This window comes from Carcharodon carcharias, chromosome 7 (genome assembly GCF_017639515.1).
Source record: "Carcharodon carcharias isolate sCarCar2 chromosome 7, sCarCar2.pri, whole genome shotgun sequence".
Classification (NCBI taxonomy): Eukaryota; Metazoa; Chordata; class Chondrichthyes; order Lamniformes; family Lamnidae; genus Carcharodon; species Carcharodon carcharias.
The window spans coordinates 21912905-22201262 of NC_054473.1; the positions used below are offsets into that span (position 1 = coordinate 21912905).

Here is a 288358-nt window from a genome sequence, read left to right on the forward strand (position 1 = left end):
GTTACCACAGGAAAAGGAGGGCAAAATGCAATGTTTCATACACAATAGAAAGGGAGATCACTTAATATAAGTGGTAATACAAAGGCATATATTTTTTAAACAGGGGCCCCTCATGTGATTCAACCCAAAGCATGGGATGACAGCAACATTCTCTTTTGAAGAACAAATAAGTATGGGAAAAAAAATTCACCATTTAAAGATTTAACATAAATCCATACTAAAACTAAATTAATAATAATGATGAATCAAAATTCACAAGGTACAAAATAAACTACTGCCTACATTTCATCCATGGCTCATGCAATAAAGAAAAATTTGACTCATATTCTCTTTAATTCCCTAAATTAAAAAAAAAATCAAATATAAACTTTGTCTCTACGCTGAGAGACTTGTGATGTACAGGATCATACAACTGATCATGTAACATCTCTAATTATTTTCATATTAAAATAACTGTGACAAAGACACAATGTCAGACACAAGTTGGATGAAAACAGACCATCAAGCCTGCAAAGTTACTTGGGGTATGAAGAGCAATGATAAGTGGTATTACTGTAAAACAATTTCTCCATGTTCAGTTAAAATTTTACACTTAAATAGTTTCCACAAGTTACGGTATATTTTTGTCTAATCTATAAAGCACACTCCAGTTAAAGAATCACTGAAATTAATTGTTAAAATTAAACATATAGTGAACCACGGGTAAGTACTTTTCATTTTATTTAAAGTTCATCTTCTCCTTAAGTTGTTTGTAGAAATAAAATTACTCAATTTGGATAAGTAGCTGATGGACAACATGTATTGCACTATGTTGCAGAAATCCAAGTGTGGAGAATGCAACAGACCAATTGGTAATAAACCAAGAGAAAGGCAGGATGACACCACGATGTAACAAAGCGATAGGAATAGAGTTTCATGAACAATATTCCACACGTTGGCTTTCTAATCTTGGCCATGCTCTCAGAGATATAAAAATATGGAGAGAAAATTGTGCAGAAATGAACTGTTTTATTTTTGTACACTCCACAGGAGGGGTTGACTGTACATGTTTAGAAAGCAAGGCTACTGTTTTATTTTTTATTTTTTAAAATTTCTCCTTGATTGTAAATGATGTGCAACTCAGTCAACAGCTACATTCAGGAACAAACTCGCCTCATGCACATCGCACATCGAAAAAAAAGACTGCACACGGAGACGCCCAATGAGAGATTGAAAGCTGTTGTTGAAAAAAAGAAAATGAAGAGGATAAAAGGTGCAGAGAAATTATACACAAAAAAAATTATCAATGTACATAATGCAAAGTCAGGCAACTAAATCCTCTGAGGATAACAAGTAGTTGTGGTATATACAGAGTGTTCTGAATAAAAGAACAGTATTAAACTCTCATTATACAATATGCAGCAAGACTGCATCACTTGTTTAAACTTGTATTTGTCACATGTTACATCTTTCAAAATGGAGACCACTCGTCCCTTCAGTTGAACAAACACCTGAATTTAAGATTTCAAATTAAAAAAAACTTTTGAGATTGTAACAGTCACTGAAATACAACATTTTTCCACTCCCACGCCTCAACACCAGGGGACTCACAGCATCAGGTGTAAAATAAAAACTCTGCAGCACCGTGGATTAAACTCCGCTGTGTGGGTAAGGTAATAGCTAGCCTAGAATGGTTATATATAAAATTAGATAAATAAAATCTTCTACTCCAGGATATTACAGTATGCATGTGAGAAGCTGGCACGTGGAATGGTAGTCTACAGAAACTCTCCCCACGCTATCATCCCTTCCCTTGTGCCTTAATTTCAGACGCTACAAATGCTTTCTTTTCGATTAAAAAAAAGTCTTACTGCACCTGACTAGTTTATTTAAAATAAACTGGAGGAAAAAAGCCTAAACAATATTTATCTGAATTATAAGCTTAAAATGTACCTTACCAATAGGTACACAATTCTTAATTCTTATTTTTGTTTTTATACAGGATTTTGTACAGTATGAAGGGGGTTCTAGTAAATGCTGGTTTACGCCCAACAATCTCCAGAACATGAGGTCCATACTTTAAAGTTGTTTATGCCACAATAGGTACATATGCTGGTGGCCTATATAGACACACATAGATGAGTTATGCATCCAGGTAAACATCTCCAACATGATCATGGCTGTGTCCATAGTCTAGTACGTGCTTGATTGTGTTCTTACATTTGCACCTTGGACCTGTGGAGGTTGGTACTGGGTTATCCCAGTATTTCGGTAGTGCTGAGAACTTGATGCTGTTGTAATCTTCGCTCCAGAGTGAAGTGGTTGCCCCGAATTTGCTGAGCTTAAGGTCCATGAACCCGATTGTGATGGCCTTGCAGTCTGTGAAACAGTAGAGTTTATGGTGCTCAGGGTTGGGATAAGAGTGGAGTCAGTTGTTATACTTTTTGTGGTGCTTTGTAGTGGGCTAGCAGCTGTAGAAGGAGTACTTCCAGAATTAGTCTTTTGTTGAGTGCTATTCAATGAATGCAATACACTCCCAGAATGCTGCTGACCACTAAAGTACCCAGAATTCCCTACATACTGGACGACAGAGGTATCAACAGACGCCGAATGAACTGGGCTTGAGTAGAGTGTGGAGAGAGGAGCAGTTGTGAGGCTGGAATCTAGCTGACTCTGAGATCCACTCTGCCCCAGGGCATGGGATGAAGATCTATAGATGTGTCCTTGTGTGTGAGCCATGGGAACACTCGAGGAGCTGTGCGTTCTGTAGGGGGACATGCTTTGTTGCGGAAGTACATGAGGTTCAGAGGGGTGTCCCTCAGACTGTGCCTGTAGAAGCTGATCAAAATCCATTCATTTTATATAATACTTATATTTTAAATGAAGCAACACATTTTGTTCCATGTATAATATAAAACATACATTTAGATAGAAAATGAATTAATTTGGATTGGCACATTAACTGCCCACATTCTTTGTTTAGATTCATCTTATCACTGAACAATAGATTCTACAAAAAATATATATCCTAGGCTACATTTGAACAAGTGTTGTAATGCATCAAAAGTAGAAGAAAGAACTTAAAAATGTGTCAGCTATTGCACTGACTGCCGCCTCGATAATTTTCAGAAGGGCCACAATTCATTTCATGGGAAGCTGCATCAATGTGCCACCCTAGGCAGGCCTGTCAAGACAGAGTGACAGACCTTTCTCCCACCCAAAAAACTTTTCTCAAGCTAACAATAATGAAATTAGTTGCTCTGAGAAAAGCCAGAACATGAAATATATTTTCAAATTCACACTCCTTGCTTTGTACACTAACCAGACACTCCTTTTCAATAATTTTTAAGTTAAAAATCCTTGCTGCAATGGAATAAGAATGAGCTATTACAACTATAGATCTTCAAAACAGTAGGATTACTTTTATGCAGGTTGTTTAAGAATCCAAGGGCTGAAAACCATTGAGTGGAAATAGAACAAATGGAGTAATGATTTTTAATGCAATTCACGACTCTGCATCTCAAAAATGTCTAGGAGCACAGAGTGGAGACGACAAAGCCTGAGTAAGGTGAGGAATGAGTGCTAACTTGGAAATTTAGTGGAGGTGGCAAGTCAGAGCACAGAGAGCAGGTACTGCTTCCAGTAGCACATGAGTGTTCAAAAGCATTAATTAGATGAACAGGTAGGTGGTGATTTTTAAGATTTTATCTGTCTAAATGGGGGGAGTAGATGAAAGCAGTACTGGGGAGATATAAGTATTGCATTAAACTTATAGCTTAATAGTTAAGCTACTTAATATAACTACAGATAACAGTTGAGCGATATTTCTGAGCTTGAAACCTGATTAGTTAAATTAAACACAATAAAGATGGCAGGCAGATGTTGGGTTGTAGCTGTAGAATGGGGAAGTTGGTGGTCACCAGCATGATCCCCAGCAACCGCATATGCAGTAAGTATGACACGGTGATGCATTGGGAGGGGGGGGGGGGGGGTGGTGGAGCGAAAGTTACCTGGAGATTTTGTTCCAGGAGGCAGCCTCACTCCTTAGGCTAGGGACAAGTGGGTTTGACTGCGAGTGAGGCAGGTATTGGGACCTAAAAGGTAGCAATAGAGGAGCCCCAGCCACTGCATTGTCCAACAGATTTGAGGTTCTTGCAGCTAGTGTGGATGAGAGCAGGGACTGCAGGATGTATGAGCTAACTGGCCATAGCACCATGGCGCAGGGAGCAAAAGAAGTGTAATTATTGTATTGGACAGTATAGTTAGGGGGATATATATGTTTCTCTGCAGCCAAGAGGGTGAGTACTAGAGGCTGCGTTGCCTGCCTGGTGCCTGGGTTAAGGACATTACCTCTGGGCTGCAGAGGAACTTGGGAGTGGGAGGGGAAGGATCCATCTGTTATGATGCATGTGGGTACCAATGACATAGGTAGGACTGAAAAAAGTGGTTTTGTTGCAGGAGTATGAGCAGTTAAGGGCTAAATTAAAAAGCAGAACCACAAAGGTAATAATCTCTGAGCCACGAGCAAATTGGCATAGGGTAAATAAGATCAGAGAGTTCAATTTGTGGCTCAGAGATTGGTGTGGAAGAAATGGGCTTTGATTCATGGGGCACTGGCACCAGTACTGGGGAGACTGGGAGCTGTACCCTTGGGACAGTCTCTACCTGAACCACGATAGGATCAATGCCCTGGTGAGTCGTATAACTGGAGCTGTAGAGAGGGCTTTAAACTAAATAGAGTGATGTGGGGGGAGGGGGTTCCAGTGAGGGGATATTTGTAAAGTTAAACAGAAAGCACAAGGCAATAGTGCAGGGTAATGATACGGCTAATTATAGCCAAGCTGTGACAGGAAGGGACAGAGCGTACAAACATTAGAATGTCCCAACAATATGGTGAGATTAGGGGAAAATGGTTTAAACCAACAAAGGGGAAAGGAGGGTTCAGGTCAAGGGAGATTTAGAAATTCAAAGATAAAAAGTTGAGGCTATAATGAAGGATATTAATCTGGGTAAAGACAAGCCGAGTGGGACATGAAGGGACAGAGAGTTTAACATTAATAGTGTATCAGAGAGTAAAGTCCATGCAGGAATAGTAATAAAAAAAAACTGAAGTTACTTTATCTGAATGTGCAGAGCACCCACAATTAGATGAACAAATAGTACAAATAGGAATAAATAGTTTAGATCTAATCGCCATTGAAACCTGGTTACACGGTGACCAAGGTTGGGAAATAAATATTCCCGGGCACAGAATATTTGAAAAAGACAGGCAGAATGGAAAAGCAGGTGGGTTAGCCCTGATAATAAAGGATAACTTTAGAACACTAGTAAGAAAGGGTTTGGCTCAGAAAATCAAGAAGTACAATCATTTGGGTGGAGATCAGGAATAGTAGGAGCAATACAGTAGAACTAACAATGCGTAAAACTATTGTAGATCTAGTTTTGTGCAAAGAGACAAGGCTAATTAGTAATGTCATAGTAAAAGATCCACTGGGAAATAGTGATCATCATAAATACAACTGAATTCCTCATTAAGTTTGAAAACAACGTACTCCAATTACAAACAAGAATCTTAAATTTAAACAAAGTTCATTACATGGTATGGCTATGATTGATTGGGAAAGAGGTTGCAAGGTATGGCAGTAAATATACATTGGAAAATACTTAAAGAAACAATTCAAAATGTTCAACAAAAATACACTTAATTGAAAAACAAAAACTTAGCGAGAAAGATCCATCGTGGATTACTAAGGATAGTATTAGATTAAGAGAAAAGGCTTATGATGTTGCAAAGTGTAGTAGTTAAGTCTGAGGATTGGGAGTGCTTTCAAAACCAGCAAAGGGCCACCTAAAAGTTGATAAAAAGGAAAAAGAAGAATTAAAGTAAACATGCCAGGGATATAAAAACAGATTGCAAGAGCTTTTATAAGTATATAAAAAGGAAGAGAGTAGCTAAAGTGGTTTCTTTGTAACAGAGACAGGAGAAATCATCATGGGGAACGAGGAATGGCAGAGGCTTTGGCCAGGATTTTCTGGGCCCACCAGCATCAGGCGTGTTCAGTGGCGTAAGCGGAAAATATGACGTGATCAGTTTCACAACAGCGTGAAACCAGTTCGCAATCATCTGCTCAGCCCGCCCATGGCAGGCCACATTCTCTGCCATCAGACGTCGGGAACCTCAGTGTAATATATCAACATATCATTATCAGGCCTGCCCGCCGGAATTGACCCCCCAGTTGGATCGTCCGCCCATGTTGGCGGGAAAACACGCCAACGTGTTTCACAACAGCACATAAACGACGTGCACCTAGTGATGCATTGCTGAACCTGGGGGCTGCAGTCCTTTTGCCATTCATGGACATCTTCCCTGCAGCAGTCGTGGACTGGGAGCACTGGGTATGTGCACGTGGCTGGACTTTAAATGTGGCGCCCGGTGTGATGAAGCGGCAAGGTTATGGTGGACGGGCAAATGAGAGCCCGCCCACCATGGAAACAGCATGTTTCCTGGGAATGCATAAATAATGTGGCGGGTTTGGGGCAATAAAATGTTGTTTTACCCGCCCGCTACCGCACTTAGTGCAAATATAGGACAATTCTGCCCATTGTATCTGTCTTCACAGTAGAAGACACAAGTTACATACGAGAAATAGAAGATACCCTAAAGGCTAAGAGTGAGGAAATTAAGCTAATTAATATTAGCAGAGAAAAAGTTCTGGAGAAACTCCTGGGATTAAAATCTGACAAATTCCTGGAGACCTGGTGGCCTATATCCTGGGGTTCTAAAAGAGATTGCTGCAGAGATAGTGGATGCGCTGGCTACGATTTTCCAAAATTCCCAAGATTCTGGAATGACCCTGACAGATTAGAAATTAGCAACTGTAATACCACTATTCAAGCAAGGAGGGAAAGAGAAAACAGGCCTGATAGCCTGACACCTGTAATCAGGAAAATGCTGCAATCTACTATTAATAAATTCTTAACAATGTACTTAGAAAAGCATAGAATGATTAGAACAAGTCACCATGGTTTTACAAAAGGGAAATCCTGTTTGACAAATTTATTAGAGTATTTTTTGAGAATGCAACTAGTAAGGTAGATAAAGAGGAACCAGTAGATGTAGTATACCTGATTTCCAAAGGGCATTTGATAAAGTGTCACAGAAAAGGTTAATACACAAGATGAGGGCTCATGAAGTTGGGAGTGATATATTAGTATTAATGACTTAGACAAAGAGACAGAGTAATATATCTACGTTTGCTGACAATACAAAGCTAGGTGGAAATATATGCTGTGAGGAGGACACAAAGAGGCTGCAAAGAATTATAGACAGGTTAAGCATGTGGGCAACATGATGGTGGATGGAGTATAATGTGGGGAAGTGTGAGATTATTCGGTTTGGTAGTAAGAAAGAAAAGCAGAATATTTTTAATGTAAATACTGATGTTCAGAGAGACTTGGGTGTGCTCGTACAAGGAACACAAAGTCAACATGCAGGTACAGCAAGCAATTAAGAAGACAAATGACATGTTGCCCTTTACTGCAAGGGGACTAAATTACAGAAATAAAGTCCTGTTACAATTGTATAGTACTTTGATGAGTCCACACCTGGAATTCTTTGTGCAATTTTGACTTCCATAATTGAGGAAGGATATACTTCACTGGAGACGGGACAGCTAAGGTTCACTATGGAACCCATCTAAAGGGATGAGAGAGTTGTCCTAAGATGCGAGGCTGAGTAAATTGAGCCTATATTCTCTGGAATTTAGAAAAATGAAGTAATCTCATTGAAACATACAAGATTATGAAGGGGCTTGACATTAGGTCAAGACGTTATTTTTCCACTAGCTGGAGAATCTAAAATACGGGGGCACAGTCTCAGAATAAGGGGTCAATCATTTAGGACTGAGATGAGGAGGAATTTCTTCACTCAAAGAGTGAATTTTTGGAATCATTTACCCCCGGGAGTTGTGGATATCCCAACGTTAAGTTTATTTAAGCCTGAGATAGACAGATTTTTGGTCTCTCAGGGAATCAAGGGATATGAGGAGTGAGTGGGAAAGTCAAGTTGAAGTCCAAGGTCAGCCATGATCATATTGAATGGTGGAGGCGGCTCGATGTGTCATATGGTCTACTTCTGTTCTTATGAAATAGCCTACATTCCAACTTTGCTGGCGTGGGCTCAGCAAAAACTTGAAAATGGCAAGGTTAATGAAGTGTTTTTACTTTTGCTAAAAGATAAAGTGTGATATTTAAGGGAGGAAATTTTCCCATTTCAGAAATTGGCTTTGAAGAAACATTTGGTCTAAAGCTTTATGGTCGTGGCTGTTAAGTGAATGACTCATTCTATAACTGATATTTGTGTGAAGTTGCGTAAACAGACTTTGACTCTTGCAAGAACTTGGTGATAATGGGAGTTCAGGCGAACAATATCCAAAGTCATAATCAGTTAGATACATGGAGGTGGCACTGCAAAAAAACACTGTTGTGTGTATGAAGCACATTATGAAGGCTTTCATGGATCCTCAGGGTTGGATTGTGTGGTAGTAATAATGGCGAAACTTCAGGAGTTTGCACATTAAATCAGTTAAACACGGAAATTCAGAAATTGTCGTCAGTGATTTTTATTCTGCTCCTGTGTGCTATTGAAAGCCCCTGTGACAGCAATGAAGTCGGAACCACCGATCTGACAATAACTTGTGCTTTTACACTTTTAGTCCCGCTGTAAAAACGAGTGAAAAAGTTACATTTTGTTGAATAAGGGGAATCTGTTTTTTTTTTAAACAATGTACTAAGTTCATGACTACTAATGAACAGCATCACTGTCCCTGAAAAAATAATTTTATTTATATTTCAGATTCTACCTTAATCTCATGTGTATATCCAAATAATTTAATTTACTCTCTGTTAATTTTTAATTAAAAATGAAATAAGTTTAGTGCCTTTTACTTCCAGGCTTGCTGCCTGTGAGAATACTTCAGTGTGATTGGCTGGTTACTCTACTTGATGCGATCACTGTTGTTGCACGCCTGGAGAGCCCCTTCACTTGTTGTTAGATTCAAACTGACATCAGGAAAGGGGAAATCAACGCTACAGAGATCACTAGATCTTTCTGAGCAACTTTCTTTGGACCAGCAATAAACAGCATTGCTGTTGGCTGCAAAATCCAGGCCTCAGTTCATCTAAGGGAGCACATTTGCGATTATTGGGAAATTGAATCTGTCACAGGGAATCTATTCTTGGAGAGCAACTGAGCAGACTCTGCAGCATGAAACAAGAAACGTTTTTGGATAATTTCTCTCCCGAATGTGATCACCCAAGAACAAAGAACAAGTACAGCACAGGAACAGGCCCTTCGGCCCTCCAAGCCTGCGCCGATCATATTGTCTGTCAATTAAAACATTTTGCACTTCCAGGGTCCGTATTCCTCTATTCCCAAACTATTCATGTATTTGTCAAGCTGCCTTTTAAACACCACTATCATACCTGCTTCCACTACCTCCTCTGGCAGTGAATTCCAGACACTCACTATCCTCTGCGTAAAAAACTTGCCCCGCATATCTCCTCTATAGCTTTCTCCTCTCACATTAAATCTATGTGGAGAAAGAGGTTTAGGTTGGCCACGGAAAAGGACAAGGTGCAATCCAAAGCAGGGATAATTAATTGGGACAAAGCCAATTTCGATGGGATGAGAATGCATCTGAGTCGTGTGAGTTGGAATCAAATGTTGGCAGAAAAGAGAGACAATCAAGGGCCACCTTCAAAGAAAAAGTATTGTAGGCAATGTCGAGGTATATTCCTTTGAAGAGGAAAGGTAGGACAAATAAATCCAGCGCGCCCTGGATGACAAGAGAGATAGTGGTGAAGATGAAAAGGAAGAAGTGCCCGTACAACAGATGTCAGGTAGAAAATACAATAAAGAATTAGGCTGTGTATAGAAGGAACAAAGGGGAAGCAAAAAACAAAATAAGAAAAGCAAGGAGCATGAAAAGACAGGCAGTTAATATAAAAGGGAATCCCAAGGTCTTCCATAAGCATATAAATAATAAAAGGGTGGTAAAAGAGTAGAGCCGATTAGGGACAAAAAGAGGACTCCCACATGGAAGCAGGAGGAATAACGGAGGTATTAAATGAATACTTTGCATCTGTCTTTACAAAGGAAGAAGATGCTGCCCAGGCTGAGATGAGAGAGGGAGTAACTAGTACACTAGAAGAATTTACAATTGAGAAGGAGTGGTTTTAAAAAGGCTATCTTCACTTAAAATTGATAAGGTACCAGGATCAGAAAGGATGCATCCAAGGGTACTGAGGGAAGTGAGAGTGGCATTAGTGATAATCTTCCGGTCTTCTTTAGACACAGGAGTGGTGCCAGAGGATTGGAGAATTGTGAATGTTTCACCCTTCTTCAAAAGAGGTGCAAGGATAAAGCCGGCAACTACAGACCAGTCAGTCTGACTTCAGTGGTAGGGAAACTTATGGAAATTATGGTTCAGGACAAAATCAATAGTCACTTAGACAAGTGCAGGATAATTGAGGAAAGCCAGCATAGATTCATTAAGGGAAAATCATGTTTAACTAACTTGCTGAAGATTTTTGAGGAGGTAACAGAGAAGGTTGATAAGGGCAACGCTGTTGATGTGGTGTATATGGATTTTCAAAAGGCATTTGATACATTGCCAAACAACAGGCTTGAGAGTAAAATTCTAGCTCATGGAATGAAAGGGAGAGTAGGTACTTGGATAAGAAATTTGCTGAGTGATAGGAAACAAAGAGCTGTGGTTAATGGATGTGTTTCAGATTGGAGGAAGGTTTGTAGTGGAGTTCCCCAGGGGTCAGCGTTGGGACCCTTGCTCTTCCTGATATATGTTAATGACCTAGACTGTGGTGTTCAGGGCTTGTTTTCAAAATTTGCAGATGATACAAAGGTTAGAAACATTGTCAACTGTGATGAGGATAGTCTTGAACTTCAAAAGGGCATAGGCACATTGGTGGTTGGGGCAAACAAGTGGCAGATGAAGTTCAATGCAGAGAAGTGTGAGGTGATTCATTTTAGCAGGACGAATATGGAGAGACAGTATAAAATAGAGGGAGAAACTCTAAAGGAGGGGCAGGAACAGAGGGACCGTGGTGCATATGCGCATAATTCATTGAAGATGGCAGGGCATGTTGAGAGGGCAGTTAATAAAACATCTTAGACTTTACTAAAAGGGGCATTGAGTACAAGAGTAAGGAGGTCATGTTGAGCTTGTATAAGACACTAGTTAGGCCTCATCTGGAGTACTGCACCCAGTCCTGGGCACCATACTTGAAGAAGGATATGAAATGTGCATTGGATAGAGTAAAGAGGAGATTCACAAGAATGATTTCCAGGATGAAGAACTGTAGCTAAGAGGATAGATTGGAGAAGTTGGAACTGTTTCCCTTAGAGAAAAGGTGGCTGAGAGGAGACTTGGTAGAGGTATTCAAGATCCTGAAGTGTAAGGACAGGGTAATTAGTGAGAAACTGTTCCCACTCAAGGGAGCATCAAGAACAAGAACAGGTTCAAAATAGTTGGCAAAAGGAGTGAAAGTGATGTGAGGAAAAATTTTTTGGAGTCTGGAACAAACTTCCTGAGAAACAGGTGGAGGCATATTCAATCAAGGAATTCAAAAAGGAATTGGATGGCTATCTGAAAAGAAAGAATGTGCAAGGTTATGGGGATAAGGCAGGGGAGTGGGACTAGGCAGAATGCTCTTTCAGAGAGCCATTGCAGACTCGATGGCCGAATGGCCTCCTTCTGTACTGTAAAGATTCTGTGATTCTGAGGAGTAAGTGACTAGCTATGAGGACAGCAGAGGAAAGCCCGAAGTTACATTTGCAGGGAAGCCCCAAGTTACTAGAACAGTACAGTAACAAGAATGCTCCCCTGCACCTGTATAAACTGGACAACTGTGAAGTGGACTCAGTAGCAAGTCGTCCTGAACAATACTGGGAAGCAGGGGACCAGTGGGACATGAGGGACAGAAGGCCACAAGAATAGAACAGCAGTCATAATGGAATATTCAAATCAGGACAAAAGCAGGCTTTTTAGGCACCAGACTGAAAACTAAGTATATGAAGCAGAGTATATAGGGAAATGGGAAAGGAGCATGGCAGTGGTATTAACGATGAGTTAGCACAGACACAGTGAGCTAAGTAGCCCCTTCTGTTCTGCAATCCTTTTTGGTTCAATGACACAGTTTGGAAGAATTGGTTAAACATTGAAAGGTTTATTTACCTGATGATTATATCTGGAAGGACTGTGACTGTATCTCTGGGGACTATGAATTGGAGAAATCTTGGTGCGTGTTGGCCCATGTGTCTCTTGTCCATCACCATTTGTGGTATCTGAAAAGGCAGCATTAACAGAAGTGTCACAATGGATGTGAAAAATAAGGGCAAACAATTCCACTGTTTATCTCAATAGATATTATGTAAGTTAACCACAAACTGCTACCACAGTTGAATTGCTCAAATGCCTTACTCATTCCATGCTCTCTTATGTAGTATTTTGGGCACTGTGACAACACTGATCTCTACTGGAGTTATGTATGGGGATGTGGGGGGCATCACCTTCCAACTTGTACATGATGCTCATGGCTTCTGAAAGCTCTGAGATGCCAACTGCCTGTAAAGATCACCCAACAAAATCCAACACTGAAACAACTGAAACTAATTTTAACATTCAACTGTTTCTTTGCATCATCTCTCCACCACCACTACAGTTGCTATTCATCTTTATAGAGAACAGTAAACTAATAAAAGCTGTGCACAGCATCATAGATTCCATAAGACATAGGAGCAGTAGGCCATTCAGCCCTGCTCTGCCATTCAATGTGATCGTAGCTGATCTGAGTCTTCAACTCCATTTTCCTACCTTTTCCCCATAACCCTTGATTCCATTACTGATTAAAAATCTGTCTTTCTCAGCTTTGAATAGACTTAACAACCCAACTTCTATAGTCCTCTGCGGTAAAGAATTCCACAGATTGACTACCCTCTGAGAGAAGAAATTCCTCATCTCTGTCTTAAATGGGCGACCTCTTACTCTGAGATTATGCCCTCTGGTCTTAGACTTTCCCACCAGGGGAAACAACCTCTCAGTATCTACCTGTCAAGCCCCTAAGAATCTTATATGTTTCAATAAGGTCGCCTCTCATTCTTCTAAACTCCCACACCTACAGGCCCAAACTACTCAACCTCTCCTCATAAGAAAATCTCTCCATACCCGGGATCAACCTAGTGAACCTTCTCTAGACTGCCTCCAGTGCCAGTATATCTTTCCTTAGATAAGGAGACCAAAACTGTTCACAGTATTCGAGCTGTGATCTAACTAGTGCTTTGTACAGTTTTAGCAAGATTACCCTATTTTCATACTCCATTCCCTTTAAAATAAAGGCCAACATTCCATTTTCCTTCCCTATTCCTACTGAACTTGTATGTTAGCTTTTTGTGAGTCATGCACAAGGACCCCCAAATCCCTCTGTGCTGCAGCTCTCTGCAGTCTTTCTCCATTTAAATGATATTCAGCTCCTCTATTTATCCTGCCAAAGTACATAACCTTGCATTTTCCCACATTATGTTCCATCTGCCAAGTTTTTGCCCACTCACTTAACCTGTCTATATCCCTCTGTAGACTCCTTGTGTCATCCTCATCACTTGCCTTCCCACCTATTTTTGTGTCATCCGCAAACTTGGTGATAGTACATTCACTTCTCTCATCCATTTCATTAATATATATTGTAAATAATTGAGGCCCCAGCACTGATTCCTGTGGCACTTCACTAATTACAAGTTGCCATCCTGAAAATGCCCCCCTTATCCCAACTCTGTCTTCTATTAGTTAGCCAATCCTCTATCCATGCTAATATACTACCCCCAATACCATGGGCTCTTATCTTATTAAGTAGCTGGTACGGTATCTTATCAAACATCTACTGGAAACCCAACACATTACATGTACTGGTTCCTGCTTGTTACCTCCTCAAAGAATTCTGATAAATTTTCAGGCATGATTTCCCCTTCATGAAGCCATGCTGATTCTGCTTGATTATATTATGTATTTCTAAATGCTCTGTTATTACATCCTTTATAATAGACTCTAACATTTTCCCAATGACAGATGTTAAGCTAACTGGCCTATAGTTACCTGTTTTTTGTCTCCCCCTCTTTTTGAATAAGGGTATTACACTGGCAGTTTTCCAATCCTATGCGACTTTTCCAGAATCTAAGGATTCTTGGAAGATTACTACCAGTGCATCCATTATCTCTGTAGCGACTTCCTTTAATATCCTTGCATGCAACCCATCATGTCCAGGGGACTTATCAGCCTTTAGCCTCATTAGTTTCCCTGATACTTTTTCTTTCATGATAGTTATAGTATTTATTTCCTCCCCCACCTTTTGCCCCTTGATTATTTAGTATTTTTGGTGTGCCATTAGTGTCTTCTACTGTGAAGACTGATGCAAAGTATTCATTCAACTCCTCTGCCATTTCCTGGTTCCCCATTACTATTTCCCCAGCCTCATTCGCTAAGTGGCCTACATTCACTTTGGCCTCTTTCTTCCTTTTTATATAGTTAGAAAAGCTCTTGCTGGCCGTTTGTATATTACTTATTAGTTTACCCTCAAAGTTTATTTCTCCCTCTTTTTTTGGCCATCTTTCCCAATCCTTTGGCTTACCAATAACCTTTGCCACATTTTATGTTTTTCTTTCAATTTGATACTGTCCTTAACTTCTTTGGTTACCCATGATTGGTTCATCCCCTTCCCTGAATCTTTCTTCCTCATTGGGATATATCTTGGTTGTGAGTCATGAAATATTTTCTTATATGTCTGCCATCGTTCATCTTTTCTGCTAAACTCCTTTCCCAGTCGACTCCAGCCAACTCTGCCCTCATTCATTTGCAATTACTCTTAAGTTTAGCACAGTTGTTTCTGACCCAAGTTTCTCACTCTCAAACTGAATGCTAAATTCTACCATGTTATGGTCACTGTTTCCCAGGGGATCTTTTACTCTGAGATCATTTATTAAACCTGCCTCATTGCACGTTACCAAATCCAAAATAGCCTGATTCCTGGTTGGATCTACAACATATTATTTTAGAAAACTGTCCAGAATATACTCTTTGAATTCTTGCTCGTGGTTTCCTCTGCGAATTTGATTTTCTCAACCCACATGAAGATTAAAGTCACCCATGATTAATATACCGCCTTTTTTACATGCCCTCATTATCTCCTGATTTATTCTCTGTCCTACAGTATAGCTACTGTTAGGGGGCCTATAGACTACTCCCACCAATGTCGTCTTCCCCTTGTTATTTTTTACCTCCACCCATATGGATTCTAAATCTTCCGATCTAAGATCATTTCTTGCTATCGTACTTATTCCATCTAGTACTAACAAAGCTACCCCACCACCGTTTCCCTCCTACCTGTCCTTTCGAAAAGTCACATACCCCTGAATATTTAGTTTCCAGCTTTGATCTTGTAACCGTGTCTCTGTAATGGCTATAAGATCATTAACCTCTATTTGCACCGTTAATTCATTTATTTTGTTCCAAATATGACATGCATTTAAATAAAGAGCCACTAATTTTGTCTTTTTACCATTTTTTCCTCCTTTGACCTTGTTTTTTTATGATTATACACTCTGTCCCTTCCTGTCACACTCTAGGTATCACTACCTAAATAGCTGCCCTGCCATGCTGCCATATCCTTTTGATTTGTAAGGCTATGTATCCTCTCTCCAGAACCCTCCCGCCTTCTATTTAGTTTAAAGCCTACTCTACCCTCTCTATTCCACTCTCTAACTGAACAAGAAAAACAGAAACAGCAGCAAAAAGTATCAGACTCACTACATTGTTCATCTCACTTTCTCTGGACTATTGGAGTTGTTCAAGTTCTATATTATTTATATTGAAGACTAGTGCTCCAGAACTAGCTGTGCCTCTACCCACAATGTTCCAGTACAGCTACTGGCATTGATCTGACAAAGTAAAAAATTGCTCAGATATGACGCATCCACAAAAAGCAGGACATATCCAATCCGCTTAATCACTGCCTCTTCAATCGACTCTCAATCATCAGTGAATTGACCGAAGGCATTGACTACAATGATATCAAGCAGCACCCACTCACCAATAACCTGCTCACTGAAGCTTAGTTTGAGTTCTGCCACTTGCCTCCAGGTATCACAACAGCATTGAGACAAATGTGGACAAGAGAGCTGAATTCCGGGGGTGAGATGAAAGTAACTGACCTTGACATCAAGACAACATTTGACTGAGTGTGGCATCAAGGAGCTCTAGCAAAATTGAAGTCAATTTTGTAAACTCTCTACCGGTTAGTCATACTTAGCACAAATGCAGATGGCTGTGGTTGCTGGAGGCCAATCATCTCAGTCCCAGGATATCCTTGCAGGTGTTCTTCAGGGCAATGCTGTAGGCTCAACCATCTTTAGCTGCTTCACGATGACCTTCCTTCTATGATAAGGTCAGAAGTGGGGATGTTCACTGCCGATTTCACAGTGCTCAGTTCCATTCGCAACTCCTAGATAATGATGCAGTTCATGCCCACAAACAGCAAGATTTGAACAACATTCAAGCTTTGGCTGATCAGTGGCAAGTAACATTTGCATCATACAAGTGCCTGCAATAACTAACTCCAACAAGAGAGAATCTAACCACCTCCTCTTGACATTCAATGGTATTACCAAAGCAGAATCCCCACCATCAACTTCCTGAGCAGGGGTGGTTACCATTGAATAGAAAATCAGCTGGGCAAGCCAAATAAATACTATAGTTACAAGAGCAGGTCAGAGGCTGGGAATTCTGCAGTGAGTAGCCCACCTCCTGATTCTTCAAAAGCTGTTCACCAACTACAAGGCACAAGTAAGGAGTGTGATAGAATAGGACAAAGCAGCCCGCTTGATTAGCACCCCATCTTGAATATTAACTTACTCCATCACTGATATACAGTGATAGTCGTGTGTACCACCTACATGATACTTTACAGGAATTCACTAATACAGGACCTTACAAACTCAGGACCTCTACCATCTAGAAGAACAAGATCAATAGGTAGGTAGGACCACCACCTGCAAGTTCCTCTCCAAGTTACGTACCAGCCTGACTTGGAACTATTTCCTTGTTGCTCCGTCAATTTAAAAAAAAAAATTGTGCTTGGGATGTGAGTGTCGCTGTCAAGATTAGCATTTACTGTCCATTCCTAATTGCCCTTAAGAAGGTGGTGGTGAGCCACCTTCTTGAAATGTTTGGTCCACGTGGTATAGCTATACCCACAAAGCTGTTAGGGAGGGAGTGCTAGGACTTTGACCCAGCAACGATGAAGGAATGGTCAAATAGTGCCAAGCCATTCTGGGACTCCCTCCCTAACAACACTTTGGGTGTGCCTACACCACCTTGTTAAAGACAATTAGAATGGGTAATAATTGTCAGTGTTGCCAATAGCACCCACATCCCATGAACGATCCTCCTCTCCCCAATAAAGAGGTACTAAGATGTGCTAAGAACTAGGTTGAAAATCCCCTAAGTAATTGAGCTCTGTATTCAGCTCACATCATATTATCTATTTCATGGATCTTCAATTGTGCCTTTGAGTATTTTGCCACTGCAAAATTATAGGTGTTTGTCTTTTTGCAAAAATGTGTACAAGTAATCTCAATATTGTCTTTGTCATCTGTACCAGCATCCTAGATTGTTAGCATAGGTGAATCCAGCTCTCCCTGCAGCAAAGCACTGTGAAACCCCAGGAAACAGATTGCTTGTAGTCTTTTCAGCAAGAGTACTTATTTTAAATCTCTTTTACCAAGAAAGAAACCAAATAAAACAGCTCCTTCCATAAGCAATCAGTTTCGCCATATAATCAAAAACAGCAACAAATTTTCTGACTTAAGTTAACATTAAAAGCTTGGTGATGACATCTGGGATGATATCAACCAAGGACCCAGTGCTCATAAATCACAGCACAAAATTTGGCACAAATGTGCAATAGGGAGACCAGGAGGATGGGTGATGTGGAAGAGTTCACATTGGCCTATTAAGGGTACTTCTTGTAAATACACTGGCATCACAGTGCTTTGCTGCAGGGAGAGCTGGATTCACCTATGCTAACAATCTAGGATGCTGGTACAGATGACAAAGACAATATTGAGATTACTTGTACACATTTTTGCAAAAAGACAAACACCTATAATTTTGCAGTGGCAAAATGCTCAAAGGCACAATTAAAAGGTGTAGCCCTATGCAGTTGAACACTGGAGTGTGGAACAAGTTTTGACATTCACCAACCAAAATAAATTTTGGATTTCAGAATATGAGCTTAAATCCATTAATTTCACACCTGCATCCTTCTCCCTGCCACAGTCCACTGCACCAGTTTCTATTCGCCGTAGAACACGGTCCAATGTACTTCTATCATCTCCCCCTGTTCGCTTCAAATTTCCAATTTCCGTCCTCCTGAGAACACGTTCCAACATGCCCGGATTCTCTCGTAATCGCTCTACTGATGTAGGAACCATCCTGAAACATAAAAAGACATGCACAAAAAAATGCTTCTTTTCCAATTTACTTTTCTTTTCTTGTCCCCTCTTTGGAGATCTGTCAAAATGGTCCCATTCCTCTGCAGACTGTATTTTTGCATGTTGTGATGATTTTCCCTCATTCTTGGAAGGAGTGACTTGGTTTGTAGAAGGTAAAGCATGTATTACTTCCAAGCTTTTAGTGAAGAGACAATGCTAACCTGCTTAACCAAATTAACCTCATTAGAGATATACTTTATGACTATGAGGTATGTTATTCTACAAATGAATTGACTGGGTAACTAATATGATTACATTGCTGGTCCTTTCTTCGCAGTATACATTTAACATTATATCTAATTTATTTTAGGAACTGAGCAAAAAGAGTATGCCGTATAGCCCCTTAAGCCTGTTCTGCCACTTTTAAATGAAATCATGGCTGATACACAATCTAACTTCATATACCCACCTTTGATCCATATCCCTTAACACCTTTACTTAAAAAAAATCTATCAATCTTAGATTTAAAATTAATTGATTTGGCATTAATTGCCAGCTGCAAAAGTGTGTTCTAAACTTCCACCATCCTGTGTAGAAGTACTTCTTAATTTCACTCCTGGAAGGCCTGGCTTTAAATTTTAGACTATGCCCATTTGCCCTATACACTTCAACCAGCGGAAATAGCTTCTCTCTATCTATCCTATCTGTTCCCTAATATATTTAAAAATTCAATGCAATTGCCCCTTAATCTTCTAAATTCCAGCGAATAAAAGCCCAGTTTGTGTAATCTTTCCTTCTAACTTAACCCTCAGGGCACAGGTATCATTTCGGAAAATCAATACTGCACTCTCTCCAGGGTTAATATTTACTTACTAAGATGTGGTACCCAGAACTACCCTCAGTGCTTCAGGTTTGGTTCAACAATGGCTTTGTATAACTGTAGCTTAATTTCCATGCCCTTGTAATGTAGTCCTCTAGATATAAAGGTCAACATTCCATTAGCCTTTTTGATTATTTTCTGAACTTGTTGATGATATTTTAATTATCTATGTAACGGAACCCCCAAGTCTCTTTGGACCTTCACTTCTAGCTTCTCACCATTTATAAAGTACTCTGTTCTACCCTTTTTAGGTCCCCACATCTGGATACCCTGAAATCCATGCCACAGTTTTGCCTGTTCGCTTTATTAACATCTTTGTAATTTTATGCTTCCATCTACTCTGCTTATAATGCCACCTCCGTGTGTGTTATTGGCAAACTTGAACCTATGGCGTTCTATCCCATCATCTAAGACATTAATAAATATGACGAATAGTTGAGGCCCCAACATAGATCCTTGTGAGACACCACTAGTCACATCTTGTCAATTAAAGTACCTATTTATTAACCCTACTCTCTGTATCTTGCCACTTAGCCAATTTCCTAACCACATCAATAGTTTGCTTTCAATTCCATGACCTTCAACTTTGAGGGGCTTTAGTAAATGCCTTCTGGAAATCCATATAAATAACATCCATAGGCATCCTTCTTTAGTCACCTCTTCAAAAAAATTCAAGTCAGCTTCAGCCACCTCTTCAAAAATTAAAGTACGTTTGTCAGTCATGACCTTCTCTTTACAAATCCAAAATTAATTAAAATTAAAAGATGAGTTTAGACAAATGTTTGATACCACATTTCCAAATTTTTGTGAGCTAATTTCCCCACAGCTGCTTGTCATCAAAAATCAAATTGACTGAGTTTGAAATGGCATATTTAAGAAACAATCAGATAAAAATTATAGGCAAAGACTTCACCTGTGTTACGTCTCATTATATAAGCAGCAGTTCCCTAATCCCCTGCACTGTGGACGGACAATGATTATTATAGCCGCAGCCAAACATTTTATGGTGTGCTATTTAATCAAAACGGACCAGAAGGTTCCAGTCTGGTTCTATGATTTGTGCTAAGTTAATTTACCCATGGATAAATAGAATTTAGGAGATCTAATTGGCCTCATTGTCTTTCAGCAAAGACAAGTTCAACCATGTTGAGAACATAAGAAACAGGAGCAGGAGCCATTCATTCCTTCAAGCCGGCTCCGCTATTCAATCATTGCTGATTTTCTTCTTCAACACCATTTTCGTGCACTATCCCCGTATCTTTTGATGTTTTTAATATATAGAAATCTAACTCTATACTCAACGACTGAGCCTCCACAGCCCCCTCAGGCAGAGAATTTCAGAGATTCACCACCCTCTGAGTGAAGAAATTCCTCATCTCAGTCCTAAAGCGCCACACCTTATTCAGAGGCTATATCCCCTGGTTATAGACACTCCCAGCCAGGGGAAAAAAATCCTTCCTGCCTCTACCCTGTCGAGCCCTGTAAGAATTTTGTATGTTTGAATGTGTTCATTTCTCATTCTTCTAAACTCCAGAAAATAAAGGCCCTGTTTATTTAATCTTTCCTCATAGGACAATCCCTCCATCCCAGGAATTAGTTTTAGAATTACCTGGAAAAAAACTCAGCAGGTCTGGCAGCATTGGCGGAGAAGAAAAGAGTTGACGTTTCGAGTCCTCATGACCCTTCAACAGAACTAGGTGAATCCAAGGAAGAGGTGAAATATAAGCTGGTTTAAGGTGTGTGTGTGTGTGTGTGTGTGTGTGTGTGTGTGTGTGTGGGGGGTGGGGGGGGGGGAAGAAGTGGAGGGGGTTGGTGTGGTTGTAGGGACAAGCAAGCAGTGACAGAAGCCGATCATCAAAAGATGTCACAGACAACAGAACAAAAGAACACAGAGGTGTTGAAGTTGGTGATATTATCTAAACGAATGTGCTAATTAAGAATGGATGGTAGGGCACTCAAGGTATAGCTCTAGTGGGAGTGGGGGGAGCAGAAAAGATTTAAAAATATTTAAAAATAATGGAAATAGGTGGGAAAAGAAAAATCTGTATAATTTATTGGAAAAAACCAAAAGGGAGGGGGGAGAAACAGAAAGGGGGTGGGGATGGAGGACGGAGTTCAAGACCTAAAATTGTTGAATTCAATATTCAGTCCGGAAGGCTGTAAAGTGCCTAGTTGGAAGTTGAGGTGCTGTTCCTCCAGTTTGCGTTGGGCTTCACTGGAACAATGCAGCAAGCCAAGGACAGACATGTGGGCAAGAGAGCAGGGTGGAGTGTTAAAATGGCAAACGACAGGGAGGTTTGGGTCATTCTTGCGGACAGACCGCAGGTGTTCTGCAAAGCGGTTGCCCGGTTTACGTTTGGTCTCTCCAATGTAGAGGAGACCACATTGGGAGCAACAAATACAGTAGACTAAGTTGGGGGAAATGCAAGTGAAATGCTGCTTCACTTGAAAGGAGTGTTTGGGCCCTTGATCGGTGAGGAGAGAGGAAGTGAAGGGGCAGGTGTTATATATTTTGCGTGGGCATGGGGTGGTGCCATAGGTGGGGGTTGAGGAGTAGGGGGTGATGGAGGAGTGGACCAGGGTGTCCCGGAGGGAACTATCCCGACGGAATGCCGACGGGGGGGGGGTGAAGGGAAGATGTGTTTGGTGGTGGCATCATGCTGGAGTTGGCAGAAATGGCGGAGGATGATCCTTTGAATGCGGAGGCTGGTGGGGTGATAAGTGAGGACAAGGGGGACCCTATCATGTTTCTAGGAGGGAGGAGAAGGCGTGAGGGCGGATGCGCGGGAGATGGGCTGGGCACGGTTGAGGGCCCTGTCAACAACCGTGGGTGGAAAACCTCGGTTAAGGAAGATGGAGGACATGTCAGAGGAACCTTCAAAAACAGTTCCTCTGACATGTCCTCCTTCTTCCTTAATCGAGGTTTTCCACCCACGGTCGTTGACAGGGCCCTCAACCGTGCCCAGCCCATCTCCCGTGCATCCGCCCTCACGCCTTCTCCTCCCTCCCAGAAACATGATAGGGTCCCCCTTGTCCTCACTTATCACCCCACCAGCCTCCGCATTCAAAGGATCATCCTCCGCCATTTCTGCCAACTCCAGCATGATGCCACCACCAAACACATCTTCCCTTCACCCCCCCCCCCGTCGGCATTCCGTCGGGATAGTTCCCTCCGGGACACCCTGGTCCACTCCTCCATCACCCCCTACTCCTCAACCCCCACCTATGGCACCACCCCATGCCCACGCAAAATATATAACACCTGCCCCTTCACTTCCTCTCTCCTCACCGATCAAGGGCCCAAACACTCCTTTCAAGTGAAGCAGCATTTCACTTGCATTTCCCCCAACTTAGCCTACTGTATTCGTTGCTCCCAATGTGGTCTCCTCTACACTGGAGAGACCAAACGTAAACTGGGCGACTGCTTTGCAGAACACCTGCGGTCTGTCTGCAAGAATGACCCAAACCTCCCTGTCGTTTGCCATTTTAACACTCCACCCTGCTCTCTTGCCCACATGTCTGTCTTTGGCTTGCTGCATTGTTCCAGTGAAGCCCAACGCAAACTGGAGGAACAACACCTCATCTTCTGACTAGGCACTTTACAGCCTTCCGGACTGAATATTGAATTCAACAATTTTAGGTCTTGAACTCCCTCCTCCATCCCCACCCCCTTTCTTCCCCCTTCCTTTTCTTTTTTCCAATAAATTATATAGATTTTTCTTTTCCCACCTATTTCCATTATTTTTAAATCTATTATGCTCCCCCCACCCCCACTAGAGCTATACCTTGAGTGCCCTACCATCCATTCTTAATTAGCACATTCGTTTAGATAATATCACCAACTTCAACATCTATGTGTTCTTTTGTTCTGTTGTCTGTGACATCTGCTTCTATCACTGCTTGCTTGTCCCTACAACCACACCACCCCCCTCCACTTCTCTCCCCCCACCCAACCACCCCCCTTCCCCACACACACACACACACACACACACACACACACAGACCTTAAATCAGCTTATATTTCACCCCTTCCTTGGATTCACCTAGTTCTGTTGAAGGGTCATGAGGACTCGAAACGTCAACTCTTTTCTTCTCCGCCGATGCTGCCAGACCTGCTGAGTTTTCCCAGGTAATTCTGTTTTTGTTTTGGATTTCCAGCATCCGCAGTTTTTTGTTTTTATCCAGGAATTAGTTTGGTGACCCTTCATTGCACTTCTTCTATGGCAAGTATATCTTTCCTTAGGTAAGGAGGCCAAAGCTGCACACAATATTTCAGTGTGGTCTCACCAAAGCTCTAGACAATTGCAGTAAGACATCTTTACTCGTACGCTGGCCTTCAGGAGAGGATGGGAGAAAAGTGGACTTAGAAAAACAATTCAGTAAGCCAAAATCTATCAGGGTTCTACTTCTCTTTAGCTTTGAAGAAGATTCATATGGACTCGAAATGTTAACCCTTTCTCTCTTCACAGATGCTGCCAAACCGGCTGAGTTTTTCCAGCATTTTCTGCTTTTGTTGCTTTAAAAACAATTTTTAAAATTCGTTCACAGGATGTGTGCACCGCTGGCTAGGTCAGCATTTATTGCCCATCGTTAACTGCCCTTGAGAAATGTGCTGAGTTTCTACTAGTATGATCTTATAATCATGAAATAAAGAAAACAATCATGTGTAAATTTCAAAAGTTACAGACTAGCACTCATTTGGACCTTTAGCAAATTTAAAACGCAATCACTAAATCTTTATTCTGACAGTTGTAACATTGGCTTCAGTTAACTAGTTTACTCACCACCTCGTGCTCATGCTGTCTCGGCTTTTGTTGCTGGCTGCTGCAGACAGAGTTGCATTCTTGCTGCTACCAGGATCCGTTGGACTGACTTCTTCAATCTGAGGCATTGATGGGTGCACTGGTGATGAAAAACCGCTCGAGGGTGATGATGATCTTTGTGATGATCGAGACATGGCAGTGGAGTCACCGTTGGTTGCGGTTTGTGCAGAAGAGCCATCACTACCTCGCCTAGTTGGAGTGCCCATAGTGTTGGGCGTTTTGGAAGGATCTGAGCTTAGGATGTCTGATTTGGAGCTACTTTCCCTCGCCTCCTGCTGTCGTTTTCGATATTCCAGCAAGGATACCTTGAAAACAAACACAAGATGAGACCCAAAAATCCCAACTTCTACTTCCATAACATTTCCATGGTGAACTGTATGACATATTTTCAGGTAGAGGCAACTGGATTACTTGGATAGCTAAGCACATCATCTCAAACACTGGAGTAACATCTCAGCTGTCTAGGTCTAGGAAATACTACCTGCCTGGTGCAGTCAGTAAAGCACCAGAATCATGACTGAGTCCCGTTTTTTCACCTTGGTTTAGTCAGTAGCACTCATCTTTGAACTTTGATCAGAAGGCTTTGCAGCGGGTGGCAAGAAGTTGAAGCCCCATTCCAGGAATAATCAAAGCTGGCCGTCCAATGTAGTGCTGAGACATTAGTGCCTGTCAGAGGTGCCATTCATTGGATGAAATTTTAAATCAAGACCCCAGCTGTCCATGCTGGTGCTTCAGGTGGATGGCACTACCCAGAGACGTCTTTCCCAACTTTCCTCTTTCAGCCACTACCATCAGTAACAGATTACCTGGTTATACATCACAGTGCTGTTTTCAAGATCTCACCCTGCTTGCAGGCATCAATAATTTTCGTACTTCAAAGTAATCCCCTAAATGTGAAAGACTTTGAGACAATACCAAGACACACCATAAGACACTATTATAAGCACAAATCTGTTTTCCTTGAATTAAGAATTTTTTTGACCACAAAAGCTGCAGCATCCATTAAAAAAAATCATTTGGCACATTCTGAGTGAACCCAGTAAGGCATGGGCTCAAGTTTCTAATTTCCAACACAATAACTTACTGATTTCAGTGACTGCAGTCTGGTAGTGCTAAATACTTTCCCCACAGAAAATAAAAAAAATCAAAGGCAGTCATGTCAGACCACTCATGTGCATCAGCTAGTAAATAATGGTTATTAGCAGCGCTGGCAATGGCCTGGGGTATATTGCTACAAGAACATAAAAAAGCCAGGGACAATAAAAGGTTAATCAGTTCATTAAAGCCCCTCTAATATCCCAACTTACTAAATGCATCCAGCTATATTCTGAACAACCTCAATATTTTTGCTTCTTTTATTTTACTTGGAAAATTACAGAATCATCAAAATTATAGCAGAGAACGGGGTCTTTTGTCCCATTGGTCCTCTGCTGCTGGTAGTTCTTCAAGCAATTTCAGTAAACTTGTTCTTCCTATATATTTGTAAAATGCATTTCTCATGAATTTCCAATCATCTCCTCAGCACCATTTTCTTCAATTTGAAATACTTTATAAATGTGCCCCATCTGTATCATTTAATATTTTCTGCATTTTAAAGAGGTCATATAACTCTCCCCACACCCCTCCCCAGCACCTTCCTGCCATACTTCAAAGTTCTAATCTTTCCTTTCAGTAAATCCCTTTTAAATTGAGGACACATTTTACTGATCTTCTCTATATCTTTTTCAATATCTGTGTCCCTCTTGTCTGATGGCAAAATTATGCTGGAAATGGTGCACATATGAGGCCCAGGAAGTAAGTCTGTTGGATTCAAGCATATAAATACAGATTCGTTTTTTAAAAAAAATTTGGAAGTAGAATTCCAGTTATTTCCAATGGGTAATTCAAGGCACTGTTTGGACTATTTGGGTAGGAAGGACTTCCAAACATCATGTAGCTCCACAATTTCCTCGCCTCGAAAGAGCCAAAATCAGCACAAACATCATATTCATTTCAAATGGCTGGGAAAGGGTTCAGTTCCAAGAGAATTCCACATTCTTTTCTGCTGCTTTACTGGGTACATTCAGAACAGTATCTCAGCCACTGGAATGGCAAGCAGTTCCTGATAGGTGAATGGATCCCTGTAACAACTTCATCATGTTTTTAAGAGACACGGCATTTAACAGCAATAGCGCATTCCTGCACTAAGTACTCAATGCTGTAAAAATACTAAGTGAATTCCTCCTTCCTGGGAAAGTGCACAACAAAATTTGTCACAGAATCATTATTAATTACTTTTCATACTTGTAAAGGTATTCATACTCTTCCTTTTTAGAGTAACGTGCTGTGCTATTATCATGATTTATTGTTTATTCTTACATCATATGGCATGTCCTGTCCTTCTGCCTCCACTCAAGGTACAAGCTACAAATGTATTGCGATACAACAAAGGGCAGACAGATACTGGGACAAATCTTGCTAGAGCAAGGCATCTTGTGGCATACAAAAACAAATTGCATTTATACAGTGCTTTTAACATGGTAAAACATCCCAATGTGCTTCACAGGAGCATAATCAAATAAAATCTGACACTGGGCCACATAAGGAGATATTAGGACAGGTCATCAACAGCTTGGTCAAAGAGATAGCATGTTAAAGGAGTAGAGAAAGATAGAGAGATGGAGAGTAGACAATTTCAGAGTTTAGGGCCTTGGTGGTTAAGGCATAGCCACCAATGTTGGAGTTATTAAAACTGGAAATGTGCAGGAGGCCAGAATTGGAAAGCTGAGAGATCTCGGAGGAATGGTGTGACTGGAAGTAGATAGGGAGGCTTGAGGCTAAGGAGGAATTTGTAAACAATGATGAGAATTTTTTAAAACAAAGTATAGCTGGACTGGGAGCAAATGTAAGCACAGGGTTTCAGCAACAGATGAGCTGAGGCTGGGATGGAGACAGGCAATGTTATGGAGTTAGGAGGAGGAGGTCTTGGCAATGAAGCAGATATGGGGTTGGAAACTCACCTCAGAGTCAAATAGGATAGCAAGTTTGCGAATGGTCTTGTTTAGTCTCAGTGACCAGGGAGAGAGAAGGATTCGGTGGTCAGGGAATGGAGTTCGAGAGACTTCCTCTTCCACCTTTCAAGCCTATCTCTTTTGCACATCAATTACGGTGTGCATTGGTAATACACTGTTATTTTTCCAGCAAGATTTGGCCCATTATTATTTCTGTGGAAATACTCACTTTCTTCCCTTCCTCCCTGTGACAGGGTATATCTGAAATATAAAAGAAAAATATTGCGGGCGCTGAAGCTCTGAAATAAAAGCAGAAAATGCTGGAAATACTCAGTTCAGATGAAAGGTCACAGACCTGAAACATTAACTGTTTCTCTCTCCACAGATACTGTCAGGCCTGCTCAATATTTCCAGCATTTTCTGTTTTTATAGCATCTGAAATACATTGCTGGCTGATGTGGTGGGTGCTGGCTGTCTCTGCCAGCGTGAGCTGGACTAGTTGTTGACTGAAGCAGAAATCATGTCTTATAGAAGGTTTTTTACAAACACTTGACCTAAAAAGTGATTGCCTAGATTGATTATGATCGCTTGAGGGGTCAGAGGAACTTCCCAGAGCATTTCTTTCCTATTGGCCCTATTTCCCACCCCTCTCCCCCCTCATTTTTCTTTTCCCTCTACCAAGAGATCATGTGGCTCTGAGGCCACAGTATCTACTCAAGATGTTCCAGCCATCACAAGTGTTGGGCAGGTTTGATGGACCAGCTCTGCTGTTCTTACCCACCAATTTGCATATTCGGACTTATGGAGTAGATGGATGGCGAGTGTAGAGAGCAGAAAAGAAAGAGAGGCGGGGAGGTGATGAAGCAGGACAAATGACCTAGATATGACAAAATTACTTTATCAGACACTTGAATGTAAGAGGAGTGCTTATTTGAATATTGGCAACAAATATTTGTTCACACCAGACATGTTGGTATATGCTTCTGTATATAAGAGAGCTATCCAGTAAATAGTACATATGCAAGTCATTACTAAAAGTCAAACTATTACTATATGGTCAGTAATATTTAGCATTTAAAATGTAATAAACTGAAAAGATTTCACATTTTGTTTCTTCCTCCACAATTAAATTTCATAGCCAAAAGAAGAGGGTTTGATTCAGTAGCCTAATACACATCTCATTTGTCCAGTGAGCCCAAGACATATTCATTACTGGTGAAGGGTGCAACACTATAGTGCTTAGTCATATTGTCACCTGCTCGGATGTATGATGGGAAATATCTTGTGGTTCAGAATGTTTTAACTTTAATGAAAGAGTTATAGCATTGGGATTCCTTTAGGCATTTTTTTAAAATCAGCAATCAGCACAAAGAGCAACTTTGTCCCATATCCTTTAGGCCCTCTTGTAAAATTGTTAAAAATGCTGTTTTGAACCTTACTTTCTTGATCTTCCTTAAGTGTAGATTAAGTGTTCCTTCCCAATGTGATAATATTAAAACCAAGTTCTGCGCTTGCCAGGCTTTGATTTTTCACACATTACAATGAAATAGGAGGAAAATCAAGGGCTGACAAGTACGAAAGCAAAAGTTGAGCCCAACATTTCCAACTTTAATATACTTGCTCTTTCTCAGTACCTCAAAACATTGGAACTCTTTCCTTCAGTCAGTCTCCTTTCCTCTTAAAATCTTCAGGCTTCTAAAAAAACAAATTTTGCTATGCTTGATAACTACTTTTAAATTTATCTAGTCTTCTCTTTTTTACCCTTTGTAAACATCAGAGCCCAGTCTTGAAATTACTATTGCGACTAGGTTAAACATACCCCCCTAAAAAATTCTCAGATGTGAGCTACCATCCATAGCGTTTTAGCATAATAATCAATAGATAGAATGAATTTGTTACTTGCCTTCTTCTTCTGTGGTGGATTCTGCTGAGCTGTTGCATTTCCTTCAAAATACAAAGGCTGCCGGTCTGCTTGAGGGGACATGGCTCCTTGCAGTGTCTCAGATAAGAGTCCTTGGCTTTGCCTGTTAAAGCAAGTGTCCCCAGATGGACTCATATACACAGTTTCTCCAAAACCTCGCTCCGAATGTGAAGATTTCCTCTCGTTGATGTAACTGGCTCTGTTCTCCAGTCCTCTGTATGGTCCCTCTAGCCTGTGTGTTGGAGTGAGGTCTCGGAGATTGGAGTTCAAAGGCGAACAGGCATAAATTAAATTAAACTCTGTCCTGAAGGTTTGTTCTGTATTTTTCAGGGATGAGAGACCATCACCGTTCCTCCCTGTAAGCCCAGTTTCAGTTTCACTGGGGAATGTTAATGCAGAACAAGGAGGCTGAGCAGCACAATCTGACAACAGCCCATCGGTGACCGCTGTAACCCGGAGTGTGGTAGTGTCCGGGTCAGGATGCAGAGAGAGATCTGAGAAGCCAGTCCTGGACTGGTCATTATCCGCTCTCAGAGGCGGCTGAAATGACAGAAGCAGGAACTATTTGTTAGTGACAATTAAAACATACGAGCCTGATGACGGGATTGAAAATAAACTTCCATTTCACATGAGGCAGTTGACTGAACTCGGCTTCTGTTTAAACACCAGCACAGTGGTTTTAATATGTTCCTGATCAATAGATTACAAAGAAACGTGTTAAATCAATATTAAATCGTAACCTTGGGTACATAATCTACTTACAATTTTGAACACATCTTCAATTGGAATATTTCTCTCGCTGATAACTTCTGATAAATTTACAGTGCAATAGTGACTGCCCACCCCCTCCCCCGTCCCCACCAAAGTTCTGGGTATTTTAAGATTTAAATATAAATGCAGGTGGTTGTAGTTTTAACAGGCACTCTACACTATGACTCTATTAAATTCCTCCACAACATCTGGGTTAAATATCTACAAGGCAAAGCTCTTTAAGAGCTTGTTGTTTGAAAATGGTAGTTTTCTTTATTCCACTAACCCCATCTTCATGTGGATCTCATAAAAAGTACATGTTCAAAAAGATTGTTTTCTTGACAGCTACTTATTTAACATTTACACAGATGTTTGCACACAACATTAAGCTAAACAAAACTTTCTCCTCTCCTTTACAAAATACTTATACTGAAATTAAATTTTTAGTTGAACTAGCAAATTGATTGACGTCAAAGCAGGGAGTGAAAGATTGGGTGTTGTTTTGGGACTATACGTCATAGGTCTCCAAAGTTGGTCTCTGAAACAAATCTGGGCTGAAGGAAAGTTTTTTTTACTTCCTTGATTTAAAATCGAAACAAAAAATTCCACACAGAACTGCTGACCTCTCAAATGTACCAGCGCGACTGTCAGTCACACCTTCAAAACACTGAGGAAAAGCAACAGGAATGTCATGTGGTCCTATAACCAAAGCTAATAACATGTTATGTTTTTTGGATAAACAATGTTTGACATTGTCAGATTCACTCCTGCGGATCAACGATAGACTAATCAGAGTGCTACCCATCTCCATATGCATCCAATTATAGTGTACCAAAAAACAGACTGTTTTAAGAAAAAAAAATCAACATAGGTTGGTAGATGCTATAAGACCTCAACCTAGCAATAGAAGAATGATAATCTGATGATCCAGCAGGGTACTGTATGTTAGTGATCAAATAATCTGTCTTTATCATGTGGCATCAGAAACAGTAGGATTTTTCATTGCAAGGCTAACTATTAAGAGAGTGGCATTTAGACAGTGGACTTTTATTCTCATACATTCTTACAAAATGAAAGAACCACCTCTTCTAACTAATACGTCAGCCATTTATTGAATGACCGTGTGCAGATCTGTGGAAGGACAAACTGCCCTTAAATGTGAAAATAAAGAAAACTACAAAAATATTTTAAATGTTTCTTTTAATCACACCCACTAGCCAAATTTCACTGAAAAATCAAGACTTTTAGCTAAAGAAGCTTCACCACAACATCTTCCTAAACTGATTAAGCATAGAGCCTAAGAGCCCAGAACCCTTTAAAATTAAAACGTACTGAAATTGAAAACCCCTTGATACACATGTTGTGGGCAAGTATGCACTGCTGGATCGGTACTGTAATAAATCTGAAGCCTTCAAATTTAGATAGCTGGAGTCTAACAGAAGTGGTACAATCAGTCAACTGCTCCCATCATCAGGCTCGGATCCTTTGTTCCATCTTTTTTCAACCTGGAGTCTATGAATACTTTGTGAAAAACTTTGGGTATACAATATATCTTACTGCTGTCAATGCTATATTGATAAAGAGCATCACACAATAATTACATAAATGCCTGGGTACATTCCTTATTCAGAAAATATGTAATTTGATGCTTTGCTAGTCACCTCCATTATGTTAGTTTAATGGCAGTTTTAATGCATGTCCATTCACAGAATCAGACACAAGGGGTTTCTATGTTTCATTGATAATTAATCTCCTGAAATAATCATTATACATCTGCTGCAGTGGATCATTAAAGCCCATACCATCTTGACTCACTTGATAATTTTTTGTATCATTGTTAGGGACAACAGATTATAAAACTGTGAGAATTTTATTTAATTTATCCATTTTAAAGCAACTATGCTTTTCCTTATAGTTGTGGTTCTCTGACATATAGATAGAAACTCAGCAAAGTCAATGACGTTTTGTTCCTAGTGCTATAGTGAAGCCATTGAATGCTTTGCAGTAACAATATAGAACATAAACATTTGTGTTCTCACTCCACTGAATACCTGATCTATTCCCAACTCTGGGCTTAGCTTTGGGACTGGCAGGAACCGTAAGAGCGTAGAGCAGAAATCACTTGTCTGAATGTACAAAGCACATGATCCTTCAAGTATCACAGTGGAGTCTATTCCCCCAGCAGTAAATCCTCTCTTTAATCACTCTACATCTTTCATTTCATTGCTGCTACTTGTCAATTTTTTGGCGTAATCCCAATGCCACTTAGAGTCACGGCTTCACAACTATGTGCCCCATTGAATTACTGAAAGAACAGGAAACACTATTTCAAAATCGCAATTTCTGCAATAAAGAAAAAGGAAGGCAGCCCCTATGCTTTAACATATGCCTCAATACCCACAGGGAAATTAACAACTGTTAATTGTCCATTGGGAAGAAATACTGTTTAATATTAAAAATAACCATGAACACCTGTGTTTAGTGTGTGCTGAAACACCTGGATTTCAAAGAACAAGAGTTCTTTGCTGTTTCTTCTAGATTTAACTTAATAATTTTCCTTCAGAAGCAAAATCAACCCAACTCCAGACATATAAAAATAAAACTTTCAAATAACGTAGTATGCAGCTGTTCGGTTAACCTCAGCTGCCAAAGCTAACTCCAGCGCATGCAAGCTAATATGAGGAATTGGCATCCCTAATCTGACAGTTTCCCAACTGGAATGCAAGTTCTCCGACTGCTTGCTCTACAGGGTTTTATTTGGTCTTCTGTTCTCAAGCCAAATATCAGGCACATTGGAAGTATCAGCATTTATGCCGCCTACTTCAGCAGCTTGAAACTAAAAGGGTAGGAGGAAAGGAGACCACCAGGTCTACAATTAGTTGCTCCATCACCTCTTCAGCAGAATTGGGAAAACATAGCTTATTTCAAATTGATATATAAATATGCTGCAGCACAGTCCCAGGCTCAAGAAAAACTTTTACCAAGTTTTTTTTTAAATTAAGAAACTGGGACCCAATCATGCAGTGTCGCTGAACTGGCATGCACATATAACAAAAATATGAAAATGTAAACATGTTTGTGACAATATAATTTTATGGTGGAGCTGAGGTGTTAAGGATACCTATGCTCAAAACAACTGAGAGATATATCATGAGAACAGAATGATTTCTGGTCGAACATGCACTTCCCAGGAACTTCGCTGCTCATTCAGCATCTGGGGGTTGAAACGAGGCACTTGTCACCAGGTAATTTATCACTTTCAGACTGGCGCACCAGTTTCAGGAAAGTGCTGCTATGCTGGTCAATCATTACTACTCCCCTCAATTTATATTTTTACCCAGTGCTGAGCAGGGGCAGAGCCAGCAAATGTAGCGGCATCTCCGAGGAGCCAAGAAAAACTGGATCTCTACTGTCAATAGAACAAGATGAAATTAGGCCATTTTGAACATATAGGTACCTTAAAAAATAACATTAATTAGCTTCATGTGGGCACTGTACTTTAAAACCAGCTACAGGTCCTGAAAATGGCTGCCAGTCAAATTGTTGATCCATGTTTTAATCCTATATTCAAAAAACAAAAAATGTATTTCTTCTGACTTGCGGATATTTCCCTAGTAATAGCCTAAAGTATAAAATAATCCAGCTGAAAAAATCTAGCTTTTGCTTCATTATTACTCATTATTGTTTCATTATTGTTGTCCCTCTTCAACAAACCCCTTGTGTCTCATCTGTGAAAATGAATGGTCTGCAGTAAGCACTGCATCCTTAGGGTGAATGGTTAACATCTTAAATGTTAGACAGGCAGTAGGATTGGCTGCACAATCAAAATGGTTACACCTCACACACTCAGAAAAAGATCAATTAATGTAGGTGACAGCTGAGAATTGAGACAGCTGAGCCCAATTCTCCTTCACAAAGCAGCATGTTAATTAACTAACATCCATCTCAAGAGCAGAGATTCTGTCTGTGCATCAAAGATTAAATACCAGGTTTATGACCACACAAATGAGACCAATAGCGTCTTAGCTTTGAGCATCAGATTGTGAAAATGTTGCTTAAAAATTGCAAAATATCACACCATGTGGAATATTTTAACATAACCATTCATTTTTTGTGTGCGTAAAGATACAGGGAGGAGATAAACAAGGGGACACAATTTAATGAGGTTGCTACTGAATCCTCAACTCCAAAATATTTCTGTATGGAGGGAAATGCTGATCCTTATTTGATCATTTTTAACAGTATAGTATAACTATGTGAAAGATTACTGGTTTCAATCAGTATCAACAAGGTCATGTCACTGTGTTTAAACGGCTTAGGGAATTGGAGTTCCCTATGATTGGTCCATGATTACGCTTTGCAAAGTACAGCAGTGGTTTGCTAGTTCCTTCTCTTATGGAATTCTTGATCTGCAAACAGCATGGACAAACTGCACTGTGCAAAACACATCAAGCAGAGGGTTTGGTCTCTGAGGATCTTTGGATCAGTTGTTTGCCTAATCAAGTCTGTTTGTGTCAATATTCAAACTCATTACACTAACGTGGATTTTCTGCATTCTGCTTCGTGAGGCTTTGTAATATTCCGTTTACTATCGAGTGTGAATTTACTTCATTTTCTTAGTGGTCCATTTGGCTTGCCTAGCTAAAAGCACAAAGTGGTTGTTCTGGGTGACCCTGAATACTATGTGCCACTTTGTTTTCATTTGTATTACTATTTATATGATGACAGCAGCAAATACCAAACGAGGCAACTTGCTGCCAACCATCCACAATATACGACGGGAAAATTATACTATAGCAGCTTCAGCCAAGAAACGCACTGTGGAGGAAAAGCAGCTGGAATGAAGGAGGGGCTTGGCTCGACAGAATACAAGGATTATTACTGTGGGATAAATACAGGAATGTTGAGGGCAACCTGTAAATATAGGACAATTATTTAATGAACTTGGATTGCTCAACCAGATTCGCTATGTTAGCAATTAAGGCTTTAAGATAATTAGATATCTCAAATATTCTAAGAGCCACTGCAACCTTCCAGTGGTATTTGTCACTGTCATTCTACCAGTTTGGGGCCAAATCTCCTCCAAATTCCACTGAAGCTTTAGTCTGGGGCCGTGAGGGACCTAGTTTCCGTATGACACCACAGAGGCACAGCTGAGGATTTGTTGATGGAAAGGCTGGGTGCTGACAGGGAGAGACTCATACATTTGGCTCTCATATCGCAGTGTTGCTCGCCAGCGGTGAGGGCTGAAGATGAGGAGGTGGTGGCGTAGTGGTATTGTCACTGGACTAGTGTTCCAGAGACCCAGGGTAATGCTCTGGGGACCTGGGTTTAATTCCCATCATGGCAGATGATGAAATTTGAATTAAATAGAAACCTGAAATTGAAAATCTGATGATGACCATGAAAACATTGCTGACTGTCAGAAAAACCCATCTGGTTCACTAATGTCTTTTGAGGAAGGAAATTTGCCATTGTCTGGCCTACATGTGACTCCAGAGCCACAGCAATGACAGACTCTTAAAATGCCCACAATTAGAGAAGGGCAATAAATACTGATACCCACATCCCATGAACGAATTAAAAAAGCAAATAAAAGTGGAAAGTATGCTAACTCTTTTCTCCCACACACTAGATGTTACATCGATCTGTTGGACACACAAGAGGTTCAGCCCCCAGACATGCAGGTTGTAGGCTGACTGGCATGAGGACATACCTGGCACTCATGAACTAAATTCCCATCTATAGGCAAATAGCTCTACTGCCTTGTGTAGAGGGGACCGACTTCTAAATATGTCATCTTTCCAGCAACTTCTGCAACAAAGCCACTGCCAAACGTAGTGCTTTGCGTTCCTTTGGGCTCAGTCTGGGAGGTCACGAGGAGGACCGTGTCAATTTGAGCTGAACATTGACACAGCATCTCTACAAGAGACCAGGCCTGCAGAGAGTGGATCATTGAAAAAAAAGAATAACCCGTTCATCTGGCAGGGAAAAAGTGCAGAGAAAGCGTGTAAGCAAGGTGTAGGTTTTGCTGTAAGGAACTCAATACTCTTGATCATAGGACACCCATAAATGGTTCACAGCATGTTCTCTCCATCTGCCTCTCAACTCAAACAGAGCCAGTTAACCTCATGAGTATCTATGTTTCAACACTGTGCTTCACCGCAGAGGCAAAAGACCATTTGAGGAGCTAGGCACTGTTATCAGCAGAATTTGGGCAGCCAGGGTCTCCATAAACTTTGCCCAGGCTTACACCCTGGACAGGACACTCCAGTTTCACTGCAGAACGATAAAAGAACATGAAAACAGCAGTGACAAGTGATAAATCCACCTCGATTGTATAGGAGTGGGTGCTATGTGTTGTTTCCAACAGTGGGAGGGGGGGGACCATCATCTCCCACTGGTCAGCCACTGCCCTCCTCAAGTCGGGCTGTCCCGGACTAGTAAGGTGCTGACCTTCTAGGGTCCATCTGCTTCAATTTGCTTGGCTTAAAGTCTTGGCTCAACAAGTGGACAGAATCCCATTGTTCCACACAAACAAACAAAAAGAAAGAAGATGTCAACCATTCAATTGGAAAACTGGAATGTCAGGACCATGTTCACGGGACTGACACAGGACTTGTGGCTGGTTGATAATGTGTGCAAGACAGCTATGAACTTGATAGGCTGAACATTGACACAGCATCTCTACAAGAGACCAGGCCTGCCGAGAGTGGATCATTGAAAGAAAAACATTAACACGTTCATCTGGCAGGGGAAAAGTGCAGAGGAATAGTGTAAGCAAGGTGAAGGTTTTGCCGTAAGGAGCTCACTGCTCTTGATCATAGAACACCCATAAATAGTTCAGTGTGTTCGCTCCGTCTGCCTTGCAATTCAAACAGCCAGTTAACCTCATGAGTATCTATGCTTCAATGCTGTGCTCTACTACAGAGGCAAAAGACCATTTGAGGAGCTTGGCACGGTTATCAGCAGAATCCCTAAGTCATAACATCTTTACCTGCTGGGGGGTTTCAAGGCATGAGGCATGGCCCCCCTGTGAAAGCTGAATGACAATGGACAGAGACCATATGAGCTTTGCTGCTTCTATGATCTTTGTAAAACCTCCTTTCAGAACAAACAAGAAGTCCTGCGGAAATCCAAGATCAGGGCACTGGCACTGACTTAATTTGACCATCACCAGACATGACTGTTTGCACAGCATTCTCAACATATACAACTACCCCAGCGCTGACTGTGATACAGATCACTCCCTGGTGTGCACTAGAGTGAGGATGCAATACGTGAAACATTCTCATTCAAAGCAGGAATGCCTTGCTCGTATCAAAGTCTGTCTAGCAGATAAAAACCAACAGCTCCACAACTCGATTGTACAAGTGCTCTCCAACAGACATACATCGAGACACCACCTACATAGTGCACTCTCAACACATGGGAATCAAAAGTGAAAAATTGTTAACTGGTTCAAGGCTACTGTCACTGTGATGGAATTTGTCATTGAAGTCAAGAAGTCCACTCACATTAATTACAAGAGTGATCCGAGCGAGAAAACTCAATGCGCTAACAGTTGCTTGAAGTAAAGTCCAACAGACTGGTAGCCGCTGCACCAGTGGTTACACAGAGTATCCAGATATTCTTTGACACAGGGAATGTCAGAGGCACGTATGAAGAGATCAAAAAGGCCATCACCAATGAAAATGGCTCGACTGAAAACAAAATCACCGGCTAGTTGGAGATATAGGTGGAACACCACCTTGAGTTGTACTCTAGGGAGAACGCTGTCACCGAGGAAGCTCCAGGTGCTGATGCCAGACCAGACCACCTGAACTCATCAAGCACAGGAAACAGGCACTCCTGCAGCATCTGCATGAACTTCTCTGTCTCTGTTGGAAAGAGAGGGGCGGAGTGCCTCAAGATACACATGATGCAAAGATTGTAACCCTGTAAAAGAACAAGGGTGACTGCAACAACTTGAAATAACTCTGCTGAGCATTGTGGGAAAAGCAATTGTCTGTGTTGCCCCTGTCAGGCCACAGATCTTGGCTGAACACATCTATCCCGAATCCCAGTGTGGTTTCAGAATTGGAAGATCTACAATTGACATAATCTTCTCAGTCTGGCAGCTGCAAGAGATATGTGAACAAAGGGGACCACTATGTATTGCTTTCATCGATCTGACCAAGGCATTCGATCATGTGAGCAGAGACGGTCTATTTAAGCTGCTCAAGAAATTTGGCTGCATGCCAAAGCTGCTCAATGTGATTTCCTCTTTCCATAACAACATGATGCGTAAGGTTAGTTATGACGGGGCGCCATCAGAATCCTTTCAGATCCACAGTGCGGTCAAACGGGGGTTATGTTCTGGCACCAACACTCTTTGGCATGTTCTTTCTGTGCTGCTGTCATACGCCTTCAGGTGATCTATTGAGGGTGTCCACTCATATACTAGAAGTTACAGAGATCTGTTTAGCCTTACTCGTCTGAGATCCAAGACAAAGGTAGGTCAAGTACTCAGAGTTGCTTGACGTTGACAATGTTCCAGCAATATTCCACACTAAGGAACACCTGCAGTGTGTTCAACTAATTTATTAGAGCTTTTTGAGGAAGTAACAAGCAAGGCAGATAAAGGGGAACCTGTAGATGTGGTATACTTAGATTTCCAAAATGGATTTGATAAAGTGCCACATCAAAGATTACTGCACAAGATAATAGGCACATGGTGTAGGAGATAACATATAAGCATGGATAAAGGATTGGTTAGCCAATAGGAAGCAGAGAATGGGGATAAATAGGTCTTTTTTGGGTTGGCAAGCTGTAACTAGTGGAGTGGCACAGCGATCAGTGCTGGGGCCTCAGTTATTTACAATCTACATCAATGATTTGGATGAAGGGATTGAATTTATGGTAGCTAAATTTGCTGATGACACCAAGATAGATAGGAAAGTAAGTTGTCAAGAGGAGGTAGAGAGTCTGCAAAGGGAGAATGACAGGTTAAGTGAATGGGCAAAAAAGTGGCAGATGGAGTATAATGGGGGAAAATGTGAACTTGTCTATTTTGGCAGGATAAATGGAAAAGCAGTATGGTATTTAAATGGAGAGATTGCAGAACTCAGTGGTTCAGATGGAATGTTGGTGTTTATTGCAAGGGGAATGGAATATAAAAGTCGAGAAGTTTATTGTAGCTGTACAGAGCACTGGTGAGACCACATCTGGAAGACTGTGTGCAGTTTTGGTCTCCAATTTGAAAAAAGAAAATAATTGCATTAGAAGCAGTTCATAGAAGGTTCACTCGACTCATTCCTGGGGTGAAGGGCTTATCCTATCAAGAAAGGTCGAACAGGTTGGGACCATACTCATTGGGAGCTTAGAAGAATGAGAGATGATCTTATTGAAACATTTAAGATCTTGAGGGAGCTTGACAGGGAAGATACTCGGAGAATGTTTCCACTCATGGGGGAGCCTAGAACTAGAGGATACAGTTTAAGAATAAGTGATCTCCCTTTTAAGACTGAGATGAGGAGAAATCTTTTCTCTCAGAGGGCCGTTAGTAAGTGCTCTTCTCCAGAGAGCAGTGGAGGATGGGTCATTGAATTTATTCAAGGTAGAGCTAGACAGATTTTTGATAGATGAGATAGTCAAGGGTTATGGGGGGCAGCCAGGAAAGTGAAGCTGAGGCCACAACCAGATCAGCCATAATCTTATTGAATGGCAGAGCAGGCTCGAAGGGCTGAATGGTCTACTTCTGCTCTTAACCTAAGATAAGACCTATGTTCCTATGAAGATCAAAGACCTTCTGTACATACCTCCACTAAAAGACCTCCACCTGCAAGCTAGATATGAAATGACGGACATTGACAGTAACAACTGGGAGACAGTTGCTGATGGCTGTGATCTCTTGAGGGTGATTGTGTGGAAGGGCATTGGAAGAGGTGAGAAGAAACAAAAAGCTCAGCTGGCCATGAGCGTGACCCAGATAAAACAGGGGCCGGCAAACAGTGCACCTTCTCAGCCCACTATCTTCTTTGGCAGCAAATATGGCAGGGACTGGGGCTCCTGAGCTTTGGTGATGCTTAACAGAGAGTTGACCACCATGGGGTAAACTATCCTATTACAAGACAGAAGCCTGCTACGTTCTACGAGGAGCTATAAAATTCCATCATGGCAATCATCAGGAATATCCCTACTTATGCAACACTTGGAAGCTTAACTTCAGGAGTGGGCATTAAAAAATGCTTCTGATTAAACCTGGTCATTTCTTTCCTCTTGAATGAACCATTAAAATCATATTTATGTATAGTGAGAAGTAAGCAGGAGATTCTAGATGATTCAATAATTTAGATGACTAAACAAGAGTGCATGTGAAAATCACTGTGATACAGAAAAATGTCAGTGAGGTACCTCAGTCAAGTGAGGTTGATCAACCATGAACTGAGCTACTGGACAAAATATATTTTAAATTAATTTGTTTTTATGAAGCTATAATAACTCCATAAGTCAAATTCAACTGAGGTGGAAACAATTGTTTGCAGTGGAATCTACCTATATCTGCTACAGCCATTTGGCCCACATTAATGGTAATTTCAAGGAACACATTTCCAACATAAGTTTTTCAATAGCAATGAATGATTATGTTTTTCAAAATTCCATTCCCAAATTTACTTTCAATATGCAACAGGGCATAAATCAAGAGATAAGTCTTTATTAGAAACTTCCAATGAGTCAGGTGTGTAAATCTGCTTGATATGTAACAAAGGAGTATCTTTTTTGAACAGGCCAGAAGGATTTTAAAGAACGATGTAACATCAACGAGTAGACGAACCCTTACCAAATACGGTGTCTAGCCACATTGTGCAATAATGTTGCTAAGTTATTTTATACTCTGGTTTCATAATCCTCATTTTAAGTTTAGTTGGGTTCATATGTTATTTAAAGTTTTGTTTTCTCATCAGATACACAGACAGATGTGACCCCAATCCTTATCTCACTCTCTCTCTCTCTCTCCCCCCCAAAGGTGATTTTTTGCTATTTTATTCTCAACTCTGAATCAAACTTTGGCAAGATTAATGACTTAAATCAGACATGCATAAATTCAACCAGATGTATCATAATGAGAATCATGCAGTAAAAGGGCTGGGTAGGAATCACAGAAAGAGAGAGAGAGAGTTGCCACAAGGGCTTACTTCAGCTTTTCTAAGTGAGATACTGGGATAACTACCTCCGGTGAAAACGGCTCAGGCCTATGCACTGGGGAACTCTCAGGAGAGGAAATGTTCTAAGAGAAGGGAAAAGCATGTTATTAGAACTCTACTCACAAGTTGGGCAAGCAAAAGCAAGAGAAAGCCACAGTCTTTTATTGCAAAACTGATTTAGTTACAAACAAACTCGAGGGGAAAAAAATTGTATTTTACCACAAAACCAAATGACTGGATAATCTTAAATGCACAAAGAATTATACCAATGACTGCACAGTTTGGCAACGTGCAATACACAGCTAAACTCTAAAAAGGACTTTTTTTTTAGAAACTAAAGCACTTCCATTAAAAAAACGCTAGGTCAGTTAGAAGTGATTTAAAATCTGAAAATTAATGAAAATTATTTCTTATCGAGTCTTCACCCTTACACACTTCCCCCCCGCCCCCCACAAAAAATGGTCAGCCACTTTTACTTAGCTGGACCTTCCCTCCTGGTGAGGGAATAACTATATTACAAAAGCAACAATCCATTTCAAAAGGTTACAGAAGTAGAGTTGTGACTGGTGCTCAAGCCTGAAGGGCTTGGTTCCACATCCTCTATATTCACTTCCATACATCACAACAGTTGGCAGACATGCAGTTGTTGACCCATCTACTGTAAGGCATGATTTGACAGCAGCAAATTGCTATAGTGGAGTAATGAAAAAGTTGGCGAGAGTTGACACATAGGGTATTGAGCACAAACACACTGGAGTTTAAAAACAGAATTTAGAGCTTAGGAAAAAATAGACAACAGTCTTAAAAACAACCTCTCAACAAAATAATACGGGCAACTGGTCAAAATGGCACCATCCAATCTTCATGCAAGTATGTAGTAGAAAAGTAACTGCCATCACTAATCAGGTTCAACTCTCCCACTTCTGCCATCTGCAGCAACTTAATGAGGAAGATGCTGCTTCATTTTTGTTGCTTTGCCATTAGTGCTCAAAATAAAACCCTTTTCTCCATGTTTGTTTGTAAACCAAAGCACAACAAGAATAAAACAATAACTTGTGGCTCAATGTTAGGCTTTATTAAAATAAAATGACAATGCAAAACTAAACTGGAGTGTTTCTTGGTCTATGAAGAAGCATTAGAAGATTAAAAATGGCAATGTGTCAATGTGCAGACCCCATAGAGTCTGTTGTGGCAAGCATGTCAGAAGCTGGATGTGCACAATGGCCAGATTAAAGCCATATGTTCTCAGGCTTGGTAATACACTGGTAAAGCCACAGTGTCAAGAATTCTTCTCAGGCTGAGACTTCACAATAATGCCCCTCACAGTCTTAAGAGTAGTCTGAGGCAATTGTAAACATATTCTGTGAAATATGACCTGTTACCTTTTCACTAATACCATCCTTTTACAGCCATTAGCAATACGTCTTGGCTGGCCCACTCTGCAATGCAGTAACACACTTACAAAATAAGCTGTTAAGTATACCCTTTATTAACACAGAACAAATTCAAATTGACTCTTATAATATTTAAAGAAACAAGAAGCAATATCAAGTGAAATCGTAAGAGGCAATATTGTTAAGACAAAGGCTGGAATTATTGATATTCAGATAGCTCCTTAGATAACGCAATTAATTTGTTAAAGGAGGCACAGTTCAGGGAAACATTCAATCCTTCAGCACTCTTCCCCAATAAACTGGAATGGTTTCAGTGAATGGGATTATGTTTTCAAGATGAGTGTACCACCTTATTAAGATCTATGCTGTCCACTATAGGTGTTACAGAAATTGAATGCTATCCTGCCAGGATATCCTAGGTGCTAACACATTGCTTCACCTTTCTCATACTCGAACTGCAGAATAAAGGTGGTGACAATTAAACATAAACACTGTACATACAAACAGAACAAAAACTCATGTAATAATAATAGAGAAGAATGTTCCAAAATAGGTCAATTGGTCTTGTTACGTTCTCTTTATTTTAACCTTTTGGCACTAGTAAAAAAAAGTATTTTGAAGGCCATTTTGATTTATCAAGTTTAGAATTTTCTATCAGCACATAATGATTCATGACAAAAACCCACAGAATGCAAGAACACGAAATGAAGTTTGTAAAGTATTTTGGTTGGCCCATGAAAGAACCCAAGAGAACACCCCATGGAATAATTTTCAAAATCTAAATATGAACAAGGATCAAGGGGATACCCAGCAAACAGAAGTAATGGAGTTACTCTGCCAAGAAAAGTTTAAAGCAAAATTCTCTGAAACCAGATGCGAAGTACATACTCTAAGAGTTTGACACAATGCAATTTTTGTGACTTGGACATTTATTTTTTTTAAACAAGGTTGAAACTGTGAACTGAGTCCTTATCCTGCATTGTATTAGGACTTCACAGAAAAATACACACATGCATATTATATACTTAGTGTGTGTTGTATATATATTATAAATATTATATACCATCATTAAAAGTAGAGGTTGTAACAAAGTTGGAAACATACTGAGTAAACTTTAATAGGGGCCTGATGGAAAATCATGTCAGGTGATTCATGCCAGGAAATAATATGAACAGCCACAGCTGACTACCTGGAAATAAAATGCCATTAGTGGAGAAATGAACACATATGCTGTGCTATTAGCATGAGGAATAACATCCTAAAAGAGAAGGAAATATATTTCTACTTGTAGTCAGCCTCTCTTCATATTATGCTGCTTAAAAAATAACTCAACATTAGTTAATGAAGATAGCTCCTTCAGATTAGTGCCAGTCAGGCTGTAAATTTTAACATGCCAAAAATTAGAAATAGAGCATCCTAAGTTCCAGCTTTTCAAGTGCCAATTAGTGGCAAATTTGAGGTAAGTTTTGTATTGATTTCTGGAATTGAGACTGTTGGAGCACATTGACAGCCAATGACATTTTACAAGTGAATTAATCCAACTATTTATTCTACACCAGTTTAAAAAACTATTTACTTACAATATTAAATTCAAAACTTTTGATGCTATGTATTCTGGCGTACACTCCTATACAAATCCCTTCCTAAAAAGATGGTGAATCTTACTGAAATGAAGGGATAAATAGACTAGCAGCCTATGGCAAGTTGTTTCTGTGTGAACCTAGATAGTGAGTGTTTGCAGACCTCTTGGCTCACTGCGTAGCAATCGTGAGTGGGAAACCTGACAACTTTCCCCTCTTTCCATTCTGAACAGAACAGTAATGCCAAACCTCTTAAATGAAGAATGGATACTTGGCACAAGTGAAAATTTATTTCGGCAAGGAATCAATATCTTCAGGAGATAAAAGGGAGAAATGGGATTATTTCTGGTCTCAAGCTTTTGCCAATGTCTTTTGTCACAAGTTGCTAGGAGATATTTGAAAATGGCAGAGCCAATCTACTATGGGGGGATAACTGGCCACAGCTCCTCGTCACTGAGATCAGGAAATAACATCTACTAACAATTTTATATTGTGCCTTACACACCAGTCAGGTTGTTACAATTTGTTTTAAAAAAAGGCCAAGATTTCAGAACCTATTGACCCCATAATTTCTGATTAATTTTCTAAAGCGCGTTCCAGTTACAGCTTATGCAACTCAACACAGGAGAATTGCTTTGGGGATGCAAAGTTCTTCTTTCATTTGTTACAAATGACTGAGAAGGAGCACAATTCATAAGCCTCCAGCCACAACTCAGCCAAGCTTATCTCAGAGGTAGCGCTCTTGTCTCCAAGTCAGAACTTAGTATGTTCGAGCCACTTCAGGCCAATACTGGCAATGCAGTATGAGGCAGTGCAGAACAGAGGAAGAGTTACATTGTCAATGAAACGTCTTTCAGAGGGTGCATTAAAACCAAGGCCTTGTTTACCTCTTCAGGTAGAGATAAAAGATCTCAAAGCAACATTTGTAGAGGTCAACATCTACATCTCAACAAAAGCCACCAAGGGACCGATTAACGTGGTCATTTGTAACCTTTAGTGTACAAATTGGTTACCACATTTGCCTGCATAAACAGTGACCACACTTAAAAATCATTCATTGGGGACATGTAGCACACTGGGTTGTGCTGAGGACGTGAAAGGCTCTTATTCAATAGGAGTTCTTTCTTCCTATAAGGATTGAAGAAGATTATCACTCAAACTGAAGGACTATCCTAATTTTTCATATGTTGCACATATGCTTCCTTGCATCTTGGGCTATATTCTCAGAATCCTCCCCCTCTCACTCTTCCAGAGTTTAGTTAGTATGCAATGGTTAAAAATGAGGAAATATCTCACAGCTTTAATGACAGATGATGTTCGGGGAGGTATTATGTTCATTTGGACAAAAATGAAAAACTTAAATTCTAAAAATCAAACAGTGGATCAAGGAAGCTTGTAATTATTTGAGGACTGCAGCATTTCTGAAATAATCACACAATTCACTTTTAAGGTATTAGTTTAGATTACTTTGTACTAAAAACTGTACTCTGCCTAATGCTCTTTTTAAATGCCAGTTTATAATGTCAATTGTCAAGATAGTTATTGAAATTTGCTCTCTCAAATATATTATGAGAAGGCTGAAAAATCTCCGGTACTTGAGGTGGCCACGTGACTTGAAACAGCACCACAGCAAGTAACATTGATTCACACCTCTAATCCTGCACACAATACATCCCAGATCTTGGTCACATCAATGGAGGACATGTTGAATGAAATTTCAAGCTTCCTCCCACAGGGAGACATTGACATAAATTAATCAACTAGGTAAGTGACCCTATGCATTTGGCCACCAGGCATGAAGGTAGTAATCTGGGAAGAAATGATGTGCCAAAAAGTAATTTGGGCCTGGGGGGGTGGGGTGGTGGGGGGTGTGCGTGTGTGTGTGTGTGTAGAGAAGGGAAATTTTGAAAGGTTAATTAAATTGAGGAAATACACTGCAAGCCCACACGCTGGGTTTTGTCAAGTTGACTTCCAAGGCTTATCCACTCCCATTTCTTGTTTAACTCCAAAAATCCTGATGTGTAGAGCAAAGGTACAACAACCAAAAAAATAAGCATTCGCATTATCATTACTCTAACAAATTGATACTAATGTTCACATCTTATACTTTCAATATTAAAGTGAAAGGAAGGTTTAGTACATCACCATCTCCTTTTATTGATGCAATTTAGAATTCATACTTCAGAAAAGTCTTATCCATCTTTAATAACCTCATCCATGTCAGTCAATGAAGCTTCAAACAACTGGCTGAGCAACAGATCACAGCTTTTTTCTTGGGCAGGGGGAAGATTGTGAGGTGGGATGGTGGGGGATGCGGGATGCATAGCCAAAGCTGCTAGATGTATAAAACAAAAACAGAATTACCTGGAAAAACTCAGCAGGTCTGGCAGCATCGGCGGAGAAGAAAAGAGTTGACGTTTCGAGTCCTCATGACCCTTCGACAGAACTTGAGTTCGAGTCCAGGAAAGAGCTGAAATATAAGCTGGTTTAAGGTGTGTGTGTGGGGGGCGGAGAGATAGAGAGACAGAGAGGTGGAGGGGGTTGGTGTGGTTGTAGCGACAAACAAGCAGTGATAGAAGCAAAACAAAAACAGAATTACCTGGAAAAACTCAGCAGGTCTGGCAGCATCGGCGGAGAAGAAAAGAGTTGACGTTTCGAGTCCTCATGACCCTTCGACAGAAGCAGATCATCAAAAGATGTCAACAACAATAGTACAATAGAACACATAGGTGTTAAAGTTAAAGTTGGTGATATTATCTAAACGAATGTGCTAATTAAGAATGGATGGTAGGGCACTCAAGGTATAGCTCTAGTGGGTTTTTTTTTATTTTTTTATATAATGGAAATAGGTGGGAAAAGGAAAATCTTTATAATTTATTGGGAAAAAAAAAGGGGGAAACAGAAAGGGGGTGGGGATGGGGGAGGGGACTCACGACCTAAAGTTGTTGAATTCAATATTCAGTCCGGAAGGCTGTAAAGTCCCTAGTCGGAAGATGAGGTGTTGTTCCTCCAGTTTGCGTTGGGCTTCACTGGAACAATGCAGCAAGCCAAGGACAGACATGTGGGCAAGAGAGCAGGGTGGAGTGTTAAAATGGCAAGCGACAGGGAGGTTTGGGTCATTCTTGCGGACAGACCCTGCTCTCTTGCCCACATGTCTGTCCTTGGCTTGCTGCATTGTTCCAGTGAAGCCCAACGCAAACTGGAGGAACAACACCTCATCTTCCGACTAGGGACTTTACAGCCTTCCGGACTGAATATTGAATTCAACAACTTTAGGTCGTGAGTCCCCTCCCCCATCCCCACCCCCCTTCTGTTTCCCCCTTTTTTTTTCCCAATAAATTATAAAGATTTTCCTTTTCCCACCTATTTCCATTATATAAAAAAATAAAAAAAAAAACCCACTAGAGCTATACCTTGAGTGCCCTACCATCCATTCTTAATTAGCACATTCGTTTAGATAATATCACCAACTTTAACTTTAACACCTATGTGTTCTATTGTACTATTGTTGTTGACATCTTTTGATGATCTGCTTCTATCACTGCTTGTTTGTCGCTACAACCACACCAACCCCCTCCACCTCTCTGTCTCTCTATCTCTCCGCCCCCCACACACACACCTTAAACCAGCTTATATTTCAGCTCTTTCCTGGACTCGAACTCAAGTTCTGTCGAAGGGTCATGAGGACTCGAAACGTCAACTCTTTTCTTCTCCGCCGATGCTGCCAGACCTGCTGAGTTTTTCCAGGTAATTCTGTTTTTGTTTTGGATTTCCAGCATCCGCAGTTTTTTTGTTTTTATCTCTGCTAGATGTATGTCTTGTCGGAACAGCAACTGCAGCTTTTTTTTTTAAAGCTTTGAAACATATCACAGCCTTGAAGCTTAATATTTTGCTTTTTTCTTAAACACCAAATATTTTCAGACTGATCTATGCAGGAGTTTGAAGTGGGTCTGTACCATCCCCTTAATGAAGTAACAGGGAAAATACTTCAGTTATTTGCTTATTTCCGTTATTGTCATAAAATTGCAAACACATGTATAAATGGAGAAAAGGTGAAATCTTCCCCTGTGTGTTTTAGGGGAGGCCATTTGGGAATTATGTTTAACACTTCCTTTCACTTAAAAACTCCAACATCGTCAGGACATTCTTGTTGACATTAAAGTATTACAAAACTGTTCCAATGGTTAGATTCCTACATTTAGATTCAAGTTATAAGATAAAGGGCACATGATGTAGCAAAATATTTGATTTTATTTCTCTATTTGATTCAATTTCTTTTGACTATTAGCAATTTGTTTCTACAGTGACATAACACTGTGAAATCAACTAATTCTAACCCTACCCTGCTTGATCTCTCCTCTTAAACCTCCACAGACTCAGCTGCACATCAGCTGATCATAAATAAGCAACTTTGTGAAGCAGAGGAAGGGGGGAGTAAGAAAATAAATTTAAGAAAAATAATCCAAAAAGTGATTTCAGTGTTTATGATCAGCTTTAATTGATTTTCTCTCTGTAATGCACTTTTCAGTTGCAACTAAACCATTAATTAAGACAGATGTTTACTGCTGTCAATAATAACAGCTAAAAGACAAAGACATATTTGTTTTGCACTATTCGTTTACAAGCACTTCGGAGAGCTGCTGCAATTTCATGTATATATGAGCTGTACTTCACCTTAGGTGTCGAAACACAAATGTTTGCTAGCTCAGCTCTAAGGCAAACACATTCATACTCCACCCATGTAGCATACAGTCTCGAAGCTTTGAAACTACAGGCACATCAAAGTGAATCTTCATGATAACGTGGTACCATTATTCAAGAAGGGTAGTAGGGATAAACCAGGGAACTATAGGCCAGTGAGTCTAACGTCAATGGTAGGGAAACACTCTGGAAAAAAATTCTGAGGGACAGAATTAATCTCCACTTTGAGAGACAAGGATTAATTGAGGATAGGCTTTGTTAGGGGGAGATCATGTCTAACAGATTTGAATTTTTCGAGGAGGTGACTAGGTATATAGATGAGTGTAGTGCAGTTGATGTAGTCTACATGGACTTCAGTAAAGCTTTTGACAAAGTCTCGCATGGGAGATTGGTCAAGAAGTTAAGAGCCCATGGGATCCAGGGCAATTTGGCAAACTGGATCTAAAATAGGCCTAATGGCAGGAAGCAGAGGGTGATGGTTGAAGGCTGTTTTTGTGACTGGATGCCTTTTCCAGTGGCAGTACGCTGTTTGTAGAGTACTTTCATGACCTAGACATGAATGTAGGAGGTATGATCAGTAAGTTCACAGATGACACGAAAATTGGTGATGTGGTAAATAGCGAGGAGGAAAGCCTTAGACTACAGGACTATATAGACAGTCTGGTTAGATGGGCAGAACAGTGGCAAATGGAATTTAATTCTAAAAAGAGTGAGGTGATGCATTTTGGGAGGACTAACAAGGCAAGGGAGAACACGATGAATGGTAGGATCCTAAGAAGTGCGGAGGATCAGATGGACTGGTGTGCATGTTCACAGATCCCTGGAGGCAGCAGGACAGGTAGCTATGGTGGTTAAGAAGGCATATGGGATACTTGTATTCAATGCCTTGACTAATAAAGGCAAGAGCAGAGAGGTTATGAAGGAGTATAAAACGTTAATTAGGCCACATCTGGAGTACTGTGTGCAGTTCTGGTCACCACATATAGGAAAGACATGATCGCATTAGAGAGGGTGCAGCGGAGATTCACCAGGATGTTGCCTGGGCTGGAGATATGAAGAGAGACTGGATAGGCTGGGGTTGTTTTCCTTGGAGCAGGGAAGGCTGAAGGGGGACCTGATGAGGTGTACAAAATTATGAGGGGCATAGATAGAATAGATAGGAGGAAACTTTTCCCTTTAGTGGAGGGGCCAATAACCAGGCGGCACAGATTTAAAGTAAGGGGCAGGGAGTTTAGAGAGGATTTAAGGAAAAATGTTTTCACCCAGGGGATGGGGGGGGGGTATCTGGAACTCACTGCCTGAAAGGATGGTAGGGGCAGGAACCCTCACATCATTTAAGAAGTATTTCAATGAACATTTGAAATGCCATAGCATACAAGGCTTTGGGCCAAGTGCTGGAAAATGGGATTAGATTAGATAGGGGCTTGATGACCGTCATGGGCACGATGGGCCTTTTTCCGTGCTGCAAACTCTATGACACTATGACACCATGATATGCAAAATAACCTCTCATCTGAGCAATCCAATAAAACAAACAGTCAGAATCAATATACCAAAGATCATCTATTTTGAAAGCAAAGGGGCAGGCATTGCTGGCACCAAAGTGTATGTTTGTTCAGCTGGCATAAAACTCTGGCCCATTTATTTGCATATAAACTAAACTGATTTAAAAAAAAATAATTCTGTCAAACAAGGTTCAACATTGGAACAGTTTTATTTACGAAGATAAATCAAAAAATTAATCTGCATCAATAGTGTAGATGACAGCTCCTTTATTGGAGATATATTTACCTCAAACTGTAGTGGGGTATTACATCGGCTAGCAGCATGGGAGTGAAGGGGAGAGTAAACTACATTATATCCATTTTTCTTCTCCTCTTCTCCTGGAAACAAGGTGCAAGGTGTCATTACCGTCGGGCTGGACATAACTGTATCTGTGACAGATGCAGGCGCTGATAGTGGACTACAAGGTCCGGGTAAATCAGTCACACTCACGTCTGACAGATACCGGGCCTTTCGCTTCTTCAGAGGAGTTATCAACTCTACAAAAGAGAGAAGTTATACGTTTCATTATAAATTGCAAAAGAGGTACATTTTAAACAAATTAAGCATCAGGGATACTTTGAACCTATGAATATTTTAACACAGTAGAGACAGTTTTCCCAGTGTGGGCTCTGTCAATGGTTCTGTTTTATGGTTATTTCCATAAAGAGCCAGGGTGGAATTGTCCCAGATTTGCACTAAGTGTGGCAGTGGGTGGGAAAAATAACGTTTTACCCGTTGGCCTCAATGGCAGCTTTTCATGCTATATTGTCCTAATCCAGCCTCAATAATCATGCATTGCTGGGAAACATGCCGGTATATTGGCACTGGACTCTCATTTGCCCACCACTTCCTATGCCAGGTGCCATATTTAAAGTGCAGTCACATGCACAACTCTCAGTGCTTCCAGCACAGTTTTGCTGCACAGAAGATTGGCCCAAAAGGCAAGAAGTCTGCAGCCCCTCCAATTCAGTGACACGTCCCTAGAATGCCTTTCGGAAGCTGTGGAGGCCCACCCTGATGTCCTCCACCTCCGCTTTGGTCGCAGGAGGTCTGGCAATCTCACCATGCTGGCTTGGTAGGCGATGGCATGGTGGTCAGTGCCAATACTGCACAGAAGAGGTTGGTCGTGCAATGCAGAAAGAGGATGAATGATCTCATCCATGGCACCAGGGTATGGCAATCATTCCATCCCTCTAAACTCACACAGTCAAGCCCATCGCACATCCACCGGCATCTCACTCACTGCCAGCTCAAGGGACATCGCCACTCACTCTCTCACACACACCCTCACATCTCCATCTGGCCTCAACTCCTCTAGAGACTGTCTCCTCAGCCCTCACCATCCTGAGGGGACTTGCATAGATCAACTTGTGTCCCCACATACACTCTGGGATATTCCTCTTCCCAAGTATCGTCCTGGCCTGCAGCCATTGAAAAGCCACCCCCGCTTTATGGCTGGTCTGGTAGGTAGAGACCTGCCTGTGAGCCCCCATCAAAGCGATGTGGTCCTGCCTGCGAAGCCTGGTGTTGATGACCGCGAGTGCTGCCCGAAGCAAGGTAGGCAAACAAACCTAGAAGTCCCAAGTGAAGTGTAGCTCACCAGGTGCAATCGTTTATGTACAGTTGCGAAACACATCGGTGTGATGATCCAGTGTGGGGAGATGATTCCTGTAAGCTGGACTTATAATGAACTGCAGATGTATTACAATGAAGTTCGCAACGTCTGATGGCGGGAAACGTGGCCGGCCACTGACGGGCAGAGAGGACAATTGCAAACTGGTTTCACAACGTTGTGAAAATGATTTTTGGCCTTCTCGCCATAATGTCCACTCACGTCGCCAAACATGGCTGCCACCAATGGGCACGGAAAATTCCGCCTGCCCCTAGTGTATTTTCCAGAAATCTCAGAATGCAGATTAACATGCTTGCCACTTGCCTTTATTCTGTTGCTCTATTGTATATTGGACTGAGATTTGCAAAGTTGAGCTCAGTAATTTTCAAACTGATAACTTTTTGAGCAACATTAAATAAGGTGAATATTGTTCAAACATCATTAGTAAAAGCAGCAGGGCCCATTTGATTCAGTGCAGGTGACTGGTTCCATTTATCTCCTTAAGTTAGCAGTTTGACCATCAGTGGACTCTTCGACATAACTGTATGTTTCAGGATTTAATATGTTTAGAATTGAAAGGAGGAAGATGGAGTTTGAGGTAACAGTGTTCATCAGAAGCAACAGAATGGCAGTTTCAGTAAAAAATATAACTACACAGAATCCACTTGTATTAAGATAAAGCATAGTGTTAGGAAATAGAGATAGTTTAAGTAAGTTATATTGGTATTTGCGGATGTTAGGAATGGGTTTTAGCTTTACTGTTTAAGTTTGATTTGTATTTCTGTATCTGTGTGTTAAAAAAAGATCAAATTGAGTTTTAGTTTCACTTTAAAAGGTGCCTGCATTTCTAATTACAGCTTTACAATAGTTGCAGCTTAATTAAACAAACAAAAGTAGAGAAACTGGCCTGTTGTCCAGAGAAGCAGGTCACTCCCATAGACACATAGAAGAAACTAGAAACAGCAGTTTGATTTGGAAGCTGTCTGAGTTCAGCTGGTTTTGAAAATAACTGTCAGCTGAGACTGGAGCAAAGGGGGCAGATAGCCAGTCCCAAGCTAAAGAAAATACCCCAAAATCCAGGGGAGTGGAACAAGAGAAAGTCCCAGGAAGACCTTCTAGTAAAAGGAAAGGGCAGGAACCTGGAAATGATCCTGTTAAGTGAAGTTAAAAGTGAGGGGCAGAGAGAAAGGCTCCAAGCTTCAGATTTATAGAGATAAAAGCTGCAGAAAGCAGATTTAAAGCAAGAGGCCTGAAGATCCAAAGAGATGGCTGAAGGTCTGTAACTCTTTGCTACAGGTATGTAATTGACAGCTGAGTCGGTGAGAGAGTGTGCATCGAAGAATGCTTGAATGTATGTGGTGACCCAGGGAAGAAGAACATCGGAAGGAGAGTTCAAAACCCTGGAGGTAAACCCTTGCGGAAGGCATCTGAAAGAAAGTGTCGGTTTGGGAGAAGATTCCAAGGTGAGGTCTTGGAGAGTGGAGATTGGAAACCCTTGTATGAAAGACGGATTGCAGTGAGGCCGGTTGGCTCACGGTGTGACGAGTGTCTAGCAGGAGTTGAGGAGAGATCCACAGCATCTGGTTGAGGTGGCATCTGTCACTTGATTTCAGAGTATGGTGTATTTGACCACAGGTCACCTTTTTTGGTTTACATGGACTGTATACCTACATTGAACATTACAGTATAAAATAGCTTTGCGTTTCAAGAAGGCAGCTCACCACCACCTTCTCAAGGGCAACTAGGGATGGGCAATAAATGCCAGCGAAGCCCACATCCCGTGAATGAAAAAAAAACTTGTGTTATCCTTACAAATCTTTAAAGGTATAGTTGTGGGTGAAGGAGTATTGTAATAACATTGAGTTCAACAACTTCAGGCCATGATCTCTCTCCTCTATCCTCACCCCTGTTTCAATCCCCTTTTTCTATATTCATTTTTATTTTTTATCCACTTACTTTTATTTTATTTATCCATGGTTTTATCCCCATTTTTATCCCCCTTCTATCCCATCTTCTATCCTTTTTTTCCCCACCACCGCCCCCTTCCCCCACCCCGTCCCCAAAAGGGCCATCTGTTATTTGTTCCATGTTGCTTTTTCACACAATGCTACCCTTGTTCTGCTATTATCACATTCTGTTTTCTTACCTTTACGCCAGCATCAGTACCTTTTTTAGCCCTTATCACTGCCATTAACACTCCCTTTGTCCTTTTGTTCATGACATCTTTGTCAATCCCTCCTTGTCCCCACCTATCGCTGGCCTTCTATTCAGCTTCACCTGCTCCACACCCCCTTAAACAGTATAAATTTAATCAAATTTCCACTTCCCTTCAGCTCTGAAGAAGGGTCTTACGGACTCAAAATGTTAACTCTGTTTCTCTCTCCACAGATGCTGCTAGGCCTGCTGAGTGTTCCAGCATTTTCTCTTTTTGTCTCAGATTTCCAGCATCTGCAGTATTTTGCTTTTATATTACTATAGTATTATAATATAGTTCATCTTCTTTAATAAATTTTTATGCTTTTGTTAAAAGTTCATTAACTGATTCCGATTACTCTGAACAGTAGCCCCTCTCCACGTATCTAAACATACAAACAAAAGTTAGGATCTATCAAGCTGGGTTCCACCCTGGGATCAGGCTTGTCCAGTGGTAATCTCAGCTGGGGACCAGAACAATTGGAAGGAATTGGTCTCACTACAGACCACCAAATAATGGAAAGGAAATGGAAGGGGAAATACGTAGGCAAATGGCAAAAACACAGGATTATCATAGGAGTGGAGAGAGAGAGAGATAGGGATAGAGTAATTATAGTGACTACAAGGCTCCAATATGTAAGAATTCTAACAAGGGAATAAACCCTGCTAGTAATGAAAAATGAACTGAAGCAAGTAAGCTAAATGTGAGAGAACATTAGAAGGCAGAGATCACAATAGAATAAGGTTTAAGATAATGATTGGGACATACATAAATAACATGAAGACTAAAGTAATAGATTGGAAAAGTGGACACTGAGGCAATGAGGATGGAGCCAGGAAAGATAAATTGTTTAAAAATATTGACCTAGTAGAATTGTGGGCAATATTTAAAACAGATCAACAGTGTTCAAAGGAAATATATTCTATTAAAAATAACTAAAAAGTAGCTAAGATAAAAAAGAGGTGCAGGTAAAATTAAAATTCTAAAGAAAAAGGCATATTCAAAATGCATTAACGATAAAGGGGAGGTTGACAAAGGGAATATGATGAGCTTAGAAAGTGGTTTAAAAATTATTAGGACGGCAAAGAGGAAATCTCAAATGAAAATATCAAAGAATAAATGGTAAAGTATTCTATGAGTAAACAATAAGGAGAATTAAGGTGAGGACAGGGCTTCTAGGGGTTGAGTAAGATAAATTTCAAGATGATACTGAAATGGCAGGGATACAAATCGACGCTTTACCTCCATTTTCAAAGAGAAAACTTCTAAAGAGAAAATGACAACAGCATAAACGAAGCCATGAGGAATAAAGGGAGGAAATACTAGAAAAGCTAGCCAAGTTAAAGGGGACAAGACCCCAGGTCCTGCTGCAATGCACCTGCATATACTTCAAACAACTGAGGAGGTAGCAAATCTAATTTCTATCTTCTTGCAAGGAGATACTTTCCAGAGTAAATTCTATCAGCCAATTAGCTTAAAATCAATCAGAAGAAAGATACTAGAATCTTTTCTAAAAAATCAAATTAAGAATGCTTCTAGAGATGGAGATTATAACAAAAAGAGAACATTAATTTTTAAAAGGAAAATCATGACTAACCAACTTCATTTAAGTTTCTGAATACATACCAGTGTAGACAAAAGCATTTCAGAGGATGTGATATACATGGGATTTTCAGAAAGACTTTCAATAAAGTATCACATACATGTCAAAGGTCTTAGTGTATCGAGACAGGGACCAAATTGCAGAATGGATTGAATGTTGGCCACAAACAGAAGGTAGTGGGTTGATGTTAAGGGAAATTTCTTACACTATAAGAAAGCAGTGCTGTGCTGGGCCAAAGAGATATACTTGGACTCAAAAGTTGGAGGCACGGAGTTGAAATTTGCAGATGAGACTAAATTGGAGCAAATAACAGTGGAGGACAAACAGGTTTGAAGAATGGACAGAGAAATGGCAATATAGCCATTTATAGACATGTTCAATATAGCGAAGCACGCAGTGGCTCATTTTGGCAGAAGGAATAAAGTGACCACTTATTCATTGGTGAATGTCAAGAAAACAAGAAACTGTAATATTTTCCTTCTGTTAATAACCTGGTCATATTTCCTATGGACTGGAAGACAGGCTGTTGGGGGTTTGTAAATATCATAATTGAAAAAAGCATTTCTGAAGGGACTGGTTTGGGCAACTTGGCCTTTACCATTAGCCATGCCATAACATGGGTGAGAAACTAAATTGGGTCAAGGAGCAAAGAGATCTGAGAATACAGATACATCAACCACTAAAAGCAGCCACTCAAGTTGATAAATCCCTTTCAACCCAGTATAATTCTGCAGAACCTGCACTGTACTTCATCCAAGGCGCTGGCACATTTGCAGTCCTTCATTATTTAAGTTGTCAATTTTAATGGTAGATAATGCCAATCTGCTGAATGACTTTGGGAAGACATAAATAAAAGAGCAAAGATGATAATATGGTGTATTGGAGCACTAATGGGAAAGAAAATAATCTGGGTTCCCCCTTCTGAAGTTGCATTGTGATCCGTGCTGGAAATAAACATGCACCGAAGTCAAATGAGGATGGGATCAGACTGTTTTAATGTCCACTGTAGTCAATTAGCCTCTTCAGTAGTAACTGATTAGACTTGCAAATGAAGCATGACCACTTGATGGGTGTGATGTTGGTCTTACATCACATCTTCATCCACCATTCAGTTCTTAATCCCAACCATTTTCTTGCAGGGAAAGAAGGGAAAAACATAAAGAGATCTTCTTTGGATATTTCCTTACACCTCCTGGCAGCAACAGGCAGATAGGCATATAGATAATCTGATTTGAACTGTGTAGAATGTATGCTGACTGGTTTTGCTGTGAGTGATGAAAAAAAAGTTACATTTTCCACCTACCTGTTGAAGCAACAGTGCTATCTGGTATGTCAGGAACGTTGCTGCTGTCACTGCTTTGGTATAAGGGTGGTGTTTCTTGTCCTTTGTCTGGTGCATGGGGAGTTTGTACCATGGCCTCATCCATTGCCTGTTTTATCCACCGCTGAAAAGAATGAACAGATTAATTATTCAACATAGTTTAACAACCCAGCACATTTCTATTACACTACCACCTGTGTGAAGGTGACATTATAAAGAAACATGCACCACATAGAAACATTCATAAAATTGAAAGCACATACCAATCACTGATAAACATACAAACAGAAGTGCAGAAGTGAGGTTCCATTACATCTATTGTTGAACAAATGCATTTGTTAATGTATTTCTTCATAACCTGACAATGCCAAGCCTTTTTCACAAGGCCTGACAAGTAGTATGATGCGCCAGTATTTGATTTTGGTTGCGTCAAACACTCTGAGCCTTCAAAAAGGCAACATGACGTTCACATTTATTCTGCAGGTCTCTAACTTTACACTGCAATGTTTTAGAGTTAATGTAATTTCTTAGGGACATCCCCATCCCCTTGTAGCTATTTTGAATTCTAACTCACAAGCAAATAAATTTGAAGGGACATCACTGTAAACCCAACCAGACTCTAATAAAAAATGTGTTGAACCAAATGAGAACTCCTTTTTTAAATAAAATCATTTTGTGTAACTTGTTGACAGTATTTAATTCCAGTTAAGCTTCTATTAATAGTTTGTAATATTTTGCTGAGCTAATACAAGTACTAGTGCGGTCCCTCCGAAGCATTTCACCATTGATACTTAACACACAACCCAATCATATTAACTAACTTGAGTGATCTTCATCATTAAGACAGCTCCCTGTGGTGCCCACCAGCCATTGAAGGCTTTGAGCAAATACGGTGGACACCACATGTGTGGTCTATGGTCACCCAGACATGTACAAGACAGTAGAAGAGATTCTCCCACTTATGATCCTACACATCCTGCACCTGTGGGTGACGCATTCCACTGGAAGGTACTACTAACTGCTCACTCAATTTGCGCACCAGGAGAAGCGAAAATTGCAATGAAAAAAGGGGTTGCAGTTCTGGAATTTCATGAAAGGATAGAAAACTGATTCGAGTGGGAAAAGTGGGCATGCGACCAGGACAAGTGAAGGTCAAGGGGACTGGTTAAAATACTCAGTGGTGCCAGGGAGGATCCCCAAATACAATGTTTTCTACAGGAATGCAGTTTATAAGTAACCAATCTAAAGAGTACTTCAAAGATTTATAGTCTAATATCTAATATTTTAACTTCAATTCAACGTTTATAAAGCTGCCTGGTGCTACAACTCATATGGCAGAACAGATCCCATGATAAGTTTCCAGCGTGCACATAAGTGGCCAAATGGCCTCCTCCATGAATTTTCTATGGGAAGAACTTTCCCGCGTCGGGGGGGGGGGGGGGGGGGGGGGGGGGGGGGTTGGGGAGCAGGAGCAGATGCACCTCTGATCGGCGCCCCCAATTAGGGGCGCACTGCCATTTTATGTGGGCGGGCCAAAAAGGGCACACTCATCTCCCTGAGGCTAAATGGAGATTGGCGCCAAATTTAAAAATGGTCAAGGAGCAGAAACAAAATTTCCCTGACATGTCCCCTCATGTGACACTGTCACATGAGTTGGGACATGTCCATCTCTTTAACTCTAATCTTTAGTAAATTTTTAAAAACCCTCATGAAACCTCATCCCGCCCAGAAAGAGGTTTCATGCTTTTTCTGAAGCCCACCAGGGCTCACGGCCTGTCCGCCAGCCTTAAAGTTGGATGGTCCATTAATTAAGTCAATTACTTTTTAAATGGCCTCAACAGGCTGTTGGCAGGTCGGTGGGCGCACAGCTGACTCAGCTGCGCCCCTGCCGACCTGAAAATTGAAATGACATTGGGAGTTCCGCCCGACATCATCCCACGTCATTTTACATGTCGGCGAGCAGGCTCTGCCAACCTAAAGATCTTGGCCTATGTTTCTATGTTGTTTAAGTTGCAAAGATGGTGTACACGCTTACCTTTTTGCAAGATCCATAGTTGCCGTCACACACAACTCTCTGTCTTCGTCTTTCAGGGGTGAAGGGAGAACCAAAGCGGATGTAGTGTTTAGGGGTTGTGCAAATATGGGGACTGTGGCTCAGGCCTGGCAGCATGTTCAGTGTTGTTGCCAATACAGTAGGATCTGTTGTGATGCGTAATGGTCGGTCATATGGACAGTCTGATCGCTCAACCTTGTCATTCAACCATTCTGTAACCAAATACTGAACCAAAAGATGGGAAAAAGTTCAAACAGAAAGTCGTAAATCACAGCAATTCCATGCAAATTTATAAGTTCCTGGATTGTCCAGAATTTTCCATAACTCCTAAGGTCACCCACTGGTCGCCAGCCCTTAGGCCTACTGAGGCTCTTAACTGCCCGATTAAGTGGCAATTAATGGTCTTAATCTACCTCCACTTTCATAAAACGCTGGGCATTGGCAGGCAGGTCAAAGTGTGAAGGCCATTTACTTCTTTGAAAAGGCAGGAAGGAAGTTTTGGGGTGGGGTGGGGAGAACATCGATTGGGGGCGGTGACCTGTTCGCTTCGGGGGAACACCCACCCCTCACTCCCCACAAGATGTCAACCCTCACTTTATTCCTCCCCGCTTGCCCTCCAAAATCCAGACACCCACAAGCCCTCCCCTCCCTAAAACTCTGGGACTTACCTCTCTCCGATGGCCATCATTCTTCTTCCTGCACTCCCTTGCAGTCCTGGTGGTACCCACTACTGCTCTGGTACTGCTAGAGCTGCTGTCCATTCAGATTGGCTGGCAGCTCTTGAGGGTGCAGCTTCCTGTCCACTGAGGGGTGGAAGTTCAATCCTCAGCCTATTTAGCCTGCCCTTAGTCTATTTAGTCTGTCCCCAGCGTATTATTGCTGCGTGACAGGTTTAAAAGTTGATCCTTTTGGAACCAACTCTTCTTCCAGTCTGCCCATTCCCCTCGCCTGTAAAATTCAGCCCATGAAGTACACATAGATTATAAAAACTGTAAGTATTGTTCAATTCAAACTCTCTTATGGCAATATTTACTATAATATGCATTCTGGGTTGATCTGTAACTAATGGAAACTTTAAGTAGGTTCATTTAGCAGTGATTTTTGGTTGCAAGCGTCTGGCACAAAAAAGGAACTCTGATTTTGAAAAACAAAAAGAAAGCTCTAGCTAATACGGCAGGGTTCTTCAGTAACTGCTGGGACTACTAAAATGCTGAAAGTTTGAGTTCAAGTCAGAGCTGGTCCATTTAAGATAAAAAGAACCTATAGCACCAAAGTTCATTATGGGTGAGGAAGAGTAACACATCTTCTATCATAACAGTAAGGCCACACTGTTTGATGCAAGTGTCCAGGAAATGTCAGGAAGGTTGGAAATTTACATCCATGTTGGAATTCCAGTGGCTAAAATAGCATTCACCAAGGGTTGAGGGTACTAGTAAAAACACAAAAACGTTCACGCAAAATTTCCAACTGTATGCCTTTCAGCGCCCTCAAAAACTTCAGCCAACACAAAGGCATTTTCTGCATCTAAGCAAAACACTATGACAGATTTTATGCATTAAATTCATCAGATGATTGAATGAATATCACCACAGATAAATCCCATAGAATTGCCCTGAATCAATTTAATCATCAAATTATTTCAAGGCAAGGCTGATTTTGGAGTCTTAATTTAATAAAGTTATATGGTTCATAATTAAAATCTCAAACAAAATAATGAATATATGTATTTGCAATTCAACAGGTTTTGGAGATGGTGGCAGCGTTTCGCAACTCATATAAAAATTAGTAATATACTGTCTGGAAATGAGGGGGTGCAGTTTTCTTTATATATAGAAATGACGAGCCTCTGGGGTTTCTTTCATCATGACCTAGCAGTCCAGTTTAGATTTCTCATCTCAGAGGGAGATCAGCCAGGTCACACTTGCACATGCTTACCCTTTTGGTTTTAGGATACTTGAGACTGGTTCGATTGGTTTGGGAGGCAATAGCAGATCCTGATGTAGTCTCAACTCCTGGGGCTCCTACACTTGCCACACCTTCTGTAGATGTAGAGTCTGTCACAACAGCTCCTGTTGCTCCCTCCTCAACTGCTACAACTGGTGTTGGTTCTGACTGGCTACTTGCTTGTCGCTGTCGACGTAGTCGTTGTGCTGAACTGGAGCGATAGCGTGAGAACCGATTTTTGGGTCTGGGTTTTGTTGGTTTTGAAGCAGGAGGCTTAACAGGCTTCTCTGGAACTTGCTCCTATATTAAAGATGTGAGATAATTAAACAAAGGTTCTTCAAGCAAACAGTATATGTTCTATAATTTAAAAAATTAACCACTGACGAGTCTCAGAAATAATTGAACTTGTTGAATCTAGATACTGTGCCAGGAACTACTAAACACAGACTAATGGTGACATGTTGAACAGATTATGACAGTATGACCAGTGATATCAGACCAAGAAAGAAACTAATAAATAGAATTGGCCTCTATTTTTACATTTTTATTTATTTTTTTAAGTGGGGCACCTTCTTTTCTCCCCTTCATTGCTTTTCCTCACATACCACCCCCTATAAGGGGAGGGCAGCCCAGCAAAGGCATGTCATTAAATTTATTTCTTCCCTACAGCACTGCAACAAATTAGGAACTCAGGCTCCATTTCCCCTATTCTGCTTTATCCCAACTGGTTCAATTCACTGTGTCACATAGCCAAAGTTCAAATGCTGATTTAGTGTAAGTCAACTAGAAAACAGTAACTTCAGGCAGAATTTTCCATTTTTGGAACTAAGTACTGTGGCGGGTGAATTGTGCCGTACTTTCTCCGCTGGTCAGAATGGTAGGAATTCATTCCCAATCTTGTGCTTGGAACTAAATAATTATGCATAGGCGAGTATCTCTCCAAATCACATGGCAGGTCAGGAACTGATTCGCCCACCCTGCCATTACCTAATAGGGTCGAAGATCCAGGCACCATATTCAAATGCCACCCGAACACACACATTCACTCTCTCCAGCGCAGCTGTTTTCAAGCGACGTCTCGAGATGGCTGCACACAGGAAAAGGCTGTCCCGAGGTTTAGCCACAACTCCCTTGAGGCTTTGATAAGAGGTGTGCGCCAACACCAGTAAATCCTCTATCCTAGGGATGGCTCCAGGAAGCCCATCAACCTGGGCCTCGTTGGCCTTGGGGGGCAGTTGCAAGGGTGGTCAGCTCGCCAGGCACCTGCGCCAGAAACGCTATACAGTGCAGGAAGAGGACGAACGGGTCTCATTCGCTCTGCTCGGGTGTGTCAACCTTTAGTTCATTCCAATCATGTGTGAATAAACCATCATGTCTGCAAACCTCGTTTTCAATGTAAACCACTCAGAAACTGTCTTGAACTAAAGATGAACAATAAACAAAGTGTAACCCTTTGAGCGCATGATACATGATGAAAGGGTTACACTACACAGGGAACAATGTTAGTGGGGGACACATCAACACTTCACAGTCACTTTCCCGTCACCCGCATCTCATCTATCGTGCAGCACTAACACCATCCTCAGCCCTTATTGGGAGGGCTCACCACACACAGGAGGCATGCATGCTTCCCAACCTTCTCTTCGCATTCTATCCCCTTGTCTTCATGCAGGCCGAGCTTGACCACAACAAAAGGGAGAGATCCCAGATAAGAGGTAGGACAACCAAGATCCAGGGGCTCACTCCCTTAGAGGAGGATGCCACCGAGCTGGCAGGGGAGGACAGGGATCACTCCTGTGGGGAAGGCGAGATCAGCCTCTCCCAGTGGCCCAGTATGAATGAGCCCTCCACGAGTTCATCACACCCTGACATTCACAGTGAGTGACATACAATATTGTATTCAGCCTGTTCATTAACTAAATCTATCTTCTCTCTTATGGGCACCAGCAGGGCCCAGTTAAGCCCCAACCCATCTCAGAGAAGGGTGCTGAGGAGCCATCAAACGATGATCTATCACCACGTTCACCTGGGCCCTCCACCAGCACAGAGACACACACACCTCAGTGGCTCATTGTTCTAGATTAGGCTCGGAATTACTTTCTGTAGAACACCTCACTGACATGTCTCCACAGCCTTCGGAGGCAGTGACAGCCCAGGTCTCTGGCACTCGGAGAACTGCTGGAGATCAGGCACCTGCTGACTCTGAGTCACATGATGAGCCTCTGAAAGTGGCTGCCGAGAAAACACTGGAGATGCAAAGACTGGCGGAGGAACATCAGGTAGAGTTGCGACAGGCAGTCAACAGACAGGAGCGAAGGATGGAGGAGTCTGTCCATGTTCTGACTAATGTCATAGCTCTGACATACCAGTGCCTCAAGGTCACCATGGGAAGGATGGCGGCCGCCTTGGAGACCTGGGTCCAGCAGGTTCTGCCGGAGATGTGCTCAGAGCTTCACTCCATCACTATAGGCATTGATAGGATCCATCAGTGGTTAGGCAAGAAGGGGGCAGGGCACCTTGACTTCCCTCCAGGTGACCCTTCTCCTCAAGGAGTCAGGGAGGGGCCCTCAGGCACTCACAGGGAGGAGGAGCATCTGCTGGACACAGGAAACTCCAAAGGTGTCCAAAGGCTCAGAACCACCTCTGCCTGTGACCCCACCAACTCCAGCTGGTCAGGCCGAGGAGGGTGCACTTGCCCCTGAGCAAGAGACCCTTATCAGGGCGGAGTCCTTGAGGTCTCAGGCCTCCAGCAGAGGTCCACCAAGGTCATCTCAGACAGCAGGGTGCAGCAATCAGCAGGCTGCCTCCTCTTCTGCTGTGGATGTTGGGGCTGCACCCAAGTGTAGCAGTAGGGTTAGAAAAACTATGAAATTTTGACATCACTTCTGGGTCATTGGTATTCAATCACTGTATATATCATGCACATTTGTAAATACATTTGCTGTTCATGAGAATGGTCTTGTCATTTGAAAGCATCATCCATACGCATCTATGTGCCCTCTTATTGCAAGGGTGAGCCATGCTCCCACTGAGTAAGCACCTCCCCTTGTGAGCCTCACATTCATGTGATATCTACCTGCCTCATAACCACTCTGCCTTTGTGTTATCTCAGGGAGACGTTTCAAACTTTTTATTGGAAGAGCGTGCAAACCACGCTAGTGACCTTTTCCTTACAAGACAACATGGAGGTAGGCCTAAGATAAAAGCACAAAACTGCAGATGCTGGAAATCCAAAACAAAAACAGAAACAATAATACCTGTAAAAACTCAGCAGGTCTGACAGCATCTGCGAAGAGGAATACAGTTAAAGTTTCGAGTCCGAATGACTCTTCATCAGAACTTCATCAGGAGGTAGGCCTGCTCAATAGCCTTGGAAGGCTGGTTGCAATTGTATCTCTTCATTATTAGTGCCAAAGCACAAGACCTGCAGCCATAACGGTCTCTTCAACCATGCGCGCATCTCAGCGTCTGCTGAAGTTTCCCATTAAGGTGAGGATGACTGCATCGAGTCCTTTAGTGCAGCATTTATGCTGTTGTGCCGATCTCTTCCCTGAGCTCACGGGTACATGGCTCACCAATGACCCTTCCAAAGGTTAGGGCATGTTGAATCATGAGGGTTGAAAGTGCAAGTCTGAATGCTGACCTTGCTTTCGATGTTACAGGTTGTAAAGGTCTTTCAGTGCACTGGCATGGCATTAAGGGACAGGAGGAATGTGGGCATCTTCCATTGCCTGCACTTTACTCCTCCTGAAATCTTGTGGCTAGCAATATGGCAAAGGCACATCTTCCGCGTCATGCTTCTTCCATAGCATTCTCACGTGAAAGCTGACCCTCATCTCCCTCTTTAGTTTCTTGCCCTTCCTGCTCTTGGTTGTCCGAGCAGCTCGCAGGCTCCCCCATGTCTCCCTCTGGCAAGGGAACCTCCCCGTAGAAACGCAAGGTTGTAAAGGGCACAACACCCTCTGTGGAGAGTACGACAGAGCTTCACCTGAGTAGTCGAAACATCAGTGGTAGGGTCCATCAGTGGTTAGGCGAGAAGGGGGCAGGGCACCTTGACCTCCCTCCAGGTGACCCTTCTCCTCAAGGAGGAGCCCTCGGGCACCCACAGGGAAGTGCATCTTCAGGATGCCAATAGTCTGCTCGATTATGGATCATGTCGAGCTGTGTGCCAGGTTGTATCTCTCCTCTGAGGCACTCTAAAGACGGCACATGTCTTCATGTCATAAGCCATCATTTGACCAGGTTCCCCTTATCCCCAAGCAGCCAGTGCCGAAACTGCTGAGGCCCTTCAAATATGTGAGCCACCTGGGTGTGACTCAGGATGTGAGAGTCATGGGAGCTCCCAGGGTGCCTGGCACAAACGTGCACAATGTGCTTCTGATGTTCACACACCAGTTGAACATTCAGGGAGTGGAACCTTTTCCTGTTAATGAGGATTAGGGGTGCCATGGAGCCCTCAAAGCCATAGTGCGGCGGTGACCCTCAGGGGCACCGGCAGGGGATGTCCTCCCAGTCCATAGGGCGTTAGATCCTCCCGCAGAATGCGGAAGATAAGATCCACCACATATCTGGACAAACGCAGACATGTGCGCCATTGTCTTTCGCTCATGATAAGAAAGTCTTCTTCGATAGGCCACTGGTTGCACGAGTCGCATCCGTGGGATGGGTCTAACCTCATCCTCTGGTTCCTGCTGGGGCTTCCCTGGACCATGGACCTCAGGCAAGGCCTCCTCTCGAAGCTGCGCTAAGTGCCGCCAGGCCCTTCTTGGATTGGAGGCCCTCCTCCATTGGATCAGTACCATCAAGAAGGCAGCATTGAGCCCAGGCTCCATTATTCAATCCTCCTTCTCCCTGTGAACTGATAGATGCAACAGATTAATGAATACTGGGAAAATATAGTAAAGCTCGCACTTGCTAAAAGAAACCATTGTCAGGCCCTAGACTTGGGCCTGTGCCATTAGCTTGTTGCTGATACAGTCTTGTAGCTGAGGCGCAAATTCACAGACCTAGGTGACCAAGATGCTAACCCTGATGCTTGACATCTCAACCCCACAGAGGTTGGAAGAGGTTTGGACGCTTTCATGAAATGCGCCACCTTACCAAACTCACACCTGCAATCTCTGATATGGCATACTGATTAAGGTTAACTTGCAAATGAGCAATGATTGGATACCCTTTGGCCCATTATCCATGCCAATTGGAGAAAGCACATTAAAGGTTTTCATGCTTGGCCTAAATAGCCAAGTGGTTATGGTACTGGGTTTGTAAACCCAAGATCAAGAGTTCAAATCTCACAATGGCAAAACTATGAAACAATGTAACTTCATCTGAATAGGAACAGATGGAAACGGGTTTGTACTCGAAAGAGTTACATAACATTAATCACACTCTTGTCATCCACCACCTCCATTACTTCATCAAAGAACGCAATCAAATAAAGGTTTTCATTGATGATCTGGCAGTTATGCAGCAGCTGTGCCTCCTTAATGGGTGCCTACATTCTCCATGATCACATTCCTCTCTGTTAATTCTCAAACGGAGCAACTGTATTGTGAAGCCTCTCATTAATGCGCAAAAGGCATTGGCTCCAATGGCACCTTCTCAAGGAAGTCTTCCTCTTTCTCTCAGCTCTGCCTCTATTACAATGCTGTGACTCTAAGAAGTTTCAGAGTACCCCCTGAAAGGGCCCTTTAATCCAGCCATGCGCCCACGCCTCAGACCCCTCCTGTGCAGATTCTTTTCCAGTTTCGATTTCAAACTGTGCCACTACTTCATAGATTCAAGATGGTGGTGCTCCATTTTTACTTTGAGACCAGCTTTAACCCACCCCGTCAGTGTTTGGGTCCCTTCAACATTCCTGGAACCTTACAATGTGCAGGTAGATCTCCCTCTGATTATTCTCCAGCCTCCCCCAGTAATCCTGGATCCCATTGCCGTTGTAGTGGACATTCCAGCCCTGCCCACTGAACCCATCATTGTTGACGTCCCCATGCAGATCTCCCCTTTCCCTATCTTGAGGCTGAGAGCACGGTAACCGACAGAGGAGAGCCCACCCAGGAGAGCTTCAAATACCCGCCACCTTTATTACGGTTTTCCCATTTACAGGCTGCAGATGCCTCTGAGAGCTATGACTATCCCAACCCAATACCAAGCCAGATAAGCCCATTGCCACCAACCATGAACACACCCTGCACACCAAGCTGTGCCTTATCCCAATTGAACACACAGGCCTTGCCCCCTCCTTGGAGCAAGGCTATGACATGCATGCCTTTAATCTCTCACTCTGACTTATTGACCCCTGACCAGGGATGATGGCTAACTTTCAATGAACTCCCCCGTTCGCTCAAGACTGATCACAATACAGTCTCCCTTCTCCTCCTACCACCCCCTCCACGAGTCACTGTGCAACCCATCCCTCTCGTGTCACACTAACATACATCCCCCCTTCCTGTTCCGGAGTCTGTGTACATCCCCTCCCATTCATACAGTTCGATTCCCACCCACGCCCTTCTGAGTCTGTGTTCTAGTCTTCCATGTCGGGCTCCAGCTTCCCCACCCTTGATCTCCGTTCTGCATGCCATCATCCCCCCTCCCCTCCCCCCTTCCAACCCCATTGCCCCCCAAGGTGTCTGCCATCCTCCCCCAACAACCCCCCAGCCCCCACCCCAAACTCAATAAGGTCTCTATTTCAGGTTGCAGTCCTGCCTGAGAACCGTTGCACAGTGGTGTCCCCCGCAGTACAGAGGCACCCATCTTGAGCAGACCAACCCAACATCCCCACCAGTTTGGCGTTCCATTGCCATTGTTAAGAAACTGGAGCAGCGCTGCTGCAGGTAGGTTTTGAATGTTGCACTCATCTTGAAGTTACGAGTAAAGTGAGGGCTGACAGATGCTCACCACTCATTTTCAAATGTGTTTCAGAGTGGTCTGAAGTCCCACTGGCATGATGCAAGATTGGAAAGCAGAATGTGATTCCTCGAGTCTCATATTTAATGAGCATTCACAACATGGTAATGCATGCAAATGGCGTTCCCGATGCTGATCAGCGGGACACCCGACCAGCCATCAACCCGCCATAAAAGGGGCGGGTGAAAAATTCCAAACTATTTACCTACCGGCGGGAATTTGATTTTTGGCCTCTTTCCAAATTTTCCGCTCCCGCCCACCACAAAACCCAACGCAGGCAGGAAGGGAAAATTCTGCCCTTCATTTCCGCGATTTGAATTTGAACACAACAGAAACAAATGGGATTGAGGAAGAAAACAATCAACCTTATCTTCTTGTGAACAAGAAAATCCCATTATTTTACAGCAGTTTACAATCGTATTCAAAAGGGTGTAAGATGGATGATATGGAAATAGAAACATATCTGACCAGGAGCCTGTGTGTTGGACACAAAAGCTAGTTCTTTTGTACAAACATCCCTCATCCTGAAGAATATAAAGACAAATCTTCAATGCATACTTCAGTTGGCCCATTTAATGCTAAAGTAATGTATGAATCACTAAGATTGGTATGCTGGTGTTACCAACTACTCTATTTGAGCTGTCCCAGATCAGTAAGCAGGTGAAAAAAAAACTAAGGCATTTATTCATAAAACATGAAAGTTTTAATACACTGCTCATCTTTGGCTTCCTATTGTTTTTATATGAATTTTACTTTTTCCATCCCTTATGTATCATGCCAGACATATTTCCCAGCTGTTATGTGCAATTTTCTCTTGATATAGGGAATACGCAAACTCTTGTAGCAGATAGTAAAGAACATAAGAAATAGGAACAGGGGTAGACCATTCGGCCCCTTAAGCCTGCTCCGCCATTCAATAACTCATGGCTGATCTGCTTGTGTTTTGATTTCCACATTCCCATCTAACCCCAATAACCTTTGATTCCCTTGCCTAACAAGAATCTATCTATCTCTGCCTTAAAAATATTCAATGACCCCGCCTCCATTACCTTCTGAGGCAGAGAATTCCAAAGTCACACAGCCCTCAGAGAAAAAAATTCTCCTCATCTCTGTCCTAAAAGGGCGACTCCTAATTTTAAAACAGTGCCCTCTCGTTCTGGACTCATCCACAAGAGGAAACATTCTTTCGACAAGTCCGTTCAGGATCTTGTATACTTCAATCAAATTACCCTTCACTCTTCTAAACTCTGGTGGAAACAAGCCCACTCTGTCCAACCTTTCCTCATAAGACAACCCACTCATTCCAGGTATCAACCTTCTTTGAACCGCCTCCATTTACATCCTTCCTTTAACAAGGAGACCAAAACTGCACACAGTATTCGAGGTGCAGTCTCATAACATAAGCATAACATCCTTACTTTTATGTTCAATTCCTCTCATAATAAAGGATAGCATTCCATTAGCCAAAAAAATCACAACGCCTTAAACTTGAAACAGATTTTACTGTTGGGGATATGGAGGGGTGGGATTCCTGGCTGGTGTTTTTAGTTGTGTAATCCCCACAATTTGTTTGCCCAGATGTACAGATATTACAAAGAAATTTTTTCAATTTACCCATTCAATTTCATTAGTAGATGCAATGACACTTAGATTTTTTTCTCATAAATATTGGGCGATATGCCCAATGAAATGATCAAACACACAACATTCCCATCACTCAGGTTCAAAATCAACCCTATTATACAGAAGTATAAGGCCAGTCAGCTGCTGTCAACCAGCATTCTCCACTACATTCTTTAGAAATATGCAACAGCAACACCCAATGGCAGTAATTGATACTGCACAAACATGTTATTTTAAACTTTTTTTCTTTTTGAAGTCCTATATGCAGGCAAGGAAAGGGTAAATTCTGAAATGTAATTTAGGGAAGGAAATCTGCCATCCTTATCTGGTCTGGCCTACATGTGATTCCAGACCCATAGCAATATGGTTGACTCTTAAAATGCCCTCTGAACAAGGGCAATTAGGGATGGGCAATAAATGCTGGCCTAGCCTGCGACGCCCATGAATTAATAAAAAGTAGGCAGACAGGGAAAAGCTTCAACGTAACGACATTGAGTTTACACAGCACATCGGAGGTTTGCCCTCTACTGAGTGCCCTCTTCACGTTTCTTCTTCTTACACACCAGTGATCCAATTTCAAAATCTACTAAAAGAATACAGGAAATAGGAACAGGAGTAGGCCATTTAGTATTTCAAGTCTGTTCTGCCATACAGTACAATCATGGCTAATCTACCTTAATTCCACTTGCCCACACTATTCCAAAATCCCTTAATTCTCTCAGTATCCAAAAAATCTATTGCTCTCAGCCTTGAAAATGTCCAATGATTGAGCATCTGCAACCTGCTTGGGTAGAGAACTCGAAGGATCTACAGCCCTTTGAATTAAGAAATTTCTCCTCAACTCAGTCCTAAATGGTTGACCCCTTATTCTGCAACGGTCACCCATTACTTTTAGACACCTCAGCCAGAGGAAACATCCTTCAAAAGTCTACGTCATAAAGTCCTTTAAGCATTTTATATATTTCAATCAGATCACCTCTCATTCTTCTAAAATCCAGGAAATATAGTCTCAGTCCATTCAATCTTTCCTCACAGGAAAATGCGCTTATTCCAGAAATCACACTGGTGAATCTTCATTGCACTCCCTTGAAAGCAAGTATACACATAATTCCAGAATGCCCTACTGAAAGTCTTAAGTGTTTGTTGGCTCAATATTATGCAATTTCTATTCCACCCAAACCTCCTAAAAGTACAAGCATACTCCAGGGAAAAGGGCAGGCAGGAAATGGGTGTTACTCTGCAACCAGCTATCAGGCGGCACATAGATTGATGCTTTGGTGACACTCAGCCAATTTTCTTTCCTTCCCTGGAAATGTAGCAGGCTCCTATTTGGCTTATTCTCAAGAAAGTTCATTTTTACACATACTGCAAGCTAGCAAGAAATCTTTTTACACAGCCAAAGCTTGAGAAGTATCACATGCAATATTAAAATTTATGCCCTATGTGGACATAAAAGAGGATCTCATTATGCAGGTCAATTCCATCCTCTGGTGTTTCCCCTATAGGAGCGAAATTTCTCCATGGACTATGGATCCAACAACAGCATCATAGTAGCAAATTCCTAATAGCTGCTGCCCTGCTCCACTTCTCCAACACCGTGATATTTAAGTGACAACTTTGCCTCCCGACTCCAGTCTGGATTGGTGATATAGCATTAAAATCACAGGCAGACCAGGAAGATAGACACAAAGGAGAAGAAATTTGAAGTTAGCAGGGAGAACCTGGATAAATGAGAAGGGAAAGAGTTGCCATTTGAAGATCACACTATTCGAGCACCAGATTAACAGCTAATAGAAATGTAATACTTGAGGAAGCAGGGAAATGTATTTGCAGCAAATAGTTAATACAATGGTGAGATAAGACACTGTAAATTTAATTTCAATTTATACAAGAGTCACTGATTTTATGTTGAATAGAATTTTTGTATGTCATCCTATGATCGATATCATAACTTAAAAAAATGTTTTCTATGAATTATTGCTTCTGTCCAGATTTGACTTTGATGTTCATGTTCAGTGGGACATTATGGGATGTCAAATGTGAAGTTCATCATGCCAAATATAAATGACAGATGAAAAATTAAACTAATTGCTAGGTGCAGACTTTGACAGATTTATCATGTTACTTTACAATCTTAACAATGTCAGGATGCCCAAGTCATTGAGCACCTGTTTCACATTTGAGAGTTTTTTTGACAAGTGTTGGCTGAACATTGCCTGCTACAGGCATGACACAATTGGATCTCTACTTGACCCTTCTAACATGCCAGTGAAAGGCTTGGAACTGCACTTTAAACACTAATCAGAAAACTTCTTTGGATGTGAATCAGATATCAAACTTCTCCAGATTATCCCCCCACCTAAATTTTGTGTGCTTGTTTTGATACGCATGCTTTGTAGGTCCATTTTCAAACAACCATCCTTCACATACCATGAAGTGAACAGACATTGGGCCATTTGCTACCAGATGCTAGCTCAAATCTAGCAGTGGGTACAGGATGTGAGATAAAGAAATATATTTCTCCACGGAGGTGGAATATTTCCTCACCCATTCCCCTTTCCCTAAAATATTTGTAAAAGAGTTCATGTTGCATGAAACATGTCACATCACGATAGCTTGGAAAAAAGTTTCACTCCTTCTTAGTATGGATTAGATTGATGAAATTACTGCGCTACTTCTGCTGAAGAAATGAGCAGCAAGGACCACTGATCATCTCACCAGGCATCTCCGTTTTCAACTGGCTAAACCCCGAACAACAAATCATGGAGCAGTTAGCTTGTCCACTCCCACAACTGCAAGTGTCTGATGATGAGCAAAACCCATACCCACTGAAGCACAGAACACTCCTAGACAATTAGCACCAAGAAATTCCTAACCTTCCTTTTTCAAAGATGTAGCAACAACACTAATAACTTTTCTCATGCTTCTTTGCCCCACTTGCCATTTAAATTCTCTGCTTACCCCTATCTGTGAAGTTCGCCGTGTGTTTACCCCTGCAAGCTGTGGCGTTTTTGCCCCACTGGGCGGCGGTTCTTCTGCTGCAGGCTCCTGTTTCACCTCCTCCACATCTGTGGTTGGAGTCTCCGGGTTGACATCGACACCAGGCTGACTAGCACTGCGCTCAACCACCTGTTCACGCCTTTTCTTTCTCTTCTCTAAGTTCTCAAATACCTGCATGATGGCTTCCATCTTCCGCTGCTCCCGCGACTGTGAACAATGAGCGTCAAAGAAAACAAAAAAAACATAAACAAACCACTCAGAGGATCAAAATCTTAGCCTCAACAATTTATTTCTTCTCATACCTCTCCATGGGCAAATATACTGTTCAGTTCCTAGTGACCAAACCATTTGTCATGAAAGAACCATCATAAGCACCCTAGATTACAGCTACAATGCTTAGCATTCTTTCTACTTTTGCTGTTACAGTCTAACACAATTCCACTATATTTCTCTAGATCAATACTCGCTTATTGTGGCTGCAACAAAAACAAAGTGCTCTCAAAGCAGGTAAGAAAATTTCCTCCCCTTCCCAACCTGAAACAGCATGCACACCCACTGAACTGCCGGACTTATTTTGTTTGGCTGGCCCAAAAGATTGTATATTTCAGACTCTCAACCAGTAACACCATGCTAATTCCGATACATGGCAAGCTCTCCAAAGAGTAAAAGCTCCCTCTTCTTTCCATGCAGGTTCTCAAGAGGTTAATGCGCCATATCCGTCTACACCGGCACTCCCAAGTGGCAAGCGCGTTGTGTTCCTTCCACACCGCTGCTCCCAGGTGGCAAGCACGCTGTGTTCTGTCCTTGCTGGCGCTGTCAGCTGGTAAATTCTCCATCCAGATCAATTTCTCAATACTTCAAGATTTTAAGAGACACAAGATCCCACAAGAACATACTGGAGATTGGATTCTGGGCTCTCTTTTGGATTTTGCAACCTAGATGAGCTCTTGAGATCTTGATGAACTCTTTAGGATCTATCAAATTCTAATTCATTAAAAATCAAAGGTTTCCCACTTGACATGTACAATAAAGGTTACAAGCACAAGAATGTACAATCAGAACAGTTTTTATTAAGGGTGGTGACGAGGTCAAGTGTGGAAAGACCATGCAAAAAGGAATGGTCTTCAAACAGGCATTTCTAATTAGACTGGTTAAAAATCCTAACCTTATGTATGGGGGATAAATGGTTGCTGACAGCATCTTATAAAGTTGTACTATTCAGACATATCGAACCATAAACTGGGATTAAAACCATAATAGGTTAGTTGTTCGAACCCTGTGCATCACCCCCTTCTGCACACTTCCATTTATTTAAGAAAGACATGCAGTTTGGATCTTATGTTAGTACTACAATGTGCCACATTATAGGACTGTCATAGGACCAAAAGGGAATTTTAGATCACGATACTGGATCTGAGTTTTCATGGTGTCAAATAACAGAAAAGTATTTTACTGGGAAATAACTATCAATCTTTTATACATTATTTTCTGTGTTACTGCATCATACCAGCATATATAATAGTCAGTTTTAAAGGTACATCATTCCAATTTTTATTATAATGACACATCCTATTGGAATGTAACACATCTGCATATGTACAATATTGAACAGATGCTGCTTGCCAGAAGCAAATCACTTCTGTACACATAAGGGTTGAGATGTGATTGTTAATCTTCCTCAGGTTTAGATACAACACACAGGTTTACAAAGGAACTAGTGATGCTTTAATGATCTGCACCTATCCTGCCTGATGTTACTGAGCCTAATTAATACCTTTGCCAGTTCAGGAATAGAGTTGAATAGACCATGGAGGGTAATTCCCCAATTGGTGAGTTTCCAATTTTAGGCACACTATCAGCAGAAGATGCTTTCCCAAAGGATGGACCGGAGAGGCAATCAGTTGAGATTTAACCAGAGGTTAGCTACTCATAGGCTCACAGTAGGGAATAATGACTGGCACGAGGAAATCTATGAGAGGAATAGAAAATAAATTCATAGAATCATACAGCACTGAAGGCAGCCAGTAGGGTCCATTGTGTCTGTGCCAATTAATTAGTTTGACTTCCTTGTTCTTGCCCCGTAATCCTACAAATTTCTCTTTTGCAGACATACATCCAATTCCCTTTTGCAAGTTACTATTGCATCTGCTTCAACTACCCTTTCACATGGTGCATTCCAAATCATGCTAATTTGCTGCATGAAAAAAATTCTCTTCTCCTTGGATTTTTGCCAATTATCTTAAATCTGTGTCCTCTGGTTACCAAACCTCCTGTCTGTGGAAACAGTTTCTCTCTACCTACCCTATCAAACCCCTCAACTTATTTTGTTTGTGTCCTTAAAGGGGAAAGAGACTTTTCTAGAAAGCAAATCATCAACTAGACAGATCTATTTCTCTATTTCGAAACCTATTTGCCTCCTGATCTGTTGAGCATTTCCAGATTTTCCATATCTGCAATATTTTGCCTCTGAACTAGGCAGATAAATCAGCAAGGAACTAGAGTGAGATCATGTTGGGACGATTAATAATTGCACAGAACAGCACAAGACAGATGCAATGAAATAGTATAACCAATAGAGGGACAAGATGTATTTACATCTGAAACAGACCATCATGTTTCCAGCGTGGGTCATCTATTCATGCAGCAGTAGGGAGTGTCATTACATGCTAACAGCAGTTCAAGATTCTATTGGCAAGATCAGGGTGGACCAAATTATTACTCAAGCCACATATAACATAAATAAAGAAGAGCAGGGGTGGATTATGTTATATACAAGTGAGGAATTAAAAAGGGGGCAGGCAGGGAGAGAAGACATAGCTTGCTGAATACAGCCAGGGTATTGCAGCATAATAATGTGGTTCTGGACTCGCAGACCAGAGAATGAAAGTTCAAATCCCACCATGATAAGTTGTGAAATTGAATTCAATAAATCTGGCTTTGTATGGTCCAACACCAGGGGAAACAAACGAATATGAAAGCTCATGCATCGTCACAATCACATCCTTTAGGGAAAGGAACACAACTCCAATCTAACAAAGCACGGCCAATCTTCAATGTCCTCTGAAGGAGCTTAACAAGCACCTACCGCTTTCTCAGAGCAACTAGGGATAGGTAATTAATATACTCTGACCAGTGTGGCTCATATATTGAGAACAAATAAAAGGAGAAATGAGTTCATAGGATCATGGCTATGCGCTCAGGCTGTAAGGTTCTGGGTTTTCCAATGAGCCGGAAAAAATACATCAGTTCTATTTGGTTGATTAGTGGTAATTTGGATGACAGCCCTGTTTTGCATGTGCTTGTTTAACTGAGATCAAGTCACTAACAACCAGCATTAAAATATTTTTTGAAATTGACCCATTCATAAAAAAACCTAGGCAGTTTACCACAGTAAGATACATATTTCATTGTCAGTGCCAACATGGATACATGATCCTTATATGTTACTGCCTGCTATCTGACAAAAAAAAAAGCTACCTTATACCAACACCCAGATTGCTAGTGTTATACTAACATATAAATCGCTCATCTTCCAGCACTCTTGTTCAAACATATGGTTCTCTCCCACAGACAACACTGCCCTGTGCAAGTGCTCTATTCCCTTCCAACAGGCATTGTTTCAGCTGAGTAAACACACCCGCCAGTTCACCCACTTTCCCAACCAGCTGAAGCTATTCAAAAAGACAATCCTTCACAGAAAACTTTTCCGGTAATGTTAGGGACCATCAGATATGATTTTCTCAACTGAAATCCCTGATACTTCTCCTATTGGTACATGATTTCTTCTGTGCAAATACATCCTATATTTTTCCCATTTTATGACTGTCTCCAGTGTACAAGCCCATTTTCATCTCTCCCAAATGCATTTCTCTGTACAAGCGCCCTGACCTTCCTTTCCCTATCTCTGATGACTATCATATTTTGGAATGCATCATTACTTTCAACCCTTTCCTTATAATCAGCTTCACCACATTAGGGCACTTTTTTCCTCCCCACACCTATTTTTCCTGTGACCAAATTGTGTCCTGCTAAGTCCATATTACGAGAGCGCATGACTTCTAGCTGCTAAGAAATACCTTATCTCCACATTATGACTCTGTCTGTCCCTTACCAGTTTACTTTGTGCTAATGCACGGAGCTGTTCATCCATTTCAGATTCCTCGTTTTCTTCTTCTACTTTTATTCGATCTCCTTCTCCGGGCCCTTCCTATTTGAAGAAAATTAAGTCAATACAATGAGTAGTATTGTACATAAAACCTGCTATTACAGCACCACAATGGCAGCACTGATGTGATGTAGCTCAAGTCACCTGTGAAATATAAACTAATATTTTACTGCCCACAATGACATCACTTGAGTCACAGCCCTTCCTTGTGACATCATAAAACAATTCAACCACCTACTGTATTAAGCTTTGCTTGAAGCAACTATTTGCTTTTTCCACTAATAGTTGATGTATGAACAAAATAGATGTAATTTCTCACACTTATACAATTGAGGATTAACTTTTAAATGTTTGTCACATTGATCTGAATTTATTGTTCCTTCCCACTGAATTTATTGCTAAGATCCAGAGCAGCTCGGTGGCTTCTTCTGGAAAGAAAGGAGGCACTGCTTTCTCTGAGCCTCTCATTTACAGAGAATGATCAGACAATATGCATTCACAAATAGGTTGCAAATTTCTACATTCAGGCCCTGCAGAGATACCTAAAAATGGAAGTTCCACTAAAGTGGTGTCAGCTGACATTTTTCTTCCATCGGATGCATGGCCTGAATAAAAACAGACAGCACTTTATCATGAAACTGAAGGAGTCCATCCATCCTATCAAGAGATGTCTGTCTTTTACTATAACTTTCTAAGAGTCTGAAACTTTGTTGCCTGCAGAAGAAGCTCTCTGAGATAGCAGCCATTATGGCCGACCTCATCCTTCACAATCCCTATCTGTGCATTATCAACTTCAATGACACCTGGCTGTCAAAAAGGAGGATTCTTGCTGCAAGTATATCAAGAGTCAGGAACATAATGGATGGCAGTGTATTGAGCTGATGTCACCAGAGGTATTAGCTGCCCGAACGTACAACCAAAGTCATTCACACTCTCGGCTCTGATTCAGTTAGGGGTGCTGAGGCTCAGCCATTTGGAGTTCTCCCATTTAGATGGAGTAAGGTCCAAAAATGTCCCTCGGGAACCTCAGCTCACAACTTGAGCCTTCTCAGAAAGGTGGGAATTTCATTCTGCATGGAGGGATCGCCAATCATTTTTTTGCTACATATGCTCTATTCCTTTTTCCTCATTTTCCTCCAGACTTGGATTGGCAAAGCATTTTCCTGCTCACTTTACAGATATCCGGGCTTCTTGTCTACTCTGTGGCTTAGTTGAGCTCAGTGTTTATGTTTATTGGCAATGTCTTGCTCTTTCCTATTCCACTGCCGAATACGCCTGCCCTGCATGGGAAAGATCTACTCATGCTAAGAAGATGGATGCCGTTCTGAATGCAAGCTGCCGACTTATCACAGGTTGTTTAAAACCAACAAACACCAACAGCCTATATATCCTGGCAGGTATCGCTCCCCCGATATAAGAACGGTAGCCAGCAAGAAAGAGCGACTCCGTCAAACATCAGATGAGAGGCACCCTCTACATGGTCATACACCTACACCCAGCCGCATAAAGTCAAGGAAGAGCTTCATGAGCAGTGTTGTTCCATTACAATCAACCCCATCTGAAGCCCGCATCGCCTTGTGGAAAGACCGGCTCGCCAGTCTTGAACAACCCCCAGCGATGAAAATTCTACCGGATGAAAGCCTTCCCCCAGGAGCTAATTGCAACTGGGCAACCTGGAAATGCCTTAACAGACTTAGGACTAGTGTTGGTCGTTCAAAGGTGTCACTAAGCAAATGGGGATATACAACCAGCCCGACAACTTATGAATGTGGAACTGAGCCACAGACTGTGCAACATCTCCTGCAATGCCTATCGCTAGAGGAACCCTGCACTGTTGCAGATCTTGCCGAATTCAACAACAAGGCGAAAAAATGTGTCCAGTTCTGGCTGGGCCATGTATAGACTGTCCGTGGACACAATAAGAAGGCGGCGGCAATGTCAGAAGTTGCAGGCCCTTTTTCACTATTTAGGAGGACTGCTCCTCAACTTTTAGTTGAATTGTAGTCCATGTTCCATGCTTCAGTCAACTGGTACATAAGGGGCAGGCAGATTGGAGAATAGCCTTCTGGATCCGCTCCTGGGCCAAGTTTTAATCACTATTTATGGGTCCAGGATATGTAGGATTCACAGGGAATATCACTCAGACAGCGTGTCTCTCATTTGCAGCTGTGTGTACGCCCAAATGACCCTGTAGAGAGGCCAGACGGTGTTCATAAGTGCACTTGAAGCCTTTTGTGGTCAGTGCGGGACATCAAGTATTATGAATAAAAATGGATTGTGATCCAGTTTTATTTTTATTATATATACGCGGTAGCCGAGTGGACCATTGGTACAAGCAATGTGTTTAGTGAGGCCTCCTCCTGAGGGAAGTGCTTGGGATGTTTTTGTCCTAGTCACATTAATAACCCAGTGCCACTCCACTGGTTCAGTTCAAAACAGGCATCAGCTGAAATCATGAGCATGTTCAATTTTGAAATGTGAATCTGTGATAACCATATCACAAGGGTGTTAACTTTAGCATATCAAAAGAATTCTAGTTATTTCATTAATGATGCAATTCTGTTTGGTGCACCTTGCTTCCCGCAATTCCTTGCACCACACCACTTGCACTACATTAGTTACATGATGCAAATAAAGTGGCCAGAGTTTTGGGAGCTGGTGGTTGTGTAATAACCAATGCATGTTCAAGAGTTTTGAGCCAAATAACCCTTGACAGTAATCCTGCTAAAATCTACATGGTTACATATAAAAGGAGAAAGAAAAAGATAGCATTGAAATATTCTGACTCATTAGCTGAACACTAGAAGAAACTACATAGTTATACCCTAATCTCACAGAACTTAACATTAATTTCAGCACATGAACCAGTTAGGAAAAATATGGATTGCTCTGTACATCAGATTTATTCTACCTGAAATGTTTTTAAATTATTTATTTATTTTTCAAAATAAGTTATATTTACGTAAAGGTATCTTTTACTCTTTCCAACCTTGATGGTGCGGTATACTACCATGGCCCCTCATCCTGTTCTTTAAATTTAAGTAAAAAAAGCAAACATGACTTAGTTTACCACTCATTTAGATGCAGATGGTAAGTGGGTAATGGTACAAATTAACATATCATACGTGCTTCACACGTATCTGGAGAAAACTATAGTATGGCAGTTACCCTCCAGTAATGTGTGTATGTATACCTCACTGTCACTTGCTGGGTTTTGGACAGGTAACTCCGGTTGGTCTTTGGGTTCTGCTGGCTCCTCTTGCTGCTGGTTGCTGTTTTCATCAGAGGCCTGATTGAGCTCAGACTCCATCTCCCATTCTTTCCGCCTGGCTTTTCTCCGTCGTGTCTCAGCGCCTACTGGGGGCTCCATCGATCCTTGGTTATGTTTCTGTACTGGACAATTCTGGTTCCCCTTGTGGCAGGCACAGTCAACCTTATATTTACTATGATGAAGTGAATAATATAAACTTTATTAAATGAACCTTTTCAGTTTCATTTTGATTTTCAAATTCCTGACCATATATATTCAAGTGAAAGTATATTCAACCAACTTTCCCTATATGCATTTAATATAAAGGTTGACAAAGATGTGAAACACACAGGGAGAGTACATGACTCCTATTTGCATGTGAAGGTGTAAAAGAGCTCCTGTGTCAATCAGAGATGTCAAATAAGTACTAACTTTGATTGCTAACACAACTCTTCCTGTTCTCAAAATATCAGCTGCTCTGCTATTTGGGATATTCAACATATGCAATTTACACCACAGAAAAACAGGTGTGCTGCTCATGGGTAATGAAATGCACGAGTCAGAGCATGCAGATATTCAAATGCATATTCAACTTGCCGGAGAGAGTACTTCCTCTTCGAGAGAGAATTCCTAGCCCCAGAAAGGTTCAGAGCTCAGGTGGTCAAGTAGATCGGAGGTCCCAGGGGTAAGTACATTCAAGTAACTCAAGACCATGAGGCACCAATGAAGAATCATTACCTTTCTGACCCCAATACCCCGCATCCATTTCCTAGCCATTGAGCCATCCCTACCAATTTAGCCAAAACATCCCTACTTTAGAAAGCTATCCCCATCCTGAAAGACTTTGCTGGTCGATGTTTCCTTGTCCCACTCCATCTCCAGCTTGGCAAATCTCCTGTCCCTCACAAACAAGATTCAGTTAAGTGCTCCCCCTTTTTCTTCCCCTCTCCCACTTGTCCTGCACCCTGCCTATCATATCCTTTGCCCGTCCAGTCCAATCATTCCCTGCTTTCAAATCTTATTTGATTTAAATAATGTAGTCTTGAACCCCTATTTACACCACCCACCATTAACTAGTCCTGCTAAAAAGGCAATAATGTAACCATTATTTTTTTTTTCTACAACAGTGGCAAAAAAAAATCAAATATTTTGACAACTCCTGTAAGAAAGCAGATCTCACTTACCAGCTGCTGTATTCATAGTCAAAGCCAATGGTCACCTCACTGTCCTTAGGGATGTTTGTGATGGCGTATATACAAAGGTGGATCATCCCATCAGCGATCATGTGCCGTACCTAGGGGAAATGGTATGCAAGTTGTAGCTAGCTTTTTTTCTTTTATGTTTCTTAAATAGGTCAAACCCAATTTATCCCACTTGCTGCCATCACGGTTTTATACAGTCTTTTTTTAGCGAGCAGAATTTGTGCCAAGGGGTTGCCAATGTAAGACAATATAAATAGGGGCTCCAATTCTTGCTGAAAGACCAACTAAACTTATGTGACTGTAGCATAAAAACATTGTACAATTTGTGCATACACTAGTTAACAAAAGTACCTTAGAGCAAAAGAATCCAAATGCAGGGGCAAGATATGCAATCAAAAATAATAAACTATTGTATTTTACAACTTAGTAAAATTACGTTTCAAGTAAAACTAAATAATGAAGAAAGGCAGGGTAAGAGAGTTAAGTGAGGGCACCTGAGTAACTTTAAGGCTGAAGGCAATATTTATTTCCAAACACACTATTTTAATACTGAAAGAAATGTTGCATATCTAGGATTTTGTAGAATGCTTACTTGGAGGAAAGGGCATTGATGCATTGGGAAGGAATCAAGGGGGGGGGCAACAAGGATAATTCAGGAGTGATGGCATCTTAATTATCAAAAGACAACCAAAGAACTGAACACATGTGCATCGGAACATGGGAGGAGTAGGCCATTCAGCCCTTTGAGCCTGCTCTGCATTCAATATGATCATGGCTGATCATCCACTTCAATGCCTTTTTCCCACACTCTCCCCATATCCCTTTACGTCATTGACAGATTTCTAAATGCCAATTTCTACTTTAAACATACTCAATAACTGAGCTTCCACAGCCCTCTGGTGTAGAGAATTCCAAAGATTCACGCCCTCTGAATAAAAAAAATTCTTCTCACCTCAGTCCTAAGTGGTGATTATTTTGAAATTGTGTCCACTGGTTCTAGACTCCCCAACTAGGGGAAACATCTTACCGGCGTCTATCCTGTCTATCCCAAGTTTTTTTGTAGGTTTCAATGAGATCACCTCTCATTTAGAGAATACAGGCCCAGCTTCCCTACTCTCTCTTCATTGGACAGTCCTGCCATCTCAGGAACAAGTCAGGTGAACCTTTGTTGCACTCCCTCTATGGTAATAATATCCTTCCCAAGGCAAGGGGATCAAACTGCACACAGTACTCCAGGTGCAATCTAACCAAGGTTCTATACAATTGAAGCAAGACTTCCACTCCTGTACTCAAACCTTCTTGGAATAAAGGCAAGCGTACATATATTTGTCTTCCTAACTGCCTGCTGCACCTGCATGTTAGCCTTCAGTGGCTTAATGAAGAGGACACCCAGACCTTTTATCATTTAGGAAATACTCTGCGCATCTGTTCCTTCTGCCAAAGTGGATAACCTCATATTTTTCCACATTATATTCCATCTGCCATGTTGTTGCCTACTCACTAAGTCTGTCCAAATCCTCTCGAAGCCACTTTGCATCTTCCTCACAACACACATTCCCAAATAGTTTTGTGTCATCCACAAACTTGGAAATATTACATTTGGTCCCCACAACCGCTGGGGCCCGAGTACTGATCCCTGCAGTACCCCACTAGTCGCTGTCTGCCAACGCGAGAATGACCCGTTTATTCCTACTCTTTGTTTTTGCCTGTTAACCAAACCTTAATCCATGCCAGTATTTTGCCTTCTATCCCAAGTGCTTTAATTTTGCTAACCAATCTCCTGTGTGGGGCTTTATCAAAAGCCTTCTGAAAATCTAAGTATATTACATCCACCAACTCCCTTTTATCAATTCTGTTAGTAACAACCACAAAAAAACTCCCAACAGGTTTGTCAAACATGATTTCCCATTCATAAAACCATGCTGACCATGTCCAATCAGATCATTATTATCCAAGTGTTCATTTATCATATCCTTTATAATTTGGAAAAAAGGTTCAGAAATGATCTATCTTTTAAAAATAAAAGAGGAATGTAAACTATAAACACAAGCAGATTTATTGACTTATCTGTGATGATTGTGTTACAGGACATAGGTATAAAACTAATCAACTTTCAACCAATACGTCAGATTAGAAAGGATCTTATTTTGATACTTGTGATGCTTTTGGAATTCTGGTTATGCTATCTCTAGAGGGTCTTAGCATAATTTATGTTCAAAATGCTACTACTGAATTAAATGTGGCTGTCAAAGGGTTAGATACACAGAGCAGTACAAAATGAGATTTAGTGATTCCAGTGAACATTGACACATAATTCAGGGAATGGTTCTATTTATGTGAACTCAGCATAAAGTGTCTGCTCAGAATATACTTTCGAAAGATGGGGTTAATTGTTTTGACTGACCAGCCTAATGAATGGAGAAGGAATTGCAGATCCTGCCCACCCACTTCTTATGAACCCTTAAAACTATATGAAAAAGAGACATGGAGCAGTCAGCCAGCCAGCCAGCTAAATAAGTTTAGGGAGTGCAAGTTCATTCATCTCAAGCCCCGAGCTGATCCATTCAAAAGGCTGATCAGGGAAGTTAATTAAGATTGTTGATGGGGATAGTTTTGCTAATTAAGCCTAGATGTTTTACATCTATTATTCAAACTTGCCGTCTGTAAAGTAAAATAGCTTAACAATTTGTAGCTGCCCCAACCAACTAAAGTATTTCAGTTTGCCATCAGAAACATTGACAGAGCATGTTAAGCCATGGGTGAGAAGCCAAAACAAAAAGGGATGGGGGAAAGTGCATTTTTGTAGGTGTGCAACATAGCTGCCTCGCTGTCCTACATTTTGAGGAAGCAGTGAAAGACAGCAAGATGCTTAGGTTAGGAAGTCCTTTGGAAACCTGCTCCACAATACAGCATATAATTTTTAAGTTAATCATTTTTATGTGAATGTCAAAGCTGTCTATTCAAAGCTGCTCTAATTAATTGTCCAAATAAACTAGAAAATTCTAGGAGTAACGTGACATTACTGAAAAACTTATGTATGGCTTTTTGGCATTCATTCTGGGTTAATCATGATAGTGTAGTGGAGTCAAGTTGAGCGCAAATTCCCAACAATTGTACATAAGATGGTAACGCTAATCTTGATGTTGTATTTTAAACACTATCGGTAGCATTTTCCCGTCGGCGAGTGAGGGGGGGCACACTCGCCAATGCATAAAATGACGCGCGGTGACGTCGGGCATGCATCCCGACGTCACCATATGTCATTTAGATTGTCAGTTCAGCAGGCACACAGCCAAGTTCCTGTTAAAAACTAATTGAAACAACTAAATGAGCTGCCCTCTGACCTTAAAAATTGGCGGACAGGCGAAGAGCCCAGGCGACCTTCACATATTTCATGGCCTCATCCACGGGCGGGATGAGATTTCATGAAGTGTTTTTAAAAAAAAATCAGTAAAATATTTTCCAAATTTTCATTAACATGTTCCAGCTCATGTGACACTGACACATGAGGGGACATGTTTCAAAAATTTAAAAATGCTTTATTTAAAAGTTTAACACTGAAACAAATCTCCCTGAGGCACCTCCGTGCTTCAGGGAGATCTCTGTGCTCTTTCACATGCATGTGCGAAAGAGCGCAGGGAACTACTTAGGGAATCCCCCCTCGCCTGCATAGGGAGCGTACAGCCTTAATTGGCCCGCCCACATAAAATGGCGGCGTGGACCCGATCGGGGAAGCCTATTGGGTTCATGCCTGCCCCTGCACAGACCCCCAACGGGGGGGAAACTTCTGGCCTATATGTAGTGCTCATTCCCTGTGCTGGTTTTAGCTAAGTGCACCCCAGTAAACTGACAACCATCTAACACTCATTCTCAGTAGTCAAGCCAACCTGTACCTCTCAGTCAAAGAATTCTTATTTTTTCTTAACTTAATAAATGGGTTTTTGCACAGTGCTATTACTCAATGAGGGATTCAATTCATTCAGATAATAAATAAATATATTCATTAAATGTTAACATTATTATAATAGAAGTATAATATATTAAATTTGGGTTCAGTAGGTCAGATTTGTTTTACAAGGTTGATTATAGGCAAACTCATCTTTATATAAGGCTGCCTTATAATTCAATGTCTGCAAATATAATGTGAAGAAACAGCAACATATCATAACAATCTGTATATTTAAGAAGGTATCTGTAAAGCAATGCAAACAAATAAACATTTTTTTTCATAAGCACAGCACCATGGGGAGCATAGTTCATTTTTAATCACTTCTTAAAAAATAATTTCAATGAAATAAGTGTCATAACATATATAATTAAACTGGTAGAAACCTACAGATAATTAGAAAAGACTGACCTCTGCATTGGGGGCACAGGACCTCCTAATAAATCGAGCATCATTCCCAAATGTTCTAGCATCAACACACATCTCCACTTCATTGAATTTTGAGTAGAATAGCACAAAGGGGTAGGGTCTGTAATGCAAAAAGGTGACAAAAAGATTCTTGTGACTCTGAGTTGGAACTTACTTTCCCAAAAGACCTTTCTTCATGTGCAAGCCATTAATAAATGAATTAAAACGAAATATGTTGGAAAAATTCAGCAGGTCAGGCAGCATCTGTGAAGAAAAACATTGTTAATGTTAACACTGTTTCGCTCCACAGATGTTGCCAGACCTGCTGTATCTTTCCAGCATTTTTCATTTTCATTTTAGATTTCCAACGTTCACAGTATTTTGCTTTTGGCAGGATATAAACCATAGGCTACAGAGGGAGGGGAAAAACACAATCTGATCCAGCATCCATGTGTTCACACTGTCAACCACTTAAAGATCAGAAGTAAGATGCAGAGTTCATGTTTATCTTCAAAATACTAAGGCTAAGTGTAATGCACTTTCCATTCCTCTTATTGAAAAGCTAACTCAACACGGGTCAGAGAATAAATTACATTATGTAGTGCATTAACCATTATAATGCTATAAATGAGTGGTGAGTTGTGGGGACATGCTCACACTTGATCTTAGAAGGAACTTCTCTTTCAGCTTAAATTGCCTTGACATTCCTCCAAATTGGCTCCATTTTGGGAAGGTCAAAAACACACAAGCTACCATTACTGTAGTAACTAGAGACTCAAACTCAATACAGTCCTACCTTTTAAAGAAATGTCCATTAACTTCAAATTGCTGCCTTAGCATCACCTTACCACGGTATTCGATAATAAGTATGTCTGGTGTTAGGTCTCTGGCTGCTCGCAAAATTTTGCGATGCCGCTGAACTCTTGTGACTTTACCAAGCTGCAGCTATCAACAGAAAGAAAATAATACATAGACAATAAAGTTACTATTTTACTACTTATGTGGAGTAGCCTGCTGGCTTAATTGACTTTTACAACATAAGATGCAACTGAGAAAAAAAACTTCAAATTGACTAAATACATTTTTTTAGAAAGTAAAACAAAATTAAAGGCAATATTACAAGTTAAAATGCACAGCACATGGGGATTATCTAATAGATCCATTCTTGACTACATTCCTGAATCGGCAGTAGGCCTTTTAAGTCAAACAGTTCTTATTGTTCTATTCTAGAAAGGCAGTTGATGATGGATGGAACTGGGGCCAATCTTTACTCAGTCTTACATTTCTTTACAGAGTGAAGCATTACAAGCATACACCTCCTAACTCAATCACCCTGCTGTTTTGGTAAGTGCGTTGTTATGTGTGTTCACCAATTAATGCCATCCACCTGCATATAACTAAACACAATTGAGATATTAACACTCACCTGCATCTGAGAGCCGAGAACTGTGTTGTTACAGGCTAGTTCAGTTTTATTAATAGTGTCCAGCACCACATTTTTTCCCACAGAGTCTTTCATGGTTAACCGATACAATTCTAAAAGATTCTGTACATCTGCACTGTACTGATTTGCAAAGGATTCCTCATACTGATCTGTCCAGAGGCGGATCCGGTTCTCCCAACCCTCTGCTGTATTTTCATCCAATGCGTGAGCTTCCGACAATGAATTCTAAATAAAAATCAGCAAAATTGAACAAACTTAGTTTGCTTCCCTACTGGAAAGATCATCGACAAGAAAAATGTAGATTCTCCAAACTCTCCCAATATTTTTACACCTGGTTCCAGAATATTATCCCACTTAAAGTGAGAGTAGAGCTTCTCAGAAAAATGATAAAATCTCCTCCACCTCACCACCCCCAGCACGATCAGTTCCACTACACGGTGCAACATAGAATATTTTCTAAAGGAAACCATGTCAATTATTGAAAAGCCTACCGGCTTCAACTGATTTGATTTTTGACTGAGGGAATGAGGCTGAACCATCAAAGTTTACAGCACAGAAGGAGACCATTTTTCCCACGTGTCCATGCCAGCTCTTCACTAGAACAATCCATAACTAACCCAGCAGGCTCTCTCTCCTTCTCTCTCCTCATAAACTTACATCTTCCACTTCTTTAAGTATCTATCCAATTTTCTCAAAAAAAAAATGCAACAGTCTCAGCTTCAATTACTATCTGTGGTTATAGTTTACCATGCTTCAACAATACTCTACATAATTAATTTATCCTAATCTAATGGCAAATTTAAATCAAGGACCTTATATCATTGACTTCTTAATCAGAGGAAACAGTCCTATGTTTGCCTTGTTGAAATCTTTTATCAAATCTTTTCTTTTTCTTTTCTGCTTCAGTACCTCAAATCTCAAGACATAAGATTAAAAATATTAGATATAACTAAATTGAACTGGTTTATGTTGACTGTAAATTATTTTATTTAGAACATCTAAACCCTTGTAAATGGAATTATAACCTTCATGCCCGATTTCAATCTTTCCATTTTGGATCTCGTTGTGCTTAGCAGATGTGCTTGGATTTACACATTCGTGTTTAAGCCTCCAAACATTTGGAATTTGGGTGAACATTGCATTAATAACTAGGTGGCCACATAATATGCTGTGCAAGAAAGTGAAGGAACTAGAACTCAGACTTGTGATTCCCACAATCTGATCTCACCCACATAAGTCAATGAAACAAATGAGCTCAGGCAAGCTGCCCACTTCACTTAACGCCCCCAATGACAGGAAGAAAGCAGACAGACAAGCCATGTTTATGCATCTCCGAGTGGCTGCCTCAAAAGCTGCCTTGGCAAAAGCCTAGCAGCACAGGATCTGCCCAGTCTCTGAGCATTCTAACATTATTTGTATTTTTGATTGAAAAGCTCTCGAAAAACCAAGGTTGAAAAAAAGGAAAAAACAATGTTAGGAGAGTTTGGAGAAAAAGACAAAATAAGAAAAGTCAGATCAATAAGTAATGATTAGCCTCCAAGCTTTAGGCTTTAAAAGTCTGTTGATTATGAAATGAAACAAAGACTGAAGATTCTGAACTGCACGGTTGTGGAGCCTGGAGAAAAGAATGTGTTTAATTATTGATGAAGAATAGGCCTTTTACAAAACAAAATGGAGAAATTATAGTTACAGACCAACTCACATTTAGAAGTAAAATAGAACTTCATTGTAGATTTGGATGACTGCTTCAACTATTTAATTAAAAAACAACAAAGGATTGTCATGGGCTATCAAAGCTTGGGGCAGAGGGGGTTGTCAGTAGTTCCATTATATTACATCTGAAGCATACAAAAGAAACACTTTGCAAATTGGATATTTACAAATCAACCAGCAATTAAAAAATTGTCTGCAATAGCAGTGAATGGGAAGTTCCAGCCCATGAGAGCTCTAATGGTGAATCAATCCTAAATTTGGAAATTACTGCACAAATTTTCACTTAGCTAAGATCAGCTATTTTCAAAACGGACTAAAAGAAATCTAACAATGTAAATCTCCCTCTCAATCCATACCTTCATCCTCATGGATCTTCTGGACCCTTCTCGAAAGGCCTGTGAATAACAAAGTCATAGAGAAGTTATTATGGAATCATGTAACCAGCCCTACCCGTGTTCACTAATTATCCAATGTTCTTTAATCCCCTCACACACAGGAACATTTTTCAAAATAAAAACAAACCTCAAGGAATCAACCAAGAGCCTGATTTCATGGGTGCTCATCCATTTTAGGCCTCAACTCCTCTCCCAACTCAACTCTCCATGGTAATATAAAGATAGCTATCTTTATTGGGTACAGGATCCTTCACAGACAAATAATCACTTTTAAGTATAGCCACTTTTATGTAAAATTGGTAGTGAACAAAGCAAGTTCCCTTAAACAGCTTCTTGATGGGATTTAATGGATGAGCTATAAAGCTTTGTTTCTGGTATGCTCCAGTGAATTACGTTTTCTACAATGGTACCTGGTAGAGGAAGCAGAACAATCATTTACTTCAGGGAAAATCTGCTGAAAGCACCATTTCGACTGCGCCACCCGGGGCCCCCCTACAACAATCTCCCCTGCTCAATGTATGCAGGTTATTATGGCAAATCTGGTATAAGTATTTCTCTCCATTACACAGTACAAGGTAAATCTGCTGACAGTGCATCTTGCACTCTTCTATTAAATTAGATGTTCCAAATTTGTTTTGTAAGTGATTAATTTTCAAGTGTTGCTATACTGGGGACAACCCCCTGCAAAAAAATTTGACACAGTTCCAGAGACCTTGCCTCCACTTCTAAAAAAATATCAGCTATTAAAAGAAAAGCTATCATTACAGGCATGTTTTTTTTGTCAGCATACAGCTATAAAAATGACATTCTAATAAATCACCAAATACAGAACAAAACATAAAACACAGAATTGTGACACACAGCAGGCTTGACCCCAGATACAAAGAATCTTGCTGACTCCCTGGAATCTCCTTAAGAACTGTCCACCGCCCTATAGGCAGGATTACAGGAGACCATTCAATTGTTGTGCCTGTGTAGGCTTTCCAAAGGAGCAGTTCACCTGGTGCCACTCGCCTGCCTTCTCCCCGTAGACCTGCACATTATTTCTTTTCAGATAATAATCCAATACTATCTTGAATCCCTAAATTGAATCCACCACACTTTCATGCAGTACATTACAGATCCTAACCACTCAATGCACTCTCAACCTGTCCTGCCACCTCTGATGATTTATACATTTATATGCCCAGGTCCTTCCGCTCCTGCGCCTCTTCAGAATTGTATCCTTTATTTTATATTGTCTCTCCACGTTTTTACTACCAAAATTAATCACTTCACAATTGTCTGCATTAAATTTCATCTGCCACTTGTCAGCCCATTTCGCCAATCTGTCTGTCCCTTTTGAAGTTTTATACTATCCTCCTCACGGTTCACAATACTTCCAAGTCCTGTCACTCAGCCAATTTTGTGTTCATATTTCTACTGTCCCTTTTATTCCATGAGTCCTAACCTTGCTCACAAGTCAGTTTTGCCACACTTTAGCAAATGCCTTTTGAAAGTCCAGACTCTTTTTTCATTCATGGGGTGTGAGCATCACTGGCAATGCCAGCATTTATTGCCCATCCCTAACTGCCGTTAAGAATGTGGTGGTGAGCTGCCTTCTTGAATCACTGCAGTCCATGTGTTGTAGGAAAACTCACAGGACTATTAGGAAAGGAGTTCCAGGATTTTGACCCAGCAACAGTGATGGAATGGTGATATAGTTCCAAGTGAAGATGGTGAGTGACTTGGAGGGGAACTTGCAGGCAGTGATGTTCCCATCCATTTGTTGCCCTTGTCCTTTAAGTGGTAGAGGTCATGGGTTCAGAAGGTGCTGTAGAAGGAGCCATGCACACCACATCAACAGCATTAACTTCATCAAAAATCTTCAGCAGGTTAGTTAAACACAATTTGCCCTCAATAAATCTGTGCTAGCTTTCTTTAATTAACATGCATTTGCCCAAGTGACTATTAATTTTGTACTGAATTATCATTTCTAGAAGCTTCCTCACCATTGATGTTAAACTGGCCTGTATTTGCAGGTTTATCTTTGCACCCTTTTTTGAACAAGGGTGTAAAACATTTGCAATTTTCCAATCCTCTGGCACCATCCTTGAGTCTAAGGAAGATTGGAAAATGATAGCCAGTGCCCCTGGAATTTCGACTCTCACTTCCCTCAGTATCCTCGGATACACTTTATCTAGGAGCGGTGCCTTATCAACTTTAAGTACAGACAGCCTATCCAATACACCTCTTATTAATTTTAAACCCTTCTAGAGTCTGAATTACCTCCTCTTCCATCATGACATGGAAGCATCTTCTTCTTTGGTAAAGACAGATGCAAAGTATTCATTTATTACCTCAGCCACTCCCCCATGTGTAAATCCCCTTTTTTGTCCCTAATCACCCCATTCTTCTTTTTACCATTCTCTTACTACTTATATGGCTGTAGAAGACAGTTGGATTTCCTTTTCTGTTAGTAGCCAGTCTCTTTCCAAACTCTGTCTTTGCTTCTCTTATTTGCTTTTTCAATTTTCCTCCGAACCTTCTATATTCAGCCTAGTTCTTGGTTGTATTATCCACCTTTCATAAGCAGACCTTTCTTCTTCATTTTAATATCTATATCTTTTGCAATCCAGGGAGCTCTGGTTTTGTTTGCCCTACCTTTCCCCTTCGTGGAATGTACTTTGACTGTACCTGAACTCTCTCTTCTTTAAAGACAGCCCATTGTTCAGTTACAATTTTGCCTGCCAACCTTTGATTCTAATTTATCTGGGTCAGATCCATTCTTACCCCATTGAAGCAGGCTTTCCTCAGTTAATTACTCTCACTCTGGATTGCTCCTTGTCCTTTTCAATAGTCAACCTAAACCTTATGATACAATGATTACCATCCCCTAAATGTTCACATACTTGGCCTTGATCCACTTGGGCCGCTTCATTCTCAAGAACAAGGACTAGTGGTGCCTCGTCTCTCACTGGACTGGAAATTTACTGTAGAAAATTTTCCCGAATTCCCCCTGCCCTTTACAGTATCCCATTATTCCAATATAACCTAGGATAATAAAAGTCCCTCATTATAACTACTCTATAATTCTTGCACCTCACTATAATTTCCTTGCAAATTTGTTCCTCTGCATCTTATCCACTATCAGCTACAACGAGCAATTTTGCACCGTTTTTGTTCATTAGCTCTAGTCAAATAGATTCTGCCCTTGAGCCCTCTGGGGCATCCTTTCTCTCCAGCAATATTTTCGTCCATCAATATTGCCACCCCATCCCCTTCCCTATCTTTCCTGAACACCCTGTATCCAGGAATATTTAATACACTGTCCTACCCTTCTTTGAGCCAAGTCTCTGTTATAGCCACATCATGTTTCCATGAACTCAATTTGAAAACTTACACTAAGTAAATATAAAAATGACATTTTGTGCTGCTCTCTGAAGAGACATATTCTATTTTCAAATTTTCAAGCTGCAGTAATAATAATTTTGAAGCCTTAGAAAAATAAAACTCCACCAAAACTATGAATTTGCACTCCATGTGCAGAAGTTCTTTCTGAAACATCTACCTTTATTTTTTTGGCTTTGGGGGCATTTCTTGCTTTCTCTGTGCTTCTCTTTCTCTTCTTTGCCTTAGTTCTTTTCACTCGGTTGACTGTGAGCGTGATGCTGGTAGGTGTGTGTTGTGTCGCGGTGTATGACACTGTTGAGGGTGAGACTTCCTCATCCCCACTCTCAGTTGCACTGCTTTCTCCACCTGTGAATTCAGGGAAAAGGTGAATTCATTCAGAACGGAATTAAACAAACGGAGTGAATTTCCTGGGAGATTTGCCTGTCCCATTGCCTTAATTGGAGATGAAGGGACTCAGAGGAAACTCACTCCCAAACATTCAATAATTCAGTGCTGCAACAGCACAATATATACATTATACCAGTTGGCTGCATCGGCAAATGTCACAAAACCCAAAAGTTCCTTTTATAAATGGATAGAATAAACTTTCTCTTCTCTATTTTTAATAACAAGTATAAGAATAAATTGTAGCTTGTGAATTGTTACACGAAGTGCAAGAGAAAATGTAAGCTAAACTATGGATGCCTGAAAAATGCTGAGCTGAGAGCGTTTGTTATGAAGAAATTATGCAAAATGAATGTTACATGATGTGAGAAAATTTATATCTCAAGATGTCAGGTAAGACTATCATGGATTAATCGACTAAATTATTTTACTGATTCATTTGCCAAATACTATTGTAAGGTGAGGACACTATCTTTGATAATGTAGTAATCTGGCTAAATTTTAAGGTGCAGTTACTCAAGTTTTAGAATTGTAGTACTTTGAGCAGTTTTAAAATGTAGGCTGCATGTATGAACAGACCTGCTGTCACAACAGGATAGTGGTTGCAGGGAAGTGCTTGTGATTAATAAATTAAATTTGTGAGCCACATCAAACAGTTGCTATTATCTGTGAGAGATTGATTAACTAAATGTAGCAATGGCTGTTGTTGGTCCAGTCCATCAAGAGGCAGATAAACAGGAACCTTTACTAAATGTTGGACAGGAGAGGAAGTACCTATCTACAACTGAACTAAAGATGTGTAAAGGTGCTGGATAAGCAGGAAACCCAGAGCTTGAACAGGTATGGACAAAAATGATCGAGTCAAATGACTGTATGGATGGACACAGTGTTGGCATGAGTCTAACACCTATCTAACTAAAGAAGCTGAATAAGAAGTAAGATTACCCACATTACTCCCGTTAATAGGCTTATTAATAGGGGCACTGAATATATGAGTAAGGAGGTCATGTTAAACTTGTATAATACACTAGTTAGGCCTCATCTGGAGTACTGCGTCTAATTCTGGGCACCATACTTGAGGAAGGATGTGAAGGCATTGGAGAGAGTGCAGGGGAGATTCACAGGAATGATTTCAGGGATGAGAACTGTAGCTATGAGGATAGATTAGCATGGTTGGGACTGTTTTCCTTGGAGAAAAGGCAGCTGAGAGGTGACTTGATAGAAGTATTCAAGATCCTGAGGAGCATGGACAGGATAAATAGTGAGAAAATGTTCCCACTCAAGGGAGCATCAAGAACTAGAGAGCATAGATTCAAAATAATTGGCAAAAGGAGTAAAAATGATGTGAGGAAAAATGTTTTTGCCCAGAGGGTGGTTGGCGTCTAGAACGAACTTCCTAAGGGGGTAGTGGAGGCAGGCTGACTCAAGGTATTCAAAAGGGAATTGGGTTGCTATCTGAAGAGAAAGAATGTGCAAGGTTACGGGGATAAAGCAGGGGAGTGAGACTAGGTAGAATGCTCTTTCAGAGAGTCAATGTCTCTGAATGGCCCCCTTCTGCACTGTAAAGAATCTGTGACACTCAGTCCAATAACTTAAGTACTTAATTTTGTATTGCATCTCTAACATAAAACGTCCCAAGGCACTTCACATGAGCATTGTAAAACAAAATATGACACAGTAGGAGATATTAGGTCAGATTATCAAAAGATTGGTCAAAGAACTAGGAGTTAAGGAATGTCTTAAAGAAGAAAAGCGAGGTAGAGAGTTGGAGGTGTATGAAGGGAATTTCAGAGCTTAGGGCCAGGCAACTAAAGACATGGCTACCAATGATGGAATGATTATAATTGGGGATACTCAAGACTCCAGGATAAGATGAATGTAGATATTTTGGAGGGTTGTGGCATTAGAGGGGATTACAGAGATAGGGAGGGGTGAAGCCATTGAGGTATATGAAAACAAGGTCTTAATGATTGCACAAATATGTGGTCAGAAGCTCACTCTGTGATCAAGTGTGACACCAAGATTGAAAATACTCAGACTGCTGTCAGGAAGAGGGATGAAGTTGGTATCTAGGGGGTGGAGTCTGGAACAGGGTTCAAAAACATCCAGTATTGAATGTCAGGTAATCAGTTTGATAAATTAGCAACATTAGAGAAGTTGAGAGAGGTGGTGGTGAGGTAGAGTTGAGTGTTGTCAGTGTATAAATGAAAATTAAAACTGTATTTTCAGATGATGTCTCCAAGGGGTTGCATGCAGCTGAGAAATAGGAGGGGGCCAAAGACCCTGGGTGACACCAGATGTAACAATGCAGCAGTGGGAACAGGAGCCACTGCAAGTAGTGCTCTGGTTACAATTAAATAGATAAGAACAGAACCAGGTGAGAGGAGAATGGTGTGGTCAACCCATGTCAAAGGCTGCAGATAGGTCAAGAAGAATGAGGAGCAATAGTTTACCTTTGTCACAATTAGATAGATGTACTTGTGACTCTGATAAGAGCTGTTTCAATACTCTGGCAGGGACAGAAACCTGATTGGAGGGATCTGTTTAGAACTTTAGGTTAATGCCTAGACATTGTAATGTGTTGCTCTCCACTGTGTCCCAATAAGGGGTTTGCTATAATTACTCAGTATCAAGTTGAAATCCCTTTTAATTCTGACACATTCCATCTGCACTTTTGTCCTCAAATGCACATTAACCTGTTGTACCTTCACTCTAATAACAGTGGGGTTATTCTTCCTAAACTGGAAGGAGGAATATTTTTCTTATGGACTTATTACAAAAAATAACTGAAAGCAAAGCAATAAACTGATATCATGCCCAACATTCCAATTCTGGGGCTTCCAACTGCACTAGTAACAAACCAAATTACATCAACAGTCTGAATTCACCGAAAATAACCCTCATATCAATTACTTGATCATACCTATCAACTGCTCCAATTTAATCGAACTCGTCCTGATTTTACAAGTCAACTTCAACCCATTCCCAATGTTGACATGGCTTGGACAAACTTGAAGTTGTTCCTGGTACTATCTCAACCGTCAATGCTACCTTTTGAAATCACAGGAGTTGACTGCACGTACTGATATTCTTTTTTTTCACTTACTAAATGCACTCAAAGTAAAAATGCCTTTGGATTTTTAGAAACCATCAATCAATACAAAAATTTAAGTATTACAATACTTGAATATTTTGGTGCTATACATAGTCTCTGGATAGATGTTGCTGATTTTTTAGGTTTGCATCCATTAATTTACAGGTTGAGAGGTATGCTCCTCATTTTTGATTAGCCTGTAATTTTCTGCCTCTATGTCCATTATGGACTCCAACATTAGAGCTCATGCATACCTACAACAACACTGGCTAATTTGTAATCCTTTCCTGCCCCAGGGACATCAAAGGCAACTATAACACCCCGACTTTGTCAAGCATGAGATCAGCTATAATCACATAGAGAGGATCTCAAACCTGAGATCTTGTGGCATGTATGGCACCACACTTAGTAGAGCATAGTGCCACACATGTGAAACATGCCACAGTGTACACACTGGATAAATGCACTTTGTGTATTTGCTCATGTGTGACAACATCCAAATTGAATGATTAACAATTGTGACAGAACTGCAAGCTTGTGAAGTGAACAACAGTCAAACACGGGACAAACAGAAACCATCAATATGCTTTAGAATTGTATAAAATTGCTTGGAGTGAGAACAAGTTGTTTTTAAATAAAATGCACAATTCTATGTGCCATTGTGAGAGCTAATGCCCTCAGCAGTGCAAAAGATTGACATTATTACTGAAAACACCTTAGATCCACTACAGTAGTTCAACTTTTACCACACAATGATGCCCCAGCAATACGTCCTAGCAAGTCTTTTTGAGATCAAAGAACAAAAGAACAAAGAAACATACAGCACAGGAACAGGCCCTTCGGCCCTCCAAGCCTGCGCCGATCATATTGCCTGTCAAACTACAACATTTTGCACTTCCGGGGTCCATATCCCTCTATCCCCATCCTATTCATGTATTTGTCAAGCTGCCTCTTAAACATCACTATCGTACCTGGTTCCGCCACCTCCTCTGGCAGCGAATTCCAGACACTCACTACCCTCTGCGTAAAAAACTTGCCCCGCACATCTCCTCTAAAGTTTTCTCCTCTCACCTGAAATCTATGCCCCCTAGTAATTGACTGTTCCACCTTGGGAAAAAGCTTCTGACTATCTACTCTGTCCGTGCCACTCATAATTTTGTAAACTTCTATCAAGTCGCTCCTCAATCTCCGTTGCTCTAGTGAGAACAATCCGAGTTTCTCCAACTTCTCCACATAGCTAATAACCTCCAGACCAGGCAGCATCCTGGTAAACCTCCTCTGCACCCTCTCCAGCGCTTCCATGTCCTTCTGATAATGTCGCGACCAGAATTGCACACAATATTCCAAGTGTGGCCTAACCAAGGTTCTATACAGCTGCAGCATGACTTCCCAACTTTTATACTCAATACCCATGCCAATGAAGGCAAGCATGCCATATGCCTTCCTGACTACCTTATCCACCTGCATTGCCACTTTCAGTGACCTGTGGATCTGTACACCCAGATCCCTCTGCCCTTCGATGCATTTAAGGGTTTTGCCATTTACTGTATAATTCCTACCTGTATTAGACCTTCCAAAATGCATTATCTCGCATTTGTCCGGATTAAACTCCATGACCTTGGAGGATGACCTCTGGTGGCCCGAGGCCTGGATGGTCCCGGCCTGCCCAGGGGCAGATGCACCCTCCTTGGCCTGAGCAGTTGGATGGATGGGGTCACAGGCAGAGGGGACTCTGAGCGGCTACAAACCCTGGGAGGAGGCTCCCGGGGTGTCCAGCTGACACTCATCATCCCTCTGGGTGCCCGAGGGCCCCGGCCTGACTCCTTGAGGAGATGGTGCAACTGGAGGGAGGTTAAGGTGCCTCATCCCCCCATCACTTACATCCTGATGGTCCCCACCAGGGTGTGAGACCACGGAGTCCAGGGCCGAGTGCAAATCCGGAAAAACCTGCTGGACCAAGGTGTTCATGGGGTCGCCAACTTTCCCATGGTGATCTCAAGGCTTTCAAATGTCAGTGCCACAACATTAGACAGAATGCAGATGGAGTCCTCCATCTTTCACTCCAGTCTGCTGAGCGACTGTCGAATCTCTGCCTGATGTTCCACCGCTGCTTGTCGTTGCATCTCCAGCGTTGAGTTGGTGACCCCTCACAGAGGCTCATCATTTGACTCAGGCTGAGCTGGTGGCTGGTCTCCAGCAGCCCTCTGAGTACCGGAGACCTGGGCTGTCCCTGCCTCCGGCTGCTGGGGGGACGTGTCAGTGAGGTGTCCCCCAGTAGGTTAGCCTGCTACATTCCATCGAGGTGCATGTCTCTGTGCTAGTGGCATGTGTGGGAGAGGGCTGTGACTGTCCTTTCAGAGCTTGCTTTTCACTGACAATATTTTAGAATAAAAATCCAAATACAGCAGAACCAAAAAGATATCAACATTACTGATAAATCACCCAAATTATACTCCATTGTAGCTAATAATAATAAAATGAAAATAGAAAGAAATGCCTAAATTTCTTTCCTTACCAGACACATTCTCCTGCTTCCTGCGCTGGAGTCTGATGACCTTCCGCCTGTCCAGTCCCCTGTGAATATCAATACAGATTACAACACAATGAATTACTGAGGACCAAACCTGTAATGAAGAATTTTAGGCTAATATTGATTCAGCTTCTCTCAAAGGATTAGGGCATTTGGATATAGGTTTGGATATCCAGTGCTACTTTACCCAGAAAAAGTAAATTAAAAAGGGGCCATTAAGTACTTCTATGATTAAGAAATATTACCATTTTGGGAAAAATAACTTTTAGTAGTTTTTGAACCAAACATAACCCTCAACTGTTTCATGGATCATACTGAATACTGTTTGCAAACACATATCAACTAATTGCAAACACTAGTGAAACAGCTGTCGACTGGCATTTACTGATGATCTTCTTTATTGAGAGGTGCCCCTTCAATGAACTAACACTATGCAGTTCATGTCAAACCAATGATCTATTCCCATAGAAAAAAAATCCCTCACCTTTCAGTGCCATTTCATACCTGCAGTTCTCACAAGCGATAATAAAACCATCCTGAGTTAAACTACAATGACACCAGGGAATGTTCTCATCCTCAGATGAACTTTCGCTATCCTCAGAATTATCATCGTATCGCTGGCAACGTAGTCTATTCAACTCTACTCGGGCGATGATGGTCTGTGGAGGTGGTGAAGCTGGAGGTGTTGGAGGAGGTGGAGCACCATAGTTATGGTCCTTAGAACACAATAATAAAGGCCATGAGGACATGAAGAAAGTGACATAGATTTAAAAAATCATGAAGAACCATTGAGCCAAACTAATTTGGAACAGTTGGCCTTTCATTCCAGTGATTAAAAATTTCTTTTTACTGTAACAATACTGACCAACTTGCTATTTGCACATATTAGTCAATATACAATCATTTACCATTTGCTTTACAACATGTGCTGACACTTCCCTACTCACTTAAGAAACAACTATCATACATGGAATTTCACATAAACCATTCCTAAAATCAGCTCTCTCATCCGGAGTAGAGTATAATCCAACACAATGATGTCAAAATGGATTTCACTCTCTGTAACTCTATCCACAGGGACACCATCTTAAAGGCGAGCTTGAAGCATTCCTTAATTCATAATTTAAGAATTTAGTGGTCCTAAGATACATGGTAACGTACAGCAGGTTTTGTCTTGGTCTGCTGAAGTTGGACAGGAAGATATGTTCAATAAATTAAAATCAATTTCCATCCACTGAAAGGAAGTTACATCTACAATTCACACAGTTAATGAGCAGCAACGCTGAACGCAGCTTGACTGAATTACTCTTCATTCCCCAGTATCTCCAGTTCTAGCTACAACACAGCACCTGTTTTTAACTTCTTTCCTTTGGGATTTCTTTTCCTCTCAATTTTAAAGGAACTGCTCAGTTAGCCCCCTTATTCCCTTATACTTCCTGAGAGTAGGCAGTGACTCTTCAGTGCAATGGCCATTTGTGAATTGGTGCTAAGAGACACGTGAGTGCCCCTGAATACAGTATCTGGCCAAGAGGGAAACTCACCAGTAGGAAAATGATATTGTGGCAAAACATCCTGGTGCATCACAGCTTAAGTATATTAGAGTTGACTGTTTACAAAAGCTAACAGATTGCACAGGTGAAGTGTTTGGAATACAGCATTAAAATTACATTCAACGTGAGACAGGTTCTCCTTTTACATAAACATAGCATTTTAACTATGTTAATTCTCATTAACGGGAAAAAACGAAGAGCGTCAAATATCTTTCCTTTGAGCAGACCAAAACTGCGTGGTCAGACGCAAAATTTTGGGTTCTTGAGGTGCAAGCACGATCTTAAGATGCGAGTAAAATGAGTAAACGTTTTGCTTCTTCATAAAGAAAGCAGTCATCAAAACCGTACAGCACAGCACATTTTCAGTGGCAGTGAATGATGCTCTTAATATTGTGCCTGAGAAGAGAACCTATAAAGACAGATCCTGAAGATGGAGAACATAGCAGACTGGAAACCAGTCAATTGCTGTGGCACAATAGCACCACTACATCGACATAGCCACTGATAAATAAATATTTTTAACAATGCTGGGAATACTTCACAGATCTGGCACCATCTGTAGAGACAGAAATAGGGCTGGATATTTGTCTCCTGATAAACGGGGGAATGGGGACAGGATAGTAAAATATTTTGGATTTTTGACTGTTTTATTCCAAAATTCCAATTTCCAGTGCTTTCTTGACCTCGCGCTATTTTTGTATGGCCTTTTCGCAGGTCAGGAAGACCTTGAGCTTGAATCTCACATGCACCACTTCTGAGGTCGGGTTCACCGTTATGAGGGCCATATGAAAGTTGAATTTCCTTCCCCACGCTATTTTCATGTGCAGGTGCAGGTTTTTCCCTAAAAAAAATCCCACCAGGTTCGAGAGTTCGTGACCACTGGGGAAGCCTACTGACAAGTCTGAAACATGCTGACAGGTAAGTGTTAAACGTTTTGATATCTTCAAAGGTCACTATAGATCCTGTATTCAATATGGACGTGTTTTTAATGCAGTTATTGATCTTTTAGGGCTCTGTCTTTGAAAGATAAGTTGACCATTACAGCAACATCACTGTCTAAGTGTTGGCATGCATTAAAGTACCTTTCCCAAAAAAGTGCCATAATGCATTCTAAACTGCAGAAAAATGTGCTGGGAAATCTTCTTGTCTGACTGAGATTTAAATGTACAAAGATCTTTAGCTTTGAGAAAATGGCTCTGCTGTTGAAATATAGGATAAACTAAAACCTTAAAAAAAGCTAATCACTCCATTGATTACCTGGAAAAACTCAGCAGGTCTGGCAGCATCGGCGGAGAAGAAAAAAGTCGACGTTTCGAGTCCTCATGACCCTTCGACAGAACTGATTGAATTTTAGAAGAGGGGTGAAATATATGCTCGTTTAAGGCGGTGGCGGTGGGGGGAGGTGGTGGTTGTAGAGACAAGCAAGCAGTGATAGGAGCAGATAATCAAAAGATGTCACAGACAATGGAACAAAGAAGTGTTGAAGGTGGTGATATTATCTAAACGATTCTGCTAATTAAGAATAGACAGCAGGGCGCTCAAGGTACAGCTCTAGTGGGGGTGGGATGGAAAGACTAGCCCGGCATACAAGATTTAAAAATAATGGAAATAGGTGGGAAAAGAAAAATCTATATAAATTATTGGAAAAAACAAAAGGAAGGGGGAAAAATGGAAAGCGGGTGGGGATGGAGGAGGGAGTTCAAGATCTAAAGTTGTTGAATTCAATATTCACTCCGGAAGGCTGTAAAGTGCCTAGTCGGAAGGTGAGGTGTTGTTCCTCCAGTTTGCGTTGGGCTTCACTGGAACAATGCAGCAAGCCAAGGACAGACATGTGGACAAGAGAGCAGGGTAGAGTGTTAAAATGGCAAGCGACAGGGAGGTTTGGGTCTTTCTTGCGGACAAACCGCAGGTGTTCTGCAAAACAGTCGCCCAGTTTACGTTTGGTCTCTCCAATGTAGAGGAGACTGCATTGAGAGCAACGAATGGAGTAGACTAAGTTGGGGGAAATGCAAGTGAAATGCTGCTTCACTTGAAAGGAGTGTTTGGGCCCTTGGACGGTGAGGAGAGAGGAAGCGAAGAGGCAGGTGTTGCTTCTTTTGCGTGGGCATGGGGAGGTGCCATAGGTGGGGGTTGAGGAGTAGGGGGTGATGGAGGAGTGGACCTGGGTGTCCCGGAGGAAACGATCCCTCCCGAATGCCGCCGGGGGGATGAGGGGAAGATGTGTTTGGTGGTGGCATCATGCTGGAGTTGGCGGAAATGGCGAAGGATGATCCTTTGAATGCGGAGGCTGGTGGGGTGATAAGTGAGGACAAGGGGGACCCTATCATGTTTCTGGGAGGGAGGAGAAGGCGTGAGGGCAGATGTGTGGGAGATGGGCCGGACACGGTTGAGGGCCCTGTCAACGACTGTGGTTGGAAAACCTCAGTTAAGGAAGAAGGAGGACATGTCAGAGGAACTGTTTTTGAAGGTAGCATCATCAGAACAGATGCGACGGAGGCAAAGGAACTGAGAGAATGGGATGGAGTCCTTACAGGAAGCAGGGTGTGAGGAGCTGTAGTCGAGGTAGCTGTGGGAGTCGGTAGGCTTATAATGGATATTGGTGGACAGTCTATCGCCAGAAATTGAGACAGAGAGGTCAAGGAAGGGAAGGGAAGTGTCAGAGATGGACCATGTGAAAATGATCGAGGGGTGGAGATTGGAAGCAAAATTAATAAATTTTTCCAAGTCCCGCCGAGAGCATGAAGCAGCACCGAAGTAATCAACGATGTACCAGAGAAAGAGTTGTGGGAGGGGGGCCACAGTAGGACTGGAACAAGAAATGTTCCACATATCCCATAAAGAGACAGGCATAGCTGGGGCCCATGCGGGTACCAATAGCTACACCTTTTATTTGGAGGAAGTGAGAGGAGTTAAAGAAGAAATTGTTCAGTGTGAGAACAAGTTCAGCCAGACGGAGGATAGTGGTGGATGGGCATTGTTCGGGCCTCTGTTCGAGGAAGAAGCTAAGGGCCCTCAGACCATCCTGGTGGGGGATGGAGGTGTAGAGGGATTGGATGTCCATGGTGAAGAGGAAGCGGTTGGGGCCAGGAAACTGGAAATTGTTGATGTGACGTAAGGTGTCAGAGGAATCATGGATGTAGGTGGGAAGGGACTGGACAAGGGGAGAGAAAAGGGAGTCAAGATAATGAGAAATGAGTTCCATGGGGCAGGAACAAGCTGACACGATCGGTCTACCGGGACAGTTCTGTTTGTGGATTTTGGGTAGGAGGTAGAAGCGGGCCGTCCAAGGTTGGGCGACTATCAGATCGGAGGCTGTGGGTGGAAGATCTCCAGAGGAGATGAGGTCAGTGACAGTCCTGGAAACAATGGCTTGATGTTCAGTGGGGTGGTCATGGTCCAGGGAGAGGTAGGAGGAAGTGTCTGCGAGTTGACGCTCAGCCTCTGCAAGGTAGAGGTCAGTGCGCCAGACAACAACAGCACCACCCTTGTCAGTGGGTTTGATGACAATGTTGGGGTTGGACCTGAGAGAACGGAGTGCAGTAAGTTCAGAGAGAGAGACAGATTAGAATGGGTGAGAGGAGAAGAGAAATTGAGACGACTAATGTCACGCCGGAATTGTTTTTTCCAATAATTTACATAGATTTTTCTTTTCCCACCTATTTCCATTATTTTTAAATCTTGTATTCCGGGCTAGTCTTTCCACCCCACCCCCACTAGAGCTGTACCTTGAGTGCCCTGCCATCCATTCTTAATTAGCACATTCGTTTAGATAATATCACCACCTTCAACACTTCTTTGTTCCATTGTCTGTGACATCTTTTGATTATCTGCTCCTATCACTGCTTGCTTGTCCCTACAACCACACCACCCCCCCAACTTCTCTTCCCCCCGCCTCCCCCCCCCACCCCCCCACCCCCCACCTTAAACCAGCATATATTTCACCCCTCTTCTAACATTCAATCAGTTCTGTCAAAGGGTCATGAGGACTCGAAACGTCAACTCTTTCCTTCTCCGCCGATGCTGCCAGACCTGCTGAGTTTTTCCAGGTAGTTCTGTTCTTGTTTCGGATTTCCAGCATGCGCAGTTTTTTGTTTTTATTTTTACACTCCATTGATTGTTAGGCAATCTACTTTGAAATGGAAATGAACAGCATTTGCAGCTTTAAAAAGGACTACCTGGTGTCTTAATTTCAACATACTACGCTATTGACATATCCAGGTTTTTTGACAGCTGTGGCTATTATGAATGTTTGGCTAAGTTTCAAAAGATCCAGAACCATTTATCTCAGCAGGGGGCAGTGTTCACATTTTGATTGGCAGTTTTAAGAGGCTATCAAGTGATTATCTGTCTTTGATGCTGTAAGCAGATAAATAAGCTTGACCATGTGAGGGGATTTACATTTTTTGAATGGGTTTTATTGAGGATAAGTTTTTTTCAGTATGAAGTGTTTTTGAATATGTCAGCTCTATTAAATTGTTAAAAGTTTACTATTTTTAAAAATGTCCATTTCAAAGATATCCCGAGGTCTGTCCAGAATGGATACTGAGTACTGGGTGAGTGGCTATTGAGAATACATGGGGGGTATGAGAGGGCTTGGGGGATGTAGGCTATCATAGGGGATTGGGAGGGGGGGGGGGGGTGTATGGGAGTTATGGGGGAGGGTGAGGTGTGAGGGTGGGAGGGCATAAAAACTATGTTGGACAGCTCGACCAGGCCGAATAACCAGTCTGCCTCTGCCGTTAGCTTGAGACTTGAAAAATGTCTCCAGGAGACGAAAGCGTGGCAGGTATACGCTGAGGTGATGGGCTCAGGTTTCTGAACTTGCGAAATGGCCAAACTCGCATATCCCAAGCCTAACATGAAAATCTAGCCCAAAGAGTTAACATTTCAGGTTGGTGACTTTTTGGCAGACCATTTGTAATTGAAGACAGCAGAAACCATTCAATTTATATTGAAATTCTGTAGATACAATGTTGTAGGTTTCAATTCATAAAGATTTAGGAAATCCAAATGATTATAAACATGGGAGAAAGAAAATCTCATGACATATATGCTTGTAAGGGAAATAATTGATTCCTCATGAATACTTAAACATGGGTCTTCCTTTTATAAAAGAGGAGAATGTTCCAAATCAACAATGAGATAATGATTTACAAGCTTTTCAAACCTGCAGAATGTTTCACCCAAAGCAATAAGGAAGAACATGAAACAATACAGAACAAGGTAGAGAAATGGGACTAAAATACGTAGCTTTGCTTGAACACCTAGCAGCACCATAAGTGTGTTAAGTGTGATATGGGTTCCATTTGGGCTTTTGATTTGATGATTTCTGAAGAAGTCAATTAACCAGAAAGCATAAAACTGACAAAAGTTCCAAGACAGCTGCCCTTTTCACCAGGTAACATTTTTTGACTTTTGAAGGCAAATACTGAAGTATGGGTGAACACAAAATATATTCACTTAATTGTATGAATGACTTTGGCTCCTGGTGATTATGGACAGAGACAGCATTTTGATGAACAGTTTTCCCTTTTGCAGTGGTTAAGTTTCTCATAACTAAAGAATTGTGATTTTGTTTGGCATCTGCCAATCAACAAGGAGGACACAATAAGGACTCATCGTCACATTACCAATATAGTTGAGTAAAACGCCAACGTGTTATACTAGGTAGCTCAGAAAACAATTCAAGCAGCAGGAAATGGAATGGATTGGGGGATGGGGTGTGCACTTAAGAGAGCACAAAGGTCTGCTTTCTCAGTGAATTTCAAAGGAAATATATCCAACAATCCCATTCAGTATGGTTTCATACATTTCAACTTGGCATGAGTAACATAAATCAATGTTTCCTGCCCCTCAGTTTCTTAAAATCTACACATTACAAAGATCAAAATTAACTACTGAAAGACACGTAGAGTACCTAGCATCAGAAACAAGATGATATAATCAATGACAGTATAGGTACAGCCGCTTCCCTGTGCCCAATCTTTTATTAGTAAGTATTATAAAATGCATTTAAGTGTCAGCTTGGCCAGTTGGTAGCACTTATGTCTTCTGCAAAAGGGAATTGGATAAATACTCAAAAAGTAAAAGAAAATATATGATGGTTATGGAGAAGGAGCAGGGTGTAGGACTAATTGGAAAGCCCTTTCAAAAACCTGGCAGTGGCACAATGGGCCAAATGGTGTGCTTTCAAGTTATATCATTCAATGATTTGAAACATTAAATATAAGGTTCAAATACTTGCAAAGCTGAGTATTTCACTCAACCACATCTAGATTAATGTAATCTTAAAAAAAACAGTAGTTTGGGGTACAGATAATGTAAAGGTTTGGTGCTTTCCTAAGTGATTATGACATTACAATTGTGCTTTGGCTTGAATGGCAAGATATTTGGTGTATGCTCATCAATTCATCTAGTATGTGCTTCAGGAAGAGGCAGTAAATCTTGAATTACAAAGTAATTAAACCAGGTATTTAGATGCTAACCTAATTAGAGGTTCACTTTTCGTGAAGTTTATCATTAAATTAAAATTCAAATATATTTCCGTAATCTCCAATATAACCATGACCACTGTTCATCAGAATGCTGTATTTTAGACTAAATAACTTTACAAGATGGATTCTCAATTTTGTTTCTGCAATTGTTGTTCCTAATGTTAATCTGAAATAATTTCCTCAACTATTTCATCTTTATTAATCTCTGAAGCTATGCTATTTATTAGCTGATTCCAGTTTTTAAAATCAACTCTGATTTCCTAGTTCCTTTGTTTCCTGGGAAGCATGGAATTATCACTTGCCTTAAACAGTTTCCATGCACATAGGACCCATAATAATTAAACATCTACTTTGGGCCAGCATCTTTGCAAAGTAACTGTCCTTTGTAAACATGCAGCTTTAATGAATAGCACTTTTACGTCATGTGTGATTTCAACAAGTTTTGAATTGAGTCATTAAAATCTTCTAGGTCTGCTGAGGTTTTAAATGCCTGGCACTGCAATTTATTAAATAGGAAGTGTCAAAAATTTAGGTTTCAATATTATAGTGCTGTATATTAGCTCAGGAAAACAGTTCTGTTTACAGATGAATAAATGGTTTATTCTATTTATTTTCTCATGCCAGTTGACTCACCTTGCTGGGGTATAGTTCTATAGTGCCAAGTATGCATTTTTTATCCATGAGCCTTGATGTTGAATTTCAAGAGATTATTCGCTCATGCCAGGAGCACCATCACAGCCGGAACCAATACTGTCCTAATCTGAACTCTATAACAGGGACTACAGGGCTGCCATCAGAGTTGGAATCCTGCTTTTTATTTCAGACTTTTAAAAAAAAATTTAAACTCTCCATTCACCATGTGGGATTTGAACACATATTCTCTGGATTAATAATTCGATGACATAACCACAATGAAAGGCATTCACCTCAGACCTTTCTGGACTGTAAGCTCAGCTACTCACCGAGCCATTAGCGGTGCTATTGTTCGTTTAAGTACACAATAGAAAATGTGAAAATTTTAATGATTACAGCATACTTGTTATGAAAATTTGTCAGCATACTTTAGCATTTTTTACTAGATGTTGGGCAATAAGTGTGTTGAAGATCTGTTTTGGCAATTATATATTAAATTCACATCTGTAGAGAGTGTTGAATTCCACAATATAGATCTAACAACATAGAAAGATAGAAAAGGGAGACAGCTCCAGATTAGTCAGGACAGTAATACTGGATGGTGAATATGGTTTCTATTCTGTCTGACATCAACATCATCAGAGTGCATCCTCTGGTCTTCATGCAGCTGAAAATGAATGTCAACTGGGCTCTATAGATTGTCTCTAATTTCGCAAGAAAATACATCAGATCACATAGTGCACATAGCATTACATAGAAACTGCAACAAAGGTTAGGCTGAATGGCCTGTTCCCATCCGTGTTGGCGTTTATCTTTCACACAAGCAGTAGTTCTAACTTCATGTACCCATCCTGACTTCATATTCCTTTATTTTATTTTCCTTCAACTAGTTTTCCAACCTAATTGCTGACATGGTCTTTACCTCTATTATTAACTGCATTGCACAGCCTCACAAACATTGTGTGTAAAAATACATTTTCCTGCTATCTACCCTAAATCTTTCAAATTTAATCTTGCGTCCACCCCACCTTGTTCTCTTATATTTTCTACTCACCCATTCCTTCATAGTTTTAAGCATTTCAAATCACCTCACAATCTCCACAGTTCTAATGAAAACAGCCCCAGGTGATCAATCTGTCTTTATATTTTCTTTTGCGTGGCAGCATCCAAATGATTCTGAGTAATTTATTCTTTACTCTTCCTGTGTGAAGCCCAAAACTGGACACAGGAAGACCATAGCTAAAGTCCTAAATTTTCAGAGAATCAAAAAATGGTTGCATACAGTTTTATATTGACTCACTGTTAACATTTCAACTTTTATAACCTATACCTCCTGCCATAGAACCCAACTTGCCACTGTTTTTTTTAAATGACCTTGTCCATTCTGCTTTTTTTAACACCTGTGAACCTGAACCCACAAATCCTTTTGCTCTTCCGTGTCATTCAGTTTTCCTCCCATTCAAAGTATAATTCTTACCTTTTTTTAATCAAAATTTACCATCTTTCATTTAGTAACACTGAATTTGATCAGACACTGTTTTTGCCCATTTCACTTTATAAATTTACTTTGCAATTACTTGCAATTTACTTTGATCCTCAGAATTATTTACATTGCCTTTACTTCAGTAGCATCTTCAAATTTGGATACTACTCCTTCTTTGCCTCCATCCAAATCATTGGCCTGCAGTGAACAGAAGCAATCTCAAAGCAGGTCCTGTGGGGCACTGCTACCCAAAAGTAATCACTCTCAAGATACTCCCCTTAACTCCTACTCTGCATTTCCTCCCCTTTAAGTACTTTTTAATCCAATTTTCTACCTTTCCCCAATTCACACTCCTTAATCTTGTCTAACAGTGCCAGCTAGGGCTAATTACATCATACGTAGAGTTCTGGGACACAAATGTTCACCTGGCTGTTGGGAAGCAATGTCCTTTCATGTATCTGCAAAAATGTTTTTCTTATCTTTCAGATCAACTACAATTTGTTTGCACAACCAGGCAGGAATATGGGTATAGCATAGTGTCCAGTGAAATAGAATTGTACGCTTACTGCGTAAGGCAGGCCTCTATACCCGTGATGTTGTGCGCTCCCATAGTTGTGATTTGGATAGCTGTTCTTCTCAGCAACTGCAGGGCTAGCTTCCACCGACTCTGGGCTAAAAAAATAAAACCAAAGTCATAAAATCATTTGTTTGCAATTCTATTGATTCTTCAGAAGTTTCATTTTTCTTACCAGTACTTAATCCTTTGGGCATCAAATGGAACTTTCACCCTTCCCTTAGTCCAGCTGCCACAGTTTGGCACATCATGCCTTCTCTCCCCTCTTCTTTAACCAAGGAAACACGGTAGCAAATAGGAATTGTAAAGCAGGGCTAATATGCTTTTTAAAAATTTATTCAAGTGATGTGGGTATTGCTAATAAGGACTACATTTATTTTCCACTCCTAACTGCCCTTAAGGTGGGCGGTGGTAAGTTGCCTTCTTGGATACAACTGAGCAGGTTGCTAGGCCATTTCAAAGAGTAGTTAAGAGTCAGCCACTTCGCTGGGGGTCAGAGTGGGTAAAAACACCAGGTTTCCTTCCCTAAAGGACGTTAGTGGGTTTAATTTTACAACAATACAGAAGCTTCATGGTCACCAATGTTGAGACTAGCTTTTTCATTCCAGATTAATTTAATTCAATTAATTTAAATTCCCCAGCTGTGTGGTGGGATTTGAACTCGTGTCCTGATCATCAGCTCAGGCCCCAGTAACATAACCACCATGCTACTGTACCTATTGTTAATATGTTGAAGTATTTGTCTCGGCTCAGCATTAGCCTGCTTGCATCAAAGTCAAAGGTCGTAGACTTGAGAACAATATAGACTCACATCTCAGTGCATCAGAGGTGTCATCTTAGAAGTCAGACATCAAAGAAAGCTTAATTTAGGCAAATGTAAAATAAATCATGGTACAATTCAAAGAAAAGCGGGGGCGTTCTCTGTCTCCTGGCCAATATTGATCACTCAACCAACATTGCTAACAACAGATTATCTGGAAACTATCTGTGTACAAATTGGTTGCTATAGTTTCCCTACAACAGTGAGTACAGTTCAAAGTACTTAAACGACTGTAATGTGCTTTCTGACATCCTGAGGTTTGGAAGGGAACAATGTAAATACACAAATTGACTGCAAAGGGTAGGAGGCTGATAGTCAAATATTATTATAAATTTTAATACACCCCTCTCCCGCTAAATGCACAATAAGATAGGAACAGAGGTACCTCTCCACATGCCTTATACTGGGAAAAAAATCTATTCTATATTACACCAGCAGAGGTCACCAACAGCAAAATAAAATGTGGCATTTTTCTACCTGATCATGACATCCTGCTTCAATTAACCTTCTCATCTGTTTTTAATTCTCATTCACCCCACAACTCAGGTTACAGAAAACAGCAACATTGTGAAAACTGCTGCTTCTGCATGTTAAATGTACTACCCATTAGTAAATTCCACTTCAAGCAAACTAATTTAAGCAGAAAACAAACCTCTTTTCTCCCTATCCACATTGCAATATAAATCCCGAGAGTCGAGCACAAGTTCCGTACATCGGGCTTAATACACGAGATGCAGATCATCAAAGCAGTTGACAGCTCAAATTTGTTAAATGCAAGGCATAGAAACTGATCGGGAGACTAGGAATTTTACCTTTCTGACATATGTGGAAACTATTCACTCTGTTTAATGGTCTTCAAAATAATCTACTGAACAATTCATACAGTTAGAGTTTATGTTTGCCTGATATGAAATCACTCCCTATGCTCTCCCTTGTATCATACCCTACTTTAATCAAGTCCAAGAGGTTAGGCAAAGTATGGCAAAACACAATTCTCAGTAATCACCCGCTTCCAGCAATGTAAATAAGGGTTTTTGGAGAAGTTTAAGCTTAAACTGCGTAGCATATCAGTATCGGGCTTCCCAGTGTTTATCTACCCAGGACCAGCTAGATGAAAACACTGATGCCTTAATCCTGACTATTTCTCATCTACATGATGCCACTCCCAGCACCACGCCCCCACCGGCGACAGCATCCAAAAACATATCATGAGATTCCACGTGTATACTGACAACACCCAGCTCTCACCCAATCAACATTTCTCTTTCTCTCGGCACTGCATCAGATTTGTCACGCTGCTTATCTAACATCCAATATTGGATGACCAAAACGTTTATCCAAGCAAATATTGTGAAGGCTGAAGTCAGAAAAAAAATGTCCTCCACCGTCACAAACTTCCTCCTCCAGTGAATTGTTTAATTGGCCACCACCATTCACAACTGTAAGTAGCAGGACTGCAGAGCTTAGATCTGATCCATTGGTTGCGGATGTGGCAGGACTGCAGAGCTTAGCGCTGTCTATCACTTGCTGCTTATGCTGTTTGGCACACAAGTAGTCCTGTGATATAGCTTTACCAGGTTGATGCCTCAGTTTTAGGTATGCCTGATGCTGCTCCTGGCATGCCCTCCTATGCTCTTCATTGAACCAGGATTGAATCCCTGGCTTGATGGTAATAGTAGAGTGGGGGATATGCCGGGCCATGAGATTACAGATTGTGTTCGAGTACAATTCTGTTGCTGCTGATGGTCCACAGCGCCTCACGGGTGCCCAGTTTTGAGTTGCTAGATCTGTTCCAAATCTATCCCATTTAGCACACTGGTAGTGCCACACAACACGATGTAGGGTATCCTCAATGTGAAGGCAGGACTTCATCTCCACAATGACTGTGAGGTGATCACTCCTACTGATACTGTCATGGACAGATGCATCTGTGGCAGGCAGATTGGTGAGGATGAGGTGATGCATGTTTTTCCCTCTTGTTGGTTCCCTCCAAATTCTACTATTCTGATGCTGTCCTAGCAGGCCTCCCATCTTCAATCTTCCATAAACTTGAGCTCATCCAAAAGTCTGGTGTCCGTATCCTGACCCGCACAGCCCTTTCACTCATCACCTCTGTGCTTGCTAACCTACAATGGATCTTGGTCCTACATCTCACCAATTTTTAAATTCTCATCCTTGTTAAAAACCCTTCCATGATCTTGCATCTCCCTATCTATCCTACAAAATCTTTGCATTCCACTAATTTAGACCTATTGTGTACCCCAATTTCATTTTTCCATCCATTGGCAACCATGCCTTCAGATGGCTAGGCCCCAAGATCTGAATTCCCTCCTTAAGGCACCACTTCTATGATACTCATCAAGGCATTTTACTTAAAGGCACTATATAAATACAAATTGCTGCTGACAATAATCTGAACTGACATCAAAGCATGCTAACAGGTGGGCTGGCCACTGAGTGTGTGGAAATTCAGCAGCGACTTGGTAAACACTGAGCACTGGATGTAGGAGTGTGTTCTCATATCCAGCCTCCAGTAATCCCTCACAGCAGTTGTTGCATCAAAATTCAGATTTCCTCATTATATACAAATATATGGCCTTGCGCATGGGATCTATGTAAATCTTTGCCATGTAGAACATGAAGTTTAATGTTGCCTACCAGGTTTAAATCAACTGACTAATTGAGGTCTTCATGAGAGACTTTAGCAAAATGTGCCACCTGCAAGGTTGACTTCAAACTGTCAGGTGAGCATAGGCTGGGCCTTCCCTCACACACCCTAAATTATTTCCTCATATGTCTGTGATGCGTGTGTGGCAGGCTCCCAATTTCATGTGAGGTATTTCAAAGTAGGGAAGAAAACTTTAAACATTTTTATTGTCCATAAAGTCAGTCACCTAACTACAAATTCAGCCAAGACAAGCCTTGGGTCTTGCCTCATCCAAATTAAGCCTTAGGGATGTATCCTCCTGGCTATTTAGGGAGCCAATCACTCTGGTTCACCAGGAGTTGTAGAAAGGACAGACCAAAATTAAGCATACAACTTCTAAAAAGCACACACTGCATTAATCCATTTCCTACAGTTTACATAATATAACTTAAGACCCTTTAAAGGTGGATCTTCCATGTTTTCTGCCCATTCATGCTATTCTCCAATTATACCAGTGTGTTGCTAGTCAGATTCAGGTCACATCCAGCCAGGCTGCTTACCCATAAACTAGCTAACTCATCTTTCTAAGTACGGGCTGAAACATCAAGCTACATCTGGAAATGAGAGTACTGGTCTGCAATTCAAACAGGGCCTAGTTTCTGTAGGTGTCCAAGTTTGACAACAGTAGTATTGAAGGCCATTTATTTGAATGACATCCCCTTCATTATGCCAGCAGGTGGCAGCCAACTAATTTGGTAGCCTGTGTCAATGGGTGCACGAGAACAGGGCAGGGCAGCTTGGCAAGTTAAGAAATCTGAGATATCACAAGGACAACTTAGGGCAATAAAGGTTTTGATTCATGTGAAATAAACTAAACATTATGTTATTAAAGACAGGGTTCAAGTAAAATGATTATTCAGTATTTTTTTCATAGTATATACTTGCATCTTGAGATCAGAAAGAAGGTTGGCAGTTCAAGGCCCACTCCAGGATATGAGTGTAAAATCGCAGCTCATATTCCAACAAGGCAGTGCTGCACTGTTGGCGGTAGAGCATTTCAGATAAGATGTTAAACAAAGACCTGGCCTGGCCTCTCAGGTGGAAATAAAAGGTCCATGGCACTACTGAAAAAGAGTAGGGGAGTTCTGTGTCCTGGATGATATTTATTCCTCAATTAGTGTCACCAAAACAATGTAATTATCACCTGTAGCATTGCTGTCTGAGACCTTGTGTGCAAATTGACTGCCCTGTCTCCATTCATTACAGCAGTAATAACACTTCAATAGTTGGTTGTGAAGTGTATTAAGATATCCTGAGGTTATGACAGGCACTAAATAAATGCAGATTCTTTCTTGAAATTACAAGTACTACTGGTTTACTTCTCCATGTTGCATCATTCAAGCTGTTTCTCGATCCTTACCAATTCTTTGAGTAATGGATACTTGTTAAATTCATAAGTTAGTATCATCCCACTAATATCACCGTCTTGTGAGAATCTAGTTACATGATCAAAAATGCATAAAGACCTCACAGTAAAGTAAAAAGCCTAGTCACTGGCAGGCACATACGCCAGTATATCACATGCTGCAAAACCAAGCTAACATCACCACATATTCCTAAATGCAGCTGATTTGCAGAAATTGTCATAAAAAAGAAGCTCCAATCACTAGGTTGCCTAGCCCTGTAATAGAATCTTATCTATCACGATTTGTCAAAACACTTGTTATAGAAATAGTGTAAACAGGAAGCTCTGGGTCTTATCTGGGCACTTCATATTGGAATAACATCCAGCGTGTCTACTGAATGAACTTGCCTAGAGTAAAGTAACAGTTACAGAAGCAGATACTCACCAGTACAAATCCATCTAAACTCCAGTATCACATAAATCAACATCCTGGGGATTACCATTGGTCAGAAACTGAACTGGACTAGCAATATAAATACTGTGGCTACAAGAGCAGATCAGAGGCTAGGTATTCTGCAGTAAGTAACTCTTCTCCTCACTCCCCAAAGCGTGGCCACCATTCATAAGGAACAAGTGAGGAGTGTGATGGAATACTCTCCACTTGCCTGGATGAGTGCAGCTCCAACAACACTCAAGAAGCTTGACACCATCCAGGTCAAAGTAGTTCACTTGATTCACACCCCACCCACAAAGGTTCATTCTCTCGACCACTGACGCACAGTGGCAGCAGTGTGTACCCTCCACAAGATGCAGTGCAGGAACTCACCAAGGCTCCTGAGACAGCACCTTCCAAACCCACAACTGGTACCATCTGGAAGCACATGGACAGCACACACATGGGAACACCACCATCTGGAAGTTTCCCTGTAAGCCACTCACTACCCTGACTTGGAAATACATCGTCGTTCCTTCACTGTCACTGAGACAAAATCCTGGAACTCCTTCCCTAACAACACTGTGGGTTTCCTACACCACATGGACTGCAGTAGTTAAAGAAGGTAGCTCAGCATCACCTTCTCAAGGGCAATTAGGAATGCATGTTGGCCAAGCCAGCAATAGACTGTCAGGAAGATATATTAATTCTCATAGGCCTGAAGTTTTCAGTCAGTGTGTGGGGCCGGGTCCGACAGGTAAAATGAGACACGATGACATAGGGCATGCGTCCCGATGTAATCGTGATGTTTTGTTCGGTGGGCGCAGGCCGGAGTGGACTGCACTTGCACCAATGTTTAAACAGCCTATTAAGGCCATTAAGGAAGTAATTAATGTTATTGCTAACGCTGCCTGTCCAACCTTAAGGTTGACGGGCAGGCGAAAAAGCCAAGCTGCTTTCATGATTTCTAGGAAATCTCATCCATGAGCGGGATGAATTTTCCTAAAGCTTTTATTAATTAAATTTTTTAAATTTCCTAAATATAAAAACATGCCCCATCTCATGTGAGGGGACATATTTAAATACATTTTTAATCCGTTTATTTAATGATTTCAATAGCGATTCAATTTCCCTGAAGCAGCTTCATGCCTCAGGGAGATTGAAGTGCTCTTTTACACAAATGCGCAAAAGAATGCTGGCCCCAACTATTTCTCCTCCCCCTACCCACACAGGTAGTGCTGAGCGCTACGGTTCATGTCTTACGCTGGGTGGGCCTTAATTTGCCTGTCCGCATAAAATGGCAGCACAGAGCCGATTGCAAGCAGTGATTGGCTCTGCGACCTCCCCCGCGCGCCGACTGAAAAATTGAGGCCATTTTATATATATATATATATATGTGTGTGTGTGTGTGAGAGAGAGAGAATGTGAGAGCGGGAGACTTAATTGTATTAAAGGCTGAAGTCTTTCATGTGGTAAGTTTTAAATATTAAGCAGGTAAACATAGGTGTCAAGGGAACATTTGCATTTTTAAATGAACCAGACTAGATTGTTTTTAAAAGAGGGAGAGAAATGTGTCACCTGGCCAGATTCCAAAGATCACTGGTAAAACTTAGTACTATGAGAGATTTTTATTATCAGAAAGGTTAAGTCCAAAGACAGAGTGAAACAATGGGAATTTGTATTCAAAGGGGAAAATATTTATAAAGGAGTGAAGGCTGTGTATAAGGGTAGGCATTTTAGGATTTAACAAGTGTGAAAAGCCTTCAGCATCTACACCTCAAGCTGCTGCTTGCAAAGAACTGAAGTTAAGGAAACTCACTTTGAATTAGATTGTCAGGGTATCATGTTCTTTCGCCTGGGTCTTTTAAAATCTGTGTGTCTTACTGTTGCCTTAACAAAAGTCTAACTGGGAGTCAGATTAAGTAGGGGATTTAGAAGTTATGTCTACAAATTACTACTATTATATGTATATGCTTAAAATCATTTCTCTTATTAATAACTTTAATCTAGTTTTGTAAAAACCTATAAAACTTGACGGTCTTATTACTACTGAATTCAAGGCACACATCTCAAAATGTATACAAATTGGAAAACACGTCGTGGCAGTTGTTTCAAGTTTCCCTCTGGGATTTGAGCAACTCAGCATTTACCATCGGCTGTGCCATAACATAGCCACATCCCTTGAATGACTAAATATAAAAAAAGCATAGGGCTTTTATTGGTCCATAATGATTGCTGTATTAGCAATCAATTTTAAAATTACAATACAGAATGCAATACAAAATAGTCAACACAGTTTTCAGAAGGGAAGGTCATACATAACCAAAATTATTGCACCTACAAAGTTGTAACAGAAAGAATAAACAGTAATGCAGTAAATGTGATATACTTGGGATGTTCAAGTGGCCTTCAATTAGGTACTCTATAACAGACTTATTTTCAAAATGTCACCAATAAGGTCCCGCCTAGCAGATTCATGATTATGATCAGAGCACACAGAGCCAGGGAATAAGTAGCAAAAAAACAAGAGTTGATGTTACAGGTGATTACTCAGAACGGCCAAAGGTGGAAAGTGGTGTTACACAGGGATCAATGCCGAAGCCACTATTGCTCACCATCTACATAAATGATTTGGGCTCAAAGTCCGCTGGGTCAAAATCCTGGAACTCCCTTCTTAACAGCACTGTGGGTGTATCTACACCACATGGGCTGCAGAGGCTCAAGAAAAAGAAACAGGTACAATTTCAAAATTTCAAAAGACACCAAATCTGGGGGTGCAATTAATACTAATGAAGATTGCAACAAATTATAAGATGTTAATAATCATGCAGAACAGGCATGTAAATGGGAAACAAATTTCAATATAGGTAAGTGCTAGGTGGTACATTTTGGCAGGGGAATTAAGGTTATACAATCCTTAGAAAATAAGAATATAAAAGCAAACAAAGCACTTGGGTTCTTAATACAACTGAATTCCATATTAAGTTTGAAAGGGACATATTCCAGTCAAAAACAAGAATCTTAAACTTAGAAAAGGCCACTGGCACAGGTAGGAGGGGAGAGCCAACAAAGTTTGAGTAAATAAATTAAAAGGTGCGGAGATAAAGAAACAGTGGGAAACATTTTAAAAATGATGCAAAATAGTCAACAAAAATATGTTCCATTAAAAAACAAAAACTCAGCATGAAAGAGGCTTATAATGTTACGAAGAATATTAGCAAGCAACTTAAAGAAAATAAACTTAACAGTGCTCTGGGGATAGAGCAAGACAGCAGGCTTGACTGGTTTGCCCCACAAAAACCAGGCATGGACTCGATGGCTGTAAATGGCTCTATGACTGTAAACCTGATGATCGGGAGAGTTTTAAAACCAGCAAAAGGTGACCAAAATGTTCATAAAAAGGGAAAAAAAAGAACAAGAATAAACTAGCCAGGAATGTAAAATTTCTTACAATCTGTTTCTATAAGTGGATAAAAAGGAAAAGTAACAACGCTGGTTTAATAAATGATCTCAGTGTAAAAGATCCTCTAGGAAGCAGTGACCATAACATGGTGGAATTTAGCATTCAGTTTGAGAGTGAGAAACTTAGTTCAGAAACATCTGCGCTAAACTTAAATAAGGGTAATTACAAAGGAATGAAGGCAGAGTTGGCTGGAGTGAACTGGGAAAGGAGGCTAGCAGAAAAGACAGTTGATGAACAATAACAGACATTTAAGGAAATAGTTCATGACTCACAACAAAGATATTTCCCACTGGGGAAGAAGGATTGTAGGAAGGGGAGAAACCAATCACGGTTAACCAAGGAAGTTAAGGGTAGTGTCAAAGTGAAAGAAAAAACATACAATTTGGCAAAGATTAGTGGTAAACCAGGGGATTGGGAAAGTTTTAAAAACCAACAGGAGACCACCAAAAAAAAGAGGGAGAAAATAAACTTTGAGGCTAAACTAATAAGTAATATAAAAACAGACAGCAAGAGCTTCTTTAAATATATAAAAAGGAAGAGAGAGGCTAAAGTCAATATAGGCCTCTTACAGAATGAGGCTGGGGTAATAATAATGGGGAACCAGGAAATGGCAGAGGAGTTGATTAAATACTTTGCGTCAGTCTTCACGGTAGAAGACACGAATAGCATCCCAAAAATAATAAATAATCATGACAAAAAAGGAGAGGAGGAAATAAATACAATAACTATCACTAGAGAAAAATTACTGGGGAAACTAATGGGGCTAAAGGCCGATAAGTCACCTGGACCTGATGGCTTGTATCATAGGATATTAAAGGAAATAGCTACTGAGATGGTCGATGCACTGGTAGTAATCTTCCAAGAACACTTACATTCTGGAAAAGTCCCAGAGGATTGGAAAACTGCCAAGGTAACACCCTTATTCAAAAAGGGAGGGAGACAAAAACCAGGTAACGAAAGGCCAGTTAGCTTAACATCTGTCATTGGGAAAATGTTGGAGTCTATTATAAAATATGTAAGAGCAAAGCATTTAGAAATGCATAATCTAATCAAGCAGAGTCAGCATGGCTTCACGAAGGGGAAATCATGCCCGACAAATTTATTAGAATTCTTTGAGGAGGTAATAAGCAGGATAAATAAAGGGGAACCAGTAGATGTAATATATTTGGATTTCCAAAAGGCGTTCAATAAGGTACCACGCATAAGGCTACTTAATAAGATGGCCATGGTGCTGGGGGTAAGTATATCAGCATGGATGGAGGGCTGGCTAACTAATAGAAGACAGAGAGTTGGGATACGGGGGGAGCATTTTTGGAAGGGCAACCTGTAACTAATGGGGTGCCACAGGGATCAGTGCAGGGGCCACAGTTATTTACAATATATATTAATGACTTGGATGAGGGAAATGAACGTACTATCGCCAAGTTTGTGAATGACACAAAAATAGGTGGGAAGGCAAGTGGTGAGGATGACACTAAGAGTCTACAGAGGGATATAGGCAAGTTAAGTGTGTGGGCAAAAACTTGGCAGATGGGATATAATGTGGGAAAGTGTAAGGTTATGCACTATGGCAGGAAAACTAGAGGAGCTGAGATATTATTTAAATGGAGAAAGACTGAAGAAAGTTGCAGCAGAGAGGGATTTGGGGGTCCTTGTACATGAATCCCAAAAAGCTAGCATACAAGTTCAGCAGGTAATAGGTAAGACAAATGGAATGTTGGCCTTTACTTCAAAGGGAATGGAGTATAAAAATTGGGGAGTTTTGCTAAAACTATACAAGGCACTAGTTAGACCACACCTAGAATACTGTGAATAGTTTTGGTCCTCTTATCTAAGGAAAGATATACTGGCATTGGAGGCAGTCCAGAGAAGGTTCACTAGGCTGATCCCAGGGACGAAGGGATTTTCTTATGAGGAGAGGTTGAGTAGGTTGGGCCTGTACTCATTGGAGTTTAGGAGAATGAGAGGCGACCTTATTGAAACAGAATATTCTTAGGGGACTTGACAGGTAGATGCTTAGGGGTTGTTTCCCCTTGTGGGAGAGTTAGGGCTCAGAGTAAGGGGGTGCCCGCTTAAAAGAGAGATAAGGAGGAATTTTTTTTCTCAGGGAGTAGTCAATCTGTGGAATTCTTTACCACAGAGGGCTGTAGAGGCTGGGTCGCTAAGTATATTCAAGGCTGAGACAGATAGATTTTTAATCAGTAAGGGAATCAAAGGTTTTGGGGAAAAGGCAGGAAAGTGGAGTTGAAGATTATCAGATCAGCCATGATCTCATTGAATGGCAGAGCAGACCCGATGGGACAAATGGTCTACTTCTGCTCCTGCGTCTTTTGGTCTCATAAAAAATTGGCTGAAGTAAACATTGGTAACTTAGAGGCAGAGACAGAAGTAGTTGTCATGGGGAATGTGGAAATGGTGAGACCTTGACAAATATTTTGCCTCTGGCTTCACGGTAGAAGACAAATTATATACCAGAAATAAAGGGTAACCAAGGGGCTAATTAAAGTGACAAACCTAAATTAATTATCAACAGAGAGAAATTATTAGAGAAGCTTAAGAAATTAAAAAGCCAAAAATCCTCAGCACAATATGGCATACATCCTAGGATTCCAAAAGGGTTGGTGCAGAGATAGTGATGCACCGGTTATGATTTTCCAAAATTCCTTAGATTTCAGAACTCTCCCAAAGGATAGGAAGTTTGCAAATGTCACACCACAATTCAAGATAAGAGGAAGAAAGAAAAAAATGGAACTACAGACCAGTTATCCTGATGTAAAATTGTTACAAAATACTGGAATCTATTAAGAAATTCTTAAAAATTGCACTTAGAAAATCATAGTATGATCAAACAAAGTCAACATGGAAGTTTTAAAGGGAAATTGTATTTGACAAGATCATTAGATTTTTCAGGATGCATCTAGTAGAATAGACAAAGGGAAGCCAGTAGATGTAGCATACTTGGATTTCAAAAAGGCATTCAATAAGGTGTTATACAAAAGATAATATACAAGATAAGGGCTCATGGAGTTGGGGGTAATAAATTAGCATGGATGGAAGATTGATTAATGGATAGGAAGCAGAGAGTAGGGATAGACAGTGGCTTTCAAGTTGGCAAGCTGTAACTAGCAAGTGCTGCAAGAATCAGTGCTTGGTCCTCAGCTATTTACAATCTATATTAATAATGTAGATAAAGAGACCGAAAGTAATGCATCCAAGTTTCTGACAACACAAAGGTAGGTGGGAATGTAAGCTGTGGAGGAGAACACAAAAAGTCTGTAAAAATATAGCAGCAGGTTAAGTGAGTGGGCAACAAGGTAGCAGATAAGAGTATTGGTGGGGAAATGTGAAGTTACTAATTTGATAGAACAGAAAAGGAGAATACTTTTTAAAAGACATGAAACTTTTAAATGTTGATATTCACAGAGACATGGGTGTACCTATACAAGGAACATAAAGTTAGCATGCAAATACAGCAAGCAATTAGGAAGGAAAAAGGCATTTTAGCCTTTATTAAAAGGGGATTAGAGTACAAGAACTGAAGATTTGCTGCAATTGTACAAGGTTTTGGTGAGACCACGCCTCCAGTACGCCACATAGTTTTAGTCTCCATATTTAAGGAAGTATATATTTGTATTGGATGCAGTACAGCAAAGATTCACTGAGCTTGTTCCTCGGTGACAGGGCTACCTTATGATGGAAGGCTAAATACATTGGGCTTGTACTCTCCAAAGTGTATTAGAATGAGAGACATTGTTCCCTCTAAGCTATGCAATAGTCCATCAGGTACCAAGCATTTAATTATTGCAGCTATGCACATCCTGATGGTTAAATAAGGTTTGCTGCCACTCTAGCCCATGAGCAAAGAACTGATAGACTCCCCCGCAACAGGAAATTAACGGACGAGACCCAAGCGGATATGATTAATCAGGTGTAATAACAGCCAAAATGCATTTGTGTCAGTTCCTGGAGCCCGAAGTTATCACTCAGCCTGACTAATGTGCACCAGCTGATTCCCTGAAACTAAACAGCAAGCAGGCACCTTCCCAAAGTCTTCAGCTGCCACTCAAGACTGTTAGTTGAGCCGATCTCAATCTCCAGTGTCTCCTTCCTCTTCTCTCTCTCCCCCGGCTCCATTACCTTGTGCCGCAATGAAAACAGTACGCACCCTCTGCTTCCCTCCCCAATTCTCCTGCTCATCACTTCTCTCCTCAAATATCCACTCACTGCCCTTCTCAATCCCTCACTTGCTTCCTCCCTCTTGCCGCCCCTCTCCTGAGCCCTTGCTTACAGCAAGGATTTGGGAAAGGGAAACGGTAAGTAGGAAGGTTAGGGAGAGAGGCACCGAGTGGGAGGGCAAAGCAGAGAGAGGGTAGGTCAACAAGCGGAAGATGAGCAGGAGAGGAGGATCAGGGAAGGAGGCGGCGAGCAGCAAGGTCGGGGAGGGAGGCATTGAGCAGGAGTTAGTAAGAGGCTGCCAGTTAATACTACTGAACAAGACATTCTGTTGCAACAATTTTGTAGAACTTTTAGATGAAGATTGATCCAAGACATTCGACAGACTAAAAACATAAGGGCATTTCTAGGGAATTTGTAAAAAGTTTTGGATACCAAGCTTAGATATCCAAATAATAATACAAAGGTTCTTGCTAGAAGATAAACATTGAAACTGAAACTTGCGCTTTTAGTGAAAGCTGGAGTTAACCTATAAACTAAAATGAATCCATTAAAAATTAAACATACTCTTCTAATTTTGTTTTAAGCAGATCTGCAAACCACAAATTCTCTCATTAAGAAGAGAAAAAGTTGTGATTAGCAGGGAAAAGAAACTTGATACCGATGGGCTATGCAAGGATGCAGGAATACAACTTCAATAGTCACCGCACAGTGATTTTAGGATTCAGGCTGGTAAATATAGAGAAAGCTATTGGTCTCTTAAACTGTGCTCAAGCACATCCCAATGTACTGTTGCACAGTATCACAAGCTCGGGCCTGCTGACAGGCCCTCTCACGCGTCTACTGCATGGTATGCCTCAAAACAGACTGAGGAGCACCATAAAAGGTAATAATAATTAACAGTTTAAATAAATGTTGCAAAGTTTATTGTTCAACCAATTTATTGGAGCTCTTTGAAGGAGTAAAATGTGCTGTGCATAAAGGGGAGCCTGTAGATGTACAGTATTTGGATTTCCAGAAGGCATTTGTTATGCCTGTAGATGTACAGTACTAGGGTTTCCAGATGGCATTTGTTAAGGTGCCACATCAAAGATTATCGTGGAAAATCAAAGCTCATGGTGTATAGGGTAACATATTAGCATGGATAGAAGATTGGCTGGTTGGCAGAAAACAGGGAGTATGCAAAATGGGTCTTTTTCTAACTGGCAGGATGTGACGAGTGGAGTCCTGCAAGGGTCTGTGCTGGAGCCTCAATTTTTTACAATTTATAACAATGACTTAGACGAGGGGAGTGAAGGCAAAGTAGCTATATTTGCAGATGACACAAAGGTAGGTAGGAAAGTATGTTGTGAAGAGGACATAAGGAGGTTACAGGCTGATATAGATAGATTGAGTGAGTGGGCAAAAATCTGGCAAATGGAGTATTATATGGGAAAACGTGAAGTTGTTCACTTTGGCAGGAACAATAAAAAAAGCATAGTATTACTTAAACGATCTAGGTGTTCTAGTGCATGAGTCACTAAAAGTTAGTGTGCAGTACAGCAAATAATTAAGGAATGAAATGCTATCCTTTATTAAGAAAGAAATTGAACATAAAAGTAAGGATGTTATGCTTCAGTTATACAGGGCACTGGTGAGATCACATCTTGAATACTAAGTGCAGTTTTGGTCTCCTTATTTAAAGAAGGATGTAAAGTATTGGAGGTGATCTAGAGGAGGTTTACTACATTGATACCTGGAATGAGCAGGCTGTCTTATGAGGAAAGGTTAGACAAACTGGGCTTGTTTCCACTGGAGTTTAGTAGAGTAAGGGGTGACTTGATTGAAGTATATAAGATCCTGAAAGGTATTGACAAGGTGGATATGGAAGGATGTTTCCTCTTGTGGGTGAGTCCAGAACTAGGGGGCACTGTTTTAAAATTAAGGACAGAGATGAGGAGAATTTTTTTCTCTGAGAGTTGTGCTACTTTGGAACACTCTGACACAGATATAACCACTTGACACTGACTGTAATTGGACAACTTAACTAAATTAATCCAAGTCCCTGCTCCTTCAGCGAGCCAGTGGATGCTGGGTCATTGCATATTTTTAAGGCGGAGGTTGATAGATTGTTGTTAGACAAGGGAATCAAAGGTTATCAGGAGTAAATAGGAATGTAGAATTCAAAACACAAAACAGATCAGGCATGAGCTTATTGAATGGCAGAGCAGGCTTGAGGGGCCTAATGGCCTAATTCTGCTCCTATTTCATATGTTCATAAACTTACTTTCTATTATTTTATGTACAATACCCCAATGTCTACTTATGCGAAATAAATTACCAGACAGCACAAAAGAAATACTCTTGTAAATTGTACTCCAACAGCCCCTAGCAAAAATATGGGATTACCCTTTCAAACATAAAAGCAGATATTTGTCTGCAAGAGTTAAGATTGGAGAATGAAGGTAATTGGCAAAAGAAGCAATGGTAACATGGGGAAAAACTTTTTCTTGCAGTGAGTGGTTAGCATCTAAATGCACTGCCTGAGAGTGTGGTGGAGGCAGATTCAATCAAGACATTCAAGAGGGAATTGGATTATTATCTGAAAACGAAGAATGTGCAAGGCTACAGGGAGTAGGTGGTGCAATGGCACTAGGTGAACTGTTCCTTCAGAAAGCCAGCACAGATATGGTGGGTCGAATGGCCTTCTGTGCTGTAAACATTCCGTGATTCTGCGAGTTGCACAACACAAAAACAGCCAAACACAAAGTTCACTGAAAAGTTTCCAGAAAGCATTTTTGGACAATCAACATACTTGAGAAAGAATCCAAAAACAGAGATTTTAAACACTGCTCTCCAGATGAAAGGGCACCAGATGAGACTCAGGAGCTCCGCCAAGATTCTGCACACACAGGCAAAATAACAAGCCAGGCCAAACAACTCTTAGGGACTGCAGAATAAAGCAAACACACTGACTACTAACGAATCATGGATATCAACTTGGTACCCAAATACAAACACCATTCTTCACCCCAAACACAAAACATTGAAGCCCCATGATACTGACTACTGAACAATGTAGCCATAAGAACTATTTATAAATCTCTCACATATAAGCACTTGACGCTGACTGTAATTGGACATCTATACCATCTTAGTCCAAGTCCCTGATTAAAAGTGAATTTATCTAAATTTAGTACTATATCCAGTTTATACTGATTCCTCAGCAACCTCCCCCCCCAACCCCACCACAATTTAAACAAGATTCTGACAATATTAACTCTGGAGTTAGAACACCCACTCCCTCCTTTAAAGTTCAGAGTTAGCAACAAGATAAGACATTTGAATAGAACCAATATTAACTGGGAATAAAATGCCCATTGCTTCAGGTACAGAGTTTGTCACAGTGAATACAGCAGGATGTACCATACACACCAGTGTCTAAGCACTGACTGTGTTTATTAGGCTGGATTTAGGCAGGACCATTGAGAAGAAACACAGCCTTCAGTTTTTGTAAATATGTAATATCCTCTTCCACCTAAAACAGGCCTACTGAATAGTTTTAATACAGAGTGATCACCAGCCAAGTTTCCTTTTTCTATCTAGAGGAAATTTAAAATGGTTGATAGGAAAATGGGAATTTTTAATTTGGTTTCATCTTGGTGGGAGAGATTTTTCAAAATGAGCCATTGACCTTTTCATGCCATTCAAATTTTTTGCTATTGGTCATTATGCTTCCTATCACAGAGGACCTTGACAGCCAGGATATCTAAATCTCAGCTCAACGCAAACTGGAGGAACAGCACCTCATCTTCCAACTAGCCACTTTACAGCCTTCCGGACTTAATATTGAGTTCAACAATTTCAGGTCATGAACTCTCTCCTCCGTCCCCACCCCCTTTCCAATCCCCCTTATTCCAATAATTTATAATTTTAAAAAATATTTTTTTTTCTTTTCCCACCTACTTTTAAATTTATTTCGATCGATTTGTTTTATCTCCACCTTTTAGCCCATTTCGATCCCTTCCCCCCCCCCCCACCCCCACTAGGGCCATCTGCCACTAGCTTGTCCTGCTTGCTACCCTTAATGTCCCCATTAGCACATTCCTTAGATAATATCACCACCGTCAACACCCCTTTGTACTTTTGTCTATGACATCTTTGGCAATCCCTTCTTTGCCTCCACCCATCACTGGCCCCCTATCCAGCTCGACCTGTCCCACCCCAATCTACCAGCTTATATTTCACCTCATTTCTCCACTTCCTTAGTTCTGATGAAGAGTCATACGAACTCGAAACGTCAACTGTATTCCTCTCCGCAGATACTGTCAGACCTGCTGAGTTTTTCCAGGTATTTTTGTTTTAAATCTCATCAGTTGGGTTATATTCGGATTCAGGTTGCATTGGAAAGAGGGTGATATATTAATTTCCTATGCATCTTATAATCATTGAGGGAAAGGGATATGTGTTCCAAAACCTTTTGTTCAGACAAAAGCTGTGTATAAAAGATGAGGGAAAGGTTCAGGGATACAGATGCTTTTCATAGACTCGAGTGCAGCATCTGGTTTTGAACAGTTATATTACTTGAAAATGATCAAAGTAATTAACTAGAATAGAACATTACAAGAGAAGGTTTTTATATGATCAGCTTAACGGCAAAAAAACCCGAGGTAAATTTATTGGGTGCTTCTTGTTTTCTGCTCTCCTCTCAGAGCAGCCTCAGCTGAAAGGATTAGTGAGCTTTCTAGAGCAGCAGAGAAAAACATACCAACCATAAAAAAAAAATCAATACAGCAGGGAATTGTTTGACATGGATTTGACAAACCAGGGTGGTCAAAAATTAAGTTTGCAATAGGTGGTGCATTCACAAGTACTGATATGAACCTCAAACCAATAGCCATGCATTACAACTTCAGATTCTAACACCTAATCTTCCTTATAATGAATAAGGAGGTACTGCACATTCAATTTGGCTTTAATGAAATGCATTGTAGAGGATCTGATTTGTTTTGGTTAAAGAGAAGACCGAGATATGGGTGAGCATGTAAGGTAGTCAGATGAGGAATGAAGCATGGGGAAAGGGTTTATGCAACTAAGCAGGGAACAGAGCTAGGGAACAGAGTGGAGCACTTGAATGAAGTAGGAGGTTGGGTGGGACAAAAGGTTCTGGTTTAAATAGGAATGGAAGAAGTTGGCTTCCTGTCATCAGGAAGTACCGAAGTCCAGCATCTAAAGCAGGCAGAGCTGCTCCTGGAGTTGAGGCCAGGAGTGAAGGCTGGTGAGAGAAGCAAGGAGAGTTCTGGATAATATATTGCATGTTTGCAATATTAATTGTTGTGTATACTGGCTGATCTAATGTAGTGTTGCTAACAGGTAGTCTTGAGGCTGAAGCATGGCTGTGTTGTTCAGCTGCTAACTTGTCTATACTTTTAAATAGGAGAATATTCAGATAAATATAAACCACTTAAGTCAATCAGGAACAGCTGTTGGTGGGTTGAGGGGAGGAGGGTGGTCAACGGAGGAAGGTGGAAGAAGTTAAGAGTTACCAAATAATTTGTAATATATGATACAACAACACAAGTAAAACAGCACAGTAGTTAAAGAAAACCTTTGGTCTGCATAAAAAGGGATATTCCTGTTCAAAGTCCCACAGTATGTTCCTCAGTGTTAAATATAGTGCTAATGTAGGGCCTGCACTAGGTTACTTCTTTAAAGCGCACCCATTGGCAAAACAAAATATTCATCTCTTCCCTCTGCCCCCAAACAAAAAATGAAGTTCACCACCACAAACCCCAGCACACCCACCAAAAAAACCAACCTCCCCTGGTATCTGTTTAGTACTCACTCTGAACCAGCAGCCATATCAGAGTAAGAAGTATCTGGTGTAGTAACTCCCAGTGGAATTACTATGCTCATGACGTCCAACACCAAGTTGTGTTTATCACGGGGTCCGAAGCACAGTGCCTGACCACACCGAGGCCCAGCAGCCACAGTGTTGTGTGTAGGTCATGGACATGAGGGAAACTGCAAAAGAGAGGGAGATTGAAAAACAAAGTAAAATCAATATGAATTAAAGATTTTACACAGATCAAATTCTCAATCATGTTATTCAGGAATTGTACAGTGAGGTGTGCAAGTTAGCATTAGCATTTTAGAGCAAAATAATAATGCCACAGGACAGAACTACAATATTAATTACAAAAAGCATACAAAGTCATATTGTAGCACTCCATATTCCAGCACTCTCACTTATTACGTTCTCTGAGAGATACTGGTTTCTGAAAGTCTATATTTTTAAGAGATAACTTAAAATCTTATAGCCAATTTACAAAGATCCTCTTGAAAATCTAAATATAAATTTTGGAGCAAGAAGAGTTTGTCCAGTTCTCTTTCACAGACAGCATCATAGTGTGTGTTGTACTGTTAGCTGTGCACTGAGAAACACCATCAGAGCACACGAAACTGAGGGGGTAACACAACAGTGGTTGCAGTGATTTGTCTATTAGAGAGAGAGCCATTAACCATGCTTAATCTATCAAATTGGGCTACAGTATAGAGTATGTTTTAATGTATTTTATATAGTTTTTTTGTTGCTAAGAGACTCTGAACAATGTGTTATCTAAAATTTTAGAAGCAAATCAAATGATTGTGCAAGTTCCAACAGTGTTAGGGGCACAAATGTCAATTTATAGACTTTAACTTGATGCAAGCTTAGCAAATTAAATGCCTCACCAATCCATTTTTTTCTTCAAAATAACCCCACACAATTTTCCTAAGTTTACTTATATGCTATCAAATGGCAAACATTATACTTTGTGCATTAAAGCTGTTTCCAGAAATTTTAAAACCAGGAATATCTGGCAATTGAATGACATTACCCCAATTACTGTACTATAATATATTTGAAGCATGTTCATGATAAAAATGGCAATTCAATTCTGCATCATTGTTTTCCTTATTTAAATTAAGAAACTTAACCACTCTAACCTACATTTCACCCAGAAAGAATGTATAAGTGCTTGTTACCTTGACATAATTTCTCAAAAGGTTCAAAGATGTTTTGCTTTGATGACTTTATTTGGAAGTCATTCAATGTACTGATCACACTTTAATGTCATGAACTCCTTCACACAATCTGAAATTTATGTTTTACTAGTTTGAACTTGCACCTCCATGTCCAACTCTCATGATTTGGTTCACAGTAATTTTCCAGATTTGCTTTTTCTATGCTACCTTTGATATTACTCAGGCATCTCTTTCAAGGCTAAAATGTCCTCCTCCCCCCCCCCCTCCCCCCCGCTTTAGGGATCAGGCTCATGCTCAAAATCTTCTCTAAAATGTCTCCATGCCATAAATATCTGTCTCCATGTGACTAGGACTCAACGCAATATTCAAGGCATGATCTTAACAGAGCACTTTATAGTTTTAACACAATGGTATGTTCACATTTATTACAAAGGGATCAGGGTACAAGGGTAAAGAAGATTTCCTGAAATTATATAGTGCCTTGGTGAGACTACACCTGGAGTACTGTATATAGTTTTGGTCTCCTTTGCCTGAGCAAACATATACATGCCTTTGATGGGGTGCAACAAAGCTTAACTAAATGATTCCTGCAATGAGGGGATTGTCCTATGAGGAGAGATTGAGTGGACTACGCCTGCATTCCCTAGAGTTTAGAAGAATGAGCAGTGACTGCATTGAAATATATAAAATACTTACGGGTCTTGACAGAGTAGATGCTGCTAAGGTGTTTTCCCTAGCTGGAGAATCTACAACTAGGGGTCACAGTCTCAGAATAAGGGATCGGTCATGTAGGACTGAGATGAGGACCCATTTCTTCACTCAAAGGATTGTGAATCTTTGGAATTGTCTACCAAGGAAGATGTGGATGCTCAGGTGTCGACTATATTCAGAGATCGATGAGATTTTTGGATACGAAGGGAATTAAGGGATGGGGAGTAGTGCAGCAAGGTGTAGCTGAGGTAGAAGATCAAACAATATTTTATTGATTGGCCTACTCCTGCTTCGATTGTTTTATACACTTCAGGATTCCAGTTTGTATTTTGAATGTGGTTCTGCATATTGTTCTGCACTGATTGATCATGGTGAGTATCCAGTCCATGAAGACCCTGTGAATGTCTTCTAACTTAATTCTTGGCTACTTCAACACCACTCATGTATTACATCTGTTTGCATCAATGTAAAATATCCTAGTGTACTATTTAAAGAAAGTCAGGGAATTGTCAGTATCCTGGCCAAATTTTTTTTCCCCACAATCAAAATCATTAAAAATATTAATCAACGTATTATTCATCTATCTTTCTATACAGTGGAGCCTGCCATGAGCAAATGAGCTGCCGCAACACTTGGAAGGTAAATAATAAGATGTGAAATGTTTTGTGGGGTCCTGAAGACGTGCCATATAAACACAATTATTTATTTTTCTCTTACTTATTTCATCCCATTTTCTCCCACTTTACACTCGCAATAAACTTACCCTACTGTTTCGCCCATCTATGTATTTTGTCCAATGAATTTTGTAATTCCCAAGTTGCCTCCTCAGAATCAAATAACTTCTTAATGTGGTATCCTTTGTTTTTAATGTACATTAATTTACATATTTGGAAACTGAATGCCAATTGGTCAAAATTTCAGTGATCAACTCAGAGCAGGAAGGACTATTCCATTTATATTCACATCACACAACAGATCACAACAACTTGCATTTATATAGCACCTTTAATGTAGTAAAATGTCTCAAGGCGCTTCATAGAAGCATACCAACACCAAGAAAATTGACACCGAGTCACATGGGGTGATATTAGGTGAGATGACCAATAGCTTGGTCAAAGGGTAGGTTTTAAGGAGTGTCTTAAAGGAGAGAGAGAGGTACAGAGGTTTAAAGAGGGAATTCCCCAGGCAGTTGTTAATGGTGGGGGCAAAGGAAGTTGAGGATGCATAATAAGCCTGGACTGAAGGAAGAGTTCTCAGAGGATTGTACAGCTGGAAGAGGTCACAGAGGTAAGGATGGATGAGGCCATGGAGGGTTTTGAATAAGAAAGTGAGAAAGTTAAAAGCAAAGCACTTACAGACCAGGAGCCAATGTAGGTCAGTGATTACAGGGGTGATGGATGGACAAGTTAGGATACAGACAGCAAAGTTTTCAATAACCTCAAGATCATGAAAGATTGGTGGCCAACCAGGACAACACTGGAATACTTGAGTCTGGAGGTAACAAAAGCACAGATAAGGGTTTTAGGAGCAGAAGGGTTGAGGCAGGAATGGGGACAGAGGTTTAAGTAGGTGATCTTGGTGATAAAGAGTATGCCAGAAACTCAGTTCTGGATCAAATAGGGCAGTGTGGTTGTAACAGTCTCGTGCCACCTCTGATAGTGGCCAGAGAGGAGGATGGACTTGGTGGCTAGTGAAGAGAGCTTGTGGCAGGGCTGGGCTGGTGCTGATGGCTTTGATCTTCCCCATATTTAACTGGAAGAAATTTCTGCTCGCCTGGTACTGAATGCTGGACAAGAGCAGAGTGGCATTGTCAAGAGATGTGTTTATGAGTTTTTGGATGCTGTTACCGAGGGACAGAATGCAGATGAGAAATAGGGGTGGGGGGAGCAAGTCAAACATAGATCCTGGAAGGTCTCCAGATGTAACAGTGTGGGCATGGTAAGAGAAGCTATTGCAGGATCAGTAATAGCATTGCAGTCATACAGAATTTACTCTTTTAACAGCTAGACAAAAAGAAAATAAAGAATTTTCATTTACATATTGCCTCTCATGTCCTCTGAACATCCCAAAACGCTTCACAACCAATGAGTTATTTTGAAATGTAGTCTGGAAAACATAATTGAAATGAGTTGGTGTTTATTAAGCATATTAGCAGATAACTATAAAAAATAGAGCTTGCATTCCACAGGGCAGGAGTCTGCAGAAACAATTGTTGAGACATGGGAAGTCAATTGAATAAGACAAGTTACATACTTTCACCACTAGAGGAAGCTGCAACATCAGTTACTGGTGGCAAAAAATATAGAACAGCAATATTCAATGGACACTTGTAAAATGCTCAAGGATCTTATGGCGTGACTATTGGCCAATATGCTCCAAAAATTTGGGGTTCCAAATTTGTGAGCTTAACTCTAGTTTGTCACTTCAACTTCCCGCAATTTCTCAATCTTTTACTCAGGTAAACTGAAAACAGAAATAGAAGGCAGGGGGGAAGGAAATTTCACTTTAAATTCTCTCGCACACCCTCTAGTAATTAATTACAAAGCTGTGTGAATAGTTGGAGAATAAGGAAGTAAAGATTTTAAATCCCTGTAAATTGTTGGGGAAAGAGACGCTTTTGGGTTAAACAAGACCAGGGAAATAACCCCTCCTAAATTACATGAAGCACCATTTATAGTTCAAAAATACATTCTAAATATTTAAAGAACTAATTTAGTTTGAACAAACCATTGTCACATTAAATGGCAAAAGCCTGCATAAAATTACATTTAATTATCGACAGAGTATGAAATAATTTATAAAACACACAACAGCAAGCCAAAACGCAAGTGATGGAGCTTAATAGTTTGCATAATTCCTATAACTAACTTCCATACTGGAGCCACTCCTGGGTCTTGGCCAGATCCACCATTTTGCCTCATTTAAATAGTAGATTAGCCTTCAAGATTCTACCCATATATCCCATCCATTTACTGCATCTCTATGTTGACATGCTGTTAGAAACAAACACAACCAACTCACCAGCACATCTGTCACTGTATATTGTCCTGGGGGAGGATGGAGACCAGCGAAACCAGCCTAGTTGAGAAAGGACATTAGCCTAATCACTTGCAAATAGCAAAGCAAACAAAATAAATTTATGTCCTTTAGAAGGGTATGGGTGCAATTCAATCAAAACAATGTACACTTTTCTCAACTGCATTTAAAAATGGCACTACACTTGGATCACATGTCCTTCAATAGCATGTTTTATATTGTTTTATTTAATCAATGAAAACAACTAATCAAAAATATTTGTGTCACTTCATTGCACAGAAAATTTTGGTTTCAGGTAAAGAGCACTACAAACTCAGCCACCTTTTAATCAATAGGATGCAAAATCTGCCAAGCTGATGTGAGCAGAGAAATCAAAGCAGCAGCTGTTTCATTTATTTTACAGTGCAAGCTGTCGTACTTGTCACATCTGAAGGAGTTCTATTTTCCATCTCTCTTCTGGCCTGTAAATCTGTGAGCAGACTGATCAGCTTCCCACCTACGTGGATGCACAGGTGCATTCATTATCTAGTTTCTGCTCAATTACCCAGAAAATTTAATTATCCATAGCTTCTCTTCTACAATAAGTCAAGAAAAATGAGCCTTCACTTTGCTTTTGGGAACCAAAAACCTTAATAAATACAACAACTTACTTTTAGTAAAATCAAACTTCACAAGATACCTTATAGGAGTGTTATAAAACAAAATTTGACACCAAGCCACATATTAGAACAGATGACCAAAAACTTGGTGAAAGAGGTCGTTTTTAAGGAGCACCTTAAAGGAGAAAATAAAGAGAGAAGAATTTTGGATCTTTGGGCCTTGGCAGTTGAAGGCACATGGCAGACCAACTAAAATTAGATATGCTCAAGAGGTCAGAATTAGAGAAACAGGTATCTCAAAGGGTTATTGGGCTGGGGGAAATCAGAGAGGGGGAAGGAGTGGTGACATTGGAAAACAAGGGTCAGCATTTTAAAATCAAGACATGACTTGACTGGGAGCTAATGCAATTCAGCAAGCAGAAGTGTGATTGCCAGACATTCAGTGTTGGATGAGTAAAAATTTCCTCCAACTAAATATGGAGAAGGCTGAAGCCGTTGTCTTTGGTCCTCTCCATAAATTCTGTTTCCTAGACATTGACTTCATCTTGCTCCCTGACAACTGGCTGAGGCTGAACCAGACTGTGCAACCTGGATGTCATATTTGACATCAAGATGAGCTTCCAACCACACATCCATGCCACAACTAAGACCCATCTACTTCCAGCTCCGTAGCATCCCCTGACTCTGCCTCATCTCAGTTCACCTGCTGCTGAACACCTCATCCATGGATATAGCGCCAAGCTATAGTCAGAAACACAGCAACCAATATTCTATTTATGAGAACCCACACAACAATGTAGGAAAACACTGACAGACAAACCCTTACAACTATCAGATACATTTTCAGCACTGCCTCTGAACTGCAGACTTATAAATGATTCAGTCAAGTCTTTTTTTTCCTCTTCTATCTAATAGCAAATTGAAGTGGTACCCCCTCCATGTTTCTTACAGAAACTAACAAAGCCTGATCCACAGGACACCATTTGGTGGAGTGGGTTTAACAATAACATTTACAAACATATATTTTATTTAATAATTCAAGCCTGTACATCTGATCATATAGCAGTGGGGGCTAATTGGACAGTTCTTTCAAAGAGCTGGCAGAGATACAATGGGCCAAATGGCCTCCTTCTGTTCTATATGATTCTAGAGCATTAGAATCATAATCAAAATGAAAAACACAGCTAAAGTTTCCAATTAAACCTGGCAATGTCCTCTGTACTTCTTTAATGCATGCTTTAATCTTTCCAGGTCTGGTAATGCACTGAATATTTCCACGTAATGGAACACAGGTTCATATCCATAATTCCCTATACAGGTACTGGAATGTCAGGAAGGTTATAAAGTGAACTGAACTGCATCACTCTCACACACTGTATAGTGATAGAGCAACACTATGGAGGGAATGGGTCATGAAATTAGAATCCAATTCTTATTCCTTGCTTTTGAAAAAAAAATCAATGCAATTGGACAGTAACAACCAGCAGACAGACTTAGAGAAATATATCTTAAAATCACTTTGGAAAGAGCACCGCATAGTGGCACTTTTTCAATCCTAAGCAATCCTAATGATATGTACTAAAGATCACTTAAAAATCTTATTATTGACTGCTTCATTAAAGTATTCACAGAAATTAGCATCTCAAGAATATTCTATCACAGCCATGAGGTTATAAATTGGCCAGAAAACTACAAAGGTTCATTTAAAATCCGTGCGCATGAGTTGTTCTTTTGTGACCAAACATAGCCAATGCCTAAGGCCACATCCCATTCCGAAGATAGAGGACTTGATACTCTAACTTCAAGTGCATTACAACTACAAATTGAAACCAAATACGGGCTAGGATTCTACAAGTGTCAAGTTAAATGTTCTTCTCACTCCCAATCCTGAAATATTTTTTTCTTCAACTATCAGGTTAGCAGGGATGGGTCTAGTTAGTTAAGAATTGTGAATGGATGACAATTAAGCAATCTGCTGGAGCACAATACAGGCTATGCATTCCTCCTGCAGTCAGGCCTTAAAACCAGCACCTTCAGTATCCAGTACAAAATGTGGCTCCAGAATGCTCTTTGGATCACTCCAGGTGAAAGAAGCAAATGATCAGATCATCCAGCAAAGTTCAACGGATAAATTCACCATCCACTCTGGTGGTCATACACATCAGGAGGATTCCAAAATCCCTAGTCTGGGTTCAGCAAGCTGATGGCAGCAGAGGCTTAAGCGTTTGTATATGTGTCTTTGGGTTACAGAGACAGTTACTGAATGACTAAAGTGTTATCTACTGAGAAAATTTGTCTCCAAAATGATAAGGACCATCTGCTTCTTACAGGTGTTGTACAAAGATGTTGAACAGTTTATAGAATGAGCAATCAAGGAAGAAATTGAAATATCTTTCTCTTATTTAGCAATAGTTGGATGAAATATGTTACAAAGTGAGACACCGAAAGCTATGTGCTTCCTAACAGAAGTCAAGTGAAAAGATTTTGAGGGAGTAATTTGAGCTGCTCCTGCCCAGCAACAGGCTGAATGGCCTCCTTCTGTGCTGTGACCGCTCTATGATTCCATGACCATATATTAATCTTAATTTTAAGTACTTATTCCCTTTGTCTTAATCCTTGCAAATGTATATTTTGTTGAACAAGTTAATAGAAATAGACCTATCTGGACTACTTTGATCTCCTTAAGGATATAACTGCATTAGTAGTTCAGAGAAAGTTCACTCGACTGATTTCCTGGGATGAAGGAGTTATCTTATGAGGAAAGGTTAAGCAGGTTGTGCCTATACCCATTGGAGTTTAGAAGAATGAGAGGTGATCTAATTGAAACATATAAGATCCTGATGGGGCTTGATAGAATGGATGCTGAGAGAATGTTTCCCCTTATAGGAGAAACTAGAACTAGGGGACAAAGGAAAAGCTAGGAGTCTCCCATTTAAGACCAAGAGGAGAATTTTTTTCTTTCAGAAGGTTGTTAGTCTGTGAAATTCTCTTCCCCTGAAAGCCATGGAGTCTGAGTCACTGAATATATTCAAGGCTGAATTAGATGGTTTTTGATTAACAAGGGAGCCAAGGGTTATGGGGGGGGGGTGGGGGGAAGCAGACAGGAAAGTGGAGTTGAAGCCACAATCAGATCAGCCATGATCTTATTGAATAATGGAACAGGCTCAAGGGGCCAAATGGCTGACCTCTGCTCCATGTTTTTGTAAAACTAACATTTTTATAGTCATAAAAGAACGAACATAACGAAATACTGAAATGTCAAGCAAAATAATCAGTATTGAGAATCAGGTGGCAAAACATGATACAGGCAAGTAAACCATAACAGGAAACATAACCAGGTGGGGCACTACTGAAATGGCGCACTGAACAGTTAAACAAGACGTCAGAAATCCAGCAAGAGTAAAATAGGCCTCCAGAAAAATGCTTCACTATCACTACTTCAGCTACGGAAGTGATCGACAGTCTGCAAGTGGAGAGAATAAACAGAGGAACCTCCATGGACTCATCAAACTGTGATAGAAAGAGGACTTAGAGGCATCGATCTGCTTGTTCAAATTCTGAAACCTGGGTTATAAATCTGTAAATTATATCACCTACCACTTTCTTACCAAGTTAAAAATTTTCTGACTATGTGCACACACTTTTAAATGCTGTCTCATACACGCACATTGGACTAGCACTAGTTCATAGAGCGGTTGATCTTTATGACTCTCACTTAACACAGCCCCTTTTAATCTCAAATCGAATCTACAAACCTTATGCTCATCACGTACGATCGTGACAAAACAACAGCTGCTGCTTCTGCTCCGGATGCTACTGCAGTACATCGATTTTAAAATCCACAAACCTTGACATTCAATATCAAAATATTGCTCTACATCATATTTGTAGGTCTAACATTTTCAAGCAAATTCCTTATTTAATACTCATACTTTGAAATTATGCAGGCATAATGATACAGATAAATAGGCATAGTTCAACAGTGAAGCCTTTTCAGATCTACTATGACATGCAGTGATACACAGGCAAAAGGAGCAGCTTAGCAGAGAGTTCTTTCAGGCCTCTACCACAGACAGGAATACAGATAAATTGACAATAGGAACTTAGGAGAATTTCCTTTCAGATATACTTTATAAAGACTGTGGCAGAGCAATGGTGAGAGTGGGGCAATGTCAGGATGTTAAAACAGAACGGCGGCAGTTGGGAAAAACATCTATGCTAGATGTTTAATGGATGAATTAGAAGAAGAAACAATGCTTATTATGTAACAATTGAGCAATATTTGGAATGAAACTGTAAAAAGTACAGCTTAAATGGAACTGAGGCAAAGAATGGCAGTATCCAAGCAACAGTTTCAGTACGTGAGCCAAAAACAGAGAATGGCAATAAAATCTCAAAATCCTCTGGGAACTCCTCTATTCCATAAGACATAGGAGCAGAAATTAGGCCATTCGGCCCAGAGTCTGCTCCGCCATTCAATCATGCCTAAGTTTCTCAACCCCATCCTCCTGCCTTCTCCCAAATAAGAATAAGAATATATATATTCCTACAGACATCAATTATTAACCTGGCATTTTGATCATTATAGCCACAAAAACGCAACCACCTGATCCTCCAGCAGAACAGGACCACTTAGTTCATTTTCTCCTCTACTCACGCCCACACCACCACGCTATCGACAACTTGCATTTGTGTAGCACGTTTAACGTAGTAAAACATACCATGAGCTTTATGAAACAAAATTTCACACTGAGTCACATAGACATTGTTAGGTAACCAAAAATGTGGTCAAAACGTTAGGTTTTAAGGAGTCTCTTAAATGAGGAGAAACAGGTAGAGAGGGGTGGAGAGGAACAGGCAGGGAATTCAGAGTTTAGGATTTAAGCAGCTGAAGGCACAGCCCCCAATAATGGAGCAATGAAAATCAGGGATGCTGAAGATGGCAGAATTGGAGGAGCGATCAGAGATCTAGGAGATTTGAAGGGCTAAGGGAGCTTACAGAAATAGGGAGAGGACAAGGCCATAGAGGGATTTGAAAACAAAGATAAGAAATTTAAAAGTTGAGGTGGTGCTGAAGTAGGTGCTAAAATAGATCAGCGAGCACAGGGTGATAGATGAACAGGACTTGCTGTGAGTTAGGATACTAGCAACAGAGTTTTGGATGAGCTCAAGTTTATGGAATGTGGAAGATGGGAGTCCAGCCAGGAGAGCATTGGAATAGTCAGGTCCAGGGCTAACAAAGGCATAGATAAGGGTTTCAGCAGATGAGCTGAGTCAGTGGGAAGAACGGAGATGTTATAAAGGTGGCCATAGGTGTCTTGGAGATGGAGAGGATATTGAGTTAGAAAGCTCAGCTCAGGGTCAAATAGGATGCCAAGGTTGTGAACTGTCTTGGTTTAGGTAGAGAAATTACTTTGTCAAATCAATAACGTGCCATCCTTGATGATTAGCTTTCAACAGGTGACCAAATAACTCAGATATTTTTAACTGGGGCAATGCTCAAAAAGAATTTACTATCAAACTTTACAGTCCCAATATGGTTATATAGGTTGCCTGACAAGTAGCTCAGTCATAAAGTGAGAGGTGAAGAGTGAAGCTCATTCAAAATGGAAAAGCTGATGTGTGTGACAGTTCCACCACTAGAGTTAAAATCCTGCTATCAAAGTGCACATGAAATCATTATATTTAGTAGCTCATAAATGTTACAAGAAGCCTTAACTTCTTTAAGGCAGTCCCTTTGCAACTGAGATGGAACTTTAAACCTCACTGCTTTCAGCTCAAAAGTAATGGAGCCTGAAATTCCTTTTGTTTGAAACCAGCAAAGAAATTCCTGGTGGGTTATTTGGTACATACAGACTATAACTAGGCCATACAACTACAAAGTCTTAGATTGAACTACAACTCCACGCAGAGTTTGGCGAATAAGTGTCATTAAGGATGCTACAAGTGAGCTCAGCATCCTTGGAGTGATTCTCCTAGCAGATAATCACAATTCAGTTAACTCTTTTAGAAAACACATATGCACATAAAAAATAAAGCAGTGACAGGGTCATGTTAAGCTGTTATGCCCCTATAACAAAATAGCCTGCTGCGCTCCCTGTGCGGCCAGAGGGGGGGGGATTCCCTCAGCTGAGAGTGCGCTCTTTCACACATGTGCGCGAAAGAGTGTGATCATCTCCCTGAGGCTAAGTGCTGCCTCAGGCAGATCAGCGCCAAATTTAAAAATGGTCAATGTACAAAAATAAAATTTCCCTGACATTTCCCCTCATGAGCTGGTCCATCACTTTTAATCAAACTTTTATTAAATTTTTTAAAACCCACATGAAACCTCATCCCACCAGTGAATGAAGTTTCATGCTTTTTCTGAAGCCTGCCAGGGCTCCAGGCCTGCCGCCAACCTTAGGAATGGGCAGGTCCATTAATTATTTGAATTAGTTTTTAAATGGCCTCAATAGGCCGTTGACAGGTCGGTGGGTGCACAGCTGACTCAGCTGCGCTCTCGCCTACCTGAAAATTGAAATGACGCGAAGTGACGTCAGGAGTTCCACCCGACGGAATCCTGCATCATTTTACGCATCGGTGAGCAGGCCCCGCCCGCCACTCACCAACCTCACTATCCTGGCCATGGTGTTTCTTGCAATGCCAGAGAGTACAGCGTTTAACCAGTGTTTTTAATATATGTGATCCCAAGCACTTAACAAAGATCAAGGAAAAGGATGCTGAGCTAAGTAGTGACAAATTCAGAAGGGGTGCAATGAAAGCTTGTTCAAGAAAATGGCTTTTGAGAAAGTTTTTCAAGGAGAGAAGAGCAGCGAGAAAGTTTGTGCAGGAAGTTCCATAGAGTCAAGGAGGCCAAAAGGTTTTGCCACTATAAACAGGGTGAGGGGATGGGGAAATGCACAAATGGTCCCAGTCTGGAGCACGGGAGGAATGTATTTGCTGTGGAGGATGCAAGATTGGATAGGATGGATCTGAAAATCAGGATTTTGAATTTGATGTGTTCTAGCACAGGAAGCCAAGAGCAAACAAAACTTAAGTACTTAGTATACAAAAAATCGAACATGAGAGGTCAGAAAAAAAGGACTTTGATGAAATTAAATGCAGAAATGATCAACGATGCATTTTTTGGAGGCACGGAGGGCTGAGTTATTGGAAGAAGCAATGTTGTGGAGGTCTTAGTGATAGATAGGATGAAGGGTTTTCAGCTCACCTATGGGTTGGAACAGTTTCATAAAGTCTGGTTCACACTGAGCGAGTGGTGGGGAGGAGGATGCAACCTGGAACAGAATCAATCATTTGAGTCAGTGGAAGATGGTGATGGGTTGATTTACCTTTTGCCTATTCACTGTTCAGGTATTTTTAGATGATTGTGCACAACATTTTCTGTTGCCATTTGATTCTGTGTTGCATTTTTCCTGGAAGTAATAAGTACCGAATACTCTATCCCAAACTCCAAGGATGCTGCCAATGATGCACTGCTCCTTTAACCCTTTTAATTATTTTTATTTATTCCTTCATGGGGCGTGGGCCAGCATTTATATCTAATGGCCTTTGAGAAGGTGGTGGTGAGCTCCCATCTTCAGTCCATGCAGTCCATGTGGTGTAGGTACACCCACAGTGCTGTTAATGCTCTTGTATATTAAGAATGAACATATTAGCCCTTAATCCTGGCAATGTTAGCTTGCCAAAGGGTAAATTTTCTCTTTTGCAAAACTGACTCTGCTACTGCCAGCTCTAACAAGTAAAATCAGAGGTACCCTGGTGACCAAGTTCAGGTCCCATCAAATCAACGAGACTTAATTTAAAATAAAAAAAATCAGTGATCATACAGCCTAAATGTATTTTGAAAATGCTAAAGTGGAACATGGTTTTTGTTTCTTGTTTATGTAGCTGACAAATCATTTTATTGAGTCAATTATAAAATATATGGTGATTAACGTTAAGAAAACATTGGCCCTCTAGAGCAAAACCCCAGGTTTCTGCAATTCTCTGGTGCCGGTACCAGTAGTTCTTGGCCGCAGTAAACCAAATGACTACAGCAATATTTTAAATGACAAGAAAAAATCTGACCCGAGAAAAGGGAAGTAGTAGTACAATTCTGTTGTCAATAATATGCAACAGTTGGGAGAACTTGTGTGGTCATTTAACCGAATTTCCAGGCTTTGAAATTTTAATTTCAGTTTTTCTACACATCACAAATGACTTCAGGATAAGCCAAGCAATTCCAGACACTTCCATTTCTTCACATACATGGTGGAAATCTCAAGACCATCCAATTCAGCAAAAACAATGCCTTTAATTGGTATATGATCTAACAACTCTGTTTTTACAAATTAAAATCAGATTGTTGCTAGTTGGCAGTACATAGTACCATGAGGATAGGTGGTACACAATCTCTATTTAACCCAGCACTCCTAGTAATCTTGTATTCTCAGCTGCAAGAAGGAACTGAAGGATAGGCAATTCTCCTCCAAGGAAAACTATTGTCAGATCTCTCAAACACCTAATAACTAGAAGCATTGTTCAGAGGTCTAGGACACATTGATTATTTACTTATTTAGCGAATGCAAATCCCCAAAGCCAAGTTTTACAGACAGGAGGGATTTAATTTAAACAGCCTTGTTTCTCCTCTCACCACACATCAGTAAATAGAAAGGTGCTTGATTTGCTTCCCCTTTTATAAGCGGTGGCTTATTTCCCAGCCCCTCAGATTTGGTGTAATCCAATTTCTATTAATAACCCCACAGCAAACTCATGATCAGATAAAATTAAAGGGTTAGTTTAATAAGTTACATGCTCAAAATGCAGGGGACGGGGTCACCATGTAGCCCCCTTTGCACTCATACAGTAAAAGAAAGATTGACAGGACAAAGACCACAGAGAAAAGAATTATTGTTTCACGTGAGCCCAGAGTCCAGAATCAAAGTCCAAGCAGGTACTCCAACACAGAAGTTGGCAGGCTGAAAACTGAAGCTGTATAATTCACTTTTTCAGTAGAGTTGACTTCCACGATGAGATAGACACAGAAACAGTATAGATGAGGCTAGGTATTCATTCTAGGCAGAGCCCTTTTTCTGTGTTGCTGCTCGCAAATAGTGAAATGGCAGTCTGAGTTTTCAGCACAGCAACGCAATATAACTGGTTCCACCAGCTAGAGGGACACATCACATGACTCCCACCTCTCCACTCTGGCCTTGACAAAGGATGTGTATCCCTTTGTCCCTGAGATTGTTAAATGTTCTAACAATTAAGACTTGAAAGGAAAGTTGCAGGGTCCTCTGTCCAAGGAACAGATAGGTTCCAGTTGGCCAGGCCTGGATTATGAAATGCATTTGGCCTTTGTACAGTTCTTTTTGAATCTGATCTCTGCAGCCCACAGGAGGTCACTAGGGTCTCTTCAGGGATAACGAGATGCAAATTTCTGCAATACCGCCATGATAGTTCCTTTTGCTCAAAGGGTCAGACAGACATGACTGCAGGCCTTTTAAAAGGATCTTTGTCCAGTTTTAAAATTTTAGAAATTAGCCATGAGGATATCTATACACATCTTATAAAAATATAGTGTGAGGTTTTCGCCCTGACACTAGCAATAGCCTCCTCATTTGTTGAGTTTAAAGGTGATTAGTCTGCAACTTAGTCTGTAGAGGGGGCACTTCTCGGCAATGTGCAGCATTTTTTGTGTCTTTCCACAAGGGCATAAGGGGTTTGTACTGAGGCCTCAGTAGTGAAGACTGGCTGCACATGTCCTGAACCTATATAGCAAGGACCACTGTTGCCATGGCAGTTCAAAGCCTGCCATTTGACAGATGGGGTTCGTTACAAGGAACTTGTTAGTGACTTCTCATGTTTCCCATTCCTTAATCTAATGGATGTCTGCTGATGAATCTTGCTCAGGAAGGGTGCTCCATATGGGAGCTGAGATGGAAAGCAGGCAGATGGGTTGAACAGGTCATCGTGAGTGTTAAGTGAGATGCAGCACAGTTTGTTTCAACCAGCTTGCAGGTTTTCATCAGTCAGTGGATTTGTGGCAGAGCAGTGTTTGCAAGGAGGAAGCCAGGGAGGGGTATTGAGCAGAGAGTTCCAGTTATGATGTGCATTCAATTGAATGTCAACAGAAATACAAAACTAGTCTCAGTAATGGTGCCCATTACAGCTATCAGATTGTTGCAAAAACCCACCTGGTTCACTAATGTCCTTTAGGGAAAGAAATCTGCCATCCATACCTGATGTGGCCTACATGTGACTCTAGACCTACAGCAATGTGCTTGACTCTTAACTGCCCTCTGAAATTGCCTAGCAAGCTACTCAATTCAGGGGCAATTCAGGATGGGCAACAAATGCTGGCTCTGCCAGCGACACCACATCCCATGAAAAGATAAAGAATTGGGGTTTTACTTGAGCAAATATACAGTAAAGAGACACTTACTGAAAATATGTCTGGTTGAGTTTGGAGATATATGCTTGTAATATTTCACTCTAAATGTCACTAAGTAAAGACAGGCTCCAGTATTATCCTTCACCAGCTGGCTTTCTGGACTTTATTACCTCCATGACCTCAATATACCCAAAAGGTTTGATACTCATTAAATATGGTCACTGCTGTAAAGCAGGGCAACCCCAAAGTCAATTTGCACATACTCTGGTCCAGAAACAGCTATGTGATAATGGCCAGATAAGCTGTTTGTGATGTTGGCTGAGGGATAAATACTGCCCAGGACAGAATACTCCCTGCTTTTCTTCAAATTGTACCACAGTATTGTTCCATCCTATGGCACCAGGTTTAACACCGCACCAAAAGTGTCAGCTTGACCACACTGGTAACACTTGCAAGTGAGTCAAAGATTAAAGCCTCAAGCACCATTTTGGGACATGAACACATATCTTTGAGGCTGATCCTCTATTCTAATACTGAAATATGGTTAAATTACTGGAGGTGCAAGAAATAATTTGGTTCAAGCACATACTAATTAACCAATGGCATTTTTCTAAGTGCAGAGAGTTGTGTGCCCTGACCAACATTCTTCTCAACTTCCACTACCTAAAATTACTTAGTCATCTCACTGCTATTTGTCAACTTTTGTTTAATGACATTCCTGTGAAGCACTTTGAGATGCTTTACTACATTAAGAGTGCTATATAAATGCAAGTTGTTGTTGTAGAAATCTTATTAAGAGTGCAAGCATAGAATCTTACAGTGCAGAACTAAACTGTTCAGACCACCACTTCATTCTGTGCCAACTAGTCTTACTCGCCCATTCATTTCTCATGGCCCTACAAATACTTGCTTTTCAAGAATATTGAATTTCTTTTTGAAAGTTACTACCTGTATTAAATTTGCTTCCAACTCAAATTCAGGTATTGCATTGCAGATCACAACAACATAATGCATAACAAAATTCTCATCTCTCCTGGCTCTTCTCCCAATTATCTTATCTCTCTGGTTAACCACTCACCCACCCTGATTAAATAAGGACATATTATTTCCAATCAAAGCCTTTCAATTTTGAACACCTCTATTAAAAACCCTTTAGCCTCCCAGTTCTGAGCAGAACAACCCCAGCTTCCCTGGTATCTCTATATAATTGAAGTCCCTCATTCCTGGTACCATTCTAGTAAATCTCCTGTGCACCCTCTCCGAAGCCTTCCCAAAGCATGGTGCCCAGAATTGGGCATAATACTCCAGCTAAGTCTAACCAGTGATTTATACAAGTTTAGCATAACTTCCTTGTTTTTATACTTTGTGCCTCTATTTATAGAGCAATGGATTTTTTTAGCAACTTGTTCAGCACTTCCAAAGGTTTGTGTTTTATGAACTCCAGCTCTCAGTTCCTGTGTTCCCCATGAAATTTTAACACATAGATTATATTCCCTCCCCTCATTCTTCCTTCCAAAATGGCTTCCACAATCACATGTATAACTGCAGTGATTTATGGTATGGAAAATGTTTTGGAATATTTCAGCATCTTGATGCTTGATAAGCATTATATAAACACATGTTCTTTCTTTCACCTTCAATTAACAGAATAGTTTCAGACATTGAAATACTTTATTTCGATCATAATTTTTTTACACTATAAATCTGGATTGGGGACACAGATTTAAGGTTTTGGGCAAGAGATGCAGGGGCTATGTCATGAAGAACTTTTTTTTAAACACAGTAAGTGGTTATGATCTGGAAATTACTGCCTAGGAGGATGGTGGAAGTGAAGCTATCAATAATTTCAGAAGAAAGTGGGGTGGGCACTTGAGAGAAATAAACTTACAGGGCTACATGGATAGAGCAGAGAAGTAAGACTAAAATAATATATAAACAAAAGACTGCAGATGCTGGAAATCCAAAACAAAAACAGAATTACCTGGAAAAACTCAGCAGGTCTGGCAGCTTCGGCGGAGAAGAAGAGTTGACGTTTCCAGTCCTCATGACCCTTCAACAGACAGTTCTGTTGAAGGGTCATGAGGACTCGAAACGTCAACTCTTTTCTGCTCCGCCGATACTGCCAGAACTGCTGAGTTTTTCCAGGTAATTCTGTTTTTGTTTTGGATTTCCAGCATGTGCAGTTTTTTGTTTTTATCTCTGTGTTTAATTGACTGCCACTGCTCTTCAAGAAATGCCTACCTTGAAGAAGTTCTGTTCATCTCTGCGACGAGAAGTAAGACTGACTGGGTTGTTCTAAAGAGCCAGTGTGGACCCAATGGGCCAAATGGCTTCCTTCTTGTGCCATAATGATTCTATGATCATTCACCTACACAAGTGAAAATATCAAAAATAATTCACTGGCTTTAAAGTACCTTTGGTTGTCCGGAGATGAGCCATGCATTATATAAATGCAGATATTTTTCTTTACAGCAGTAATTGGGATCCCCACTCATAAATAATTTTTGTCCCTTAAGTAAAAAATCTGATTATAAACTTCTAGAAATATCAGTATGTGCGCAATGTAAAAAACATGTAAACATTTCCAGTTAAGTAAGTTACATTCACAAGCTACTCAATAAATTTACTTGTTTCTGACAAGTGAGTATCTAACATAGGACGCTCTGAAGCTTAGGTACAGAAACAAGCTGGGTGTCTAAACACATGGAATGCCACAAGCTATCCTTTAAATTCTATTCCAAGCTATTGAAAAATCCAATGGGTACAGTCCCTGTTTGTCTGAAACAGCATTCGGTCGCAATTCCTGCTTTCAGAGGCATACCTCATGTACCAAAGTCTAGATAGCTCATGCCCATGTAGTCAACATCCTAGGCTCAGAAGCTGCCAAACTTGCAGAGGGGGAATTAAGACTAGTTAAGGCTATGGCACACAGCACTGTAATCTTCACTTGCTTGGCTACACAGGATCACCATACCCATTAAGCTAATGGTTTAGCAAGTGGGAACAGTCACAGCTCTCATTGGCAGGTTAAAGAAGTTTAATAAGCCAAACTGGTTCAATAGTCTTCAGACAACAATTTTCTTGAGCACTACATAGCTTGCCTGAATTAGGTATCAGATAACAATTTCCTACGAACATAACAGCCTAGGAATTCTGAACCATTTTTAGATGCATGCTTTATACTCCACAAGCTAAACCTAAATTGAGCTTAGACACAAATATCATTTTTACCTGAGATCCAATTTAAAGCTAAAACATTGTAAATTGTCACAAGTATTTTTTTTAAGTCAAATGTTTTAGTCTGATTCTTGGTCAATCAAAATGCATTCCATTAATAAACTATCCTTCACTATATGCCAACTCTACAGCTTTTCTGCTATTATTAATCAAGTCCTAGGCATAAATATCAGCCTTCAAAACATTACAGCTGATACATATTTAAACATCAAGTTTCAGTTCAGTAACTTAACCAGTGCATACACAGAACACACACAAAAATACTTGTGCAGCCTATTCCATTTTAAGAGAAAGTCCAAGCCAGGTAAAAGACACACACTGATAAAGACCCCTCCAAGTACGTTTCTATCTTACCAGCATTAATCAGTTAACACTTCACAATCACTGCTCCAGATTAGCAGGAAATAACTAACAGCAGGAACTCCCTCAACAGATAAAATGTATTAGGCCTGAATTGAATCTTTATCATGACAATAATTTACAAAAGGTGACCACAGAGATAGGTCGATGGCAAGAGAGGCTATGCCCCGAGTAGCAATGCGAATCCACAAATGAAGGCTAAATGACTAATAAGTGGTCATTTCTGTCTCACCAGTGAAGGTATACCACAAACATTCCTCCCATCTAGACCAACTCGAACTACTACTGTTATAAATGGAGGCGGTTTTATTATCTTTAGATGAATGATTTCAAAATTTTTGTTTTTGGCAATCCTGTCATTATTGACACACTCCTGAAGATGCTCTGTCCTATCACGATGTCAACTAACCAAAGGACAATACTATTATTGCAGAAAATGTTTCTTTAAATTGTAAACTGCAACAGAAATAACATCTATTAAGTCAAATACAGAATTCTGATGTTGGACAGAAATCTGATATCGTCACACACACTGCCCAAGGTCCTGGGATCCCAGGCTATGCACCAAACTTAACTTTACATATTATTTATACAACTTCAGTTTCTAACTGAAAACCTAGAGTTATAATACAAGGACAGGCACCTATAACCAACAGTTATAGGAACATAGGACATAGGAGCAGGGATAGGGCATTTGGTCATTTGAGCCTGCTCTGCCATTTGATAAGATCATGGCTGATCTGCTTGTGGTCTCAAATCCACTTTGTCTGCCCCCCTTAACCCTTGACTCCCTTGTCTATCAAAAAACTATCCAACTCCGCTTTGAATAAATTCAATGGCCCAGCCTCCACTACTTTCTGGGGAAAAGAATGCCACGTACTAACGACCCTCTGAGAGAAAAAACATTTCCTCATCTCCATCTTAGAGAGTTGTCTTATCTCAAAGCAGTGCCCCCTAGTTCTAGTCTCCCCATCAATAATCTCTTCATCAATCTGGAGTTCTAAGTATAGCACAACGACTAAAAGGAATTGAGTGGAAGTAGGACAGGCCACAGGCAACAATAGGTAATCTAACATTTGTCTTAATTTGATTCCAGAAACAGGCCTGCATCAAAGTAATGCAAAATCTGGATTGGGGTACTGAAGATGATTGTGCTGACCTGTTTGCAATTCTGTAACACTAAAGTACTTGTTCACCCAGAATTGTGAAATCAAGACAGTAAAAGCCCTGTGATACCATGTACATTGTTTCAGCTAGCTGCCATACTCTTAGCATTTCATGCTAGAAATCCCCAACTGAAGTTGCACTGCTGTTAGAATGGCCTCTTAACTTTTCTCCTATTCCTTGCCAACAAGAACAAGAGAGGCAACCTACTACCCAATTTACTAACCTTTACTTACTGATGGGCTAGAAATCAAATAGTTCCTCAGGCTGTCAAGCCAATTCAGTACTATGTAAAAAGCCCTGCATGTATCCTCTCAATTGAAGCACATGTGTGGTAACAGTTAGAATTTCATTAATATGACCTTTTGGCATGAATTAAACTCTGATATTATTTCCAATATAACAGGCTATTCAACTACAGGCCAATAAAGATAAGGTAGCCAGAAGTTCACTAATTTTATGTGTAGATATGAGTGCTAACAGGGTAATTGTCTTAGTGCAAGAAAACATAAGGTCAAATCATTTACACATTACCTTGCTCAGAGCAAGGTTCAAACCCCAGATGGGAATTTGCTAAGAAACTAACAGTTTAGCCTTTTACCAACCTAAACGCTACAAGGTACAATCCAAACTCCACAGTGGAGGTGGATTATAGGTTGAAATAATTGGTACACAAATTCTGCAAAGCCCAAGTGACACCATTGATTGCAGATTCTACTTAAATAGGAATATTGATGAAATTTCACACAATAACAGAGATATAGCTGTAGGCCTAACACCAAGACATTGAATTGTTAATTCTTGAGAGTTGAAACCTTACCATATGCCAGCGAGTTTCTGCCCCTGGAGGAAGAAAGCAAATTTTGTTTCAGCTGTGCTTTCAAGAGCCAAACAATCAAAACATAAATCACAATTATATCTGATTCCCCATCTGTGAAGAATCCAGAGAAACCAACTAATGCTCAGAAATCTGAGCCTCAAAACCAAGCTTTCTTCATCCAATTAGGTTTTACTAAGATGCAAACTTTATAAATAATCTGAGCCAATCTGTTTCATAGTGTTTATTTGTGTAGCAGGACCCAATTCTCAGATCTTATCCAAAGTTGCATCCTGGGCTGTTCCAAGTTAAAGGCCACTATTGCTTTGTCAGCATGTTCTTAGTTACTGGAAATCTTCCTTTCACCTACCATCCTTGATGCCTCCCATTTAGTTCCAAAAAGCTGTGTTGTACAAGGTACCAACAGTGTGGCAGTGTTTATGCAATACTCGGAAACCAGAAGTAACAAAAGACTTGCATTTATATAGCACCTTTCGTGACCTCAAGGCATCCCAAAGTGTTTTATAGCTACTGAAGCATAGTCAGTGCTTCAAGCTCCCATAAACAGAAATAAGAAAATGACAAGAGAATCTGTTTTATTAATTTTGATTGAGGGGTAAATATTGGACAGAAGAATAGAAATAACTTCCCTGCTCATCTTGAAAATATTGTTTTTACCTCCACCTGAGACAGCAAATAGGCCCTCAGTTTAACATCTCAAGACAGCACCTTAGACAGTGTGGCACTCCCTCAATACCACACTGAAATGCCAGCTTAGATTTCAGTGCTCAAGTCTCTGGTGTGAGACTTGCAGTACTGGAGCCAATATCAAGCAGCACTCCTCAACTACCTAAATATATTCCAAAGTGTGTGCTCTCATCATCCGTCGGTCAATGGCAACGACCAAAAACATTAATGCTGCAGTTATCTTGACATTAATGGCGTTGGTTACCAGGCCACATTTAGAAACCTAAAATTGAGTAGCTTTCTGACTGAATTTTATAATTGGATCTAGTGTAATCAGTTTCATGGAAAACTGTTGCCATCACAGCCTGGGAGTTAATGCAAAATACAGTTCAATGATCCATTTTCAGAATGCTCCCAAGAGGTTACCTGAACCAAATCATTTTCCTTATGTTGTGCCAATTAAGAAACTACAACTTAGAGTCTCTGCTGGATCAATCAATCAATCAATTTGGAATATTCTTGTTGAAACAATGGTTTTTCAATAGTTTAAGACAAATGATGAAATTATACAAGTTCTATAATTTAATAGAAACGAATACAAACAGCATTCAACACATTTCTTGAAGCTAACTATGACAAATTCTTGTTCAGAGAAGATTATTTTGCTTGCAAACACTGATTTCAGATGTAAACTGCCCCAAGTGTTTCTTTTGTCTAGGCTGTGCCTATTACACTCCCATGGTTCCACAGCAAATCTCAGAATGCATAATTAGTATGTTGCTAGGTGAAAAGAGACAGGTGTTCTCACTTCAGCACACAATTTTCCACAACACAAGATCCAATTTTTTTTTTATTCATTCAAGGATGTAGGCTTCGCTGGCTGGGCCAGCATTTATTGCCCATCCCTGGTTGCCCTTGAGAAGATGGTGGTGAGCTGCCTTCTTGAACCGCTGCAGTCCATGTGGTGTAGGTACACCCACAGCACTGTTAGGAAGAGAGTTCCAGGAATTTGACCCAGCGACAGTGAAGGAACGGTGGTGAGTGACTTGAATGGGAACTTCTAGGTGGTGGTGTTCCCATCTATCTGTTGCCCTTGTCCTTCTAGATGGCACTGGTCATGAGTTTGGAAGGCGCTGTCAAAGGAACTTTGGTGAATTCCTGCAGTGCATCTTGCAGATAGTACACACTGCTGCTACTGTGCATTGGTGGTGGAGGGAGTGAATGTTTGTGGAAGGGGTGCCAATCAAGCAGGCTGCTTTGTCCTGGATGGTGTCAAGCTTCTGGAGTGGTGTGGGAGCTGCACTCATCCAGGCAAATGGGGAGTATTCCATCACACTTCTGACTTGAGCCTTGTAGATGATGGACAGGCTTTGGGGAATTAGGAAGTGAGTTACTCGTCACATGATTCCTAGCCTCTGGCCTGCTCTTGTAGCCATAGTATTTATATGGCTAGTCCAGCTCAGTTTCTGGTCAATGGTAACCCCCAGGATGTCGATAAGTGGGGGATTCAGTGACGGTAATGTTATTGAACAGCAAGCTGCAATGGTTGGATTCTCTCTTGTTAGAGATGGTCATTGCCTGACACTTACGTGGCCAGTATGTTACTTGTCATTTGTCAGCCCAAGCCTGGATATTGTCCAGGTCTTGCTGTATTTGGACATGGACTGCTTCAGTATCTGGGGAGTCGCAAATGGTGCTGAACATTGCTGATGATTGCACAAACATCCCCAGTTCTGACCTTAAGATGGAAGGAAGGTCATTGATGAAGCAGCTGAAGATGGGTGGGCCGAGGACCCTACCCTGAGGAACTCCTGCAGTGATGTCCTGGAGCCGAAATGACTGACCTCCAACAACCATAACCATCTTCTTTTGTGCTCAGTATGACTCCAACCAGTGGAGAGTTTTCCCTCCGATTCCCATTGACTCCAGTTTCGCTAGGGCTCCTTGATGCCTCACACTGTCAAATGCAGCCTCGATGTCAGGGGCAGTCGCTCTCACCTCACCTCAGGAGTTCAGCTCTTTTTCCATGTTTGAAACAAGGCTGTAATGAGGTCAGGAACTGAGTGGCCCAAACTGGGTGTCAGTGAGCAGATTATTGCTAAGCAAGTGCCGCTTAATAACACTGTTAATGACCCCTTCCATTACTTTACTGATGATTGAAAGTACACTGATGGGGCTACTGTTTGGCTTGGTTGGATTTGTCCTGCTTTTTGTGTACAGGACATACCTGGGCAATTTTCCACATAGCCGGGTATACCCATGGTGCCAGTGATGTAGCTGTACTGGAACAGCTTGGCTAGGGGCGCAACAAGTTCTTGAGCACAAGTCTTCAGTACTATTGCCTGAATCTTGTCAGGGCCCACACAGCCTTTGCAGTATCCAATCCCTTCAGCCATTTCTTGATATCACGTGCAGTGAATCAAATTGGCTAAAGGCTGGCATCTGTTTTCAGGGGACCTCCAGAGAAGGCCAAGGTGGATCATCCACTCAGCACTTCTGGCTGAAGATTGTTGCAAATGCTTCAGCCTTATCTTTTGCACTGATGTGCTGGGCTCCCTCATCATTGAGGATGGGGATACTTGTGGAGCCTCCTCCTCCAGTGAGTTGTTTAAATGTCCACCACCATTCATGACTGGATGTGGCAGGACTGCAGAGCTTCGGTCTGATCCGTTGGTTGTGGGATCGCTTAGCCCTATCGATCACTTACTGCTTATGCTGAGTGCCATGCAGATAGTCCTGTATTATAGCTTCACTAGGTTGACACCTCAGTTTTTTAGGTATACCTGATGCTGCTCCTGGTATGTCCTCCTGCACTCCTCATTGAACCAAGGTTGATCCCCTGGCTTGATCGTATGGCAGAGTGGGGGATATGCTGGGCCATGAGGTTACAGATTGTGATTGAGTACAGTTCTGCTGCTAATTGCCCACAGCGCCTCAATGATGCCCAGTCTTGAGTTGCTAGATCTGTTCCAAATCTATCCTATTTAGCACGGTGGTAGTGCCACACAACATGATGGAGGATATCCTCAATGTGAAGGCGGGACTTTGTCTCCACAACGACTACGTGGTGGTCACTCCTACCGAGAGTGTCATGGACAGATGCATCTGAGGCAGACAGGTTGGTGAGGATGAGGTCAAGTATGTTTTTCCCTCTTGTTGGTTCCCTCACCAATTACCGCAGATCCAGTCTAGCAGCTATGTCCTTTAGAACTCGGCCAGCTTTGTCTAAAGTGGCGCTACCGAACCATTCTTGGTGATGGACATTCAAGTCACCCACCCAGAGTACATTCTGAGCCCTTGCCACCCTCAGTGATTTCTCCAAGTGATGTTCAACAAGGATTCATCAGCTGGGGGAGGGCAATATATGGTAATCAGCACGAGGTTTCCTTGCCCATGTTTGACTGCAGACCCCATGAAGTCTTGTGGCATCAAGTCAATGTTCAGGACTCCCAGGGCAACTTCCTCCCAAATGTATACCAGTGTGCCACCACTTCTGCTGGGTCTGTCCTGCTGGTGGGACAGGACACACCCAGGATTGGTGATGGTGGTGTCTGGGACAGTATCTGTAAGGTATGATTCTGTGAAAATGACTATGTCTGTGAGACAGCTCTCCCAATTTTGGCACTAGCCCCCAGATGTTAGTAAGGAGGACTTTGCAAGGTCGACAAGGATTGAGACTGCCGTCATCATTTCCAGTGCCTAGGTCGATGCCAGGTGGTCCACCCGGTTTCATTCCTTTTTTGTGACTTTGTAGCGGTTTGTTACAACTGGCTTGCTAGGCCATTTCAGAGGGCATTTAAAAGTCAACCATATTGCTATGGGTTTCCTTCCCTAAAGGACATTATGAACCAGATGGGTTTTTACAGCAATCGACAATGGTTCCATGGTCATCATTTTAATTCCAGATTTTTATTGAATTCAAATTCCACCATTTGCCGTGGCGTGATTCAAACCCAGGTCCCCAGAACATTATCCTGGGTCTCTGGAGTTCTAGTCCAGCGACAATACCACTACACGCCGCCTCCCACCATTAACAACTACTATTTTTCTCTCCTCCTCTAGTGAAGTTTAGTGTTAGTCTCCTAATAAGCAAATAACTGATATAGACATCAAGACTGTTTTTTTGTACATTTGTTCCTCTACAACTAGTGAAGCCAACATGTCCATCACTGATCACTCTAGATGCAGTTACCCGTGACTGGACCATAGTCACGCCCATGTAACTGACCACCTTGATCTGATCCCAGTCATCTGCACATGATAAATTCCTCCAAGGGTAACCAAGTATACATTTAAATCACTATTTCCAAATTAAACTGGAATATGAGATTTTTCAGATTAATTTGGAATTGGTAAAATTGGCTCGAGAATTGTACAATGTAAAGAACCATTTACCATTTGAACACAAACCCCAAAAACATAATAATGCAGCTTTGGCCATAAGCAAGTCTCCCCTATACATGAGAAAATCTTATTTAAGAATATCAGTAATATAATGTACTCCATCTGAATCATTTAAGGACTACTACTTAATATGAAAAGTCAGTTTCAAAAGTACAATTGGTCCTTTTTGCAGAGATGTATCAGCAATTTTGATGATCTAATTAGGCAATAATAGTCCTATAATGTTTGTAGCAGCTCTGTGAAAAGGATCATGTATTTTTAGGTGTCAACGATAGCTCGGTAGGTAGCACTCTTGCTCAAGTCCCAATATAGTGATTTGAGCACAAAGTTTAGGCTGATATTCCAGACAGTGCCAAGAGAGATGCTATTTTTCAGATGCGATATTAAACCGAGGTCCTGTCTGCTTTCTGATATAAAAAGATCCACTGGTGCTATTTTGAAGGAAAGCAGGGGAGTTCTCTCCGCTATCCTGGTCAATATTTATCCCTCATTCAACACCACTAAAGAACAGATTATCTGGTCATTCTTCTTGTTCTTAGGTAGTCCCTCAGGATCATGGATTAATTGCTTCCACTCCGGTTTGATGGCTTCTAGGATGACTGATAAGCCCAATGCACAATCTGTAGATGCTCCCACATGCAGGGCAGGAGGCGTTTGAAGGATCCAGTACTTGAGTTGTTTAGAGGTTTTGTGTTCTCTCCAATGCCTCAATTTCAACGCTGCATGTTCCTCACTAAGTCTCTTGATATGTGCGGAGCCTTCAGAATGAATATTCTCCATCTTGGTCAGTCACAGGCCAGGGACTCCTATGAGTCGAATGTTTGACCTCTTCAGGGATGTTGCTAGGCTTCAGCATCGGGAAACACCCTCTCTGAAAAGACTTCCTTCACCCAACAGTGTATAACATAAATCCTTGGTGCTGAATCATCCCTGATTATCATTAATAATTCACCTCACTGACAGTTTTCCTCAGTATCTAACAACGATTTTTAAACAATTATTAAAGTCAACAGAGACTTCCCCATGAATCTGCTGATACAGACATTAGAGAGCTTACAGGTTTGATATATATGCTGTGCTAAATTAGTTCACTTACACAGGGCAAGGATTAGGATGCTACATTTTAGTCCTTTCTCTCCCTTGCTGGATTTGAGCACACTAACTGGGCAGGCACTTTGTGCAGTTTTGACTGAGCATGCACTCAGGGGTGCTATCCTCTGGATGAGGCACTAGACCTAGGGCCTATTTGTCAGTTCAGGGAATGTTAAAGATTTCACAGTACTATTCAACAATGAGGCATTCTCCCTGTCATGGCCAATATTCTTTGTTCAACCAGTACTACCAGGTGAACTGAACTACATCTCATTGCTGTTTGTGGAATCTTTTTGTGCACAATGTTGGTGTCCATCTGTTCGACAATAGTGAATGCACTACAAAGTAAGCAAGATAAAAGTAAAACTGATTTGCTTTTAAATAATGCCATTCAAGGTCCCAAGTGAAAAATGCCTTGCGTTTATAGCTTTCATGACCTCAGGACATTCTAAAACACCTAACAACAAATGAAGTACTTTTGAAGTCAAAATAAAAATACCTGGAAAAACTCAGGAGGTCTGATAGCATCTGCAGAGAGGAACACAGTTAACGTTTCAAGTCCATATGACTCTTCAACAGAACTAAGGAAAAATAGAAAAGTTCTGCTGAAGAGTCATACGGACTCAAAATGTTAACTGTGTTCCTCTCTGCAGATGCTGTCAGACCTGCTGAGTTTTTCCAGGTATTTTTATTTTTGTTTTGGATTTCCAGCATCCGCAGTTTTTTGCTTTTATCTAAGTACTTTTGAAGTATTTATTGCTGTAATATAAGAAATGTGGCAGCCAATTTATGCACAGCAAGCTCCCACAAACAGCAATGTCTTAATGATCAGATAATCTGCTTTACAGGTGTTAAGTCAATTGCTGACAGTAGTGTTGAATCTCAAGGCTCTTCAATGCACTACCTCAAGCAATGTCACCCTTATACAAGGAAGACTTGCATTTATATAGCATCTTTCACAACCATAGGGCGTCTCAAAGAACGTTATAGCGCTTCTCGAATTGTAGCTTCTGCTGTAATGTAGAAATCTCACCACCCACTACTCAAAGTATAGTTTGGCCTAGATCTTAGTCTTCTGGGTATTTCTGTTTAGTCCTTAGCTAACTCAACACCAGCCACTGAGTATGCATTTTTCCCATTTTTGCTTTCTAGGTGCTATGCTTTATGCTTATCTGCCACTGTTGTTGACTTATATATTTTATCCAGCTGATTTATTTTCTGAACTGTCTTCTCCAAATCCACAGCCTGTTCCTAGTTTGGTACCTGTTGCAAGTTTGACCAATTTTCATTGAGTTTCAGAATGAAAGTAATTTATATGAATTATACTGTTACCCTGTAACCCAACACTGTACCCTGGGGCACCCCACTCATTGTTCCCCACAACCAAACATGACTGCTCTAATAAGCATTCATGGTGATTCCAAAACAGTGCATGCTTCGGATTATTTTTGAAGCACTTTCACTGTTATGTTGACAAACATGGGAGTCACTCTCAGCAAAGCAAGGCCTCACAAATATCAATGAAACAAATGACCAGCTGCTCTGTTTTAGTGTTATTAATTGTGCAATGAACGTTGGCCAGGGAAACACAAAAAATCCCTGCACTACTCAAAAAAATTGCTAAGGTATGTTTTGAACAGGCAAACAGCACCTCAGTTTAACAACCTAAAGATTTATCACATGTATAGCATTTTGGGATATTTGAGATGCATGGTGCAAACATGCTTTGCCTGTGTCATTTCTCGCTCTACAATAGGAAAAGAGGGACCTGTGGGTGCATGTGCATTGATCTTTGAAGATGACAGGCCATATTGAGAGAGTGGTTAGCAAAGAATATGGGATCTTGGGCTTCATTATAACCTTTATAAGGCTAAAACTAGAGCATTGTATCCAGTTATGGTCACCACACTTTAGGAAGAATGTCAAGGTTCTTGAATGATTGCAGGGAAGATTTCCCCAAATTGTTCCAAGGATGGCAGGATTTTAGCTACAAGGATAGGTTGAAGCTGGGGTTGTACTCCTTGGAGTATAGGAAATTGAGAGGAGATTTGTTAGAGGTGTTCAAGAGTATGACAGGTTTGGATAATAGACAAGGAAAAACCATTCCCTTTAGCTGATGGTACAAAAATGAGGGGACACAGATTTAAGATTTTGGACAAGAGATGCAGGGGGAATGTGAGGATGAACTTTTTTATGCAGCAGGTGATAATGGTCTCAAACTCGCTGCCCACCAGGGTGATGGAAGAGGCAATGATCTCAAAAGGAAATTGGATGGGCACTTGATAGAAATAACCTTACAGGGCTCCGGGGTTTAGAGCAGGGGGACGGGACTGACTAGATTGCTCCATGGATGGCCAGCATGGACTCAATGGATTGAACAGCCTCCTTCTGTATCAGAAATTATTCTATGACAAAAGAACAAAGCAACTCCCCTCCCAGTTAGGGAGCAGAAAATTGGTCAAGTTCCCCAGTTAGGGAGCAGGTAATTGGTCAAATTCTTGACTAATTTTCTGACTCCAGATGAAGATTTGTGTGGGGAGAACTGAAGATTCACAATCAGCCACAATGATCTATGAGCTGTATAACCTGCTGACCGCTCTAGGATCCCACATCAAGATTGATCACTTTGACAAGGTATCAGAGGGCAACCAGTGTTGACAGAAATCTCTGCTGGTTGGCTGATATCAGCCAGAGATGCTGGGAAGGCATTACAACTGACCTCAGAAAATGTCAGTCATAGCTGTTGCTCTTGGTCACTACCCAACAATCCCCACTACTGAAAATGCCTTCATGGATGCCAGGTGGCCCTAGTGTGAGACTTCCTATGTAGCCACTCAGTCTCTCTGATGAGCAGCTAAGCAGTCTACAATTACAAAAAGCCTTAGAAATTGGAAGAAACATTTTTCCATCACAACATAAACCTCAACATTTAATGCTGAGTACTGAAGGTGCAGAACTAGGATTTTTTTTTATATCAAGTGTTCCAGAAAATGCACTGCAAATGTCTCGACATTTTTATCGTTCAGATGCACTGGCAAAATTGGTGAATACACTTAGTGATTAAATCACGTTGCCAATGCACTCTGTTCTACTCACCAACAGTATGCTTCTCTCGAGACACCCAGTATGGTCAACATTTCCTAATTCCTTTGACTTTTCCTCACCAGCTCATTGGTGTGAAGAGTGGACGGAAGGTAGGCATTTAAATAACTTATCTTATCTGACTCTTCAGACCATCAACAGTCTAAGTTGTAGTTGGACACTTTGGAAACACTTTTGACCTGGACAAGGACTGTCCATCTCAAATCTTCACCTATGAGGCCTTTGTGATGACAGCAAATGTCCTTGAGGACAAAAACAAACCAAGTCTATATCACTGAATCACGCCCACTAACTAAACCATCTGGTGGTCTATACGCTTTGCATCCAGCTGATGACTATTCTCAGAGGAATAGAATTATATAGCAAGTCCACATATATGTTACATAGTGAAAATTGCACCCACTGGTATGCATCTTTACTTGCATGAAATAAATGTCTGTATTGTACTGCCAGTCCTAGGTTCCTCAGTATCATATCAATTCTTCTATTTTCCCTCTGCACCCCAAGGACAGAACAAATTAGCTGATGTAGACCATATCTTTAATGATTTAAACTAACTTATTCTGTTTTTGATTGTTATAGGCTACATCGGCATCTGAAATAATGAAAGCTGCTCAACTTTTCTACCTTAAAAGGCATCCTCGTAGATCTTATTCAGAATTTTAAGCACCACTGTTGATGCTTTGTAAAGGAAGCTCCTGAAATTGACCCACTAGAATGAAAATAAAAGGTTTTGTTTTTATTATTCACAGGGCTTATTTTTGCTACTTTAAACTCTATTACTTTAAACTTTTTCTATTGAAACATTCCTCAAAGCAATTATAAATTTCTCAAGCGTTGCAGTGTGTGTGTGTGCACGTGTGTGTGTAAATTTCTCTAGCGTTGCAGTGTGTGTATGTATCTATTCAATAAACTATATTTGAAATTGGTCAATTCTTTTGTGTGGGCATTTGATACAAATGGAAAACGAAAAGGTCATACCTCTGAGAAAAAATTGTCAACAAGAAGTAGTTTGACCAACTGAGATGGTTCCATAAAATATTACTTTGCAACAGTTTGCAAACTGTGTGCGTTTAGGGCAGGAGTAAAAGCACAACTGGTTTGCATTATTTTATTCAGAAACTCTATTTGCATTGGACATGCGTGACCCACCTACTCACAATGACATTCTCAACTAAGAATGAAATTCTTTCATTTTAATAGATACCAGCCATGCAACAGGTAGCTAGAGATCACTTTCAGTTTCCCATACTTAAAGCAATATTATAGACTTAAAATTAATGCTCAGTCATTTATTTTTTCTTAGACGGATTTGATCAAGGCTTTAACCTGAGGCTAAGCAATGTACCCACAAAGGGCCAGGCCACGCTATACCTAATCCCCACCAGGCACCAAAATAACACTCCCATTCCTGCATCACCTAGCACTGAGCTAAAAGCAACACTCCAGAGACACAGAAGATTTCACACCATACTTTGGTTGCCACACACCTGATTGCATTGACAGTGATGTGAAGAGGGCAAAAATTTTAAAGGGGAAGGGAGAAACCATACCTAAAAATTGAAGAAAAATTTCACACTACACTGAGAACTTAAAACGTACAAATTGATTTCAATATTTAGAGAAAGGTAAAATAACATTTAAGACCACAGCTAAACAATATATACTGAACAATCCGTCCAAATTTTACTTTGGGCATGTTAGATTCTTCCATAAAGTAATGTTTCCTTTTCCTAGCAAAATAAAATGAAACCTAAAGCATCCTCTCTCATGTATATGACCCTATTTTTAGAAATGATGATTGCTGCAGCAATTCAGCAGCTGGTCTAATGACAGTTTGGCAAAGTAAATCCTGGTGAAACTCATAAGTATTCCTGGTAAATGCTCACAAACATACTCCTTACAATGGAGAACACACCACTGGGATGAGCTTCCAACTTAGAAATTATCTTACATGTAAAACACTGAAAGGATCTGTAGCACCACCAGACATTTCCCTGAATTCTTCTTAATACGTGCCTTGTAATATATTAACCAGGGGAAGAGAAAAGAGAAGTTAAGAAATAAACATTCAAACTGATATTTTGATTTGTTTCCAATTATTTTGCTTCACACTATCTTAAGATGGTCAAATGTACTTATACACTTACTGTTCACCTGAAACTCTGAAATAATCAGGACAGTTTACTGACTCAGTACCCATAAAACACTGGGTCTTTCCTCATTTGAATGCTAAAGCTGGGATTAATGGCCATGGTAAAGCTTTCACCAACACAAAATCTAACAAATTCTAGTCAGAATAATGCTGGGTAAAATTTCTATTTATGCTGCTTTTGCTTTGTATATACACAACTATTTGACATTTTGGGAATGAATCGGATTCAAAATTAACAAAATCAAAAATAATTTCAATAATCTGAGGGAATGTAGCAATTCGTACCAAAAACAGCAGGTCTAGATTATAGAAATTGTAAAGTGTTCAATGTAAAGAACAGCAAACTCTGAAAAATTTGGAAAATAATGAATCATCTAATGAGAATAGGTTCAAAATTCTGCACATCTTCAGGTTTGTCATGTCACCCTCTCTGCTCTTAACATTGGTAACAAGATATCTTCAGTTACACACTTGCAGCTCCTTGGCTTGGTAAATAAATAATAGGCAAATAATGGCAGACATTGTTGGAGCCTATTTGTCACTGTTAGCAACATCAATATTCCACAATGCCTACAACCAATGATGGAATTAACTATAGTGTAGTTTAACAAGCCGCAATGTACAGGAAATGGTTGAAGTTATAATATAAATGCGTTTAAGAGAAAGCTAGACAAGCATATGAGGGCAAAGCGAATACATGTTTACAATGGTAGATGGAGGTGAGGATGGATGGGAGGAGATTGAGTGCTCGAGGAGCATACACATAGGCCTGGACTACTTGGGCCAAATGGTTGTTTCTGTGCCTTATCTCCTACGTAATCCTATGTAATATAGACTCAGATAAACTCAATAAAAGCTAACCAGGCAAGTGAAGACAGCCTTCTATGGCAAGTCAATCATCTAAAATAATCAGAGATATATGACCAAGCTGGTGGGCCTCTTCAAGATTGAAGAGCGGATACAGGAACAAAATATCCTGTTTATGTCAAAAATATAAAATCTTCAGTTGCTACACATCAACAGTCTTTATTAGTTGAAAATGTGAGCAAAGAGTACCATTGGTTAATGACTTAGGTCTGTAATTTTTTTTAAATAGCATCAACGGAAGAACTCTGTCCCTACCTGCATATGTTCAAATCCAGGGTTAACCATCACATGGAGGACCAGGAAAATTCTTGAGTTGGCCATTATCCCCAAAGTGTGATGCACAGTTGCCTTTAGCACCATATTACTACACACCTATCATTCAAAAACTCCCAATGAGTCAAATCCCAGGGAATTCACCTGTAAATTTGTGATAAGTGGAGCTCTGTGATAGCCGAGGAAGCCCCACCCCGCATGACTGCATCGCTACGTAACTCAACGTGCCGACAAACATGGTGCAAGTCAAAAACAACAAATTCAAAAACCAAATGAAAACACGGTAAAGTAGTAAATGTGTGATAAAGTCTTTATTCAATTTATTCACCCCTTTCAACGACCTGACCTTGTAAAAGGCCGGAGCTTTGCATTGACGTGAGTTAGCTCCAGAAAAACTCCATAATCTTTTTCTGCTCAGGCGAGTGGGTGGGCATTCACGGACGCTTCAGGGTCATCGGGCGCCTCAGACGCCTCAGTTGAAGGATGTACTGCATCAATAATTACATCATCTGTCAGTTCCATTGTGCAGCATACGGCATCGTCTGCCTCCTGACAAGTTTTCACGCCAGCCTCCTGCAGGCAAGCATAAAGTGCCTTGTCTTTGGATTGGTTGGCCTCAGCCTGTTCTGCCTCGTTATCAGTGTTTTGTGGAGCTGTAACCTGTATGAGCAGCAATACCTTTAACTTTCTAACAGGTTTAGCCACACTTGCAGGCTTTGCACATTCTTTCACAGGGGGACCTCAATGTCAAATGCTGTCTTGCCCAGCACACCACGATTTCGAGCTCTTGTGTGGTTTGACTCTGCTCTGATTGGTCGACACAGTCATATGACAAGATTAGAAAAGTTTGGTTAATCCGGAGTTGCCAGTGTGGAATTTATCATGGGCACCATTCCCTGGGATTTGCCACTCTGCCAGTGGGAATGGCTAAAGACTTTGACATAAACAAATTTTGTGTCATCTGAGTTTTGACTCATTGCAATTTCACTGTAATTATGTCTGTATGGACCATAGAAAGGTGTTTGTGGAGTCAATTCCTGACCTCATGTATACCACAGGAACTGCAATGCAAACTTATTGAATTCACTAAACCTGTTTTTGATTTTTGTACTGTGAGTTCACGCTAGTACCACTGATGCCAGAAATGTCTCATGGAGCCAGCTGCAACCTGAAGCTAAAAACCTACTGGGGTGAAGCACAGGCAGCAACGTCAAGAACATACAACTGCAATTTCTAAGTGGCTAGACTCAGTGAATCAATCAGATTTATCTTCAGGCTGCACAAGACCTGGACATCACAGGACACAAATAGAATAAAAAGAGTTGCACTTGTCCTCCCCAGAACTCACTTGACAGCAACTATATGTACGAAGAGCAGACCCCAGAAATTTAAGGGCTACATTTTGTAGTTTAAGGGTCTGACACATATAGGGTTAATGTGGGACTGAGTTCAGTGCCCCCCAGACAGTAATGTAAGAAAGCACTGGACCCACACTCAGGGTCAATCGAGTGTTGGACAGAGCCATGTGTACCAGCACATTCCACTACAGTTGGGGGTAATGTATTAGCACGGATAGAGGATTGATTAACAGACAGAAAACAGAGAGTAGATATAAACGGGGCTTTTTCAAGTTGTCAGGCAGTGAATATGGAGAATGGCAAGGGACCTCAGCTAATTACAATCTATATTAATGACTTAGATGAAGAAACAGAGAGTAATGTATCTAAGTTTTCTGATGATACCAAGCTAGGTGGAATGGTAATCTGTGGGGAGGACACAAAGAGGCTGCAAAGAGATATAGACAGGTTAAATGAATAGGCAATAAGACAGCAGATGGAATACAATGTAGGGAAATGTGAAGTATTCATTTTGGTCATAAGGATAAAAAAGCAGAATATTTTTTAAAAAGTAGGAACATTTTAAGTGTTGATGTTGAAAGAGGCTTGGGTGTACTGGTACAAGGAATCCAGAGGGTGTACTGGTACAAGGAATCCAGAAAGTTAGCATTCAGGTGCAGCATGCAATTAGCCTTTATTGCAATGGGATTGGAGTACAAGAATAAATAAGTCTTGCTACAGTTGCACAGGCTTTTGATGAGACTGCATCTGGAGTAGTGTGTGCAGTTTTGGTCTCCACATTTAAGAAAGGATACTTGCATTGGAGGCGGTACAGCAAAGGTTCACAAAATTGTTCCCGGGATGAGGGGGTTGTCCTATGATGAGAAGCTGAGTAAACTGGGCTTATATTCTCTGCAGTTTAGAAGGATGGGAAGTGATCTCATTGAAACTTACAAAATTCTGAAGGAGCTTGATAAGTTGGACACAGAGATTGTTTCCATTGGTCGGGGAATCTAAAACATGGGACACAGTCTCAAGACAAGGGGGCCGATCATTTAGGACTGAGATGAAGGGAAATTACTTCACTCTAAGGGTTGTGAATCTTGGAGTTCTCTACCTCAGAGGGTTTTGGATGTTTCATTGTGAGTACATTTAAGGTTGGGATAGACAGATTGTTGGTCTCTCAGGGAATTAGGAGTATTGGGGGGTGGGTGGGAAAAATTGAGTTGAAGCCCAAGATCAGCCATGATCTTACTGAATGGCACAGCAGGCTCTATGGGCCATGTGGTCTAACTCCTGCTCCTATTTCTTTGTGTTCACAGCTGATGAAACTTGAACAGGGTCCAGCCCAATTATTATTTTGCCTCCTAACAAACAAAACTTCAATGATGAATTAAACTATAGAGCTTGAAGCATCTTAGCCCATTCAATGTAGTGACACATTTCCTCAAAGCTACATCGATGCCCAAATAACATACATCACCTGGAATGTTATGAGTGCAAGGGCCCGCACAATTTTCTGAAATATATAAAAGTAAGGAAACTTACCATTAGCCAATGCCCTTTTAAATTCTGAAATTGACTCTGAATCCAATAATTCCAAAACATATTAACTTCTAATGCAATATGGGTGCCACAGCATAACTGCTGAATATTAATCCATCAAGGGGAAAGCTATCACAACAGCTATCTCATGCTCATGGAAAGGGAACAAAAAACCAGCTTCTAACAGATGATCCTTCTCCCATTTCTAGCTTCTAATCTGTCAAAATATTTCTATTTTTAAAATTCTATGATCCGTGCACAATTGAAATTCCCCCTCTCATTCCTTTTAAGCTTCAATAGGGCCATAGGTTCTCATTCCTTTGCTGAGTGATATTTTGCAATCAAGACATATCTCAATATTACCTTAAATTCATTCTTTCCCGGACCCTCAAAACAACAAACTTTCTCGTCTTGGTCTGTCCTTCCTTACAACTATGAAGTACAGGTTTTTGAAACCCAAGCTGAATGTTGCAAAACAAGACACAATTTTCTTTTCCTATCATACCTTTTTTTCAACTTTGCCAATATATTATCACAGAATCATCAAATGCTTACAAGCACAGAAGGAGTCCATGCCAAATTCACCTAGTCCCACAGCTCTGCAAACTTTTTTATCTTCAGATAAATATCTAATTCTCTTTTGAAGGCCTCAAGTGAATTTGCCACCCTGCGTAAAAGTTTTTCTTCATGTTGCTTCTTTTGCCAATCACTTTTAATCTGGTTCTGAATCCTTCACCACTGGAAACAGTATCTCCCTATCTGCTCTGTCCAGACCCTTCATGATTTTGAACAACCTGTCCAACTTCTCTAATCTACGTAACTGAAATTCATCATCCCTGAACCATCTCGTAAATCCTCTCTGCACCCTCTCTAATGCCTTCACAAGCTTCTTAAAGTGTGATGCCCAGAACTGAACGCAATAGTTCAGCTGGAGGCAAACCAGTGTTGATACAGGTGTACCATATTGCAAGATTTTTGATTAAAAGCAAGTGATATTTGTGTGGACACAATTGTACAGTTTCTCCAGTTAAGGTTGCAATAATGGAACTTGTTGAAAGCACTGGAAGACAATTAGCAAGAGGGTAAAACACTTCCACACGGAAAGTAGAAAGATGGGGTACATGATGATGTAACACTGACATCAGACAGTCATGTGCTAGATTACTATAGGCAGCAGACAGGCAGCCCTAAGGGGAGATGCGCCTTCCTTGTGACCCACTGTGTAAATAGTGTAAATAAACTAGTATTTAAGTAAATACCCCAATACACTACATCTCTTCCTTGTTAGAATCCAAACTTACCACATTATACAACATGGTAGCAGCGGTGGCGGCACCAATTTAGTCCTTTGTTGGCGCCATATAGCAAATACCGATGGTCCAAGACAACCACAATCCCTGGTCAGCACGATATCTCATCAAGCATCTCTGCGACACCCTCGCTGAAGATGAGCAGCGATGGCAGCACTGTAAGGGGAGACATGGCCCCTACTCTATCCATTTCATGTCTCAAAGAGCCACAGAGAAATCGCTGCTGGAAGACGCGGCATAAAATTTTTCTGCAGTACCGAGCAGTCTCGGGTCTCTTCACCCATCCACAACCAATCCAGGTTGATTCTTTCCTTTCTTTTGTGGAGCCAGACGCGCATCAGATCATTGATACCCAGAGGCTCAACTACACCTTAGGTGATTGTAACAGGTTTGAAAACCTTCAACGCTTTTTTTATTCAGCCAAGTGACACTGCTGCAGGGCACAAATACTGTGACCATGTCTCCCGTGCCACAGATGAGGTTGCTTACTCACCCCCGACCATTCTGGGCCCGATGACTAGCCCTTATCGACAACAGTCCTCCACACATCATTGTCTCAATCAGCTCATCCCAAGTGAACTCAGTCCACCACCTAACTATACACCAAGGCACCGATAAAGTCCACTTGTCTTGCAGGCCCAAACTTGGTAACCCTGCCCTCACTGAAGCCTGTCAAAGCGGTACTAAAAGTGGGAAATTGGTCTGCCGCCACTTTGAAATGCCTGGGCCGTGGCGCGAAATGACAGCACAGATGGTAGGGTTGCCCAGCAGGGGGCTCTGAGTATTTCAAATGTGGCAGGACTGGACATTTCTAGCGCTTCTGCTCAATTAGAGTCTCGAACAAACAGGACAAATGGCGGCACCACAAGAAGATAACACCTATCCCACACTTCCTAGATGAGGCTCACCAACATCCCAGGACTTTTGGTCCGTCAATTTAGAGGCCAGAGGGTTCCAAATAAGCTTCAAACTTGACACAGACACAGGAGTATCTATACTGGCTGATCACCTTGCGTGGCTCTACACAATTCCTGTTCAGCCTTCTGGTAAAACTCCAGGGAGGAACAAACCTACACTTTAAGGGTCAGATTACAGCCACACTATGCCACAAGGGACAGATCACAGAGACCCTTTATATAACTTGCAATCAAAGCATTTCCCTAATTATCAGGAACGCGTGTATACAGATAGGCATCACACAGAGAGTAGATGAGATTCTTCCATCAGACACCAGGGTTAAATTCTGCCAGAAATTTCAGCCTCAAATCACCCCCACTAACCATAATAAAGTGAGATTGAAGGAATTGAACCTCAGCGAAAACATAAATGGTACAATGCCAGACAAAGCAAAAGATCTGCCACCTCTAACTCCACGCCAGCAAGTTTGGATCTGGGACAGAAAGGCGAAGGCCTCATTATATCATCTGCTCCAGATGCTGTCTGGTGCTGTCTGGAGAAACAAACAAGCCATCATTGCCTTCACATCCACCAGATCACAAGGTTTCAACTTCCACAACATGTGAAGCAAAGATCCTCAAAATACTCCAGAAGCTTCAAGAGGTGTTGACCCACCCCAGAACCCACTCCTAGACCTCAAATCCAGTGGAGCAGTTACCAGGACATGCTTAGGGAGAGTGCTGAAGGCTCCCCAGAGACACAACCTATAGCTGCAGGACTCTTGGGGGGGGGGGGGGGGGAGAGGCAGCAGAAATGAGGAGGCAGTAATGTAAATAGTTAAAGATATAGTTTCATATTGTTGCTGAAAATTCAATAGTATACTGAAGGGGGGGGAAAGAGTGTAGTATAAAGGGTTAACAGAATGAATATGCTAATCTGAGGTACATTAGGATGTAGCACTGACTCAGGCAGTAATGTGCTAGGTACTCTGGGCAGCAGACAGGCAATCTAGAGAGGAGATGTGCCTTCCCTGTGACCCACTATGTATATGTTGTAAATTGTGGATATAAACTAGTTTGTAGGCAAATACCCTGATACACCAACAGCTCTTACTTGTTAGAATCCAGGCACAATCTACAACAGGGGTTGAGAAAATGTATTTTTAAATACAGGGCGATTCGAGTTGGACTGCTCTTCCACATCATTGTAGTAATTTATAGAGCAGCTCAGAGGCCTGAAATCACCGTAACTGGCACTCCTTTTAGGGCTGCGGATGGTGTACAATGACAGAGGTGGAAAGCAACATATTTTTTAGGAACTAATTTTTAAAAATTTTCCTGCACTCTTTCAAGGTGCACTCACAATGTCATGTTTTAGTGGTTTCTACTTCCAGCAATGCTGAAGAGGTTTCGTAAACGGGGTGAATGACAACAAATCTCCACACTCGTAGATTCTGACGGGAAATGCTGTCACACCATATTGTATAAATGCGTTCTTCTGCAGTTCAAGGCATGCGAAGGGAATAAAAAAAAATCTAAGATGCCCCCACCCCCATCTCAGTTGGATTTCAGAAATATTGCTAATGGTAACAAAATTGACTGCTGTTTTGTGCGCATGTGTCGAAACGTCACCACGCAAACATCATGCTGTCAGTGTTAATGATTCTCTACCAAGTCAGCTCGTGTTTGGGAAGTGCAAGTATGCTTTGTCTCTCCAAACTGGAGCGATTTCCTTCGACTTCGATGGATAGCGTGTGAATGCTCCGTCAGACTAATTGCATCATGGTGAATTACGAGTGATAGCATGGTATACCTTTAATTAGTTGCTGGCAAATATTTTATACGCAATTAAATCTGGCCATCTAAAGTTATGTTTTAAAACAAAACAAAAAAAATCAAAAAATAAAAGTAATGCGTGAAAGGGGGAGGTGAAGGGCACTGTTGACTGCAACTCCTTTTTACATTGTTACGTGCTGCAAGAAAGCTTGCAAGAGAATCAGCAGCCTATGTTTGTGCAGTTTCATAATTGGTTTATTTTTGGCTACTTTACAGCTGGAAAAGGTTTGAGGGGCCCAGTGGGAGCGTGGATGATGCAATCTCTTGAAGCACATTAATCCACCTCCAGGCACTGGCTGTTTGAGCAATCGCACGCCCTGCATTCCTTTCCTTGGTTGCAATGTCACATTAGACTTGCAACCACAGTGGCAAATCTAAAGCATGAACAGCGCTACTCCCCCACCCCCCTCTTCCCCTGTATTTTTCTTAAGTGCATAAAAACCATATTGTTAGAACGGGTTTTATTTTTTGAACTATTCTGGGTACGTGCACACTTCCCTGCCAAAAATGGCGTCCCTAATTCATGGCTGCCCAGAGCTCCCCTTCTGTCCTTTGAATATCTCCCTACTCTTTAGCTAATACATTACAGGACTGGAGCCAGTGATATTCGAGGCACGCCGATTTAATTTAGTAAGGCCTTGGAAATGGAGGAGTTTCCCTCTGCCCTTCTGTGCGTGTCAGCTTCATTTCTCAAAGTGCCTCAATCACTTCTGGTAAGGTATTTCTATCAAATATATTGGACAAGCACGAATGGTGGGCGGTGGCGGGCAATCCGCCATAGGCGACACACACACCTCTGGCAACAACAAACCTTAAAATGACTCTTCCCAGCTGCAACAGGGCGGCCAGAGAGCGACTATTATAAAGATTGCGATTTTAAAAATTCTCTTTTACACTTTGCAACAGATGGGTCGCGAAACAAACATCTTTACAGATCTTCGGGTATGAAGTTCTCCAAAAAAGGAGAGGTTTGCTGATCTTATTTGAATACGTGGAGTATGCCTTCCAGTATTTCAACAACGATTTCCGGTGTTTCAGTCTCAGCCGAACCCATGTTTGAATAAGACAATGTTGAAAATTCTCTACCAGAATCCCCTTATCAGAAAATAAACTCTACATGATTTTTGTGTAAGGTGATTTCTCTTTACGTTTATAGAACGTACAAAATAAAATGTGTTCCACAAATCAAAAGGCAAGCTGTCCATCGCAATTCAGGGCAATTCGTATTGCAATCGCTCCACCTCCTGAAGAAAACGGGGCCAAAGAATTTCGTTCGCATATTTCACCATAAATCCTTATAGAGAATGAAAGAAATGCAACTTGAACCAATTACCTAACGTTCCAACAACCGCGGTCTGTCAGCACGCCATGACACAAAAGACTAAACTCATACGAAATATCTTCCAGCCCATTACAAAGTCATTTCTCAAACTACTGCCTTGAGTCAAAATTATTTCCCTAAAGAAACATCTCCATTAGTACCACCTTTATTAAATAAATTTACCAGCATTATCTTAAGTTTTTTCAGTCGTTTTTAAGCTTAACTCTACAATAAAAATATGTAAAGTTTTTTTATAAAATGCGACTCTTATTTACAATATAAAAGGTAATCTCACTGATCTTTTGTGATTTGAGATTAGGAAAATGGCTGCCTTGTGTTTAGGTTACATATTAGCTGTGGAGGTGCTGGCCCTGCCTCTTAGCAAACGCTGCTATAGCCTTTGAAACTGCGCCCATGTCTCTGGTTCCAGACTTCATCCATTAAATTAGCAGTCAATCGGAAATGCTCCACTCATAAGGAAAAACGATCCACAATGGTAATTATCCTTTTGCTGCAATTTCAGTTATTACAACATGTAAAAGCAATTAAGCGCCAGCTGTGGGGGACATCGCTGCAGTATAATTTCAGAAAATTCCATTTCCATTTGTGTTTATACCCCCTCCCCACTTCCTTCTTTACCGAACTCCATGCCGTGCAGACAAAAGGCTTCACAATTTCGAAGCTCAGAGCAACTACTGTCTGGATTTGCGCACATAATATTCGCACTTAGGAGAATGAAATCACCTGCAGCACGTAACTCAACTTCAATTACATTTCCAATAAAAATACAATTAATGAGGCTCAACGTAATATTGAGCTTCTTGACGAATACTAACAATACAAAACGAGCTTTACCTCAGGAGCCTTTTCCTCCTAAATCTACATATTTTAAGAATACCATACAACTTAATTAAGTAGGTATTGCAGAAAGCTACACAAAAGGTTCTTGGCAGTGTTCTTTACTAATGAAGGCCAGCTACAGGGCAGAGTAACCACCCATGCTGGAGCAGCCATTTTCACAAATGGCCTACTAGGATTTATTACAGTACAAGGATATTGTGTAATGAATATCCAGCTCACTCTTCAATATTTAGCCTCTAATGAAACCTTAACAGAACTTCTCAATCATAAAGGGCAAGATCCTACTACAATCAACTCACATACAATTCTGATTTTCAAATAATCTATAACATTTATCCATTTTCTTCATGGAAATATTATCACAAATTGCATAAGCTTCGTTAGCCAAGATCCGCGTAACCCAAGCTGGGGCAATCAAGCAGTCCAGCCCCAGGCTTGATATAGGCCGCAGCCGATAATAAATCATTGCCCTACAAAACCATATATATGTGGCAGCCTATCGTTTTAAAAGGATGATCCATTATAATCTCTTGCCCTATTTGCATAAAAATAAAATGCATTTCGTTCAAACTACAGCATCTACTATGCAATTTCCCTTTTATCCATCTGCGAATCGCATCCTCTAAAATGCATGAAGCCATTTCCAAAGGTCCAATGCGTCAATCTGCTTACTAACTAAAGTTCAAACAAAAATAGTAACGTTGAATTTGCATTGTACCATTTTACCGCATTGTTCTACATTGAAACGGTGAGAATGTATTTATCTTTGAGCTTTAATGTTCGAGATGCACCATTTATTGGCGTGCCCAAAATTGAAACAAAGTCTTCACTCAGACAAACACAGCTCGACCATCTGCCTGTTCATTAATATTCTTGGGAACTTCATGCAAGATCAAATTTCACTGAAGGCATTAGCCAGTTTCCTCCACGCAGCTATTTACTTGTGGAACTTTATTAAAATATATTACATTTGATTTCGTGTGTATATATAGACACGTCACACGTTCACTACAAGCGTTGACAACCCACAAAGGAAATGTGATTAGAAACACATTCAAAAATATTTCACCAATAGTGATTAATTACACATTAAAATCGATTTCCTAACACCATAAAACACTGCCTAAACTATGCAAATCTGCCAAAATATTTTAGTCCCGAGAGCAAATTCAACCCGTGACTGGAAGAAATGCATCGCAACCTTCACTACAGTGTATCAATGAAGTGGCATTCTACACAGGCGCTACTTCCCCTCCCCCACATCCTAAACTGCAACACAATCGAAGTAACTACAGGGATTGTCCCGTAGCCACAAAGCCATTCACTTCATTCTCTCTTTTACACTTTCTAATCATCCAAAATGTAACAAATCATTAACAATTAAAGAATCATTAGTTTACAAAATGTTAATCTATAGTTTTATAACACATAGAGGTTAGAGGATCTGAGTCATATCAGACCCAATCTATCTTCCAATTTCATTTTTTCACTTGAGTCAGGGTCAAAATGGCTAAAACTCCACTAATTACACATCATGTTGAAAAAATAGACCAAGAAGCGAATGAAACAGCAGGGTTTGTAGTGATTTTAAGCAAAACATAAAACATTTATCCAAATCATAAATGGGGGACAAAAATTAATAAATCTTAGTATATTATTCATGAGGGACTGAACGATCTGTACCGTTGCTAGTATCAAATAGGAATCTCCTTGCTAAATCTCGTAATCTTGCTCGGATTGAAAGCTTCTGCTTCACAACCAGATTTGAAAGGCTTCAAGAGTGCAACCCCCAGAACAGCTATTTTAAAACATCATTTAACTCCCAAAGCATGAATCATTTATGTATTTAAAATTTCCCCTTACTCTTCAATCAGCAAATAAAAATATTTTTTGATAACGCTAATATTTGGATCTATCGAAGAGCTGAGACCCATGAAGCAGGATTTAAAGATCAGTCCCCTCCCCCACTCCTCTTGTACAGGAATTCTCCGACTCGTCCTTATGAAAATTAATCACCAGTTTCAGAATAGTCATCTTAAAACTTCATAATATTGTTGTAAGACAGTTAAAGTGCACTAGAAGCCGGCAGATTTTATTCAATATACGGAGCATTTCTATTTCAGTATGCAGTACGTGGTTGCTCTACCCCTCCCCCTTTCTTATTAAAATACAATATGGGAGAATTCACCACTGACCTCTATAAAGCAAAATAAACGCAACAAAACCACTATTACCGCCTTTATCCAAAGAAACAGAAGACCAATCTAAGTGTTGCATCGACTGTTCCGCGCCAAATATTTGACTGAGGCCCCTGAAGTGCAATCCTAGCTTCCCAGACATATCGGGCCTTGCCCCAACTTCAAAGCCTCAGACTCAATTTCCGCTAACACCGAATTTAGCAAGCTTATTCCAGTACAGAACAGGATTCTCCCGAGCTAATAACTAGTTCTAACATAAGATCACAACACTAACCTGTTCTCTCTTTTTGAATTCTGTGATTAAACGCAGAGTCCTGATTATCGATTTTATGCATTCTCGATCGCTAATATGGATTAAATTACTTCAAATAAAGCACTACATTAGATATAGCTTTGGAAGTTAATACAAGAAACAAATATTATAGAATTAATCGAAATCTTTCATAGGTCTTGATGATATTTGTTCTAAAAATAAGCACGGTTCCACGTTAAACCTCTCATATTAATATACATTCTTACCTTTCGATTATTACTGAAACAGTTTCCAAAAAATTCGATATTAAAACCAAATAACTTTCAAATAACCATTCGAAGACCAACCTTAAAAAACCTTCAGACAAAACCAACACACAGTAAAGAGCAGACTACCAACCCTTCCCCCCACCCCTTCTCGCTCACACACACACACACACACCCACAGCACAAGTTACCTCTGTGCAGATTTAAGGGTAAATAACTGGGTCAGAGTTTAGGGTTATGGATTATCTGGATTATTTTACACGACAAGAAAATGAAGTTATTATGCAGTTCACTAAAGACAAGATCTGTGTTCAAAGCAATATTAGATACAAAGTTAGGGCTAGCAATCAGGCTTCTTGGTCTGGAGATCGTTCTTTTAAGACACAAGATTCTGGCTTTCTGGTGATGCGGTGAAGCGTTGAATTAACAGCAATTTATTGTGAAGCCTCATAGAAACATAGTTATAAAGGAAGGTATAGTGCTACCAACACATTATGAATTACATTTTATAATGCTACTATGATTCGCAATCGAAGTTTTTTTTAGTTTTAAAGGGTTAATCATTCTCAAACTTATATGGATAGGGAAAATAAAGGGTGTTTAACTAAAAAATATAACGGCTTAAGTTTTAGAAACTGGACGAATAAACAAAATATTCTGGTATTAAACATTAAAACATTTTAATTCCATTAAAACTCAGGCTATGGATTTGAGACTGGAGATCTCACCCGCCCAGTTAAAAAAACAAAGCACTTTCATTTTCTGCAAAACCAAAGATATTTTCATCTCTACATCTCCTTATCGTCCCCATATGACTTCATATATCCTATATTGAATCCTAGTGAAAACTAACTTTGAATTTATCGTGAAGCTCTACAAGACTAACTAAAGCAAACAACATCATCCACAACACGATTCGTCCCTGGACCATGTGGTACAGAGGCCATGTCCTCTTGTGCTAGATTTTTTTCAATAAAATTCTGTTTTGCTAGGTACCTTCAAACAAATAATCATCATCGATTTCTATAGATACCCAAACACAACAAAATCTAGGGCTGGAAATCTTCATAAATGCCACTTTCTTATTAGGGCATCATTACTTTTGCAAGCAGGAGAACAAAAACTGTGCCATAATCTGATTTGGTCATGAAAGAATACCAAAGTCCAAAAGATTCCATCTTATTTTCTAATTACTGTGATACAACATAACTTAGAAATATGTTTTCATGGTGCAATGTGTTGAAAAATGCTTAGTTAATTCTGTATATATATGCATCATAATACTTTGATAACACAGTGCTTAGGCTTTTTAGCATTATGGTAATTACGTTGAATGCAGATGATTTTTTGAGAGGGAGAGAAAAATAGCTGAGCACAACTCCAGGATTGGATAATGCCTCCCAGCTGCAGTGCTACCATGGGGCCCAACCTCTCTGGCTTTCCTTGTTATGTTATTCTAATGAAGAAAATGCCAGGGATGAATAAGTTTCTTGAAGTGGAAGAAGCCTACAGAAATCCCACATATTTGCCTACTTGCTTATCTCTTAAATGCAATTATCCAAAGGTTCAAATGGAAAAGGATGTTTGAAAATCGGTTTATAGTGATCCCAGGTTTTCCAGAGTGCGCAGTGTTCACCATGTAAACACCATCATCACCAACACTAATAAAACCATCGAAACTCCTTGGCAACCCGATTATAAACAGGGAAACTCACCGGTTTTTCTCTCAATAATCGTTTCTGAATAGAGCTGCCTTCTCCCCTCTTCTAGTGATCCTTTTTTCCTCTCTCTCTCTCTCTCTTGTGTGTTTATTTTTTTGTGTTGCTTATTTTTGCTCAAAAAAAACAAAAACTTAGGATTCATCAAACCAGGCCTAATACCGAGCCTCGGACTTTCCTGAGCACACCGACCGAGCCCTTCAGACTGACGTTGCAGGGGGTGGGGAAAAAAGGGGGTGTGCTGGGGAAAAGGGGGAGGGGAGGGAGTTTGAAGATTGTTGATATCGCTCACGATTTACCAAATAGGGTTTTTTAAAAAGCAAAAAAAAAAGTGGTCCGATGGGAAGACGGGCAGGATAAGGTTTTGTTGTTATTTTAGGGCTTTTCCCCTCAGGTAAACATTCGTTATAAGGGTGACAATTGATTCTGTTTGCAGCTGGGGCGACTCCTTCTCAGCACCACTTGCCCCAGTCTAAGTGCCTCCACCGCTGTCCCACCCCCCCCCCCACTTCGCTGGGAAATGGCGGGCCGCCCTGACAAAAGACACGGGGTCCACTAAGCCCGCGCGCAGGGGCTGGCCACGGTAGGCGGGGTTAGCAATCCCCACACATACACACACATTCTCGCCGCGCGCCCCCGCGCGAAAGGCAGCGGGTTGAAAGGCGGAGCTCTAAGGCACAGACGGGCCCGCCCTCCTCCATCGCCATTGGATAGTTTGAAATCAATCCTGGCCGACGTCACCAGCCTGGCACCACCCCTTCCGATTTCAAATGGCTGGCTGAGGTGTTAGTCAAGGGGGATGGCCTGTCAATCATGCCACGCCTTTCTTTTCTCTGAGGGAGGGGGTGCAGTTGTTTGATCAGTGGAATAGTGTGGAAGCTGAACAGGGAGAGAGAGACGGCAAGGGAGTGTGCGGGAAGTACATGGTTAACGACACGTCTGTCTGGTGGATTTTTCTGTACAAAAAAACCGAAACAAAACCTTTTGTCAGCCACTAACGGATTTTTGAGTGCTTTCCGTTTTACTTGTTGTGGATTATAAAACTCAAAACATTTTTTTTTAAATAAAATAAAAACCTGATCGATGTCGCTTTGATGTGGTAGCGCGGACCGCAGATATCATGGCGCTTGTTGGCTTTCTGTAATTCTTTTTGCGTGATACTGAGGTGGTGGTTTTTTATTTAAAAAAAAAAGGAATGCGTAATTGCGCTTTTAAAACAGGTTAGCGTCGAGAAATCGATTTATTAAACGCGGCGAAATGTTTTTTTTTAAAAACCCTCGGACAAAATGGCGCTGGCGGGGGCCCCACCTAAGGTGGAGCTTTCGAGGAGGCTTTTATCTGGTTTGTAGGTTTTCTCCGTGGTGGATTCTTTTGGTGCATAACCTTTATTTTTTTTTTAAAAAAACGGTCTAAAATGGGTGGGGACTTTTTTTTGCTGCTTTATTGGAGTTGGGTACGTAGTGGGGGTGGGGGGGGGGGGCGGAGAGAGGGAGTTGGAAGAGAGCGAGAAGGTTCCAGAATCGTCATGTCCGCTTGGGATGGTGGCGCTTCGTTCATTCACCGAGTGATCTAATTTCTGACCCCAACACCCAACCCAGGTTGCCGGCAACCTCCCCCAAAACAACCTTTTGCTCTTCAGTCAGTCAGTCAGTCTTCCGCTTCCGTGATTGATTTTTTTTTTTCGTTGCTTTTCTGAAAATCCATATGTCTTAAGCATGTGGCATGTAATATTTTCGCTCCCCTTGTATTCTTGGACCTACTGCATAATAGAGGACATTTGGATTAGAGTCAGCAGGTATCAAAGAATAAATTAGGAAGCGATAATCCACACGTATAAAGGAAAAAATTAGCAAAAGGTTACATGTAGACAGCCTCCAGAGAGGAATCTTCGATTCGACTGATGGGTTCGCTCCTTGTTTTATCTAAACCTTAGGATTTTTTATTGCTGGTTGTGTGTTTTCTGACAGGAATATATGACATTGGTTCCTGGTGTCTGTTAGTTGGTTGGCCCCACTCATGGCAAAGAGCAAAAATTTTCCAGGATTTAGGAACTGTGTCTCCCTTGTTTTTATGAAATTAGCATGTAAATGATATACTTGTGGAATCTCAGATTTGTTACTCTAGATTGAACGACAGGCTTTCAAATCTTGGAAGGTGCAGTCCAATAGCTGGAAACCGAGTTATTTTGGGAAAACTAGTTCCTTCAAGAAAAAGGTGGTTATAACCTTTGCATTCTGGGCTCAGAACAATCTTGGTTACTAGATTATTGCCAAACTACAAAAACAAAATACTAGATGCTGGAAATGCCTGGCAGGTCTGTGGAGATAGAAAGTTACTGTTTCAGGTCCATGACTTTTCATAACTCTTTTCCTACAGGAGAAATAATTATTCATCAGTACCTGGTAACTTACCTGGCTTCACCCTTGGCAGAGAAAGGAGTGCTGATGAAAGATTAGACCTGAAATATTGACTGTTTTTCTCTCTCCCAATGCTGTCAGTTCTGCTGTGTGCTTCTAGTATTATCTGCTTTTTGTCTAGACACCTTGAGCCCTTGTGAAAAAGTGGATCTTATGGTAGTCACACCACAAGGAAACAGGTTAACCTTTCATAATATTCCACAAAACTCACGTGCACTGCAAGCCTGATTAGAGCTATCAAGTTTCTGATTTCTAGTTGCAATTACATTGTCCAAACTGCAATTTATAATTTTATGGACTTCTTGAAGGAAAAGAGATTTTAATGGTTCAATCTTTTTAGATGAGCTGTAGGTTCAGTCCTTAGAAGAAATAGATCTTCATTGAAGAGGAGGGCATGTTTAAAGTCCTGTTTACTTCTCCAGAATGGCATAAAATTTAATTCAACCAATGTATTCTCTGGGCAGAAGCAGACTTGGAGGGGGAATTTGCTGTTGTAATCAAGTCACTTTCTGCTACAAATTGATGTTCCCAATGCATAGATGTGTAATTCTATTTACAATAATCATTAGCTGTCTTAAGTGAGTACTGGGAAGCTCAATAGATATTACTATTCTATATTGCAAAAAATAGGTACAGAAATTGGCATCAAAAAATGACCGAGGCATTATTTCACCACACATCTTGCAATTCATCTGACCCAGTAACTAATAGCAGAAATTCTCTTGGCAAAATATAACTTTGCTTCATTTGTAATACTGCAGTAATGTCTATCAAAGCTGCATCAGAATATTGAAAAATCAGAACAGCTGATCAAATCAGATACAAAAATATTTTCTTGAAATAAAATTGAGATTTTAACAAAATAAATTTACATGTTATTTTGCAAAACTGATTTACCCATTCCATCTACACCAGGTTCACACACAAAAACTTGTCCATAAGGCACTGAAGATGGATATCAGACATGGGTATTTGCTTTAAGCTTTTCAGTTAGCATTTACACCCTTATTATGGCATAGTTGTTCCTGATACATTAAATTTGGAATAGTTTGGGTATTGGAAGCTTGAAATCCTGGTTGATGGCTGATGCCCTAACCAATACCTTCAATACTAAGTCTGAGAATGGGAAAATCAAATTACCTTCTTACCACTCCCTGATGTTGCAATGTGTTTTGCAATTTCCTGAGTATATCATTTTTTTAAAATATAGCACTCAGTAATTTTGTAACAAGTGAATTAAGATAATGGATATAGGTTGGTGCATGCTACATGTAAAAAGCTGATTCCATACTTTGTTAACTATTCTATCCTCTTCTTTTTCTTCTAGGGGGTACAGTTTCTTGCAGTAGTGTTTCTCAAATGCTACATACTTGGAATTTCTCCAAGCACTGTTTTATCAATTCTTGAATTTCACTTAGAAATTGATTATGTACACTTAATGAAAAGTTGAAAGGCAGAAATACAATCACCTTCATTGAAATGTGTACAGCCAGATGAGAAACTGGTTTAATCCTCACCATTATAATCTGTAAAATTTAAATGCTAAGATTGTCTCATCTCCCTTCTTATAGGTGCATCATACTGCAAGAAATAGGAAGATATTCCCCTTGGGATTCTGGAAATGCAGGTTGCTGCCTGGACTTCTGTACGTCTATCAGATTTCACCGTCATGCCCACCCCACTCTCATCTGCAGAAAATAAAATAGTTCTCTGCTCAGCCTCTCAATATGATTGTAATTGTGGGAACAAGAGTCCAAGCATGCAATATGTGCTATAGCTGCAGCTCACTGTGCAACCAGTTTTGCCAGCTTCACATTGTCAAGTTTTGCATGACATTGAAGCACAATGGCTGGGAGTCTGAACTCCATAATACTGCCATGGCAACTGAGCTTTACAGCTGTGGGTGAGTAACAGAAGACTGCCCAAACATGAATAGACATGGCAGGCAGATCTTTCCACTGATATTGTTTCCATTAGAAACATTATTTGCTGTAAAAGTATTCATTACCCTTGATAATGTACAACAGCTAGGCAAGAGAAATCACCATGAATAAAATGTACATTACACCACAGCTATTGCATAAACACAAGTTTATGTAATTCCAGATGCATGACCAGTTTACACCAGCCAGCCCTAGGTTTAAATTCTTGCCAGTACATGTCTTCTAACAGCATTCAACAGGCACATATTGCAACAAAAATGAAAGCATTTGAGTACAGAGAATCAGCTTTTTATTCAGTAATCTGATTGCAACATGGACTGCCTTGGTAATCCAAACTTAATAAGGTAGAAAGGATACTTTACCACAAGCTCTCTCCTCACTTGCATTTTCTTCTCAGATGATGCCACACAATTTTCTAACCAAGAGGTAAGAGGATTTGGCCACCACTAACACTACTAGCAACGTAGCTTAAGTTGATTGTTCACAAATTTTTATTCCTTTTGCTGGAAGCCATTTAACTCAGCATTTTATCTTAGCTGCAGCGACATAGTTGGGATCTGGCTGTGAGAGAAACTGCCGACAAGCTCCTAAAACAGCATTACTTGGGTCCCATTAAATTCCCCCTTTAAATCAGCATTTAATCAAGCAATGGGTACTACTGCTACAAACTGACAAGTCTTCTACTACACTGAATAAGTGAACAGTGGCAACAGATTGGAAATAAGTTGTAGAAACTTATCTGCTTTATACGTTGATGCCAGTATCAGCCTTGATTCAGTGGTAGTACTCACCTCTTTGTTAGGAGGTCATTGGTTCAAGCTACATGGCAAAAATTTCATCATATAATCTAGGCCAACTTCAGTGCTGTGCAATACTGAGGAAGTACTTTGAGATGTTAAGTATCCTTATGTTTAGGTGGGCACTAATTGAGATGATTTGATAACTAATAATTTCCTGGGCACTATTTATCCCTCAACCAGCATAAAAAGCTGGGTATTTAGCTTGTTGCTGTTCTTGGAACTTCACAAATTGGCTGTTGCATTTGGTTACACGAGTGTCTATTTAATTAGGTGTGAAGCTTTTTGGTCATCTGCTGGATGACATTGATACTATTATAAGTGCAGGTTTAATTTATTTTCACATTGGAAAGGAGATTCATGGTTTGAAAGTTAACTTCTGCTGAAGTTTTCAACAAATTATATACATCCATCCTTTACAATTGTCCAGGATTACCCCATTTTAAATAGTGAATACATTCCTAGAAACAATTGAAACTACTTGTATCAAAGCAAGCTTTCCCATTTAAATATACATGGTATCACTTTCTTTCCTGCCACGTGTATATTACCGACAGTTGCAATTAAGTACTGATCAAACACATTGCCCACTGTAGAACTCAGCCATATAGACCCAAGATCCATTTTCTGTTATTTGATCCGAGTGGCAGTTGGAATTCCAAATGGTTCCAAAGTATTTAAATTATTAATACTTTACCAGTCTCAAAGTTATGAAAATCATGGATGACTTGTAGCTGCTCCCAAGGTTGCAATTGGACTTTAGCAAGCTGTGTGGAACAGTGCAGTTGGGACTTTTGCCTAAAATGTCAAAAACTGGCACAGATATTCCAAGCTCTGCTTCAATGACTTGTAACAGGCATATGTGTAAGACAATATACAATATGGCATTACCCTCATACATAACTGAATCTTTTGTGACTGCTCACAAGAGTACTAGCACCAATGGGACTAGAAATGAATCAGATGTGTTGGGGGTGAGGGGGCACACAGAGGGAAGAGACAATAAAAGCAATCTATAGGTAGCACGATAGATAGGTGGAAAAATCTTCATCAGAGCAAAGTACAGGTCAATGAAGCAACACCACTCAGAAACAGGCTTTAATTTGTAACTTACACTTTGTCAAATATGTACAGTTTCAAAGAATATAAACCCAGTACAAAGTTCTATTATTGAACTTGCAGGTATCAACTACTGGACTCAACTCTAATATGGTTTCTGATGTATATGCTCAGTTCTTAGCCAACCTCACCAGATAAGGGGAGATCTCATGGCAGAATTTAGGCACCTGACCAGAATGGCACAGCTAATTAATGGAACAACTAGACTAGAGTGTATAACCATTAGTCAATAAACACTGCATTTCTTGCTTACTCTCCCATCTAAGCAGAATTTGGACTCAGTGCCCACGTTTTGGGAGAAATACATTCACTTATGTCATCATTTTATGCCATTCATTTCTTTTCACATACCTTGGGCCACTATCCATTACGCATCCAGTTCCAGTATGAAGGGATCATGATGACCATGTACCCAAAATGACTGGAAAGTTTAGTCATTAATCTGCTGTTATTGACTGATGTTAAAAGACAATCCCAGTCACTGGTCAGTTTCTTCTCCCTCACTTAAAAATGTGATACCTTGGCCGCAGATAGCATTCCATCTAGACACCTTGTCAATAACTGATGCATATCCAAACAAAGTGATCATCATTGAACTAATATTAGTTACCATGTTGTTGGGAAGGTAACATTTTAACCTTTGAACTTTGAAGCAAACAAAGCAGTAATAACAATACTTAAAATCAGAAATACAATTGTATGACAGCATGAAATTGGTATATCCATCTACCCAGTAGGTATCCAGTGCATAATCATACAGTATATTTTAGTTCATTACTGCCTCCAACAGTTAACTCCTTTGTAAAAGCCAATATTGGCTGCTTGTGTCACAAGAGCTGAAGACTCCCAGTAACCTGATTGACCAGCTTCTCCTCACCCATGATTGCCAGGACTGTGCGTGATCCAGCCGCAATCTGATTGAGAGAACAAGGTTATTCATCATAGGTACAAACCAACATATTAAAAATAGTTTTCTACTTAATTTTCTCCCTTCTCAAATAAACTAGGATTCTAGTGTCCCAAATCTCTCTCTGGTACTTCTCATAAGTAGCCATTATTCATGTTTGCCTAGACAGTAAATATCAGCAAACTTTTCTACTGGCAGAGAAAAGGGTGTCACAGCTGAGCCTTATCTCTGTACTTCCTAGCATCTACGGAAGCAAATTTCAGCAGAGGTTGTAGTATAGCCAAAAGGAACCCTTGCTGAATTCCTCTCCCTAACCCAAAGGCACCTACAGCATATATAACAGCCATCCTAGTTGAAATCCATTACCTCAGTACAAGACTGGCAATCAAATGTGTTGGGCTCTGTCTGGCTCAGTAGTCTGTCTAGAGATCGATCAGTGTATAAATGCAGTATGTGATGCTGTACAGAGATACAATGATCAAGGAAGTTCCAGGTTTATACTGAAGTAGTTGATGTTTACTGAGGCAGCCCCATAGTTAGTATCCAATATCTGAATTTTAGAAGGCCAAACCAGACATTCCACTTAGTTGCTGCTCAGTGATGACCCTCAGGATGCTGTATGTTTAGACTGGAGTTGGGCTCTGATGTACCCTATGGCTAAGTTGGCATCCAACATTCTCTGTCCAAGCTCATACATCTAGAATGGTCACTTGGGTGACATGGAGAGCCACTGGCACATGGAAACATGCCACATTATGAATTAGAATCGACAGAACAACCATGCAGTCAGAAACTTTTGTGTACAACCTCAGAGTTAATATTTATGGCTCAAAATGATGAGAACATTAAGTTTATAATCTTCTGAAAAAAACAATACTATTTACCTGGGTTTTTCCTGCATCCTCTACTAGATAGTTTGGCAACTTCAGTTGACAAGCCTGTTCTTGTAACTCCAAGATATGTTCAGTGCTCTGCCCTTTCAATACAATCTTCTTACCTCTGAAAAAAGAGACATTCAGCAAACTTACACAAGAAGCTAAAAGTAAGAGTCACCTGGATGTGCAGGAAGAATAAATATTGTCCAGATGCAATTATATTCACTTCTATACTTCTGCTCCTCTCCCAACTATTTTCAGTGGGAGAAAGTAATACAAATGGCAACACCTCATATGCTGACATTTCACTCCCCCATTCGTTTTATTCATGAAGCTTACAGCAAAACAAATTCATTTTCTGGTTTATATAGCCATCTATTGGAAAGAACATCACTTGAGTTCTCAAGTGGAGAATAAAAGTTCTAAGGCCCCAGAATGCTATACTGTATTCACATTGTCTCAATTTAACATTGAGCAGTTAGGATATAAACAAGCCCAACAGACATGTGCAAGGTTAATCTTACTTTTGTTTTCTTCATCTCTAGGGCATCTCTCAAAATGTGAGGATTCTCTATTATTTTATCAGTCAAATGCAGCATTTATTTCAGTAACAATGGGGGTAAAATTCTTCTTTCATAAGAAAAACAGAATTCTGCCAATTCTCCATAAATTAACAACCCAGTAGTGAAATTTCAGGAACACGCGGCTTTGAGTAATTATTTCTGGCCAATGCAATTTTATTAGGTCTCTAATTATGGAGAAAAGGAGATATCCTACTTTCCAATAATCTCATGCCTTTTATGCATCACTTGCATTGCTAGAAAGCAAGCTATATTCATGTGGTCGATGTTGTGATCTCAACATGTTGTAGTGTTATTAACTCAGATTTCCTTTGCAAGGAAAATTACAACACACGAATAACATCCCTCCAGTTTGAGACCGTTAACAGTCACTGAAATATAGTTGTGCTCAAAATAACAAATTGGGAAGGAGAAAACCAGTGCTTCTCTCCAGACTTGCAAAGAACAGCAGCTGTAATACTACAGGGCACAATGCAAAACAAAAACAGGAACAGAAATACTTGGAAAAACTCAGCAGGTCTGGCAGCATCGGCAGAGAAGAGATGCTGCCAGACCTGCTGAGTTTTTCCAGGTATTTCTGTTTCTGTTTTTGTTTTGGATTTCCAGCATTCGCAGTTTTTTGTTTTTATCTCTAGGGCACAATGCAAAGTTGTCCCTGGAAATCAGCCACAAGGTGCAGAATTTAGTGAACATAAAAAGGCCATAAAAATAAGTTTATACTATAATATGAACTTAATAACAGTTTGTACACAATGTGGCATAGAGATCTGACTTGAGTTCAATCAGGTTCCCATCAACAATTGAGGCTAACGCCTGCCATTTGCCTTGACTTTCCCCAGAGCTCTACCGCAACATTTGGCTTCCGTTATTTCAAAGCGCCCTCTAGTGACAAATAAGAAGAATATTAACAGTGGAGGGGCTCTCCATTTGAATTTACTGTAAACTAGGCAATCAAAGTAATATTTTGTGCGTCCCAAACCGCCAGCATACATTTAATTTTACAAACAAATGTTGTTCTTTGTATCCTGATTCATACCCTCCAGAAACTTGGTAGCACAAATCTAGGTAATCATTCATCAAAACAATGTTGAGGGCCATGGGATGAAGACAGGTGAGTGGCACTAGGTAAATCGTTCCTACAGTGAGCTGGCACAGACATGGCCTACATCTGTGCTGTAACAATTCTGTGAACTATCCTTCACTTTTTTTTTCTTTATATAAAGCACAAGTAATTTCCATACATATGTTTAAATAATCTCCATGAAGCAGGCCCATATTAGTTGCCAGCACTACTCACCCATCGTTGTTCCATGTTGTCAACATCTGTTGCCAGCTGTCTGACTCCTCCAACATCATCTGATACAAGCCCACAGCAGCATGCGCCACCTGTGCAGCAACCTGCAGAATTATACACACCTTGAGTGAACTGCTTCCATATGGCTCACTGGCCTAGATTGAAAACAGGCTTAGAGCTCTGACCAATTAATTACCTTTCAAGCCAAAAAGCTTATGTTTTTAACTACTCTTCCCCTCCCCCTGCCTCCACCATTTTCTCAGAGCCCTGATTCATGACAACAGTTGTCCCTCAGAAGTTATTTTAAGTCAGTATTCAGGATGTGCATGTCGCTTTCCGGGCCAATGTTCACTGCTGAATCCCTAATTGCCCCAGAAAATGTGGTGGTGGGAGTTCTTAAATCACCACGATCCATACGGTGAAGGTACTCCCACAATGGTGTTCGGTCAGGAATTTGACCCAGTGACAGTAAAGAACAGCGATTGAAGAGAGTACAGAGGAGATTCACAAGAATGATTCCAGGGAAAAACAACTGTAGCTATGAGGGTAGATTGGAGAAGTTGTGACTGTTTTCCTTGGAGGACAGCAGGCTGAGACTTGACAGAGGTATTCAAGATCCTGAGGGGTATGGACAGGGTCAACAGTGAGAAACTGTTCCCTCTCGAGTACATCAAGAACAAGAGGGCACAGATTCAAAATAATGGGCAGAAGGAGTAGAAGGGATGTGAAGAAAACTTTTTTCATCCAGAGGGTGGTTGGAGTCTGGAACGAACCTCCTGAGAGGATGGTGGAGGCAGCTTCGATCAAGGTATTCAAAAGGGAATTGGATTTCTATCTGAAAAGAATGTGCAAGGTTACAGGGATAAGGCAGGGGAGCGGGATTAGGTAGACTGCTCTTTCAGTGAGCCAGTGCAGACCTGATGAGCCAAATGGCCTCTTTCTGCACTGTAAAGATTCTGTGATTCTGAGATGTCATTTTTCATGCATGAGTCTACATTGTGTTAACAGCCCATGAAGAAACATTGCAACCAAGTCCGATCTCACCTTTACCTCATGTCCACAGATTTTAACACAGGTTCCTTGATAGTAATTAGGAACCCTAACCATTGCTAAGGATTACTGTATCTTATTATGGGAGTGCCATCATCACAAGCACTGTGGCATTCAGGACAGCTAGGACTGGGCAATAAAGGAAACCTTGTCAGCATTTCCCACACCCAGAGAACAAATAAAAATAAATCCAACTGCTGGTTAACCTCAGAGCAGAGATGGTCTCGAACTATATTGCTCATTATCAGAATGGATGATTTAAGTCATCCGAGCAGTTTTAACAGATGATCACATGGCCTTAAACATTTGCCACAAACTGTTGCTGTGTAAACTGTAAAGCATACTTTCTCATGTAGGTGAGTTCCTTATCTCAGAAATGCGATCTTAAAATTCACAATGGTCAAAGAAGTTCTCAAACATTGTGGTGAATAGGCACAAAAGCCCATAATTCATTCACTTTTAACACAAAATTAACAGTGTCACTCCATACACAGGAGATATAGCATTCACCTAACCATTACCATTGTATTTGAATAGCTGCAGTTTTAGAGGGAGTGGTTATTGTTATAGACTTGATTTTCCAGATAGGTTTCTCATTAGAAACATGGAACTTTATTTACAGGCTGCAACAGTAGTTACATGCTTCCATCAAGCTCCACAACTAGAAGAACTCCCCGCTCTAAAGTTCCCCATGCTTAGAGCTGATTTGTTCACACTGTCGCATGATAACATACAACACAATAAGTCTTGCAGCTACAGTCACTACATTCATTAAAGCTACAATACTGCAGCTCTGCCTTACTTCAGTCCAGTATTTAACATGGTTATTTGCAGCAAGCATCCTTACAAAAATTTAAATCTAATACCATAGATTTTTAAATCTTCGGGGATGCAATAACCGAGCAGTTTATGGTTTTGTTATGAAATTTCTTCTTTTAACTTTTGTACCATTTATTTCCATCCCATCTTCCACAATTTGTCAAAAATATGCAAGCTTTGCATGTCCTACAATTTCAAGTTGAAAAAATAACCATTTCTTTTAAAAAGAGAGTATAATGCTTTAAAACTGAGACATCTGATAATGCCAGCTTTAACCATTTTCACCTCAATTATCTTCACCCTTTGGGGGTTCAGAATTTTTAAAAATAGAATTTAAATGTATATAAACTAAAACAACATTTTTATTAAATTGATGGATCACATATCACTTTGAAAACAACTAATGCATCTGGCACCCACAGCTGCAGCATTGCTATACACTGTACAACTTCTCCATTTTCATTAAAATGGAACAAAAACTGTGATAACATAAAAGGTGCAGAAAGATCAAGCAGGATATTTTGAAGGTAATACCCCAGGGAAGAAGTCAGTCCTGTGCACTCCTGAACGTCTACTGGTCAGTTTGATTTGAATAGCAGGTCATCTTCCCAACTTGATAAAGGGCTACAAACTATGACAAGGGTCTCAACCAAAACATTAATATATAATCTCCTTTTAGATGCATCTGTATTTCAGCACTGAGTTTCTTTTCTTTACATCTTTGGTAGTGTCCAGTGGGTGAAGAAAATGGAGAGAAGAGTGAAAAAAAAAACAGCAATCCACTTAAGATTTTTTTAAGCTTTGGTAAAGGGTTGCTTCATCTTTCAATAGGAAAAAACATCTACTTTCATATTCACATGAAGATCTGGCATCAAAAATTATGCATCACAGTCACAATCCTACATAGTAAAAATGCATTAAATCAGGCTGGTATTCCAATTCGATAAAATAAATTAATTTATTGTTAATTTTTTAAAATTTCAATCAAATTCTAAGCTTGGATAGCCAGCATTTTGTCTGAGTTGATAAGGAGACTGCAGATACGAGTTCCATTCCATTTGCAGCCAGACCCTCATTCCTTAGACAATATGTGTGACAAATTGAATGGATTAAGTATCACATCAGTCACTTTGACTCCCAGGCTGAATCTAGTGTTGATCCCCAAAATGTCCTCTCAAGGATCAAAGGTATTTTAAATTTACATTCAAAATATCTACATCTTTTAAGATTTTCAATGACAGAACACTAATCAAGGATTTATTTTAACATGGACCGTGCCTTTCTTTTGGGATGAGACGGTCAAGAGTTCTGTACCTTTCCAATTCCCATGGTCAATTCCATGTTCACAACGAACACCATCTTATATACACAGATCATAGATCCACCAATCTCAAATCCGGAAAACATCTGAAAATTAAAACGTGAAAAAAATTAGAATTGCTAATCTTGGCTTTCATTTTCCACGTGCAGTGATATGAGTATCACAATTAAGAGATTGTTGACAACTTGAACGAGAAGGAATATTTTGTTTAAACTATAACAATGTTTTTAATATGAAGTCATATTGAGGGGTGTAAGGGCTAATTGGTAAAGATATACCAATTCTACCTTGTTAATTTAACAGAGGGATAGGCTGGAGTGGTAGCTGTCTCAAATAAAATAAACCAGTTACTGAAGCTGATATCCTTAATAAGATATCTGTTGTCAGGCAACAGATAAATCATTACTACATTTCTGGTAGATGTTTGAGAGGGAATTCACAGCATTGGGGTCTAGCCAAGTCTTAGATCCAGGAGGCTGCTAGATAACTGGCAACTTGCTGGTTGGTCTTGAGACTCAGAAAGCTTGGGATCAGAGTTGTCCTTTTTTTTCTTTTCATTTTTCTTTGGACATGTCCTAGGTCAGCTGGTAAAATCTACTATGAGAAAAAGACAAGGACTCAGAAAAGAATCAACAGCAAACTTTGTACCATGCAAGTGAAAGGGCTGGCCAAAAGGAGGGGCTACTTAGCCAATATCTACGAAAGTGTTATGTTTTATTATTTTCTGTTACCAGGAGGGACTGAAATTAAGTTAAAGAAAAATGGGATTTTCCATAGTGACTACCCTCTATATTCACTTTCTGAATGCAAAAAAAAATTAGCTTAATGGTTTGTATCTGGCCTTGTCACACTAGAAGTGTTAAATCAGTCTTTTTCAGAAGGTTGGAAAAGTACCCATGAGGGCACTTGCTGGGGTCACAATTATTCCCACAGATCACACTGTTGTAGGAATGATAGGGGGCAAGTTAGAAACACAAGCTTCACTAATGGGAGAGACCAATGTCACTGAACCTGGAAGAACAGCTGGAGCTCAGATCCAAATTTGTAACAGCAAGATTGACATGTTTCTGTCTTAATTTGTATTGTATGTTGCAATTGGAGTGGGACAGGAAGCAGGAACAAAACGGAGATCATGAAAAACTGTAAACAGAAAAATCAAGAATTTCATACTGAAACAATCTGCAACAAGTCACTAGAAGGAGACTTCAAGTGGGTGGCGGGTGGGGGGAGTGAAATCAGAAATAGTAGTCTAAAAATCATGGAAAACCCCAGATTAAAGTCACAGAAGGCTATGGCAACCATGAACAAAATCCAGAATGTGCATTACAGTAGAAAATGCACAAGTAAATAGGTCTCAGTCTGTGCTGGAATGTAGTGCATGTAGCTGCAGAACACGCTTGAGATCCCGCATTTACACAAGCAGAATGGATGCTCTTGGAATCTCCCACTGGGTAGAATGCTTCAGTAGTACCAAATGAGAAGCAGCAACTAATATTTCCAACATGGCATGAAGAGGATAATACTCACACATAAAATCACACATATTAAACAAGAGTATCAATTGAACAAATACAATTCACCTTTCTAATGGGAACACAGGCTTTAGAACAAAAGAATGGTTGCATCACCAAAGGCTTGTTTGATTTTCAATGGTTTACTTAAATAAATTACTAAATTTCATTAAAGGTTTCTAAAAATGTTGCTCTTAATTAGGATTGCTGTCCCTTGTGTTTTTTGTTCCTAGCCCCTTCCTTCTCCACATGATCCCCATAAAGACAAATACACTATGACAATGCCTTCCAATTTAACAGTTTAAGCACAAATTTGGTCCTATTAAACTTACTGTCCATTCATATTTTTGAAACCAAACATTCAAGCCTTGGACTAATTGATAAGGTTAATGTAGAAAATAAAAGCTCATGGTGTAGGGGGCAACACATTGGCATGGATAGAAGATTCGCTAGCTAACAGGAAACAGAGGGTAGCCAGAAATGGGTCTTTTTCTGGCTGGCGGGATGTAACGCGCGGTGAGCCACAGGATCAATGCTGGGGCCTCAACATTTTGCAATTTATATGAATGACTTGGATGAAGAGACAGATGTGGTTGCTAAATTTGCTGATGAGACAAAGATAGGTAGGAAAATAGGTTGTGAAGAGTACGTAAGGAGGCTACAAAGTGACATAGATAGATTAAGTGAGTGGGCAAAAACCTGGCAAATGGAGATAATGTGAGCAAAAGTGAAATTGTCCATTTTGGCAGGAAGAATAATAAAGTATATTATCTAAATGGTGACAGATTGCAGAGCTCTAAGATTCAGAGGGATCTGGGTGTCCTAGTGCATGAATCACGAAAGGCTAATATGCAGGCACAGCAAGTAATTAGGAAAGCTAACAGAATGTTATTGTTTATTGTGAGGAATTGAATACAAAAGTAGGGAGGTTATGCTTCAATTATACAGGGCGCTGGTGAGACACTGGCAATACTGTGTACAGTAATGGTCTTATTGTTTAAGGAAAAATGTTAATGCATTAGAAGCAGTTCAAGACGTTTTACTAGGCTAATACCAGGACCAGGTGGGTTTTCTTATGAGGAAAGGCTAGACAGGTTAGACTTGTATCCACTGGAGTTTAGAAGGGTAAGAATTGACTTGATCCTGAGGGGTCTTGACAGAGTGGATGTGCAGAGGATGATTCTTCTTGCGGGAGAATCTAGAACTAGGGGTCACAGTTTAAAAATAAGGGGTCACTCATTTAAGAAAGATGAAGAGAATCTTTGGAGCTGTCTTCCTCAAAGGCAAGGGAAGCAGGGTCTTTGAATATTTGCAAGGCAGAGCTAAATCGATTCTTGATTAACAAGGGGATGAAAGGTTATTGGGCATCAGCAGGAGGTTACAATCAGATCAGCCATGATCTTATTGAATGGCGGAGCAGGCTTGAAGGGCTTAGTGGTCTACTGCTCCTGGTTCATATGTTAGTATGACTCCAATTTAAATTGTCTCTTTTAGGATCTGTACTTGTTGCATGAATGTGCTTGTTTGATTTCCTGCATCTTTTTCCCTGATGGCCCAGGAATTCCCTGCATGAACAGTGATCTCATTCTCTGAAAGTTGATCTGATAGTTATCCCTTTGCTTTAGTTCACCCACCAGCACACAAGGTTGAGGCTACAGCACACTGATTCTAAGAAACCCACGAGTATAAAATTGGATACAAGATTCAGCATAGACTGCTAGGAAACACTTTTCATGCCGGGAATGGCTTAAGTTAATAAAATATGCCAAAGCTCACCAACCAGTGCCTTAGATGGAAAAAGAAAGTTTAGTATGTTTTAAAAAACATTAATTTATATGGTTTTTTTTTGCTGTACAGACTTATCACTGATTACTGCATTTTGTGAGAAACATTATAAGTATAGTCCTTACTTCAAGTTCACTGAAGTAAAACAGAGCAGCAGAATCGCTGGATTGATTCCCAGTTTTAATCAGAGCCTGTGAGCAAGAAGAGAGATGACAAATTAGCTACTATGCAGCAAAGAAAAATCTCAGCATCACAGACACAGTAAGCACACAAAACAGTTTTATGGTGGGGTTAAGATTATATAAAGAATCACTTTGATCGATTGTAAATATAAAATGCTGTATTAATACTAGAAACTCTGTCCATGAATGAAATGCCTCCAAAACTATCAAACCAACTTAGCAAGACACTAAACAAAGGCAGACTACCTCTGGCTGGGCGGGAGGAAAGGAAATCAATTAAAACAAACAGTTTTATTGAAATAAAGAGTTGTCACACCTTATTGCACCTTCAGGGCAACCAAAGTGCTTCACAACCAATTAATTATTTTTAAAGTGAAGTCAATGTTATTAACAGGGCAGCCCAATTGTACAGTTCCACAAAGAGATTAATGACCATTTAATCTGTAATGTTGGCTGAGGAAGAAATGTTGGCCAGGACAGTGGGAGAAACTTCCATGTCACCCTTTAAACAAAACCATGGGATTTTTACACCCACTTGATCTGATGGACAGAGCCTTGATTTAATGTTTCACGTGTGAGATGCCACATCCAACAATGCAGAACTTCCTTAGTGTTGCATTGGAATGTCAGTCTAGATAACGTGCCTAAATCAGGGAGCACACTTGAAGCCAAAAACATCTAACTCAAAAGGCAAGATTGCAAAATGGAACCAAGCTGAAACTTATAAATCCTCTTTCAGACATACTAAGCAGAGAGACACAAGAAAACAGATCTCATCCCTTTCAACTCTCAGAAAAATGATGACTTCACATACAATCAGTCTACTCCTTCAGCCAACACAACAATGGTGTTTCCTTGCCATCCTTCTCCTGCGTCTTTCTCCAGCCACCACATTCTTGGTGATGAGACAGCCACCACATTCTTGGTGATGAGACTTCACCGATGCTGTAGAAAATAATATATTAATTGGCTAGCCCTAATGAGAGCCAAGATTAACGTAGGGTGAACCTTTTCACTCACCCGGGATATAACCTCTCTCTTTTTGTCAAAGAACTCATGTGAGAATAGATGAAAACTCATTTAACTGCAGGACACTAAATCCAGGTCACGAAGACCCTTACTGGTCACATAAAAAAAATCTTATATAGAATGGGTAACCAAAATGTTAAACTAGTTACTTCAGGTATCAGTAACATCATCACCATCATGATGAATGCTTTTGTCAAACTCAAAAAATAGGTGGCCTTCAAAACAACAAAAACAAGATCAGCCTAAAATAAATCTATAACGCAAAATGCGAATGAAAGAAGACAGGGGACAAAGCGCAGTGATTATGGACCTTTTACACCAGGACACAGAATATGAAAGAAAGGAGGCGATAATTAACTTGTACATGACATTAGTTAGGATACAGTGGGAGGATTGAAAATATTATGGACACCCCAGGATAGGACAAACATTAGAACCCTGACAAAAAAAGTAAAAGGTTTACTAAAATGAAAAGTGTATAGTTTAAATGGAAGGCTTTAAAACAACAACTTGTATTTCTATAGTGTTTTTAACATAACAAAACATCCCAAAGCACTAGACAGGAGCTTTATAAAGCAAACTTTGACACTGTGTCACAGAGGGAGATATTAGACCAGATGAACAAAAGCTTGGTGACAAAAATGTGAAAATTTTCACTAACATTGTGAAGTCAAAGTGACCTAAAAGAGGTTTGCGAGGATAAATAGTGAAAGTTAGTTTCCATTGATTGGCAAATCAGGAAGAAGGAGCATAGACTCAGGATTGTCTTAATATGAACAAAGGAGTAAGTTGGAGGAAACATTTTGACACAATGCATTGCGCAGGCAATGTTGAGTCACAGACGACATTATTTAAAAGTGAACTGATTAAGTATTTAAAAAGTAAGGATGCAGAAGGATAAATAAAAGGGAAGAGGTTAGAGTGGAAATTCAGTCAAATTGAAGAGCTAGCAGCAGCAAAGGCAAAATAGCCTTTTCATTTGTTGTAAATTCTATAATTCATTTCACCCACCTCCTTGGCTTTTTCTTCAGAGATACCCAACTCCAGCAGTTGCTGCAGAAACACTGGATTTACTTCCCCTGTCTCTGCCATCTTAGATCCTGGAACATCAGGGGAAGAAAAACAGACCATATGAAATGCACTGCATACAGAATACTGAATAATCTCAATTCATGTTGCTGCTGGTTCTTACTATCCTCTCAGCTTGTAAACTGCAATACATCACTTCAAATTAACATTTCCTTTAAAATAAACTAGCAGTTCTTCTCTAAAGAAAAAGCCAGGGAGAGAGCCTGAGGGAACACAGTGCCAATAGATAAAATAGGCAGTGGGAAGTCAGTGGGCGAGCGAGCCCGGGGGGTAAACAGTACTGGAGGCCAACAGATAAAAGCAGTGGCGGGGAATCAGAGAGAGCAAGCCTGAGGGAGAATAGAGTCATAGATCAACAGATAAAAGACAGTCAGCAAAAGCCAGAGAGAGCAAGCCTGAGGAAAAACAGTGCCAGAGGCCAGCAGATAAAAGCAGCAACAGGGAGTTGGTGGGAGTCAGACAGAGAGAGAGAGTGAGCACCGAGAACAAATCAACGAGTGATGTCACAGGCAGCGTAGGTGATCAGCTGTTCAAACAGCATGGAGTTGAGAAGCACATAGTTGAAAGAGTTCAAAGACAGAGCAGTGAGGTCTAAAAGTATCATCAGCACAAGGGAAGCTGACTGGTGATCTGACATTTAGTTAGTCTAACAAACGGAGGCATGGCAGTGAACCTCAGTCCTCTGGAATGCACACCCTCTAACATGTGGGAACTCCAGGATGCTTCTCATGTCCTGGACAACTGCATGAGCAGCAAATGTCATCAGTTGAAGCAGTCCATCAGCACTAGCTGATGTCGCCATGATGAAGAGCTACATGGATAGCACATTTCTGGATGTAGTCACCCTGCAGCTTAATGGTATGTAGGCAGAGAGGAAATGGGTGACCACCAGACAATCGAGGATGAGGCAGATTGTGCAGGAGACCCCTGAGTGCGTTGTGTTCTCCGATCAGTATTCAGTTCTGAATACAGATTAGAGTGGTGGTTTTTCTGAGGCGTGCAGCCAGAGCTAAGTCCATGGCAACACGATTGACTCAGCTGTACGGGGGGGGCAACAGAAAGATTGGGAAGGCAATAGTGATAGGAGATTCTATAGTTAGCAGAACAGGTGTTTCTACAGCCACAGACATGAATCCGTGTTAGTATTTTGCTTCCCGGATGCCATGGTCAGGGGCAACTGCAGAGCTGTCTGAGGGAGGACAACAGCCAGAGGTCATAGTCCATATCACATAGTGATAAGGTCTGGCAGGCAGATTTTAGGGAGCCAGGTTAAGAACCTAGCAAGCAAGACCTCAAAGGTAGTAATCTCTGGATTGCTCTGTGAGCTCACGTACAAGTGAGCATAGAAATCAGAGAACAGAGCAGATGAATGCATGAATGCAGAAATGGTGCAGGAAGGAAGGCTTTTGATTCCTGGGATTCTGAGATTAGTTTTAGGGGAGATGGGACAGGCACAGGCCAGTCAGGTTGCACGTGAACAGAGCTGGGACCAAAATCCTTGCAGGGAAGTTTGCTAGTGTTATTGGGAGAACTTGGCAGGGGGATGGGAACCAAGAGGTAATATTAGAGAGGAAAATCAATATTTACAAAGTATTGGGAGAGACAGCACTAATGTAAGAAAGAGTAAGACATTAGATGGGGTCAGAGTATGAAGGAATGTAATAAGGCCTTTAAAGAGGAGATAGTTCAGGTACAGTCGCGGTACATTGCCACGAGGGGAAAGGTAAGGCAACCATAGCCAGAGCTTCCTGAATGACATAAGTGATGAGAATCGGATGAAAGAGAAAAAGGGGGCATATGACAAATGTCAGGTTGATAACATAAGTGAGAACCAGACTGATTATAGAAAGTTCAGAGGGGAAGTGAAAAAAGAAATATGTGCAGCGAAGAGATTATGAAAAGAGACTACAGTTAACATAAAATGAAATCCAAGAGTCTTCTATAGGCATATAAATAGTAAAAGGAATGGGGCGATTAGGGACCAAAAGGGGATTTATGCCTGGAGGCAGAGGACATGGCTGAGATATTGAGGTAATGTGAAATGAGTACTTCACATCTGTCTTTATCGAGGAAGGCGATGCTGCCAAAGTCATGATGAAAGAGGAGGTAATCAAGACAGTGGCTAGGCTAAAAATGGATAAAGTGGAGGTATTAGGTAGGCTGGTGCACTTAAAGATAAGTCACCAGGACCAGATCAGATGTAGCCGAGGATACAGAGGGAAGTGTTAGAATTTATAACATTTAAAGCACCACTATCAAATACTTTTCTTTTAGATAAAAGCAAAATGCTACAGATGCTGGAAAAACTCAACTGGTCTGGCAGCATCTGTGGAGAGAGAAGCAGAGTTAATGTTTTGAGTCCAACATGACTCTTCTTTAGAACTTCTTTAGTTTTGAAGAAGAGTCATACCAGACTCAAAACATTAACTGTTTCTCTCTTCACTTTTCTTTTAGTCTGATCTTGGGTGGGAAGTGATTTGGCAGCTGTATCTTTCTTTTCTGACTGCAATATGAATGGGTAGATTTTACTGTGGTGGGAAAAATAGATGAAATGGCAGCAGCATATTAGGGAAGTTTGAGACAAGGTGAGTTGCTTCAGCAACCTGAAAAATAAATCTGTTTTAAGATGTATTTATAGCTGGAGATACTGCTGTCATACAGCTTTTGAAATATGACTGCATCATCATTCTTATTCAATAAGAATGGTCACTGCACCACTCCTTGTGGTTCAGCATGATCAAGTACCCTGCAAAATAAGTGAACATAATAACACTTTACAAATATATGATTAACAATGCAAATTGTGGCTCAATGTTGTTCATTACTAATGCAACATATGCACTGCTTCTGGAATGCTGCACGTGAAATGCAAATATCAATGAGTAACACAAACCTTATGATTAACTCTATCTTCTCTTAAACATTTGGGGAACCACAGTCTTTTTTCCCAAAAAAAGACCTGATTGCCCTATATTTACAGGTTTTATCCCGCAGATCACTGCTGCGGTTGACATCTACCTGGCAATTTCTAAAAGAGATAAATAGAATCATAGAATAGTGGGCCCTGTGGCTTATCTATTCCACGCCAGCTCGTTGCAAGAAGTAATCCCGCTCACCCGCCCTTCCCCTGTAAACCCAGCACATTTTTAGACAACTATCCAATTCCCTTTTGAAAGGCAGGACTGAACCTGCCCCCGTCCCCACCACACTCCCCTCTCGGGCAGCGCATTCCAGATCCTGACCACCCGCTGCGTGAAAAAACGCTTTTCCTCGGAAAATAAAAAAAAAAACGGGTGAAATTCAAAGATCGTGGAGCTTCTGAGCCCCTTTTTTTCCTCCTCGCCGTGTCTGACGATGGTAGTTGCTGAACTGAGCAATGAATCGGGAGTAAATAAAACAACTGGACTGGGGGAGGGGAGAAGGGACCCAAATCTAACAGGCCAATGACTGGCCTGGCCTGAGGGAGGGAGGCTGGACAGTCCGAGTCTCTGACCGGGCGGCAGCTGGAATGACCCGTCCCGGAGGAGAGGGGCGAGCTCGGCGACACCGTCAAACATCAACCATGACATTCATTTACCGGCTGTGGCCAATCCGTATCAATACCTGAGAGCCGGCGGATCGATAACAGCCCCCCCTCCTCTCTCCTCTCCCCCCCCAACCCAACCCAACCCCACCCCCACCCAAAGGAACCGCCGATCGATAATCCAAAGGTGCCGCGGCGGGAAAGTCCGTCCGTTTCCTGCCCGACCCTTTAATCCGTCCGGCGGGAGAGCCGCCCGCTCCGCGAACCCGTTCCACCCTCCCTTCCCCCCTTCCCCGCCCGCCCTGTAAATAATTTATTGAACATTCGTGTCAATAACGCTACTCGCTTACTTGATCAGTGCTGATAGAAACGTGCCCAGCGTTGAGATAATCGTAGTGATCCCATTAACATTTGAAATGTTTTGATCTTCCAGAAAGGAGGAGGATAAAAGCAACAAAAAAAAAATACTGCGGATGCTGGAAATCCAAAACAAAAACAAAACCAAAAATACCTGGAAAAACTCAGCAGGTCTGGCAGCATCGACCGAGAGGAACACAGTTAACGTTTGGAGTCCGTATGACCCTTCAGCAGAACTAAGTAAAAATAGAAGAGAGGTGGGAGGAGGATAGAATGGAATTGGATATGTACAAAGTTGAGGAGAGACACATATAGTGATGAATTGGTCCTGTAAAACCAGGGATTGCACAAGGTTTACTTTCAGATCTTAAGAGCCTTGGTCAGAACTGGAAGATGTTACATGGAATTGAACATCTTGTAAGGAGGAATACAACAAAAAAAAAAGGTGGGGGAAATATTACTTCTTAAACAAGAGAAGGAAAAAATGATCTGTAAAGAGAACTAGAGATGACTAAGGAAGCGATAAATGACAGACAATTAAGGAGACATGATGAGAAAAATTAGAGGAACTAAAGATATCTGAGGGATCTATAAAATATCAGGTCATGAAACCTTAGGTCAGAACTGGAAATTAGTACAGATGAACAACCTATAAGAAGAAACACAGCAAGGGGAAAGTGGGTGGGGGAAATGAAGAAAAAGAATGGTCGGGAAACAATTAGGTGGAGTACAGGAAATGATAAATGATAGAATGGCAGAACAGATGATAAATGACAATAGCATATGACAAAGGAAAGCATGGTGAGGGATTTAAAAGATAAATTCAAGACCCAGAGGATGTGTGAATGATTAAAGTACAACTGCAGGTACCAGGGACACAGGAGTCTGATTGAATAATGTGGCAGATAGATACCAGTTGTGCAGAACCTCCCCCAACCCCCAACCCCAACCCACAACACCCCCGGATGGGTACCAGTATGGGATATCCACTCCTTGTTCCAAACTACAACTTCTTCGGAAGCACTGGTAGGTCTATCCTGCTGTCAGAGAAAAGAAGGGACGCTGTGGTTCAGGTCCAAAATTGTCAAAATCAATGTTACAGCCAGTGCACTGCAAACTGCCCAGCAGAAAGATGAGATGGTGTTCCTCTAGCTTGTTAATCTTTTTTCAAGCAATGTAGGAGGCAAATGACCCAGAGAAGTCAGAGTGGGTTATGGGAAGCTCAGTGTCCCACTCACCGATAGAAAGGAAGTGTTCAGCAAAGCAATCTGCATTTGATCTCCCCAGTGCAGAGGGAACCCATCGTGAACAGCAAATACAACAGAGTAAGTTTGAAAAGTACAAGTAAATCAGAGCCTCATCTAAAACAGTAGTATGGGAGGATGTGAAAGGTGAGGTGTTGCTTCTAGTGCACATGCATGAATGTGCCACGGCAAGGTGAGCAGGTACAGGGAGTGATAAAGCATCCCGAGGTGTCATGGAAGAAACAGGCTGGGGCTATCCTGTTTGTAGATCTAGGAAAGGTACAAGTGGACTGTGAGACTATGAGGCTGGATACTGTAGCAAAAAGATCTCCAGAAGAGATGAACTCAGTGATATCTGGGAGATGATGGATTTGTGTTCAATAGTGGTGTCATGGTCCAGAGGAGGTAAGAGGAGTTGTCAGGCAGTTCGCATTCAATGCCCACAAGGTACAGACCGTTCTACCATAAAACATCAGCACCTTCCTTGCCACCAGGTTTGATGATGGTGTTACAGATGGTCCTAGGAACACAGAGTCCTGCAAGCTAAACATTATGTTAAGCACTATGCAGGATTCTAGCCTGATCATTGACTTCAACAATTTTAGCCATAAATCACAGCTTTCCCTTTTTCTCAGATGGCAGGCATGTTAATGTGGGTAAGGTGAACAGAATATTGGTAATGTAGGTGCACTAGCACTTCCAGAAATGTGAGAGGCTGTAGGTTGCAGGGTAGGTGGGAATCGCCCATCAGTATATGGCAAGACAGATGATGTGCACCCCTAGTTTCTACCTACCCTTTTTGTCCACCAAACTCCTGGAGACTGGACCATCCTCTGCTTCATCAGTTTTGAATGCTTTCATTGCCCTCTGATAAACTGCTTTAACAATTCACATATCCTGTGGGTGCCTTTTATCCCTATAATTTCTCTCATCATGCCCCCTTCTGTCTTATGCTATTTTCACTTCTATCCTGTTCTCCACCTATTCAGTTTAGAGGTCATTCTTTTTCTTTTCTTGTGTATGCTGTCAATTTTTTCCCCTTTTTGCTTGTTCGAATCCTCCTTAGAAACTGTTCATCTTTATCTTCCGGTTCTGACAAAGAGACATAAGGCCTGAAACATTAGCTTTTTTCCATTCTCCACAATTACAGCCTGACCTGCTAAGAGTTGCCACTGTTTTCTGGTTTTATTCCTTTCCACACAGTTTTGCCAACCATCGCCTTTCTCTGAGGGCTCGAGCTCAAAGACTCCACTTCTCTTTCAGTTATTCAGCTGCCATCAATTGTCCATTAACTTTGAGTCCTACCAATATGGAGAGTTGAGAACATGCAGAGGGTTTGATGCACACCAAGATCAGACCATTGCCAACAGTGATATTTTAGGGACAAAATTGTAAGGCAGATGGCAAACCCAGTGGAATGAATAGAGCTCTGTCTACTACTGTGAGTGAAAACCTATCAGAGTGAATGAAGCTGTATTTCAAAACCCACTGAAAGGAATAACATTGTGTTTATTAAGTGAGAGACTGAAGTCCCATTGGGATGAATAGAGCTGTGTTTATTGTACTAAGAGTTTGCAATTGCATAGAAATAAATAGAGCTGCCTTTCATTACACACATCAAAAGGAGAAGGTAAGGGTAGGGGGAAGTACTTTTAATACAAATAATTCCTCTGATGGTATGTGTTTGAACTTTCTACCTTTTAGAAGAGGTTTTGATTTTTAACTTTTCCCACCCAATGCCCTCACCAAACCTGTAATTCTAGGTCCTAAACTCACAAGGAGGTTATTCAGCAGTCAATAGCTTGATGCAACCTTAATCCAGGAGGCCATTTAGGAGACTATTTTTTGTACAGGTTACCCTGCTTTCACTTTGTTGCTTTAATAAGATATGATGCAGTTTTTGAATTACAATTGAAGTACAACAAAAGAGAGCCATTGATGCAACAGGAAGGTCCTGTCTGCTGGAAATCTGAAATAAAAACAAAATTCTGGAAATACTAAGAAGATTTAGCAGAATCTGCGGAGAACAGTGTTGATGTTTCAGGTTAATGACCTTTTGTCAGAGATGTATTTCCAGCATTTTCTCGTTTTTTTATACAGTGCAACAGAGCCATATAAGCAAAATCCTCTCCATCTACCCTGCAGAAAGGAGGCTTACCTCTTTAATTGACATACCACAACCTTCCAATAATTGATGTATGATGTTACACTATTCATCATTTGGTTTAGGCTGTGCTAATTAAACTATATTGCCAAAGGCCAACTGTACTAATCCAGGGCAGTTTCAATCCTTGCTCACTTTGGTATTCAACATACCCCTGGACAAATAAGATAAAAAAATAGCAAAATTATTCATCCTATTCCTCTCGTCAATAACCAGCAGCATCTTCAAGTCCTTAATAAATGAATTGTTAACTTATTTTGTCAAGACAACCAGACATTCCAAGTTATTTTACACCTAGACAATGCTCGCTTGGGGAGCCACACAATGGTATTCTAAACCTTCATCATGGGAAAGGCATAGAGTTCCCATCCCACCAAGCGAAACTGTGAACTGCCCAAAGGTTGAGAAATGATCCAAAAAGAGGCCTTAAGATTATGGAACGGTTTGATAAAGTAGATGTAGAGAAGACGTTTCTATTTGTCGTGGAGACTAAAATTAGGGCCATAAAAATAAGAAAGTCATCAATAAGGAATTAAGAGAAACTTCCACAAGGAGTAGTTGAGGAAAATGACATGAATGCATTTAAGAAGAAGCTAATTAAGCACATAAAGGGGAAAGGAATAGAAGGATATAGGAAATAGGACTTAGTAGCAGGTGTAGGCCATTCAGTCCTTCGAGCCCACTCTGCCATTCAATAAGATCATGGTGGTGATCTGATTGTGGCCTCAACTCCACTTTGCCATCTTTTGTTTTAAATAGTTGTTCAGGGGATGTAGGCATCACTGGCTGGGCCAGCATTTATTGCCCATCCCTAATTGCCCTTGAGAACTGAGTGCTTACTAGGCCATTTCAGAAGGCATTTACGAGTCAACCACATTGGGTCTGAAGTCACATGTAGGCCACAACAGGTAAGGATGAAAGATTTCCTTCCTTAAAGGACATTTGTGAACCAGGTTTTTATGATGATTGTTAAGAAATGGTCATCATTAAATTTTTAATTCCAGACTTTTTTTTATTGAATTCAAATTTCACCATTTACCATAGTGGGATTTGAACCCTGGTCCCCAGAGAATTGGGTATCTAGAGTACTAGTCCAGTGACAAAACCACTCCGCCACCACCTCCTCTCATCTGCCCACATAACCCCTAACTTCCTTGTCAATCAAAAATGTCTAACTCTGCCTTGAATAAATTCAATGGCCCAGCCTCCATTGCTTTCTGGAAAAGAGAATTCCACATACTAATGACTTTCTAGTTAAAAGTTTCTCCCCATCTCCATCATAAAAGGGAGATCTCTTATTCTTAAACTGTGTCCACTAGTTCTTGTCTCTCCCAGAAGTGGAAACATCCCACTATCTATGTTGATAGAGTGAGATGAAGAGAGTTAGGAGGAGGCTAATATGAAGGAAGAACACCAGCATGCACCTGTTGGGCTGTATGCCTGTTTCTGTGCTGTGACTCCATGTAATTCTACATAATTCTCTCCCTTGCCCCAGGTTCTTCTTTTTACGTCCATTCCTCATTGGCAGACATCAGTATTCATTTTGCAGGGCTGAATCTGAATTGCTCTTCAGTGATTTACATATTTATTTTGTGTTTATGTTCTTGAATGAATTATTAAATGATCTGTGGGAGGAAGATGCAGCATATGGGCGTCCTCACAGAATAAAAATCTAAATTCAATTTTAAAAATTTTGACGAATTCTTTATACAGTTGTAAGAAATTAGTTCTTTGAGCTTGCACAAACAGCATGAGTCATAACTACATGGCATACCAACTTGAAAAAACACCATATCAGAAAGTAGCTCAAACACAGTGGCAACCTGCAGTGTCTAGAACCAAAATTATCATATCCAGTTGGTCAGAATTCATAATCAGCCAATTCAAAGTGAAATAGAATTCCAAAGAAGTCATCTTTATATCAGTCTCATAAAAACAAAGTTAGACTTTCCATATCCAAGTTGCTCTTCAGGTTCCTCTTCACCAAGCAGATGTTGAGCACTGCACCAGGTTTCTGCCTCATGTCCATTTGCAGCTGGATGGTATTAAATATATAGAGAAACCTCTATAATCTGTAATGCAATTATTGAGCAGAATGATCACAAGACAAAGCCTTGGGTGAGACATTGCCTCAGTGCACATACTACAAGTTTCTTTCATTATTTACATTTCATCTTGAGATTGTATTTACTTGACCTCATTCCCAAGTCCCAAGAATATTTATGTACAAAGCACATTGGATCAAATGCTGGGCATCCTCAATTATCCAGCAACTTCCATTATCCACTAGGAAGTTATATCTCCATAGTGGGTAATGGAAATATATCTGAAATGGTCTTCAGGGACCTAAATGCTCAGCCATGGGTGTTGGAGGCATTCTGCTGCAGTTGCCCGTTTCTCTGGTATAAACCTGAGCATTTGATGAAGGAAGTCGGAAAATGTAGCTGCGTCTGCCAATGAGAACTCATATTTCTCTACAAGTACATCGTACAATCCCCAGGGTCTTATTGTCTTGATATGACGTAGTTCACCTGAGGACAGAAATAGGATCAAATATGGTTAATATGGTTTGCACAGTGTTGGCTCCAATTTTATGTGGTTGTGAGTGGGTATGTTGTAGCTATCTTTCTGTTCCTATTCAATATTACTTCAAAAACTTTTTAAAGCTTGGCAGATGGAATCACATTATGCAAATTTTATCACATAGCAAGTTCCTAATCCCCAGTAGCTCTATGATGATGAATCATTAGGTGTTTCCCCAAAGGGACAGAGGGAGGGATAACTGGAGGCAAATCCACCAGAAAGATCAGAAGACGTCCCAGGTTAAGTTATTTTTTAATGAGTTACTGGACAACATGAACACATCCCAAACTTAAGATGCTCAGAGCATTTATGAGAGAATATTTTTTACAAGGTCCTAATTTGTAGCAGAGATGTTGCTGCTGAAAATAACAATTTTCCAAATACAAGGATTAGCTTGGCTCAGTTTGTAGCACACATGCCCCTGAGTCAGAAGGATTTGGTCCAAATCCCACTCCAGGACCCAGGCTAACACTGTAGAGTAGTATTGAGGCTACATTGTCAGAGATGCCATCTTTAAGAAGGGATGTTAATACAAGGTCCCACCTGTCAATTCATTTGAACATTAACGATTGAATGGGACTACTAATTTTCGATTATTTACAGCCACCATAGCAGTAAACGATAGTTAACAAGTCGTGAGTCTCAGAAACAGGTGTCCCAGGGCTATAACTGGAAAGAAATAATTCAGCTGAGAGAAATAGTGACAGGTATCCCTGGAATTGAAAGTGAGAAGAGTCATCCAACTGTGGCTTTGACAGATGGAGAGTTTCAAGGCTCATTGTGGGAATGAATCAGATATGTACAGTCAACCAGCTGCTTGGACATGTACAGATCAATCTAAAAAGCAAACATACTGTACGGTGTGGTTTTCAGATACGCAGTCTGGGAAGATCCCAAACTTGATTCCTGTCTTTGCTCAGATGGCCAGTTGCATCTGATACAACAGTTGAGGCATAAGAATTCATCTCAACATTACTGAGATAAGGAGGAGTGAAATTGGCCAACCTCCCTTGTTGGAGAAGGAAATAGTTGACACACAAGGAGTTCAATTGATAATTATTAGTTAACAAGCTAAGTACCCATTTGATTTGTATAAAAGGGTAAACAGGTGAGACAAGTTTTGGCTGTGGAGAATTTTATACACCAGAAATAAAACTTGATCTGAAGAAGCCAGTCATGGTCTTTATCTTTATTACCAAGCAGCCATTGGAGCTTAACATCCTGGAATTGATTAGAATCTAATGGCCTCTGCTGAAACTGTGCATGAGCTGGGTGAAGGCAGACTTGGGCTTAGCTGTAACTCTTTCGAGTACAAGCACATTTTCCATCTGTTCCTATTCAGATGAAATTACATTGTTTCATAATTTGCCATGGTGAGATTTGAACTCTTGATCTTGGGGTTACAAGCCCAGTACCATAACCACTTGGCTATTTAGGCCAAGCTTGGGCTTAGCTGTAACTCTTTCAAGTAAACATGTTTCCATCTGTTCTTATTCAGATGAAGTTACATTATTTCATAGTTTGCCATTGTGAGATTTGAACTCTTGAGCTTGGGGTTGCAAGCCCAGTACCATAACCACTTGGCTATTTAGGCCAAGCTTGGGCTTAGCTGTAGTTGAACTAAACAAATGCACTGATCTATCAAGGAAGGTTATAGGTATGATGTTGCAAGCTTCTGGTACAGACTACAGATAATAGCTTGTATTTAATACAGTTCAGGATTTATATGGTTTGTTATACTGTACCTTTTCGGTTCAAAAAATCTTTGGAATACTTTCCAGATAGTGCACATTTCAAGGGGATTCTCCCAAGCAGCTCAATAATATGTGCAACATGGTCTGTTATGAAAGAGAGCAGTGGTGAAGGAATGAATGACGAGTAAAGAAAGGCAAAGGAAAACAATACCTATTTACACAAAAGAGCAAGTGGTTTGATATAGAGAAACTCAAACCCTATTAAATGTTAAAGGCAAAATAGTGAGGATGCTGGAAATCTGAAACAAAAACAAAACGTGCTGGAAAAACTCAGCAGGTTAACAGTATCTGTGGAGAGAATGTTAACCTCTGTATCGGAGTAGGTGGTTTCATTAAAATCCATTTGCAGAATAACTGTAGCCAGGGTACATTGCTCAAATCAATGTATTTGTTTGTGTCAGTGAATGAGTACAAGAGATAGAGCATGTATGTGAGAGAGACGGTTTGTGTTTGAGAGAGAGAGAGAGAGAGAGAATGAGCACCTATAAAACAGGCACCAAGAAAGGCAGACAAACTATAAAGGCAAAGACAAGAGCCCAAAATTCCTGGGTAGGCCTTGAGAGAGGTATGTGGATTTAGGCTGGTGTGGGATCTTTGCCCATACATTGCCTGTGTCCCTAATTCTGTAGGAAACCCTGTGCTGAGGGTACTTTGAATGTTTTGGAACGATGCTCAGCATTTCCAGCAGGCGGGGAGGTGCCTGATTAAGGAGGGGAAGCAATTTTGCTGAGCATCTTTCTGTTACACCAGCAGGCCCACAGGGCCCTATTGGGTTGCCTCAAGTATCAAAAAACTTCCCCTGGTGCCTTCTTTAGTTTTGGCACTCTGCCAACAGATTACCCTGGTGTCCAGTGTAAATGAGGGAAATATGTGAACAGGTAGAATTGGCCCTGCCAAATTTCTATCCCCAGGATTTCTAACAAGTTGGAACATGGGGCCCTAATCAATCCAAGGACTGATTCAAATTCCACTCCCCCCCCCACCCACCCAAACCCCCGGCCCCAACAGACACTGCATAACAAAAATACCCTTATAGCCCACAATTTCAGAGAATAACACAATGATAGAGAAATAATGAGCTGCTGAGACAAACAGACTGACAGAAAAAATGGAGCAGAGTGAGAAACAGACAAAAAGCTACAAATGTCTGGAGAGACACAGAAAGGAGCAGAGATCAATAGAAAAGAGTGAACAATAGAAAGAGGGAGGTGCAATTGGACAATCACAAATACAAACGCAAAACACTACAGTTGTTGGAAACCTGAACTAAAAACAGAAAATGGTGGAAATACTTAAGCAGAATCTGTGGAGAAAGTAACAGAGTTAATGTTTCAGGTCAATGACCTATTCAAATGAATGATCATCAATCTGAAATGTTAACTCTGTTTCTCCCTCTGCAGATGCTACCTGCCCTGCTGAATATTTCCAGCATTTTCTGTTTTCATTTTGTGTCAGATATAACATTGGCAGAAAATGAGAGAGAAAAATTAAGGAAATTTGAAACTCAGATCGAGACAGATACATAACAAGATAGAGAATGGAGAGATGATAAAAACCCCTTTACAGGAAGCTTGAGTGCAAGTAAGTCAACCTGATCACTGTATTGCACAGTTCAGTTTCTCATTTTACACAAAATCCATTTGCCTGATTCTCACCAAAGGTTGTCATTCAAACCCATAAGTATGCTGCTTATTATTAAAAATAAAATGATTCTGTGAGCCTCCATTGCTGGCGCAGGACCACACCAGCAAACACAAGTGGTAAAATTGGAATATGCGTTACAGCTGCAGCTACATTACCATAATCACTGCTCCTTGGGAATCTGGGACAAGAGCACGAAAAATTACTCCCTTAATGTTAAATTATTCTGTTTATATCACAAACTATTTCCGTGCTTCAACTGTCAATTTTTAAAACTTCTTTCCTTCCCTCTTTCTTTCCACACAGTACAATCCTTCTAAACCAAGGGTGCCACCTAATCTCAGATTTCTGCCAATGCTGCCGTGTTACTGACTGCTAAAAGATTCCTCAAAAAGTTGGCCAAGTTGATTCCTTCTTTGACTTTTTCTCTCTCCCAGTGGGAATTAGCTCCGTGCAAAAGCATTCCTGAGGCAGGCAGCATTACCTCAGAAATCTTGGAGGTAAATCTGCATTTTGTCTCTCCATGACACAATGGGTTGGATCACTTGTGGACTGGGTCATCCACATCGTGAACAAATCTATCCGGTAACTGGCTAAATAGATGTCTCACTGGCAGAATGAGACACACTTTATGCTGCTGGACCCAAAGGAACAGAATAAATTAGAGAGCAAATGTAACTGGGTCAATCTTCTCACTTGTGGTATAAACCTATTATTGGGAATTCAGTTCAATGTGGGTTAGTGATGGGTATCTCATTTTTGTGAAATCTTCTGTAAAACAAATTATGTTTTTCTTGGCAATTTAACAGTTTCCACATTTTGCACCCAATATCAGAAATAAAGCATTAGAAACTCCGAAAGAAAAGTTAATAATCCTTTTTTTCCAATGCCCTATTAGACACTCCCCAGTTCATTTAATACACAGTTTAAGAAACTGGATCCTTCTACACTCTTCATCATTACTCCAGCCCACCTTATGGGTGATATTTTAATTTCCAGTACTAACCTTTTTGGTTAGCTCCCTGAATTACATTTAATGTGGAAATATAGTGATAGCCAAAATGTTCAGTTACATTCCCACCTGATTTATGGCAGAACAGTAACAGAAGGCAGGCAAAATTTTAATATATTTATATATTATATATATCAATATGTGTCAAAGTGCTTTATGGAATGAATTATATTTAAAATTCTGTGCCTGTTGTCATACAGGCAAATACAGCAGCCATTATGTTTCAACGCTATCAAACAAATAATAATCAAATAAATTACTAGTCAATCTGGTAGAAATGTTGGCCAGGATATCAATATAACTCCATTTCAGTGATCTGATTTGGAATGGTATGGTCAAGAACCATGCCATGCCAGTTGCCTTACCCAGGGATGGTTTGTGTGTATATGTTGGAACACCACAGATTATGGTGAGAAATTACCTTCACAAAAGAGCAGAGAAGATACAGGAATTATGGAGAGACAGAAAGAAAGAGAGAGAGAAGAGAGACAATGGAAGTGGGATTAGATTAGGATTACTCTGTCAAAGCCTATTCACCATGACCTGATTGACCTCTTCTGACCTGTAGACTTCTACGGCTCTGAAAAAGGTGGTCAATTTCCTTTACCCTTCCAAAATCTATACAGTATATAAAATATATACCCATCCATGCCTTAACCCTTAGCAGCTTATAGGAATAAGAAATGAAGAGGAAGGTTGGCAAAGATGCCATTTTTAACACATTGATAAATGGTGTCTACAAGTTGCTAAGCAGCAGAATATGAACGTATCGATCTGTTGCCTGGAATTCCATGCTGTGCACTGGTGACCATCACTTCCAATCTTACACAAGTGAAATTGCAGTTTGTCAGTTGCATCTGATAAATTAGATATTCCCTTACCCTCATCTTGGGAGAAGGTCTTTCCAGATCGAGGATCAAACAGGTACTCACCTGTCACCAGCTCGAATGCCTGTACATGTAAAAAGAGACAGAAGCCATTTCCTATTCGCGTTACTAATGGAATGAAATCCAATAAAATTTCACATTAAGTAAGTGAAACAATAAACATAATAGAGCCCGTGGGACAGCTGGACAAATATTAGTGACATGGTGCTTGAAGGATCAGCATAAGTAATTTGTGGCATTCTCTGCTGTTTCCCAAAATTTAGAGGATGCAGCTTCACAGAATTGCTCCAGCAGGGAGTATTCTCCCTGAAATTTCCTTTACCTAATCTGGACTTTTCTAAAGGAGTATCTGCAGAGAGAGGAAGCAAAGATGAGAGGGGGAGTTTATCTTGCACGGACACGATGGGCCAAATGATCTCCTTGTATGCTGCAATGATTCTATGGATGGAATGTAATGCCCACTCCGGAGGTGAGTTTAGAAGCAGGAGGTGCTGTTTGATCAAGCAGGAAGGCGCGGAGTGCGGAACCTGCCACCTTCCTGACTGCCCCGATCAAGCTCCGGATGGGTAAATGCCATTCCTGCTTCAAGGCCAACTGAGACCCTTAAGTAGCCACTTAAGGGCCTCATCATGTGCTGCTGGAACTCAACCAGTGGCAGGTGACGGACTCACCATCCAGGGAGGCCACCCAGCAAACCCTATTGGGTTTGACAGTGGCATACCAGGGGGTGGGGGTGCGTCCCTTATTCAAAGGTACTCTGTGCCCGATCAAGGGACCTGGAATTGGGAAATGGTGGGGATTGGGTGAGGGGGCAGGTGACTGCTGAAAGCCATTCCTCCACCCTTGCTTCTGAACCCCTTCCCAACCACCCTTGTTGGTGACCATCTCCCCACAGCCCCCATCCCACCCAAAGTCACCTCTGTCTGGGGATCCATGGCCGATCTCTCCTGCAGGCCGGAGTGTAATACCAGCAGTGGCCATGGGACGCTGCTGGTACTGGAGAGCTGTCAGCCTTTGATTGGCTGCCAGCTCTTGGGAATGAGATTTCCACCAAAAATCTGTCTAACTCTGCCTTGACTAAATTCAATGACCCAGCCTCCACTGCTTTCTGGGAAAGAGAATTCCACAGACTAACAAGCTTTTGAGAGAAAAAATTCTCCTCATTTCCATCTTAAATGGTAGACCTCTTATTCTGAAACTGTGTCCCCTGGTTCTAGCTTGTCCCACAAGTGGAAACATCCTCCCAGTAACTACCTATCAAATCCTCTCAGGATCTTATATGTTTCAGTAAGATCACCTCTCATTCTTCTAAATTGCAATGGGTATTTAGGTCCAACCATAAGGTAAGCCCCTCATCCCATGAATGAGTTGAGGGAACCTTCTCCAAACTGCTGTTTACTGATTACTCTAATTCTGTCTTGCACACCTCTACAGTACATTTCAAAAGAAACAGTGACAGAAGCCAGATCAGCTGCACTTTCCTCAGTCAGAAAATTGTGCTTGGTAATGACAGGGTTCCTATCTTACTGCCAATTCTTGGCTTTGTTTCCATGGCACCACTGACACGCGGCTCACTATCACATATCACTCTGCAGCAATATAATGGATTGAATCAATTTGACATGCATTACCTTAAATAATTTAAAACGAAATCTAAAAAGTAATGCATGTTTTTAAATGTTGCTCCCCTTTCCCTGATCTTCTCTATTTTCCCTTCTCATTAGATCTCAACAAACTGTGCATTTCTCTCCACACAAAGATAGGAGGAGAAACCTAATCTCACAGAAGGTCAGTGAAAGCAGTCGGTTTAAATCCACCTTTAGCTTAGACTTTACCCTAATGTCCTTAAGTTGTGAGGAAGTGCTTTGCCTCCACTCAGCACCTCACCTTCAGGGCACATCTAAGGTCAAGAATTGAACGCACAAACACATGTCCCAGGGTTGGCATGTAAATGCATCATACACATTCCAAATGGAATATAGAATTAGGGACTCCTAATGAAGAGGACACTAATTTAAATACATCACAAGGCTTTAGTGAGCATTGAAAACATTTTGAGCACAGGCTGCTAGCATGCTACACTGGGGGGTTTGCTGAGAGTATTCGGTGCAGAATTGGCCTCAGATAACAGTTGTGGCCATTATGTTATAAAAACAAAAAACTGCGGATGCTGGAAATCCAATTAGGCCATTATATTACTGGCCTATATGATTCATACTGCAGAAATCTCAACTACATTTCACAGTAATGAGCACCATCAAATGGCATGTCAGACACTTTAAGTCGGAAGCATTGCCTTATTCCTTACCATACAAGCGGTGCTCCATATGTCAGCAGGAGATCCATAGCCAGCTCCAAGGATGGCCTCGAGTGCACGATACTGTCTGGTCTGGATCTCTTCTGAAACATGCTTAAACTGGAACAAAGACAAAGACAAGAGAGGAATGATTTACAACCTTACAGAAAACCTTGTTTGTTTGGCACCAAGCAGGGTTTTCTATAATGTAAATCATTCCTGCTAGTCAGTGTAGAATGATGAATGCCAGACCTTGGAGTGATTTTGGCATTTTGTGAGCAGTTCAAATGGTTTATAGAATAATATATATCCAAGTCTGATTATCGTTTATTATCATCCACTTATGAGTCAAGTAGAGCCTGAGTAAGATGTATAACAAAGCTCTCTGTGCAATGTTCCTTGAAGCAATTCCAGGCAAGCTTTTGGCATGGATATATAAAATAAAGCTACTACCCCACTGCTCTAAAAGGTGCCACAAGGAAACTTCCCCAAATGCACTACAAGTTGAGATCATACAGCTATTCAGGAGACGCAAAATGACTTTGGATCTTCTGCCTGAATGAAAGTGCCTCACAACCCTCTGTTCAGACATGGGCTTTACTACTAAAGCAAGCCAGAAGTAAATGTGCTTTGTTTTCAGAAAAAAGGGGACAGCAAAAGTGATTGATGTGGCTCATTAGGGAGATGGAAGGTGAGGGAGATGAGTGAAATTTTGATCCAACACTAAATTCACTTCTAAGAGAGAATGAGTACCCCCTCCTAACCCACTACCCCAACCCCTAACTATAAAACCTAGCATTTGGACAAATAAACCATCTCAGCAATGATGCATTTCATGACAGAATGGAACTCACCGCCCAGCAACCACTTCCCAGGTCCACAATCTTTATTCTTATTTCTTCAGCATGTTTAGGATCCATAGGGTTCAGAACTGATTGTTCTGCTTGGAGTATCTCTGAGAATAACGACAAAAATCCAGCTCAGCTCAAAGGGAAATCTCTGCTCAGATTTGACACATTTTGGCATTAAGAGTTTGGCTAAAGCTAATGCTAGTCTAATAGCTGTATTTTGAGCAATTCGCACCAGTAATTATTAAATGATTGGAGGATGAAAGCTACAAATTCTTTATTTGCAGAATGCCAGCCTGTAAAATGTAGTTTTGTTTTATGAAAAACTGTCCATTATATAAAAAAAACAAAATAAATCAGGTATTTTGTGCTTTTGAGAACTTTGAATGAGATGCACTTTTGGGAAACCCAGACAAGATGTGTTTTTTGGAATGTTGTACATTTCCTCTATGTCACTACCTGATGGTCTCAGAAGTGCTTCACCCACTCCCTGTTGCACAGAAGCTGACAATTGATTGAGGTACTGTTGGTTGACACACACAAGGATATTCTCTGGTTTGATATCTGTGTGCAGGATTTTGCATTTTGTGTGTAGATAATTGAGACCTTGAAGAACCTGTCACGTGCAAACAGAGAGCAGCCAATTAGCCAAAACACTTAATGTGCATTGCAAATCAGAACGGAGCGATCAGCCAGTCAGATACTTCTATCGTCAGCTGTGAGGCACACTTTTGAAAGAGCAGGCTAGTTAATTTTTGATAGTATTGACTTTTTGTCCCTCACCACCTTACCTTCGGCTCCCTCTCACCTACAGTGCTCTGGACAAGAGAAGGGGACTATCATGTTCCCAGCTCACAGAATTTCTTAGGTAAAAGGAAGGACTTGAATTTATCTATTACCTTTTCAAACCCTAAGATTGTCCCAAAGCACTCCACCACCAATAAGTTACTTTTGAAGTGTAGTACTGTTGTTTTATGAGAAAATGGAGCAGAATATTTGCACAGAGCAAGGGCCCACAAATGGTGAGTGATTAGTTAATCTGTTTTTGAGGGAGGGAGGCTGGCCAGGATACCTGAAAACACCTCCTCTTGCTTCAGACAATATCATAGGATGTAAAACTGTTTGCTATTCTGATGGGGGTACAGTAGTGAAGCCGCTGTGGTACTGCAGTGGCAATCATAAAGTCCAGAGTTCAACTCACGCCTTGGCAAGTGAAATTTAATTCATAATTTTGTGACACCAGAAACCAAATGATGCTGAAAGATGCCAGATTGTTAAAATGTCAACTGGTTCTATCAGAATGTCTACTATCAGGACAAACAAGGGCAACTAGGGATGGGCAATAAACGTGGCATTGTCCATTTTTGAGAGAAAATAAAAAACAATCTCATGTGTCAAGCCGGATGCCTTGGGTTCAAGGCTATTCTGGGGCCCAGAATCAATAGGCTCTCATCTCAGTGCATAGTGACGAGTGGGGGAAGAGCTGGGCCTGTTTTGCTCAGGAATTTTCAGCAACCATTACGATCTAAGCAGTGGCCTTTCCAACAAAAGGTAGAGTTATTCAAAAGCCATTCCTATGGAATCAGGATACGCAGGATTGCTCCCAGATTCTACAGGATTTCCCAATCGCACACCCACCCTCCAGTTATTGCTCACTCAACATCCCCTCCCCTCCATCTTCTGTCCAGGTTTAACTTCAGGCTGCTCTTGGCCATGTAAGTGGCCTGACATTCAGCTTCTCAACATGGGTGGGCTACCTGTGGAGACAAGACAGGCAGCTCACCCCAAAAAAATTAATGAGATACAAGATCCAATTTCAGGCCTCTCAGTTGGGGCAGGTGTTCAGTGAGTGTTGTCCATTTCAGGACCAAAAACAGGCATGAAGGAAATCTTTGTCTCTCTGGAGCAGCTGTCAATCTCACCTGTTGGATAATCTTTTTGACACAAGTCATGGGCAGTCCCTGCCGCTTTGACCTGAGAATCCAATGATGAAGGTGGTCACCAAGCAGTTCAATAACCAAGCACACATCTGGAGAAAGAGTGAAGGATTATTACAAAACACGTAACCACTCCTGACCAATTAGGAGTGATGTTATTCAGAAATAACAAAGACTTGCATTTATATAGTGCCTTATCATGCTTCTCAGAAAATCTCAAAAACATTTCACACAAAATGAAGTACAGTGATTGTTATTATTTAACCTAACACAGTAGATGTTTTGCACACAGGAAGATTTTACAAACCACAATGAATTGAACAATTAATCTGTATTTGCTGACGATGGTCAAGAGAGGAACAAAGAACAGAATACATGATGCTCCTCTCCAAATAGTGCCCTCCAATAACATCCATCTGAACAGACAGGACCTCTGTTCAACGTCTCCTTCAGTACTATGTTGTAAGTATCAGTTTAGTTTATGAATTCAAACTCCTGGAGTAGGATTTTCCCCCCGTCGGGGGTGAAGTTGAAGGGCGGGCGCACAGAGGCGGGCTTCCGATCGGCGACCCCAATTGGGGGCACGGTGCCATTTTACGTGGGCGAGCCAATTAAGGCCCACCCAGCGCGATGTCCAAAAGGTAGCGCTGTGCGCTTCCTGTGTGGGCAGGGTGGGGGGAGATCTCTAAAATCGAGAGTGCGCTCTTTCGCACATGCACACAAAAGAGCGCACTCATCTCCCTGAGGCTAAGTGCTGCCTCAGGGAGATTGGCTCTTCTGAGACAAACATTAAAAATAGAGAAAAAAAAATTCCTGACATGTCCCCTCATGTGACACTGTCACATGAGTTGGGACATGTCCATAATTTTTACAAAAATTTATTAAAACCTCATCCGCCCGTGGATGAGGTTTCATGCTTATTCCAATTCCCGCCAGGGCTCAACTGGCCATTGACAGGTCGGCACACAGCTGATTTTGCTGCGCCTCTGCCCGACGTCACTGTGTGTCATTTTATGCGTTGGCGAGCAGGCCCCGCCCCCCACTCGCCGACGGGAAAATCCTGGTCCTGATGTGGATGAGAATTTATAACTTCTTTAAACCCACAGATTACTAGTTGAACAAATATGACACTGCCAAAACTAGAGATTACTAAATAATTGAGATATAGGCCTGAAATCGACACTTTCCAATCTACACTCTGCACAGGTAAACATCCTTATCCTCAAAAAGCTTCATCCTAAAATTCATTCAATGAAGAAATATACATTTGCAATTCCCCTTTACACTGAGCTAATTCTTAAAAGCTCTTATAATCTCAAATTATATCATTCTCAACTCAGTTATTAGGGTAATTACACTCAACATGGTCCTGAGTATTGCTGAAAGAAACAGACATGCAGTCAAAGCTTTTTGCCTTGCACTCATCAGGACAGAATTGCAAGAATACCAATCTTCAGAGGGAACAATTGCCAACCAAACAGCACACTTTCATCATGCAGCATAAGTTGCTCTTCCCATTGAGATTCAGTATTCTTGCGAATCTGTTCCGATGAGTGCAAGATGAAAAGTTTCGACAACATGTCTCTTTTCTCACCAATACTCAAGTTCAGTACTACCAAGTGACTATTCAAAATAGTCCCCTTTAGCTCATTCAGAAACACCTGGCTAACATGTACCCCTTTCAACCAGAGATCAGAGGTGACTGCTTCCAGAATTCTGCCTCTGCCACTCAATAAACATTGGCAAAGAACATTGGCACAAGAGCTGCCTTGGTTAACTCTCATATTTCCCTCCATTTGAATACATGTCTGGGCTATGCTTGAGAACTTGTGACATAACTGAGACTCAGGAGCTCACTGTATGGGTAACTGCTATACTCCCTATTCTCGTGGAAGGCACTTTGCAGCAATCATTAAATGTAAACTACATCAAATCATCTTTTAGTATGCCATATTTAAAACAAATCAATGTCATCCAAAATTGATTGAAAGGATATGAACACCATTCGAACCAACTATTATAAAATCATCCAGTAGCTGGACAATTCGCTCTTTGCCTGGGTCCTTTGAGTTTTTCCATCTCACCTGAGAAAATAAATAACATTTTAGAAGAAAGCAATGGAAAGTGTAAATCATTTGCTGATATCGTTTTCTTACGATTATTTCACTGTTTGAAATTCTGGCAGTCAATGTTGGGAGGGTTATACTGTATCCTTAATTAATTCTGTAAATTCCTTGATGGGAGTGGGAGGAGGGATATCATTTTGGAACTAACTGGGACAGAAGTGGGTTGTTATGTCTGTCACATTTAATGCAATTCACAAGATTTATGATGAAGGGAAGTGGTGGCGTATTGGTATCGTCACTTGACTAGTAATCCAGAGACCCAGGGTAATGCTCTGGGCTCCCTGGTTTGAATCCCACCATGGCAAATTTTAACCAATTAAATAAATTAAATTTAAAGTCTAATAATGGCCATGAAACCATTGTTGATTATCGGAAAAACCCATCTGGTACACTAATGTCCTTTAGGGAAGGAAATCTACCTGGTGTAGCCTACATGTAACTCCAGACCTACAACAATGTGGTTGACCCTTAAATGGCCAAGTAAGCCACTCTGTTGTATCAAACTGCTACAAAGTCTAAAAACAATGTAACCTACGGACCACCTGGCATCGAACTAGGCACCAGAACCAACAATGACAAACTCAGCCCTGTCGACCCTGCAAAGTCCTCCTTACAAACATCTGGTGGCTAGTGCTAAAATTGATACAGCTGTCTCTCAGACTGGTCAAGCAACAGCCTAACCTAGTAATACTCACAGAATCATACCTTACAGATAATGTCCCAGACACCACCATCACCATCCCTGGGTATGTCCAGTTCCACTGACAGAGGTGGTGGCACAGTGGTATACGGTTGGGAGGGAGTTGTCCTAGGAGTCACCCTGCGAGTCCTCAACATCAACTCTGGACCCCATGAAGTCTCATGGCATCAGGAGAAACATGGGTAAAGAAACGTCCTGCTGATTATCACATATCTCACCCCCTCAGCTAATGAATCAGTACTTCTCCATGTTGAACATCACTTGGAGGAAACAATGAGGGCGGCAAGGGCACAGAATGTACCGTGGGTGAGGGACATCAATGACTTCATGAGTGGCTCAGTAGCACCACTACAGGCCGAGCTAAAGGACAAAACTGCTAGGCTGGGTCTATGACAGGCGGTGAGGGAACCATCAAGAGGGAAAAACATACTTGACTGTATTCTCACCAACCTACCTTCCACAGATGCATCTGTCAATAACAGTATTGGTAGGAATGACCACTGCACAATCCTTGTCGAGTTCCATATTCACATTGAGGATACTGTTTTGGACTGGAGGGGGATTAATTTAAACAGCCTGATTTCTCCTCACTACCTGTCTGTAAACAGAAAGGTGTATTTGATTTCCACCTTTTTCAGTGGTAGTGTATTTTCCATAACCCCTCAGTTTGGAGTGACCCAATCCTCTATTAATAACCCCACAGCAAACTCGAGATTAGGTAAAATAAGAGGGTTGGTTTATTTTACACACACACAAAACATGGGAAAGGGGTTACACAACATCTGCCTCTTTTTGCACTCATACAATAGAGAAGGGATAAGGGAAAGAAAGGGTAAAAGGCAAGATCTGTGAAAATAAGAGTTAAGGTTTCATGTGAGTCCAGAGTCCAGAATCAAAAGTCCAGTGGTGCATTCCTTCAGAAGTTAGCAAGCTGAAATTGTTGCAGAGTGATCCAAATTTCCAAATCCCATGATGGGAGAAGGCACATAGAGATGAATTAGTCTTGAAGGCACAGTTCTCATGTTCCAGTCATTCATGTTGCAGATGAGGGCCAGGCACTTTACCTGGACAGAGCTCTTTCTGCTGCTACCTGTTATATGATAAAATAGTTCAGTTCCACATGGCAATATTACAGTTTCTAGCACATTGGAGAGGTCAAGTGACATACCTCCCACTTCTTCTCCTGGGTGTTGGACAAAAGATGTATTTTCCTAGGTCTGAAATCGTGAGGTGTTTAATACAGGGTCCCTTTTGTCCTTTGCAGACATACCGTCTCCGTTGGCCAGAGCTCTGCCTTAGAAATACAAAGGGGGTTGGCACAATCCTTTGGAATTTAATTGTCGGCAGTTACAGAGGGCATTAGCCCCTCTTTAAAGATAACAAGGTCCCTGCTGGTTTCTGAAGGTTAGAAATTCCTCTGGTACGAGTCATGGCTAGTCAGGGTAAAGCCTTGTCCATTGAAGGAAGAATAGGAAGTGCAGAAGTATCCAGATATTCTCTCATTCATGCTGGCACATCAGACACACAGTTAACAAGGGAATTGGCAGTTCCCTGCTGCATGGGGAAGTCTATTTGGTGCTCAAGTTCTGACTTCCATCTGTTGGGGAGGAGTTGCAGGGTGGTCAGGCATTCCAACCTCCTGATCAAGTATCTTCAAAAGGGCCTGGGAGTTTTAAAGGGTGTTTAGCACTCAGGGGATGTCCTGGTCAAGCTGCTCTAGGTGATCCGCAGGGGAGTGCTGGAGATCTCACTTCGTGGGTGATGGGCCCTGGGATCATAGGGCTGAGCTGCTCTTGTCCAGCCTAGCTCCTGCTTGCCAACTTTGGTAGCCAGTGGGCACAGGCGTTTGGACCCAGAGACTGGAGCTCGATTGAGGGTGAGGTGAGGTGAATTGGATGCTTTAAAGCGACCTTGGCCTCTTTAGGGGATTCCGGTTCAGAGTTCGGCTCAGAGACTAGCACAACTGGAAAGTTCCAGTTTCCGGTGCTATGTGCTTTTGGCTGAATTTGGACCAGCATTTCTGGGCCAGGATGATAGGAAGATGGTCTTCTGACAGGGACCTCTCCTGCATCCATACTGGATATGGCTACAGGGGCTGTAGCCTGGTGGAGGGTTAAGGATCATTTTACAGGGGGCCATGAACAAATCAAAAAAAAATTTACATGGTTCCATGGAATTTCTGTAACATCGGGAAAGGATTAGCGCAACATTTGAAGCCTCTCAGGACCCATATTTTGTTCCTTTATTTGTCCCTATTACAGCCCCTTTCATCCTGCACCGTCATCCTTTTTGTCATTTAGTCTCTTCTGCTTTCCAGCCTATTACAGATCTTCTTCTTTCGTCCTTCCACCACTTTCCTTGTCTCTGTAGCCGTTCAAAAACTGCTACATCTCTAACTTCTTTCATCAACCTGAAACGTTAGCTTTGTTTTTCTCTCCACAGATGCTGCCTGAGCTGCTGAGTATTTCCAGCATTTTCTGTTTTTAGTCCGGATTTCTAGCAACCGCAGTATTTTGCTTTTGCTGCGACACTCTGCCCAGTCCATTGCGTCTTTCCACAGATAAGTAAGAATGAGCTGTTTGGCAGCTCCTGGACTTGGGCAAGAAATTAGACTTGTGCCCAAAACAGGTGGCAAGTCAGTAGGATGAGGTCCCCAGCTGCCAGGGGCCTAATCAATATTTGGTCTCAGGCCTCTTCTGTATTATCCGGGTAAGCTGCAGATGCTTAATGGTGGCTCAATGCCAGAGCTGGATTATAAAGACCAGTTTACGCTAGATGGACCAAATGGCCTGCTTCTGTGCAGTATTTTCCACATAATTCTGGGCTGATGCCAAACTAGCTGGAATGGTAGGTAATGAGGGGATCGGGGGAAGAGGTCAAATGGATGAGGGGATCTCAGGTCAGTTCCTCCTGGCTCCAAAATCACCTAACTATTCAAAAGTTGAAACATTGGCTGTTGTTTTTTGTGCGGAAAGCCACTCAAGACCCGGAACCATCTGGTGGACCATGCATGATGCAGACTTTGCACTTAAATATCATTTGGAGTCTACATTTGGGTCCCCTATTTATATCTGCAAGCAATCTAATGCCTGTTACAGCCAGGCACCTGGCACATTTGGCAGTCAGTGCACCTCAAGGGGCAGATTGAGCTTGGGACATCACAACCTGAAGTTGGTCCCCTATCCTACATTTTGTGTCCAAAAATGAGGAAATTAAGTTGAATTTCTGCCCCTTTGTGGCTGACTCCTATTTCAATGAAACTCAGTGATGTACCATGCAACGTCATATCACAAAGTGGAGTGTCAACTCCTGTTTCATCTCTGCAGGAATAAAAGTTGACTCAATGTAACATTTGACCTCAACACCCTTCCCAACAGGGCTGAATGGTCATCTCAAGGAAATGTCACCCTTAGGCTATTCAATTCCTGACTTCATTGGAATGAATCTTGTGTTGCCACTGGAGAAATAAATTAACATATCCAGGTACACACAGGCTGCCTCCAAGCTGCAGATCTGAAGAATTACACCTTGAAGCAAAGTTTTTTTTATTCATCCACTGGATGTGGGCTTTGCTGGCTGGGCCAGCATTTAATGCCCAGCCCTAGTTGTCCTTGAGAAGGTGGTGGTGAGCTGCCTTCTTGAACCGCTGCAGTCTAAGTGAGGATTAAGACACAACAGTAACTGTATAAACATAACAGAAGTACGGCAACTCCAATGAATGGACCTTTTTCTTTAAATGGTGCTTGCTACAAGGATTGGAATGCAATGTCCTGACATCCATAAGAAAGGAATCCACAATATCAGTGTTCCTTTTCAAAATGCACATAAAATGCTCGGTGAAATTAAATTTTTTGTGTACATTGGACTGCTGGGATTGGCACATCAGATACATAACACTAAAACCGCCCTTTTGTGGCCAGGAGATCAGATTTGGGAGCTTTGGTGATGCAAAAAGTTGGAATTTCCTTTCTCAAATGGGAGGAATTCAATTTTAATGTTACTCTATTTATGGGGGCTTTCAAAGTATTTTTAATTTGTTTCTTTGCCCTTGGCAAGTGCCTGTCCTTTCTCATGAATCTGGTATGCCACCTTGGCTGCCAGTCACCCTCTAATGCCTTGTCCAAGTGGTCATGGTGTGAGCCTCAACAGTGCGGGTGTGACTTTCAGCTGTTGGCCATTTTGTTTGTCCCCTGAAAATCCAGCAGCTGGAGCCTGGGACGGCATCCATTCCCTCACCCCATTGTCATCCAAGATTCACCTGCACTTTTCAACAGGTCTTGTGGCTGAGCAGCCCACCCACCTATTCCCAGATGGAAGCCACCTAAATATGTAAATCCAGGTCAACATACAATCTCAGTTGCGATTTTTGGGTACAAATAGGCAGAACATAAGTTCACGTACTCCAGCCACTATTGCCAGTCATTGAGCAGCCTAACCAACAGTTTAAAGCGGCCACTGGAGGTTGTTTAAAAACATGGCGCAGGAAATTTTTATTTTTCTGGGCTCAGAAGGAGTACTCCTCCTGAGCTTGCAAAATAAAAACTCTGACCCACTGCTGTACTGTGCAAGGCCTCCCCTCTTCTCTCCCCGTCACCCAGACCAAACATGCTGTATGGCTGAGGATGGGACTTGTCAAAATTTCCAGCCAGTGAGCTGCAGTGGAACATCCATTTGCCAGGTCCTTTCATTTAATTAGACAAAGACCTTGCATTTATATCGCATGTTTCATGACCTAAGGACTTCCCAAAGCGCTTTTAATGGAGCACATTTGCAGTACAGTCACTGTTTTAATGAAAGAAACACAGTGGACAATTTTCACACAGCAAGATCCCACAAATGGCAATGAAATAATGGCCAGATAATCTCTTTTAGTAATGTTGGTTGAGGGATAAGTGTTGACAAAGACACCGGAAAGAATTCCCCTGCTCTACTTCAAGTAGTGCCATGGTATCTTTTATGTCTGGGAGGGGAGACCAGGCCTCTGCTTAATAACCCATATGGCAGCACAATTCCAATAGCACAACAGTGGAGTCTAGAGTTTGTGCTCAAGTCTCTGGATTGGTATCTGAGGTCACGTCCATCTTTATATTTGTTTCTGTACAAGGTTACTCACACATTTCAGAAGCCTGATCTCATCCTGGGCTGCCTCTGAAAACCCCCTTCCACTCTTCGCCACTTTTACTGCCACAAATTTATTTTTTCTGTTAAATGAAACATAGCTGCATTAAGCTTTCTTACAAAATGACTTGCATTTGTATAGCATCAATACAAAAAAAAGGTTTAGGCTATTCCTCATATAATAAAATAGTCCATGCCTGCATGTAGCATGACCTGGACAACATCAGGCTTGGGCTGATAAGCAGTAAGTAACGTTCAAACCATACAAGTGTCAGGAGATGACCACCTCGAACAATAGAGAACCTAACTACTCCCCCATGACATTCAATGGCATTACCATTATCTAACAAATCTACCACAATCAACATCCTGCGGGTCACCACTGACCAAAATCTCAACTGGACCAACCGCATAAATGTTATGGCTGCCAGAGCTGGTCAGGTGCTGGGTATTCTGTGACAAGTGGTCAATCTCCTGATACCCCAAAGCTTTTCTATAATCCATGAGGAAAAGTTCATGAGTGTGACTTACCTGAAGCTGCAACAACACTCATGAAAACTGATACCGTTCAGGACAGGATCAGCACCCAATCGCACCGTTTAAGTATCCACCAGAGTCACAGTGCGACTTTAGTGTGTACTGCCCACAAGATTCACTGCAGCAACTTGCCCAGCTTATTTGGCAGCTCCTCCCAAATCCATGACCTCCACCACCTAGAAGGACAAAGGCAGCAGGTGCATGGGGACACCGCCACTCACAAGTTCCTCTCCGAGTCACACACTATCCTGACTTGGATGTCTATTGCCGTTACCTCATCATCATTTGGTCAAAATCTTGTAACAGCGTTGTGGGAGTACCTTCACCACACAGACTGCGGTAATTTGAAAAGATGGTCGCCTATCACCACCTGCTCAGGGGATGGGCAACAAAAGTTAGCCTTGTTGGTGACACCCATATTGACACCAATGGAAATGAAAATCAAGAGAGAAATGAAATGCACTGCCAACTCGCTACCATCTGTTTTATACTATTGGCTAAAGTCAACACCTACTCCCTTGTCTCCTTCGGTCATCCCATCCTCTTGGAGCCTAAAGATGTTCAAAATCCAAGGTTGACATAATCTAATCACTATTTTTTGATTTACTTCATCTCTTTTACCATTTTCAACCTTTGTGGTATATTCTTGATCATTAATCTTGGTTTCTCAATTTAAAAATGTAAAATTTAAAAACATTACTCAAGCCAACATGAACAAGATTGGTTACTTACAGCAGATCCCAGCAAAGCCACACTGTTGAGTAATAGCCCCACCCCAATTTTCTCACCACTTGATATCTTCCATTAAAAATGTCCCCTAATTTCACTGGATGGTAGCCTCCTGTAAACACAAATTTATTAGTCTTCAGCTTTAGGTCAGCATTTATCAAGGAACAATATTTTAAAAAACCAGCAGGTGTACATCTCTCATTCACACATGTGCATATGCATCAATTGATGCTTTCGTGCTGTGAAATTGATATTCAAGATATGATAAAAGCAGTCTTATCTCATTTGCTATTAAGGTTTAATCCTGCACTTTAGCAAAGGGAGCAGAAATATTACAGCAGAGCTAAATATTGTTTCTTATGCAGCTATTTTAATTTAAATACATTTCAAAATGATGTTTTTACTAAATGTCTTGTCCATCAGACTTTCTAATTCAATGCTTCAATAGCAATCATGCAAGTTTTTATTGCAGATTGGCACTTCATTGGTTGAAAATTTGGTTTCATAAAAAAAGTAGCAAATTAAACTGAATAGACATATACAGTACCAACCAATGTGTAGCAAGCAGGAATAAAACTACTAATCAACAGTTGGTAAAACCTCCAATCAAAGGCACAAGTCAGGAGTGCGATGGAATACTCTCCACTCGCCTGGATGAGTGCAGCCCCAACAACACTCAAGAAGTTCGACACCATCCAGGGCAAAGCAGCCTGTTTGATTAGCATCCTATCCACCATCTTAAACATTCACTCCTTCCACCACTGGTGCACAAAAGCAGCAGTGTGTGCCACCTAAAGGAGGTGACTGTAGCAAGTGGCAGATTTCAGCTAGAATGTTATTAATTAAGAGGAGATTTCTGACACACTGTTCCTCACTGATGTTGAAGTAGGAGATTTGCTTCTTGAACACCCTGGGTGGACATTCTGTTCTCAACATTGTGGGTCTTAGAGGCAGCTGTTCATGATCTGGATTTACAGATACTGCTAGAGGCAAAGCTGTTGGTAAACTGTATCTTTTATTGAACATTATACTAACTATGTACAATTCAGACTTAGCACGAGGCTTTACATAGAATTGTCTCTCCATGCTCTGTTGGCATGTCCTCTTCTGCCACTGATGATGTAGACTATATATTTACATATACTACAAATATGGCCTACAGCTGAGAACCCTCTCCTCCTCCTAACGCTTCCAGCAACTTAATTTTCTGGCTTTGTGTTGCCTCTGCCCATCCTCTCTGTTATGCTATCGACCAAGGGGATGCACACTGTTGCCATACATGTCTGGGAGCAGGTGGTTTGCACAGTACTCTTGAAATCAGGACCAAGTCCTTCAGCATATGCCTCATCACTCCCTGCAGACTTCAGCAACTTTGAACAACTCTGGAAAGCACCAATCACTTCAACAATCACTTCAGCAAGAGCTAGTAGAATTCAATAAGCAACTAACTTTAAAGTAATTAATGATCCTTTTAAGCAGTGCTGGCGGGAGGCCCTTTCTGTTGCTGAACATAAATTCAGCTGTGTGCCTTTAGGAGATAGCAATAGCTGGAATGTTGAGCTCCAAAATGGCAGTGCTGGCATTAAACTCCGTAACTCCTGCTGCTGACCGGAAAGGCGTCAGCTGCAGTTGTAGATGTGCAAACAGCCAGCACTCTGGCCGCCAGCATATGTGCAACTGACCCTGACACCTTTCCATTTGGCAGCAGGCACATCAGTGGTGAGCACATGGCTGCAGAGCATCAAATCCAACTTCAAGCTCCTGCTTTATTATTGGGGATAAACTTGTTGAATTTGTAATGTATCCTAGATATACAAAATGGAAATAGTGATGGCAGGTTTACACAATAAGTTTTCTGAAGCAGGTTGGAAAGACCTTGTGGAGGCAATTCCTGGCTAGCTCAATTGGTAATTTATGGGGCTCTTAAACCCAGAGTCATGCACCCCACATTGGGCAATGATTCTTTTATTCTAATATTGTTTCTTAATTATTTATTTACAAAAGAATACATTCATTTATAGTAAATAATAAAAATTAATAAATAATGTAAGTTGGAGTAAGCTCATGCTCCATAAGTCTTTTAGATAGCATCTGCAAAAAGTTCTATTAAAAAGGAAAACACTGGTGTTTTTCTGATGAGAGTTTTAATAATAATGACTGACAAATGAACAGAACACTTGGGCAACAGTCAGTTCTAACATGATTCTGTTTTAATTCACTCCCTAATAGCAGATTTTAGTTTGCATCTCAAAACTTAATTTAGAATGTCTGTCTAGTTGCAAATGGTAAAGTCACAGACAGATTCACTGTGGCTGACATTGTGTCTGTGCAAGTGCAAGAAGTGCTCCCCCTAGTAGTGCAGCACAAATTAACATAACTGTTGTTAAGTCAGTGTTACACACCGTTTGATGTCATTATCTGCCTACTCTGCATATTTCTGGCAGACTGTCCCTGTAGGCTCACTAAAACTGTCACTAAAATAGTGTGAGGCGTGCCTGATGCCAGAAGTGTGTGCTTGCGGCATAGATGCCATTTTAGGGACAAAATGGCATTCATTGAGCCACAGAGCTGAATTTAGTGGCCTATATGATAATTATTTGAGACTATAACTTAGGACCCTATGGCACTCAAGAGTCTCACCTGTGCGGTATTCTGCTGGGTCCTCTTGCCTCTCATCTAACAGCTGCCTTGACATATTGAGAACTTGGCAGGTGCAATCTATTCCAAGAATCTCCTGCTCTTTACACTGAGGCCTGAAATAACAATAAAATATAATGCATCAGGAGCTACAAAGGAGATTGGTGCACGATTCTGGTGAATATGTCAATACAAGATGCCAGGTGATGGCAGAAAAACAAAATATTGCAGGTACTGGAACTCTGAAATAAAAACAGAAAATGATGGAAATACTCAACAGGTCAGGCAGCATCACTGAAAGCGGTTCTGATGAAAGGTGTCCTGAAATGTTGAGCTGGAATTTCAGCTCCTACTGGGTCCAGGATCAGAGTCTAAATATAACACTGCCAGCAGGCATGCCAGTACCCTGGCTTCATCCTGCTTCCGGGCCATTTTTGCAGAGATGGAATTGGGGGGCTGGCAGGGTTACCCGCCTGCACACAGTGGGTAGCCGGTCAAGCTCATTAAAAGCCTAATTGAGGCCAGTTAAAAGAGGCCAACTGGAATTTTCCAGGCTCCAGGTTTCCACAAGCCATCCTGGAGAGAGGCTCCCTCACCCATTCAGTGGTGGCCTGCCTGACACATCTGCTGAGCACTTCCAGCATTTTCTGTTTTTGTTACAGATGACGGGATTCTGGAAGCATAGCAAGTAGGGAATTAAATTCTTGCTTTAATCTCTGACTATGTAGAATAGACACGTAATATAATTTTGTGAGGTGAAGCCAGCAGGACTGGCACACAACTTAATACCTTTACCACAGATCTTCAAAGCATCAATTTGCTACGCAATAAGCTTAGATAATGCACACAAAAATTCAAAATCAGTAACTTGTATTTGTCTCATATTTCACATAAGTCTGAACCGTATGAGGAAAGACACATAATGCTCAACATTCCAGGTCATTCTACCCTCTTGTCTGAAGCAGCACAAGTGGCACCATGTCCCACAGCAATCTGATGTTTTGGCTGTTGTGGCACAGTGGATGGTAAATCCCAGAGGAAATTTGAAACAACTGCCACAACTATTTTGCAATTTGTATTTTTCTTTTGAGATGCATGCTTTGAACTCGGTAGTAATAAGTCTATTGAGTCTTAGAGGATTTTTACAAAACTAAATTAAACATTTATTAATAAAAGAAATAATTTTAAGCGTATGCATAAGTTTACAAATTACCACTATGATAACTCCTAGCTCCCCTAATTAACCTAACTCCCAGTTACACCTCTGTTAAGGCAACAGTAAAAACAAAAATAGATTTTAACCAACACAGGCAAAGCACACAGCACCCTGAGCAGGAGTATTCACAGTGAATATTCTTAGCTTTGGTTCTACAGTGAATTCTCTTAGCTTTGGTCCCAAAGGAAGAAGCTTGGTACATAGAGGCTAGAGGCTTTTCACACTTGTTAAATCTTCGAATGCCTTCTTCTTACACATAAGCTTCTCTCCTTTATACATATTTTCCCCTTTGAATGCAAATTTCATTGTTTCAATATGTCTTTGGACTTTACTTTTCTAATAATACAAATATTTCATAGTACCAGTTTTATCAGTAAGCTATGGGAAAAATAATCACACGATTTGGGTTCTTCTATCTAAATGTACATTTCGCCCTCTCTTTTGAAATTCAAATTACACAGTTTTATCTAAAAATGCAAATTTTCCTTTACAGCTCACATGCTAAAACTTCAACTATGTTTACTTATTTAGCATTTCAAACCTAACTTTGTTTCTGATACATCAAAGCCTTCAGACCAGCTGTCTTTAATTTAATTAATACACAGACACACACACACACTCCAGACCCCACTATTCCTACTTTACAATCAATCCCAATACCGGGCGTACATTGTGGTAATTGATTCAGACCATTCTGCCCTCCAATTTGGCTTCCAGAACATCCTATACTCAGGGTAGGACATAATACTGGAATATTACACCCTTCCAGCCAGATAAATACTTGAGGTGATAAGCTATCAGATGATAAGAGATCCTCAGTTTTCTTTAATCTTTCATGGGATGTGGGCTAGGCCAGCATTTACTGTTCATCCCTAGTTGCCCTTGAGAAGATGGTAGTGAGCTGCCTCCTTGAACCAACACAGCCCATGTGGTGTAGGTACACATACAGTGCTATTGAGGAGGGAGTTCCAGGATTTTGACCCAGCGACAGTGAAGGAATGGCATTGTAGTTCCAAGTCAGGATAGTGTGTGATTTGGAGGGGAACTTGCAAGTGGCGGTGTTCCCATCCATCTGCTGTCCTTGTCCTCCTGGATGGTGATGGTTGTGGGTTCAGAAGGTGCTGCCTAAGGAGCCTTGGCAAGTTCCTGCAATGCATCTTGTAGATGGTACACACTGTGTGTTGGTGGTGGAAGGAGTGAATGTTTACGGATGAGGTGCGAATCAAGTGGGCTGCTTTGTCCTGGATTGTGTCAAGCTTCTTGAGTGTTGTGGGAGCTGCACTCCTCCAGGCAAGTGGAGAGTATTCCATCACACTCCTGACTTGTGCCTTGTAGATGGTGGACAGGCTTTGGGGAGTCAGGAGCTGAGTTACTTGCCACAGGATTTGTAGCCTCTGATCTGCTCTTGTAGCCACAGTATTTATATGGCTAGTCCAGTTCAGTTTCTGGTCAATGGTAACCCCCAGGATGTTGATAGTGGGGGATTCAGCAATGATAATGTCATTGAATTTCAAGGGACAATGGTTAGATTCTCTCTTGTTGGAGATGGTCATTGCCTGGCACTTGTATGGCACTCTTGCCGCTTGTCAGCCCAAGCCTGGATATTGTCCAGGTCTTGCTGCATTTGGACATGGACTGCTTCAGTATCTGAGGAGTTGCGAATGGTGCTGAGCATCGTGCAATCATCAAGGAACATCCCCACTTCTGACCTTATGATGGAAGGAAGGTCATTGATGAAGCAGCTGAAGATGGTTGGGCCTAGGACACTACCCTGAGGAACTCCTGCAGCAATGTCCTGGGACTAAGATGATTGATCTCCAACAACCATAACCATCTTCCTTTGTGCTAGGTATGACTCCAATCAGCAGAGAGTTTTCCCCCTGATTCCCATTGACTCCAGTTTTGCCAGGGCTCCTTGGTGCCACACTCGGTTAAATGCGGCCTTGATATCAAGGGCAGTCACTCTCACCTTACCCTTGGAGTTCATCTCTTTTGTCCTTGTTTGAACCAAGGCTGTAAGGAGGTCAGGGTCTGAGTGATCCAAACTGAGTGTCAGTGAGCAGGTTATTGCTCTATTCCTGTCGCTAATCCCACCCCCAACACTTCTACCATCAATAACAGCATCAAACTGTTTCTTACCATGTCTTAATATTTGCCTTTACTACATTTGGAAGTCATCTCACACATTTATCATTCTTTATGTAAGCAAAATCCTTTCACCAACTTGAACCTGTGCCCTGTGTCCTGTTGTCATGGTTTAATGGTTCTAGATTTACCATCCCTATACTGTTTAATATCTTATATGGTTCAGTTATATCCCCTCTGTTGACTTATTTCAAAGTTGAAAAGCTCAAGTTTCTCTGGGCTTTCACCATATTGTATCACCAAGTCTATCCTTCCCTCAGCAACTGCATGATACTGAATGCTTCACTCTCCTATCCTGCAGAAGGCATGTCCTATTGAACATTCTGGCCTCAAGGTTTCCAACCCTCCAGGATTGACCTGGAGTCTTCAGTAATTGAAGATCAATCTCCAGGACACTGCAACCCTGGAGAAAAATCATCAGGACATTAAAAATGATTGTTCTTTTTGTCATTTTCTTTGAACAATTCACTTTACCAGATATAAAAATATTGAAAATAGGGGAAAAATGGCTATTTGGATGACAGTCAAGCATCATAAAATTGGGTAATAATTCTTTTTGCTTTCTAACTGGAGTAGGAAAGTAGTGCATCACAAAGATGAGTGTATGGACTGACTAATGGTTGGAATGTGGGGGCAAGTCATGTGATGAAACCTCCTGGAATTCATTTAATCAGAGTTGGCAACCCTACCTGCTGCCCTTCCTGGAGGATAATATATGGCACTAAGTGTCTGAGAGAGCCATGGCTGCCTGAACAGTAAAGAACATGTATTAATGCTTGCCCAGTTCTTTAAACAGAAGGAGAATGCACAGAGGAAAAAGGCTTTTCCAAAAAAAAACAAAATAAAATGTATAAACCTTGAAATATGGTGAGTTTTGAAGCAACTCTGCGCCCTCACAAGAATTACATTTTACCATCAACAAATGTATCAATATTATTTTCTCCCATGAGCAATCTGTTGCTACAGAAACTATTCTTATCTTGCTAGATGGGCAGACTATCAGAAATCAGTCTCTATGGTAACCTTCCCTTCCTAAGTGATGGCCAAGTCTTTAAAGCCAGGGGTTGCTCAATGAAGTCTTTGAAGAACAGCCATCATTACTTGGCAACAAATAAAGCAGAGAGCTCTCTGTACCATTGTAGCTCCTGTCATTGTAATGAATGCAACACAAAATACCATAAATTACAACAAGTGGGTTACAAGGTGTAGTTACAAAATCAAGGGCTTTGGTTACAATTGAGGTTCTAGTTTGACTGCTTACTTCACCATTTTATCACCACGTAAATGCAAAGAGCAGAAAATTGAAACTCATTCAATTCACTCATTTTTTGGTTGCAAAAAGAAAACATCCCAAAGACCTCTGAATGTGATTGCCATCTTGTGGAGAACTAGGAGCAGTTTTGTGCTGTGAGTCAACACCCTCTAGAAATTAGGTCAAGAATATCTTCAATATGGGTTTAATTAATTTAAGATGGGTTTTCCACAATAGAAAGAAAAGCGACTGCTATCCTTTGGTCTGAGTCCCAATGATTTAGCATACTGTTCTTCCAACTCTGGGCACAAGTTCTAGACATGAAAGTGTAGTATGTTAAACTGTTGCATCAATAGTCTTTTTATGAAATTACCCATTCATTTCTCAGAGGCCAGGTGGGTGAACTACTTCCCAGGTAACTTCCCAGGGTGTTTCAAAGTGGTGTGCTTTATCCAGGGGTGGACTGCCATTGGCTATTATTGCAAATGGTTGCCGATGTTGCCTGAAAGGAAACTGTAGTATTGAAGCTCAGTAACATTTACTGCCATTGGCAGTATAGTGCCTCCAGAAGAGGTGCAGTCTAACCTGTGGTACACACTGGGTCTAACCTGTTGTAGAGATGGGGTCCAGTCTCTTACAGAGGTGGGTCTAACCTATAGTAGGGGTGGAGTGCAGTCACTTGTTGAGATGGGGTCTAACCTGTAGTAGAGGTGGGGTCAATCTCTCACAGGCATGAACTCCAGGTTCATAGTAAGCAGGTGACACCATTGAGTTAATGTCTTGTGAGAGGACAAAGCAGCCCATTTGATTGATACCCATCCACCACCTTAAACATTCACTCCTTCTGCCACTGGGACACAATGGCTGTGGTGTGTACCATCTACAAGATACACTGCAGTAACTCGTCAAACCACCTTTGACAGCACCTTCCAAACCTGCGACCTCTACCACCAAGAAGTACAAGGGCAGTAGACACATGGGAACACTGCCACCTGCAAATTTCCCTACAACTCACATACCAACCTGACTTGGAACTGTATCGCCATCCTTCACTGTTGCTGGGTCAATATCCTGGAACTATCTCCCTAACAGCACTGGTATATACCTGCACTTCATGGACTGTAGCAGTTCAAGGCCGCGGCTCACCACCACCTTCTTGTGGGCAATTAGGGATGGGCAATAAGCTTTGGCCTTGCCAGCGATACTCGTATCGCATGAACAAATTAAAAAGAACAGAGGACAGTTTTTTCAAGCTTTGCGAGTCGTGATGTTCAAGTCAGACTGCCTCAGTTTTATGCACAGAGGTATGCACACAGGAGATGCCTATGGTGTACAATCAACCTGATCTCCCTGAATTGTTCCTCCTGATCCTCTTCATTACAGCAGAAAAGGGGGATATTGAAGGGAAAACACTGAAGCAATTAAAAAAGGGGAAATGGCAGAAACAGAAGCACAGAAATCAAACAACCCTTCAGCAACAAAGCATAAACAACAACACCTTGGATTTATATTCACGTAAGGATATATTAGACCCAATAACCAAAAGCTTGGTCAAAATGATGGTTATAAGGACCATCTTAAAGAAAGAGAGAGAGGTGGAAAGGCTTAATAAAGTTTGAAACTAGCCTTTGATGCCCCTTCTGCCTGTTGTCAGCCTCAAGTGACCCTGAACATCTTCATTATACTGGAAACCATTTCAAGAGGCATTGACAGGCTTTGAGGCAGGTGTATATTTGATTAGCAGGTGACAGGTAGTACCTAAGTGGATACTGGAAACTGGACACATTACAGGCTTAGGAAAGTTGCAATGGAACAAGTTAAGAGATGGGAATACAGTGCTACACCCCCACAATCTATTTTCCTCTTCTAGCTGCTCTAAATTTGCTCTAAAATGGGCAAGGGATGTAACAAAATTCCAGTCAAATGTTGTGAACATATCTTGCCCATCTTCTAGTCACTGTGTGAAATGCAGTGTTAATCAAACCCCTGAGCGAACATTTTTCAGCATCATTCATGGTATGTGAGCATCGCTGGCGAGGCCAGCATTTGTTGCCCATCCCCATACAACTGTTTGGCTTGCAAGACCATTTAAGAGGGCAGTTAAGAGTCAACCACATTGCTGTGGGCCTGGAATCATGTATAAGCCAGACCAGGTAAGGACAGTTGGTTTCCTGCCCTAAAAGACATTGGTGAACCAAATGGGTTTTAAGGATAATGGTCACCATTACTTACTTTTTCAGTCCATATTTATTTAACTAACTAAATTTAAATTCCCCAGCTGCCATGGTGCCAGTTGGATTACCAGTCTAGTAATATGTCCATTTCGCTACCATAGCCCCAGAGGTACATAAAAGTTAGAACTTGCAAAAAGCGGCTGATGTTCCAGACTGTGCTGAGCTTAGTGATCATCCCATTGACAAAGATGGAAACAGACTGAAGGCCAGTGACAGATACATTTGGCATTGGGTTTCTCTATGTTGTGCTCTGCCTGAATACCCTGGGATCAACAAGGGATCAGGGAACAGCTTGCTCTGCAACTTTTCTTTCCTTTTAATGGCTTCTGCTTTTTATACTCCTGGAAACGGGACAGCAATAAGTCAGCACACTCATACCAGTTGCCCTCTTGTCCTCTGAGTGTATATGAAAGCACAGCACCTGCGCGGAATCTGCAGTCTGCAACAAGTATGGCGGTATCATTCTGGATATCTCCAGCACCCTGAGGACTGAACCTCTGCATTAAACTTCAAGCCTCTGCGGTTATCAATTTTCAACAATTTATTTTGTATGCACTTTAACATATGCGCATGTGCAGGCAATTGCAGCATGTCTTCTTAACAACACATCTATAAAATGGCCCTGATATTTACAGGGAGATGGGGTGGGTTCAAAGGAAGTTGAAAATGGCTGAAGAACCTGGTCAGGGATGGGCAGATTCTGTCAACCTGAACATCGAAACCTCATCGGATATTTTTGTTCCACTTCCCACCCAACAGCTGACCAAATTGACAGCCTGATCGGCAAGTGGAAAGTGGCTGCAGCCAGGAGCTGCAGATGGACCCAACAATTTGGGTGGGGGAGGTGGAAGGAGAAAAACTTGGCAGACACAGTAGAGGTGGTGTGGAGGGGGTGGGGGTTAGCGGCAGGGGGTGGGGAGGTGGGAGAGAGAAGCCATCACGACTGGGGGAGAATGAGAGCATTGGGGCTGGTGGCTGGTTGGGGTGTGGAGGGGAGGCCGGCAAACATTGCAGGGGGATGTGGGAGGCCGTGAACTGCCTTGGGGAGGCTGAAGGCTTCTTTGAGGGACTGTGGGGGGAGCACTCCTACTCCTCCTGGCCCACAAGGAGTGCTAAAAAATGCACTCATGAAGCTGCTAGTTCCTGCCTCCCTTTCACTTTTAGGTTTCTTGACTTATGGAAACCCCATTCAGTAGCAGTGAATCATATTATGGGAACTCCATTTAGATAAGTTAATAAAGTGTCTGGCCTCTTCCTGGGGGACACTCAGACATTACAATATGCGTTACTATAAAAGAATGTCGGGCGCATTGCGCTGTGGTGGGGATGTGTTCTCCATTTTTAAATTGTTAATTCCATCCAACCTGCCCATCATGCAGGGAATTAATATGGAGGCCAATAAATTGGTCTTAACACAGAAGTTCTCAAAGAAACAAGGGGCTAAATTTTACCATATTTGCACTAAGTGCGGTAGCGGGCGGGTAAAATGGAGCCCTACCCACTGATAAAAATGATGGGTTTTCAGGCCGTATCTTTCTGAGCCCGCTTTATTATGTATTCACCCCCGCGAAACATGCCGTTTCTATGGCGGGCGGATTTTCATTCACTTGCTTGCCGTCACCCCGCTGTTGCATCATGCCGGCCGCCATCTTAAAAGGCAGCTGCCAGCAAAGCGCTCATCGCCACCAGCTCACCACCACTGCCCGGGACACATGGCCAGCAAAGGAAAAAAGACGGCAACTCCCCCCCCACTTCAACGACAGGTTCCTTGAGCGATTGCTGGATGCCATGGAGGCCTGCCAGGATGTGCTCTACCCCCGCTCTGGCCACAGGATGGGTAGCAATGTCACCAACCCAGCTTTGGAGGCAGTAACAGTGGTGGTCAGTGTGAACGCCCTGCAGAGGAGGACAACCATCCAGTGCTGCAAAAGGATGAATGGTCTCCTCCGTTCCGCCAGGGGTAAATCACTCTTTTCATCACTCCCAACTCACACACTCACAAACCCATCACACATCCACAGGTTGGTCACTCACTGCCAGTGTAATGGACATCACCATTCACTCTTTCACACACACCGTCATTGTCCTGATCCCATACATGGGACCACTCACCACCCACACAGGCCAGGCATACTGATCATCTGGCCCGGCAGGTGTCCCGATACACTTTCCCCATCTCTATCCACGCAGGACAAACTGGCTCACAACAGGAGGGAAAGGTCGCAGACAGGTGGAGGGATGCCGTAATTCAAAGTTCTCACAGAATTTGAAAACAGAGCCATCCAGCTAGCCGGCAATGACTGGTCCTGTGCTGACGGTGAGGCCAGCGCTGTTCTACCAAGCGAGGGTCCAGCGGTGCAACATCCATCAGACAACCATGCCCTGAGTGATGTGTCCTCTTTCACAGGCCATTGCCATGCACTAATTATCTCCCCTTGCTTTTGCAGGCACATCTGGGAAGCAGTCGACAGAGTCCAGAGCCTCCAAGCAAGCTCTGAAGAAACTTCTGAAGAGGAATCTGAAGGCACCCTCCCTGAAGTCCTGTCACAGCACTCACCCACACCCTCCACCAACACAGAGATACACACCTCGGTGGGACTTAGCTTTAGATTAGCCTTGGGTCACAATCTGGTGAGCACAATGCACTTTCTGATCCACAGCAGGAGGAGACAGGGAATTCCCAGCTCCCCGGCACTTGGAGGACTGCTGGAAGCCAGAATGTTGCTGAGTCTGAGTCAGATGACGAGCCTCTGAAATCGGTCATGTCACAGTTGCTAGAGCTGCAAAGGCAAACTTGAGAACAACAGGAGGGGATGTCTGCTGCACTCCTCAGATTGCAAGGCATGATGGAGGAGCCCGTCCATCTTCAGGCTGAGGTGATAGCTCCGGTATTGCAATGCATCGATGTCAACACTAGCAGGATGGCGCCATGGTGACCTTGGTCTAGGATGTCACTCCTGCCCTGCTGTGCGGGCTTAACTCTATCACTGATGCCATAGTTGGCCTACTAATGTGTACGCGAGAAGGGTGCTGGGCAGCTCAATCTCACTCCAGCTACCCCTTCTGCTCACGGAGTCAGCCAAGGGCCCTCGGGCACCCATAGGGAGGAGGATCAGCAGATGCACACTCCAGGGCCATCCACCCAGGTGACTCTGGGACTGACCGGCCCATCTGACTCCCCTCTTCCTGTGAACTCCACAGATCCAGCTCCACAGGTCGAGGAGGGTGCCGCTGCCACACAACGGAACTCCGAAAGCAGGCCGGGGCTCTCCAAGTCTCGGCCCTCCAGAGGACACCTACCAAAGTCATCACAGACAGGGCGTCACAGTCAGCAGGCTACCTCCACCTCCACTGTGGATATCCAGGAAGCACAAAGACGTAGCAGCAGGATTAGGAAAGTTAAGGAGAATTAATTGCACAGCCTGGGCACAGGTGTTAGTCACTTGTACATAATGTTCACTATTGTCAATAAACGCCCAAGAACGTCTCCCTGCCTATGGCTCCTTGTTCTGATGAGCAGTCACTCAGGTATTAAACCTTTCTGCACAGATAAAAGGAAGGTGTCTCAGTCCAGGCCTCTTCCCTGTGCTCTGTGCAGCTTTCAGACCACAGTGATGGTCCAGCCTCACACTCTCTGGAAACATTACTGATGTCTGCACCTCGTCTGTGCTGGTCATTGCTGCCAGAATGTCGTGGGCAGGTGCCGCAGAGTTCCCTCATACTCACTGTATGCTCTCAGCACCTTTAAGGTGGGGCTGGCCCCCATCACACCAGCATCTACGACCAGTGATGCTGTGCACCAGCTCCTGAAGGGCTGAGGTCCTGAAGGCGGACACAGCATCTGAGGCATTATAAGTTTCATGGCTGCATCTCCGAGAGGCCCTGGTCATGGAGCGCAAGCAAGCTGTCCACGGCCAGAGTGAAGTCAGACATTCTCAGAGGCCATGTGAAGATCTATGGAGTGCCCTCACTGCATGTTGCCATCATCCTATGATCGAATGACTATTAGGGCCTCCACCACATCTCCATGACAGGAGTATTCTCACAGAGGCTATTGGTGCTGAGATAAGCCAGACCGAAGTCAACCGTTCACAACTGTGATGTGAGGATCTGCGGGGACACCTCACTGCATGTTGTCACCATCATCCTCCACAAATCTGGCAACTATGAGGGCTTCCCGAGTGTGCCTGCCTCGTCTAGCTGGTGCGAGAGTCTCATCCCCGTCGTTGTTGTCATCTCTGAGGACCCCCTCACCCTCATCCCCATCAGCATCCCCCTCAGCGGAGGAGACATGTGGCTCATCCATCTCCTCCTCAGCCAGCTCCTCAGCCCGTTGCAATGCCAGGTTGTAAAGGGCGCAGCAGACGACGATGTGTGACACCCTCTGTGGGATGTATTGCAGGGCTCCACCAGACCGGTCCAGACACCAGAACCGCATCTTAAGCATCCTGATGGTCTGCTCCACCAAGTTTTGAGCTGCTGCATGAGCCTCATTATAGCGTCGCTCTGCTGCAGTCTGAGGCCACCGCACGGGTGTCATCAACCACGGCCTCTGCGGGTAACCCTTGTCCCCAAGGAGCCACCCCTGCAGCCTCTGTGGGCTCTGGAAGACTGCAGGTACCTGTGAGTGACTCAGGATGTAGGTGTCGTGCACATTCCCTGGAAATCATGCGCATACCTGCAGGATGTGTTTCTGGTGGTGGCATACCAGCTGCACGTTCAGTGAGTGGAAGCCTTTGTGGTTGATGAAGTCAAATGAGTGTAGTGATGGAGACCTGAGCTCCACATGAGTGAAGTCAAACGAACCCTGCACCTGTGGGAATCCCGAGATCAGGGCAAATCCAATGGCCCTTGCATCCTGGCTGTCCCGGTCCCGGGCGAAATGCACAAAGTTGTGTGCCATTGAGAAGATGGCATCCGTGACTTCATGGATGCATTTGTGTGTGGCAGATTGTGAAATCCCAGAGGTCACCTGTGGAGCCCTGAAAGGAGCCACCGGCATAGAAATTGAGCACTGCAATCATTTTCATAACCACTGGCAGTGGATGCCCTCCATGTCCCCGTGGTGCCAAGTCCTGCAGTAAGTGGCAGTTGTGAGCCACCAGGTCCCTAGACAAATACAGTCATCGGCAACACTGGTTCTCAGTCATCTGCAGGAATGGCAGGCGGCGTCTATAGTCCCTGGGTGTCGCTAGGTGCTGACCAGCCATGGCTTGCTGTCGCTCCTGGGCAGTGTGTGCGGGAGCCCATGCTGCCCTTTTCTCATGGGTTTGCTGCTCCTGCCTTTGTGCAGCCAGAAGCTTCAGTCATTCTTTCTATTCTGTCTTCTATGGTCTCTGTAGGCCATCAGACATACAGACCATAAGACCATAAGACATAGGAGCAGAAATTAGGCCAATCAACCCATCGAGTCTGCTCCGCCATTCAATCATGGCTGATAAGTTTCTCAACCCTATTCTCCCGCCTTCTCCCCGTAACCTTTGATCCCCTTACCAATCAAGAACCTATCTATCTCGGTCTTAAATACACTCAGTGACCTGGCCTCCACAGCCTTCTGTGGCAATGAATTCCATAGATTCACCACTCTCTGGCTAAAGAAGTTTCTCCTCATCTCTGTTCTAAAAGGTCTTCCCTTTGCTCTGAGGCTGTGCCCTCAGGTCCTAGTCTCTTCTACTAATGGAAACATCTTCCCCACGTCCACTCTATCCAGGCCTTTCAGTATTCTATAAGTTTCAATCAGATCCCCCCTCATCCTTCTAAACTCCATCGAGTATAGACTCAGAGTCTTCAAACGTTCCTCATATGTTAAGCCTTTCACTCCTGGGATCATTCTCGTGAACCTCCTCTGGACCCTCTCCAGGGCCAGCACATCCTTCCTGAGATACGGGGCCCAAAATTGCTCAAAATATTCTAAATGTGGTCTGACCAGAGCCTTATAAAGCCTCAGCAGCACATCCCTGCTTTTATATTCTAGTCCTCTTGAAATAAATGCCAACATTGCATTTGCCTTCCTAACTACCGACTCAACCTGCAAGTTAACCTTAAGAGAATCCTGGACTAGGACTCCCAAGTACCTTTGCACTCCAGATTTCTGAATTCTCTCCCCATTTAGAAAATAGTCCATGCCTCTATTCTTCTTACCAAAGTGCATGACCTCACACTTCCCCACGCTGTATTCCATCTGCCACTTCTTTGCCCATTCTCCTAACTTGTCCCAATCCTTCTGCAGCCTCCCCGCCTCCTCAATACTACCTGTCCCTCCACCTATCTTTGTATCATCTGCAAACCTAGCCAGGGTGCCCTCCGTTCCTTCATCTAGATCATTAATGTATAAAGTGAAAAGTTGTGGTCCCAACACTGACCCCTGCAGAACTCCACTAGTCACTGACCACCATCCTGAGAAGGACCCCCTTATCCCCACTCTCTGCCTCCTGTCAGACAGCCAATTTTCTATCCATGCTAATACCTTGCCTCTAACACCATGGGCTCTTATCTTACTGAGCAGCCTCCTGTGCGGCACCTTGTCAAAGGCCTTCTGGAAGTCCAAGTAAATAACATCCATTGGCTCTCCTTTGTCTAACCTACTCATTACCTCTTCGAAGAATTCTAACAGATTTGTCAGGCATGACCTCCTCTTAAGGAAACCATGCTGACTATGCCTGATTTTACCATGCACTTCCAAGTATTCTGAAATCTCATCCTTAATAATGGACTCTAAAATTTTACCAATGACCGAGGTCAGGCTAATCGGCCTGTAATTTCCCATCTTTTGCTTCACTCCCTTCTTAACAGGGGGGTTACATTAACGATTTTCCAGTCCTCTGGGAACCTCCCTGACTCCAGTGATTCCTGAAAGATCACCAATAATGCCTCCACTTTCTCTTCAGCTATTTCCTTCAGAACTCTGGGGTGAAATCCATCTGGTCCAGGTGATTTATCCACCTTCAGACCTTTCAGTTTTCCTAGCACCTTCTGCTTGGTAAAGGCCACCATACTCACCTCTGCCCCCTGACTCTCTTGAACTTTGGGGTTGTTACTCATGTCTTCCACTGTGAAGACTGACGCAAAGTACCTATTCAGTTCCTCCGCCATTTCTTTGTCCCCACTACTACTTCTCCAGCGTCATTTTCCAGCGGCCCAATGTCCACTTTTGCCTCTCTCTTACCTTTTATATATCTAAAAAAACTCTTGCAATCTTCTTTTATATAACTGGCTAGTTTATCCTCATATTTAATCTTCTCCCTCCTTATTTCTTTTTTAGTTGCCCTCTGTTGGTCTTTGTAGGCTTCCCAATCCCCTGGTTTCCCTCTGCTCTTTGCCGCATTGTATGCTTTCTCTTTAGCTTTTATGCTGTCCCTGACTTCCCTTGTCAGCCATGGTTGCCTCATCCTCCCTTTAGTATGCTTCTTCTTCCTAGGGATGAATTTTTGCTGTGTCTCCCAAATTACTCCTGGAAACTCCTGCATTTGCTGTTCCACTGTCTTTCCTGAGAGGCTCATCTCCCAGTCAATTCTGGCCAGCTCCTCCCTCTTGCCTCTGTAGTTGCCTTTATTCAACTATAATACCGTTACATCTGATTCCAGATTTTTCCTCTCAAATTGCAGGGTAAATTCTATCATATTATGGTCACTTCCTCCTAAGGGTTCCTTCACCTTAAGCTCCCTTATCAAATCTGCCTCATTACACATCAGTAAATCTAGAATTGCCTGTTCCCTAGTGGGCTCCACCACAAGCTGCTCCAAAAAGCCATCTCATAGACATTCCACAAATCCCTTTTCTTGAGATCCACTACCAACCTGATTTTCCCAGTCTACCTGCATATTGAAATCCCCCATGATCACTGTAACCTTGCCTTTCTTACACACCTTTTCTATCTCCTGGTGTATCTTGTGCCCCACATCCTGACTACCGTTCGGAGGCCTGTACATAACTCCCATTATGGTTTTTTCACCTTTGCAGTTCCTCAACTCTATCCACACAGATTCTACATCATCTGACCCTACATCATTTCTTGCTATCGATTTAATTTCATTTCTTACTAACAAAGCAACCCCACTCCCTCTGCCAACCTGCCTATCTTTTCGATAGGATGTATATCCTTGGATATTTAGCTCCCAGTCCTGATCCTCTTGCAGCCATGTCCCCGTAATGCCCACCACATCATACCTGCCAATTTCAATCTGCGCCACAAGCTCATTTACCTTATGTTGTATACTGCGTGCATTCAGATACAACATCTTCAGTCCTGTATTTCCCATCCCCTTTCTCATTTTCATCCCTTTATCTGATGTTCTTGAAGTTAGATTCAAAGCCCTTTCCAAACACTCTGTCTTATTTTGTGTTCTGGAGACTTTAATAGCCTCTTCTGGGCTCTCCTTTCTTTTCAGTTTTTTCATAATTTTCCATGAAGTTGAATCCACCCCCCCACACGCTAACCTGCTGCTTTGTTTCCCATTAGTCATACTTCTTGGAGTTTTACCAATCCCTCCCCCCCCCACTTTCTAGCTTAAAGTCCTGTTGAGGTGACCAGGATCCATGATCCTGACATGGTCCTCCTGCAGCATGAAAGAGAGAGAGCTATCGTTTTCATGGTGGTACTTAGCACCTTTCCTGGACCTGTGTGACCGCCCCTTACTGTTTCCCAGAGAGTGCTGGTCACCCCTCGGACTGCCAGAGGTGAGTGTGCTGCATGACTGCCCTGTCAACCTGCAACATGGGGGACACTGGTCCAAAGCAGGATGCTGAGTTTGCAAGGGGCTGTGAGCACCTCCAGTAGTGACCGCTACATGGCCAGTGTTAGCGAGGAGATTGTACAACATGTGCAGTCCAATTGCTCCGCAGTCTAATAAAGTGGTAGTGGACTCGAAGTTTGTGCCGGGGGTTGGAGGCTGGGATGGGGGTGAGGTGGGGGGTAAGGTATGGAGCGCTTGGTGGCCCTTTGGTCCCTCCGCGTTGCTTGCATGGGTGGTCAGGCTAGTGGCTTGACCCCAATCATATCACTGTGACTGCGCCTGATCTGTCTCAGTTGTGGGCATGGTCAGTTTATACAGTTGCCCCTAATGCATGGCCACTTCCCTCGCTTACCCTGCCTCCCAGCTGTGAACAAAGCTTATTAAAAAAAAATTCAGTCCAAGACACAAGCTCCCCAGTTCCCTTTACTCCAACATCCACCTCATCTGTTTCTTGGAACTCACTTCGCATCAGCTCAATGTTCTATTTGTCATGTAAAATGCTTCACGAAGTCCATCTCTGTGATATTCATGTTAGTGTTCCTGTTGTGTCAGTTGGCATGCAGGAAGGAAATGAAAAAGTCATACTACAGCTGGCCACATCACCCCAATATCAAACTGGAAAACAAAGGATTTGTTGGTGACGACATCATATTCAAGCCTAATTAGAAATAAGACAACACTCTGCTCCAAAACCTGGTAGTTAAAAAAACATTAATAAGGTGCATTGGAGTGGTAGCATTCTCAAGATCATGGTTCCTCACTGAATGAGTTACTGATTTGCGTCATGCCATATGTTGGGGAGGTTTGGTGAAAAAGGACACACACTTTCCCACAAAGAGATAGGGAAAATCCTATAAGAGTCACTTCTGAGTAGCCAGTTACAGAGGGTCATTGGGAACGATTGGGACGAGGTCACCTTCTTGTCCCCTCAACTGCCAACGGGACCTGACAATGGGTAAATCAGAGGCAATGTGAGCGCACAACAATGCCTAATGTACAAGATATGTTTTGCAGAGTCATAGCCTGCTGAAGGTCATAAATTCAGCTGACAGGCTAAGTACAAAACAGGAGAGGGCATCACAGGGTCAAATGCAACCAGCTGCATCAGAATTTTAACATATTCCCATTATACTCACGATTTTTCAGCTACGTGGATTCGCTGATCTGCTCCAGTAGGTAACATCCCCTCTGGAGAGCTGTTGACAGTGTTTCAATTCCGTCCTGGGATTCATAGAGCTCCACCACTATTACCTCAGAATTTAAGGCACAGTATGAACAGTTAGAGCAGTATCCCCCAAAAAAACCCTACACACTAGTTTTACAGATCACATTGCAAAGAAAACAAACCTCATCAAAGGACCTCATTTTAGAACAAGTCTGAATCTATTTTTTAAAAATCCTTACGTTACTTACTTGTAGACGCAGCTGCAGAGAAAGCAGATTGCAAGGATAAATAGCTTAAAGAGGGGGAGGAGTCTGTCACTAATATGCAGCATGGTAACAGTTATAGCACCAAGACCCTTCTATAGAAATTGTGCATGACAACTGGCTGGATAGGGTAAGTGGGGAGAGGGAAAGCAGATTTTCTGATTGGCCATTGCCTACCAAGGACAGATACAAAATACAACACGGCATCAGGATAGATTTAAACTGAGGAGGGAATGCTCAGGAGGTTTGCTGTGAATTGCTGATTTGGTGGAAGAAAGGCAAGAGTAATGGAACGTCAATAGGGAATCAGTAGCACCCATAGAAAACCTGGACTTTGCCAGAAATATGAGCTGTACACCATTTGCACAACTGGCAAGTCCCACTTATGTGACAGCATGGCTTACCTCAAATGATTTATTGTAGCCCTTCCATCATCACTACAGCTTGTCTTTCTCTCAGATAGCAGCACTTCTGAGATCATAGGCGTACAGCTTACTCAGGAAACTTGAGATGCTGTAACATCACAGGTCAATAAAATACTACGGGATCCTGAGACTCTGTAACAATGCGGTTCTATATAATCTAGGAGGGGGGAAGTTATAGTATTTCAGACCCTTTGTATGGGTCTGAGATACTATACAGCAGAATTCTATGAGGGCTGACTCTCATATCTACAACACACTCTTATATTTTGCCTGGAGAAGATCATAGATGTGATACTATCTAAAAATCAATAAGTTGAACAACATAAAATGTCTCAAAATAATACCATAAAATTAGTATAGAATGGCTCAACATAGGTATGAAGGCACAGATTGAAAGGATGGGTTATAATTACTGGACAGGAATTTACTGCCTGTGGAGAAAACGAATTCCAGTAGAAACATAACACAGTAACCAGAGACGGTGTAAAGCAATACATATGAGACCAAAGCGAAACGTAATGGAGGTCATCATGATTCTACAGTCTTAATCCCTGTTTTGTTATCAAGTTCAGATGCAGTGCTGATCAAACAAAAAGACTAAAACAGGTTGGCAGTTAGTTTTGCAGATCACAGCAGAATCAGATTCAACAAAAAAAAACTCAGGCCTTCCTTTGCAGGTAATTTAAAGTGTCGCATGCACCTGAGATCATAAGCCACGAGCAGACCTACTTGTTGCAGTGTTACACATCATTCTGTTAGGTAACTATACTTAACCCTTGTTGTAGGTTGGCTGAGTTGTACCAATAATGATAGAGTTGATCAGCAGACACTTCTTGGGTGGAAACTTTACACTTATTTACAATAAACTCAGCAGCAACTCCAACTCTACACCGATTCTGAGGTAACTACTCTCCTATTGGTTATTGCAGATTATGTGATCTTCCTTAACAAGTATTATTCTTAAAGGTACATTACACAGTAAATAAAACCATAATTACTACATTTCTCCCGCTTTAACTTGGCAATACGTATTATATTTACAAGTACATATTTTTCAAGACAACATAATACATACATTGGGTAAGGAATTTACAAGTTCAGTCTTTCAGGTGGCCTCCTGGTACATGTGGAACGTCACAGCTCCACAACTTCAGATTCTTTGTCAGGAACCTCCTTTTCTGGAGTTGCCTGATCATCAGGTGCTTCGGTGGGCACTTGTAGTTCTGTAACCTCAACTCTTACAGGAACATCAGACATGTCAGTCCTGGGTTGAGTATCCTCACCAGACCCGGTCATGATCACTGGTGGAACCAAATCTAGGTGATTTGTCTCTCTTTTCCTTAAATGGTCCACAGGTTTACAGATGATCCGGCCTTCCACCTTCAGGCGGTAAGATAGAGGCCCAGTCAGTGCATTTATTTTATCCGGTAACCACTTTGGTCCTTCCCCGAAATTTTTCACATATGCCGGCTCTCCCACGGTACATTTCTTCTCGCAACTATGCCAGTCATGTGTAGTTTTCTGGCTTCTCTGACTCCTTTCCACCTTCCCCTCTAAATTCAGCATTATTAAGCTCAATCATGTCCTGAGACTCCATTTCAACAATAACTGCACAGATGTGACACCTGTTGTTGTGTGAGGGGTAGTTCTTTAATGAAAAGGAAAGTGTGCTAGCTTGGTTGCCAAGGAATTGCCAGTTAACATTTTCACGCCTGCCTTGAACGTTTGAACTGCCCTTTCGGCCAGTCTGTTTGAGGGAGGGCGGTGTGGTACAGTTTTCATATGGGTGATACCATTGGGACTGATAAACGGTTGAAACTGAGCACTCTTAAATGCTGTGCTGTTATCGGAAACAACTACTTCTGTTAGTCCTTGAATGGCAAAACTCATTCTCCGGTACATCAATGATTACTTCGGTGCTGTTTCATGCTCTCGTCGGGACTTGGAAAAATTTATTAATTTTGCTTCCAATCTCCACCCCTCCATCATTTTCACATGGTCCATCTCTGACACTTCCCTTCCTTGACCTCTCTGTCTCAATCTCTGGTGATAGACTGTCCACCAATATCCATTACAAGCCTACCGACTCCCACAGCTACCTCGACTACAGCTCCTCACACCCCGCTTCCTGTAAGGACTCCATTCCATTCTCTCAGTTCCTTCGCCTCCGTCGCATCTGTTCTCATGATGCTACCTTCAAAAACAGTTCCTCTGACATGTCCTCCTTCTTCCTTAAACGAGGTTTTCCAACCACGGTCGTTGACAGGGCCCTCAACCGTGTCCGGCCCATCTCCCGCGCATCCGCCCTCACGTTTTCTCCTCCCTCCCAGAAACATGATAGGGTCCCCCTTGTCCTCACTTATCACCCCACCAGCCTCTGCATTCAAAGGATCATCCTCTGCCATTTCCGCCAACTCCAGCATGATGCCACCACCAAACACATCTTCCCTTCACCCCCCCCGGCGGCATTCCATAGGGATCGTTCCCTCCGGGACACCCTGGTCCACTCTTCCATCACGCCCTACTCCTCAACCCCCACCTATGGCACCTCCCCATGCCCATGCAAAAGATGCAACACCTGCCCCTTCACTTCCTCTCTCCTCACTGTCCAAGGCCCAAACACTCCTTTCAAGTGAAGCAGCATTTCACTTGCATTTCCCCCAACTTAGTCTACTGCATTCATTGCTGCCAATGCGGTCTCCTCTACATTGGAGAGACCAAACATAAACTGGGCGACTGTTTTGCAGAACACCTGTGGTCTGTCCGCAAGAATGACCCAAACCTCCCTGTCGCTTGCCATTTTAACACTCTACCCTGCTCTCTTGCCCACATGTCTGTCCTTGGCTTGCTGCATTGTTCCAGTGAAGCTCAACGCAAACTGGAGGAACAGCACCTCATCTTCCGACTAGGCACTTTACAGCCTTCCGGACTGAATATTGAATTCAACAACTTTAGATCTTGAACTCCCTCCTCCATCCCCACCCCCTTTCTGTTTCTTCCCCCTTCCTTTTGTTTTTCTCAATAATTTATTTGGATTTTTCTTTTCCCACCTATTTCCATTATTTTTAAATCTTTTATGCCCTGCTAGCCTTTCCACCCCACCCCCACTAGAGCTGTACCTTGAGTGCCCTACAATCCATTCTTAATTAGCACATTCGTTTAGATAATATCACCCCCTTCAACGCCTGTGTTCTTTTGTCTGTGACATCTTTTGATTATCGGCTCCTATCACTGCTTGCTTGTCCCTACAACCACACTACCCCCCCCTCCACTTCTCTCCCCCCACCCAACCCACCCCCCCACCCCCACATCCGCCCCGCCCCCCCCCCCCCCCCCCCACCTTAAACCAGCTTATATTTCACCCCTTTCCTAAGATTCACTCAGTTCTGTTGAAGGGTCATGAGGACTTGAATCGTCAACTCTTTTCTTCTCCGCCGATGCTGCCAGACCTGCTGAGTTTTTCCAAGTAATTCTGTTTTTGTTTTGGATTTCGAGCATCCGCAGTTTTTTGTTTTTATACTCTGCTTATGCCTTTTACTTGAATGTCTTTGCCTTTATATGTTTTTAGTTTGGTGGCTATTCCTTCTAAACTTAGTTGATGTTCACTATTATTCAAATAACTGAAGGTACGTTCCCCAATTACTATAGCGGAAGCTCCCATGTCCACTTCCATTCTAACAGGTTTGCCATTTACTTTCACTGTGACAAATATTGGTTTTGTCTTTCCAACTTTCAGATTAAACAATGAGTAAATGCCTGAATTTGTTGTTTCAGGCTCTTCTACTTTGTAGATTTCATTGAGCTCCTTCTTTAGTTTACAAGCCTGCCTGAATCTTTCCTTGCACTACTTCATTATACGTCCATTTCTATGACAATAGCAGGATTCGATTTTTTTAAACTGCCAATCGCTAAAAGACTGATTGTTTCCACCTCTAATAAAATTATCCTTCAATTTCGCTGCTAAGTTATTCTTCTTTATTCTTCAGCTAGCCGGGGCTGTTTCCCGCTTCTTGACAGAGTCTCGCTTTTTCGCGCCATTTTCAGCAGAGGTTCCCTGTCTGATGTGGAGCATGGCACCATTTTGCGCACCCTGTATTGCTTTTGAATCTCTTACTGCGCTTTCCATGGCCAGCGCTTTCTTTACCGCCTTCTTGAAATACAAATTCACTTTGGACAATAATCTTTTCTGAATAGAGTCCTCTTTCACACCAGACACTATACGATCTCTGAGCATGTCATTCAGAGTTGTACCGAACTCACAATGTTCCATTAACTGCTTCAAATTTGCTACATAGCATGAAATTACCTCACCAGCATTCCAATTTGGGAACTAAACTTGAATCGTGACTGAGCGCTTGGGTTGAAAGTGACCCTGCACAAGGTCCACCAATTCATCAAAATTCTTCGAATCTGGGGGACTGGGTGCCGTCAAACTTCGAATCAAGCTGTAGGTTTTGCTCCCACAAGTACTCAAGGATATCACTTGCTTCTTCTCTTCCCCCATAATCTCGTTTGCTTTAGAAAAGAATGTGAGGCATTCTATGTATTGAGACCAATTGTCTATGACTGGTTCAAAAGGAGTAATTTTCCCAAATTGTGGCATTTTGAGAGGGGATAACTTCTTCAGTTCTAATGGAGCTTGCTACTTACAATCACTGGGCGAGGTACAAAGCTGATTTCTTTCTAACTTGATTTCTTCTGTTCAATCCTGTTTTATTCTCATCGCCAGTTTGTTGTAGAGTGGCCGAGTTGTACTATTAATGATAAAAGTCGATCAGCAGCCCCCTCTTTGGTGGAAACTTTATATTTATTTACAATATACTCAGTAACAACTACACGTGTGCTTTCAACTCTAACTCTATCTCTACACTGGCTCTGAGGTAGCTACTCATCTTTTGGTTACGACAGATCACGTGATCTTCCTTAACAAGTATTATTCTTAAAGGTACATTACACAATAAATAAAACCATAATTACTAGAATACTTTACTACTTAGTACAGTTGGAAAGATGGAGTTGGTAGAGAAAGTCTGCGAGAGTCAACAAGGAGAGAAAAGAACAGTTGAGTTTAATTTTATTTCGAATGATTAAGTTTGAAATTATATTTACAATTTAACTCAGGTATCACCCCTTAGGCTTCACTCTATGCTGCCATCTATTTCTACCTCTTAGTTGGTAGCCTTGGCTCAGTGGTAGCACTCTTGCCTTTCCATATAAGTTCCATTATAAGTTTATAGGCACACTCCAGAGACTTGAGTACCTAATCCAAGTTGATACCTCATTATAGGAGTGAAGAAAGTATTGGGGAAAAAAGTAGTTAATCTCATTGTTGTTTGTGGGAGCTTGCTGTCTACAAATTGGCAGCTGTATTTCCCTACATGATCACAGTGACTACATTTGAAATGTGCATCATTGGCTGTGAATGACCTTGGAACTGAGGTATTGAGGTTGTGAAAGATGCTATATTAATGCAAATTCTTTTTTTCTTCTCAGGTTGCTCCTATAATTAAAAAAATCTCAAACATTAGAGGTTGGTTTTAAAAAATGTTTCAATGGTTGCAGTAGTGATACAGTGGGCATGATCACACAATCACTTAAATGGAATTCTGTCCTTATACATGCAGTTATAGAGCGAGTTCCCATCAGTCCTGTACCTGTCCCCACTCTCTTTATGTGAAATATAAATAACATCTTCATGGAAAAACAAAGTGGGAGTGTTCATTTCTGTTGAGGTAGCCGGTATCTCAACTGTTACAGTGCGAAACACTCTTATTGTGACATTTTGGAGTCCTGCAAAACTCAAGACTAGTATTAGTGTAGTGACAGTCGAACTATTTAGCAGTTTCAGAATGGAAGGCATTTTAATGAAAGTTCATTTCCATATGATAGTAGTTTCAGAAACAGGAATGTATTCTACATACTGGGTTACAGGGTCCTTTCAACATAACCCCTGCAACTGCAGCATTAATAGACCAGCTCATTGATAGCAGGCAGTTGGCTCGATCACTGCATTCCTTCCACATTCTCTACAAACTGGTACAGTAATAGACCATCTCGTGGATTGCAGCCAATTGGCTGCATGGAGGGCAATCAGGATCTCAAAATGGTTTAGTTATAAGGTGAATACAGACAGAGGTAAAAACACTGTCCTTATCTGGTGGTGAGAACAGCTTGTGTCTCTAGGGGCAGGACAACACAGACTGTTACAGCGAAATATTATCACCTTAAATGGGTAAGAATAAGAAGTAAAAATAAAGAAGAGATGACTAAAAATTTGAAGAGTATTTAATCTGACCTGTGAGAATTGTAGAGCTAGAATATTGAACTAATTCTAGTCAGGATTAACTTCATATTCTGTGACTCATTCCCTCACAACTAATCCTCTTAAAACTTTGACATTACAAATCATTGCAACCCTGTAGACTGTCATCTTACACGTAAATTATGTGCTCCTTATGTTTAATGATAATAAAGTGGAATATTGACTTGAATCCTCTGGTGTGCAATATCATAATGCAGTGATTTGTAATTGAAGACAATGACAGGATTATGATTTTTAATCTATATTCATGTTAAGTTGAATCTATTTCTTTCACCCATCTCCTTACATTACTCACCTTTACTAATCTAAAGGAGAGGATGAAAACAAGGTTGAATTATTAACAGGGGCAGGTGATATAGGTGGAGGAAATGGGGGGGGGGGGGGGGGGGGGGGGCGGTGGTGGGCGGGGTGGATTTTGAGTAAACTCTACAACATGCACTTTTTGCGCTTGACAGATTCCCCCTCTTGGAAGTCGGCCTGATTGACAGGCTTGGCTTTCAGGTGGGCAGGGAGGACTCCAGAGCAGATAGGTCTGACTTGTAATGTTTTAATGCTTGCATTTTTAAAGGTTGTGTATCCTTCATCAAAGGTTTCATTAATATGGAAACAGGAGAAATAAATAATTTGTCTTTCGAAAAAGATTTTATTTCATATGGAATAAAACGAACCATTGTTTAATTGTGAAGTACAATTTTTTAAAAAATGATCTGTCAACCTCGTCTAAGGCAGCACATGCCATCACTTTTTTGATTAATTGGAGAGACAGATCATTCACTGCTTGACGGGATTATCCAATTATGATCTGTTCAATTTGCCCATCAAAATGCCAACTGTTTGGTAGCAATGATGCACCCTTAATCAAGTAAATCAAACAGAAAACAGTGTCCTTACCACCAAGTTGAGGTATGGGCAAGAATCCAAATATGCAAACTAGCAAAAATCACCAGGATTTTCTTGGACATGACATTGAACTATCATGGAATTTCACCAGGCCACAGGAAGATCCAGCAAGGTTGTAGGAACCTTTCAGAAATATGTGTTATGGTGTGTGATGACTTTTGATGATAATTTGAACTGGTCCCAAAAATTTTATCAGAAACATGACCAGAGTGAGGCCACATAAGGCTGGAAAGCAGGCAATCATAGAATAGTATCGTACATTTGGTCTATCGAGTCTGCTCCTGCTCTTTCAAATGTCAATCAATTAAACCTGCTCCACTGTCTCCAAATCCTTCATATCTTTCCTAAAGCGTGATACCCATATGATGGACACAATAATCCAGCTGGGGTCAGACTAATATTTCATATAGGTTCAACATAATTTACTGGCTTTTGTACTCTATTCATCTTTTTATAGATCTCAGGAACATGGGCTTTATCAGCCTCTTTGCAAAGCTCTGCTGACACCTTGGAAGATTTATGCACAAGCACATCCACGTGTCCAAGTCTCTCTATTCTTGTGCTCATTTTAAAATTGCACCATTTAATATTGCCCCTCTTCATTTTTGCTGATCAAAATGTATCACACCACACATTTCTGTATTGAATTTCACCTGCTATACTTCTGCCCATTCCACTAGTCTGTCTATATCATCTTGAAGTCTATTAAAATTATCCTCAGTGTTTACTACACTTCCAAGTTTCATGCCTTCTGAGAATTTTGCTCTAGTGAGCTCTGGCTTTGGTTGCCTTTCCTTTGGCCCTTGTTGGAATGTACTTAAATAGTACCGAAACAATCTCCCCTTTAAAGGCTGCCCATTACGGCATTATATTTCTGCCTGCCAGTCTTTGCCAGTCTTAATCTAGCCCAGAATCTTCCTTAGTTCACTGAAATTAGCCTTTCTCCAGTTAAGTATTTTTATTTTAGAATGCTTCTTGGCCTTCTGCATAACTAGTCTAAATCAAGATGAATCCTATGATCACTATTCCTGAGGTGCCCCCTTCGCCTCAAAACAAATATGACATTCTTCACTTGATCCACTTCATTCTCCAGGACTAGATCCATCAATGTCTCCTTCCTCATTGAGCAGGAAGCGTACTGATCAACAATATTCTCCTGAACATACCTCAGGAATTCCCTTCTCTGCCATTAACACAATCTCTACCCCATTCAAGATTGTGGTAGTTAAAGTCTCCCCATCATCACCACTGCATAGTTCCTGAAAATCTGTGCCTTTCTCTCCTTTATACTATTTGGTGGTCAAGTAGCATAACTCCTTTATTGTTTCACACCTCAAATCAGATAGATTCTGTCTTTGGCCCCTCAAAGACCTTCTCTATTTCTAGCACTGTAATATTCTCCTAAACAAAATAACTACCCCTCCTTTTTTCTCTTCTCTATTTTCCTGAATGCCTGGTAGCCAGAAATATTAAGCATCCAATCTTCTCCTTTTGTTTTGAACCAAGCACCAGTTATTGTCATTACATCATATTCCTGACATGGCTATTTGTGCCTGCATTTTCACCAGCCTTATTAACCATGCATCATGCATGTACACACATGGGGAAAAACTTTCCCCCCCCGTCAGGCCAATTAAGGCGCACCACCCAGTGTGACATCTGCCAGGAAGTGCTATGCGCCCCCTGTGCAGGAGGGGGATATTCCCTCAGCCCCTCAGCATGTAAGAGTGCACTGATATCTCTGAGGCTAAGTGTTGCCTCAGGGAGATTGGCTCTGAGTTAAAATTTGCAATACAAATGATAGAAAAATTTGCCTGACATGACCTATCATGTGACACTGTCACATGAGTTGGGACGTGTCCATAACTTTAATTGAAACGTTTATTAAAAACATGAAACCTTATCCCGCCCGTGGATGAGGTTTCATGCTTTCTCTGAAGCCTGCCAAGGTTCCCGGCTTGCCCGCCAACCTTAAGGTTGGACGGGCAGGTCCATTAATGATTTTAATTCGTTTCTCAATGGCCTCAATAGGCTGTTGACAGGTTGGCGGGCATGCAGCTGGGAGTAATTGAGAGATTACTATCTTTGAGGTCCTGCTTTCTAACTTCCCCTGTAGCCCCCACCGACCTGAAACTGGAAATGACGCGGGGTGACGTTGGGAGTTCCACCTGACGTCATCCCACGTCATCTTACGTGTCAGCGAGTGGGCCTTGCCCCCGCTCGCCGACCGGAAGATCCTCCCATGCTCCCCAAAGGCAACTTAGTTCCCCTATTTCCTATGGTCCTACTTAATTTGGTATTATTCCAAACCATCTCTCCAAGTCCTCTATACACCTTGTTTCTGCTTCTTAATACTATACCTTGATGCCCAAACCCCTGCTGAAGTAGTTTAAATCCTCCCCCACAGCACTGGTTAACCAGCCCACAGGACATTTGTCTCAGTTCTGGTCAGGTACAACCCATCCATCTTGAACATATTCCTTTTGCCACAGAACTGATCCCAATGCCGTGGAATCTGAAGCCCACCCTCTTGCACCATGTCTTGACTCTAGCCAAATATGAACCTGCCGTATGCTCTCAATTCTGCTCTCACTAGTGTGTAGCATTGGGAGTAATTGAGAGATTACTATCTTTGAGGTCCTGCTTTTTAACTTCCCCTGTAGCTCTTTAAACTCTGACTTCAGAGAAGAAATGTTATGTACATGTATCAGTAGGCCTTATGGCCTTGCATCAGCTCCAGTGAAAAAATGGACTAGCTAAATGTGATAATGTTATACTACAAACTTGTGATATGCTCATGAGCTTTATTTTTCATATACAAGCTATAGCATTGCTTATAGGCAATGAGAGCTGGATCATGGCACTAAGCATGACTTTAAGCCCCTGCTCGGACACCCCCTATTAGGGAGGTGGTCTAAATTAACATGTGCTGAAATCAAATCGATGCCAACTATTGTTGCTTCAGGAAATATGTGTAGTTCGGCAGCTTCTTGGCTCCTCTCATGTGAAAGAGGAAGTTGGCTCCAGTTTGTGGCTTTTTCTCTTTCTGTACATTTTTTTTTAAAAGAGGAATACTCCGTTATGACTTTGTTCTTTAAGCAAAATGAGGTGTGACAGATGTTTTTCGAAACTTCCTTTAAATTGGCATTCTCATTAGAAGAAATGTTGGAGCACCAGTGTATGGTACAGAAAAATTGAGAGGGGTGAGGACGGGTGAAAATACTGGTGTGCACTCATATTCGGTCTAGGTATATTGATCTCTGTGAACTCTAAATGACACCCTGAATGAAAGCCAAGTGCTTTCAGAAGCAGAGACGAAGCAGAGGGGAGCCATTCCAAAACTGTTCCAGCACACATATACCAGCATTGACAGGGGTTTGGAAGCTGTCAACACGCAGCCACAGATAGTGGCTGTCTGAGAAAGACCAGGAAGACATCAAGGACAACACAGAAGGATTTAAACCTCTCAAAAATATTGACACCACAGGCATGGAAATTATTCAAAAAGGCCAAGCCCTCAATTATACCAAAGATCCATAATTCTTCTTGCCTCTTTAATTTACTCTAAGTTCCATGTCACTCCAAAGCTGATCTAACCTAATTCATGGCCCCATCATTGCAGTTAAACCAGTCACTAAGAGTGTAGCCACTGAAGCTTGCCATGAGTTGTAGTTAAGGAAATAGATGGTGAGTGCTGTACATTAGGGATTGATAACATGCTCTAAAACTCAGGCAAGCATACGTTTAGTTTGCAAACTAGGGAATGTCAAGCTCCAACGGCTGTTGGCAATAAAGACCGAGACCAAGACACACTCCTTCGGATAGAGTTTTATTTCTGGTGCATAAAACTTTCTACAGAGAGAAAATGTCTCACCTATTATCCCTTTTATACATCCAAATGGGTACTAAGGTTGTTAACTGAAAATTAGCAATTGAACTTGTTGCAAGTTAACTGTTTCCTTTCCCCAACAGATTCCCCTCTTCTTAAGAAGAGAGTAACTCTTAAGTTTATATAATCACAAAAAATAAGATGGACCTTCTCTTCCATAACACAAACATAAATATATATTTTTCATTCAATAAATCCACCTTCTTAAAAAAACACTTGTATAGAAATGTCTACACAAAAAGAATATTCCTTTTTGGAAATGAAGTCTCTCTTTGAGGATCTCCAATAACTTTTTGGCGCTCACGCCTCTTTTCATGAAGCAGTCAGACAATTGGTAGCTTTGATCATGGCAACCTCCTTATTCTCTAACGTCTGTTTTAAGCTTGCAATGTCAATGCGCAATTTCTTTTCACTAACACACTTCATAGTGTGAATATTTTACCAAAGTGACTTATTGTCTATAAGATATTTGTTGGTACCGTTCCTGAATACCCTTTTCCATTTAAAATTTCTGCCAGTGTCTTTGATATAAAGAATGCCATATCTATCACCTCAACAAGGGCGAGAGACTCCGCTGCTAATGTACTCCTTACAACTCTTCATATCTTTTTAGATTCCCATGCCATAGGGCAACATTTACCTTTACCCCATGAGTAATATTATAAATCCTCCTGCACTCAAAAATCCACCACATAGATTTGCATAAGACACATCACTAAGCACAGTTTCATTTTTCTAAGATCACCCAAAGATTGGAATTTCAAAACACACTGTTTATTTTTAATTTTGTCAATGTTTTGTTTGCTTGAATTATTTTTTCAACCTTTGGATCATTTATTTTAGTGCTCAATTCTAAATGTCAAAACTGACATCCAGCCTTGTTTGTTTGCCTAGCCAACTGAGTTGCCCAACTGGGCTTTTGAGTTCCTCCTTTTCCGTTTCAGAAGCCACTGTATCTGTCTGGGAGGCGCTATCATGACTAATTGTCATGAGTTTGACATTTTCTATGTAAGATTGCTGATGTAAAATTACGCTCTGCCTGATTTCCAATCCAATGTATTTAAATGCACTAGAAGTCTGACATCCAATTTTGAATTCTGTCCTGAGCCCATTAATGCATTTCAAATTCACTACTACCTCCATGCAAAAAACTGTCTACATGCATCATAAAGATGCCTGCAAGTTTCTCTCCATAGTGCCAATAAAACATTGCTGGGTCTGCCTCCAACTGAAGACAGCCCAACTTTAACAAAACTGACCTCACTGAGAAATAACCTCTGGAGGTGTCAGTTAAACCATTTACACATTTATTTAGCTTCCAGAGTGTCCCTTCTGCGTTTGGCGCCTTTTTCGGTGGACGGAGAAAAACTTCCCATTGAAATTGGTGTCCCTGCAAAAAGGCAGCTTTAATATCAATTGACTTACATTCCCAAGTATTTGTAGCTAACAAAGCCAAAAAGATCTTCAGAATAACTTTGCCTGCCGTAGATGAATCTACTCTCATATCCTGGTCACCCAATTTTTCTTCAAATCTTCGTTCCACTAGCCTGGCTTTAGCTTTACAAGTCCCACTAGGAAGCACTTTTTCCATGCATAACCATTTGTGAGAAAGAGCTGGCACCTATCTGGCACCTCTGTGTATACCCCAAATTCTTTCCAACTATGCAGTTCTTGCTGTTTGGCATCCTTTATTAATTTATCATCTAATTTGTTTGAAGCTACCAAGACTTTGTAATCACATGGGCTTCTGCTCCTTGTAGCATTACCAGTCTGTGCCATATTCCTTGACCATGTTAAGCTATGCCGTCTATCCTGCCCTCCATCACACTCTGTACTGTTACTGCTTGATCTCCCTCTCCTATTTATAGATTTTCTTTCAATAGTTCACAATCTCTTCCTAGAGGCATGTTCACTCCCAGACCCACTGTCTGAACTGATACTGCATTTCTGTGTCATTTCACTTCATGTTCCCAATCCGTAGGCCTAACCACCTGTCCTTTACCTCATGTATTTAATGAGATTTTTATATTTTACAGTGGCATTCCCTGCTCTGCCTACATTCGGCCCAACCCTCCATTGACTGGCCCCTTCTGGCAAGTATGTAACTTTAGTGCCAGCTTTTGGCAGTTGTCCTCTGGGACAAATTGCCTCATCTCATTCGTCCGGATTACTGTGTCCATCTTCAGATACCCTGTCAACCTCAGCAGCCTGGTCCTCACTATCATGCCACATTTGGGTATGAGAAGTACATGGTTCCTCATCACTTCCTATAATTCTTTCCGGACCTGCAAATTTGTCCCAGAGGACAACTGCCAAAAGCTGGCACTAAAGTTACATACTTGCCAGAAGGGGCCAGTCAATGGAAGGATGCGCCAATTGTAGGTAGAGCACGGAAGACCACTGGAAAATATAAAAATCTCATTAAATGTATGAGATAAAGGACAGGAGGTTAGGCCTATGCATTGGGAATGTGAAGTGCAAAAATGGAAGGCATGGAAATGCAGTATCAATTCAGAGTGTGGGTCTGGGAGTGAACATGCCTCTAGGAATAGATTGCAAACTACTGAAAGAACATCTATAAATAGGAGAGGGAGATCAAGCAGCGACAGAATCACATGATGTTTCATTACATTTTAATTAAAAAAAATAATTTTTTTATATCTCTTCATCTCCCTGAGGCTGCTCTGTACCTCAGGGAGATAATGAAGCGCTCACTCGTGCGCATGCGTGAAGTTCACGCTCGGCCTGCTCCCTTTCCTCCCCTGCCCGCACAGGCAGCGCTCAGCTCTGCCACTTGTGTTTCACGCTGGGCAGGCCTTAATTGACCCGCCAGCATGAAATGACAGTCTGGTGCCGATCGTGAGCGGGTCAGCTTCCCAACCGCCCCCATCAAGCATCCCCGCCAAGGGCAAAATTCTGCCCATGAAAATTATTATATCTTATGACATCATCTTGACCTATAACTTTTCCCGGGTCTTTCCACTCATTAAGTCTTTCTCTTTTATAGTAAACCATGTCTCCCTGATTGAAAATCATTTCCGATGATTGTACATTATGACTTAAAGCTCGCCGAATTCTTTCTGAAACTTTGGCTTTAAGGAATGCTCTTCTGCCCTCGTGTGGTGCATTTAAATGCTCAGAAAAGGTAAATCTAATCGTATTTCCCTCCCAAGCTGGGGCATGATCACTCAGGACTGAAAGAATTTTTGGATTTCTACCAAAAACCAATTGATATGAACTATAGCCCCCAACCATCTGCAGTGAATTCTTGGCATGGACAGCCCATGCTACAGCAGACGTTAATTTACACCTTGGTCTATCTGCTAAAATATTACAAAGTGTCAGGAAGGTATAATAATTTCCATAATGTTATTGCTATTTGTTGTAAAAATGTAATAGTGGGATGTGTCTATATGTGTCTGTGTGTGCGTGTGTGAGACTTAATTGAAACAGAGTCTAGGTGCTTTGATGTAAGAAGAGAAGTTAGATTTGAAATGTTAATTAGGTTAACATGGGGAAGTTTAGAAACTTAGGTGTCAAGGGAATACTTGCATTTTTAAATAGACTAGACTAGATTGTTTTCGAAAGAGGGAGTGAAATGTGTCACCTGGCCTGAAGTTTAGAAAGAGTGTGTTCATTTTTCCCAAAGATTACTAGTAAAGCTTTGTGCTATGAGAGTTTTTTATTATCAGAAAGATAAAGTCCAAAAACATAGTGAAACAATGGGAATTTGCATTCAAAGGGGAAAATATGTATAATGGAGAGAAGACTGTTTGTAAGGGAGGCAGTTTAAGATCCAACAAGTGTGAAAAGCCTGCAGCCTGTATGTACCAAAATCACTGCCTCCAGGGACTGAAGTTAAGAGAACTCACTTTGAATCGACTTGTTCAGGGTATCATGTTTCTTTGCCTGGGTCTTTTAAAATCTATGTGTCTTACTTTTGCCTTAAAGAAAGTATAAATGGGAGTTAGATTAATTAAGGGATTTAGAAATTATCATAGTACTAATTTGTAGATCTATGTATGTATTTAAAATCATTTCTCTTATTAATAAATGTTTAATCTAATTTTGTAAACCTATAAGACTTGGTAGTCTTATTACAACTGAATTCAAGGCACGCCTCTCGAAATTTATATAAACTGCAAAACAGTTGTGGCAGTTGTTTGAAGTTTCCCTTTGGGATTTGAACAACTCAGCATTTACCATCGGCTGTGCTATAACACAAAGCATCTCATCTATCACTGCATGATTCCTTTCACACAATCCTTTACTAAAAAGGCTTTCTGCTGCTGTATTCATGACTATTATATTCATGTTTTCACACATATTCTGAAACTCGTTATTAGCAAACACCCCCCCCCATTATCAGTGAGGAATTTCGCTGATGGTCCCAATCCGGTCCCTATCCACTTCTCCATAACCTGATCCACAATTACTTTTCTTTACTGTATATGATTGTCTACTGGCTAAACCTTATTGCAAAATCTACAAAATCTAAAATAAAAATGTTCTTTTCTTTATCCCACACCTTTAAATCCATCGCCACAACTTAATTGAAATCCCTTGCAAAGGGTAGACTCATTATCGGCCATGATGGTGTTCTTCTGTATTTCTTACATCCATCACATCTATTGCTTATCTCCTCTATAAGGTTAGTGCACTCGCCATCCCTTATTTCTGTGTCCTTTAGCAAAATTTTTAAACTTTGGGAAGAAGGGTGGATGAACTACTGATGCAATTTTAACACAATTAGCTATTTGTCCTGTAAATTTCTATCCCCTGATGCTAAAAGCACTTTATTTTTTTAGTAGAAAAGTTATGTTTCATTAAAGGAATATAGTAGTGTCCAGATTGTGTAAATTGTAAATCACAGGTTTTCCAAATACTTGTCATTTTCCATGTCCAGCTTCATTTGTACTTTCTTCATTGATGGTCTGCTCAACAGTAATGATATTTCACTAGAGACTATGTCTGTGCTGATGAAATAATTGACTCCAGCTATCTTACAGGGAGTCACTACTCTTTTTAAAGATTTTAGGGCATTATCATCTCCAAATCTACAACTGGTGGAACTCGCAAATTCCTTACCCTTATTCCAGTGCTTGTCATTTAAGGAATCCAGGTAGCATTTTAACCCGTCTATTGCACACACAGTAGATATGCATCTGCTATCTAACACTGCACAGTTGAAGGACCCTGCAACCAAGACATTCATCACCGGGCTGAAACTTATTGTAACTAATACAATACCCTCTCTTTGGCCAATATCGCCATCATCTTCTTCTGAGTCTTCTGTCTCATGTTTAATTTCGAATCCCTTATTGTATCGTTTAGGACAGCTCATTGCATAATGGTATTTTGAATCGCATCTAAAACACCAACTGACCACACTCTGGGCATTTCTGGGGTTCATTCTTTTGTTGTAATTCCCCAATTCTTTTCTCCTGCCATAATTGTCAAAGGTGTTTCTTCTCTCATCACTTCTAGTTATAGATCTCCTTTCGTACTGACGCCTGCGTCCTGTTTCTCGACTATCTTGCCATCCTGTTAACATTGCATCCTCCATTTTCTGTCTTACCGCTGAATGATCCATTTGCGCCATGAATGCTGCTGGAAAGGAATGTTTTCCAAAGGATTTTTTTTTAGAGCTTCTAACATCTGTTCTAGCAGTGTGTGTCTTTCTGCAAATTTAACTCCCGTAAAAACTAGAACCCTGTCCATATTTGATACTCCGGCATAGTCTAGAACTTAAATGCCAGCACTGATTGGGGAATTTCTAGACAGAATTTTTGCAATCTTGTGTACAGTCTACTTAATTCCATTTTGTAATCTGTTAGGAAATAGAGATAGTTTAAGTAAGTTATATTTGTATTTGTGGGTGTTAGGAATGAGTTTTAGCTTTAAAGTTTTATTTGTGTTTCTGTATGTGTGTGTTAAGAAAATTGAGTTTTGTTTCACTTTAAAAGGTACCTGTATTTCCAATGAGAGTTTTACGACTCTAAGCTAAGTAAGGTAAACACAAGAGTAGAGAAACTGGGCTGTTGCTGAGCAACAGGGGTCCAGAGAGGCAGGTCCCTCCCACAGATACACACATAAGAAACTAGAAACAGCAATTTGATTTGGAAGCTGTTTGAGTTCAATGGGTTTTGAAAGTAGCTGCCAGGAGAGACTGCAGCAAGGGGGACAGATAGCCAGTCCCGAGCTAAAGATAAGACCCCAAAACTCAGGGGAGTGGAACAGAAGAAAGTCCCAAGCAGAACTTCTAGTCAAAGGAAGGACAAGAACCTGGAAAAGGTTAAGAGTAAGGGGCAGAGAGAAAGGCTCCAAGCTTCAGATTTAAAGAGAAAAAAGCTGCAGGAAGCAGACTTAAAGCTAAAACAGCTTGCAAATGCAAGAAGGTCCAAAGAGACACTGAAGATCTGTAACTCTTTGCTATGGGCATGTGCAGCAGTGGTGTACTGTTGACAGCTGAGTCAGTGAGAGAGAATGCATGGAAGAAAGCTTGAATGCATGTGGTGACCCAGGGGCGAGGAACATCGGAATGAGAGTGCGAAACCTGGAGGTGAACACTTGAGGAAGGTGCCTGAGAGAAAGCATCAGTATGGGAGAAGATTCCAAAGTAAGTCCTTCGAGAGTGGAAACTGGAAACCCCCGTGTGAAAGACGGAATTCAGTGAGACTGTTTGGCTCATGGTATGACAAGCATCTGGGGGGTGGGGAATGAGTTGATGAGAGATCCGTAGCATGTGGTTAAGGTGGCATCTGTTATTTGTTTCAGAGTGTGGTGTGCCTGACCACAGGTTGCCTATTTGTTTACATGGATTGTGTACTTACTGTGAACATTAGAGTATAGGATAGCTTTTGAAACTTACAAATCTGAATATATCTGTAAAGGTATAGTTGTGGGTGAAGGACTATTGTAATATAGTTCATATTTTCTTGTTTAATAAATGTTTTATTCTTTTATTAAAAGTTCATTAGCTGACTGTTCAGTAGCCACTCTCTACATATCTAAACAAACAAATCAAAGTTAGGATCTATCAAGCTGGGTTCCACCCTGAGATCAGGCTTATCCAGTGGTAACCTCAGCTGGGGATCATAACAAATCTTCTATAGAATGACCCTCCAATTTCCCAAACTTGTCAAAATCTGACCACGCGTTGTAAGCTTAATAAATCATCCTTCTGAAAGATCTTATCATAAAATCTAATCATGTTTTCAAACCTTCATCTGTTTCCAGGTGCTCAGACTCCAACTCTGAAAATACTTTGCATCTTATTTTACTTTCATATGGTAGTTGAAGTGCCAAAGCCATTTATCTTTGACAAGGACATAACTGGTGTCCACAAGGTTACTTCATTCTTCCATTGGTCATACAGTTGATGCTCATAAAACATCGGTGGGTAATCATACCCCAACACTGTATATTTTGATTCAGCCATTTTTGAGTGATTCCAAACCACTCTGCTCTTAAAGTTAACTCCAAATACAGTCTTTTGTCTGAAGAAAGCTTAGTTTCCAATCTTTTTACTTACAAGCAGTAACCATCCTCCACTACCATTGTTAAGGTCCAATGGCTGTTGGTAATAAAGACCAAAACTGACTCCTTCAGATAGAGTTTTATTTCTGGTGCATAAAATTCTCCACAGAGAGAACTTGTCTCACCTGTTATCTCTTTTACTCTTTTGAGCAACCAAATAAACTGAATTAAAGAAAACTTATCCCATTTATACATCCAAATGATTACTTAGGTTGTTAGCTGATCATTAGCAAGTGAACTCCTTGTGAGTTAACTATTTCCTTCCCCAATAGGGAAGGGTCACACTTTACTCTGCTATATCCAAACAACTGACTCCATCATTCCTCATAGAGACCCATCCCTCCCTCCTACCCCATCCAATGGGAACACTGATCCTCAAATTAACCTGGCAGGTGTTCTGCAATTCTTACCAATTTCTTGCTACTACAGGAAGTAGAATTCGCCTGTTGCAGGACTCTGACCACAGACTACATTATGACATGCCACAAGACAATTACCAATTAAGACATAGTGGATGTCTTTCCCAGAATTCGGGGCAGGTTATCTGTGTAATCATTTTGTTATGACATGGCAGGTGATGTGTACCAGGCAGACCATACCCACAAGGGAAACATGGCCATGCTATAACGACGGTTTTGCAATTTGCATTTATTACGAGAAAATTTGGTCACTGAATTCAGAAGAAATGAATCCACTAACACCTTTCGATATTTTAAAACTAAATTAAAACATTTATTAACAAAAGAAAAGATTTGAAGCACATAAATAAGATTACAATTACTTAATACTATAACAAATCCCCAAATTCCTAACTAACAGGACTCCCAAACCCATTTTAAGGCAACAATCCAAAATAGATTTTAAATTAAAGAGCAAGCCAGCAAGTTATCACAACACCAACTCAACAGTGCAACTCCAAAGATTTTTCTCCAACTTTAGTTACTGGACACAGCACACTTTTGCAAAAATGGCTGCAGGCTTCTTCAAGGCTATTTCACACACCCCTGTTAGATCTTACATGGCCCCCCAACATGTTCTTTCATTCTCCTTTATATATGTTTCTCTCTCTTTAATTTGTAAACTCCATTGTTCCATATGTCTTTGCAAATTTACTTTTCCCATAATATAAAAAATCTTTCATGTTGCCAATATGACCTATTTCGTTTTGCGAAAAATAAACACATCGCTTGGCCTTGCTTATCTAGCCAGCTGTAAACATCTTACTATCCCTTGGAAACCCAAACAACTCCTTCACTTATCTAAAAATGCAAATTTCCTTCACACCCTTATATGCTAAGACCTCATCCATGTTTACTCATTTGCATTTCAATCCCTTCTACACCTAACTCCTTTTGATAATTTCAAGCTTGCAGTCTAGCTGACTCCAATTCAATGAAATCACACACAGGCAGAATCATTTATATTCCATCATCCATAAACCTACTTTACAATAGCCCATAATATTATGAAACTTATTATAGTTTTGTAACAATTTATGCATCTATAGAATAATTTAAAAACAAATGCATACAACAGCCATGTAATATCGCTGTCCCTTGTTTAAATCTCTCTAAAGTTCCCTTTATTTTGCGCTGCTCTTAGCTTCTTTCCTCAGTTCATTTTGAGTTACATCAATTAGACAACATGACACAGCTTTAGTACCATTCCACACAGTGGAAAATGTGTGTACACAATTTCCAACATGGACAATTTCCAAACATACTCATGATATTGATTTTGTACATATGGTAAAATAGTGAATAGACTACTATTAAATTATAAACATTGTATAAACCAAGGAGGGAAGCTTTCTGCTTCCAATATTCATAGCTATAGAACAGAATTATAGAATGGTTACAGCACAGGAGGCCATTCAGCCCATCATTACTATTCTGGTTCTCTGCAAGAGCAACTCAGCTAGTTTCTTACCCCTGCCCTTTCCCTTGACCCTGCAAATTTTTTATCTTAGTTGCTTATCCAATTCCCTCTTGAAAACCACGACTGAATCTGCTTCCACTATACTGTCAGGCTGTGAATCCAAATCCCAACCATTTGTTACGTAACAAAAGTTACCTCATGTTTCCATTGATTTAAGGTGATTGGCAAAAGAATCAATGTCCTCTGGTTCTCAATTCTTCCGCCAATGGGAAGTTTCTCTCTATCTACACTGACTAGACCCCTCATGATTTTAAACACCTCTATCAATCCTCTTTTCAAATTTCTCTTCTCAACTTCTCCAGTTGATCCAAGTAGCCAAAGTGTCTCATCCCTGAAACCATTCTTGTAAATATTTTCTGCACTCTCTCTAAAGCCTTCATATCTTTCCTAAAATGCAGTGCCCAGAATTGAACACAATACTCCAGTTGAGGCTGAACCAGTGTTCATCACAACTTGCTTGTTTTTGTACTCTATAAAGGATCCTATTTGCCTTTTTAGCCACTTTCTCAAACTTCCCTGCCTCTTTCAACAATGCTGTTAATTGAAGTTCAAGAATATTGTTATGATTTACAAGTGCTTTGGAATGATTTTTTACATTAAAGGCACCAACTGTTGACTTCACTCCAAATAATGAAAGGAAAATTCTTCCATGTTATTTATTTTTCATATTATTGTGATTTCAAATCATAGCAGAATGTAGCAAGATTAGCAACAGTTTTGTGTAGAAACATTTTAAAGTCTGAGAGATTTTAATTTAATGTGACATTTAAAATGAAGAGGAAGATAAAGAGGATAAGGGAATAGAGGGAGCAGTTCTGTACCTAATATTTGGAAATGAGTCTGGGAAGATGGACAGCATATCAGTAGGGGAGCATTTTGGAGATAGTGACCATAATACAGTTAGATTTAGGATAGTTATAGAAAAGGATGAGGTTGGGTCAGGAACTAATGTTCTAAACTGGAGAAAGGCTAATTTTACTAAGATGAGAAACAGTTTGGCCCAAGTGGACTGGGAGCAGCTACTTGCAGATAAAACTGTGTCAGAGCAGTGGGAGGCATTCAAGGAAGAAACAGCGAGAGTACGGGGCAAATATGTTCCCGTAAAGACAAAGGGCAGGTCCAAGTCCAGAGAACCCTGGATGTCAAAGGACATAAATGTTAGGATTAAGAAAAGAGAAGCTTATGGCAGATACCGAGGGCTCAATACAGCAGAGTCTCTAGAGGAGTATAAAAAGTATAGGGGAGAATTTAAAAAGGAAATTAGGAAAGCTAAGAGAGTGCATGAGAAAGCATTGGTGGGTAGAATAAAGGAAAACCCAAAGAGTTTTTAAAAATATATAAAGAGCAAGAGAATAACTAGAGAAAGAGTAGGGCCAATTAGGGACCATAGAGGTAATGTGTGTGTGGACCTGGAAGATGCAGTCCTCAATGAATACTTTGCATTGGTCTTCACAACAGATAAGGACAACGCGGGTATAGACATCAGGGTGGAGGACTGCGAAATATTAGAGCAAATTAACATAGAGAGAGAAGTGGTGCTAGAGGGTTTAGCAACCTTAAAAATGGATAAATCTGCAGGTTCGAATGAGATGTATCCCAGACTGTTGAGGGAGGCAAGGAAAGAGATATCAGAGGCCCTGGCAGTAATTTTCAAATCCTCTCTGGTCACAGGTGAGGTGCCAGAGGACTGCTAACGTTGTCCCATTATTAAAAAAGGGAGGAAGGGATAGACCAGGTAATTATAGGCTAGTCTAACTTGGTGATGGGGAAGTTACTAGAAAGAATTCTGAAGGACAGAATATATCTGGACTGGGAGAGGCATGGATTAATCAGGGATAGTCAGCACGGATTTGTGAAGGGAAAGTCGTGTTTGACAAATTTGACTGAATTTTCCGAGGAGGTACCCAAGAGTGTTGATGAAGGTAATGCATTTGATGTGGTCTACATGGACTTAAGCAAGGCTTTTGATAAGGTCCCTCATGGCAGGCTGGCCAAGAAAGTAAGGAGCCCATGGGATCCAAGGCAAAGTGGCATGTTGGATCCAAAATTGGTGTGCAAGGCAGGGTACAGAGGGTAATGGTAGAAAGATGTTTCTGTGACTGTAATTCAGTTTCCAGTGGGTTCCGCAATGTTCGGTGCTGGGGACCTTGCTGTTTGTAGTGTACGTAAATGACTTGGACTTAAATGTAAGGGGTATGATCAAGAAATTTGTTGGTGACATGAAAATTGGTAGGGTGGTAAATCGTGAGGATAGGAGGATATCAATGGACTGGTCAGGTGGGCAGACCAATGGCAAACAGCATTCAACCTGGAAAAGTGTGAGGTAATGCACTTGGGGAGTGCTAATAAAGGAAGGGATTACACTATGAATGGTAAAACCCTGGAAAGTACTGAAGATCAGAGGAACCTTGGTGTGCATATCCACAGATCCCTGAAGGTAGCAAGGCAGGTAGGTAAGGTGGTTAAGAAGGCATATTGGATACTTGCCTTTATTAGCTGAGGCATAGAATACAAGAGCAGGAAGGTTATTCTGGAATTGTTTAAAATGCTGGTTAGGCCACAACTGGAGTACTGCATGCAGTTCTGGTCACCACATTATAGGAAGGATATGATTGCACTGGAGAGGGTGCAGAGGAGATTTACCAGGATGCTGCCTGGGCTGGAGGGTCTCAGCTATAAGGAAAGATTGGATAGGCTGGGGTTGTTTTCCTTGGAGCAGTGAAGGTTGAGAGGGGTCCTGAAAGAGGTGTATAAGATTATGAGGGGCATAGATAGGGTGGATAGGAAGGCACTTTTTCCATTAGTAGAGGGGTCAATAATCAGGGGGCATAGATTTAAGGTCAGAGGTAGAAGGTTAAGAAGGGAGTTGAGGAGGAATATTTTCACCCAGAGGGTGGTGAGAATCTGGAACTCACTGCCTGCAAGTGTGGTTGAATCAGAAACTCTCATAACATTTAAGAAGTATTTAGATATTCTCATGTTGCCATAGCCTCCAGGGCTATGGGCCAAATGCTGGAAAATGGGATTAGCGTAGTCAGATCTTTGTTGACCTGTGCAGACATGATGGGCCAAATGTCCTCCTTCTGTGCTTTAAATGTCTATGAGTCTAGGACTCTTTTCTAACCCAGAATGTAAGAAGCCCAACCAGGTAGTTTTTTGCCACTGGATCGACTGCTGAGGAATGAATCAGAGCAGATAATAGAAGTAAAAGAAGGAGAACATCTGAGCAATAGTGACCATAATATACAGTTTTGGGTGATAATTGAAAAGGATAAGCATGATAAAAACCAATGCAAAACATTAGAGAAAAGCTGATTTTGATGGGCTGAAAACAGAACTTTGATAAATAAAATGGACAACAATATTGGCAAACAATCACACAGAACAGCAATGGTAAACATTTAAAACAAAGCGTTCCACAAAGCCCAGAGAAAATATGTTCCACTAAAGAACAAAAACAAACAGTAATGTGACACTATGGATGAATAATGGCACAAGGAAAAATTTGAGGCTGAGGAAAGCACATAGACTAAGTACATGGACAGCAGAGGTGGGCAAGACATTGAAGAATATAAAGAATAAGACAGAAGTCAAAGAAACATGTAACTCAGGAACCAGGACTTTTCATTGGTTGGGTGGGCTCGGTGGGAGCGGACGGGGTGGTCGCAGATATGCTATTGGCTCCGCACTGCAATTTCACGCAGATGGGCCAATTAAGGCCCACCCAGCGTGGAATGCAAGTGATCTACTTGTGCGGGCGGGGGGAGGAGGGAGAGTTGGGTCCCGCGCTCTTTCATGCATGGAGCTGCCTCAGGGAGATTGAAGCAGTTGTTAAAAAAATAAATACAGTAAAAATTTAATGAAACATGCCCCATCTCATGTGACCGTGTCACATGAGATGGGACATGTTTTATTTTTTCAAAGAAACTTTTTATTTAAGTTGTAATAGCTTTAGGAAACCTCATTCCGCTCGTGGATGAGGTTTCCTAAAAAACCTAAAGGCCGCTTGGTTTTTTGCCTTCCCACCAACCATTAGGTTGGACGGGCAGCATAAATTTGAAATTAATTAGTTTGTTAATGGCCTTAATAGGCCTTTCAATTATCGGCTGGCGCATGCCTGCCAAACAAAATATCGTGAGACAGCTATGTGACTTCGGGACACACGCCCGATGTCATCGCGCGGCATTTCACGTTCCAGCATGTCGGGCCTGCCCCTGCACGCTGAATGTAAAATTCTGTTCAGGGGAAAGCACACTGTAACATGAAGATTCCAGTTCAATAAATCCTTATTTCATTGACACCAAACATAATAAATGTGTAAATTAAATAAAGGTTATCTTAGGGAAACAAGTTCCTTACAGTGGCTGATTGCCATGTCAATTGACAACTCCAAAAAAACAGTGGAAAGCCGACTAACCATCTGCCACACTCGTGGAACCAGCCTGCCTCTCCCAAGAGCCCGCCAAAAAATGCTTCCCCTCCCTGGGCACAAATGGATCCACCAAACCTGTGCTCTCCACTGCGACCACTGACTGCCAATGGGAATGCACCGGACCTATCTGCCAGCCACCACAGCAACTGCAGGACTTAGTGTCCAGGCCGGCCTCATCTGCACAGAAATGCCACACAGATGTATCAGAGACAAGTATGATTCTCCTGCTATGCACAATTAGGAAGGTAAAGAGGAACTGATGAATGTTAATAAGGCTATTAAAAACAGCAAAACCAGCACAAGGGTTTATTTTTAGAGGTGTATAATTGAAAAGTAAAGAATTTATACTAAACTTGTATTGAACCTTGGTTAGACCACACTTGAGTACTATGTAGAGTTCTGATCACTATATTAAGAGACGATATTGAGGCACTAGATAAGGTGAAAAAATGATTTACATGGATGTTAACTGTACAGCAAGGTTATACTAACAGAAAATCATGAACAAGCCAAGTCTCTTTTCTCTTGAAACGAGAAAGCTGAGGGGTAGCCTAATACAGGTCTTTAGAATTATGAAAGGTTTTGTTAAAATTGATGTAGAGAAGGTGTTTCCACTTGTAGAGAGAGAAAAACTAGAGACCATCTAGATCAGACAGGCAAGAAATCAAATAGGGAATTCAGAAGGCACTTCTTCAGAGAATGGTGAGAATATGGATCTCGGTACCACCAAGGGTGACTGAAGGAAATGGTTGAGATGCTCTCGATTGGAAGGATATGAGGGACAAGGTGGCATATGAGAGCTATGCTGATTGAGTTAGATAAGGAAAGATATGAGGAGACTCAAGTGGAGCATAAACACTAGCATGGACTGGTTGGGCTGAAGGCCTGTTTCTGTTCTATGCAATTAATATGCTTTTTTGACTAATCAATGATTTATGCTTTTTAAATTAATTCTTTTTCCAATTTCCTCTTCTGTACCACTTCTTCATTTCCATTTTTATTTGCAGGGTTGACATGTAAAATATGCTGAGCCTGAAAATTCGTGACTTTTCTGTCTGACTCTAATTGTAACTTTGGAACAGCAGATACTGGGTCAAGACTTGGTTATACTGTATCTTGGCCTAGTGCCAAAGCTTCTGCAGGAAATGGAGTTTCTAATTTCCCCTCACAAAGTCATTGATCTGAAGGGATGGGAGGATGAGAGGGTGGGGGAGAGATGCAGGAATTGTAGTGTAATGGGTCAATGGAATAATTATGTTAGTGAGTGATGTAGACTATGATGTACCAGTGACATCAGCAGTCATGAGTTAGACTGTCTTTCGAGAGGATGCAACACACTGTACTCAGGAGAGACATACCTACTCTGTAACCTATGTTATATATAATGTTAATAAGGTTAAAGCAAGTACCAGTGTAGGATTACTGTCAACCTAGGGAAGATTGGTCATGCATACCAGAAGCTAACAACCATGCCAAGGATATATGAAACAGGATCTCTGAATATTGAAATTCTTGTGCCTTGGGCCTTTTTTGCAACCCAGTATATGATTGGTACAGCTATACCTGGTGAGACAAGGCCAAGTAACTCACCTCTTGCAGACCTATCCTGGGCTTCAGACCTAAATTGAGCTTGGTCCCAAAACATCTGTCCATTACATTTTTATTGTCAAGTTCTGAAGTTCTCCTTTTGTAAGGTGATACCTGCATTTTTATTCCAGGAATCAGGTCAGATTATGGGGAGACAATAGTGTAGTGGTAATGTCACTGGACCTAGTAATGCAGAGTCCCTGGCTAGTGCCCGGGACACATGGGGTTCAAATCCCCCCATGGCAGCTGGTGGAACCTAAATTCAATTAATAAATCTGGAATATAAAGCTAGTAATGGTAACCATGCCAACTAACATCGATTGATGGTTCACTAATCCTTTAGTGAAGGAAGGAAATCTGCCATCCTTACCTGATCTGGCCTACATGTGACTCCAGGCCCACAGCAATGCAGTTGACTCTTAACTGTCCATTGAAATGGTCTAGCAAGCCACTCAGTTCAAGGGCAATTAGGGATAGGCAACAAATGCTGGTCTATATGATGCCCATATCCCATGAAAGAATAAAGAAAGACTAGTTAATTTAAATAAAATCCTTAGCAACAAAGTAAAATCTCAGCTCATTTTCTCATGTGCCTCACAGCCATATTCTAAAATAAAACAATTCCAAAGAATTTAGTTCTTACCATCCTTCTGACCTTTTTGCAGTCCATATCTATTCGTTTTTAGAGTATTATTGTTAAATTGCTTAGCAATATTTTCCTAAAGCTACTGGCTTCGAAGACTTATCAGACACACAATCAAAATTGCACTATGGGTTTCTCAATATCCTGAAGCTATACAGAGCAGAAGATCTCAGGTTCATTTGGCACTCTGTGCTGAGTAACTAATCACAGATGCAGCAGTCGCTGCACTGCAATGGCCTCAGAGTCTCTGGCTTTGGAGGGAGGTGGGGGTCGGGGTCAGGGGTTGGCGACAGTCAGGATTCCTGCACTTGATCCCTATCACATGACCCCCAGCTAGAGGAGGAAATTGATCTTCACAGGGTGTGTGGAATGTGTGGTAGTGAATTGGCAGCCTGTTTATACCCTCCCTTATTTTCTTTTCCATGGGATGTAAAAAGGGCTAACAATTCACTATCAGCCGAATTGCGGTATCACCGAAGAACAATTTCACCTCACCTAGCTCAGTAACAAACCGAGTGGGCTCAGCTTTCCCAGTCAAATAGCCTGCTGGAAATTAACTGGCTGAGTTCATACATTACGTGTGGACACTTGGGGGGGTACAGAAAGATTGCCAGTGCCCCTGAAATCACGCCATGAATAGTCATATTTCACATCCTGAAAAAGTAATTTGCTGCCATCAGTAGAGAAGGAAGTGCAACTGGCCCAGCAGCAAAATTCTCCCCAGCTTCCCAAATACTGGATAAACACATTGCCTCCTTTACGGCAAAGGTTTAACTGAGTTTGGGATAAACTGAAATAATACCAACAACGCAGTGAAAAGGACCGGTTTTAATGAGCATTATCAACAGTAAGCAGTTTAATCATTTCCTTACCTCAGTAAATTCCATACTTCATTACCTCCAATACAAAACATGGAGCAAAATGGCTTTAGGAGGTAGTGACCCAGTGAATCCAGTCAGTATCTGAGGAAAATTTAGGCCATTGAGATTAATTCAGCTCCCTGGCACTGTTGCATCCGGTACCCCCAACTGCCCACATTTTCATCAATATTCATTGTTATAACAGTAATAATATAGCAGGATTAAAGCAGAATACCAGCTTCTAAATTTGGAAAAATTCATTTTCATATTTAATCCATAGTAAAAATGTCAGTGGTTTTGCCACAGGGGAATGTTATACGTCAAGTGCAGTTGCATGATACCACTGGCTAACTTACTGTGAAGAGGGAGCTAGGTAGGTCTCTCCTGTTGGTACGCAGCCCCTGCATCACCAGGGCCCCCTGTAGTGCCTCCTCATGGCAACACAAGGCAATTAGGCACCCTCAGGTGCTAGGAAGAATTGCAGGGGATCTCAGAGAAACTTTGGCCCCCAGAGATGTGATATACAAGCCCATCAGTGTGTGGACAAGCCCCAGTGTCCATCAGCTATAGGTCAAATAGTATCCAATGCCTTTTAGGTCCGGCTCAGGAGAGCTATAGCCACTGGAGTGAAGTCCTTTATGTGGCTGGTGGTTCCGTTTCAGCAAGCACTCCCTGGCAAGTCTTGCAACCAAGTCAGCTCCAGACACAGAGGAGCCCATGAGGTTGAGAGGGAGATGCAGATATTGGGCAAGCCCATGTCTCCTAATCCTGCCCAGACTGTGCATCCAAAGGACATATGGATAGAACGCTTTACCCTTAAAAAAAATGGAGAGGACACTTCACCCTTAGCATGAGGGACCCAACCCAGGAGATTGAAGTTTATGGGTTATTAGCCCAACTCGATTGGCGAAAGGAAAGGGTGCCTCGGGTTGCCTCCAATATTGGGAAGGATCATTGCATTCTATTGGTCAGTCATCACCAACTTAAGCTGGGCAGACCCCAGCCAATAAGGTACTGACCTGTTAATATCTACCTTCCTCCCAGGGTGCACCAGAATTAGGCACCTTTCCTGAGAAACAGGCAGCCAATAGGTACCGAGGGAACAACGGAATGCCTGGCTTGGAAGCTGGAAAGACAGGAGTGTGTGTCCTGGCATGCATGAGGACTTGCAGTCAGCAATGTACGTAAGATGGCCGTGATTGACTGTGAGTACACAGGTTCAACAGCGATGTTATGCAAGGAGGTAGTCCATGCCAAGAGACCAAAGCTCCGATTCAAGGATGCCATCAAAGGGACGTGAAAGCCCTCAACATCAACTACAGTAAATGAGGAAATCTAGCTGACCATCGATGCAAATGGGACACAGGCTGTTGCAGGTGTTTATCACCACTACAATGTGTGGTTGCTAAAGCTCCAAAGCAAATGCCAGCCCTGCAAACAAGGCCTCAGCAGAGATCATCCCATACCACAGGCATGGGACAACTTCATGTGTGGCACTTGTGTCAGTCTTTGATGTTCCAGAATTGACTGGTTAAGCTGTCGAAAGAAGTGCAGCAGATGATCTCATCTGGCCTCACCCAAGTTCTGAGGCTGCATACCCCATCATCTGTCACATATGGAAGAATGCCAACCAACCAAACCTATTTATTCAAACTTTTAATAAAGGTAAAACAGCATGTTCACCCAATTTTATAATTCAATGTAACCGTCAGGTGCATTCATGAGGGAGCTATTGTTACATTATTAGTTTGATAATGGGGAAGACTGACATACTCCTTGCTGAAACTGCATGATGTTACAGTATGAATGGATCAATTAACAAACAGCCTTATCATTACTGACAGGAAGTACCTTACTGTTCTGAGTCTCATTCCATTTACTGAAATTCTGTGATGACAGTCATTCTGAGTTCCAGGGTTTACTCCTGTTGCAGGCTCCCTGAAATGATCATTAAGTCTGAAAAAGACTGCTTGGTGTCCATTTTTTGGGGTGAAACAGTTAAGAAATTGCTTAATATGAATAAATACTTAAAAAAATTAAATTCCAGCAAATAAAAGACATTGCATCCTTCTCAGCAGCATTTGAACACAGAACTCAGACTGATGGGCTCGGAACAAGAGTGACAGAATAACAGGCACTTCGAATGTCATGGAATCTGGCACTGATGTTACTGAAAAATAATATTGGGGTTGAAAAAGAGGTCAACATGGTTATACGGAACCAACTTCTGATACAGAATCGTACAATATCAGGTCCTCAAACATAAGGTAATTTTTCAGTGACTGTGGGATGTCAATTGTCCTGATGGCATGCAGCCTCCGATAGCCAACCAACTCACGGATTTTCAGTCGGCAGGTTTGCTTCAATGATAGTGGGTTCTTCTGATACCCATCTATCCAGGATAGGAAGGTGGTCTTGGAAGCCAACTGCTTAGGGGCCTCTCCGGTGTTCTGAAATAATAACACACTTCACTGGTCTCAAGCCGTAGCTCAGTGGATGCAAACTCTCACAACTTAAAACCTAAACTGTCTGCTCGTGGCTATGCTAAACAAAAGGAACAATTCAATATCACCAGAAAATTAATTTTGAAGCTGTAATGACAAACATTTAAGCATATTATTCCACTTTTTTACTTGCATTTTCTTTGAATTTGCTAAATTCTGCTTGAAGACAAAATAAGATATTTTCCTTTTAATAAAAGATATACCTTAACTACTTGCATATCGCTTCTACTTGAAGGTAGGTTATCCTCCAATTGAAGATGCATGCCTTTTGCCCCCATATCCCCTATCCCCCCAACAAACCCCCCACAGCAAATAGACCTCATCTTAACGAGAAGCAGGCATCTCATTTGTTTAAAGTCTCACTTCTGTTTTCTGGGACAATTTTGAGTTCAAATGTTTCCTTCTGTTGAAACTGAATGAAGTGGACCTTGTGCCAAAGAAGGACTAAATAAATAGTGGCTAGCACCCATTTTACTGTCTGGAAGACCTGAGAAATTGTTTTATTTATAAATTTAAAAATTATTTGAAGTAGTATGTTCTGCCAAAAAATGAAGGCCAAGGTATCATGTGCCCCCCATGACCATAAAGATGGGGAAAATTGCCAGCTCTTAAGCCACTGCCAGTGGCATTTTTGATTGACAGGTTATCTTTCCTGGTACGTCTGCATACCATAGTTGAATTCAGAAACTCAATACAACAGGTCTTGAACCTGTGCTCACATTACTGAGCTACCATCCATTGTATTTTTACAGTTATTTGTCATACTTGTTAGTTAAAGTACTCGCAGCAAATGTTTTGAGCCTTTCAGATAATAGCCGACATCACCAAAATGAATTATCTCGTCATTATCTCACTTCTCACTGTGCAACCTCATGGCTGCATATTGGCAGCCATGTCTCTTACTTTACTCGGTGACCACACTTCAAAGGCACTTAATTGGCTGTAAGGTGCTTTGGGACGTCCTGAGGTTATGAAAGGCGCTATATAAATGCAAGTTTTTTATTTCTTTCCATCATCATTGAGGCACAGCACTAAACTGGATCCATGATAAGTGGATGGCAGAAATGGGAAAAGGAGGAAAGGTAATTCTACCTCTGCCTTTCCTACTCATCCTGTACAGAGTCATATTGCCACAGCTTGCATCTAGACCATCTAGGCTGCTTTTTTTTTCTTCTGAGTCCCAGGCACAAGTCTGCAGGGGAAGAAAAAGCAAACAACTCAACCGTGCACCAGTTTCTATGTAAATTTAGGAAAATTAGAATCAATTATTATTCTCGCCCTGAGCTGTGCCATATGTTACTTATTAGGCAAACCACATGACTGTAACTAATTCCATGATCATCCCATATATGTTAAATTGTTTATTGAATTAGCTTTGAACTCACTGGAAATAAAAAAGCAGATGCGCAAAGCTGACCACAGACCAGTATCGCGCAAAGTCAAGATCTAAACCACGGTATCTGATGCACCAGTGCTTCCATTGTCGACCATACCTTGTTTCTGTAAGTGATTTTTGCTCCGGAAAGGACAAGCAGTCGCAAACAGTCAAGTTGTCCACTGCAGGCAGCCAAGTACATGGGAGTCACACCCCAGTTGTCAGGAAGATCTACATCTGCTCCATTCTGAAACGGAAGAGGAGGCGGGGAGGAATAAAAATGGTTCTAAATCTATAAATACAATGGGTTTTCCTCAAGATCTTTTACAAATCCCTGGCAGGATGAAAAATTACGGCGTGTTTAGTGAAAAGGAGAGAACTTCTTCTGCAATGGACTTGATTATTTTCTGTTTGTTGAGACATTTTATTATATTTTTCCTTTTCTTTTGATGCCCTTGGATTGACCCCAACTGAAAATCTGGTCAGGTAACATGTTCCCAAGCTTTCGGCATTGCTCTGTTGTCACCAGTTACAAAGGGTTGCAGGAGAGTCCATTGTGTTTACTTCCTTTCTCATAGGGAAGTTGAGTATCCGCTCTTTCGAACCACGGGGAGCATTACAGCACCAACTCGTGTCTTACTGCTGTGTTTTGGTCCCATGAAAAATCCAGGCTAAATTTGTGAATTTAGAATTTTTAAAAATGTGCTTCATGGAATCTGAAAACAGGCAGTACCACTTTCTCAGACTACGGCCTGAATTTTACCCAGAGGGTGCGCCCGAAGTCGGCATGGCAGGGAACAGACGTGAAACCCACTCCTGGCCGAGATCGCGCTGTGAATGCGATCTTACGCTGGCTGGCCAATGAAATACGCCCGGAGAAAAGCTCAGCACGGCCTTTGAGGGGGGAAGAAGGCAGGTACTCACGTCATCGTGGGTGCTGGTGAGCTCCCTCAAAGCAAACAGTTGCCTCAGGGAGCTGCAGACTGCCAAAAAATAAAGCACAAAAATGCTGATAAAAAATGTCCATGCAGCACAATCAAGCACCTGACATCATACAGTCTCCAGATATTTATTTTAATTTTAAATCCGAATGGAGATTTCATCCTGCCAGATTGGAGCAAAACTGTAAAGCCCACCTGGCAGATTGGCCCCTCCAGCGACAATACCACTACTCCATCTGGCCTATGTTCTGATGTTCCAAAGTTCCAGCCTTAGTTAAATCCCGTATGGTTCCGGGTCAACAAAGAATTGTGTTCAGTGCCATGTCACAGCACTAACCTGTATGAGCAGCAGGGCACAATCAGGAAACAGACCAATTACAGCATGGAGTGGAGTTGCCCCATGTTTACACTGGCTGTTAGCGTCGGCACCATGTTCCAGCAGTAACTCGATGCAAGCTCGCTGCCCTTTGTATGCAGCCCAGTAGAGGGGGCTCTTGCCATAGTAATCCTTCTGATTAACCTGATCCTCATCTGAAATTACATAAGATTATCAAGAAATAACCTGAGTCCTGAAGAGATATTACAAAACATAAGGTGTGTTTAATTACGTTTCACAGTCATTCCTCATATTACAGACATGCATCACATTATTAGAAGCTTTTTAGACTGTACCATTGCACAGGGTGAGCACTACAAGGATACCATATTCTCTATTCTGTACCAATGTTTTGGTTTAGCACTTAGAATCAAATAAGTAATACTCTCTTTATTTTGTTGTAAAACTCCAACATTTACATTGGGAGTTCTTTGCAATCTTTCAAAGCCAAGTTGTGTACTGAAAATTAAACACAAACGTTACCATAGAGTAATTAAAAGAATCAGAGTCAGATTCCAAGGATGAAAGAACAGATTTCTGCTGTGCCATATTATCTCCACCACACAGAGGAGATCTTAAGTTTTTCTCTCTGAACTAAACGTTGTGGATGAATCAGAACTGCCTCCAATTTAATACTGGCAATACCAGCATTAATATGTTCAGCTCCTGTTAAAATTCCACAGCCTTTCTCTTAATTTCACTCCTCTCCCCAGCTTCCCATTTAGGCTAAAGTCAATGGTGCACAACTTCAATGTCCTACTGAAGTTCATTTCAAAGCCCATATTCTACACATTGCGTAGATACCACCGTCCTTCACTCTACTGCTGCTGAAACCCTTATAATACTTCTGTGACCTCGGGACATGATTTCACCATTGCTCCTCGACACCCTCCCAAACTCCAACTTTTCCAAAACTCTGCACCCCCATATCTGTGCCAGACTGACTGCCACTTGCCCATTCTCCTTATTGTGTCCAACTTCTATTGGGCCCCCTGGAATTAGAAATCATTGTACCTCATTTACAAATTCCTCCATGGCCTTGGCTCACCATAACCTTTGCAACCTTCTCCAGCCCCAAGTTCCAGCCCACATGCTCCATTCTTCCAGTGATTGGCTCCTGTTTATCTTCTTTCCTGCTTCACCCACTCTAATCATTGGCAGTGACCACATCCTTACTCTCTGGAATTCCCTTCCTACAACCTTGCCACCTCTCCTCACTTGCAAAAGCCTCATCAGTTTGACCCCATGTCTTTAGTCACCCCCTGTTCTTCTTCCACTGTTGCACCTTCTTTTTGTCTCTGTAAATCACCTCGGGACATTCATTTAATTAAAGATGCTATGTAAATGCAATTAGGGAATTGTTTTAAATTCAGAGCTGCTTCCAAAAGTGAAAGGATAACGCTACAGCATTACAGCCATGAAAGTTAAGGCTATTGTACCTGCAATGCGAAGCAATGCCTGCAGTTTCTCAAAGTTCCCTCGGCTTGCCTCACAATGTAGATCAGTCCATTTATAGTTGTAGTTGGGTGCTGTATGGTATTGTCTCTCCTGCTGTGCTCCTGTCTGGAATCGAGTGCTTTTCAGTTCAGTCCCAGACATGGAGCTAATATAAAATCCCATTATGGTGCTTCTGTAAGGGAGAAATAAACTAAGAACTAAGCATTCTATATTGTGAGCATCATAATGGTACTCTGCAGTATCACCCAATATTGCTAACAAGACACCCACACTGACCATTTTTATAATTGAAAAAAAATGACACCTAAGTTTCCACCAATGGCCTAGTGAGTAAATGTAGTGCCTAGCATTGTACTAAACTACAGAAACTGGAATCAAAAAATTTTCAAACATAGAATGAGGTCATTTAACCTATTATATCTGGGCTGCATTACTGCAAGAGTTATCTACTTAATCTGATCCCCTTACATTTTCCCAGTACCTTTTGAAATGTTTTTTTTAAAAAAATAGCTATCCATTTTTCTTTTAAAAACTACTATGGCCTCTATTTCCAAATCTATTTTTGGTAAGGCATTCCATGTCCTAACACACCTCTGCATAAAAATATTTCTCTTCACCAAAAGGCCTAAATTTGTGTTGAGTTTGGTAGTAGTATTGGGGAGCCATAATTTGTGTCCATTTCACTTGACACATGGCTGCCAATAGAGCCTAACATAGAACCAAGGAAACCCCTGGCCTTGGATGCTTATTTACCACATCGATGCCCCTCTGATGCAGGGGACCATATTTAAGGAAAACTCAATTCAAGACCCCATGTAACTTAGACACAAAGGCAAACCCAGCATATATATATTTTCAATGTTAGCTCATGGGATGTGGGCATTTATTGCCCATCCCTAATTGCCCTTGAGAAGGTGGTGTGAGCTGCCTTCTTGAACCGCTGCAGTCCATATGTTGTAGGTACACCCACAGTGCTGTTAGGGAGTTCCAGTATTTTGACCCAGTGACAGTGAAGGAACGGCAATATAGTTCCAAGTCAGGATGGTGTGTGGCGTGGAGGGGAACTTGCAGGTGGTGGTGTTCCCATCTATCTGCTGCCCTTGTCCTTCTAGGTGATAGAGGTCATGGGTTTGGAAGGTGCTATAAAAGTAGCCTTGGCGAGTTGCTCAGGGTCATCAGGCTTCTGCTATAATTCCCCACCCCAATTTATGGTGAGAGTGCACAGGAAAGTTCTCGGACTTTCAGACCCCAAGACCAGAATTTTCCAGCCCCCCCCGTGGCAGGTTCCCCTGCAGCGGGGCCGCGAGCCATTGAAATCTCCACTCACAACTTAAAATTCTGGCCTAAGTGTTATTCCTATTTGTTTATATCCCCATTTTACATGGAAAATAACGTATTGTGACTGACAAACTGGATAAGGTGACTAGCTCCTTGACTTCTGTGAACATTAATCTGCAGCCAGCCACTAAGAGAGGCACATAAAAGTAAGACTGAATCACCTTCCTTTCTATGAGAAAGCACCTCTGCACTGTTTTGGTCAGACAAAAGGAAGGTCACTGATTAATTTTAAAACTCATCAAGCCTCTGAACATGAGTGGATCAGTAATCGGTAGTTGTTCTTGAGCTGAAATGGTCACTTTGCAACTGACTTGGATCTGAAATGTAATATGCAATGGGTTATGGGCATTGATCCCAATTCCTGCATAACCAGATAATAAGCATTGAGCAGTAACTGTCATATATACAATGATTCAAAAAGACCTACCAGCAGTCCTTCATTCCTGCCCTCAGAGCAGTGCCTTTCAAATGGATGCTGTTGGTCATGGAGGTACAATCAGACTTTTGGCCTGCCATGGAATACTGCTTCAGCACCCTGGGCAAGTGAAGATTTAAAATGGCCCAGAACCCAAACCTCTGGAAAAGGTTACAAATGATAATTCAGTAAATTTATTTAAAAGGCTTGAAGCAAATGGTCTTAAAAAACGTTCACTACACCAACTGAATGGCCAGTTATGAAACACCTGTGACAGCCAAAAGATAAAAAAAAGTACAGCTGCAAAACAAAATCTTCGGATATTGAAGATGTGAATGTTGAAATGTTTCCATTCACAAGTTGAAAATATAATAGAAAGCTTTCTTTTAAAAAGTGAAAATACATTTTTCTCTCAGCTTTCGCTGTCATTCTTTCTCTTCCCTTGTCTCCTGAAGGTGGTGACTCTTTGCTATCTTTGTATGTGCTGGTCACTATGAGATTCATATGAATAATAACCACTTGAATAAGATAAGCCTAAACAGCAAGTGACATGAGGGTATTTGACTGTTGTGACATTGTGACAATATAACAGCCGAGATGGAGGAAGACCAGCAATAGGAGACAGAGGTGGTAATACTCAGCAGTCTCACTACCATGATAACAGACACGTAGAGGTAGAACGTCATGGTCGTGATTCAGGAGGACCACGGAACAGTTGGCATGCTGGACCCAGTTCCCAAGGCAGTGGCTATCAAGACATGCGGCGAATGAGTGACAGTCGTGGTCCTGGCATGATTCCACTATCCAGGTACTAAAATTGCATTCCGTTAGCTGTTTTGATTGCCTGTATCTTAAAACATGTATTGTAAATTCTTTCTGTATGTTATATTTTTGACTGGTTTCATATTAAACAGGCTCATTCTTTTTTTGAAAACATATTAAGCGTTAGTTGCTTAAAGCAGGTCCTGATTGTCATGGTTATATATTTCCAGGGATCACTAGATAACCAGGAGTAGGAATGGTGAGGTTCCTCTTTTAACCTCAGAGAGGCTGAAACTAAGTGAAGGGCTCCTACTGCAACACTACTGGGTATCAACCAGTACAAACTGGCAATGAAACCCCATCTGCACAGCATAGCTAATCATTGCCAGCTAAGCTAGGGAAGGCAGCTGAAGAATGACTTAAAACATTTTATTTTGAAAAGTAATGCTTACAAGTAATTTATCTGGATTGCCCAGTAGGTTAACCTATGAGTTACAGCTAACTATAAGGAGTTTGGTAATCAGTGTGCACTGCCTGTGCTTCCAGTGACCTTCCTGGGGGTAGATCTGCACCTTCATTACTGCCATACAGGAGCTGGTTTACATCAGGACCTTTTCAATAAAGTCAAGTGCTGTTTTTATTAATTGGAATTCCAGGTTTGTTGTATTTTTGTATCAAAAAATATAAGAAATAGGAGGAGTTGATTATGATTATAATAGTTGATTATGTGGCTCATCGAGCCTGCTGCATCATTCAAAATGATCATAGCTGATCTTCAGCTTCAATTCCAGTTCTTCGTCCGCTCTCCATATCCCTCAATCACCTGAGAGACCAAAGGGATTCTATCGCAACCTTAAATATTTTGAACGATTCATAATTCACAACCCTAAGGTGTAGAAAATTCCAAAGATTCACAACCCTCTGAGTGAAGAAATTTCTCCTCATCTTAGTCCTGAATGATCAGCCCCTTACCCTGAGACTGGGCCCTTGCGGTCTACATTCCCCAGCCAGGAAAGACAGCCTCCCAATGTCCACCCAGCCAAGCTGTTTCAGAAGCTTAAATGTTTCATTGAGATCACCTCTCATTCTTCTGAACTCCGGAGAATATAGGCCCAATTTACTCAGTGTCTCATCATGTCCTTCTCAGCCCAGGGACTGATCTAGTGAGCCTTCCCTGTACTCCCTCCAATACAAGTATACCCTTCCATAAATATGGGGGAGACAAAACTACACACAGTATTCCAGATGTGGTCTCACTGAAGTCCTGTACAATTGAAGCAAGACTTCTTTACTATCATTCTCCAATCTCCTTGCAATAAAGGCCAACATGCCATTTGACTTCATAATTGCTTTCTGTACGTGCAGTTAACTTTGTGTTCCTCATACAAGTAAACCTAGGTCCCTCTGAACATCAATATTACAACTTGCACGCCTTTTAAAAAATATTCTGCTTTTCTATCCTTATTACCAAAATGAATAATCTCACACTTCGCCACATTATATTCCACTTGCTATCTTGTTGCTCAATCACTTAACCTGTCTATATCTTTTTGCAGCCTCTTTGTGGCCTCCTCACAGCTTGCATTCCTGCTTTGCTTTGTATGGCCAGCAAACTTAGATACATAACTCTGCCTGTCTAAGTTACTAATATAGATTGTAAATAGTTGAGGCCCCAGCACTGATCCTTTTGGCACTCCACTAGTTACAGCCTGCCAACTTGAAAATGCTTTGTTTCTCTCTACTCTTTGTTTCTTGTCCCGTTAACCAATCCTCTCCAAACTAATACCTTATCCCCAACTCTATGAGCTCTTGTTTTGTGCATTACCTTTTGTGTGACACCTTATAGAATTCCTTTTTGGAAATCCAAGTATCTACTGCCTCCCCCCACCCCCATTACTAGTTACATCCTCAAAAAAACTAATAAATTTATCAAACCTGATTTCCCTTTCGTAAACCACGTTGACTTTGCCTGTTGGTTTTGCCAGTGATGTGCCCTTGTTCAGGTTCCATTAAATAAGATAAAAGCCCCTGAATTTTGGGGACCAGGCATCAGCTCCCCCCAAAGCAGACAGTGATGAATAAGGCCAGAAGCTCACGGGCTTCAGACCAGCAAAAGGGGCTGCAATCTTCAGGAACCATTCTGCTTTGCACACACCAGGAAAGCCCAGACCCAGCTGGTTGCTCCCCCTACACACTGGGAGCGGATGGATCTTGCAATGATTACCTCAGTCTCATAGCTGGAACCTCGCGGTTAAAATTCCACCTGGCCCAGAGTGCCGCTTCCCTGCCTGCTTAACCTGGGCGCTGTCCACGGTCCTGAACACTGGCTTCTCACCTACCCTCCCCCGACTCGCGTAAACACGTGCGCGCCGCGACCCGCCCCAGGCCAGCACGCACAGCACCTTATTTGCGTGCGCGCTCTCGAGCGCCACGGCTTTAGTCCCATCTCCCTCCAGGTTGTAAAGTCTCATTGTACAGTAATACTGTTTCATTTGATTTTTTTTTAAATACATAAAATATTTATCTCCAAAATATCCTGACTTATGATTTCTTAATTATCCCATGGTTGTAACATTGCTCCTTTCTTACCAGCAAGGTTTTTGTCAAAGAAATTTAGCAGAATTTCCCTCTCGCCTGGATGGTACCCAGTGAGGGCTGAAAGTTTGCGCTTTGGAATTGACTGTTGAGTGATCAACCTACACTCCTGCCCAGTGATGAAATGTAAGACACTGAAGATCTAATGGCACACCCGTAACAACCATAGCCCAGGGAGAGTCAATAGCTTTAGAAGGACAAAATTGGGAAGGAAAATATACATTTGTAACTCATTGCAATTGGAACATCACAGAAGACTAATGGACAGTATTTGAACAATAATTGAAGGATGATACAACAGAAAGCACAATACCCAGCAGGTCTGGCAGCATCTGTGGAGAGAGAAACAGTTAACTTTTTGAGCTGAATGTGACTTCTTCAGAATGAACTTCTTACCTTAAATGTGTTTATTAAAGAAAAGCATACAAATTTCAGGTAATAACATATTTTAAAAATGCAGAAAAGTGACACCTTTTAACTTTGTGATTTTTCAGATCCGAGGAGTCATCATATTTGACATGAAATGCTTACTCTGTCCCTCTCTCTCTCTGAAGATGCTGCCAGATTTGCCGAGTATTTCTAGCACAATCTGTTCTAATTTCAGATTTCCAGCAGCCAGTTTTTTGCGTTTATTCTAGTGTTTCATTCACTGCCACTTCTTTTCCAGGAATGCCTACTTTGAAGTCCTGTCCTCTCTGATGGGATTTCCATGTGTCCCTTTCAGAGTGTTCACTTTCATTGCTTTCCATTTCCCTCTTGGTGTTTGATAAAGTGTTTACCAAAACTCACTTTCACAGCCACATCTCCTTCCTCAGTGACCGTCTCTGGCTCAGACTCATTCCACACAGATTCCAATTAAAGTTCCAGCCTTCATGTTTCAAATTCACCCAGGATGACAGGTATCTCAGAAACATAGTGCTCCTTGGATTGCTGTTCTCGGATCCTGAGATCCACACGCACTGCAACGTGCCACCACATGTACACACTGGACCTCTCTCTCCAACAGCCCTAACCCTACATCTGACCTGGTTCATTGTTTCATCTGACCCTTGTCTCATCCGATATTTTAGCAGAAAACTTCTCTTCCTTTCAGGTGTTAAGGAATGCAAGCTCATGGGTACCAATGTGCCTTCACTTCCCTCTGACCACAACCCTTCTAATCCTACCTCTTGCCATGAACAGTATTCACAATACCCTCTGACCTTCCCTTCTCTGATGCGGAATGACCTGTACTTAGCAAAGGGCTCAGCTTTATCCCCTTATGTCCCCTGCTCTCCCACCTCAATGAGTTCTGAAGAAGTTGTTTTCAATTTGAAATGTTAACTGTTCCTCTCTCCACGGATGCTGCCATGTATTGCCATGTTGAGTATTTCCAGTAATTTGTTTTTATTTCATATTTCCAGCATCCATAATATTTTGTTTTCATTTGCAGTTTTCATTTCTGTGCACTGGGAAAAGACAAACAGGTCTGATCACATCAAGATAGATAGTTGACTTATTGAAGTTTCTTTTTTGGTCCCAATAAACCATAGCTCTAAAAACAAACTCATTGTAGAAATTTTTTGTAGTGCTGTGTGTTTAGGCCATAGAAGGGGCAACATAGGCACCTAAATTCAAGATCTACTTTTGGTATTTTCAAAATGGAGGACAGACCACACTGGTGAATGCTGCCTCAAAGAAAGCAACAAAATTAAAACATTTCCCACGTTTGAACTAGCCCATTCTAATTGTGTACAAAATACTTATTTTGTTTCAACAAATTAATTTGCTGTAAGATTTGTGCGGAGCTTTATCTAGGAATGTTGCTCTCTGTGGGGTGGAATTAAAGAATGATCAGGAAGAATGGAGAAAATGAAAAGATGACACTTCTCTGCATTTTAAAAATATTTTATTATCTGCAATTTGTATGATTTTCTTTAATAAACAGATTAAGGTAAGAAGCTAGTCAATTTGATTATTTACAGATATTACATTGATGATGATTTACTAAAAATTAACAGTCTTTCTGCGCTCATTGCAGAGCCAGCTCTACACATTATCTTACACTAGACGGTGAAACATTTCATTTTAATTTCCTTCAGTATATAAATACATTACTGTTACTATATACAACTGCAAGTCAGTGCGATTCAGCAACCAAGATTTCCAGCAGAGATCAAGTGGTGATAGACAGATGCAAAGTATTAGTGCAGATACTGCACTAGTGAGGAAGCCAGACAAAATGGGCAGAGATTTTTTGGGGGGTTGGGGAGAATGATCGAAATGAAACCCCACATCTCTGGTCCAAAGGATTTAATGGCCACTGTGTTCATAAACACCAGTTTTACTGAGGAACTCAGTCATGATCTACAGGTTCCAACTCCCATACTATTATCACAAGAACAGACCTTAATCCAAGTCCACCAGAGCTTTGACCAAGAAGCCCTAATTCCTACACATAAGTAGACCCTGTTCTTGACCCCCTACAGCCTGCTCAAGTGGCTTTATTACATCATGTTGTCTGATAGACAAGTTCTATATTAAGACTGTTGCCCACCCTGATACAGAGGTTCTGTTTTCCACCCCGTTTCCCAAGCATCAACATGTAATGATTATAAAAGTTATTAGTTCCAAACTGAATGAATACTGGTCACAAAATGCATCCCGATGGAACAATGACAACAGTCGCTATATGTTAAAAGTACTTTGTGGCTTAAGTGCTGTGGACGGCCTTCAGACATGAAAAGCACCATACAAATACTTTCTCGTCGTATGTCTAATGTTATTGGTTAGTCACTCAGCCTCTTCAGAAATGCTGCCCTGAAAAGTCAGTCATCCATTAAACAAACTTACCCATTTGGTAGGAGAGGGTTAAGGAATTTTCATGCCATTCCATTGGCATTACTGTAGAAAGTACAAATAGGTAGAGAAGAGACATTTGAGTTTGTGGAATGGCTTTAGAATATACCTCAAAATGTCTTTATTCTCCAAAAACTGCCAGTACACAAGTTTTGTGGGATATTTTTACATACAAATGAAAAAAAAAAGAGGTACCCTGCACTGGTCTTTACAATTCCATTCCATCTTGTGCAGAACAGTAATTCAACCTAAAGAGTGAGTGCGTCCAGGACAGCTTCACTCTTTTAATAATAAATCATTATTGAGCCAATAAGGTTATAAAGCATTATAGGATCCCCCAACCAGTCAAAGCCACTATACTCATTAAGTATATTTTCCTTCAAGTTAAAGGCAATTTATTTTACTAATAACAGCTTAGAAAATATTTTTTTAAAAAAAACTTTACTCACAACCTCTTGGCAACCAGTTAGCCTTAAAATATATGAGGAAACTTAGAAAATATTTGAACGACTGCACTCAAATCCAATTTCTGGATTTGTTTGGCTCAGACCCAAGGAAGGAAAATTTCACACTCCTACTTTCTGTTAAGGTGTTACAAAATGCCAAGTCAGAAACTGCAAGGTCATAGTATATTTAACTTATTCACAGTTGTTTCTAAGAAGTTATTTTATACCAGTTCCTGAAATTGACAAATCTTTGTTGGAACCATTTATCTCCATCAATTCACACAGGAATAAAAGAAAACATTCGTATATACATAATGGTTTTGATTAGCTAGTCTGAGTGAGTGCTGCAAAGCATCTCTCTGTTCCCTTAGTCAGCAAAGCTGCTTTTTTTGTAGATTTTCTTCTCAAATGGATGCATACACTGAATAACCCTGCATTTCACCTGAAAATACAGCCCTGAGAACTTTTTTTTCCAGTGAGTTAATAAATAAAATGCCCTTGGTCATATCAAAGATTTATGACACAAACTATAAAGTATTATGGGGTGGCAGAGTGGTATTGTCACTGACTAGTATTCTAGAGACCAGGGTAATGCACTGGGGACCTGGGTTCAAATCCCACCACAGCAGATGGAATGAAAAAGCCTGATGACAATCATGAAAACATTGCTGTAAAACTGTCGTAAAACCCATCTGGTTCACTAATGCCCTTTAGGGAAGGAAATCTGCCATCCTTACCCTAGTCTGACCCACAGCAATGTGGTTGACTCTTAATGAACAAGGGCAATAAATGCTGGCCTGGCCATCCCATGAACAAATAAAAAAAGGGTAACTTTAAAAAGTTTAAGAGTGACTGAGCAGGTAGTGTTTGGGCAGACGGGGGAGGGGAGAACTAAAATTAAGTGGAAAAAGAGGAACCTCGGATGTTAGCTGAACTTATAGATAGATACTCTTGACTCCATCACAGTAATCTGTTGCAACAAATTTACAAGGAACTTGTGCTTAATCTTTTTACATGTTATCGAATGACTTTTTAACTAGAACTCTTTATCAAAGTAATGAAAAGTATCTTTGCATCTTTACAAACAGAACCAAAACTGAAAAAATGCAAAGTTTATAAATTCTAATTTGAAGGTCAGTAACAGTGAAATTTAGAGAATGGTCTAACTTTAACATTAATGGCATCAGTTTACAATCATTATAGACCAACAGTGAACAAGCTCTTTTTTTAAAAAAACAGGACAGCACTGGAGTAGTAAATAAAAATCAGATTCCCTCTGGGTTAGTGTATATATGGCAGTGGAGGAGGCATATTCAACCTTGCTACATCAATGAAACAAAGGTATTTCTGCTCTAAAATATTGCATCATGA

The 288358-nt window shown here is 41.2% G+C and overlaps 4 protein-coding genes and 1 long non-coding RNA gene across 24 annotated transcripts; 1 reads left to right on the forward strand and 4 right to left on the reverse strand.

Moving 5' to 3' along the window:
* Window positions 1-988: 988 nt before the first annotated feature.
* setd5 (SET domain containing 5) lies at window positions 989-176005 on the reverse strand. 17 transcript variants are annotated; one of them, XM_041191271.1, is made up of 29 exons: window positions 173868-174004; window positions 149468-149490; window positions 146128-146254; window positions 140722-140788; window positions 132898-132954; window positions 131914-131982; window positions 127985-128163; window positions 109212-109317; window positions 98990-99201; window positions 98471-98529; window positions 92635-92822; window positions 89046-89084; window positions 86959-87201; window positions 86329-86477; window positions 85536-85653; window positions 81161-81270; window positions 79920-80169; window positions 76673-76768; window positions 72523-72768; window positions 61024-61332; window positions 59071-59313; window positions 57018-57159; window positions 50552-50802; window positions 41112-41168; window positions 29132-29689; window positions 24200-24543; window positions 18358-18536; window positions 12234-12343; window positions 989-2817 (listed from the first exon to the last, which is right to left on the reverse strand). In XM_041191271.1, exons 7-29 carry the CDS (start codon window positions 128053-128055, stop codon window positions 2173-2175), a joined length of 4725 nt encoding a protein of 1574 aa, XP_041047205.1. In that variant the 5' UTR covers window positions 128056-128163; window positions 131914-131982; window positions 132898-132954; window positions 140722-140788; window positions 146128-146254; window positions 149468-149490; window positions 173868-174004; the 3' UTR covers window positions 989-2172. The 17 variants fall into 17 exon arrangements, with proteins under 17 accessions (XP_041047205.1, XP_041047208.1, XP_041047207.1 ...); XM_041191274.1 differs by lacking the exons at window positions 146128-146254; window positions 173868-174004 and adding an exon at window positions 175583-176005; XM_041191273.1 differs by lacking the exons at window positions 140722-140788; window positions 173868-174004 and adding an exon at window positions 175583-176005.
* Window positions 168772-170548, forward strand: LOC121279840. Its single transcript, XR_005943510.1, has 2 exons — window positions 168772-168939; window positions 169875-170548. It is a non-coding gene; the product is annotated as an uncharacterized LOC121279840 (long non-coding RNA).
* A 5822-nt stretch (window positions 176006-181827) lies between the features above and the next one.
* si:dkey-19e4.5 (UBA_like_SF and PTH2 domain-containing protein) lies at window positions 181828-198270 on the reverse strand. Of its 4 annotated transcripts, XM_041192508.1 has the most exons (8): window positions 197908-197922; window positions 197198-197332; window positions 194227-194315; window positions 192130-192195; window positions 188702-188794; window positions 185522-185622; window positions 183653-183767; window positions 181828-182775 (listed from the first exon to the last, which is right to left on the reverse strand). In XM_041192508.1, exons 3-8 carry the CDS (start codon window positions 194305-194307, stop codon window positions 182689-182691), a joined length of 543 nt encoding a protein of 180 aa, XP_041048442.1. In that variant the 5' UTR covers window positions 194308-194315; window positions 197198-197332; window positions 197908-197922; the 3' UTR covers window positions 181828-182688. The 4 variants fall into 4 exon arrangements, with proteins under 4 accessions (XP_041048442.1, XP_041048443.1, XP_041048444.1 ...); XM_041192509.1 differs by lacking the exons at window positions 197198-197332; window positions 197908-197922 and adding an exon at window positions 198178-198270; XM_041192510.1 differs by lacking the exon at window positions 197198-197332 and having other exon boundaries at window positions 197908-197937.
* Window positions 198271-203269: 4999 nt separating this feature from the next.
* Window positions 203270-243504, reverse strand: LOC121280161 (SRSF protein kinase 2-like). Its single transcript, XM_041191864.1, has 13 exons — window positions 243113-243504; window positions 226401-226513; window positions 223764-223872; window positions 222490-222577; window positions 216551-216634; window positions 216385-216388; window positions 214536-214642; window positions 213073-213229; window positions 212620-212720; window positions 211778-211885; window positions 209464-209533; window positions 205921-206013; window positions 203270-204123 (listed from the first exon to the last, which is right to left on the reverse strand). The coding sequence occupies exons 1-13, from the start codon at window positions 243157-243159 to the stop codon at window positions 203939-203941; spliced, it is 1266 nt and encodes a 421-aa protein (XP_041047798.1). The 5' UTR covers window positions 243160-243504; the 3' UTR covers window positions 203270-203938.
* A 30078-nt stretch (window positions 243505-273582) lies between these two features.
* On the reverse strand, window positions 273583-278734 carry LOC121279977 (ankyrin repeat and SOCS box protein 13-like). Its single transcript, XM_041191599.1, has 4 exons — window positions 278575-278734; window positions 277097-277290; window positions 275937-276065; window positions 273583-274389 (listed from the first exon to the last, which is right to left on the reverse strand). The coding sequence occupies exons 1-4, from the start codon at window positions 278732-278734 to the stop codon at window positions 274150-274152; spliced, it is 723 nt and encodes a 240-aa protein (XP_041047533.1). The 3' UTR covers window positions 273583-274149.
* Between the last annotated feature and the right edge of the window lie 9624 nt (window positions 278735-288358).

Excerpts from the sequence above, each read along its gene's own strand:
- setd5 (XM_041191279.1), bottom strand. The coding sequence starts at position 128,055 with ATGAGCATAGTAATTCCACTGGGAGTTACTACACCAGATACTTCTTAC. Across the intron at positions 85,654-86,328 it reads AATGGACATTTCTTTAAAAG|ACCCTACCCCTTTGTGCTAT; the intron begins GTAGGACTGTAT and ends TTTGCATTACAG. Across the intron at positions 81,271-85,535 it reads CCTGTGCCCCCAATGCAGAG|GTACGGCACATGATCGCTGA; the intron begins GTCAGTCTTTTC and ends CATTTCCCCTAG.
- si:dkey-19e4.5 (XM_041192509.1), bottom strand. The coding sequence starts at position 194,307 with ATGGCAGAGACAGGGGAAGTAAATCCAGTGTTTCTGCAGCAACTGCTG. Across the intron at positions 188,795-192,129 it reads TTTACTTCAGTGAACTTGAA|ATGTTTTCCGGATTTGAGAT; the intron begins GTAAGGACTATA and ends TTTAATTTTCAG. Across the intron at positions 183,768-185,521 it reads ACAACATGGAACAACGATGG|AGGTAAGAAGATTGTATTGA; the intron begins GTGAGTAGTGCT and ends CTCTTTTTTCAG.
- LOC121280161 (XM_041191864.1), bottom strand. The coding sequence starts at position 243,159 with ATGTTACCTACTGGAGCAGATCAGCGAATCCACGTAGCTGAAAAATC. Across the intron at positions 209,534-211,777 it reads TATGGAGCACCGCTTGTATG|GCATTCGAGCTGGTGACAGG; the intron begins GTAAGGAATAAG and ends TTACATGTACAG. Across the intron at positions 206,014-209,463 it reads GACCTTCTCCCAAGATGAGG|ACCATGTTGCACATATTATT; the intron begins GTAAGGGAATAT and ends CTTTCATAACAG.
- LOC121279977 (XM_041191599.1), bottom strand. The coding sequence starts at position 278,734 with ATGTCTGGGACTGAACTGAAAAGCACTCGATTCCAGACAGGAGCACAG. Across the intron at positions 277,291-278,574 it reads GGCATTGCTTCGCATTGCAG|ATGAGGATCAGGTTAATCAG; the intron begins GTACAATAGCCT and ends ATGTAATTTCAG. Across the intron at positions 276,066-277,096 it reads GTGCCCTGCTGCTCATACAG|AATGGAGCAGATGTAGATCT; the intron begins GTTAGTGCTGTG and ends CTTCCGTTTCAG.